This window comes from Mugil cephalus, chromosome 3, assembly GCF_022458985.1.
Source record: "Mugil cephalus isolate CIBA_MC_2020 chromosome 3, CIBA_Mcephalus_1.1, whole genome shotgun sequence".
NCBI lineage: Eukaryota > Metazoa > Chordata > Actinopteri > Mugiliformes > Mugilidae > Mugil > Mugil cephalus.
In genome coordinates, this window is record NC_061772.1 from 26,271,855 (window position 1) to 26,555,665 (window position 283,811).

Below are 283,811 nucleotides of genomic sequence, written 5' to 3' on the forward strand. Positions count from 1 at the left end.
CTTTTGAGATGATTTTGAGCGACCCATAGACTGTACAAAAGATGCTCCTCAAAAGTGAATCAAAAGCAGGTAGAGCTCCCCCTGGTGACTGGCTGCAGTATAGGTCATAAGCTCCACCTCCTTCGTGTTAACCTCCTGAGACCCTGCATCCACATATGGGGACATTAAGTTTTTGGTTTTATTGCAGCTTATTCTGCTTCATTTAGACACGCTGTCCTCACTAGTGGACACTTAGGTCTGCCATCTAGTGGCAGCAAAGGGTCAAAACACTAGTCCGTATAACCATGCATTTCATCAGATTAATTCTACAGACGATCACAGGACAGAAGTGGACAAGGAACATAACCTCATCACATTCTATGGTTAAATTTTGTTTATTTATGCTTGCTAACGTTTCTAGTTTGATATGACACGCAAATTCCACAAATTTTTATCAATAGCAACGAGCTACAGCGCCGCTATTTAGTAAGTACTTCTTTGAGGACGTTAATTGTAGTTCTGTCGTTGATCAGTCATGTTCAGGTATTAAAATGAACAGTTTTATGTTTTGGTGACATTATTATAATATAAACAATGAAATAATCCCAGTGATCACATTTTTTTTTCAAAAACTACTACTTCCTGTTGAAAGGTGAAGCTTAGTTTTTATACTTCTTATGGCCTAGTGATTCCAGATACCTCGGAGAAATTAAAAATGCATACCAAACAAAAGCTCGGAGGTTTAAATTGGGCCAAACTAAAACGCTATAACATAAATAATTTGTTTTCAAGTATGTTGTCTGTCTTTTTAGGTAGCTAATATTATGTTGATGCATGATCAAGTATCAATTTTAGGGCTAGGTTTAATTTTAGTTTGTTATTTGACGCTTTAGAAAGCAGAAGCTGGCCTGTGAGGACCGCTCTATTCCAACACGCACTAAGGTGAGTTATAATAATGATGAACCCTGGTTCACAGTCAGACTCAGGCACCTCAGGTTGGAGAAGGCATTCAGGAGAGGAATTTAAAGAACCAAAGTACAAGTTTAGAGAAGCAGCGAGGGAAGCTAAATGGGAGGACTGCAGAAAAGCTGCAGAGCCGGTTTGCAGCTAACAACTCAAGCTCTGTTTGGAGGGACTTCAGGAACATCGTGAACTACAAGCCCAAACCCTCATCCCAAGATGACACCTCTTCCACCAGCACTGGTACCTGTGGAACCTCACAGGCCTTCACACCAGTACATGCCAGCTTGCTTCAAGGCCACCACCTTTATCCTAGTCCCCCAAAAGCCAAGGACTACTGGACTCCATGGCTACTACCCTGTTGCTCTGACATCAACTGTAATGAAGTTTTTTGAGCATTTTTTGCCCTCACAGATCTCAAATATTCAGCAGATCCACTCTTGGATCCCCTGCAGTACACCTGCAGGTCAAACAGATCTGTGGATCCTCCTGCACTTGGACTCCCCAAGAAACTACTATTTGTATTTTTTATGCAACGAGCAACAAGGCAAATTCCTTGTATGTACAAACATACTAGGCAATAAAGTATTTTCTGATTCTTTCGGGTCATCGTAGCGTGGCTCTTGGTGTTTCCACTCTTGGACCATACTGATCAGACTTTGGCTCCAGACTCTCAAGATGGCGCCCCCTTTATAATAATATCAGTTTGACCCATGCAAGAAAGTGGGGACGTGTTGTCCATATTTATACAATCTATGATTTTCCTCTAACTAAATGAAGGGCCATGTTAACAACCTGCTTGTGTTTGTTGCTCCATTGGATTTTTTTTTACTCTCTCTCTGTTTTTTTTTTTTCTTTTAAATGTTCCCATGCCATGGTTTTGTTTTTTAAGTGGTAATTTTCCTTTTAGTTCAGTAAACATGTCTGTATTGGCTTGTGCTTCGGTATCTTTTTGTTGTGATTAAACAAGTAGAGTTAAAGCATCGTTTTGCAGCGGTATACTAGGGCTTTAGGTACATTTTGTCATTTAAGTCTTTGCAGTCCTGCTGGAGGATATATATAATGTATAATGCAGGGCTTCGTGTTTTCTTCTATTCTTTTCTTGTTTGGTGTCACTGCCACTTGGATTAAAAATTTGTAAATTAACCAGAGAACCATGCATATTTCTGCTCTGACTAATTATTTAATATACGCCACATGTTAATGCTTTTCAATAAAGTAATAAGCAACAGTTGCTGGTTATGTTCAACCAGACTTTTCCTTTTTCCAGCTCTGGTCGGTTTTCTGTCTGATTTGTAGCTTTACTGGTCTGAGCTGTACGAGCTCTGAACCCGTCACTCTGCAGACACCTCGAACCTGTGATGTCACACTTTGGTGAGGAGTCAAGTCCACAGGTGAGAGTTGGAACAAGGACCGGGCAGAAGATTTTAGATTTTTAGATTTACAGCTCAGCTCCAACTCCACTATCCATTTACAACCAGTGTCTGTATCTTGAGGGTGTTCTTGTGATCGATAAGACTCGACTTTCGTTTCTTACTGCTACTAAATGCGTTATCTATGTTATGTTATCTTTTACGTTATCATCACTCCAACCCAAAGTGCACATCATAGTTGTTGCTCGTTACTTCAGAGAATCCAGTCAGCATCCATCCAACCATCCATCCATCCATGACTTGCTGAGATATAATCAGGAAATGACTTGTGAATGAACAGCAATAAATCCCTGTGTGTTCTGTGAAGAACTATATGGTTCAGTGGTTATATATTCACCAATCAGCCACAACATTAAAACCACTGAGGAGAAGTGAAGTAAATAACATTGACCTTCTTGTAAAAATTCAGCGTTCTGCTGGGAAACTTCTGGTCCTGGCGTTCATTCATGACCAGACCAGGCACCCTGTTGCATTACTGTATCAACATGTTATCTATCCGTAAAAAGACCCTGCAAGTTGCCATAAAGTACATCAATACTATAGAGGAGGTAAGTAGTAATTGTTAAAAATTGATAAAAAGTTGATTTACACTCTGGCAGAAAAAGGGACCTTTTTCTTTTATAATAATAATAATAATAATACAGAACAAAGTAGGATTTAGATATTCAAAAGACATTTTTTTGTTTTTGGTTTATATATATATATATTAAAGTGAGACTAATCTGAACACCGGATATCTCGTGAAATGTTATATTTTTCAGTAATAACTGAAGTCACGCTACATCAGTAAATTCCTAATTATTTAATGTTTAATTTTTGGGACTGTTTCTCAGAGTCCCATTATTCCTCTTAGATACCTTTGGCATTTTGTTCTGTTGCTCATAATTGGGATTTGAAAAACGTGGACGGCAACACAAGAGTGTTCTCCTCCCACACACACACACACCGAGAAATGAATGGCGATATTAATGAACTGCTGCATTTTAAAAGACGGGAAACTGGTATTTCTGAGCAGCCCTCACTGCAGCAGCGTCTTTGTGCCAGACTGAGTCCAATTACAATGCACTTTGGTGTTTAAAAATGACTCTGAGGTAGAGCTTCTGATACGAACCGTTGTCTTTGGAGTCCTTTATCTCTGCATACTGGAGAGGGGCTCCTGGGACCTTCTAAGGAGAATAATGCTGAGCACTGCTTAAACGTATACAGAGATTAATTTCCTATTCCCGTTGAGGTTTCCGTTTCACTCAAAACTATTACCGTGACCTTGACAACGGCTAACGTTTAGCCTCGACTCAGATGGGGGGCTTTAATCATCACAGTGCAGATACAGACACCGCTTCATCTCATTCTTCAGCTTATTTATGGCGAGTACAGTTTTTTGCTTTACTTTGAACACAGGAACTTTGAAGATAGATATTCTGCAAAAATTCTGCGCCACCACTGTGATGTGGTGGTTGGCACTGATGCCTCGGAGCTAGAAGGTTCTGGGTTTTAATCCACCGGACGACTGGGGCGTGTTCTCCCTGTGTCTGCGTGGATCCTCCAGAGGACAAACTGTTGCAGAATATGAATGAATGAGGGAACAAAAGGAAGCTCATTAGTGTGCTATGTACACTGTTTTCATATCTTATATTGTCAAAATTAATTAATTAATTAATTTTCTGTAACCGTTTTCCCTCTGGAGGGTCATGGGGGGACTGGAGTCTATCCCAGCTGTTACTGGGTGAGAGCAGGTCTCTAGTCTATCACAGGACCAACACAGAAGGACAGACAACCATTCACACTCAAACCCACGGCCAATTCAGAATCACCAATTAGCCTAACGAGCATGTCATTGGATGGTGGGAGGAAGCTGGAGTACCCGGAGAAAACCCACGCAGACACAGGATTCAGATCCAGAACCTTCTTGCTTTCAGGCATCAGTGCTAACCACCACCCTTCTGTGCTGTCCATTGTCTCATCTCATCTTCTACTACCTCTTATCCTCAGTAGGGTCGCGGAGGTTACTGGAGCCTATCAACAACTAGCACTGGGTGAGAAGTGGGAAACATCCTGGAGAGGTCTCCGGTCTGTCACAGGGCGAACAGAGAGACAAACAACCTTTCACACTCACACTCACACTCACACCTACGGTCAATTTAGAGTCACCAATTAAGAAGCATGTTTTTGTAGTTTTTGTAACCGGACATTACTAACAAAAGAGTACAAATACATGTTGAGGTTGATATCAAAATGTATTCTTTGTATTGTATTTTTTTTTTTTTTTTTTGCTATTTTCAGAGTCTGCTTTAATCTAGGCCTCGAGGGACATGACACAATAGGTGGTGTCAACTGAAAAAGCAAAATACGGAGAAAAAATAAAATATTATTTCTCATGAAAAGAAAAATTTAGTTCATGCTTTTTACACTGTATTAAAGCAGACATTTCAATGTCTGCTTTATGTAAAGCTGTTTAAATATACATTTTGGTATTGTACCCAATAGGTGAAATACACCTGAAGAGGTGAGAGGGACTCAATTTGTGCCATTTTTATGGAATAGCTCCTATATTTCCTAATCCCCCCATCAGTCAGTAGACATGTAAGCTCACTTTTCTTCAGTCCAACTAGGTTTTGTGCATTCAGTCGGGTTGAAGGTGTATAAATTGGACTATCCTCTGAATTTCCATTTAGTGTCAAACGCAGTCCAGCAAGTTTTCACCTCTTCCAGTGTGAGACCTTCATTTAATTCATTTGTGTAATTTATAGTGCCTTAATGATTTATTCTATATAATGCTCAGGCGTTAATGTTCACGTGTGTGTGGCTAAAGTCCAGCGAAGAAGAGAGCTCTACAGTGTCTGCATCTTCTTCAAGAGTACGATCTAACGCACCAGCAATAACACAATTCCACCACACTGTTGATGCTGAATACAGTAAATTTTAGTCAACGTCATAAAGAACATAAAATATATTTACTTTAGTTTATGTCCAAATTCCTGCAAAGTCAATTCCATCTGCAATGAACAAATATTTACACACTAAAGTAAGAACATGAACACATATTACACCTGCTGAACTTTAGCTTGCAGACATTTATCTTAAGGCTTCATTCTATCCTGCCGATGACCTGGCTGCACACTCCTGTTTTATGCATTTCTCTGTTTTCTTAAGAAAGCATCAAAGACGTGACGGGTTGAATCCCAAGCACGGCTCTGCTCTAATCCACGCCGCTCAGCGTGCTCGTTTGGTTCCACGTCTGCACAGCGTTGTTTGAACTCTTGGCTAAATCCTTCCCAACACAAACCTAACACTCACCCGCGTACCGTGCACGGCGGCGCCGGCTCACATTTATTGTTAGCAGCTGGAGTACGGAGCGGGAGCGCCGACACCGACGGGTTGAGCTCGGGTCAAGTGCAGCTGTTGACCCGCACAGTGTAAAAATACAAAGACATTATAGATGATAGCGGGTGTATTTGACTGAACATTCACAGCTCGGATCCAACAGTTAAGGTTAAAAAGCTGCATTTATTCATGACTGTGCTTCATTTCTATTATTTATTTCATTTGCAGACAGAAAGAGAGCAGCCGGTGTCAATGAGCACCAAACCGAGCCACCCCGCTGCCCCACAGGTACTTTTTTTTTTTTTTTTTCTCATTTCTTGATGTGTGTTTTCAGATATTAATGGTAACTGAAGGGCCGGCCTAATGGGACAAATCTCCCACCTCCCGGAGAAAGAGTCTGTGCCTTTCCACTCTCTTGTTTTCTGTCTTCTAGCTTTTTTTTTTTCCTTTTTTTTTCTCCTCTTTCTCAGAACGGCGTAAACAATCCCATCAATATAGTGTTTTCCCGCTGTCTACCCACCACTGCGCCCAGATTATCAGACAGGACTAGAGCACAGGTTTCACAATAAATCCTCTCATCCCTTCCCTCCCTGGCTTTCCTCTTCACTCATCTTCTTTTTCATCACTCTGACACTCACGCTCACTCTTTTACAGCGAACCTTCCCGCTGAGGAGAACTTTAGCGTCCCAGCGCAGCATTGTCACTACTTACACAAAGGTTATTCTCAATCAAGCAGGGATGATATTAGAATGTGAAAGAAGCCACAACATTATGACCACACAGCAGTGACACTGGATGTTTCCTGATACAAACACACAAAAACACAAAAAAAAACATGAAGAGCAGCACTTTTAATGGAGATATTTATTTAAATTTTGTACGTAAACTATTATTAGAGATGGGAGATTGCACACAGCTGCCGACCTTTTCTTTCTTTCCTTCTCTGTTTTGATGCATTTTGTGTTGTGAGCATTAGGTGGTGTGCGAGCCGACAAATGGAAATGCCCTTTAAGCCTTTAACAAAGTTGTTTCGTATTTTAATTTAAAGAACAGCACGAGTTGTTGACCTGGCCTCCAAATTCATTAGATCCCAAACTGATCACGTCCACACAGGCTCCTCCCCTTTGCAATAACATGTAAATATACAATCCCTTTAATTTCCGTTTACATTTGCACTTTACCCACTTTAGTCCCACAGTCATGTTAACATCTGTGGACAGATTGGACGGTTAAAACATTTATGGCATTTGTATAAAGGTAAAGGTAAATGTACAGCATATATATGAATGGATTGTTGTATTTTTTTTTGTATTTTGTTTTGTTTTTTATCTTGTACTTGCATATCATACTGCTCACGTGTATTAAATTTCTAAATTCTCTGAATCTGAACCCACACTAAAAACAATCTGTCTCCACACACTACAGGACCCAAAGGCCCATGTCCATTCTCTGATGAGTCACAACTGTTTTGGAGGCACAAGGAGAGACCTAAACGATACCAGTATAATGTTATTCCTGATCGATGTAAATAGTACATTGTGTGCAGTTAAATTTGCCCCAGCTGCCACTGTATCAGCCATAGGTGTCTTCCAGTTTGACCTGGAATCATAATTTGACTCGCTTGAGTGCTGGATTTATTCACCGTGGGCCGAGAAGTGGGATCAGGTGTGAGGATAAATGACCACAGATAAGCTTGAAATATGTATGCCGCCGTCTAGCGTTTCTGAAAATGTTATTTGATGTACTGCTGAGGTGTCAGGCGAACCTGCTGTCTGGTTAAAAAAAAAAAAAAAAGAAAGAAAAAAAAACAGAAACAGAAATCTAGGACAGTTAAAGGCTGAGAAACACCAGCGGAAGAGCATGAAAAGACTGCAGGAAAATAAAAACATGTGAAATAAGTGTCAGATTTCACCATCGTAAATAAGAGTAAATGGCACAAAAGAGTAATTTATGTTTTTTAAGAGCTGTATTTAGGTATTTACAAATGTGTTCAGAAAATTACAAAACGAGTACTGTTTTTTATTTCCAGAAGAGAATGAGTCCGTCAAAAAAACAAAAAACAAAAAAAAAACAGGCTGATCCTCTTCGTGATGTGCCAGGAGCCTGGTGAGACGGATGCTGTCCTCTTTATCTTCATCGTCTTTATCCCCATGTCTGCTCTCGGAAGGTCAGTTTGGCGTCTGCCCACACAATGCAATATTGCGGAGGGCGTAGCACACAACAGAGAGCTAATCTGCCACACAGAGCGACGGAGCATATTGTCGCTAATCCGCAAAGGTAAAAAATCACATTTGGAGTAAATGCTCTGGTTCAGGAGCGACGGGAAAGATGTCATGAGTCGTCTCTTTATCTTACAGTTAAAACTTTAAATGGGGAACACATACACAAGTCATTATAAATATTATTATTATTATTATTATTATTTAATCCATGCAGCAGGTTCAGCCATGCTGCCATCACTTCCAAGGATGTTCCATTTTATTTACTGACCTACTTATCTCAGCTCATACAAACATGGCTGCCACTACTAAGACCATCCCCACCACTCCCCATGGGCACTGACCCATTTGCCAAAGAAGCCAACCTTCAAATTTTCAAATTTCCAGATCACATAAGTCATGCTTAAATCTCTTTCCTAATATTTCCCCTCTGCCGCACACCACCGCCTAATATCCCCCTTCCTTCCAACCCCCCACCCACCACTCACTTTCCGTTCCCATAGTTCTCTGGTGCGAGGTGGGTGTCCTCTTTAGCTCCTGACTGAGGTCTGACACATCGTCTCCCTGCATCCAGGGCGGCCGTACTGCCAGTTCCATTTATGAAACAAGCCGATGTATTATTTATGCCTCTTAATTAGGCAGCGAAGCAGCAGCTTATACGAATGAGACATTTAGCAGATCAGGGTCTTTGGATGGCACTTTCAAGACGACTTCACCGCCGCCGCCACCGCCGCACAAAAGCAAACATGATAAGAAATGGCACCGTGACAGAGAACGAGGAGAAGAGGGAATATTTTTAGCAGCAAGAAATGATTTTAGTATAATAACGTGGAAGGAGGTGAAAATAAGCACATGGTGCACTTTTGAGCACTCGATGCGAATCTCACACTGTGAAGATTATTCAGGACGTTTAAGAACACACAAAACACCCATAGGTAAATTGGTTACATTAGCTAAATGAATGTTTGATCTTCTCTGTGCCAAGTGGAATAAAAAAATAAATAAATAAATACATTTTTGAAAAGTGAACAAAAACTTGTAAAGACGAGCAGATGGTACTTATTTCTTTTTGAATTCTGCAGATGTTGCGCTGCTGTTCATCGTTGGCCTCTGCGAAGATTTAAATCGCAGGCTTTTAACAGGTTACTGGTCTGGATGGAGCTGCAATAACAACATAAAACAGCTGCAAGTAGGTACATTTAGAAATGTAATTCTTATAATTGCATCATAAAATACCAGTGAAAGGTTATTTAAAATCTACATATCAATATCAACTTCTACAAATAAAAATATATCGTTTTAGGAAACTCAAAGTAAAATGTATGTAAGTCGTACATATTACTGGACTATTTACTCTATTATATAGAGCATTTTAACGCTGTCAATGTGAGGCTATTTTTAACGAATTTATGTGATTTGTAGTTTAACTTCTCAACCGCACAGTAGTGATGTTTGATACCACAGATTTCCTTTCCGATCCGATACTGAGTAAAATTCAGGCTGGTATCGGTGACACTGATCCCACACTTTGTGTAAATACACTTTGATGTGTCTGGTAAACCTAAAAAAAAGAAAGTAGAAAGTAGAGTTTTTTATTTATTTTAAACTCTGAAATATATTGAGGTAGAGACACAATCATGCAAAATATGTGAAAATGCTGTTTCGAAAACACTAAAAAAGGAAAAAGCGAAATAATAAGACCATAAAAATAAATTGTTGTACTATAAAATGAAAACTTGCATCTTAATTGTGACTCTGTTCTCTCCTCTTCTGTCCTCCTCATCACAAATGCTTTGTATTCTGTGTTGTGGTTTAACCTGAGGTGTTTCACAAGGTTTGTTGTGTTGCCACAACTCAATAGTTTAATTACTTCCCACCGTGTTCCTACATTAACTCAAATGACTCAAGTATTGAAACTATCAATATTTGAGTATCAATCTGCACATTACTATGAGCAGGATATATATATATATACAGTATATATTTATTTATTTTAAATTATGTTTTGTGTTTATAACATAATGTATGTAACGTATTGCGCATACAACACATGTACTGTTACGTTCCTGCATTTTCAATCAAGAAGAAGTTGACTTAAAGACTGATGGACGTATTTCCGGTTCATTTACTCCTGATCAACAAAGAACTGTAAAAGATAAAATGTAAAATGTCTAATTGTTTTTTTTGTTTGTTTTTTTACTTTGACGTGCAGCAGTACTGGTATTTATTATTCATATCAAACAAATACAGAGCAATTACAATCTTAATATTTACATTAATATTGTCGATAATTATCAGCAGGTATAATTTAGGTAATTACTGGTTCTGAAAAGCTGTGTCTTTACTAATATCCCTTTATTCAGGAACATGAGCTTAGTAACTGGCTGCAGGTGCGTTCAGAGGCACAAACAAATCCCGGCCGCTGTGGGAGCTGAGCCGTTTCTCTTGTCATTTAAAAAAGGGGCAGCGGGCTATACCTGTACTTGGCGTCGGGGCCATATGTCTTTGACATGGCAGAATGCAGAACCTTGTTTCTTTGCCTTTTTTTTTTTTCAGAATTCAGATCTGTGCAGTGACAGGCCTGACATCCACCGCATTGGCTCGCTTGATTCCCCCCTTTTCTCGAGTCAAGTGCTGGGTCAAAAAGGATAAAACCGCTCCTTTCTCTTCTCTGATGCATGCTAATGCGCAGTCTGTCAGTACCGAGGTGGCGAGGCCCCTGAGGGAGGGTTTTGCACTGAACTATTTCTTGTCTGTAGAAAGATCAGGGAGGGTAATCTCTAGCTCTGCTATCCAGGACTGTTCTGCTGTGTAATTCAGTCTTTATCCCAAATCCAGAGAGAGAGAGAGGGAGATAGAGGGAGGGATATTTTATTTGAAACCTCTAATGTATGAAACAAGAAAAAAAAAAAAAGAAGCTGCACATGATTGCAAAGGGCTTAGGGTATCGACGAGGGGACAGTGTTTCAGATGACTTTAGATGGAATATCTTTTTTTCTTTTTACACTGACAATAAGTTCCACAAAGGACTGAACAATCAAGATATTCTAACGGTTTAATAGTCAGAACTGCATGCGTAAAATGAACCTTTGAAAGACAATGAACACTGCAGAACAAGGTCATATGAACAGGAAGATCCAGGTCAGTGTGTTGGTGCACAGAAAGTGCAGCTTATAGCATGTTATTTGTTTTAAAAAAAGAGAAAATATGATACATAGGATTCATTTAAAAACTTATTTATGTCTTGTTACGGCGTTCTGGGCTAAATCCATTTAATTGCTCAACTCTTGTGGGAAGGAAAATTGAAAACCTAGGTTTAATTTCATAGGTCTCTACTTTCCGAGGGACCTTTTCTGCGTCTCCAAAGCCCTCACACTATTACTTGTCATGTAAAAAGCAATTACAATCCGTGCCTTGATGAAATGTGTCATCAGAGAATCCATTAACAATGTCCTCAGACCTTAATATTTACAGTCACCACCCTACTTTCAGAGGCAACGCTGAGTTTTATGAGTTGTGAAGGACGATTAAAAGGCATCGGTTGCGCTGGCAGACGTGTTGTTGGGGCAGGCAACTACGATTTCACAAACTATTTACTTGGAGTATTATTGTTTTCCATAAAATAATACAAGTGCTCATTTGACTTCATCAGAAATGCTTTTTGTTCTATACGTTGTTTAATGAAGCAAGGGCTACACCAACCACTGTGTGGGTGCCAAACAAACGTTCTTTAAACATTAGTGGGAAAAAAAAGAAAATGATAACAATACATAAAACCCATTAGGCGCTGTGTAATAAAAACATTGCTTTAAATTAATTATCTGTCTATCTCGCTAAGAGTAAAGTCATCACAGTTTAATATCGTTAGCATAATAGCATAATTCCCTAAGTCATATTTGAATGTTTTCAGAAAACAAGAAAAAACACTTTATTTTTATTGATATTGTAACTGTCAAAAATTACTTAGGAAATTAGGCTATTAGGCTAAAGATAGCTATCTTTACCTGTGCATAATAATAATAATAGTGATAATAATAATAATTTGTATAGCACTTTTCAAATCACCATTACAAAGCGCTTCCAAAAATCATTTAAAAAACTAATATGCTATTTAAAAACAGGCATATAAAACAAAGGAAAATAAATTATTTAAAAGTCACTTAGAACTTGGGCAACTGTTGAGGTCCAGTAATAATCATTTCGGTTTTGTCTGAGTTTAACTGCAGGAAATTGCTGCTGGTCCAGTTTTTGAATTCGTGTAGGCATTTGTGTAATGAAATCAGGGTTCCAGCATCCCAAGACAGGTAGATCTGGGTATCGTCCGCATAAAAGTGGAAGGAGACACAATGCCTGCGAATGATGTTTCCCCACAGGACAAAGAAAATAAAACTGGTGCTAAATCTGACCCCTGAGGAACACCATATTCCATATTACACACAGGTGATTTAAAATGATTCACAGTAACATAAGACCTTCTGTCTAATAAATGTGAGGAGAACCAGTCAAGGGCTGTCCCTGATATTACCATCCAGTACCTCCTGCTTGTTTAAAGAAGATACAAATATCACAACCAGTTCTGTGACACCTGGTCATGTTTAACAGTTTTGGGCATTTCTTGTTTTATATTCAAAGTCACTAATTCTGTATCATTTCAGATGTCTTCACGTCCCCCTTGTGGTTTATGTCTCAGCCTCATTATTATCTGTAGTATTTAGTCATTGTGTTTTCTTCCTCCTTTGCCAGTTCATCATTGTACCCCATGTCATTTGTCACCTACTTTTGGAAGTAAAGACTTTCTATCCACTACCTGAGTTCTGAGTGACGTATTTTAGTCGCCTTCTACCCACTTCTGTGTTACAATAAATTATTTACCAGTACCTCATGAGCTCACTGTGATATTTCTGAATAATTTTCTAACACGATTCAAGGAGAGGAGTCAGTGGGTTTACATTTTACTATATGATTGTGACGGACAAAAGCCAGAGGAATGCAGGATGAAGCATTTTAACATGAACAATATGTGGGGGAAAAAAGTAGTTTGATCCAACTTAATTCAACAGTTAAAGATTTGACACCTAATGTGCTCATAAAGAGTAATTAATTCATGAAAATTTTGTATTTCAGGGTGGCAATAAAGTAGTAGCCCTATTACTGTGACAATGTCATTTTATTTATAAAGCCCATTTAAAAACTGCAAATGTTGACCCAAGTGCTGAACAGACATTTAAACACATTAAAACACAGACAAAGAAGAGGAAACCGTAAATGGAAATAAAAAATTAAAACACAACGAAAAGAGCAGCTCTGAAACTTAATTAAATTCCAAAGAATAAAAATAAAAATGCCAAAGAGTAAAAATTCATCTTTTGAAGAGATTTAAAAGCAGGCAGTGTCTCTCCCTGACTAACATGCAGAGGTAAACTGTCCCAGAGTTTGGGGGCTGCTACTGATAAAAGAACAACTTTGAGCCATTCAGCCTTGTTCTTGGTTAAAAGTTGATTTGCCACAGAAAGTATATTAAAATGTCTGCTGTGTATATAATGATGTGTATATTAATGAATCCAGTGATAATTTTGCAAAATGAAAAAGAGTCTCAACCAATGTTATTATGTTATTTTCTACTGCACTGAACAGTGACCCCAAGTAGTAAAAGCTCACAATACTTTGTCCACCGTTAGTTTAGACGTGTGGTGGTAATAAAGGTTTAACTTCAGGAAGTCTTTCCTCATGGCTTGGTACAGGGCAGCACAGGTCTCCATTACTGTCCTTGAGATAGAGCTGGTTCCTGAATGTTTCACCTAGAAGAGAAATAATAATAAAGACACACCTAAACTGAATGGCTAAATACATGTGATAAAGTGCTCAGATATGTCTCTGGCAGACTCACCAGACACCAAAAAAAAGAAGGGTGAGAGATAAGCGCACTCTCAGGGATACTGCTTTCCTCGGTTTTGTTGTGCTGCATTTTCACCTTGTCCTCGAGCAAACCGAGCAATAAGTCTTAACTCCTCAGAGGTCATCCACAGCCCTGACGTATAGTGTATGTATACAAATGCAGTTTGTCTGTGTTGTCTTTGCTAACAACAATACGAGCTAGCTAGCTAGCGGATATTTTCATTGCAAAAATATTGATTTTTACGGTGCCTCCGACTCTCTCTGCAGAACACATGCTTGTTTTTTTAATGCTATTTGTTTTTGACATAACTTTACAATTACCGTACTTCAGCATTTGGGTTTTTTTTTCTGTAACTGGCTCCATTGTTTGTCCTTTTAAATGGTTAACGGCGCCAACAACATGTTCCAACAATACAATATAATTATACACACAATTTTAAATGTGGTACAAAAAAAAAAAATCCAATTAGCAGTAGCCTGTGGGGCCTTATGAGATCTTGCCTTGGCATTCTTGCTAACCTTGACGTGTGAAACCACCTGGTAGCTACAGCTCTGCTTTGGCACCAAAGTGACACTCATCAGGCACATTTGACTAAAAATAATCTTAATTTGTAACTCTTACATGAACTGATTCTTGTATAAATGATCAGTAAAGTATAACAGTGACTGACCGTTAGTAACAAAGTGGTCTGCAAGCTTTAGCAAACATTAGCAACTAATCAGAGAAATCGAGTAGATTTTCTTAAACTCTCCAGTTCTATGACAGTCAAACATCGTGAATGACAAGATAAAGCATGAAGCAAATGGTTTCATTTAATTAAAAATAACTATGCCAGTAGATCAGATGGTGCGGCTGCAGTTACGACACTCATACTGTAATTCTCCAGCACTATAGTGGGGCAGAATTAATTCTTTCTACAGTCGCGGGGGTTTCGCCGAGAGCAATTCAGAATTATCAAATGGATCGTGCAGGAGAAAAAAAAAGAAAAAATGTCAGCTCTGTCTTTGAAACCCGTAAACTTTTCGTGTTTCATCTGGAGTTTGGCCCTTTCACACTGCTTTATCCATAATTGAAGCACATAAATAATTGTACAGACAGAAAGAGAGATGATAATGAATAATTCTGGTTCAGATGTGAAACTGTTTCGTGTTGTCCCCATTGATACCGCCATGTGAAAATGAATAAATGGATGTTTTTTTGGAGGGGGAGCTGCCCGAGATGTACTGAACGTGGCGATGCAGTGAGATCCTTGTTGCTCTCTTTCCTTTCTGCCAGGCGTTCTGCCGCATCCCTTGACGATATGTGACACGGAGCCAGGTTCGAACGACGGGTAGATCAGAGGTAGCAGTTACTACATTAATCTCAGCTGATCTAGACAGAGCAACATGCGCCGTGTTTCGCTTTCTCTTTCACTTAATCCGTTGGTGACGAGAGGTGGGTATCTCTGGGAGTGGTACTGAGCCTTTGCAAAACATTGCAGGAAATTCCTAGAATCACGTATCTGTAATGTGTTGCAAATGTTGCCCACATGCATGTAAAAAGAAAACATAAAAGATGGGCAAGATAGACTACAAACTATCTTTTCCAATATCAGTGATAACACATGCAGTATAGTCATACGTTTTAAGGGCTTCCTGTTCCACAGTCTCAAAATGTAACACATGATTTTTTTATTTTTTGTCACATTCTCAATACTCCAAGCAATTTTTAGGTGGGAACAAAGGACAGTAGTAAAACAGGAGAGAATAAATGAAATTCAAATAGGCTTAAAGAAAAGTCAGAACTGAAAATATGTTTCAACAGGGTTTATTTTTTTAATTTATTAGTTTTCATGTTCTGTAATTTAGCTGAGGACCACAAGCCTCTCACCTCGATTTCTCAAACGCATTAGCATAAAGGATGGAGAAGATAGACATTTTGTGTCTTGCACTGAAATCTTACCTTAAACAATCCGACGTGTAAATGTTTTCTTGCAAGTATCGACTCTTCGTGTAATCTCCGGACCCTTTGCACAACCGTTACAGTAAATTACTAGACTTGGGTTTCTGTAATGTTCTGCAAATAGTGCACACATGCATGTGAAAAGAAAGCATAAAGGTGTTTTTAAAAAAGCAGTTTGTACTGATTGACAAATATAATACATTTTGTGTTAGTAAAAGTGCAATTATATGACATGTGCAGCATAGTAGTGTGTTTTAAGGGCTGTCTGCACCACATTCAGTCTCAAAATGTAACACATTTTTTGTCACATTCCTAATACTTTTTTTTATAATAATAATAATATAATAATTTTTAAAAGAATACTGCTCTATCTAGAATAGATGGGAACAAAGGACAGTAGCAAAGTAGATGAGGATAAATGAAACTAGAACTGTGGTGATTCAAATTGGCTCAGAGACAAGTGAGAAAAGGGAAGGTGTTTCTACACATTTATTTTTTTTAGTTAAGTAGTTTTCATGCAGTAATATCTTTCTAAAAGAAAGGGATTCATTGAATGAGCAGTGGTCTGTAATTTAACCTCTCACCTCGCTTCCTACAGTGCATTAGCATCCAAAACTGTACCTCGAGTATAATCTGGCGTTTTAATGGAGATAATGAGGACGCGACTGTTCATCTCGCGCTGATATCGTAGCTCAAACAATCCGACGTGTAAATGCTTCCTCGCAAGTGTCAACTCACCCTGGCTCCTCAGAGGTGAGACTAATTTTACACCAGTCGCTGAGCAGGTTTTGCAAAGCTCGGCACAGGTACGGCACAATCTACTTTCCTTGAGAACAAAAAAATGACAAACTGTGTCGACAACCTTCAGTAAGTTTATAGAAAGCAAGTGAAATCTAAAACTGTGTTCGCAAAAATAATAAATTAAACCTTTATTTAGGCAACAGATACAAAATATCAGGTAATATTAGTGGAGATTAATAAGAGGTCCTGTCAAATGTTTTCAACCTTCTGATTTTCTTTATAATAATTTCAGATGCTATCATTTAATTAATCGGCCTGAGTTCAGATCAAGGTGTTTAAACGCTAAAATGATTTCTCCTCTTCTTACCTCTACTCACTCATCTGTAGTTGTGAAGCAGAATCATATAAATGAACACACACAAAAAAACAATAAACCACTAAACACCAGGAAAGAAAGCTATTTTTTTTTAATAAAATGTTTATTATTACCATTGTATTATTTTCTGTATACAAGAATGTGTAACAAAAGCCAAATAAGCAATCCATTTTTAGTCTTTTAAAAAATGGTAAGGCATGTCTGCTTGTATAACCATCGACTTCAGTTCCCCCAAAAACACTTTAAAACGGCGTGCACGGACAGCTCCGAGAAATCTTAATGTGCTCCTTTAGTTAATCCGACTTTGCAAATCACAACGGTACCACACTCACGGCATATGTTTTAGCAAAAGTGCAGCGAACAGTTATAACATCACAATGGAGGAGACCTTGCATAACACGTTTCCTTCTAGACATTCTGTGTAGAAAAAAAAAGAAAAACCCCTCAGCCATCCATGATTTTAGTCTTTTTTTTTGTCAGACAAAAACTAAATAATAACAATAATAATAATATAATGTGTAAATATGGCTTACAACTAATTAAGTAATTTTAAAACTGTAAGATGTCTGTCCAGGTCCAGGTTTATATAGCTTGTGGAAATGATTTCTCTCATCCTAATTAGAGAAGACTGTTGTTTGTACGGATATAAGCTCTTTGGGAAAACCAACATCGGAAAAAAACATTCTTTCCTCAATTCACTTTCTTTTACGAGTTTCAGGATCACCAGCAAAGCCCTGCTGTACCCTCGCCCATCCAAAACTCTTGTTGCTGCAATCGCAAGTCCTGTCGAGGCTCGAATGGGTGCATTCGACCTTTGTAGCTGCAGATCCTCACTGGGTTTTTAAGTTTCAAGCCTCATCTCGGAGCCAGCGGTGCCAGAGTATTAACGCCGGGTTCTGGAGCCAGTCCGAGGCTAACTTCCAGCCTCATCATTACACCGCACTCTGCTCATTGTTCAGCTCTGCTATGGGCCCCGACAAAGAAAAATCAGCCTCCACTAAGTTCTTCAGCACTTTGGAAAAGAATATATGACTGCAGCGAACAACAGAAGCCCTGCTAATAGTCTTCTTAACTTACCCCAGGTTCACTGGATTTATTCAAAATTCCAAAATCAATCAAAGAGAGATTTGACTGCAACATGCTACTGCCCATGTCAGTGTAGTTTCAAGGTACAACAGGTTACATAAAAAAGAGCTGAATATCTACTTGTCTTTACTTGAAAGTGAGGACATTCTTATCAAGTGTATTTCTCCTCTTCGAAGTGTAAACATCTGGATCTAAAACGCAACTGTTACTCTTCACTATCAGTTTGACGACTTTTAACGTTAGCTACCAGGTAAGAAAAACTGTTACTGCTCACCAGGACCGAAAGTTCAGAGTTAGGTGTTATTTTGTTCAACATTTAGCGTCACAGCTGGATGTCCTCTCATCGTTCTCGTCCGTATAACCCACGGACACCGAACCAGTTCGTGCTTTATCCATTTTATGAGTTCAGATTTGTCTGTTTTCATCCATGCGGGGACACGAGAGCAATTCAGAACATAACCAGAGAAAAGTGCAACAGATTCGAGCAATGTAATCCCACTGTTTAGATTTTAAGAGTTGGTTCAGCCACAACATTATGACCGGCAAAGTACATGACACTGATCATCTGGCATTCAATGTATGGACGCGGGGGTTGGATAACCATTGGGAGTTTTTTCATATTTGTAAGTTGTTTAAATGCACATTAATATGAATCCAACATATTTTAGTGAAGGGATAAATGGAGGTTATCGTTCTACTAGGCACTAGGCCGAGGTTAATATAGAACACATATAGTAGGTAACGGGTCCCTACTTCAATCTCTCCATCATTTTGGGTTCCTTGGCCTGAAAACCATTGAAGACCCCTGACATAGACAATGTACGACTCACCTAGACCAGACCAGACGTCCCCACCCCACAGCAATGACACTCCTCGATGGCAGCAGCCATCCCCAGCAGGATGCAGCTTCAAAAGACATAAAAAACAGCACAAGGACCTGGCCTCCAACGATGATGATCCACAGAGGCCCCCCCGCCCTGAACCCATGGGACCCCCACACTAACAACATTCGATTGCCAAACACCACAGGACACCCTCAGAAGACCCATGTTCATTATCTGATGAGGCACAACTATTTTGGAGACCTACACAATATTAGGAAGGTGGTTATAATATTATGCCTGATCGTTGTATATATTCAGTATTCACTGAAAGGTAGGACACTGACCCAGGACGTGACCTAGGAAGGCAGGAAGGGTGGAAGTCTCCGACTCACAGTCGTCTCTCAGTGTTGCTGCTGACAGGCGGTATTGGCGAGTACCCTGCTGTGCTCCAAATACACTTCTGTCGGTTTTCATTTTTATGCAGATAAGGGGCTCGTTTTTAGTAAACTTCAAGAAAAATTGACTGGAGGAAATGCAAATGAATGCCCGCTTCTATTCATATACTGTCATGAGAATTTCAGAAGTCGGGAACCGAGATAAGTGCCTAAATTCATTTAAGCAGCATGTATTTATTACATCCCTTTAACAAGTTGTCTTTCGGGTATTTCTAAACAGTTTATTTTTAAGGAGCTGGAAATGTCCCTGAAAACAGGTAGACTGAAATGGACCTAGCAGTAAGTTATAACTGAGCAGAGCTCCCATTAATCACCCCGGTGTCTCTTTCCATAAGTTTTGGATCAATACATCCTGTTGAGCTACACAATTAAGGTCCATGCATCAGTGCCTTAATTGTACCCTGTCGGTCTGATGATCAGTTACCTTGAGAGAGGTAATAGGGGTCAGCTGTGGTGCAGTGGGAGCTTTCTGTGGTGGTGGGGGTCTCTTTGCAATGACAGATGATATATATATATATATATATATATATATATTTTTTTTTTTTTTTTTTTGCTTCAACTCTTCTCTGTTCCCAATGCTTGCTTGCTATGTAAAACACTATTTCTCCGAGATGCTCGTAGCAGCTACCGCTAATAATTTGTTACAGTGTTGCTTTCGGGGACGGCACCTGTTGAAATAAGGGACTTGTGAATCGTGAAATTTCAGGTGCTTATGAGCAGATGGGTTTGGATCCTCCAGGCACATTCTAGGATAGGAGGCTGGTTGCTTTAAACCCGTCTTTTCATCTAATGTTTGCTCCTTTGTTTCAGCACTGGGCCCGAAACATGTCTGGGAGCAACCTTCTCTCTTTGACCAGATGCTACAGCTGCAGTGTGGTGCTGGTGGAGCGCAGGTTGTTTGCTTTGCCTCCAAATCCTCTAAAGCCTAAAGACGAAAGCCTGTACGACGCAGGATGAAGGTTATGAATTATAACCATGGTTCTAAGAGAACGGTCAGCGTGCTCCAACCTGGTTCTTTTTAAAGTTGTTGGCATCGTGCACATCTTGTAAGAGGGCCGAACACTGTCTTTTCTAATTAATTGGAGAATATATTCACCTTTCCGAGGCGGATCTACACTGCGTGAGTAGTATCTTTAGGCAACAGTTTATAAATAGTTTCTGCTGAGATTTCGTGTTAAAACATGTTATATGAGTAAATGTTTGAATTTTAACGGTAGAGGAGCAACTCAGAAAATAATCAAGAGCATAACTGAAAAAATAAAGAATAGGTTAACTGATTGGAAAAATAATCAGATGTGGCAACCCCTAATGAGATGCAAAGGGGTAACTTGCAAAGCCTGTTAGCGGACATCACCCACAAACTAAATCCCAATCGGATTACAGTTTGTGACGGTGCATGCCTAGAAAAATCATAGAAAATCAATCATAATCCTAAAAGTGTCTGAGCCATGTAAAAGTCATTAGCATGTACCTAATATTACTCCTCTCTCAGTCCTCTAAAAACACAAGGAAGTGTGTAACTGCATGTTAACTCCACAAGCAGAGGAGAGTACGTCAGGTAACTGAACTTAGTTTGCAGGCAATTGTAGTATAATGGCTTGTTGCAGATTATTATCAATATAATTTTTTTTTTTTTTTTTACTTTTACATATGATCAAATAACTCGTAAAAACAAATGATACATTTATAAAAATGTAGCCATTAACCAAACCAGTCATATAGAGTACCTCCCAGTGAAATACATACTGTTACTGCCCTATAAGTACAATACAATCAGTTAAAATGATCTGAAAATATAAATCTTTTCCTCTATGGGGTGGATGTTTTTTTTTTGTAGCTTTATAAACTCATGAAGCCAACAAAAATAATCTGTGCAAATCTTAGTGCAGTACATTTGCACTTTTGTAGAGATAATCAAATGTGCAACAATAAAGTGGCTGCAAGACCTGCTGCCTCCTGAAGCCACGCTGATATGACCCAATGGTAAACTGCTAGCGCTGTACTATCCTGAACCAACCCATCCAAAAACTGTGTAGCCTGCATAAAACCTAAAGAAACAAAAAAACAAAACAAAAAACAAACAAAAACAAAACAAAACAAAAACAAATGTTTTGTCAGTTAACATCATAGCCACGCATGCACACAGTAAAACTTTCTCCTTTCATCTGAGGGGGAGAAGACTAATAGGATAAAACAGCTGTTGTCTTGTTTTCACTTCATCATACAAAGGAAAAAAAAAAAAAAGATTCCCCTTCATCTAAAAAAATCGCTGACAGAGCCATCATAAGATGAGTTTCACTTCCTAAAAGAGAAGCATGTTTTTCAAAACTCACTTCAGAATAATGAGAAAACACCACATTTTTCTTTTTTTTTTCTTTTTTTGTTTTGTTTTGTTTTGTTTTCAGAGACGCGAAAAGCTGGTTCACTGATGGCACCGAGCATTCTTTGGGGGACAAGCAGGATGCGGCACTGCACTCACTTCCAATCTTACCAACACCATACAGTAAGCCAGTCTCGACAGGTTTCCAGGAGGTTCTACATGTCCAGTGAGGGAACAGCAGTATAACTTGCTGTTGAGCATACTGTTACGTTAACAGCATAGGAGTCAGTGTTCGGGCCACGCTGTATTATCTCCATTGAGTCTGCATTGCCCAGAGAGGGAGTGTGAGGGCGGCCATCACCAGCAGCGTGGAGGGTCCGCGGGACAGGGACTTGCCCGCGGTCGCGACTGCAGCGCGTTCGTCGCTTCTGTCGGCCCCGATCACAGGAGCCTCTGTTCCGACAAAAATGAACTCTGTCGTGCAGCCGTCGGAGCAGCCGCTGCCGCTGCCCGAGCTACTGCCCTCGTCACCTGCAGGAACAAAATCACGCAAATTAAAACCTGCATGAAACCAACCGATGGAAGATTCAAAATCATTAAAGAAAGGCAACTGGAAATGTGGAGTTTCTTCAAGAGGTTTCGCCGACATTGGAATTTCTGAGTTCCAGTGTAGGTACCGGATCTGCTCGGGCGCTTCCAGATGACGTCAACTATATGTTCGACTCCATTAAGCTCGGACTGTCCGATCGGTTCGGGGTTAGATAACACGAGTTTAATTTATTTTTCACAAAATGTTTGGAAGAGATAGCTAGATAATTTAATTATAATTATAATTAAAATTTTTAATTTTCCACAAAACACAAAAATACGATGACAGCACATTATTCATGAAAAAATAAAGTAATAACATGACAAAATAATTCGAGTTCAATGCATTCATTTGTATAGTAGGCATGAAACGATTTTAAAAATCCCGAAAAATATTAAATAATAATACAGCTTTTATCGATTTATCCAAAGAATAAAATGACCAAACAAACCCTAAGTCGCTCTACTTCGATAACAACCGCTAACCGCTAAAACTGCTAACCTTTCTTCCGCTTCTTCCTGTTGTCCAGCCAATAATAAAACGCAACGTCACCATCTCTAACGGCTACGTGACGTCATCTGGAAGCAGATCTGGTACCAACTGGAAGGCTAAAAACTATAGCCTGATAAAACCAAAACAGTGTGAAACGTCATCGTGGCAAACTGTGTTTAATAGTGAATTTCTTTTTCTACAATTAAAACTTTTGAATGTTTTTATAAATTTCTGTCTCGTGTGGTCTTGTAGATTTCATCACTGTAAAAAACTCATGAGTTGGTTCAAGTTATCGGAGCCATTTATACCTTAAATAGCTTAATTTATGTTAACATTATAACAATAACATCAGTTTATATCATGATTTTTTAAATTTAATTTAATATTTTTAAAAACTGCACTCAAAAAAAAAGAAGAAGAAGAAAATATTTAACGCACCAAGTTTCCATCAAGTTATATTTGGACAAGGCAAGAGCTTTCATGGATTCAGCCCTCTAGTTTCCCGACTTCTGTAACTGGAACGCCGATAACTCAGGTGTGACGTCATTCCCAGTGCCGATTTCCACCATCCGAGGTAAATGGAACGCACCATAAGGGACTGTTGGAGAGTTGAGGTTCCATTTCCCTAATGAATTGTGCTCTAAGGACCCATTATCAGTCAGAGGCTCCAGTCTCAAGTGAATGGGTGTGAATGGGGTTGAAACTTCTTGGGGACTGTGTTGTAAATTGATTGCGCATTATATCTGACTCTACCTCCTTTGTTGCTAACTAATGGAAGCAGCTAATAATGCTGTCTGTGTCTTTTTAGCCAGTCAGGTCCATTTTCATTTCTAGATGGTTCTGATTGGTTTCTCGCTTTGCTGACTTCTGTTGTTTTGTTCTTTTTAAAGATTCATGGTCAATGACTGCAGAGATTGTTAACTTTGTCCCCCCTAAGCTAAGCAATAGCATTATTGTCCAAATCCACATATACATCTTTAAGTGAGTGCACCAAGGTTGTAACAGTCAGGTTTACCATTGACTCTGACAGCCTTCAGCTCAGCAATTTGATGATTCAACTTGTTTTGGTCAGTTCATCCTTAAAATTATTTAATTAAATGATTTAATCATCCTTTAAAAACGATATACAGTAGACTACTCTTTTTGACATTAGTGGAAACTAACTAAATTCTTAAGATGAATTTAAATTTCAGTAACTTCTTATACAGCTAAAAAAACATGTTTGTTCTCAGTGCTGGAGTCAGAGAAAGAACTTTTTCCACCTTCAAAACCTCACAATGAAAGTTTCACACTGTAATTGTAATATTTTGAGAAATATGCTGAAATTTCAGTTTTTACAGATGTTTTTGAATGTTTTTTTTTTTTTTTTAAAGAGAAAGGAACCGTCTGAGTTTGCATATGTGCCTGGGCCTGGATTTACAAACGCTAATATGGTAATATGAACTAATATGGACTTCATTCATCTGGGTTAACGTGACACAGAAGTACTGTATAAACCGTCTATGTAGTGGTAGTCAGTAAAATTTGAATAAAAACATGTTTAATATTTGCTTTTATTCATAAATGAGCTGAAGCCTTATTAATAACTACTATTTATTGTTACTGTAGCTGATAAACCAACACTTTCGCAAACTAGTTCTCTTAACAGAACTTCAAGCTTTAAGGGGGGGTCTTATTAAACCCAATTAAAACCTGACACAGTGTGCTTATTCTGGATGAGAAAAGTTAAATAAAAGTGGACGGTGCGACACATCTAATGAGCCATGACACTCTTCCACGGTTTGGGACCTGGAGTTTCTGTCAGAGCACCTGTCAAGATTTATTGATATTGTTCAGCGGTGCACGTCAAAGTTAACCACAGACCTCTAAGTAAAAGTCCTGCCTTGATTTATTTATGTCTGCTTTTCGGAGCAATTGTATTGAATGAATTGCGCCGGCGTGAACGGGCCTTTAACAGACGATCAAGAACAAATGTCTACATGATTGTAAGTGTGCGCTCAGAACACTGATGTCTTTCACTTAAAAATGATGGAATATTCCTTATGTGCATCGTTTTCAGCCCACCAACGTGACGCAACAACAATGGAGCCGAGGTATGCATTTTTAGTGGCGGTAGTCACACAACCGCACATCTTGTTTGTTTCTCCCATCTTGTCAGCTCAAGCAGATCTGAGAAATCGGGGACAAGGCTTTTTGTCGTGGCGGCATTCGAGATGTACGTCTTCCAAAGCATAGGCTTGTCTGTCTGTCATTGTTTGTGTCACCACACCTAGGAGAGCTATTTATTCTCCTAATAATGTCAGTCTTGCCTGAGTGCAACACTGAATACCCCGTGGTGTCGCATGATGAGTTCCTACAAGAATGACAACCGAGATCTTATTTTTGTACTAACAGTTTATGTCTATCTGTGGGGGTGCTGCCGTGTTTTGTGGACCGACATGCAGCGAGGAGGCAAACTTTTCCGTTTGTGTTTCACTTATTGTGCCTGGAGAACTTACTGGAGTCCTGGAAGTAGATGTCATTCCCGTTGTAGGCATTCTTCAGCTTGTTGATCATGACGCGCAGAGCCATGATCTGTTGCCGGATGAGTGTGTCGGGCCTGGTGATGTCCACGTCCACCTCTGGGTTGTTCGCCTGGTTGGTTAGACCCTCCTTCACCACTTCAGGGAAATATCTGGACACAGTGACGCACCAACAGTTAACAGTATATCACCCAAGATGTTGATGTTGACGTAACACAAAATCAAAATGAATGATGTTAGAAAATAAAAAAATTAAAAAATCACATGCACAAAACATTGTGCTTCATGTTACAGCTTCCAAAAGTTGTAATGTTTCAAAATAAAAGTGATATTTCTGAAATTTTGGCTTTGTACGTGTTTCCATTGAAAAGGTGTTTTACAAATGAGCTGTAACTCTCGTGAAGTCTTGTCTCGTTATATCCTATAATTAATGGGTCCCCTAGGGGCCCATGGAGGTACTGCAGCGGGGGTTGTTGCAAAATCTTTGGTTGATTAGACATTTGTTTTATATGTTTTTTAAAGTTTCCCCCAATACTCAAAGTAAATTTCTTTAAATACCCATTAAAACATGAAGCCAACATATTTTAGTAAAGGGATAAAACGTTATCTTTCTTTCAGCCCTTCACTCATTCAGCTATACAGGATCTGTCTCAACAGTTCTCTTCACTAGACTCCTGTACACAACAGGACCTGCCTCTATCCAAAGAGCCTATTCTGTCCCCAGAAGCAGGTGCATATATGTATCAGATAGATATGTTTATGTTTACAGGAGTTACACAGCCACCCTACTGTTGCACATATTTGAAATAAAATAATTAATACTTGAACCTGTGTATTATTTCAATAACTCAATACTTATGCAAAATTACAATAATAATGTGTATGCATGAATACCGCTAAGTTTAACACAGAACACATATAGTAGGTAGGGGGTCCCTACTTAATCTCTCCATCAGTTTGGCCTGAAACGATAAACTGTTCAATACATCTGAAAAAACACCTCATGAGAATGTAAAAGTGTTTGAGCTTCAGATGTTTGAGAGGTTTTTCAAAATGTAAGTGTTTCCATTACCATTTCTTTTATTGCGGTATTTGGTTTTTGCAGAGGCAATCGACCGTGTGACCGCTCAACACAACTCATCTCCTCGAGAACAACGCATACTTGCAGAGAAACTGGAGAATGTAGCTCTCTATTTGCTTGTTATTAATTTGCAGTCTTTCCATTGAAAGCGGCGTACGTGTTGTCAGAGCGGTGAGTTTGTTCTCCTCATTAGCTTTAATTGTGTTCATTAGTTTTTCTTCCCTAAAGTGGCGCGCTCTCTGCCAACAAAGCGATCCACTTAAATTAAAGAGGGCACCGCTGACACAGTGGTTGTCACCGTTGAGTGCGACTATCTGACTATCTAGCTTGAGTAACTGGCTGATAAGTCACGAAGTAGACTGAAGTCAGACAGGTTTATGAGAGCTACTCTTTCTAACGTTGCACGCTCAAATCGCATTAACCACAAATTATTCAAATACAAATGAAATAAATTGAAACTAATTAAAACTTGATGCAAATCCACTACACTAGAAAGGCAACTTAAAAGAACTAGATTTGTTTAATTGCTCCAGGTTCTTAGTCGGGTTTTTTACATATTTTATGCATACGCCGATCAGGCATAACATTACGACCACCTTCCTAATGTTGTGTAAGTCTCCCTTGTGCCTCCAAAAAAATTGTGAGTGATTGGAGAATGGACAAGAACCTTCTGAGGGTGTTCAATGGTTAATGGGGGGTCCTATGAATCCTATGGGCTGATCTGTGGATCATCCCACAGATACTTGATCAGTTTGGGATCTAGTGACCTGTTTTTCGTGTTTTTTTTTTTTTGTTTTGTTTTTGTTTTTTTGAGCAGCTTCTATTAACTTCCTGAAACCCTGCATCCTCAAATGGGGACATTAAGTTTTGGGTTCGTGGCAACTTATTCTGCTTCATTTTAACTTTTATCCTCATATCTAGATACTAGTTGGTGTAAAAGCATCGATAACGTAACAAAAGTGGACAAGGCACAAAACCTCATCAAGTTTAACAGCAAACACTTGTTTATTTATGCTCATTAACTTCTCTAGTTTAATATGATGCGCAACTGTAACAAATTCTATCAATAGTAAAGAGCTATAACTTGGTGGATGTTGGTTTTTCATTATCTTTGCACAATGTTCAGACTTGAATATTAACAGATTTATATTTTGCTACATACTGATGACATTATTGTAATATTGAGTGAGATGTACACACATGAAGATATATATTTTTTTTTCCCAAAAACTACTTCCTGTTCTAACATGATGCTTAGTTTTTATAGTTCTTAGGTCCTACTAATCCCAAATGAAGAGAAATACCAAACAAAAGCTCAGGTCTCGGGAGGCTGAAAAGTTGCTATGGGGTGGAGGGGCCTGGTCTGGTCTTTAAGTAACATCAACACGAATGTGCCAGGTCCAAGATGGTCAGTGTTGTTTTTCATCTCCTGTAAGTGGTCATAATGTTATGCCTGATTGATATCATATAAGCACTAATTTTTCTATTTGACTTCATAACTGTAGTGAAGTGGCCACATCCTGCCTTTAAATAGAGAGGAATCATATTCTACATTCCTCACACAGTCACACAGGCTGTTATGGGTGTTTTATTATCAACTTACCTACCAGATTTACAGCAATAAAACTGTGCAGGTGCACAAATGTTTTTTTTTTTTTTTTTTTTTTTATTACACCATCTGGGCCTCCTCGCAGTGATGTGCTGGCATTTTTTATTTTTTCATGCACCATCTCTGGTTCACAGTCAGATAAAACTTCACTTGACCAGTCTTCCATGCCACTCTGCGTTACTGTAAAAGCTGCATGACAAAGAGGCGTCGGAAAACTCCACAGCCCTCTTGGTATTAAAGCCTCGGAGCTTATATACTGTAGAAGTTCTCCATATAAGCACCAGCCATTGTACCAAAAGAGAGAGTGTTAATCTGGGAACAGAGTGGTTATTTTAATCCCTGGCAGGCAAAATGTGATAACGGGAGAGCAGTGTGACTTTGCCGTGGTTATAAAGAGTAGCAGGAGTCCTCACCTGCCCTTCGTGTGGCTGTTCCAGCACTGCTCGTCATCTGACTCTGTGAGTTTGCCCTTGGCACAGATGTCATCAGGCAGGTTGGACCAGAACCTCTTTGACTCCTTCAACTTTTCTTTGATGTCAATCACCTGCCGGGGGCCAAAACAGTGCAAAGATTTTTATTAGATTGGTAATTTTGTGAAAAAGATGAGAAAGGAATCGACCGCAGTCGCTGTAACTTAGTTTTCAGAGATCATATTAAAGTTATTACTCTACTTCCAGTTAAAACGTGTCGGTGTGTGCTCCACCAAGTGAAATAAATCAGCTACAAACACACATACAATACAGACATTGCGATTTTAAACACTAAACATTGCGGCAAATTTGGGTAGTTACAAGCCCTTCTGTTCATTTATTCCATCAGGGGAAAAAGTACTGCTGGACTACCCGCGGTTCTTGTTCTTCCATTTTGCTTCTTGTCCACTTCCACCCATATTGTGCTCCTCTCTGATTCATACGAGACAGACTTGGGGTTTCAGATTTGATATTTGGCAAGAGCGGTCGCCCCCGACTGATTCCATCTGGACTCAGCGAGAAGTTTGAACGGGTCATCGGCAAACAGGAGGAACAGATCATGAGCACTCGTCATGTACAAAAGCACATTGTGTTGCATTTGTTATTTTGATACAGTCGATAACAACCATGAAGTCGGAACGCAAAATAAATAAAAAAATTAAATAAAATAAATTGGACTAAATAAATTGTATGTTAGGGTATGCACTTAATCACCTTTATCATGCAACATGAAATAGAATATAATCATTTATTATTGACCTGGCCTCCAAAGTCACTAGATCCCCAATTGATCTAGTATCTGTGTAATGACTCACAGATGATCCCCCTCCCCTCCATCCAAAGGAGCAAAAAGGCCCCCCCACCAACAACATCCTGTTACCAGACACCACAGGACGCCCTCAGAAGAGGGATCTCTGATGAGTCACGACGGTTTTGGGAGCACGAGGGAGATCTTCACTCAGGGAGGTAGAGGTCAGCAATATGCAGGGAGTTCAGGACTTATGAATTATAAAACGATAAGGCATAGTCGTATTAATTGGACAGACTCCACCTTTACGGTCTCCTTAATGACTAAACACATGCAATCAAAATAAAATAAATAATGATAATAATATTGTGTCCTAATGAAGTGGAGGGAGCGATCTGGTGCTACTTTGTTCACTCTCGCTGAGGATCATTTGAAATCCTCAGGGTATATTACGGGAACATTTCAGGTTGGCCGTTCAGTGGGTGAAGCTTAGAGGAATCTGGGTAATGCAGGACGTTTACACCTACGTCGTAAGAATACGCCTAAAACGAAGCAGTGCTGTGAGAGAGAGTGGGCTGGCTTTCTTTTTTTTTTTCCCACCCGCTCTGTTAAATGTGTACGGCTCGAGCATATCGCGTCTGAAAATAAGATAATTCCCCAGGACTCAGCACCGTTCTCTTGCCACCGTGTCCTGCATTCATAAAACAGTGAAAGCCACAAACAAGCACAAGACAGGTGATGTATTTATTGTGAGTGTGTGTGTGTGTGTGTGTGTGTGTGTGTGTGTGTCAGGGGGGGTAAATATATATTTTGGCCAGAAAGAACATTGTTGATGGGTCACAACCTCCTCTGTGAAATTCTATTGCTTTCAACACTGTTGTCATTTTTTCTTTAAATTGTTTTGGACTCTAACCAATTTCAGCTGCAGGATTCTTCAAGGCTCAGAAAAACCACAGACTACAAAATGTGTTTCTCATACAATTTACAGCCATATATGAAAATAAAAAAACACACCGAGTGATTGAATGCAATGACCGAAAGCCTCTGTGTTGGCTATATTTCCAGCAGAGGTTCAACTCAGTAAGGAAGCTGTCCATGCAAGCTGGAGCCTTTACGTTGCAGCTGTTCTGATATTTTTTTTCAATGCATAAATACGTGTTCACATCGTGTTCTGAAATGCAATCCGGGGACATTTACAGTTCGGAGATAAAAAAAAAAAAATAATGTTACCAAGATGAAATGAAGAACCAGGGACAATTATGGTTTCATTTATTTTTACATTTTTATTCACGTCTAAATATATTTAAACTGCTATGTCTGTAATGTCAAGAGCAGCAAGACCAGCTACCGTAACAACTATTTTTTTCTCATTCATAAAAAGCTAAAATCGGGGACAGCTTTAGACGGCTCATCCAAAGGGGGACTGTCCCCAGAAATCAGGGACGTCTGGTCACCTTATGAAAACCACACAACCGACTCGGCACCTAGAACAAGTTAATCTTCATGGTCTTCTCATTCTGTCGCTTCATTTTTCGGACCTTTCCATCTTTGCCAGTCCTCACAGTGACGCAGACGCTAGTGATGCACTGAAATATCGACACTTCCGATACCAGGTCTTTATGCTCTAAAATCAATTCTAAAATAAAAATATCGATACTTTCGGTACTTCAGGCATTTGATGTAATGCATATCATTAACAGGAACACTTTTTTAGTATCCCTGAAACACTTTTTTTTTTTTGCATTATTTTTTTTTTATTGTGTCTCTTTTTGTTTTTTCTGTATATAGTAAATGAGGCCACCACCTCAATATACATCAGAGTTTAAAATAAATTAATTAATTACTCTGACGTCTTCTTTATGAATTCTATATGATTTGAAATACACTACCTTTTTTTAGGTTTACCAGACACATTAGGGTATTTGCACAAAGTATCGCTGTCGCTGTGTTTAGAAGGGCTGAAAACACTGAAAAAGGCCTGGTCTGAAATGATGTCTTACGATGCAGCGTGTGATTAAATACACCAGTATGCTGCTATATTAAATAATGACGGAAAAAAATAAATACCAGCATACCGCCCAGCCCCACACCCTGAATCACACCCTGAATCACCTTTTGGACGATACACATCTCGACAGCAACCTCGAATCACTGCTGGAACCATGAAATGAATCACAACACTGACTTCACATAGTGCCAGATCCATCTCTTTAACAATTAAACAAACTCCATCTGTTTATGAAGGTCCCTGATGACTAGAAGGCTGGAAGGTCAAGGAAAAGCTATGAAGTGGCTCTTGAGTGATGGATGGTTTGTGAAACAACTATTTCAAGTATCCAAAAGCAACAACCAGTTACATAAGACCCTTTATTAACACAACTATTGCTTATGTATGAATCCATTCCCGTTGTTGAAATTCTTTAAGTAGATTTTATCAGTTGTTCTAGTCTGTTAACTTCCTTGTTAACTCTTTGAATTGGTTCCAGTACAATGGATGCATCAGCACTTAATGGGTATTTTTGTCATGTAGTTAATAATTAAATGTGCTTTCAGTTCTGAGGCAACAATCCAATCCAATCCAGCTTTATTTATTAAGTACTTTAAAACAACCACAGGGCTGTAGAGAAGAATAGATAAAAGACAACAAATAAAAGACATAGGCACAAATACAACATAAAAATTAAAAAGAGATAAAACATCAGTAAAAACAGCTGTACAAAAAGATAAGACAATAAAATGAATGTCTTACAGGTGGTCAATGGGAGAAGAGATGAGTTTTAAGAAGTACAATAGATCAGGGGTTGCATAGACCAGTTGACTATTTGGTTTGTCGACATGCATGATACTGCTGTGCTATGAAATGCTTTATGAAATTTTAAGCGTGTCTACTAGTCGATGACCACGTGACAATTACATCAGAAGACAGGTGAGGAGTCCAGTGGGTTGTTGCAGCAAACTAGCAGCGGTTCATCAAGTTCATGGAAATACGTCACCAGAGAATGATCCCATACTTCTGTGGCATACAACAAAATGCAACTAAAGTGCCACTGCAATGCAGGCTCGTCTGAAAAGCTAACACCGGCAGAGGAACGCTTTAAAATCCTCTGGACAGCAGCCAGCAAACTTCACCAAATGCCACACGGTAACAGAGAGAAGGAGGCTGCACATCAACAATTTGATGGTGAATTCACAAAGTTATTAGACCTTTAGCTGCAGTGCACGGAGAAGAATTCAGAGAAATACTGTCTAAACCATCGAACACGCTGTGGAGCACTGTTAAATGCTACTGAGGGTGCAGCCTGTTTTTATACAGGCTATGCATGTCTGCAGTATGTAGCACATGAGCTGTCTGTTCTCAGCATATGTATTCAGGTCAAGAATATATTTCATTGTTGCACAGCATCACTTTCTACTGTGTTTTTAGTTTAAGTGTCAACTTTCATCACATAATATTCGAGTTTAAAAAAATTGAAGTTGTGCAACCCCTTCTGTAGGTAGGAACTATGTTAGTTTGCATGATATTGTTACAGACAGATGCACCGTTTGATCCATTTCTGATACTCTGCCTTCTCATAAATGCATTCGAGTTTGTGGTTATGCAGCACTCGTGTGCTTCACGTGTGTCTAAAAGGTTTAAAATGTTGCAGCAGTGTCAATCCCATGCTCCATGTCGCCCGTCAATCACAGACACTCTCTGTATGCCGGAGCCGGCAAATTGTTGTGGTTGGCGGTTAGCTCGGGATAAAGGATTGACTGCTTTGCCGCTCGAGGCTGGTGGAGAGAAAGCCGAGAGAGCAGCCGCTATCGGGTTATCTGCACCGAGCCTGAGGTAATAACCCAGTGAGCAGCAACATTTCTTTATCTTGGATTTGGCTACAGGCCACAGTAGCTTGTACTGTACTTCATTCAGCAAAGCCTTAGCCGGACAGACTGAATGCCTTATACAATATAACTCAGGTTCTCTTCCCAGAATATTATATGACTACTTCTTATTATGCCACATTTGTAACAGTGTGAAACATATAGAAGCCCTAGCAGTCCTGAAAATCCCTCAAACGGGTGAAAAAAAAGACTAGAAAATGTTAGAAAAGGGCTATAACTTGAATTTACCTAATTAAAGCACTCTTCCTCTAACCTCTGTCCTAAATACCTGGTACACCTGGTATTAAGCATACCCCATTATGCACAACAGCGTGACAAAGTTTCAAACGGTCCCATTGGATTTATGCATTTTATTGGATTCATCTGTCTGTGCTCACTCCTTGGAGGTCTGCTACTGGATTAGTATTAGATCTGTTTTAATCCTGTTGTAGAAATATAATCCCATTGCAGTATTTTGTGTTTCTACTAACTGCTGCAACTTTCCGTTCGCATTTTGCAATAACCACTTTCCCACCTACAGTCATTTCCTCACCAGTGCTATTTTTTTTCTTTTTTTTTTTAACCTATGGGGGTTGGAGCTAATTATTTCCTACCCACACTGCCTTAATAAAGAGTTGTAGGTGATAACAACACATACCCTGTGTTGTGTTTGTCTCACATACAGTACACAGCTCCATGTGATTTGTCACGGCGGGATGTATAATTAGACTTAACATTTTGTTCACATTGGGTTAGCAAATTTCTTTGTAGAAGCGTGGCTCTTCCATTCTAATTCGTGCATTTTTACCTGTAGTGGTCAGAAGAAACTGTTTTTTTTTTAAAACTATTCAATATGTCCCAGTATTTGTTTTTCTTGTAACATATTCACAAATTTAGGTTTTTATCGTTGTAATACAAGAATTTGTGCACCCCTATTTTTCCAAATAGTGAATAAACATGATTGAGAAAACATCACAGAAAATACCATAACTAGACCTGTTTCTCTTTCTCATAGGTCTTCAACAGGGGTCCGAGACCCCTAGGGGTTCAGTGGAGGTACTGCAGGGATCGTTGGTTGATTAGACATTTTTCCACCACAACTTTCACCCACAAATTTAATTTGTTTTTAAATGCACAGTAACGTGAATCCATCATATTTTAGTAAAGGGATGAATGGAGCCAGCACTTTACTCATTCAGCGATATAGGAGACTACACCTGTCAATCTAAGCCTCCTGTACACATTAGGCCCCGCCCCTATTGCTGCTGAGTCAATTATGAAACATTGGCCATAGACAAAAGTCTATTTAGCGCGCTGAAATATTAACAAAAGAGGAGCTAACAGTGCAGCTCGCTCCAGTCAGCCGAATACTGAGGCCAAAATAGCTTTACTGTCCCTACTACATTTAGCTATGTTAAAGTTAAAACTTGAATCTGTCAGTTATTTATACAAACACCAGTTAGCTATGTTTATGTCAGGTATGTTTATGGCAGTTACACGGCCATCCTACTGTTGTACGTGAATATTTGAACCTGTGTATTATTTGAATAGTTTAATATTAAATGTAAAATGATGATAATAATGTATATTTATAAGATTAATATAGAACACATATAGTAGGTAGAGGGTCCCTACTTAGCCTCTCCATCAGTTTGGGGGTCCTTGGCCTGTTTAAGTCCATCCATATTGTTGCACCTTATTTATCGTACGTATTAAACGTACGTACCAATTTTTATTTTTACCACTGGATTTCAAGAGTGTTCTTTTTTTACTGAGCTACTGTGACGAAGCAATTTCCCCCGTGGATCAAAGTCTGTTTGCATTTAGCCACTTTTTATGTCGTCCTCAGTACATCTCAAACAACATCCTATCAATTTATTTTAAGGTTGAAGCCCCTCTCGCATGTTTTCCGTGCGCACTAATAAATAATACTCCGCGAAAGACAGAACAACGAGGATAAGAACACATGTATAAGGGGGACACGTGAGCACGCGTGCACCCATCATGTCCTAGTTACACCGGGGGATTTGGGAGAGTGCATGGAGAGAAGCCTCAGGTCTTAACAGGACATGAAAGGGCCTGCACCAACAGGATGCCACTGCAGGAGACTGCCCTCATATTTCATGTAGTAATCCTGTCATGGAGGCACCAAAGCTGGTTAGGTTTAACACATGCTGGTGTGGCTCCGATTCGCGATGGCCCACATCAGCCGTGCGCTGACAATGGATCAGATCAGAATGTGGCAGGCTGCTTTGCCCAGACATTACAAATGTACCCACATCATTGTGATATTGATGTGGCTCATTCTGCCAGCCAAGGGCCTGCAAGCAACAATACAGGAGGGAAGGTGAAGCCAAGATAATTATAAACATATAAGTTAATAAATCTATATATTAATGGCATTGGAACTGATGCCTGTGGAAATATAACGCACTGTTTTCCATATGTTTAAGAAAATATAGAGTCTATATAAACAGTGTCAAGAGTTCACTATCAGCACAGTCATTACTACTACACAGCATAAACAAACACTTGTTCATAAATAAATGCAGCATGCGCAGGCTCAAAAGCGCACACAGTGCACTACGGGTGACTTGCGAAGACAAAAGTGTAACCACAAGTCTTTACATGAGCGCCCAAGGCAGTGAGCCTGACTCCAGCCAGAATAGTTACTGCTTTAACCATATCTGTTGTGCTGCTGCTGCAAACACAGGATTAGATGCTGCTGAACCCCCAGTGTCTCTTGACAATTCGCTGGCAGCCCAGAGTTCACTGCAGAACTGCTTTACTCTAAATAACTGATAATGTGAACAACTGCTTCATCGGTGGAGGAGATTGAGAGCGCGGACGCAGTGTTTTATCAGCTGGGCACATTATACCTGTTTAATTTCCATTCCGACTACATAATCAATTTACAGCTTATTTGGTGCATGTGGGTAAAACAGCTGCAGTCTAATATAATTAGCAGTCCGTGCAATAAATCATGGAGGTTAATTTTGTTTGTTTTCTTTTGTCCAGCTGTAGACTCTCTACCAGTGTTGATTTATCTGCATGTGTACTGTATATTGTGTTCTGTGACATTGTGTTACCTTCATTGATATAAATGGAGTGGATAAAACAACAGAACACCTTTCTGTTTTACGTTAGCCGTTGGATTATATATCACTTTATATCACTGTTTTTCAAACAACATCCATGTTTTTTTAAAAAAAAAAAAGTTTTTCCAAGTCATACCAATATTTATTTGAAAGAGCCACTTAATACCTTCAACCCTGTGACCAATTTTCTTTTTATATGTATCTGTATCTCAGATAATCTCACGAAACTGGTTTCACGTGACTACTGACTGATGAGACCAGTCAGACCTGAAAGATGATGCGACGGCATCAATTTGGATTTTAAAAGCAAGAGGAAGAGCAGAGCTGGACAAAAGCAAAGTCTTTTGTTTCCATCACCTGGTCTTATTTTAAACCCAGCATGACAGCTGGGGCTGAAAACTTTCCGCATGTTACCACCGACAGGGATGAGAGATAAATGAGATTACAGGACTTGCATGCAGGGCTCATAATAAAATGCAAATGCCGTGTTACCAGACTCACATTCAAAAAAGAATTGGGTCGGCCACACCAGGCTAATAAACCTTTTGGCACTTTACTCCTACATTTAGAAAACAGTAGAAAGACAAACATTACAGTACTACTATTCTTTAGCTAGATCTAAACAGACAGGTAGACATACAGACCTGTTCAAAACGAAGCCACTTCTCTCTACCCTACAAAGTTGGCTCGCAGCGCCAGCACAAATTCCTCGCGAGCAAAGCGTGGCCTCGAATTGATGCTGACAAGCTACAAATGCATGGTAATAGAAAGAAAAGGCTGTTTTTGCAAGTTAGGAGTTTATCCGCTGAAATGTACACCGATCAGCCACAAAATTAAAACCTCTGACAGAAGGAGTAAATAACATCGTGACAATTGGGTGTTCTGCTCGGAAACCTTTGGACCTGGCATTCATTTGTGTGGACGTTACTTAGACAGGTGCCACCCACCTAGACCAGACCAGGCACACCCCACCCCATAGCAGGATGCAGCCTGAGCACACAACTAAAAAAAAAGTGTTGACCTGGCCTCCAAATTTACTAGATCAGGGGAGGGATTAAATAGGGACCCCCTACCTACTATATGTGCTCTGTATTAAACTCAATCTAGTGCTATATATAACTACACATTATTATTATCATATTGCATTCAATACTGATAGAAATTAAAATATATATATATATATACATAAAAAATGTCTAATCAACCAAAGATTTTGCGACCCCCCCTCCCCATGCAGTACCTCCATGGATCCCCTAGGGGTTGCGGATCCCCTGTTGAAGACCTATGCACTAGATCCGAAACTGATCAAGTATCTGTGGGATGATCCACATAGCACCCAAAGGCCTCCCAATAATATTATTCAGTTACCAGACACCACAGGACCCTCAGAACCCCCACGTCCATTTTCACAACTGTTTTGGAGGAAGAAGGGAGAGATACACAATCACAGGAAGGTGGTCGTAATATATATATTGTTCACAAAGTCCATGAAAGGCTCGGGGTGGCGTAAGAAGAGTAAACTGAACCTTCATATCACAATGTTTCTCTTATGGTTACATGGTGACAGTCTGTCAGTGTAAGCTGTCTGGCATGGATGTGTGTTGCTATGGGTTACGGTACACAGGATTCAACGTTAAGAGGAAAACAAAAGTCACTACTAAGAGATTCTTTAATGAATAAAAATAATTTCATTTTTATTCGCACACTGGATGTGAGATGTGGGGATTAAGATGGACACCTTTAATTTTGAATATTTTAGGCAAACTAACTGAATTCTGTATTTCAGTGCTAAGACTCCCACACCTACACGGCTAATCACCACCACCACTACATGCAGGGCAAAAAAACCAACAACAATAAAAGTAAAATAAAACAGTGCAGGTTTGCTATTCCAGTCTATTCCCTGCTTTCTTTGTGCTGCCTAAATTAAAGATTTCATTGAAACAAAGCTTTACTCCCACCTCCTCCTCCTCCTGGGCTCGCCGAGTACTGGGACTGAAACCAAGAGGTTGCTGAGCATTCAGAGCATGTAGGAAGTAGGGCAAACTCCAGCATTGCATGCTAATGTAGGTCCAGTCATTTTAATTAGGACTTTCACAGGTCAGATCCGCCGGCTTCGGTTTCAAATTACAGCCAAACAGTTGACTCTAGCACTAATCGAAAGTTATTCAACGCGATGACTGTCTTTATACGACTGTTTGTTGTGCTAAAAGCTTTTGACTCAGCATATCACACGCGCTTTCTTTCGTCAGTCAGTGCATGGCTGTCAGAGTGAAGAGCCGTACGCGGCGTGGGAGCAGAGCTACGCCTCACTCAAACTCAAGCAAGGATTAAATGCCGCGATCGGCCTCCGCTTACGTCTCCGTTAAACACGCGGACAAAGCCTGACTTAATCGATCTCACGAAAACAAAGTGACTCACGAAGAAGAAGAAGAAGAAGAAACCATTCGTCTCAAGCAAATCACACACTGTTAGCTTGCAACGCCGTCCATAAGCACTGACGTCAAAAATTATTATTTTTAATAAAATCGAATACCAGGACACGACTCTGCCCTCGCTCCACGGTCTCAGATACAATTAAAAACCATGTGTTTCCTCACTTTAGACACAGTGAGAAGTCTGGCTGCGGGTGTTAGAATTATAGCTGCAATAAAAATCCCCACTTTAAAATATCAACACAGAACTGTAACTCAAAGCGGGCTGATAAGAAGGCACACACGACCGATTCCTTTAAAAATATCTTCAGACTCACTTAAAACCTCAGGCTCCCACAATATGGTCGTACGTCGACATGCCGCAGTTAATCAAATGTGATTAAACCGCATCCACGTAAACATATAAATCCTGATTAAGGCTCATCAAGTCATAAATATGAAACGCTTTCATGTAAAATTTCAGATCTGCTGAGTTACAAAACAAGACAATCATGGACAAGAGACTTATGGGCAATTATCAATCACTGGACACGCCACTCAATTATATTGGTAATTTATTAATAGAGCATTTGATCAAAGCATATGGTACGTAAAATTAAATGTAACGGTACGGTGGCTCTTGATGCTTAGCAGAGTTAATTTCATTAACAAAGTCAAGGAGGAAAAATTACGGAAGCACCTAAGCGGCCATGAATTCAAACATTTTATTTCTTACGTTTTCCCATGATACTGAGATAATTTCCTCCGTTTCTTCGAGATAACGAGTTATTTATCTTGTTTTCTTGAGAATCTCCAGAAACTCACCTCACAGTAGACCTGTTACATTATGCTATTATTTTACCACATGATAATGTTAAGGGCATCCATCAGTCAGTGTGACGGAACTCTCGAATTAAATATATCGAGATCTGGAAAAAAAAACTTTTTTACTAAAATACTAAAATGTGACTAAGACTAATGTGCCTTATCATCCAGAAACGTGGATATTACTAGTTATTGGCCAAAGAAGAACACTTGACTTTAACTTCTGCCCCAGGGACTGCAGCCGAAAATTAGCAATTAGCAATGTGACCAAACACTACGAAGTAAAGGAAAGGAAAACATGCTGATTTCTAACATTACTCTTTAAACAACTTAGATAAAAATCAAAAAAAGACGCAGAAAATCCCTGTGTGGGACATTTAAACAGGTCAAAATGTATCTTTAGAAGCTAAGACTTAAATTTAACCCCAAATGGGATTATTATGGCCTTTAAGTTTTCACACTATTAGGAAGGCAACAAAAATGTCTGCTGCTTTATCAAACAAGGTATAATATTTGAATGTGAGGAATCACAGATTATCAGAACGAATGGCCTGAATGGGGGAGAGGTTTCGGTCCTAACCACAGCACTCAGAGCCAGAGGGTCAAGGTAAAACCCGCACAGAGAGACGTCCACCAGCTCGGTAGCCCGCAACTCTCTAGCCATTCCACTGAGAGAACATTAAACATGTTTTGGAGCTGGAATTTCAGAGGTGAAGGAGACAGAGAGGAGAGTTCACCCATGCTGCTGTAGTGTTACCGGCGGATCCAGAGGCCTCAGTGTGGCAGAGGTGTGTGGAGGAAATAAAATCTCTCTTTAAGAAGCCAGAGATCTAACAGCACATGTAGGGTTATCGGAGAACCACTCTCCAGGACCATAAGGTCTCCTTCACATGTCATCTCAGCTTTTAACGCAGCATCCACCAAAAAATGATGTGACGCTAGAGATGAAGTCACACAGACTTTAATGTAGCTGATATATATTTGTCTTTAATGGCCACGGGATGAATAAAGCATCCAACTAAGCTAATCTAATGTAATCTAATGACTGCTAAATCTAAGATCCGGCAGGCACTGGTAATTTGCACAACAAAAGTATGTGTTATTACAGCTCTAACTCTCACAACAGATGAACTGGCTAATGCAATATATAAATCCCGTTCCTCATTGCTAATTACGCAATTAGAGGATGTTCTGTAACCATAATGTAATGTCCCACACATCTGCTAATTCCAGCGACAGGCTGCAGGTACGGCTGGAATGTTATTCACGACTATTCCCCATGACAACAGCTTTACCCAATAGCTGATGTGATGCGTGTGTGTGTGATTTATGTAATTATAGTAGCAGTGTAGTCATGAACAGAAATGTCCATGTTCCTCAGTATTTATTATCTGTCCACAGGACAACCCTCAGAAGGCCCAGGTCCGTTCTCTGATGAGTCACAACTGTTTTGGAGGCACGACATTAGCATAGCGTAGCATAATGCGAAGCCCGATCTGTGTACATTCCACAATATAAGCAGATGAATTTAAATTTCATACAGAGCTTAATTTATGTTACTCTAAGGCAGGAAAATGGATCTCAAACAACAGAGTGCTGAGCAGTTTTTATACAAAGCATTCAGGCTAAACAAACCATGACCCGATAATGTAAGCACAGATGGAAGTTTCATACACAGCTGGTTTTGTGTCCCGTCCCAAGGGTAAACGTACCGTTTATAAACAGATACTCCTGAGTTATTAAAGCAGCTTCATGGAATAAATGAATTCACTCGTGCGCGCCGCTGTTAATATAAGTTTCCACAGAACTATCGAGTTTGCCAGCGTGAAATATTAAAAATGCAACATGTTGATGTGTTAGGCCATAAACTGCGGAGTGGAAAAAAAAAAACACTCCATCCGTACACCTTCAGCGGTAACAACTAGGAAAGGAAATGAATGAATAATTTACAGTGGGGGTGGCATCCGTATTGATTGACCTTGGGCTAGTTATTTGTACCGAAAGCACAGATCACGGTGTAATTCGCTCCGTTGGAGTTCTTCCTGACTCCACAGTCCGGGTCAATCACCACAGAGTTGCGCTGCAAGGGAAACAAATCCTCTGAAACTTCTACCAGTCTCTAACGCACAATCCACATGCACAGATGTGTGGCAGAGAAGGCCAGAACGCTGCTCTACAGTCTGTAACGTCACATGCTGCAGCCGTGCTGCAAAGAATGGCTGTGCTGCTCAATGTTTACCCTAAAACATTTTGTACATTTGATAAATATGCAAGGACTGTCTGCAGGATCACTTAAAAGTCCTGTAGTTTCTAGGTCACATGTATACCACCAGAAACAAGCTATCATGGACTGAACCACTCTCACAGCACTAGGGGATTTAAATTATATAAAGCGTAGCTTCATACAGGCTTTAAAAGACTCTGAGAATCTCCAAAGGGAAGCAACACGAATGGTCACTTCCTCGTTACACTCACAGCAATTGGGTTAGCTTACTTTAGACACAATGGCCCTGCATTTTGTGATTCAGTGCTTTGAATAATGCACTAAATAGGATTTTCTTTGACACACTGTGGTTTACTCCAGCCTGCCTGCCTACCGATGTAGATGAGTTTAGCTCACAGGTCCCCGCAGTGTTAAATCAAGGTAAACACCTTCTACCTCCAGGCAGAGGTGATAACCACACTACGTCGAGGGAAGCAGTCTAAATAGACCGGTGGGCTAAACATCCTGATGATGAGCGGGGAAGATGAATCTGATGTAGAATCCAGCGCATGCTGCGGGTTTCTGGCAGCGTTCACTGACAAGCTGCTCCGGTAGCCAGGCAGCCAGGTTTAGCAGAGCAGTTCGGGTCAAAATGTAGCTCGAAGTGGGAAACGAGTCTCATTTACAGTAAAACCGAAGATGATGAGTCCGGAAGGGTTGAGCAATTTGGAATTTTTGTGACGATAGCCAGTAATTGAATCATCAGTGATGCGGAGAACGAGTCTCCACATGTACTTTTTTTCTGAGTCCACTGGCCATAAATAAAGACAGGTCAGACTAAGGTCTGCTACAAACAACAATTGCTTTAAGGGATTATTTATGCAAATAGCCATTGTATTAAAGAATAATTAATGGAATATTTTGTGAGGAGTCCATTGATCTTTAGGTTAGCTTAGGACTAAATACTCAACATAACTTAGAGAATTAAACCTTTCTCAAAAATAGAACGTATTCCATGTTATAATTTTATAAATTATAAAGTAATTTCAAACTTAAACTTTTACCCCACAACAACATTATTTTTCCAATGTATTTTTATTGTGTCAAAATGTTGAGAAATATACTTAGAAATGCTGCAAAGGGACGCGTACATTTTGCACCTATCAGTTTTTTTCTCTGGTGAAGGAATTTAACGCCAAGTTCTTAATGTTTGGAATTCTCTCAACAAAAACATCATGCCTCCCTCTTGCACTGCAGCCGAAGATTTGCAAAGAGTTCCCCGAAGTGGAAGAAGCAAAAGCCTGGAAGAGCTCGCTAGAAAACCAGGCAGAGGAGCTGGAAGCTACCAAACAAGAAAACATCACCATTGTTTTGTCATTTACTGGCATGTCTCCTAGCAGCGCGCGTCCTGCTGTGCACATTTCCCAAGCAGCTGTCCACCACAATAGGTGTCTTGCCCCATTTATTTTCCTTCCTTCACCAGGAACAGGCCCACTGGCAGGCCCTTCCCTTTTTCAGCATACATTTGGACGCAATTGTGTGTTTGTGAGAGTTCGTAGAATTCAAAGTACATACAACGAGACAAGCCAAGATGCATGTTTGATGTGAACAGTGCAGACATACAGCGTTTAGGCAATTGCGCACGCTGGGTTCAGCAAAAGAAAAAGTGGCTCATGTATCTAAAGAGGCAGGACATTAAAGTGTAACTACACAGGATATAAAAGAGCACGCTGTCCCAAATTAACAATGGGGAATTAAAGCGGAAGGGGGAGGCATAAATACAGTAATGAGGCTGCCTTTCGACACTAAGGGATTAGAAGGTGGCCGCACTAAACTGTTGTGTCTGTTCACATACATTAATCCTAATTTGTTTACAGAGACAGACTTCTGTTGAGCAAGCGTCACTGTTTCCACATTAGTCGCTGGTTTTCCTCTTTTTTTTTTTTTTGGCGGACATAATCACGCATGAACAGCTGGATGATGGACTGGTTCTAGGTTCTCGAGGCTGATGTTGAAAAGGCTTACGTTAGCAGCACGTTCCTCTCACCTGCGGCCACCTAAGGCACATGGTTCAGTCCAGTCTGTGGCTGTAACTCATCCCTTCATAGAGACTATACAAGAACAACAGAGCTGGATTGGGGTGCACCATCAGTCTTTTTTTCCACAGCAAAGTTACTAAATGGGCAAAAGCTCTGTGTGTGAATAATTTAGTAGAGATAACTATCTTACATACTGCAGATATACATCGATCAGCCACAACATTATGACCACTGCTATGAGAGCAAGACCCTAACCCTAACCCTACGAGAACATTGACCATCATGTGACAATACAATGTTTTGCTGGGAAACCTTTGGACCTGGTATTCATCATGTGGATGTTACTTAGACATGTAGCACCCACCTAGACCAGACCAAGCATCCCCACCCTATAGCAATGACCCATCAGGAAACATGAAAAACAGCACAAGGTGTCGACCTGGCCTCCAAATTCAAGAGATCACAAAGAGATCATGAAGTGTTACAAGCCTGATTCACAGTGGCCCCTCCACTCAAACCCTAAGACCCAAAGGGCCCCCGCCACTACACCACAGGAAACCATCAGGCTTTGGAGGTACAAGGCATAAGAATGGTGGTCATAATGTTATGCCTGATTGCTATACATACTTAATATGTACCACAGAAATGAAGAAGTGTCAAACCTATACTTGCTACAACTATTATGTTTAAGACCGGATGTTTGCCAGAACAATTCAAAAACAGAAGTTAAGAAACTCTAACAGCACTCATGCCCCATGGTTGTTACTGTTAGAATTAGAAACATAAACTCTGCATGCTGAATTAGCATGGCACTGTGATTAACTGGTCTTAATACTTTTTTTGGTCTGCTGATCTGCACAGGGTATTAAAGAGGGGGAAAAAAGAAACAAAACTGTGGAGCCCAGATCTGCATTACATGCCCGAATTTCATTAGAGCTGTAACCGGATCCATTTTATGGCATGACTCATGGATTTAACCAATTTGGCTGTATTACCGTTGGCCGTAATTGGCAGTTGTGTCTGCAATTGCACTGGGTGGAGCGATCGCTCCACGACCGATCACACTGGCAGGGAGGAACTTTCATGTGGGGAATGGGGATGTTGACTTACATTCAGAAGCTGAGGACTATTCAGCTCTGTTTTTTTTTCTCGCCCATTCAAATTCACAATGCGTTTCCCTAAATCTCCATAAAACCCTTTAGTCTTCTCAGCATAGTGTAGCTACAATAACAAATGCACACTCAAGCAGACATAGGTGGTGCCTATCAACACTGGATTACCGTGATTGATTTAAGAAATAAAACTGATCATTTATTTAACACTTTTCCTTCCTGAGAAAAATGGTCTTTGCCAGATCGTTTCCTGGCCACGGCATTCTGCTAAAATATGTGAAATGGAGCGTGGAGAAAGGCCTGGCCACTGCTAATGACTGATTTACTTTCCAACTCCAGAGCCCTTTTCAGCAGCGCTCAACAACAAACAGCCCATTAAAGGGGCTCAAAATATTTAGAAACCAGTCAAATAAATCAATAATGGAACCCCCTGAGGGCATCCATCACATCTATTATTTTTTTTTCAGTGAGCATTTGTGTAATGGAGAAACTGACAGTAATGTCCCGTCAGCAGCATTAGTTTGAGAATATACAGAGCAAAGTCATTTCTGTCAGGATTGTTGCACGACACATCTGCTTACCATTGGCTAAATAAATAAATCATATGAATGTGTATACCGAGGGTTTCTTCTCAACCTCCTCATGCTGTAAACTGTGCATAGAGCACATGGTGGAGGACACTTTCCAACACTACAACAGTATGACCGCCTTCCTAATAGTGTGTAAGTCTCCCTTGTGTCTCCAAAAGAGTTGTGACTCATCAGTGTCCTGTGGTGTCTGGTAACAGACTGTTGTTGGCTGGGGCCTTTGGGTCCTAAGGGTTGAAGGGAGGGGTCCTCTGTGGATCATCTCACAGATACTTGATCAGTTTGGGATCTAGTGAATTTGGAGGCCAGGTCAACATTTTATGGCGTTTTTCTTTCTTTTTTTTTAGTTGTTCTAAACTGTTTTTTTTGTGTGTGTTTTAGTTTCAAACCAAAAGTGCTCATTTTTTAGTGTCTTTGACTAAAAGATTCAAATGTTAAAATTTCCCGTTAGGGTTTTGATGTGTGATTTATAATCAAAAAGAAATCCATCCATCACAAACCTCTCATCCAGACTGTACGAACCATTAGATACTCATTTGGAACTTGATCAAAAACTGAGTTCTCAACGGGAGAAATGTTTGATCACATCTGAAAATGAACTCTGCTGATATCAAACCAGTGTTAGGTCTTTTTCTTGTTAGTTTTTCCTTGCATTGCTATGGAATTGAGGAGGACTACATGTCTAGATGGTCAGTGTTATTTACTTCTCCTGTCAGTGGTCATAATGTTATGCCTGATCAGTGTAGCGTATGTTTTTAACATCCAAATTCCAGATCCAAAGGTTTCCCAGCAGAACACTGATGGTCACAAGATGGTCAATGGTATTTACTGAACACACTAATTGATACCAACAGTGAGTAAAGACTGATGAACCTGCAGGACAGAGCATGTTTTTTTCCACCTCCTCTCCTCTCTCCTCCCCCCATGAGCTTCAGTTTCTGCTCGAGGTTTCTTCCTGTTATTTTCACGCCACTGCTGCCACCCTTCTTGCTCTGGTTCCTGCCAGATTTGGCAAAGCGTCTTGCATCAACCTGTGTTATCACCGGAGCTATATAAATAAAACTGAATTTTCTCTGAAGATTAAATAAGATATGCTTTGATTCTACTCAAAACTGTTGCCAGATACAGGTGACAGTTTCCAGCCTGAAAGTAGTTCCAAAACCTATGCAAACTGCAAAATTTATTTCGATATTTAGTTTAGTTCTTTAGCAGTCTACATTACACTTACACTAGTGCTGCCTATCATGAAGAGCGATGCAGTCCAAGCATAGAAAGCTTACAGCAACAAACCACAGCAGCCAACCACTACAAGTACCCTCACATCTAGCCACTACAAAGCCATCTGATGAAGCTTTCTTTAGAAAGCAGCAGCTCGAACAACCACACCAAACTTCTGAAGACACACTCATGACCAAACAATAAGTATCTCCCTCTTTGCACAAGCAAACGAACACGCACACACGGACAAATACACTCGGGAAGGGGTAAAAGCACTGTGGCTTTCTTTCAAATCAGACGATTTGAAATCCTTCCAGTGACTAAGCGCCAGTGTCAGCTGTTTTGATACTAATGGGGATCAAATTAATATTTAAAACAACCCTACAGGATGCTGCTGCTGCTGCTTGATTTATAATGGTATTTACAATGAACATGCTTCAATACTGCAACAGTGCCGGGAACGGGAATGTCGGGCAAACTCACAGATGAATATTCTTGTGGTGACGCTAAAGAAAAAGCAGAGGATCCCCAAAGTCAGCGGCCTTCGTCCCATGGTGGAAAAACAATTTGTGTTTCAAATTTCATACGACAAATGGTTGCTTTAGTTTGGGAAGAAATGGTGACCAGCAAACCAGATGGTCACGCCATTAACTTGGATTACAATATAAAAACCCTTTAGCCACAGTCAGTTCTTATGGCAATTTTAAAAATCGGAATTAGCAGTAGGTGTGAAATAAGCATTAAAAATGTATATGCTACACTGATCAGGCATAACATTATGACCACTGACTGGAGAGGTAAATAACATCGACCATCCAGACATGTACCACCCACCTAGACCAGTCCAGGTGGGTGGTACTGGCAATCTGGGAACAAAAAAGGGGCCATTATATTCTACACAATACATTTATAACAGGATTGAAGTTAACACAGGGTTTAGCGATCTCATTTCAACAAACTAAATTCACTACTAAACTAAATACACAGAGACGTGTGCTCAAAAGGCAGCTTTCACTAAAGGGCTGTATAATAAAACCATTAAGCCAGGCCTCTCTCCGCTTTAAATGTTCATCAGAGGAGTGTACAACAAACCGGATTACACAATATGTCCTCCTTGTATCTAATTCAGAGATGATGATGACTGAGGGCTTTGCATTCATTCATAAACTTCAATTGTTTAGTTACCAAACCTTTTGTTCCGTGTTTGTGCGCTTGAGGCCAAACGAGCTCAGACAAATACAGGAAAAAAAAAAAAAAAAGAAGAAATCCTGCTGCACCTTTTCCCTTCATTCACAGAAGTCGGTTCACTGGTCCTGTAATTAACTGCTGCCTTAGCGGAGACGCTAATCTAATTAAACATAGAGCATGGAGTGAACAAGCACGACGTTTATTTCACTGGAAGATTTGACGCATGTAGACATTGCCTCCTGCGTCTGACGTTTAAAGGGAATGAAATACAATTATGATTGTACGCTTCCAAGAACAGAACACTTTCTTGTGCAATAATTATACTAATTTTAAAATGTTTCTGCACAAACACAAACTAAATTGACTTGAACATATGTTAGAGGGAGTAACAAGCCTCGTGACATAACGTAGGGGACTGATTGCCTGCTAGACCAACCAAGTAATTCGAAAGCTGCAGATCCAGACGGATCTGTGATGTCATAAAGAACTGGTGAAAATGTATGATTAAGAAAGTCAGAAATCCTAGTCAACAGAATTTTTCAAATGATCTCAATTGGTCACGATTAGATTCATCTAACACATTCATGCAAAACACATGCAAACACAGAGAGAATTCTTTGTTGGATCACCATAGAGTCAACATGACAACATACACCGATCCGGCGTAACATTATGACCACCTTTCTTATATTGTGTAGGTCTCCTTTGTGCCTCCAAAACAGTTGTGACTCATCGGAGAATGGACATGGGGCTTCTGAGGGGGTCCTGTTGTGTCCGGTAACAGGATAATATTAGTGGGGGTCTTTGGTACTTGGTACTGATACTTGATCAGTTTGGGATCTAGTGAATTTGGAGGCCAGGTCAATATATGGTGCTGTTTTTCATGTTTGTTGAGTTGCGTTGAGGTAGGGCTGCGTGGTCTGGTCTGGTCTGGTCTAGGTGGGTGGTACATGTCAAGTGACGTCCACAAAAATGTCAGGTCCAAAAGATTCCCAGAAGAACATAGAGTTGTAACAAGACGGTCAATGTGATTTACTTCTCCCGTCGGGTGTCATAATGTTGTGGCTGATCGGCGCATGCTGACCACACACATATAATGTCTCCAATCAATCAGCAGGTCTTTGAATGGTGGGAAAATAGTGACAAACTGCCAAAATTCAAACATGACAGAGTCAAACTCCCAACCTTCTTTCAGAAGTCCATCAAAATAAGGCACAGAGAAACACAGCTCTAAACATCCGCTTCATTAACTTGGCTCAGGTCACGTTGCAGAGAAACCCAAATCATTCAAGCAAAGTGAATAAACAGCCATGTCACAAACAAGCAATCAATATCAACTTTGAATAATGCACAGAAGTGAAGGTCTACAGGGGAGTTGATTAGAACACCAAAAGACAGATGACTCGGTGGAAGTAAGAGGAGGAATGGAAGGCTTACACTGTGTTGCATTGTCCTCCAGACAACCCTCTGGGAGCAGCGGAGAAACGAAGAAGAAAGAGATTTAATTGGACATCGGTGAAACAGAGAGACAGAAAGAATAGGAGCAAAAGAATGTCTGTTAGTTACAAACGCAAATAGGAAAAAAGTTAAATGATAAATGGAAAAGCTGGAATATTCCATTCAGCAGCCCCATCAGACGACTTTATTAACAGCGGATTTCCCACTGTGAAAACAGCTTGACATCTGCCGCCGTCCAATCGGATCAATGCGTGGATCGAGACGTGCGTGCAAGCAGCAGGCTAATGCGGGGAATTCGTCTGAAGGGGGTCTTATAACAGAAGATGCCTCATTCAGTGCAATCAACTAATCAAATCGGCTGGGAAAGGTGCGTGTCGATCACAAGCGCGGAATATTTCAGCGATAATCAAGTCGTAGAAGGAGACCCTGGTACAGAGTAAGCACATCTTTTCTTAGAATCATTCTTGAGAGATCTTTTTTTTTTTTCCAGCAGTGGGCTGGAGTGCGTGTAAACATAAATTATTAAAGAAACCAGAGGATTTTTCTCTAAGTGTGCCTCTGCCTTTTAGTCGTTTTTTCTTTCACACCCTTTTCTGTGTGCATGCTAAGAACCAAGAAAAGGAGGATTCGGGTAGGCTCGCATGCAAAGATATAATCAACCGCTGTGCTGTTCTCCACATGTTTATTTCTCCTGGTTACAGCCAGAATACGAAAGAGCAGGGGCTACTTATGGAGACAGCTCACTCACAGCCACCTTTAATCACCTCCCTGCTCCTTTCTGCTACACTTTCCCAATTAATCCCGTCAAACAACGTAAAGTCTGCGCAAGATTATCAACGGTACCTTTAATTTAAAAAGGACAATAGTGTATTTAACAAATGGATTACGGATTGGCCGGGGGATAACCTCGTGACATGAAAGGATATGATTTAATAATATCCTCAAACACTAAAGGTGAAATGTCCTCCAGGGGGTAATCCATTTAAAACATTAACTTTAAGGGGAGGCAGTTACGAAGCTTTGGCGATTTTGCAGAAGTTTGGTCGGCAATTAAGGGCATGTCATTATTCAATCACATGACATTCACATCACGGAAACATCACAGCAGCAGCCGACGCGCCGTGTGCTGTGGCAAAATGGGCGATGAAAGAGTCTAAAGGAACAGTCGTGGGCTGTGTGGCCTGGCTCGAAATCAACTTGAGGACATCTGTGTTACTCGATGCCGAACATTAACACTGACACAACTCCCACACAATGTTGCTTCCATCGCGCGGGGTGTTGCAAGCGACCTTTCGGCGGCCTCGGCTACTGTCTCAGCATTTTGCATCATCTTGAACTTCATCTTAAATTCTGGGGCAGGGCCTGGTCTGTTTCATTTCTGGGGGATTACGTTTTGAAATCCTTTCCGAAGGTTTCCGCTATCACATCGGGAGCACACATTAAGCAGCATGTGCACGTAAGTTATTTGTATGAAACACACGCGCCTTTGTGTAGTCCTCTGCAACCAGTCATCGAATTTAAAAGAGGGAAACATTTTAACTGTGAGTATAGCCGTTGTGGAAGTCGCACAGCACCTGGGGGCAGGGGACTACATGAACATGCCTTTATTCTCTCTGCCCTTTGGACTTAAGCTGCAGTGAGCCGACCTTAAGCTCAGCATGCCTCCGCCAAGTCTGCCTCTGCCAATAATATTTCGAAAACTCACTTCTGCACGGCTCAGGAAATCAGTCGAGCTTTTACAATGCAATACATGAGAAAGGGGGAGAGGGTTCAGCGTCATTTGCTGCTGTAACTCAGACCAACAATTAGAGATTTGCGATTTCTTTAGGGAATGTTTCATGTGTTGTACACATCTATCTTCCTGACATCTTTTTTTTTTATATATATATATCCTGCTGTTTCCCGTGATTACCACTTGTGCTCACTATTTATTTTATTTTTAACCAAAGTCCTCATTTTGGATTCGTACGCACCAGTCTTTCCAGGCTTGTTCCAGCTGCCGTGGTGGGCCTCTCTTCGGGGGGGTAGGGCTTGAAGCGAGAACTGAACACATCTGAGATACCCCGCGCAGACCTGCCCATTCCTGCAGGCTTCGGTTGGCCACATCCTTGAAAAACCTAAAACAGAACAGATGGAGATGCATTTAGCAAAGAGGCAAGGGATGGGGAGGGGGGCAGGAACGAGGGAAAAGAGGACACGGGCCGGTCAGCGTCTAAGCAGAAAAATATCTGGTTTTGCAACGCAATATTTCCTCATAATAGTGCAAACTTTGTTCTCGCTGTCGTGCCCGGTAGTTGAGATGTCAGCGTTCGAATGCTGCGTGAACTCTGCACTGATTTTGTCTCTCTGTGGAGCGCACACGCCATCCATTTTAATACAACAGAAGTTTGGCCTACTCCACCACTGTCCTGTTTTACCTTGAAACGTCTCAGTCGATTTGCCCACAGCATCACCATTTCTGGCCTGTGATTGCAGAAAACAACAGCGAGCCATCGCGGAATCAACGCTGCCTATTGGTGCTTTGGTCTCCTTTCACGGGAAGTGTCATATCGGTGAAGAAAATTAACCCCTGATCTGTTGTTACAATATGACACGGCAGCAACCACAACATGAAAATGAAAAACAATACGAAAAGAAAACCTCTTTTTATTGCCAGATTACCAAAACCTACAATATAAATAACCCTTCAGGCAGCGTGTGAACCTGATTCAAGATTCAAAGACTTTTTATTGTTACGTGGACAGTGTAGAAGCATGTTTCCCTGTACAATGAAATCAATGAAATTCTTCTTTTGCCGTCCACCCAAATGGCCAACGATATAAAAATCCCATAAATAGAATATACAGAGAAATATATACATACAAAATATAACATAACTAGTGCAAATGACGGCGCAAACAATGAACTGAAACAGAAAAAGTTGTACATAACATTGGAAAGTCAATGCTGTTTTGAATTTCATAAACGCATGCTCTTGACTGTGGAAAGTGTAGGATTCCAGCATTTCATGAAATATTTAATATTACACCGCTAACACAGAAACTGTGAGTCAGAGATCTCTTGGATGAACTTTACAAAGAGACCTGCGAGCTAAAGTTTTGTTGTTCGCAGCTGGAGAAGTGCAGATCTATTATTACCTGAACCTTGCATTAATCAATGTGCACGGCTTCATTGTGACAACAGATTGCTCTTTTCAGATGGATTGGTCTCTACGGGCTTTTAAGGCCCAAACAACACACCTCCAAACAGCACGGCTCATTAGTATTCCTTTATGGCGTGTCGGCCCGGCCCTGTGATGGAGCACTCTGACGTGCCGCACGAATCTCGCGGCTGGCGCGTGTCTTTCCCCTAATATTTATCAATTCTTCACCACGATAACAGATCCAGTATCTCACACATCACACAATCAAGGTGATGTTCGACGGGTCCCTACAACTGTCATGAGGATGCAACAGTGAAACAGCGCCTGATATATCGCGCAAAAGACTCGACACATGGTAAAAATGTTAACGCGGGGGAACGATTGTAATCTCGGAACAATCCGTCTGCCACGCACAACCTTGCAGAATCGAGGCGCAGACAATGCGTTGAGTGCGGCCCTCTTGTTACGGGAGGGAATTTGACATCTAATTCACACCGAGCTTTGTACCTCCAGCACGGAGGCAGGCCGGAATACATCTGAAGATCACAAAGATCAGAACAAAAAGTCGAACTAAAAAGAAAAAAAAAAAAAAAAAAAACCTTGCCTTTTGTCATGAAAGAGAGTAAAAAAGCTATTCACCGTGTGATAATATCTTGACTGTGCTGCCTTGTATTTAAAATCTTCCAAAGGCCAATTAGCAGATTGATCTCTGAAGAGGATAAGGGGACAGCGAGTTGATTCTCTCGCTCTAGGTTCTGCCTCTGTGTACGACTAAACGGTTCACCAAATACATGTCACAGGAAAGAGGACGTCCTCTCTCAGGTTAAAGGTTACATAACTGAATATTAGTAATTATATAATAATATTATAACACTTTCGGTGAACGCTTTCTGACCAAATAGGGTCGTGAGATGTATTTCATAATTATAGTGACATACACTGATCAGGCATAACATTATGACCACCTTCCTAATATTGTGTAGGTCTCAAAACAGTTGTGACTCATCAGAGAATAGACATGGACCTTCTGAGGGTGTCCTGTGGTGTCTGGTAACAGGATGTTGCCTCTGTGGATCATCCTACAGATGATCAGTTTTGGATCCAGTGAATTTGCAGGCCAGGTCAACACCTTGTGCTGTTCTTCATATTTTGAGTGAGTGCAATGGAGTGTCATTACTATAGGGTGGAGGTGTCTGGTCTGGTCTGGTCTAGGTGGGCGGTGCATGTCTAAGTAAGCCAGGTCCAAAAGTTACACAAGACGGTCATAATCTTACACCTGATCGTTGTGTACCTCACTGTGATGTGTGGTATCAGTCTGGTCTATAGGCTGGTCTATTAGTCCATAATCAATTTTAATTAGAACATTAGAACAGGAGTGCGGTAACACAGCATTTGGATTTCATTATGGAAATATAAGCTTTCAATCAATACAGATACCTTTGCAACATAATTAGATAGTCCTTCAACCAATCACCGCTGTTTCATTGTAAACACAATTACCTCAATGGCGCTCAGAGGATGTGTACAACTATGTGTCTGTTACTCTTCTATCCATCATTGCATAAAGCCAAATGATTTCAGTGGTATTATAGTGATTTGACTTTTCTTTTGTAATTAGCCAAATATACATTTTTTATCAGTACTTTTATAATAATCAATAAAATAAGTATCTATTGCACAACTAATTTAATAACTACCGTTTTGTAGTTGTCCTATACTTTGCTGGGGAGCAGCACCGGGAAAAAAAAGACATCAACAGGATCGACAAGCTGATATGAGAGGATGGACGATCCTTCACACCCACTTCACCGGGCTATAGAGGGCCAGCAGAGCTCATTCTCCGACAGACTCATCCAGCTCCGCTCCCGCAGTGAATGTTATAAGACTTCATTCCCACCGCATTCAATGCAGCTTCACAACAACTCACCTCTCTGTAACAAATAACTCCTATTCATGCCGATGCTCCTCCATCCTCGTTATTTATCCTCTCCATGTATACGCTGCATATTAACTTCTGTTTCCATTTCTTGTAGATTTGTACGTACACATACTTTTTGCTTATACTGTTGGATTTGTTTTAACATATTTTATCATCATTTTATTTTGAATATTTTATACTTATATTTCTTTGAATCAAGTCATGTCAACTGTATTGTCAATTCTGACATGTGCAACACAATACAGGATTGAAATGACCCTCCTCAAAGGCCTACGGTGCAGCAGCTAAGAAAAAACAATGTGCAAACGCTTATAAAACATAAAAATATAACCTGAACGTACAAAGTGACAATATACAATATAATATACCATATACAGTACAAAAATGACTGAAGATACAAATACAACCGTACAAACAACTAGAAACACAATCCCACTCTTCGTTGCTGTTTGAAAGGAAAATCAGTCTGAAAACAATCCATGTATACAATATATAAATATATATAAACCCAGCGTAAGGCTTCCTCAGGATACAGTACCTTGGCTGACACTTGCATGCTGTTGTCTTGCATGGTCATGATCGCCTCGGAGATCTTGATGTCGATCGGGTCTATCACTGCTTCAATGTTGAAGGGTCCCTGCAGTCTGTCTGCCACCAGCAACATGGCGTCTGTCATCAGACACAGAGGACACACGTCAGGTCAGAAACATTAAACACACGCACGAAAACTGTGCAGCTTCTCTTTACGTGCACATTTTCATCAACTGCTATTAACGGCGCGCTCAGAGTGCTGTGCTTTATCTCCTGTCTAAGAGTCTAGGACATAGGTCTTCAACAGGTGGTCCCTGGAGGTTGACTGATTGGTTGATTAGGCATTTTTATATATATTTATATTTAATTTCCCCCCACAAATGAAAATTTCTTTAAATATTTCTTATTAGCGTGCATCCAACATGTTTTGGTTGAGGGGATAAATGGAGGCAGTAGACATTATCTTTCACTCACTCAGAGATACAGGAGCTGTCTCAATAGCGTGCCGCTTCACACAAAGCGCCGCACTACATCACACGCTGACTGTCAGGTTCCGAGAGCCTATTCAGTTGCCAGGTAAAATGCCAGAAGCACGTTGCAATATTAGCAGAAGAGAAGCTAAACAGTGCAGCTCGCTCCCATCAGCCAACTACTGAGGCCAAAACGAATCACTTTGTCACCTCAACAACAAATACAAATTAAAAAATGAATATTTGAACCTGTGTATTGTTTGAATAGCTTCATAATGAATGCAGAATAGTAATAATGTATATTTATGATTTGAACTAGGCCGAGTTTAATATGGAAGACATATAGAAGGTAGGCGGTCACTTAATCTGGCCTGAAAAACATTGAAGACCCCTGGTCTAAGACACGGTCACAATGAAGAGAACGTACAATAGTGTCACCTCCAAATGTGTTGACTACCGATGGGTACAAACAAAAAAAGGGTAATGTACCAGTCCACGTTTCACCCCGAACCCTCCCAGTGTAAGAAACCGATAGTTACATAGAGGGAGTCTGCTGCTTGTAGGAGGATGTTCAGCATCAAGTAGAAATTAAATTGCAATGTACTAAACTGACAAATAGCTTATACATAAAACAAATGTGTGATTTGCATACATGCCTCCTCTCCAGTGGAATGAGCTCCGGTTAGACAGAAAAATACTGATTTATTCATCTATTTGCATTGCTATTTCTAAATTGCGAAAGTACATCAATAAATTAATCCAATGATGTTTATGTATAATGTTAGTAATTCATTTTTTAATTACCTCTCAGACTCTCAGCACTAAACTAAATTCTGAAGCACGGATGTGGCTCTACTGTTACGCAACATTTGTCAATAATAGCACCTTCGAATCAGAATGATTCAGTCCCTTTAGCTTGGCAGACATCCTAGTTTAGAGAATAAAAACCACTGAAAACATTTAAACTTAAGATACAATCAGATGAACGAAGTCCTGACACAGATGTAGTAGTGAAATCATTCAGCCATTCAAGACGATAATAAAATACTTTTATGACCATGAATAAATGTTTATTGTAAGCTTATGACAGTCCTCATTTGGAATCTCAACAAAAAGGTCCAACGGCTTCCAGCTCACTAATGGCGTTGGCTTTGCTTGCTGATACTTCATTTCTTTAAAATACCTTTTAATAGGGAATCGAACCCAGGAAGTCAAATGGCTACTGAGGGACATTCAGGGAACGAATGAACGAATCCACCGGTTGACTTAGATGTATGCTCAGGAGCACTGCCTTGCAGGAAAAGGTTCAAGGATTACCGGTCATTAGTTTACATACTGACGGCCTCACATCTGTCGACACATCGGCCTGCTCTTTAAGAGAATCCATATCGTCGGTCACGTGGTGCAGTTTATCAGCTCCCGCAGCAGCAAAACAAACCCATTACGTGTCTGACTGCCTTAACCTTCCTACAGCAGACATAGCCTACTGCTGACTCACTGATTCAAACTGTTATTTTCAATATTTAAGAAGACTTTGCACCGATCAGGCACCCATGTCTGGGTCAAGGAGTGTCGTTGCTATGGGGTGCAGGTGCCTGGTCTGGTCTAGGTGGGTGCTACATATCTAAGTAACATCCACATGAATAAATTCCAGGTCCAAAAGTTTCCCAGCAGAACATTATATTGCCACAAGACGGTCTTTGTCATTATCTTCTCCTGTCAGTGCTCTTTATGTTACACCTGATCGATGTACATTGCGAAACTCCCCTTTTCATTGTATTTGAAAATAATAAAGAGCGTTCAATAAGGACTATACAAGAAAAGACTGAACGATCTGCCTGGTAATATGAGCTAAAACCATTAAAAAAATGGATCTTTTGTGATGCAGTTTTTTTTCCAGCATTAGGTCCTTTCCTGCAAACAAGATATTAAGTCTTGAGGCACTACAGTAATAAATAAACAAAAAAATCCTCTTATAATACATGGCTGACACTAAATATTTTCAGGTCTTGTGAAGACACATGTAAAGATAACAGTCTGCTAGATGTGGTAGATTTTTAGTTTCCATGTACCATGTGAACTCTGCAGCCTGCTTTTCTAGCCACACAGTCTTGTGTTACTTAAGTATCTGCGTTGGCACTTTATTTCTAAGCCCTAATGAGGGCTTTCAGCTGAAATATATGGGTGTCAGCCGTGTATTCTTGAAGGCTCTTTATCGGTTCACCTCAGACTGCCTTGGTTTTTTTTTCCTCTCTTCGGCGCTGTCATTGTGGCCCTTGACTGTTCTCTTTATGTAATAAACCGTAACAAAGAGTAAATAAATTAAAACATAAAAAAACAGGGATCACGATGTTGGATGAGTAGTGGCTTGAATCAATATCCAAAACAGATTACCCACCAAACTGACACTTTTCACTTTCACAAAAAGAGTGTGATATTAATATGTTCACGCAGAGGGAGGGTAATATTGATCGCGTTAGACTGTTGAAAGGCCTGGGGTGAAAATAATGTGTTTGGTATTTTCATTAGACTCGTGTCTTGTCTCTCAAAAAGTAATTAAAAGTGCAGCCAGTCTTGTTTGAGGTGTTAGCACTGGTTAAGTGGGAGGGCAGTGATAGCAAGAAACCATATATTCCTGTGCGGTGACATTTGCAGAGATGTGGAACCAGGGGAAAAGTCTACTTTATGCCAAAGGGCAGCAGAAACTCTGCTCCTCAGTCGCAAGTCTTCAATAACAGTTGAATGAAATGTGTAAATCATTAAACCATAACTGATCATAACCAGGCGGCAACCTCCGGGTCTGAATGATGAAGTCTGTGCGGAAGTGCAAAAAAACTTTATCGAGTGGCCACTTCATTCATTTAAGTGTTTGTTTTTACATTTCTCCATTAAGATCTGGTTTAAAAGCAATAAATTACTTGTGTGTTGCAGTGAACAAATTCAGTTGTTCAAAAAACAAACAACAAACACAGTAATGTCAAAGATCCCCAGCCAAACAAATGTGATATCATGAAATTGTTATGTTAAAAAAAAGCACGTCATTCCTGCAGCATTAAGCTTTTTGAACAGCATTCAAGCTGTAAAATGAAATGCCTTTCCTTGTCCTTAAGGTTTGGGCTATGGGATCAATAAAAAAAGACTACAGTTCCCCGGGTTCATCATAATGGAGCAATTTATCAACTAGTGAAACAAAAACAATCAAAATCTATGGCACACAGAAAACTCAGTAGTTTTTTTAACAGTACGAAAACAACAGTCAACAAGGAGTCTATTGCAATCTCAAGGTTTTAGCACAATTCCGTTTCAAAACAGCTCGGGAAAATACAGAACGTTTAAAGAGCACTTGAACAAAATCAGCACAAGAAGTCCTCATCATGAAAATGATAAACAGGTTTTTTATCAGTGCCTTCAGTAACAGCACGACTCTACTCGCTGATCCGACACCCCCGTGGTTCAGACGCCGTGCGTTTCTGCAGCTGAAATGACTTGGTTACAGTCAAAGCGTTGAGGTTGTTGGTAAAGGAAACGATGGCGACGGTGGGAAGGAAAGGTGCAGTTTCCACTCACCGTTGCACAAAACTCAATCAACTCTGTTTTAATATGGTGCCCTGTACCCTCGGGTGGAAACTTTAACAGTAACAAAAGCCAAGAAGTCTTGTAGAAAATGACAAATAAGATCATTGTGGGGAGGCCAGGTACATTAAAGTGTAACGCGCTGGAGCTGTGGACAGCAAATACAATTTGAGGCGTGTCCTGACGAGCCGTCGCAGGATTAGCTTAGTTTCTTGCCTCTGGCCGACATTTCACTGTCTGTCATGGGATACATAAAGTCTTCCTCCTTCTAAGTGGCAGTTGACCGCGCAGGATATTAAGCTCTTGACAATGGGAACTGTCTTAGGTACAGGTGAACAGAAAAGAAAAGCATGTGAATCTGCTAGAAAAGGTACTGAAAATATAAAAGCTGAACCCATTTGTGACAATTACTGAATTAAATTGTAACAGAATCCAAGGCTCTGATACCCAGCTGCATCAAAACAAGCTTACATTAAACGTACGTAAAGAATGTATCTCTAGTATTTACTGTAAGGAAACACAGCTAACCCTAACCCTAACTTTGACCAGTGACCTGATATGAGTTTCTGCGCTGACATTAGATGACTACGGGTGCAGCAGCTCGTCAGCGTCCTTTACATATTTTATGTATATTGTTGTATCGTGTGGAATTTTCTAAACATTGCAAGGGTTAAATTAATCCCTAATTACGGTGGCTCCCACGGCCAGGAATACCAAAAATGAAAAACCTCTAACCGTGAGCACCTCAATGTATCCACTGGCTTTCCAAACTCAAAACCAGCAGCCACAATATTCAGACGGTTACAGTGAGCTTTGTCTGAGATGCATCTTCATCTGAACTAAACAAAGACTCTCCAGGGCAGATGTTAATGACTAATATGGCAGCGCTGCTTTCCTCTGCACTTACAATTACAAGCAAGAAACAGTTTGTTTCTGTGCGTGCACAGCTACCAATCTAAAAAAAAAAAAAAATGGAAATCAGCTTAATTTGCCAAGTATATACCGTACATAGCCTGGATGCTAGACCGTCGTTTCTCTCCACAAATTCCTTACGATGGAAAGCTGATCTGGAATTGCTCAGTTGGGAAGTGATAAAGATCCGACGGGCCAATCAAATCGTTCGGGGGGGGGGGCTTTATGCAGCCATGGACATAAAAGTAACAGCAGTTATAATCAAACATGTCATCTGAGCACGGTGGGCTTGGCTCCGATTGGTTGGAGGACTATCCAGTTGCATGCAGAAGTCCGTTCTTCCCTCCATACTGGTTGCAGCGTGTCTCATAACAAAATCTAAATGGCATGTTACCAGCTACGCAAGGGCTACACTCTCATACAGACATACACGGATTTTGTTCTGTGCGTTTAACCCATTTATTATGTACACATAGAGAGTAGTTACACTTGGATGAGTGGACAGCACCTCAAAGGTACTTCACCCATGGATGTATTGAGCCAGAGACGCTACAGTTCCAAGTCCAGGATTTCCATTAACGCTGAACTCTAAGTGGGTGCAAGCAACCTTTTGCAGATAAAAAAAAAATACAGCTGCATTTCCAGTAACAATCAGCACTATTCACCCAGCACTGCTGGTGCTAATTAATAACAGAATATAGTAAACAAGCCAATTTCCTAACCTGAATAAATCATATTTTTTGTTAAATATTGTTGTTAAAAGTCTAAAAAATAAATAAGAAGTCTGTCTGCATGGCCCATCCATAAAAAACAATCAATAGATTAATGGACTGAAAAAATAATGGCTTGTTTGAGCCCTTTTCAACATCCTATGAGATCATTTCTCTTATTTTTAATGAGCACTTTGTAATATTTCTAAATTTTCAGTTACATTTGAAAGCACACTGAAATACACTGGCTAAGAAATTAGACACTTTTATATTTGTATTTTTGTTGCATTCACATATACAGTATTATTGCACAATTCAACTGGTCATGACTGCAGTTTACATCAAGTCCGAGTCAGTTTTCCTTTTAAATTATTGATTTATTTGTGCAAACCCTCTCAGCCAAATCCTGCCGATAACCGTAAAATAATTTTACAATCTTTGATCTATTCGATCCAACATATATATACATTAGTTTTCCATCCAAATAAACGTGGCTGTGCTCCAGGTTGTTTGGGTCAGACCTGCGCACTGAGTGAAAGGAGCCACAGAGAGACTCCTCTCTTTGGTCTGTCAGTGGCCGTGCCTTTGAAGAGCGCTCCTGTTTGTTTACTCCGGAGCCTCAAATTGGGCGTGATGCTTGGTTAGATTTCCATCAGGAGCTGGCTGAAGGTCATCGCAGGGGGCCAACCCGAGTCCTGTGAAGTCTTCAGCTGCCTATGTTTAGCAGAGTACTCCCCTAATGCTTCTGAGAGAGAAAAAAAGAAGAAGAAGAAGAAAAAGCCTAGAGTGGAAATTGGCAGCAATTCTGTTACTCATTCCATAAAAGACCCAAAGACCTAAATGATATCCTCGGTGGAGTTCTGACAACCTATTTTTCATATAGCTTAATGAATATTTGATGGATTGCAAGTATGAGTCAGCCATATCAATTGCTATGAGGAAGGCCTACATCCACATGCTTAAATACCTTATGAAATAATGTCACGTGTGGGAAAATTTAATGATGGATAGGTGATGAAAAGCATCTTAAAATGCAATCTACTCTCGCCATAAATCATCAGAAGGCCAAGCACATACAGCACTTCAGCGCTGCACAATGTTCTGCTTCTAACCATGACCATTTATACCCCCATTTACTACAGAAGCCATGTAGTCACAAACATCTCATTCTTATTTACTTGTATTATTTGTAATATGTGTCCTCATCTCTATTAGTCGGCTGGGAACAGTTTATCATCTAGATCTTTATGAAATAGCCTCTTCAGATGGAGATGGAGAGTTTTCCTCACCAATTGTTGTCTGCGATCCTTGCAGCTCGACAAACCAGCTCATACGTACTGCTGCCCATCAATGTTGCCAGATGGGAAATAAAGAAATATAAACAAGTAAAAGTAACTTATATCACATGCTAGGACACTGCATTTTGAAAACAAAGCTATTCTATGTGCACGGAACTTCAATAACCTGCTTCGCTCATTGTCGGTCAAATGACAAACTAACTAAACTAACTATAAATATGATAGTAATCTGATAGTTCACTGCTGCATGAATAAATATTCAGTGCAATAGACAGAAACAAAATAGACTTAAGACTTAGTACTTTTTTATGTTCTTTCAATTTATTTGTGAAATAAGTTTCATTCGGTTAGAGCTGCATGTTTATATAAACTTACAAAAACAAATCATTTTAGATTTTTGAAACAACATTACTCTGTATCTGGGAGCACCGCAATAAATTAGAACCTGAACAGTTTCTATTGCATTACGTGGCTCATGGCAGCCACATGTCTACCTGTAATGGAATTAAACATAGTCAGGAGGTAATTTGTCTAAACTCGTTATAACCAAGATGAGTACGTCAGTAGATATCATGTGTTTTGGAAGGATACACTGGAACAGTCGGGAAAGAATGTTCTCACGGCAGGTATTAATGCAGATTTTTTTTTTATGGTCATATGTGGTCACAAATCACTGATTTTAGTGTTGAACACTAAAAATGACAAATTTGGCCAGTTTTCTCATAAATTAAACCCTAATATTCCAGAATGAACGATTTTATTGTACCATGGCTGAGAGATCAAAAATTTGGTTATAATGGAAGTCAACGGGATATTTTTGTCCACTAAGGTTACAAGAGGGAGTAAATTTTAAATCTGACGCTACACAAAAACGAATGATCAATGAATAAGTCAATATTTTAGATAATCTGGTCATACCCAAGACTGATCTGAAAAAACATTAGTTTTATGGAAAATAGCAATTTTTTTTAAGGGACTTCAAGTAATCATACTGGCATTTAAAGGGTTAAAATTCCCCAAAATTATTGAATTTGGTAGTTTTTTTGTAAAGTGCTGAAGTGGTTTAAGAGATTTATACAGAAAAAAAATCTGAAAGAAAATATTAATCTGTTAATTTTTTATAGCAGTTTTTGGACATGGATGTTTTTGTTTGCTAAAGTTACAAGAGGGTGGTACATCTTATTCATAGTTCTCTGTTTACCTATAATTTATTTTTTTGAATTTCAAAATTTGTGTAGAGATAGACAAAAAATTGTGCCACAAAAAATTGTGCCACAGGTTGCCTGAGGGTGAACTCATGTTTACTTTCTTTTCATATATTTGTACATATTTCTTTATATATTTATTGGACTCTGGACTCACTGTGTTTTCCCACTCTGCAATACCCCATATGTTTCTTATATTTTGTATTCTTACTTGAATTGCTTTCTTATTCTTACATATTCTCATTGCCTACATTGCTCCTAGTTCTGAACACTGGTACACTTTGAGTAGGAGCTGCTGTAGCGAGTAGTAATTTCCCCCCTGGGCTTAATAAAGTGATTCTGATTCTGACCTGATTCTGATTACAACACGAGAGTAAAGTGAGTATATCAGAGAGGTTTCTGTGGTCACTTTGCTTGTAAACCCACTGATTTGTCATTTGCGATTGTGTGCATCATCGTGCCAGTTAGAGACCGCTGATGGGACGGACACATTTTGCATGTAGAGGCCACGGATCAGAGTGAGGATGAGAACGATCAGAATACAATCAGCTGGTTGAAAGAACATAAAATAAAAGTGGGCAGATGGACAGAATATTTACGTGCGACTTCACCAAAGGAACCAGACATCTGACGGAAAAGGTGCGTTATTGCACAGAGTCGCTGACATGCTATAAGCCCGCGGGTGGCGAGCTGCACAAATGGACCACTTCTCGTGGTTTCACATGGGGCATGGCAGAAAGTGTGGTGGTGCCAATCTAGCAGCACGATGCAATTGGCATCACCACAGCGTCTGCCGTGGCACTGTGCTGCAGGGAGAAATCACCAAGCTGGTGCAATAGAGGAAATAACTTTTTGATGCAGAAAATGCCAGCTCGTACATAAGACACCGAATTCCATGCATCAGTGTTAGAAATGAAAGAGAGAAAAGGTTCTAAAACCTTCTGATGACATGGCCCATTAGGACAGAAAAGATTTATTCAATAATACCAGAATGTGGCAAAATTAGATTCTTGTTTTATTCAGATTATATTCAGGGGAAATGTGCTGTCTTGTAACCAGGGTTACTGCCAACCCGGGGACTTATAAATGTCTTTGAATGGAAGGTGTATCAACACAGACTTTTATTCATATTTCTGCTTCATCCCTAACCATATCCTCAGATACGACCGGCCTGACCACTTATTTTTCCCTAATAGTTTTATAAATGCTTTTCTGTCACTGCCTTTCTCTGACATTGACCTTGCAACGATTTGGCATCAGTTTGCAGTAATGATGAAATCACTCATTTGCTTTGGGTTTTAACAAATGCACAATTGATCTGTACGACCATTCATCCATCTATCCACTGACTGACACAGCGGGCCGTATTGGCATAGTTGTTTATTGCTGGCTGCATGGTGCCAACTTTTTTCTTTTTCTCTCGCTCTTTTTTTTTCTTTTTCTTTTTTATCGCTTCACGCCGCATGCTTGGTTATTATCTAATGAAAATTTCTCACCTTTTCTCACCCCGAAGGGCTTGGAAAATCTCCAGCAAACTACCCACAGAGTCCCCTTGGAAGTACGAAGATTATTTATGCGCAATTTATTATGACGAATCAACAACTCTGAGGTAAACATGGTCGGAAATACAGACAAGCCCTAATTAATCTTTTTATTTGATGACTCACTTACATTGAGCGATCGCCCAGTCGACACAATCTGATGTGGTGAATGGCGCTAAAGAGGTTAATTATCGCATCCGCGATGAGATCGGACTCCTCTGTCACACACTGCCATGAATCCGTCTGAATTTATGTGCAGCATTCTTCCTATTGCAGGGAACTTGCATATTCTAAACCGCTGACAACAATAACGACGGCAAAAACTGAGCCTGTGCCCCGACTCCTCATCATTAATAGCATGTGCTGATCGGCGATAATAAAGTTTTTGAAGAACAAAGGTGAAACCTCAATTTAGATTTCGATAGGTCGGTGAGTGGGAGTTGTTGGCAAATCGCAGCCTCCTCAACGCCACTTAAGATTGATCCGCAGTGAAATAACACACTATACAGCAGCATATAACAGATATACATGCATTCCTTGACTGTGCGTGGCGCCCCCCCGGAGACAACGGCAGGACCAGAAAGCCAAATTACTGTCGACGTGCAGCCTTATAGTTTCAGTCAAGTCGGGCGTATTCAGATTCACCTTTCTGTGACCTGGAGCCATGCGTAAAGGTATGTATGCACAAAAAAAAAGAAACGTGACAGGAGAAGCTGTACACCTCACAGATGCACACAAGCGATTTGGTAAAGGAAAACTGGCAAATCAAATTCCACTCCGTATCTGATCAGAGCTCTGTCACATTCCCCACCTACAGCGTACAGAGGGAAGACTTTAAAGCTGCCGACGCTCGTGCGGCCGGTTGTGGAGCGTAAAGCGGTTGTCAGTGCAGGATGATACTAGTACCAGCTGGACTGAATAAAAAGATGAATTATTCCTCTATGTTGGGTGTTTCCACCGGCTAACTGATGAAATTAAGATCATCAGTTGCACAAATACATCATGGTCTATATACTGTGGGCTGATCACCAAATACGCTTTCAGTTTCCATCTAATTTTTTGTGTGTGTGGGGGGGTAATGTCGCAGCAGTGAATGAGATTGTGCTGTCATGCACACAGTGTGCAATGGAGACACAGCGGTGGCTGCCACACAGTTCTCCAGTCACCTCACCTGGCACATCTTTGCCATCTGCACATTTGGACTGTGTAAATGAGCCAAGTCTGGAAATAACACCGGCCATTATTCCACTCTATATCCTCATTAATCCTAATAATGAGTTCACCGTAACGAAACTATACGCGCTCCCTAACCTCTCCGCTCACCCACAAGCGCCTCAATTTCTGTGACAGATGATAAAAAAAGAAAAAAACAATAATTTTGTGCCTCTCAGTTATTGCCACGTCATGCCGTCATCCGCGGTGCATTCGGATTCAAACGAGGCTTCGTTACAGGAAGCGCAACTGGACAGAAAATGGGAAAAAATGAACCGAATACAAGACTCAAAATGGTGATACAGGACTGGATCAATTATCAATGGATGCATCAATCTGTCTGTATGATTGTAATATTATTATACACTTCCCACAGAACTTGTGTTTTATTTAGTTGCTTGAATTTGAATTCTGTGGTTGCAATAATTTATCAATAAAGATCCAAGTGATCATAGCATTGACCACTTTTGTTTAAATGTGGTTGTGTAGGGTGAAGGATAAGATGAATCCAGCTCTGCCTGCAGGCTCACAGTTTTCCATTTCAGTTTATCTTCTGACCACTTTTCTGCTTTTACACCCATTTACACTTTTACTATGAACCCTATCTACAGTTTTATAAATGAAGCTGCTGCTCTTTAGGATTTAAAGATATATCACTCTCCCGGTTAGGAGTCACAAATGTTTTTTTTTCTTTTTCTTCAGTGACAAGCAGTTAGTGGACATATCTGATTGTGAGGTTATAAAGCGGGTTCCGTGAAACCCAGCGCAGTCGCTCAAACTTGGTCAATTTCAGAACTTGCCTCGGCTGTGCGCTTCCAATGATCACTTGTTAGCAATCTGTTACTGCAGCAATTGCCCTTCCAGCGCGGATATGAATTAATCGAGGGATAATTCCGCCGCACTGGAAAGAAAATTGCTACCCAGTGGACATAAATAGTCAGGGCCAATGATTCAGAGTTGCAGTGATGAAAATGGAAAGAATAACTTGCACCATCTGCCAGCGCAAACTGGATAAAAATGTCTACGTGCAAACAGTATGTGTCCGACAATAGATGTTGATGACACCCTTCATGGACTGCCAGAGATTACACCGTCACCGACGGTGTTGTTTCTATACACGCTGGAAGATAAATGTGGAATAAAAACATTGCTTTCGCTAAACTCTGATGGGCAGGACGCAGACATTCTTCATAACTCTGCGCTCTGCCCTTTAAGATAACGACAAATAGACGTCTCCTGACATTTATTCATCAATAAGTTAAGATTTGCTTGGATTCCAACAAGCGTTGTGTGCAAACCGTGACATCGTTCCGGGCTGGTAAACACGGCCACTGAACGGCAGCTTACTCGGAAATAAGAGAAAATAACTGCAACTGCATCTTTGATCTGGAAAGTAGCTCCATGTCAGGGAGACGGCGGCGCGTCACTGCTCTACACGCTCGTGACACGGTTCCTCGTCTACATGCTTTGCTATTTTGACAAGCCGAGAGGAAAAACTACAGCGGCTTTGTTCAGCGGGGGGAAGGTGTCACCTAAATACAAGAGTATGGCTCTTTGATTTGTTACCCTCCACCGCTGTCTCTTTTCATTTATTTTTGTCGGTGGCGGCGCATAGGAGACGAACACAGGTGTAGGAGTACCTGCGCAAATTGTCACTTCAGTGATATAGAGGTGCAGTTCTAAATAAAAAAAATTAAAAAAATAAATAAATAAAAATGGAGGAGTGCGCTTTTTGCAATAATTAGAGGAGGAAGTGGGAGAGCTGCAGATTTTAAAGATGACTTTTACAACATCACATGCCCTCTGAGTGCCCTAGAAAGACTAAATGGGGTAAAGCCGTGGATTAATTTTTGTCCCAACAGACCACAGAGCTTGCCGGCATTTCTTTAAAGAGCTCAGTGGATGAAAATATGCAGACATCCAGTGACAGATTATAAACACGTTACACGCCACAGTGACATATTTTGGCATGCGCATGTTTCTTCTTATTTATCAATGAAATAGATAATTAGGATAATTACTTGACAGATCTACAAACCAGCTTGTTCTTGTCAATCATTACGCCGTCATATATGACTTGAATCAATAATCTTCCTGTGACAGAAACAGCTTTAACCTCGATGAAACATCCAAGGTAAAAAATAAATAAATGAACAAGTCCATGCTGATAAAGCTCACAAATCGCAGTTTTCCATCCCCATTTAAACACTCTTGTGCAAACACAAACACTCACAGAACTATTAATGAAGATGCATTAGAGACGTCAGAATCAGTTTCCTGTAACTTTTTTTTTTTTTTGCAGAGTGCAGCTGCAAGAGGTGAATCCGTTGCAAAAGACTCAGTACCCCGCCAACATTTCTGACTGTCTTCAGGGAGTCTCAACAGGCATTCGCTCACGCACTTACAGCTGGAATGCAACTCAATAACAGCACAAATAAATAATGACTTCTTCTTTTTTTTCCCAATATTCCCTGGCTTTCTGCTATGTCTGTATTTCTTTGGGCTGCGTAGCATGTCCGTTGTTTTTCATGATTTCAAAAATCACACGGAACCCTTTGACATGGAACTCAATTGGTCAACTTTTAATTTTTCCTGGCTTGGTAAACAGAGCGATGGAATTGCAAAATGGTATTCGAAAGGCACAAATAATGTGCTTTTTTTTACAAATACAAAATTATTTGTATTTGAGAACAAAATCTGGTTTTCATCATGTGTGTACATCTGCCTGGACTGAATGATGTTCAGTAAGGGTGGGTATTGGCAAGGACTTCACGATACGATACGTATCACGATACTTGAGTCAAAATACGATACGTAATTACAATATTATAATATTGTGATACATTGCAATGTTCTAAGTAGTTCACTGAGAAATTTTAAATGCAGCGTAACATAAACGTTGTATATTGTACATGTACATCAGATGACATTGGATAATTCATTGGACATATTGAGTCAAAAAATAATATTAATCCAAACGATCTATTTCCAATTTATTGCATTTGTGCAGGAGGTGGTGGAAGTCGTTCACCATCAGTCCAAAACATGACTTTTTCTTTTTAAATCGATATTAAGACATTCCAAGTCGATACTGCATATGCAATATTGCCATATTGATATTTTTCCCACCCCTAATGTTCAGGAGTCAGGGTTAACACAACTTAACTTCATCATTATTTGTGTCAAAGAGATGTTTACCTTAACTGGGTTGCGGAGGCAGCAAATAACCTTTGGGAAGTGGAGTTTGACCGGGAGATGATTCTGTTAAGTTACATTAGTACTGAGACGTCTGCGATCAGGTTCTCTCATGTAAGCTCGCTAATTCAGACTATTACATTATATTTATACTCATTATATAGCGCTCTTCTACCTATTGGTACTCAAAGCTCTTTACAGCCACAGACACATCTACCTATTTGCTCACACAAGCACACACACATCATTCACAGTTCAGTGTTCAAGATTCAGTGTCTTGCTCAAAAACACTTCGGCATGTGGTACATTCCAGGGATCCGACCGCTAACCGCTCTACCCACTGAGCCACAGTCACCCTGATTATCTCCCAGAAGCACCAAATAATCATCACAGTCATGTTCTGCCCCTTCCCTGCATTTAATTGCAAACATCAACCAACATACATCTATAATTATTATAATGGCTAATTAAATAATACTTATTTTAATACTTACACATCCTAAATTAGAAGTATAAGTGATACAAATTGAATGCCACACAGTCACACAATGAATGCAAACCTGCACAGAAGATTCCTCTATGTTAACAGCTGGGAACACATTCACTGACTTTGCAGGTGAGAGTTAGATGAGAAGATTAATGTTGTGAACTTCATTAAATATTTAGCCTCAGCTGGCAGATAATTAGCCTGTCTTAGCAAGAGGAAAGGAAACGTGGAGCGACAGCTAACATGGGTCTCTCCCACGTAAATAAAAACGATTGGATTGAATGAATTGAGGTATGATGTGTTAATTAGACGACATTAGAGAAACGTCTTTTGGTACAACTGTTACGTTAAGCAAACTGGCAGCTACCGTACGTCCCTTAAAGCCTTGAGAGCACAGCGGCATCTTCGTTTTTTATCTCCTGGCAAGAAAACTAATAAGTACATTTCTGAATATGTCAAAGCTTCCCTTAAGGTATGCACGGTTTGGCGAGGCTAAAACGTTCAATAACAATAAAATGTCTACAGCCGAGCAAAACAAAAGGCTCAACCATGTGTGACATCTTGCCTCCTGGATATATAAGATCAAAGATCTGATTCAGCGTGTTTGTGCAGAGAAATTAAAGGAACGTAGCGTAGCCGGCCACCAGTCATAGTAAGCTATAGAATATTATAAAAATGCACGCCATGTAAATAAAAAGTGCCGCCGTGTAAGCATTCCAGGCCGAGGTACAGAAAAGCAGTGTTTTGCAGATTCTGCACAGCCGCCACTAATCAGAAAGAGAAGACACTGGCTGAGGATATGAAGATCACTTCCACTCGGCTAAGTGAGTCATCCAGCCTTCAGCTCCCTGACAGGCAGAAACCCACCAGCTAGCTTGTTTGTTCCTGTCACGACTGTTACTGAGACCATCGCGCCCGATACTTAGACACTTTGAGTGCCTGTGTGTCTGCGTGCGGGTCCGTTAAATGTCTCGGGTTTAACTTGGAGATGCAGCAGTTTATGAAGGAGTCTTAAAACGACTCAGGAACCCATCTCATTTTTACAGTATTTAAGGTGTTGTTTTTATGGTCCACACGAAACCAAGCACGACTGACATCTCCGAGGCGACGCTGCGTGGTAATGTGACCTCCGAGTATAACAGAGGTTTCTGTCTGGACCTCTGTATCATTTAAAGTTAAGCAGTGGCCCAGGGTTCATGTTCGTAATCACACATATCAGAGAAAAGTCCTTCTTGGAGGACGAAAAAGAAAAAAAAAATATTGGCATGTGTTCTCATGAACTGGGTTGTGGGAAGGTCCGGTTACATGGTGACACAATCCGTGCAATTAAAAAGAAATGAGCAAATAAAATCAATGAGGATCGCTTACACTGTGGTGTCGAAGGACTCAACAGAGAACAACACATCCTATATCTTAATTAGCAGAAATAATGTGGTGCAGCCCTGTGCATGCACTGTGTCCGTTAGAAGGAGTTAATTTCACTTAAAAAACAACAACTTTAAAATACAAGTTACTGTTCACCGAGTCCTCGTTAAAGCACATTCACAGTATCATTGTAAAATAGCTTTTGTGTGACCATCTATGTTATTGAAAGTGAAAATTAGATGAATTTTGACCTGAGCTTTGTGGGTTCTCTTGGCGTATTACCACCATGCATGTGCAGCTTTTATATGAGTACTTAAGTTACACAGATCAGGCGTAACATTATGACCACCTTCTTAATAGGGAGGTCTCCCTCGAGCTTCCAAAACAGTTGTGGTGGGCGATACTGGGAACTTTGGTATCGATCTGATACCAAATCAATACAGGGATAGTATCGCTGATACCAATACTCATACCTTTTACTTGAATTGTCATAATCATTGAATAACTTCCTAACTTTGCCTTTAGTTAGTTGATCATGATTATTATCTCATCTCATCTCATCTCATCTCATCTCATCTCATCTCATCTCATCTCATCTCATCAGGATAAAACACAGGACAGGATGAACTAATTACAATTTAAACAGTATAAAAATTAAATAATTCCCCTTTTGCTTCACACAATTGTTAGTAATGGAATAAAAAGTCATTAGTGCAAAATAAGAAAATGGATTTTGGGTCCTGTGGGTTGAGGGGAGGGGCCTCTGTGGATCATCCCACAGATAATTGATCAGTTTTGGATCTAGTGAATTTGGAGGCCAGGTCAACACCTTTTTTTTTTTTTTTTCCATCTCCTTACCAGATAATTAAAATATCCATGTCAGTGCTACTTCTAATACATTTGCACTGCCTCAACATGAAGAAATATCTCCGTCTAATAGCACACAACACTTTGGTTGGGAGAGGAGTTTATTAAACAGAAAACTGCTGTTCATTTTGTCCACGTGCGGCTGAACTGATCACGTTTCACTGATTGAGCTCAATTGTCAAAAAGTGGCATTGATCACGGTGTGAGCCTGAAAAACTACTGTTTGAATAACACGTGAGTCCTCTCCCTCCAACCCCCTCCACCCTCCCCCACCCCTACTCTCTCTCTGAGGGTATTTTAACAAGGTGCTGACAAGAAAAATGATAATGATGTGTCTGTCATGATGTAGAGCTGGGTGGATTTGTCATGATGGCAGGTGACTGATGGTCTGGTATCATGTGATAGCCAAACCATGAATTCTTCCTCTCAACATCTGAACACACACACACGCACGCACACTCACACACACACACACACTGCAAGTCAGGATCAGAACAGGTACGAGTAGGTAAATCACATCCTTCCTCAGCTTTGCAGTCATTGTTCAATGACAGTTTTTTTTTCTTCTTTCTCCCAGTGTGGATCATACGAAGTATAAACTCCTGTGTTGTGACCGTGTAAATATATTGCGTGCACGCTACAATCAGTCTTCTTCGTCTGCATAGCAATATGTAGGCTATGCCAAAGTTATCAGCAAGGTCATTATGTTACACAGGTTTCAGGAGTAAGCACAGCGACAGCGCATTTGTTCTTCCTCCCCAGTAATGCTTCTAAAAGCCACGTCGCGATACTGACATCTTAATATCCGCGCCGTATTAAAAAATGATCAGTGGCTTTTCATTTGTTTTGTTGGATTTACTTTTAATCTCAAGCATGTAAGCCTTCTTGGTTTGTCTGGTGCTGCAGTGTTTCGTAAATACTTCTGCGATGTTAAGTGATGTTTTAATGCCTTTGTAAAGCATTTAGAACAATCGGATTCATTTAAGGGTGAAAAGAAATTGCTCTCCAAAGGCTCAACATGCTTACGACTACAACAATGTACTGTTGGCATTGTTAAAGAGTGTATAAAGCATAGACTGTACGTAAATATGGACAATGCGTCGGCACGCCCGCTAAACTGACTATATTTTCCCGAAAATGTACACAGTATTTTGTTGTGACGCACCACACTAGCTCCTTTCATACACCACATGTTAGCCAGGTAGCATGGGTGCACACACTGAACTATATTTAACATCTTAGTAAGTTTCCTGTGCCATTGTTTTCACCCTAAAGTTCACGTAAATACGCATAAAACCATTGTTATTTGAGTTAACTCTTATTAAATACTGTAGATTATTAGTTTGTATCTCACTGTGTCCTTTTCCTACCGCAACGCCTCCTGGTTTTCGGGCAGTGACAAAGGACCTGAGCGTGGTTTCAGGCCGTCTTTTATAGCGCCTTGCTCAGTCCATCTTACTGCACCACACTAATTGATGAGAGTGTTAAATGGGGCATTATGTGAACGCTTTGACTCAATTAAGGAGTGGTGAATGAATGTAAATAGATTTGAAATAGTTTGCGATAATGGAAGATCTGTGTGATTGAATTGATGATGTAATTGATTTCAATTAAAGATGGCATGGCCCAGTGGGAGGGGCCTAGCTTTTAAACAGAGGGGATGTGCACTGCCTAGTACAGTCAGAGAAGGGCTGTGGTGCTGTAAAGACCTAATGGTGATTTCAGACTGAATTTTGTAAATATTTTTTGCATCATTTTTGTTCTATTATTAAAGCTTTATTTTTACTTTGTCTTGTTACCTTTTCAAGCTGTTAGAAGTTAAATTACACCATTTTTCCAGGCAGATTTTCACCAGATGACCCTGATTCTAGGTCGAAATGTGAGAGATGTAATAAAACATTTAGCCAGAACCTGGTTATTTAGACTCTCTATTTGTGTTACATCAATATTTTTAGTTAAATGGCACAATTATTAAGTTGAATTGCTATTTATTAAATCTTGTGCATCCAAAACGTCTTCCGTCCTTAGATAAATTTAAAAAAACGACAAACAATCATAATCATTTTGAACCAGATTTCACAGGCCGAACCATTTAACTAGAAGGAGCACGATACAGGCCAACTACATCCTTGACGAGCTTCATGCTTGTTCCATTAAAAAAGCATTTACCTCATTCTTTCACTGCAAATCAAAGTGAAGATAAATGTTTACGAGCTAACTTGTTACAGTCTGTCAGTTGCGGAGCTCTGCTTACATGGTAACACTTTCTATGAAGGTTGTATTTATAATGCCCTATGAATGCACTCATAATGTTTTATAAGGTGTCTATAAAGCATTATAATGGTCATTATTACCATCTATACATATTCACAAGTCGTCATAACCAACTTCATGATGCATTATGACAACTGGTTATGAATGATTATAATTTTAATCTGAATAGTGCATTATAAATATGTCAATATCTGCCTAGTCACTTGTTAATGTTATGATGCATCATAACTACTTTGCTTTGCTAAATGTGCATAGTGATGCATAATGAGTTTTGATTTCGCCTATAGTGCTTTATATCTGTAGTTATAAGTATATGTAATAAAGTTATAATAATGTATACATCTCTCTACAGCACACAGTCATAAAAAGCTACGCAATATCATAAGTGCTATTTGTCAGCGCTAAGTAAAGTGACAAGAATATGACACTATTGTTAACAGACATAAGTTACTATGAGTAATTAAAAGGTGCAATGAACTAAGTACCGAGTCTGGCATCTTTACCCCATATGCACAGTGTTAATATCATAGGTGTTATTTGTCAGCTTTAGGTAAATTAGTGCAAATGAGGTGTTGTGGATATAAAGCTATTATAAACAAATATGAGGCACAATGAAATGAGAGCCTGGACAGTAAAGACAAAAGGAATGCATTTAGTTCACTTTATTTTCATTTAAACCAACACACATAATCAGAATGATCATAAATGCTCTGAGCACATTACACAAACACATGAAACAGGCCACAAAAGTGGCACGGCGTGGTCCTAGAGATGTGGCTCTTAAAAGTGCCTTTGGGTTGGTGAGGTGATTCAGGGTCAGAGGTCAGGAGATGGTTTGACAGCAACTACAAGAAGAACAGAGGCAAATCTTTAGTGCTCTAGCTGGGTTTGCTTTTTTATGCAGAAAGGTTTGATTGAAAACACACAAGCAGATCACGTTTTTTTGTTTAAAGCAGCCTAATGAGACATTACCGCATATCGTGCAGGCAGCGCAGATTACCCGTAGATGGCTTAAGCTAGCTACACGAAAGTTACCAGACACGGCTGGTTTTAATTCACAAATTAGATTGTTTTCATATTCTTGCGTTTAATGATTGAAACCATTCGAAATCATTGCTTTAATATGTAAACGATGTGCTTCAGTAAGTAAAGTAAGACATTAGTTCACAAAACATTAGCAGGACAGAGAGACGACCTACCAGTCCTGGAGAGGACTCAGCGGAGAAAGGAAAGAAAAACCGCTTTCTGATACAGTCAATGCTTTACGACAGTGGGAGGAGCTGGGGACGGAGGTGGGTGGGTGGGGTCAGAGGTCAGGGGTCATGGACTAAAGACTGACATTTCTACAACAATAATAATATAAATAAAAACGATATTAAAATAATATCTGACGGCATTCAATAAAGGCGGACATTTCTAGCGATCCTGTATAAGAGACCGATACAACAAATAACCATTAATTTTTTTTTCGAATCTCAAAGTGCCAAATCCTGCAGCAAAATTGTCGTTACATTAAAAACCGAAATAAGACCATTACAAATCTAGTCTAAATGAAATAAAATCAAACCTCTTCATTGCGCAGTGTCACATTGACAGTCGTCCTCATAGCACGAAATAACTTCCAATTGAAATACATCAGTTTGAAATTCGTTTCGAGCGGCATGAAAATTTGAGAAAAATCGTCAGGCACCAAACAATAGATTAATTTTCGTGACAGTTTCACATCCACCGTGACACCGCTTCTTTATAAAGGGTCGCTAGAAATGTCCGCGTTTATTGAATGCCATCAGATATTATTTTAATATCGTTTTTATGTATATTAATCTTATTGTAGAAATGTCATTCTTTAGTCCATGACCCCTGACCTCAGACCCCACCCACCCGACTCCGTCCCCAGCTCCTCCCACTGTCGTAAAGCATTGACTGTATCGTAAAGCGGCTTTTCTTTCCTTTCTCCGCTGAGTCCTCTCCAGGACAGGTATGTCGTCTCTCTGTCCTGCTAATGTTTTGTGAACTAATGTCTTACTTTGCTTACATGAAGCACATCGTTTACATATTAAAGCAATGGTTTTGAATGGTTTCAATCATTAAACGCAAGAATATGAAAACGATCTAATTTGTGAGTTAAAAATAGCCGTGTCCGGTAACTTTCGTCTAGCTAGCTTAAGCCACCTGCGGGTAATCTGCGGTGCCTGCACGATATGCGGTAACATACTGTCTCATTAGGCTGCTTTAAACAAAAAAACGTGATCTGCTTGTGTGTTTTCAATCAAACCTTTCTGCATAAAAAAGCAAACCCAGCTAGAGCACTAAAGATTTGCCTCTGTTCTTCTTGTAGTTGCTGTCAAACCATCTCCTGACCTCTGACCCTGAATCACCTCACCAACCCAAAGGCACTTTTAAGAGCCACATCTCTAGGACCACGCCGTGCCACTTTTGTGGCCTGTTTCATGTGTTTGTGTAATGTGCTCAGAACATTGATAATCATTCTGATTATGTGTGTTGGTTTAAATGAAAATAAAGTGAACTAAATGCATTCCTTTTGTCTTTACTGTCCAGGCTCTCATTTCATTGTGCCTCATATTTGTTTATAATAGCTTTATATCCACAACACCTCATTTGCACTAATTTACCTAAAGCTGACAAATAACACCTATGATATTAACACTGTGCATATGGGGTAAAGATGCCAGACTCGGTACTTAGTTCATTGCACCTTTTAATTACTCATAGTAACTTATGTCTGTTAACAATAGTGTCATATTCTTGTCACTTTACTTAGCGCTGACAAATAGCACTTATGATATTGCATAGCTTTTTATGACTGTGTGCTGTAGAGAGATGTATACATTATTATAACTTTATTACATATACTTATAACTACAGATATAAAGCACTATAGGCAAAGTCAAAAGTCATTATGCATCACTATGCACATTTAGCAAAGCAAAGTAGTTATGATGCATCATAACATTCACAAGTGACTAGGCAGATATTGACATATTTATAATGCACTATTCAGATTAAAATTATAATCATTCATAACCAGTTGTCATAATGCATCATGAAGTTGGTTATGACGACTTGTGAATATGTATAGATGGTAATAATGACCATTATAATGCTTTATAGACACCTTATAAAACATTATGAGTGCATTCATAGGGCATTATAAGCACAACCTTCATAGAAAGTGTTACCGCTTACATTAAAGACAAGGCACACAAGGCATGTCACGAATGGCAAGAATAGTGCAGTAAACCAGCGTTTTTTAACTAGGATCAAGTCACCGCAATGATATTAACTGCACCTGTGCATTTTTTTCTGCAAGCGTTTCCTTGACCATGCAAAGGACAAGTCTAAGTAGGTGCCATTATTTAGCAGAAATCTTTGATACCAAAAGACGCTGGAGTCTTCTTACCACAAATTAACACATTATATATTGTTTATTTCTCGAAAATGCATTTATTAAATTCATTTAGTAATGTTCCAGATAAATCTGGATTTTGAAGAGCCCAATCTTAACAAAAAAAAAAAGCCCCAAGTCTTGTTTCTCCTGTGGCCTTACCAATCAATGATATCAATGGTGACATTTGAGTCCAACAAGTAAAGGCCATTGATGGGGTCTTAAAAAATTGAACGCTATGAATCTAATCTAATCCTCTCTCAGAAGTGATGATTTGAGGGGGAGGTGACAAAGACGTACTGTGTGGGGGCTCGATCCATATATTCCTATAATGCAAAGATCTGCTTCAGTGGTGAGAACTGACCTGTAGTACGTTTAGAAGTTGTCTCAGAAAGGCAAATCAATATGTCTTGTGAGCTGCATGGTAAGCAAATCGAAATTCTTTAGCAACGGATAATGAATACAAAATGTCAGCAGACATCAAAAATTTGTCTTTCTCTGGTAAAAAAAAAATAACCATCCTTTGTGTTCTACACTCCTAATTATAATGCCGTCAACAACGGTGTCTTTCCAAATAATACAAAAAAAAAACCTACTGTCTGTACAAAAAAACTATTCAAAATTAAAAGTCCACATTTTCTACACCTCAAGGGTGTTTTGGTCTAACCAGACTCATCATCCCCTCGCAACAACAGCTTTTCCCATTACTGTCAAGCGCGTCGTCCCTTTGCGGCTGCAGATTTGCCTCTTCACAAACGAACAAGACACTAACTTTTTAACACATGTCATAAAGCTGTGAGACATCTCATTCAGCGCGCAGGGGCCCGTGTTGATCTGAGACTTCAGACGTGCCATTGGAGAGAACAAACAGTGCGTCATTTGAAGGCTTCTCGAATGACAGGCCTGTCACGTAACAGCCAAAAGCTTAGAAGCGCGGTTCAGTTGACACGTAGTCTTCGGGGATGCCTCTTAAGAAATATTGCCCCATTTAAAAAAAAACAAAAAAAAACAGTTAGTGTGGGTGGGAGTGGGGGAGTGGGGTACATAACAAATAAAGCAGTGGCCTACGAAAGATCCAGAGAGAACGCTCTATGTGCCTCCTTGGTATCCATTTAACAGGAGGGCTTACAGCAGCCAGATACTTACAGCTGAACTGAAGTGCTATATTACTCACCAAGCTCAGCTGGAAACACTATAGAAAATGTGTTTGCCTAGGATCTGCTCTCTTTTATCAATCCCAAACAGCAGGGACCAGAGCTTTAAGCACCATGCCAGGGTTCCAGCAATAGAAAACAACATTTCAGACGAGAAGGAAAAAAGGAAAAGAAGAAAAGGTTGCGCAAATAAGATTTCAGTTTTGTCTCTGTAAATCCTTTAAAGCTGACTCTAACGCAGCACATCCTACTGAATTCCCACTGAGACTATTCAGAGGCACTGCCTTGGAAAGGATACATGCAGACCTGGGAGTACAAGCACCAAGCTCGCGCACAGAAAGACATATGTAGAACAAACGGGTGCAAGGGCATTCAGTTTGAATCTTACCGATGAAGAGGTTCCATTCAGCGTCGAGGTCTGCCTGGTTCGCTAGGCAGCCCCTCATAACGTTGTGACAGTAGTTGTGACATGGTTTCAGTCCGGGCATGCTGCGACAGTAGGGACAATACAGCATCTTGGTCAAGGCTCTGACACACGCTGGGGCCACGTTTACCTGAGGAACAAACATATATTTAATGTAATAGTCACCGGGGACGTGCAGAAATAACCACCAGGCTTACAATACAAAAATAAATAAATAAATACGTTCCCATTTACCAGCTAAACGTTTCTGCATTAAAAGCCATCACGCTGTTCCCTTGACCCTCCATGAAACTCTCCATTTCTTGCCAGAGCTTTTATTTTGCAGGCTTGCCATTTGAAACCACCACCGCACAAGAATAAGTCCGACAAAGCACGCACACATATACCCACTGAGACCTGTGAAACAGGACAATGGTGCTTTTAGAGGAGGAAAACAATCATCCACATATGAAGCCCATGTGGATGTGCCCGGAAACAACATTATCTGGAATGACTACTTGAGGATGGATCCAGAAGCAACTCAACCTACAGAGCTGAGAAATGCCCAACTTTAGAGCAAAAATAAACATGTTTACACCCATGCACAGCTTTGGCTGTTTTCCCTATTCATGACAACTGTATAGAGGGTGAATTATTACAATATTAGGCCATTTAAATTATATCAAGACTTAAAATTATGTACAATCCAGGGCGTGGCTGCTCTGAGTAACAGGTTGGCGGCCTGAGATATTTTTTCTGCCTTGGCTACAACCATGCCGGCATGTGCAGAGGGAGGGATGGAGGGTGCTGGAGCACCTGCCGTAGGTGTGGGCGGTATGACCAAAAATGGATATCATGTACGTATGTTTCAAAATTCTGACAGCATCCATGTTTTTCCCATGCATAATCAAAACATTTCCTGCTGGTTGAGAGGAATGAATGCAGTAGATTGACTACGGACAGACTATTTTACTGTGATGGTGAGTAGATATTGTAGAATAATTCCACAATAATGGTAAAACAGATTTGCACGGCACTGTGTTCGCACAAAAAAAAAGAATGAAATGTTATCAAGATGAAATGATGTATGAATAATCTGCAGGATTGTTTATTTACACATATGTATTCATATTTATTCATATTTTAACTCTTATGTCTGTAATGTCAATAGCAACATGACCAGCTACCGTAATAACTGTAGTCTGCATGCAACATTTTTTTCCCCAATCATAAAACTAAAATTGGAGACAGTTTCGGGGACAGCTTTAGCCGGGGGACAGGTTATCCAAAACCCCAAACAACTGACACGGCACCTTTTTTTGGCACAAGTCTTCTCGTTTTGCCTGCCTACGCTGTCCGGAGCTTTCCATCTTCATCACAGCTCGCAGTGACGCAGTCGCACCATGTGTGTTAAGAACCGCTAAATTGAAAATGATCCGGTCTGAAGCAGCGTAATCAAATACACTGGTATGCTGCTATATAAAAAAATCATATCATATATAACAGAAAAATATACTGTTGTTCGGTATGAACCGGTACCACACAGCCCTAACCTGCCCCTTCATCCCTTGATGCCCCAAGTGCCTTTTTATCAAAGTTTTTTTTTTCCTTCAAGACTAACAAATAATAATAATAATAATAATTTAGATCTACCCTTGGTCGGTCGACCACATGATCCATGTAGACGTGCCCCCACTGGCCACTGCCCTGACTTGTCCAAGCGTGCCCTCTAGGAGTCGTAGAGTGGCAGTAATTAAAAAACTGATGGCCCGGTGAGTAGGTTTTGCAGCTGTATTTGTTTGTGCACGGCGTCTTCTTGCAAGATGACCGGCGATGTGGAATGGGCATCCCTCCTGTGTGTGTTGTCGAGTGTGCCGACTATTAGCACCTGCCCCTCCAACGGTCTCTGCACGGCCCTGCAACCATGCCCCACTTCTCTGGCCGTTTTTAAATTAGCCAGGAGCTAGACAGTGTCAGGCGATGCCAAGACGGCAATGGCCCGAGCCACGGTACTGAGATTCAAAACTGCAGGAATGATAGGGGTGAGTTCACATCTATATTTATCTACTGGCATGCACATCCTGTGACAGCCGCCCGACGTTTATTCACCCTTGTTTTTTTTGTGTTTTCTTTTCTTTACCTGGCTTCCTGTGTTTGGAAGCAGGCCTTCATTTGTCCATGTCATCCTCGCCGCTGACTATTATCTGAGATCTAGTTTTTAAACGCCTACCACTTTTTGTGTGGAAGAAAAACTGTAATTCCTGGAATATATACCGATCAGACATAACATTATGACCACCTTCCTAATATTGTGTAGGTCTGGAAACAGGATGTTGTTAGTCGGGGGCTTCGGGGTCTTTGTGGATCAGGTTTGTTCCAGTGAGTCAGTTCGGGATGTAGTGAATTTGGAGTCTTGTGCTATGCTTCATGTTTTTTGAGTTGTTCCTCCCCATCTCATGCTCTGTCCCTGGTCTGGTCTAGGTGGGTGCTACAAGTCTAAGCAACATCCACACAAATAAATTCCAGGTCCAAAAGTTCCCCAGCAGAACACTGAATTATCACAAGATGGTCAATGTTATTTACTTCTCCTGTCAGTGGTGTTAATGTTGTGCCTGATCGGTTTATACTTTACAACGGTTTGCACAGAAATCACTGAGCGCTGCGACACGTCAGCTTCCAATCGAAACTTCAAGGGGGCAGGAAGTGAGCCGCACTTCCAGCCATCACACACCTATAATCACACGTTCCGTGGCTTGAAATCTGAAAACCCTTTCAGATAAAACTGCATGACAAGACAAGGCTTACAACTTGGTCCGTGTCGATTCCTCGTGAAGGCTGCGCCTTTTGTTATTGGGCCATGTCATTGTACCGGCTTGAGTGAAAGTGACAGGATTCTCACATCTGCTTCCCTTCAGTGGTCGGGATGCAGAACGAAGAGTACATCTGATAATTGGGCTGTCAGCCTCTGTATTCATGCTTGACTTTAGATTCCGTCCAGCGCACACTCTAGAGACTGCTGGAATGTGCGCGTGCGGATCGGCCAGCGAAGCACCACACAACTGAGACCACCTTCTGAAGGATTTAGCATGGCAGGAGAACCAATCTAACCATCACAGAGAGAAAGGGAGAGTCAGAGTTGAATAACGGCATAAACACGGATGTTTATGAATCAGAGCGTAACCGTTTTCAAAAACTAGGTCAAATGAGTTCTCTTTACGTAGCCGAAAAATGTCATCCGTATAGCCTCCGTGATTATTTTCATTAGCTTCCTTCCCTGCTCAGCCGTTGTTATTATTGATACTGTTTGAACACAGAAGAAAGAGACGCGCAGAGACAGACGGCGCAATCTATACAGCACAGATAAAAGACGAAAAGAAGACAGATAAAAGTGAGAGGGAACACAGAAAAAGAAAACCACATTAGTGCACTTTTGTAGCTCCATGGCAACATCTGAGGCAGCGCCGTGACTCTACATCCAGCCTCCGTCTTCTATTCACTCTGCTTTTAACACTGCAGTTTGTCTTTGATTTTACGGACACAATGACCAGACCACCTGTGAGTGCATATGTGTGTGTGAGGGAAAAAAAAAAAACGCGGGTGGGTGAAAATAAGGCGGAGAGATGGAGGGCAGGCAATGATGCACGCAATTAATTTATTTGCCTCCGCTGCTGCTTGGCACCGAGCAACACGGATCAAATGAACCATCTCTGACATTTGCAATCTGCCACTGACATCATGTGACATCTTGTAAGAAGGCCATTAAACTGGGTTGCTAGCTGTCAGTTCCTCCGCTGCGCGTCATCCGCTGGTGTGCGTTCTGGTAAATTGTTTGCATCTCTGGGAGCAGAGTTAACATTTAGGAATTTTTCCCTCAAACAAGGTTCATTCGATTGAACGGGTTTCACAGCTGACATGCATGACAACTGTTTATTAGCAGAGCTTCTGTGGCATTATTTCACACAACTCTTGATGCTACGCACTTGTGACCGTTTTTCTTTTTTTTTTTTTTTAAAAAAAAGGTATTACTGTGTGTGTGTGTGTGTGTGTGCACAACACTTATTTTAGTTCCTTATTAAAATAGTAAATAATATAACCATGAAAATTTTTTTATTTTCTTTTAAAACCGATACTAAAACATTCAAAATCGACATTGTATCGGTAGAAAAGCGATATGGCGATATATTGCTGTATCGATATTTTTTCCCACCCCTACTTTGTGATAGTTTTACAATGATATCATGTGTGTAACAGCACTTATGTCACTTTCTTATTCAAATAAATATACATGCAGAAAAATGGAGCAACAAATACTTTTTACCAAATGCTGCCAGGCCTAATATATTTATCAGCTTTTAATGTGGTCATTGTTTTGCCGTGTTTGAGTTGTCAAGGTCTGCCTTTTCTTTTCTGTTGTACAGTGGTGTAAAGGTATGTTATTCTAAATGCTAGCCGTGCTAATTCAGCTTACCTGTTCCTTTATTTGGCATTTTTGACATTTTACAACAACTCTTGTTGCTTAATACTTGGTGGTAGGGGTGGGTATTTCTATTCTAAATGTTAGCAAATGCTAATTCATTTTTACTTGTTCCTCTGTTTGGCATTTTTGCAGAACAGACATTTTAACCCTTTATAGGGCACTCGTTACTACACATGAAAATTCCAAATTTCAACCCCAGAGTGTTACTGTAGAACATAAGAAGACTTTTCTTTTCTTTTTTTTTTTTTTACTTTTGTGACATTTTTCCACAAATGTAGAAAACCTAGTTCAACAAAGTTACCATTGCCATGTAGTGGTAAGAACATGTAAACATGTATTTAAGGCCACTAGAGCACCATGATTCAGGCACTTGTCAACATGCACATTATCACATTAGACAACATTAGGCCACTTCTTTGTGGTACCCAGATTTGACCTTTTGTTGCTGATAGGCAGAGTTAAAACCACATATTTCTAAACCTCACTGAGAGGCCTGGGGATACAAGTTATACAACTTTACTCATATTCATTCAAAACGTGCCTGTACCTGCACTAGTGTAGGTAAAATACTTATACATATTTGATGCATGTACAACAATCACAGAGTTATACACAGAAATGGCACATAGTTATTGTACTGTTATAGGTATCTGCTGTTGCCTTCCATAGACTCCACTCCCACTGCATGTATAACTGTCACTTATTCTCTACAGTTTCTGATTCACAGGAAGGAGAGAAAAAAAGGACGAGCAAACTGAGAACAGGCTGCGGAGAAAGACAAAGACGCTGCCAAAGACGCAGAGCAACAAACACGGAGAAAACAGAGAGGCAGATACAGATGAAACAGAAGGAGAGAGAACCGGACAAGACACTAGCAGACAAACAGAGGGGACGGGCAGGTGCTGCTGCCGCCGCGTTTGGACGGAGGAGCTGAACCAGCTACATGCCAATCACAATGTTTGCTTTGGAGAGAGCGGCCTCTTATTTCTCAGCAAGTTTCTACTTCCAAACGCTTTAGGGTTTTCACGATCACACGAGTTTTTTTCTTTGCGTTCACTGTAGTTTCTTTAAAAAGAAATCTGTATCACACGCACAAATCCACAAAGTGCTACATTCAATTCACCAATCGACTGTAAACGCAGACAGGGCCGAGACAGTTTTTAGATTACATTTCCACTTTGACCAGCATCCCTCATGCATCTCCAGCAGCCTCCTTCCCTCTCTCTGCCTTCGTCAATGACTCCTGCAGATAAATATCGCGTTTTCCTACGGAGCCTTTTGAGCCGTCTTATTTCACAGGCTAATTTGCATATAAATATATTTTCCATAGTGAGTGAGGAAAAGAGAGACGGAGAACTCGTCCCCTTTTGTTTCCTCCGTGGGCTCAGTCACCGCACCTGGACGTGGACATTAAATCCACTTCAGACAACAATCGTAAAACAAAAACAGGCTGACGGGGATGACTTTGGAATATACTCCCTTAATAAATCCACAGCTCCACCGCTGCGGTATAAACAATGGCAACATTACAGAGCAGCTTCGTGAAAAAACACGGTGTGACAGTATCACCCGTTCTACATCAGCAAACCACAGCTTTTTTTTTTTTTTTACAATTCAACATTTTCTACTACAATAACGTACAATATTTATTCATGAGAATTTTAAATAACATGGAAAAAAAAAAGTTCTCAGATTAATCTATTTCTGTCAATTCAATTACAGTTGGCCCAGTTTCTAGACAGCCTAGAGAAAAACACTGGGAGAAACGTCTTGTTAACCCTAGACCCGTTACAATGTGGCTTTTTAGCAGCAGAAAGAAGACATATATTTCATACCGTAAATGGGGGGAAAAGTGTTTCAAGCTGCCCTTGAGCCTTAGGAGCCATTGGGGGAAAAAAAGAAAAAATTGCATTAAAATGGCGCCTCTTGTAACGCAATTATCTTACAGGGATTTGTACATCATTGCAGCCACTGTGCCCAGCAGTCGCCGGATGCCCCGGATGAAGGGTAATCTGATAATCTTGTTAGCACTTATTTACAGTTGAGCTGATAGAATATTTCGCAGCAGGCCGAGGGTGGAACTGTGGAAGTGAGATGCATCGGATCCAGAGCGAGATTAAAACACTAATCTACTCGTCTGACGTGTAAGTGCTGTGACAACACAGTATAACTCTATAGTATAAATCTACACACACAAATGGTACCATGGTAAACCATGTTCCAATGGTGGAAGAAGTGTTCATCTATTCAGAACAGGCTGGACAAGCTACATCATAGTCTATGAATAACGATAACTCCAGAGTCCTTCCTTTTGTTTTAGTTCAAAGAAGATCAAGTAAATTAGGAGAATGTTTAGATTTAACAAACTATCATTTTTAAGACCTAAACATTCGCCTGTGGATAAAGAAAGCTTGCAATTGACATTACGGTAATGATGACATACCATTGCTATTGGCTACAGGTTGGAGGGCGACGCAAGACTGGATAAATCCAGAGTTGTTTGGAGGAATTTGTTGGTAAAAGCTAAGTTAAGCTAAGACAAAAGCACAACTTCCCACTGTTCAGCCACTGTTTAATCACTGTGAGTTACGGTAATTCAAGAGCTTTAATGGATCAGCAGTGATACGTTTGGTTCTGAGGGGTTAAAAAAAAAAAAGAAAAGAAATTTCTTAAGAAACATTAGTGCAATTTGTGCTCATGGCTGTCTCCTGTTTAGTCCTGACTCTTGGTGTTGTTTTCTGTCCACCTCTCTGACTAAAATAGAGGACGAATTAGGGCTAACATTTAATCTCATTGAAAAACTGCAGTCTTCCGTGCAGTGTTCACACTTGGCAAATTCGCGCTGCAGAGGGCTCATCACCCTCTGATGAGCCACTTTTTGGCACCTGTGACTAAGAACATCTATTTAAGTAAAAGCAGCAATCCTACCACATAAAAACAACCCAATGAAAGTTCTGAAAAAAAAAAAAGCCACTTGCACAACACTGTAAAGTATAATTAAAAACCAAAAGTAAAAACTAATTTTAACTTGAGCAATTTTGCATAGCACGCACATTTCTGTAGTTTCTTTTTTTTTTTACATGACATTTTAAATGTCAGGTTTTCACACTGTTGTATACACGGGTACATTAGGTACATTTACCAAGGAACAGAAGAAATGGGAGGAATAAACAGCGGCCCACTCATTAGCCTGCTGCTTCAAAAGAGCAACTCAGACATGTGGTCAGCTCCTGATGTGAACGTAAATTATACAGAGGATTGAAAAGAGGTGAGAAAAAAAAAATTATAAGGCAAGCTTCAAGATTTTCTAATTGCGTACAATAAACGCCACAGTCGGGAGCCATTACCCTCCCCTGAATTCAATATCTTATAACGTAAGACATATCAGGGAGACCTAAATCATTACCTTACGATAAAAAGAGAAGGATCACCATTATAATGAACGATAACTCCAGAAGACACTCTTCAAAGACGTCACCTTTTCCATCCGACAAGGTGTTGTCATGCACATATGGTGTGAACTCCCTTTAGGGGTAACAGAGTGGGAAGAGCACAGACGATGGAAATTGCTTTGTGCCACCAAGTAATGAAGTTGTGAGAAATGACAATGACTTTGCGAGCGACCAAGGCCAATCAAGGGGAACACTAGTGGGACAGTGAGACCGTCGCCAAAAGAATTGTCCCGATAGTTCTGTCATAATTATTGTGACAGGTTGCGTTGCATCGCGCTGATTGGACATGGATGTAAGGCTGCATCGCCGCCCCAGTGTCCCCACTCAATTCCACAGCCATTAGTGTCGATGGCAATATGAGTGATCTGTCACTGTGTAAATCAGACTGCCATCTGCTAGCAAGGGAAACATGCGCCTGGTTGCACAGATCTCTGTGTAAAGCTTCACTTAGGGTCTTATTTCCTCCTAACCGAAACGTCACATTAATGGATGCAGCAATAAAACCTCATTCTGTTGGATAAATTAAATTAAAAAAAGAAAAAAAAAAAAGAAAGAAAAAGAACAAATCAGAGCAAGCGCAAGACATGAAGTTAATTCTGCAAGACAGAAATAATGTCTAAACTAATAATAACTTTAAAGCAATCAAACAGTGATTAAGGTATGTCTGCATTTGTTATATGTTCACTTTCTATTTATTTCCAAGACAAACTTATTAAGTTCAAGTGATGCTTATTAAACAGTTATATACTAAAGCAACCCTGTGGTATTTATTTATGTAAAAAATGTAAAAAGTTTGAAATTACTTTTAACTGACAGCTGCATTAAACCTGAATCTATAGACTGTTAAGAGTTTCAATTTAGACAGATCTTAGATCACACCAAGAGAAATTATGCATATTTCTAAATATTAAAAATAAATGTAACAACTAAGTATCAAAAACCAATTAATAGATATGTACCTGTAGGTACGTAGAGGACTTCTGGGTTTACAAATTTTTTTCTACTGTCTGAAGAACCTTTTACTAGACTTTTTCAAGTTAAACTTTAAAATAATTTAAAGCAGCAATTTAAATGTAAAGCACTACTATATGTGTTCTATATTAGTGCCTAGTGCTATTTATAACTTTACATTATTATTATCATTTTGCATTCAGTACTAAGCTACACCTTATCCCTTTACTGAAAATACGTTGGATTCATGTTAATTCATGCGCATTTAAAGAAATTTAAATTTGCTGAGGGAAACTAAAAAATGTCTAACAAACCAAAGATTTTGCGACCCCTCTGCAGTACCTCTGCGGACCCTCTAGGGGTCCCGGACCCCCCTGTTGAAGACCTATGATTTAAAGTAATGTTAAATGAATTAAAAAAAAAAAAAAAAACATAAACATATTAACTGTGTTGGGAGCCAGTCTTCTGAGAAACGATCTGGTCAGAGAGGGCAAACCAAAGGCATCTTTTTGAAAACACGGGGGATGATTTGGGTGATGAATGAGCTGTATTGTAATGGCTTGCCAAATCGTCCTCCCCCAGAAAAGAGCTGCTTTCCTTTTAACCATGACGGTGATCTGACCTTAATCTTGTAGTTTTTAGTTCTCTAAACATAGCCACATCTTAATCAGAAGGGTGCCAGAGCAGAAAACGCTCACGCGGGTCCTTGGATGCAGATTCACAGGACTCCACGTGTGCATGCGTAACACTTTAATACCTCAAAGACTGCACACCTTAATATTTAGAGCGCAATTTGGTTTGCAGTTAAATCAAGAGTTAGTGAAGCAGTAGTAGTGTACGCTTAATATTTAAAAAAAAAAAAAAAAATGATACAACAGATGGCGGATCAGATGTTTGGAAGCCAGGTGTATTTCTTACTGTGCTAAAACTGTGACACGCAGAGCGACAAATTGATGATTTGAGGTTCACAAATATGTTTGCCAGTGTCAACCACTAACGTGCCAATTTGGAAACGCCATCAGAGACCGAGAGGTTAGCTCATATAAAACGAATGGGCGAACCTGGGATGAATATTAGCACGGAGAATCCACGCGCAACATACGCACCGACCAGAGTTGTCACTGAAAATGAAAAGCAGTCTGTATCACTTTGCCATTCCCCTAATCACATCTCCTTCCTTCGCTCCTCTGTGAACTTTAGTCTCACCCTCCACTCCGCATGTTAAATGCAAGACGGAGCCAAGACAAACCCGGAGAGGCCGCACTTAAATCAGACGCTGTCAAATCGATGAATCTCGGAGACTGACGGAACGATCCACATGTGAGCAGCTTTCGCATCAATGAAACAACACAGCGCTGCTCCTTGGGCCCCCGCGACCCGCACGACTCCGCTCAAGTGTCTGTCTTCGCTGAGGCATGGGATCGACCCCCCGTTGATCCGCCCCGACGTGCGCCATGTTACGCGACATGTCGGGAGAGGCGGTCGGGGCTGTTCCTGTAATTCGCCACGACAAGCGCAAACACGTTAAAAGCAAAAAAGGCCGCGCGGCGCTCCGACTAGGTGCGGCGCGCCACCAGCCCACTCGCCATCTCCGGTGGGTACGGGACCTTCGCATGCTGCGTTGTCATCCATCTGCCGGGGTGCCACCTGGATTAAAGCGCACCACTCACCCCGTGTCCATCTGACTGTAAAGGTCTGCGGCCCAGCCTGAATGTCAGGGGCAAACACGTCTCATGCGGCTGCCAAGAAACCTCTGGACAAATGTCAAAACACGGGCGCTGACAACCTTCTCTAAGTGCTTGTTAAATAAACATGTGGTGCCATACCCTTTAAATCAAAGCGCAAAAAAAGTATTGTGCGGGTTTACGGATAAAAGATGTGACATATTCTTCTCTAGTTAATAATATGGATCCTTGAGGGACATTTTCCTCAATTTCCATCCCTTTGTATTCTGTTACACGCGTCCTCCCACTCAATATCTTTTGGAGTTCGCGGCATCAACATGGAGGACAGCGTAAACCGCGCCGTAGAGGAGTATACAGTACATTTCGAAATTATCCTCCCGTATCGCGTTCTTGTATTTCAGACCACAAGCCGTCTTCCATTCTGCAGTTCACCGCAGATCAAAATCTTTTAATTAAAAAGGACATCTTTGGTGCAGCACATTTCCCGGTGACGTGCCAACCTTTTTGAGCCAGTTGCCATCTGCCGTCACAGCGCTGTGGCTGAGGCCTTATCCCCAGCAAGCTGTGTGAGCCGCGAGCCAGCGAGAGAGGAGGAGACAGACAGAGAGAGAGTGAGAGAAATTTGTCTGGTGCATCTGTATGAGTGGGCCATAGCTAACAAACATGGATGGACCGTGCATTTTTTTTTTTTTTTTTTTTGTGGAGGAGGTCATTTAATGTCTCCAGAGCAGAATCAGCTTTCAAACTGTTCTTGTCTGCAATCTGGAATACATTTATCACTCTTGATTAGATACAGTAAAGACAATTTTCCCTTTAACTAGTAGTTTAAATACTGTAGATTTACATAGATCTGGACAACACATCGGAATCAGAATCAGAAAAGACTTTATTGACAAATTAATGCCACGCTCTGCTGTACCTCCACCAGTTACAAGGAAATGCTGGATTATACTTTGTACTTTATTTATTTTTTCCAACTATAACAGTCCATCGGGACCGTTAGCATGGCAACGTATAGTCTCCAAATAACTAACTAAAACTCAACCTCTCAGGAAAATAGACCAGCATTCTATTAACTACCTAAAATGACATAAACCATCCTTGGAAAAAATAATAAAAGCAACCAGTCAGCAGGGGGAGCTCTGTTTGCTTCGGCTTCACTTCAGAGGAGCCTGTTCTGTCGTCCATCTTTATTTACAGTCTATGTTAAATGCAGATTAATTGCAAGCAGTAAAACCGGAGGATCTGCTTTGCTGTGCTAAAACATGTGCCATCACGTCATCAAATTAGTCACTTGATTAATGTCTGAAAACCAAACTGCTATCAATCCTCTTTCTAGCGTCGTCATATTTGTATTCTCAGTTAGTTCTGAAGTGGGTAAGTATATAATATACATGTTTTAAATGCAAGATGTATGAAAGAGGCATACGCTATTGTGATGATTAGAAAGGCAAGGGCCAAAACCAATCAGTGAACATTAGTTATTGAAAAATCACTACAGCAGAGGACAAATCAAACAAAAAAACAAAATTGTTGTTGCATTTAGCTTAAGAAAGCTAGTTCTGGTTTTCTTTGCCGCCGTGAAGCAGGTGCAGAGATGAGAAGGACTAGCAGCACAACAATAACCAATAGACGCATGCAGGGACACGGGGGGTGTATGAAATTACACCTGCTATTTCCTTTCATTCAACTTCAATGTGTCATTCGGAGGAAACATGTCGGATTCTCTTGGTGAAGTTTAATCGACAGCAGTTTTTCTGGGCGGCAGTTTAATTTTTCTTTTATCAACTACCGGCAGAAACAACAACTTCATTAAAAAACATATATATATATATATATCTTATATATGCAGCTCGTATGGCCACAAATCCTCTGCACTCAATTGTCATGACAGGAAATTAGTACAATAGAAGTGAGATTATTTAAAAGAGTGCCATTATTCTCCGAAAGTAAACGGAGGTTTAAACTCACAAAGCACGTCATCTACATTAGTCTCGTTTGATTTTTTTTGCTGCCTCAGAATGACACAATGTTCTGAGCTTCGCACCCTTAATCACCGAATTGCTGTTTTGCCTCGACGGGGAAGTAATGGCACAGAGTTTTTAAAGTAGAAAAGGCTAAAATAAAACACAGTGGTAAGCTGCATCGGGCTGATGATGATGTTTCTCACACGTCAGCAAAGTAATCTGGCAGAGACTTAATCTAAGGTAAGCGTTGTGTAAAGATTAGAAACTGGCTTGGGGATTAAAGTGAAATTATCTGACAGTTCGTGGTCGGAAATGAGTGTATAATAAGATCAACGTGGCAGTATGAGCCATCAGGGAAAACAAATCCCTCCTCACAAAATACCCTACTTCCATTCCATCATCTAGACTAAACATGCGCCGCGGACTCGGCCAGCTTCCCGTGCGTATGCAGAGTGAGTGATAAGTGCTCTAAATGGCCGAACTTTAAACCTCAAAAGGTCCAAATCCCTGCAATCTTCTCTGAGCAGGCCTTAGTGTGGCTGAACTGTGTTTTAAGCACCGCCAGGATAAAACTCTTAATGGTCATCATAAACTGTAATCCGGAGAGATTCTGCTCTTAATCCAGGATTGGGGTCCAGGAAACTGCTCAGTGCTCAGTCGAACGCAATCCCGTTTTATGGGCTGATATCTCTCTTTGCCTGGTGCAGAACTGCCTGTTAGCAGTAATTATGCGAGGCTCATCATTATCAACGCGTCATCCTGTGTTAAAGGAACGCGGAAAATTGAACAGACAGATGGTTGAAAGCAGCCATTTCATTGCAAAGGGACGTTTTTGTCAATTTAAAACCTCGGCTTTGAAGAAATTTAAACATTAATTTGGCTATTAGAGTTGGAACCTTAATGGTAACTCGTTAAAGTCGCTCGCTAGCATCAATGTGCAAAATGCAACACGTCACATTTAAATTAGACTCAGGACCCGTGGCAGAGACAAAGAGTGCAGTTTTGTACATGTACTGGCCAAGTCGTTGGTCGATATGCTCTCGGACGACCAGATTCTCTTTGTTCAGACAATCAACCAACGCTACTTGTATAAGAGGAAAACTCGCCAACTCGAAAGCCTTTCAGGATCAATACCTCATTGTTTTGCAGCAAGAGGGGAACGGTAAGTGTTTTCAAAACCTCTCCCCAGACTCGGCCAACAACTTGTTGAAGACAGCTAGGTCCAACAAAAGCTGGGGACACACTACACAACTTCCACAGCCTTGAGAGGTTTTGAAAAGATTAGGAGTGCACGCTAACACGCGGGCTTTTTAGTTCACACCACCATTTACATGACATACATTTTTGTCATGTTATACAAAGAATCCCTTGAATGTGTGAAATGGGGGGCACCACGGGGAAGCTGTGTAAAGCTTTTAATAGGGGACCCAGTTTACCACAAACGACACCCAAGGTATTGGCCAAATATCCTTAACAACATATAAACAAATAACCGACATACAATAAATAATCGCAGTTTTCTGGTTACATTACATTAGTTCTTACAGTCAGTAACAGATCTGATATAATCATTAAGTTAAATATACATTTAAAGGAGCTGTATTTTTATTGTTGTATTTTTAATTTTTTAATCAACCTCATTCCAGATTTGTGGTCCTCTGCGAATGGTACTAAAGCTGGTGCATCTTAGCTTTTGTTCCTGGTAGGTCGCAAAATCTTTGGTTGATTAGATATGTTTGATACATATTTTTCTAATGTTATGCTAAACTAATGTTAGCAAGTTGTTTTTAAAATACTTGATTCAGATTTAATTTCAAGCTATCGTTTGCAAATGACTGTAATTTAAAGTAAGCAGAGATGTGTTTTTTTCCTCTACGTGACGTTAGCACTAGTTAGCTGTTAGCTACGGGGTTTTAGTTGCAATGCACTGATAAAAATACAGTGCTCCATCTACTTAAATGAAAGGGAGGCAACTTTTTGCATCATTTTATCCCGTATATCAAACAAGAGTAGTCATTAATTCTGTATTCTCCCATTACTGTTTTTAAGTATATGGAGCACTGTATTTTTATCAGTGTAGGCTCCATTAATGCTTAAGGCCATATCAGATATGGGCAGTTGCACACTGGTTGTTATCATTTCAGTATAAAGTAATTAGGTTAAAATGATCTAATATACTACACTTAAAAGCCTTTTTATGTGCATTTACAATTAATTAAAGCTGATAACACCAGGTAGACTGCACTCATTGGATAGAGGCACATTAATTTAATCTAGTGATAACACACACAGACTTTCTTCCTTCGCGAACACTCAATGGGTTGAAGGGTAGGCCTTCGTTTCAGTTAAAGATTTCATCTTCGTTCGTATCATAAGGTGATCAAAGAGAATCTTTTAGTTTCAACTAAAAAGAAACATTTAAAATTATCAGGTTAAACAGAAATGTTCATGACAGAGTCGGAAGACTGAACGCATCAAAAGCGATTATTCAAATTTAAAAATGATATTAGACACTAAACAATGGCTGCAACTAAGAATTACATTTATTACCAATTAATCTCCTGGTTATTTTCTCAGTTCATTAATGCTTTGGACTGGCTTTCTTCCCATAATCAATTTTCTCAGATTTATATTTAGATTTGCTCTGCAAAATGCTAAATTTTGACAAATACCCATTATAGTTTCCCGCAGTCCAAGATAAGCCATTACTCTAGCAAGGCAAGTACTTGGAAATAAAATAAAATAGAGCAAAACCAATAAAAATAGTTGAAAGGTTGAGTATCTGCACAGTGTTTCATCTGTACTTTTACTAAATTATCTTAACACCGCGTGTCCTCCGCCACCGTTTAACCCGACAGTATAGAAAGTAAAGTGCACAGTGTTCCACCTTGATGACAGATGGTGTTTTTGTCCCAGCAGTCCAGCTTTGAAAGGTTTGACCATCATGTGCTCGCAAACTGCAGCAGCAACAGCGTGACACAAATTTAGCATTTTGTCACAAAGTGTATGAAAATCCCTGCTGCTTGCCAGGATATGAAATTGAACACCTCCTTGAATATACCCAAGAACTTTAAAATTGGTCTGAGACCAGGCTGTAAGGAGATGCAAGTGGCTTTTTGTCACTGGAAGCAGCAAGCGGCTCGGGTGATTCTAAGGTCAAGGTGATTTGTCATGTCAGGCAACTTTTCACCTCGAGTTCTATGGTTGTTCACCAGCCTGACAGCCTTCAGCAAAGCCGCACTGTTTCCTGGCTCGCCTTCATAATTGATGAAGACGCAGGGAATATGGGATCTGATCCAGAATGGCAGCGCCTTATAGGCCTGGGACAGATGTATGGAGGGGCACATTTTAACGCTTTAACACAGCTGAGAACTGGTGGAAACTCTGCTCGGTGGTGTGATAAAAAGGAGATAATAAGCATCAGTGACTCTTCAGAGATCTTATATAGATGTATGGGGGGGTATGCAAATTTAATATCAAGCTGCCGATTTAGACATAAAAAGCAATAAACTGACAGTGCTATGTTTGCTGTAATAGAGGGAATTCATTATTTCTTTTTCCTTGTGTGTACGGATAAAACTACTTTTGAAGAATTCTAAAATTTCAAGTCGGGTTGGGTTCAGTGTTTTACCTCCGTCTCATGTTAAACACTTTACAAGGCAATCACTATCAATTAAAGCCCACATCTACATTATTTCAAAAATCTGTTTTTCCACGCACTAACAACAGTTTTCAAATTGAAAAAACACACATTAGAAAGTGTTTTGTAACTCTGTGGAACATGGACGCCGTAACCCACGCACGTAGCCTACGCACGTAGCCTACGCCGGTGGGAGACATTCAGCCTTGTGTGCTCGTCAGTCGGGTTAATTTTTGTTTCTACTTCCTCTGCTTCATTTTCTTTTTCTTGTTCCTCTTTTTTTGACAAAATGTTGCCAAAGACGTATATCTCTCAAACTTGCGCATCAGGCTACGTTGCTATGGTCTGACGCATAACTATAAACTGTGCATTAACTTTACACTAAGCAGTACTTTTGGTGATTTTGATGGTAAAACTGCAAACATGCATATGAAATTTGAAAAATAAATATAATTTGTGAACGGATTCATCTCTAAAATCTCTAAAAGTTCATCCCTGGAAATCCCCTGGTTGAGTATTGACTAGATGGTTTTTGTTCAAACTGCGTTTCTTTTGAGTTTATATATTATGTGTCATGCAGCTGAGTTCCTGTATAACTTTTCTCCCCCTCAACTTAATATGTCTTTTATTTTATTTCCCATCTCACCATGGCTCTTACTTTTTTTCTTTCTTTCTTCTTTGTTCGTCTCACAGTTTGTCTCATCAGTTGAATTGGAAGGTGACAGTGAGCTTCAAGCTAAATAAAGGAACCAAAGAATGAGTCTAATCTCTGCCCCAGACCCTGGTACTTGAAAAAACATGCTGTTTGAACTATATTTTTATTTAATCTGGGTCTACTAGCAAGTAAAGAATATTGGCTTTCAAAGGATCAGCTACTTGCCAGGCGGAGACCATCATTATTAACATGGTGAATGAAAAGATCAGACGAATTAGACAGCATTTTATTCTCTATTTTATAAGACACGTTTATAAAATAATCTTATTTTATAAGTTATGATTATTGTCATTTGTCATTTATGAGTATTATCCAATTTACATTTAGTTTAGCTGAATGAAAGAATGTGAACTCTGTGTCTTAGTATCACCAAGGGTTATTGTTTTGTCGTTGTTATCGTTTTATTTTATTTCAGTCTTTATTTTATTTTATCTTTATTTAGATTAGTTGTTGATTGCAGCAGCTAATGGGGATCACAACAACCACAATAAACTGGCAATAAACCATGGGCATGCAAAGGGTCTATATTTAGAGATTTCTGAATGTTTAAAGTCTCCTTTAACTCACATTTGATGTGGATATTATATTGTGCTGTAGATAAATGTATTTATCCAAATGTAATTTAGAGTTTGTTGCTTCCTGGAAAACTATTTAAGACGTCTGATGACTCATGCTGCACTCCAGGGTGTATACTAATTTTGCATCCGGTCAAGCACTTTCTAAAATTTACATGTCCCACTCCCCCGCGTCTCTTCTTCACCACTTCATCTCTTCCACTCCGGGCTCAGATATTGGAAGTGACCAGTTTGATCACAGACATCAGCAGGGAGGGAAACGTTACTAAAGTACTAAGTATTTTCAGAAACACCATTTTAACTTACACCTTGACTAAAGTACTAACTGCAATATAAACGAGTCACTTGTTTTCTAGTTCTTTCACAAAGCAGAGCTCTTTCCAGGATTTATATACAGTATTTTAGTTTAGACGTCACCAATAAACAAAATAAAAAAAACTACCAAAAACAAAAACTGTTGCATAACTTGTGTTTAATGTGGAATTATAAAACCTATTCACTAAGCCTTTAAAAACACATTTATAATCTCCAGTGTATGATAATGCTCAAATATTTTTCATTTTTTTTCAGGGTCTAATCAAGAAACTTCTCAAAAGGAACTAACTTATTTTCCTTTGATGAAACTCTCAGCTCTCAGCTCGCGTTCTCCACGTACACAACGTCCAAAAAAGAAACAAAATGACAAGACTGCAAACAAGACCCCGTCCAAAACCTCAGGTGACACGTGTATTAATACTTCTCTTGCTAAACTTCCGTCTTTGCTGCTGATTCTAATAAAAATGTGGAGCGATGGATTCTGTACAGCAGCATTCATGCGAGCTTACCTCACCCCGCCCACACACACACACACACACACGCACATGCACACACACACACACGCACACAGAGATCAAGTGTACCCAAATAAAGACCTTGGTTTGGAATCAAAATGTTTGCTATTTATTTCTCAGCTTTTGCTAAATAATGCAACAATATTTTGGAATATGATGAAAAAGGGTCTCAAAGAATTAAGAACGCTAAAAAAAAAGAGGGGCATGTAGACGCAGGATTTTACTGCGTGCACACTGATGTCTACTAAAATAACGCATTGAAGAGACACAGGCTTGATTTCAGTCTATTTGCATTTTTGGACAAACTTGCAACAGCGCCCAACAACTAACAGCAAGTAACAGTAAAGATGAGATTAAAAACTTAACCTACCTTAGCCACCCTGTTGGCGACCTCCCGACCCACCATCAGCCCCTGGACAAACGTCCGTGCAGCGATGAAGGCCCTGGTGACCTGGGCCTTCAGTTTCCTGGGCACATCTCCAAAGGGCTTTAGCTGGTCCGTGTATTTACTGACGCACTCCAGGTAGTCGTCCGTGAAGTGATACTGGGAGTTGAGGAGCTGGAACATGCGCTCCAGCAGCCTAGACCAGAAGTCGTTCAGCATCTCCTCCAGGTTGACGTTGCCCCCCGTGTAGTAGCGCTTTAGCTCGGTGAACAGGTCCTGGAATACCCCAGAGTTCTGCATGAACAGCTTCCCGTACGTCCGCGTGAACAAGCTGTAGAGAGACTTCTCAGAATTTTCCAGCAGCTCCAAGAAAAACTCTAGATAGGTGGACGGTTCGGGGAGAGGAGGGAGGGAGGGAGGGAGGAAGAGAAAGGGCACACACCTGGGTCATTATGCAGATATTTACGGTGTATTTCCCCACAATATAACACCAAACAAAGGGATTCAAGAGCATGTCCTCAGAGTAATGTTGTTTTAAGTGGCTTATTTTCTCACCAGGACGATGTATAGCAGCACACAATGGCTACTTGATTATGTGAAGAAAGTCAGTGCAAAGCATTAATAATTTAATAGCAGAAATAATGGGCCACAAGGACTATGAATGATTAATGTAAAGGTTCTGATTGCATACTGTAACAAAATATTCATAAGTTTTCAACACAGACACTAGTATACATTATCTTCCTGGGCACCCACCATTATTCCCAGACGCATTAGATTCTCACTGAAAATTTATTTGTCCACCGAGGCAGCTGGTCTGGAGGCCTATAATTGAATATCGTGTTACAGGAGCTTCATTCCCTTTGAATTAAGAATTCAAAAAAAGAAAGTAAGTAAAATGCACCTGCAAGATAAGCACATCTATTTTCGTTTCTATTAATATATGAGCCTTTGATACAGGATGCAAAAAAAAAAAAGAAAAAAAAACATCATTCCAAAAATGAAACCAATGACATTTGAATTCCTCCAGCTAATCTACAATTGTTCGGCATTTCATTGTCACGCGGCATAACCGAATTGACGGCGCGCTTAACCACTTATTCTCAGTCATTCTCTCACTTGTTCAAAAAAAACAGACCGTGAAAACTCCACACAACAATATCACTGTGTAAATGACAGCGGTATGAATCACAGAACGACTAACAGGGTCAAATAGGAAGTGTTCAAATCCCAGATGGGGAAGCCTGGTATCATCTGACACACTATGATCAGTTTTGTTGCCGTCATTGTCCTAACGGCATCAGCGATGAAATGAAGCTAACCCCCGTCTTTAGTAGCCCCAGTCGAAGGCATTTGTGGGCAGTTGTGCGTCATTTAGCCACAATAAATGACAGGCTTAAGGCCCAAAGAGTGAGGTGCGATCTGCAAAGTTTGGCATGCAATTTATACCAAATTGCACACTGAGAAAGAACAAAGAAATGGCTAACTCTGGCCCTGAAGCTGCCTGTGTGAACAAAACTTAAGTTTCTGCCCACTCACATACTACCCACAATACAGTACAACATTGTCAGTCGGATCTAAAAATTCAAACTCCCTGGAGAACATTAATGGAAGTGATAACCCAGCATTAAAATGCATTAAAATGAGCAGAATTTAAATTTGTTGTTTCAGGTCATTCACTTTTGATCAGCTTTTCTATCTTCTCGTTATCTTTTGATAGAGTTTTTTTTTCACTATGGGAATTAATTAATAAGTGCAAAAGTGCAACGGCACAAGTCAACGTTCGCAGCAATTATATTATTGTTTCTTTGTCGTCTGCCCAAGTGGCTTTCTTCCGTGTAAGCCCCTGATCTCTTGAGCATTAACTCAAGTGAAAAAATAGAGAGGAAAAAAGAAAATAATTGAAAGAAAAAAAAATGCAGAATTAGCTGGGGAGTCTCACTGAAGCCTAGCTAATAGGATCCCATGTTCCTGAGTGCACAGGCGTAAACGTCGGGAAGATCATAGCACAACTCTCTGAGCACAAATGTCAAAATATTCCAACTCGATCCTTTGTAAACAAACACGTGGAAAGATTGTTAATAAAGCAAACCATCTGAGTGCTCCTCTCCCGGTTAGGGCATCCTCACTTGCACATTTATTGCACATTTCTTTTGGAGGGTTAATGCTAGCAGTCTATATATAGAGAGAGGCTGTCAGCGTTAACCCTCCAAAATAATATATATAAAATAAATAAATATATACAGTACTGTGCAAACTTTTTAAGCAGGTGTGGAAAAAATGCTGTAAACTAAGAATGCGCTCAAATATATAAATAATGTTTTTTTTTTTATCAATTTACAACATTCAAAGTGAGTGAACAAAAGAAAAATCTAATTCACGTCAATATTTGGTGTTACTACCATTTGCCTTCAAACCAGCATCAGTCCTTAAAAGTCATGGATTTTGTAGTCGCAGTGGTCGGCCAACAAAACTTAGTGCAGCAGATGAAAAACACATCAAGCATATTTCTCTTTTGTGAAATTGGAAGATGTCCAGCAGAGCCATCAGCTCAGGACTGACAGAAACCAGTGGGACCCAGGTACACCCATCTACTGTCCGGAGTCCAGAAGTGCTCTTCATGGAAGCGTTGCAGCCAAAAATCCATCCCTCTGACATGGAAACAAGGCCAAGAGACTCAACTATGCATAAAAACGAATCAACTGGGGTGCAGAAAAATGGCAGCAGGTGATCTGGACTGATGAGTCAAAATTAGAAATATTTGTCTGTAGCAGAAGGCAGTTTGTTCACTGAAGGGCTGGGGAGCGCTGCAATAATGAGCGTCTGCAGGCAACAGTGAAGCATGGTGGAGGCTCCTTGCAAGTTCTGCAAGTGGAGTTGGGGATTTGGTCACGATTAATGGTATTAAATGCTGAGAAATACATGCAGATACTTATCCATCATCATCAGCATCATCAGGGAGGTGTATGATTAGCCCTAAATTTATTCTGCAACAGCACAAACACCCCAAATATACAGACAAGGTCATTAAGAACTATCTTCAGGGTAAAGAAGAACAAGAAGTCCTGGAAGTGATGGCATGGCCCCCACAGAGTCCAACATCATGAAGTGTGTCTGGGATTACATGAAGAGACAGAAGGTTTTGAGGAATCCTACATCCAGAAGATCTGTGGTTAGTTCTCCAAGATGTTTGGAACAACCTACCAGCCAAGTTCCTTCAAAAACTGAGTGAAAATACCTAGGAGACTCGATGCTTCTGTTCATTCGATGCATTTTGTTAATTGATGAAAATAAACATCCTTCGTTTACAGCATTTTTAATACCTGCCCAAAACATTGATTTGGATAATATTAGATTTTAAATCTGGGGAAAGAAAAGGAGAATATTGGGCCAACACGTGAAAAACTGATGAATCTGAAATCATTGAAGCGATGCAATGTTGAGGCAAATCGAAGCAATGCAATAGTAATGTTTTACTAAACTACTGACCATGTCAAGTGGAAAAACACTTCTCCTGCAGTGGCGTTTGGAGAGTGGAATCCTAAACAGTCTGCTGCTGGCTGAGGTTACCGTCCTGAGCCCTGCACAATAGCCCTGTGTTATGCAGTCTGCCAAACCACCAGTGTATTGTGACACAGCACATCTGCATGTGCTCTGCTGCACTTGCTAATGTCGCAATACGTTTTCTTTGCCACCAATTTAAAGTTTGGTTTGCGCTGTTTTTTTGATAATGTGTGCATCTTTTACCAGCTTTTTACACATTTAGCCAAACCCTTTTCTTTCTACCGATGTGGCACCGTGTATCCACGCCTAAAACAGTAACTGGACCAATCCCTAGTCACTCACTCTAGTTTCTTTGTAACTGAATGACCTGCCATTACACCAACATTTGTTTAAATATTAAGAGCCTGCGGGGCATTTCTCATTCCATTTTTCCAATTAGACCTGAATCAAGGACGTGTATGCCCCTGTGCATTCTGGAGGCTGCTGTGTTTTATTTTATTTTATTTATTTATTTTTTCTTAAATCTCCGTCTTATCTTCTAAACTGCTCCTTAGATGGATCATAAATAGACAGATAGATGCTTTTCTTCATCTGGTGGGAAATCCAGTAATAAAAATATAGCAACTCAAAGGGAACACCATGTTATTTATATCAGTTATCTTTGTACTAATGGTGGCTAAAATTGGGATTCAACTAAATTATGATGTATTTCTTCGAGTGTTCGTCCATCGGAGAATAAATATCACGTCCAATGTGTTGTAAAAGTTGTTAAAAGCTGTTTGACACTGCAGGGTCCTATGCAGCTGTAGTACAACATTAGCAGATTCCCAAACTAGTTAATAAACATTTCCATAATCCAAACCTAACGCCATACTGACTCATACCTTGACTTTCATACATGAACTAAAGCCTGCATTTGTAAGCCTGAGAGAAAGAGTGACACAGTTTTGGATGTCGACACGGTTCATGAAAGATTAAGTCCATTACAATTATTCCCATGAATTACATTAACCACTAAAACAGGAAAGGGCGAGAAAGATAAATTGTGCTTAGAAGAAAAGTCAGAACTTTCAAAATTAATCAAGTCGCTTGAGCTAATGAGGTCCAAAGGCAAAGACATGAGTTCACAGAAACGGTTCACACAGTCGTCTGTGCAGTAGAGTAACACAAAGTTACACCCACAATTAGAGAATATAAATATCAGAGAATATAAATATTGTGTAATTGATATCATTAATGACATCATGTTATGTTACCATGCTAATTCATCTTGCTGAATAAACCTGAGCATGTGGACCACATAAATGACTTTGATGATGTTGCACTTAGGGATGTGAAAGCCAGAGTTGCTATGGTTATTACATGACTCCCTGAAACACATTGGCATTAAGATGGATCTCTTCAATGGCAGTTTTTCTTGGTCTTTTTTATCCCCAGTAACAAGGGTGCTGAGTGGTACTGATGGCTTGGTGTTCAACAATTGATTCTGGAGGCCACTTGAAGGACTTTAAAACACAGTGTTCTTCACACAATCGACAAGTCTGTGCCTGCGCCAATTAAGGTTGGGAGATCTTTCTTGGTCTTCTACAGCGGCAAATATTTTTGCAGATATTTATTAATTTTTTATTTATTTTAAGGCATTTTCCATTAAAATTTCTGTTAAAAATAAATGATCTCCAAGAGTGTTTGGAGCTAATGGATGAGCACACTGAAACATTCACCGCTCTTCTCTTTGCTTAACAGCGAACAGTTTTGGTGTGATTTAAAGGCCTGTTACCTGGAAAACAGGCTGTTCTGAGAGTTTCAAATAGCTGCGGTAGCTTGCCAACTCATGAGGAGTGAATTGCTTTCTGCCGGCCAAAGTACATATTTGGCCTGGGAATTATCATTGAGAGTTATTGACCTTGGGTAACATTCAGCTACCCGGCCTCCAGGGTCTTTAATACTTGGAAACCTGTCGATACATGGGTGTATGCTTGCAACACAATATGCACTTAGGAACCGTTACGTATCCAAATCTCTCCATAAAACCAAGGATGTGCAAATCAAGTTGGAAAAGTATCATAAATATGTAGCAAGAACTTAACTGTGAAACAGACAGGCGCACGTATGGAAGCTCGTTTACTGACCTCTTAGTTCAACAACCTAAACTCAGCTTGAAACATAAAAGGAGAATCAGGATACTCTATTGCTCCTTTAAGGAGATTGTTTTGTTGCTGTTGCTCACATGAAGTGGCAGCTGCAAGGCGTCAAACGTGACTCAAATGGAAAAACAATAAAAATAATATAAATATGTATAAATTTTTTTTTTAAAAAATATATAAAAAAATAAGATGCATAAAAATCAAATATTGCATAAAATCCCACACATAAGAAAGGAATGGTCAAGTAATTGCTCTCCTAATGTAGGAGTATTAATGCAGATTCAAAGAAACTCTTACAATATTTAGTATATTATAACACGGTAAGAATTTATTTAATGGATTTTTATATAAAACACAATTTATTCAAATAAATAACAGGGTTTCCCCATACAGTGTTAATACTATGGCAGCCCGCCATGGCCTAATTCACTCCGCCACGGTCTCATAGCGTACTGAATACGCTAATAAAAATAGACGTTAGCCCAGCTTTTAAAAGCCTGATGTTTGTGCTCTTGATTTTTTTCAGACCATGAAGATTCACAATTATCTAAAGGGAGTCGGTAAAAAAGTCGGACGACACAACTGCAGACGCAACGTGACGCACAAGCCAATAATTGCGTTATTTACAGTAATTTAAAGACGAACTGACACAAAACACGTGCTCTTACTTCATGTGCTTGTGTTTAAATAACTGGGACAGCACCATAATTTGGGGCAAACTAAAAATAAATAAATAAAGTATATTATAGACAGTAATACAGGGAGGTATATGGATAAAAACGATAAGATGGCATCACAATACAGTTTTTTTAACAACCCTCTCAAGGTTATCAGACATATTAACATATTAACTTCTTTTTCAATTTTGTAGCATATGAGCTATATAATATCTTAGTTATGAAGCAGAGTATGTTCAAGGTCTATGAAGTGCACAAAAAAAAGGTTTGTTATATAAAGTTACTGCACAAATACCACGTATTATCATTATTACCATTATTATTAATCATCTTGTCACTCTAAGGTTGTTTTTCCCCCCACAAGAGGATACACAGTGAATAATTAGACATACAAGACCTGTGGCAGGGAGAAGCTCCACATTAGTCATAATTGAAGATCGACTTTAAAATTTTCACATTGCACAATATACGCACGTAAGTTAGTACCCTTGAAGTAATTCCGAGCGTGAAGAATCAATTTCCTGTGAAAGCAGTAGGAAGTCCTCTGATATCTGGCCTAATTACTGTAAATAATTATTATGATTAATAAAGGTGACCTTTCTGTTGCTCTGATAATAACACTTTATCCACAGAAGAATACATGCGCTCACCCGTTAATTTCGTTTTTTACGTCACGCCATTAGAAAGCTCATTTTTAAGAGCCTCAAACAATGGAATTTTTTACTGTGGTTAATTAAGACCAAATTTTAATTAATGGTCCGACGGTCTTGAATGACCAGAGGGGTAGTTTTTGCACAAAGCTTACCATAAATATTATTACATTTTAGCCTGGAAATATAACACATTTTGAATAAAGTCAGAGACAAGGTGATCTGTTACACCGTTTAACTGCACACAAAATAAAAAGCACTGAACTAAAGTAAAATAACTCCAAATTCTTAGCTACGATGCTTCTCCTACTCCTGTAAACAGAGAATAATATAATTTGAGTTGACCACTACACTTGGAGGACTCTCCTCGACTTTTTTTTTTCCCAAAACATTTTTAAGAGGAGAACAAAAGTGGCATGTTTTCGCGACAGCTTTACTCAAGTGAACCGCTTCAAGCTGCAAGTTATCCGTACCCAGTATCAATCCCAGCTGCTCCTCACTGGAGGAGTACTTGGGTACAAGTATGGTTTCAAATTATAGTAAACGCCGCTGTTTCTTGTGAGTATTTTCGCAACACAAAGAGGGAGCGTGTTTAGTGCATACGCTCACCGCCGGGGAGAAATAAATGTGGCGGGAAATGTGACTTGTTGGTGTTATTAGTTCAGAACGAGGAGATGTTAAACGTTTTGTCATCCCATCCATCCACCCTAACCTCCTCCTCCCTTTGTGGGAATGCTGTGGCTCTCTAACTTCACATAAATTCCTTTTTTGTGATTAGCACAGCAACTAATTGAAACTGTCAACTCAGCATAACAAAAGGTTGTAATAACATGCTTGCCTAAGTGACCTGCGGGGTCCTTTCATAAATGAGGTGAAGGTCTGTTTAATGGATTTACGAACATTTATGAAGTCTGGCACAGATAATTGGGGCCTAACCCAGATGCACTGTTGCACTGGAGCTACTTTATTGATCCTATGTCCATCTAGTGCTGTCATCAGGTCAAAAAATGAATTTTGGGGTTTATGACCCAATGCAATATAATGGAATTAGTCTCCATAAACAAACATGGTAAACATGGTTAACATAGCATGATGTCCAACATATAGTCTGGGGGCCAAACCTGGCCCGTCAGAGGGTCCGATCTGGCCCATGGGATGATTGTACAATGTGTGAAAATTAGAGGATGTCCTGTGATTCAAATATTACTCACTACTTCTGTGTTTCATGTGGTGCAATCGCACGGGTTAAACAAACTCTGTGTTGTTTCGTTGTTATTGCTCTGCTACTTCCCGTCTCACTCCACTGTGTAAATGATTTTTGCAAATTATAATGGATTAAAAAAATATATATTTTTGATACTATTTATCCTGGGGAAGAAATTACCAACGACCTGTCACTATTTAAATCAGCTCCACCTTTGCCGATGAACACATTACTGGTTGATTTAATGGTTTCATCCATCTAAACGGGTGAATAGTTCAGAGACATCTCGACTTTGCGACTCTAACATCTGTCCCAACTTTGAATTAAAGCACATCCATCATGATTCTTAAGTGACAAGAGGCAGAAAAAAAGCCACAAATCAAACAAAAAACCTCACACCTAAATCACAGAGATGTCGATTTGCACTAGATTAGTATCAAAGGACCTCTGTGTCACGAGAATTATGGTAGGTAATTTGCAGACTAATTTTTACTTTACAAATCATGGACATGGACAATTCACATGGGATTAATATCAGAGATGTCCTCTGTGATTATTAGAAATTACCGGGGGTCCCCAGGTAAAACTAGTCCCGTGTGAATAGGGCTAAATTTTTCAATAAAATTGGCATCTTTCTGAATATTTTCCGCTAGGGTTAGCAACGCACCAAAATTACACTTATTTTTCTTAATGAATTTCAGGATCTTGATCAACTGTGTTTTTTTTAATTATACATTTCTTTGCATTAAACAAAGGGAAAAGAAGGGAAGGTGTTATTATCTATAGGTCATTAAGTTATTATGTTACAGGTCTGGCTCACTTGAGATGAGATTGCGCTGTATGTGGCTGTCTGAACTAAAATGAGTTTGACCCCGCCGCCCTACACCATCACTAAACTGTAGACTCTTCTTATCAGGTTATGCTTGAACAGAACTAGTCGGTATGGTGTGTTATTTCTGAGCAAACTGAAGGATTTAGTCATGTTTAATCAGACAATTTTCACTAGCGTATAGATACCAATCCCCTCTGTCTCTCTCTCTCTCTGAACGTCACCAGACCTGTCAGTAAAATTGATACTGAAAATATACTGGTCACCTTCAGCGCTGACCAGTAAATTGTGCCGGACTAGCACCTGACCACATCTCTGACCTTGTTAGCCCCTAGAATCCAGATCCTCTTACAGACGGGGTTAGTGTTCCAGGTTGAAGAAAAGGGTGTCACGTTTCATCCACTGTTGGGTTCAGCAGGTCATTCAGCTGAACAGCAGAGTAATATCGTTTCGGTACCCGGGGAACAAGGCTGAATAACACACATATCAAAGATGGTTTTATTTTTGCTAACAGCGTTCGCTTCGTTGCGGATCTTTTATGGAGTTTGAAGTGGTAGTGGCACCCGCTACTGAGATAACATAAGATGATTTAAAGTCATGTGACCGCTGTATGTCATGGGCTATTGAGGCCACTCCTGGTGAAACTGGTAGTCTACAAAAAAAACATTTTCTCTTAGTTTGTAATGCATTAGATTTTTTACATTGATGACAGCACACAATGTGCGCAAGGCCATGTACAGCAAAGATACAAGTGGTGTTACAGTGTCCATGCTGTAATGGTTTTCCATCCTGCCCTTATTCAGAAACTATTTGTAGTATGATACGTAACCTTTGTCCTCCCCAGGGTCCCTATTTATAAAGCCTAAAATAAAATGTATGAGTCTTACTATGTTAAGATCCTCTCAAGTACTTACTATAATAGACACTTCTTGCACCACATTTATATTAAATTATGTGATAGACATTTGAAAAAGGGTCAAATTCAACTCACAGGACAATAAGGCTTTTTTAAAATTTTTTAATTTATTTTTTTTTTTCTAATCAGAACCAACTCGTGACATGACTGCAATTTGTTTTGGTTCGAATCACTCAAAAATCACACAAAACAACAAAGGTTTGTTCTCTTGAATATTCATCACCTGCTCAAGAAATAACAGAGTGGCCAGCTAAGACAGTATCGTTTTGTGCCCTGATTGTTAACATGAATGAACTGGAAGGGTTGAAAAACAACAAAAAAACAAAAAAAAAAACACAACAAAACATGTAATTAAATCAAAATCACCGAAAATGAAAATGTAGAGAGGCTCTGTTTTGCTTGTTTGATTCACTGAATATGAACAAAAAAAATGGAAACGGTGATTGGCAAACGTGACTCATGCGTGACCGGCTTTTCTCTCCCCTTTGTTTCAGCTGCAGCCAAACAACAACATTCTTATTATGTGTCCTACCTGCCTGGATAGAAATGTTTTTGTTTTTCGGTTTGAATTGTAAAACGCAGGTAAAAAAGACACATAATTTCAAACATTGTTTTATAATAATTCGGTCCGATTAGAAAAATACTAATAATTTCCTGCACAGAGGAACATCCCGACTCGATATCCACTAAATATTCAAAAACATCTGTTTTTTACTCGTGTTGATGCTGATGAATACCAATCATTCATTAAAGGACAACACAACAGGAACTCAATTATCATGAATTAACATATCCTAATGACACTCGATGAGAGGCAGCGTTCTACTAGTCTGTGGAAAACACTTACATTTATTATCGAAACGGCCACCGGGGCAGTGGTGAAACTAACAAAAAGAAAGAGGCAGGCGATAAAGCGTCAAAGTCAAAAAAAGTCACAACATCTAACAGCAGCAGCAGCAGCAGCAGCAGAAACAGTCAATGTCAGGAGATCACAGACATCACTTGCATCACATTACTTCCCAGAACCAAGCAGCGAGTCATCTTGATTTTTTTTTTTTTTTTTTACTAAAGGGCAAAACCCAAATGCAGAGGAAAGTTAAATGCCTCGGGAGACCAGCGTGTTTTTCAGCCTTGGCATTTCTCCAGGTGGGATCGTTGATATCACACCCAGCAGTGAAACCGTTCACCAACCGACGGACTTGAGGGAGCAATATAGGCCAGACTGTGGGCAGAGGGAAAGGAAAGCAAAGTCTCCCCACCGTCTTTCTGCCCTCTGCGCTCAGATCTTTCGGGACAGCAGTTTTTAAAATTTAAAAAGTACCTCGTTGGAGAGTAAAACAAACGTGCTAATGGTTTCTCAGAGTAATGTCCAGACTGCAAACCTTGTCCAGTTCTGAGTTAGGTGTAAATTAAGCAGACAACAGTAAAAGGCAGCCACACAATTTCTTTGCACAGTTAAGTCGTACAAATGTTAAAATTACAGTTAGAATGTACAGAATAAGAGAAAAAGAAATGAGCTGGAGAGGTTAGAAGCCACTGAAGTCTCATCAAAGAACCTCCCCTATCAAAACATCAAAATCAACACAGGATTTACATCAGGAATATGCAAACAATTACAAGAAATTCTATCAACTAAAACTGATTGATTAAATACTTTTTTACTCATTTGCTCTCTGAAGATTGCCAGTGAAGAAGATGCTTTAAGAGATGGTGGTAAATGACCACTGTGGCACCTTACTTGTTTGACTTATTTCTTACAAGTTTCTTATATTTCTTCTTTGCCTTCACGTGGAAGTCACTAAACAAAGATGAGAGCTCAATTACTTCCTCTTGAGCGTGTTTAAAGTGGGCTGTATGAAGCACTTATTTATAGTATCCCATATTATACCATGTTTGTGTGCGTGTCCATGTCAGGCTGCATCCTGCTGTGAATGGCTGCTGCCATTAAGGAGTGTCGGTGTCTGGTTTGGTCTAGGTGGGTGGTACATGTCTAAGTAACATCCACACGAATGAATGCCAGGTCCAAAACATTTCCCAGCAGAACATTGAATTGTCGGTGTACCTCCTTGTGACTTTGTCAATGTTTCGTTTTGTCAGTCCCAATGAATGCACAATGTTTCTGAGGTCAACCTTTCACATGAGCCTCCAAGAAAATCGACAACTAGTTCCTGCAACGTTTTAAAGGGTGTTTGGACTCATCTCGATGCTGAATGAACCCTTCTCCAAAGTAAATCCAAAATAGCCCCTCGAGGAAGAAAAGAAAAACCCCTCCAGAATTGAATATTCCAAACCACGACTGTGATTTTGAATCACTGCTGTATTCTTCCATCTCCCCTTTGTTTTCTTACATACACCCATCTGGTACTGGCACAAATATTGTATTCATCACTGTACTTCATCACCAGACTGTTTTCCACCAAGCACTGAAGCGTTTGGCCTTTTAAAGACACTGCTTTGTCCTCTGAGACCATCACTATGCAGTCTACTTTTTTGTTTTTTACAGTATTTCTGCTGATCTGCTGAGTCTTGTGTACTTTTACTTCGCTTTTCTATTTCTCACTGAATATAACTTGATGTATTGATCTCCTGATGATGTGGTTCCTTTAAGTCTGCCTTCAGTTTTACCATGATTTAAGAAAAAGCCCCCTTTTTGCCCATTTTACTTCAGATTCTAGTTCTGGTTCCATGCCCTCCCACCCTGTCGCAATGCTACTTGGCAAGTATTACTCTGTTAGAAACTTGAAGAACAAGCCTCCGAGTAGATTGAATTAAGCCTGACCTTTAGTACAATGGAGTTAACATGGTCAGTTCCTCTTCAATTACCATTAGGGGTTGAGCGACTTCAGATTTTCCGAACTTTTCTGCAAAGTAATTGAAGCTTGAACACAGGCTACAGCCGGCTGTAGACCACCGGCTGTAGACCACGTCAGCACCATGAACACACACAGTCCGACACTTCTAATATGCGGCTCTCGCCCAGAAGAAAAACAAAACAAAACTGTACATATACGAGCTCAACACAGTGCGCTGCAGATAAGTTTATCCTGCATAAATCAGCACCATCGATAGCGTTTCTAATAATCACAGAGTTTGTCTGTGATCTTAATCCCATGCAAATCGTCCATGTCTGTGATTTGTTAAGTAAAAATTACCTACCATAATTCTCATTAGGGGTGAGTCATAATTTAGGGGTGAATTTTTACTTTTTCGCAACTTCTGTTTGATTTGCGTCTCTTTCTGCCTCATGTCGCTTAAGAGTCATGAAGGATGTGCTATAATTCAAAGTTTGGACAGATGTCGCTGAATTTACCACCATGCCATTGGTAATTTCTTCCCTGAGATAAATAGTTTTAAACAAATATATTTTTATCATCCATTATAATTTGTAAAGTAATTAAAACTGTCTCTGACACGTAGTGGGGTGAGACGGAAAGTAGCAGAGCCATCAACAACGGAGCGCGAGTCAAACAGATTTAGTTTATCCCGCCACATGAAACGTAGATGTAGTGGGTAATGTCTGAATCACAGGACGTCCCCAGGTAAAACCAATCCTGTGTGAATACGGCTTTAATCAAAGAGTTGATGTGCAGCCTATTTCTCTCTGTTACCTCAGGACATGAAGTTGTTAAGTGACTGATGTCCAGAGGATTTAGACCATTTCTCTGCTAGTCTTAGCAGATGCCTTTTCAGATGAGTGTGCACTGCAGCAGCACGTTACTTTTGTTGTATTTCAGGATTTATATGTCATTCGTCCGGGCTTCGTCTTTAGTCCCAAGTATTTCCACACACTTGATGAACCGTTAATAGTTTCCTGCAATGACCCACTGGACTCCATTTCTGTTTTTAACTGTTTTTATTTTCGCGAACCTGTAGTTCTGAGTGCAATTTTTAACTAAAATTCTCTGTTTAATCATTATTAATACATCAAATCCATCCTTTTCCAAAACTGTGACAGAATTCAAGAGGCGTAGTGTACATTTGGCAATAACGTAAAACACAGACATCTGTGGTAACACTCTGAAAAACAACATTCACTGTATTATTTATTGCCTAATAAAACTATCAAAGAGAATGGATAACATGATGGTTTGACATTTGCAGGCTACTCAGACATGTTTTCTGGATGCTCCAACACTTTTTCTTTAGACATTTAAATATTGCCTGGAAAACAGACAGACAGAGAGTAGATATTGATTAAGTGGTAGGTCACTTCTTGTATGATTGTTCATCAATCATAATCAAATTCACTTTAAACTATAAATGAGCGCAAACAAACGAATGAATAAATGAATACCAAAGGCCCCGGGTCCCTAGGCAATATCGCTCCACGCTGATGACAGTGCACTTTCAACTGGTGACATTGACTCCAACGATTCTGCATGAAGCTGGCGGCCAGGTGGTGAAATCCATTCTGCCCACATACATGATGCATATCACACTGGAGCTGACAGCGTCAATACGAGGACCTCGTAATTAAAGCCCTCTGTTGTCGGATATAAAAGAACAGGAGGCAAGTTTCTTCCAGCCTATCAATCACGCGCTGGCAGCTCATTTAAAACATCTTTAAAATTAAACTCGCACCAGCCAGCCACTGCTTCCTACAAAGAGCAATTGTTTTCTGACAGCAAAGTGAATCTCTGGTGAAGTCTGTGAGAGAAAGGCTGAGTGTAGAAATCTTCTATACAGAGAGCTGACAGGCTGAAGTGAGAAGGGCCCTATTCTGTGTTCTCAAAGAAATAACTCTGGCTGTACTTGATGGTCTCTGATAGCAGTGGAGAGGGGGGTCACATATTTGCCTCAGATAATAGGCTTTTAGACGTAATGGCACATGGCCAGCGAGCCAAAACAGAGATATTTCACAATTCAGCATCTGTTATATTAAAGGATGCTTGCTGGTATCCAAATGTGCCATCTGGCTCTGTAAATAAAGGATGAGAGGATACCCATGCCAGTTTCTTCGGCAGATTTTTAAGCTAAAAATAATTTGTACCCAATAAATCATAATGAAGGCATGGGTGTTTTTGTGCACTAAAAAAAAATAAAAAGAAAGAAAGAAAAAAGAAAAAGCAAGACAAACAGTAGAATTACTTGAGTTAAATAAAGGCACTATTCCATGCTGTTGTGTCTCAGTGTAAACATGATTACTACAGTTTACTGCCATCATACAGAGGAATAATTTGCTGTTCTAAAACACAAATCGGAGGCATAATAAATTAGGTTAGTCTACAATTCATTTCTCCTCTTGGAAGATGCGCTCTGTACACCGGTGCAACACATTTTTAAGAGCGTAAAGATCCGCACGCCGGTATAATCACTGAAGAGCCACACACGCAGACGCTGAAATTTCTCACGTGAAGAAGTGTTGTCATTAAAGCCTTCCACTCTGAATTTATATTCCACTCGTAATGGCAGAAGAAGAAGTAATGTACGTCGTGGTGACGGGGAGGAAAATCACAGACGTGCATTAGTAAGATTGCTGTTTGTTTTACTGGATTGTGTTGTTGTGAGCGATGCAGAGCAACTACACGGTAGTAATAACTGGTAGTGTATGTTAAACAGTCTCCCTGAAGGCAGGTAATGATTGGTAATTCCAATGACTCTGCCGGTGCCCGTACAGCACTTTGCATCTGTTACATTATGTTCCCGGCTCCGACTTAGTTTGTTGCATGTGGTGATTTACCGATTTATTTTTGCTCGAGTCACGTATTCCCACATAAATTACCAATGATAAATGGCAGGTTTTGTGCGTGGCCACAAGCCAATCAGCAGCAATATGGCTTTGGCTGAAGGAGGATTACAGCTGGTAGGTTGGTTTTGATTATTGATGTCAATGTCTGGAAAGAAAAAAGCAGTCTTTTAGTCTTCCTCTATTATTGAAGCATAAAAAATGATTAAGGCTGTGATTAAGCATTTGTCATAATTTAGTATTTTGATGTTTTTTGAGATGGACTGATCAGCCACAACATTAAAACTACTAACAGGAGAAGGAAATAATGTGGACCATCTTCTGACAATTCAGTGTTCTGCTGGGAAACTTCTGGACCCGTTATTTATTCATGTGAATGTTACTTAGACATGTAGCACCCACCTAGACCAGACCAGGCCCCCCCCCACCCCATAGCAATGACACTCCTGCAGCCTGACACAGACTCACACACAAATACGGTTCAGGAATAACTAAATAAAAAACAACAACAACAAAAAAAACAACATGAAGAGCACCTGGCCTCCAAATTTACTACTGTTCCCAAACTGTTCAAGTATCTGTGGGATGATCTACAGCTACTCCCCCTCACCCATAGGATCCAAAGACCCCCATTCACCAATAACAACATCCTGTTGTTGTCATAATTCTATGATCAGATTTGATCTGATTGGTGTAAACTGTACAGTTAGTTGGAGCACAAATGCTGTATACTTACTGTACGTTTCATATCCTATGGGTCAGAAAGTACATTTACATGGAATTTACTACTACTACTACTTTTTGGATACAAACGTACAGTGAAAACATGACATACAATCCACTCTTATACAGTTAATTGACAAGATAACAGTATGTAAAACTGTCCTAAACTATAAAATAGTATCATGATCCTAGTGTACTTGTGTAGTTCTGAAACAGCTCTACTGCTACTACTGACGTTCCCCTCTGGTGGGTGGCTCAGACACTCGCAGTGCGTGGTGCAAAAGAAGAGGAAGAAGGTAGGAAGTGGTGGAGGAAGATTGATTGTTGCAGCCTCTGCGGTGAATAACACAGGGCAACGGTAGCTGAAGACATTTGCTGAGTGATGACATGACCCAAGAGGGAGCTACCTTTTAAATAAAGGACAACGGTAAATTACCCGAGTTCACCAGAACCCAAATGCAAAGCGTACGCATAACATTAAAAGAAGACATCCTCTTCATAGTTTAGGTCTTGAACGGTTTTCAGGCCAAAGACCTTCCGAACTGATGCAGAGATTAAGTAGAGACCCGGTACTTACTATATGTGTTCTATATTCAACTCAGCCTAGAGCTATTTATAAATATACATGATCACTTTGCATTCACTTTTAAGCTATTTATTTTTTATTTCAAACCTGTGCAACAGTAGAGTAGGCTTTACTACAATATGTCGGATGCATCTTAATATGTATTTAAAGAAATTTAAATGTGTGAGGGAAAATTAAAAAATAAATAAATAAATAAAGGTCTAATCAACCAAAGATTTTACCTGTTGATTTTAAACTTACACATACCCCACGCTGACTGCCTTGAAAAATGTTCCCCAAAATGAGCTTGACGCTGAACTCTACCCCGAATACATTTTTCAAGATGAACTCTTGTCCAAGACTTTAAACTTTGTAACTTTAAATGAAGTCACTGCATTCCAGCAGCTTGTGTTTCCTCCTAAGCGCAGCACTGCAGCAGCGCCGCTAACAAACTGTCCTACACAATCCCAGTTCCACAACATCAACATTTTCTGACAATCTCATCAAAAAGAGGACCACAGTAAACCAACAAAGCAGTAAAAAAAAAAAAAATACTGTCCGGAAAATAGGAATTATTAACAAGCGCGCACGGAGGAGATGACACACAGAATGATGAAAGTGGATTGGATGGCTGCGAGCCGGCTAGCCTACACAGTCTGGATGTTTCCCCGATCTGTGTCAGAACCAACAAGTCTCATCTCTTCGAGCATGCAGGGTTCTTTTAAAGAGCGAGGCAATCTGTTACCACATTCATCACTCCTGCCACCCATCAGTGGCTCGTGTGACAGGGAGGGAAAGAGAGTGGATGCTGCACGAGCCTTTCATTGTGAATCACAGGGGAGACGCCATCTACGAGCGGGAGAACATGGAGGCAGCACAATAGATTGCTGTCTTCTCTGTCATTCAAGAGGCTAAATGATAACATGAAGTGTTCTTTTATTGTTTAAAATACAGGAGTATATTTTTTGATGGGATAAAGTGCAGCAGTATTACCTGATCAGGCATAACATTATGACTGCCTTCCTAATATTGTGTAGGTCTCCCCAGAGAATGGACATGGACCTTCTGAGGACGTCCTGTGGTGTCGGGTAACAGGATGTTGTTAGTGGGGGTCTTTGGGTCCCATGGATTGAAGGGAGGGGCCTCTGTAGATCATCCCACAGATACTTGATCAGTTTGGGATCAAGTGAATTCAGCACCTCGTGCTGTTTTTCATGTTTTATATTTTAAACCACAACTTGCTGCTGGGGATGGCTGCTGCCATGAGGGAGTGTCATTGCTATGGGGTGGGGGTGCCCGGTCTGGTCTAGGTGAGTGCTACAAGTAACATCCACACGAATGAATGCCAGGTCCAAAAGTTTCCCAGCAGAACACTGAATTGTCACAAGACGATCAATGATATTTACTTCTGACCGATTCTGACTGATTGAGACGACAGAGCAGCCTAATCAAAAAAGAAACCAATGCTAACCCTCAGGCCAACCACCCACTCTGGCCTCCTCGCTGCTTGTCGGTGAGAATTTGTCACATGCACTTGCAACCATTTTGAAAAAAAAAAACAAGGGCAATAATGTTTTGTTTCGGGTTATTATCTTATCGAGCGATCCCGTGCATTTATGCGCCCAAGCGGTCGGTGTGCATCTTAACACACGGAAAACATGGTAACGGAGATTTCAGTGTCTTCGGGGAAGGGAATTAAAATTAAAGCTGGACATTGCGTGCCCTTGGCAGCAAATATGAGGTACCGCACTCTATATTTGCGGCTCGCATCTCCCAGACAAGGACATCTGTTTTCTCGAGGGAGAAATTCAGCCTTAACCCTACCCTCCGCCGCAAATCCAACAGCACGCCGCGGTGTAGCGGAGAGCCGTGCATATTAACAGGCGAGAGAGGGACTGATCTGATAGACAATGATTGATGCTAGACCTGAACACACCTGCTGATAATGTATTCCTCCTGATCCCAACCCACTTCGTCCTGCACTGCAGGCGAGATGTATTACTTTGTCCTAAAACGACAAACATAATCACCCTGTCTAGCGTGTCTATGCGCCGTTCACCACACTTCACGGCGAGTGCAACGGATTTAACGTAAAACAAGAAATGTTTCGAAACATTACACTAATAAAAAAAAAATAGTGGATGTTAATATGATATCAAATACGTATGGTTTGTTTGACTCTTAAATTTTAGGCTTCTATACAAATATAAATATTAAAAGCTTATTTGTAGCATGCTCCACAGAATGGTTTTAAGCCGGGGCTTTGCTAAAGAAAGAAATAAAAATTAAATAAATTGAACATGAAATCTTGATATGTTCTAAATAATGTTGCAGTATCAAACAAATGATTGACATATGGCAACAATGAAGTTGATAATGGTCAACGATGGGTCATGCAAATAAGAATCTGTAATTCAGTGCAACGCATTTTTTAAATGTTAAGATATAGTGAAAAGTGTTCATGTCGTCTCAGCTGTGTCAATATGTACCGCTGCTATATTAGTTGCTCTTGCCACAGTGTAATATTACTGAAGTTATTCTAGGCTACGAACAGAGTAAGTTCCCTCAGATCAATATATGTGCTGCATGCAGAATTAACTCCATCACCTAAGGAGGATTCAATATTGACTCCAGCTTGGGCCTTCGGGAATAATTTTCCTCAAAACCACCAACAGAATCTACGGAGATTGAACTTTGAGGAGTCCTTGTCATTATCCCAGAGTACTAAAATAATTGCCCTTGAGGAAATTAATTACCTTTGTGCACTGTTGCACTCTGCGTGGAGAGTGATTTAGTTAATGAAAGCTGAAGCACTGTCATTGCTTCCGCTGTCACTCATTTTTCAGGCTAATAAAGTCAAAAAACCAACCCCGCCAAGGTTTACTCCAAGGTGCTCAGGCCAAACGAAAAAGAAGAAAAAACACCTTGTTTGGGTAAATGAGTATTAAAACCTTTTGTTTGTTTAGTCTTTCCTTATTGTAAAAACGGAAACTAAACAAATTAGGATTAATAAAGAGCTTAATTCCCCTTTCAATCACGCTTCACCTTGTAGATGCAAAACAAGTAGCAGTTTCCACCGCGAAGAAAGAAAATTAGTAATGTGAGGAGAATAATCAGCGACGGCTAATTGCATTACACTTCAGAGATTAAGATAAGATTATGAAGGATGGCACAAATCAAACTGTTATCTAAGTCAACTGTCAAACGAATTAAAATCCTGCCATTATTGTTCCACAAAGCGCAGGCTGAGGCTCCAAGATCCGGTGTCAGTCAGTCGGCACGTAAACAGTCAGTTAAGGACGAGTTCGATGCAGACGGGCTGATAAGCTTTAGTTGGGCATATCTGCACCGACTCCCATTAACACTACAAAGAATACGTCCTCACGCGATCACTGAAACAGCCGAGCACGCCAGGATACTTCAGACGCAAACACAGTCAAAAAGGATATGCTGCTATTTTTAACAGCACGCCAAAACTGTCACGCCAACCAGATTGGGATGCTTCAAAAAAAAAATGATACTTTGGGGGAGAACTGGCTTTCCCCGAGGTTCACAGGTTTGAGCACGGATGGGGGTAATGATGCAGACAAACACAAACGCTTAAAAGGCGACAATTTTTAACCCCATGGAGCTGGTTTGTGATGAACTGGACAGAAGAATGAAAGCAAAGCTCCCTACACACATGTGACACACATTTCTGGGAAGAACTCTCCGAAAAAATATTTGATTTCCACTTTAGAAAGAAGGAATGTCACAAGTGTGTTCACATGTTAAATCAAAGATGGTTACTGTGACGAGTCCAAAGTTTAGAATAGATTTTGGGTTATGTATTGATTCCATGATTTTTTTTTTATTTGGTCTGTGCTTTCGTTTCGAGTAAAATGAGACATTAAACTGCTACATTTCAGTAAATAAATGTTGTAAAACTTTGTTGGTCAAGAAAAAAAAGCTTGCATGACATTATAAAAACATGTTCCAAGAGCACAGCTTTGGTGACCAACTAACTCTCAGGAAAGCGACCAACATTTTGTCTTCTCCTGGGTATGTGCTTGAAATCTTTTATTCCCTCTGCCATTCGTCTCTTAAGTTTTATATATCTGGGCGCTTTTTTAGCAGGTTTAGTTCAGTTTTATCTATTTATTGTATTTACTGACCATTGACTCCACTGTGTTCCTTGGAATTGTACTTGCTCCATTCTGCTTGTTTTTCACTCTACTTTCATCTGTTCCTATCGCCTGTGTATTGTGTAATACCATGCAAGCTGTCCTGACTAATTGCCCCTGGCGGGAGTAATAAAGTTTTCTGAATCTGAACTTCTGACCTAAGTGTATGTGCGCCAGTGTGTCTGTATATGTGCATGCACGCACCAGTCTGCATCTGTGCACTTATAATCTATTTTCCATCTCTTATAATTTATTTTCTATTACTAACCGCTGTGTCTCACTCTCTCCCCTCCATCTTCTTGTGAGGGTCTCTGGTCTGGAGTGCTGAATATCTGTGGAGTTCTAAGCTACATCTGCTGTCCTGGCCTCATCAACCAGCCCAGTCTTCATGGTCTGGAGTGCTGTGTATCAGACCTGTGGAGCTCCATAATCTACATCTGCCCCAGTCTTCATGGCCTCCTCCAGTTGTCCACTCCTACCTGGATGAACAGTTCACCAACCTGCCCATGATTCCTGTTATACTCATAAACTGTCAGATAAGATCATCAGCTGTGTGTTATGTTATTAGATCCTACATGTTTTCTTCAGTTTGATGTATGTATCTATGACAGAAGTCTGTTTATCTTGTTTCTCCTGTTCTTCTTTTCTCTCTATCTTCGCTGTTTCTACCCGGCTGGCCTTCGGTAGATGTGTTCCTCCATATCAGCTGGTTTCTGCTCAAGGTTTCTTCCTGTTAAAAGGGAGTTTTTCCTGCCACTGTCTCCCTCAGGCTGATCTGGAGGTTACAGACCGGTTTTTGGCAAACAGAGGAGAATCTTAATTGCTGTCGTGCAAATACAATAAATAACATAAGGTTGTTTAATTTGTTTAATAAAAGAGCGAGGTACGGGCGTGTTATACAGGAAACCTTAAACGATTTCTGTTGACACTATATAGAAAATAAAATTAACTCAGTGGAGGGTGCCGTGGTTTAGTTGGGGATAATATAATGGTGGGGAAACATTGTTTGTATCACACGGTACATTGCACCATCAACACCCTGCTCTGCATGTACTCACAACTTCGAATGTGTTTGAGCTGATTTAACACTTGTCACTTGTTGAGACGCTGCATACCTCATCAGTAAGTTGAGTTGTTGCTACTGACATTTATACTAGACTTGTATACATTTCTCTTTGACTGCTCTGAGTTCGGGTTATCTCTGTAAGGAGGGACCTGGCAGAAGAAGTACAGAGGAGTGAACAATGTGACCTTCAGCAGATAGGGGGTATGAAGCGAATGCATTTTGTGAACTCGGTGGTCATTTGCCACTACTGATGCTTTGTGCTTCGTCTGTGCTGTGAGCCCACACACTGAAAGACTTATATTTCTTGTATCGTAGCAGAAATTTCCGGTACATACCACTGTTCTCTCCTTGGCCTAATGTACTGAGTGACTGTACTGCACCCACACCTACTGCAGTTTGAACTCCTTTTTGTTGTGAATTGGGCCCATCGGCCTTAGGCTCAAGAACGGAGGGGCAAAATCCTTCACTTTCAATGGCCATTGTGTCCAGTATCTGAGGGGAAATAAAGGTGAAATATAGCCAAGGTGCCCACAGGCTGGGGACGACTGACTGCCAGCCATAAACTAATTAACATGGACTGCGCTCAATGGGAGAACATTAGAGAAGCTGAAGCTTGTAAGAGGTAAAAATCTACCACATCCAGGTGACAGACGTTTATTAAAGTGTCCATCATTATGTTCATGAGGTTGGATTTTTGTATCTGAATGGGACTGTTCCCACAGACCACAATATTTTAAAATATGACTAAGACAGAGGTCCCAAAGAAGATTAGAGACAATAGCCGGATTATTTCATCATCCAAAACATCAATCAGAATATACACTAATCAGCCACAACATTAAAACCCCGGCAGTAGAAGTAAATATCATTAACCATCTTGTGACAATTAGATATTCTACTGGGAACCTGGCACTGTGGATGTTACTTAGACATGTAGCACCCACCTAGATCAGACCAGATACCTCCACGCCATAGCAATGACACTCTTTGATGGCAGCGGGGTGCAACAGACACACACACAAAAACAGTTTAACTCGAAAAAAAACAAAAAAAAACATGAAGAACACCACAAGGTGAGGACCTGGCCTCCAAATTCACTAGATCCCAAACTGATCAAGTATCTGTGGGATGATCCACAAAGGCCCCTCCCCTCAACCCGTAGGATCCAAAGACCCCCACCACCAATAACAACATCCTGTTGCCCTTATCCCACTGGAACCAAAGGCCCCCCACCAATTACACTCTGTTTCCAGACACTACAGGACACCATCAGAAGGCCCATGTCCATGTCCGTTCTCTGAGGAGTCACAACTGTTGTGGAGGCACAAAGGACATGTGCAGACTGAATGTATTTATTCCAACCAGACAGAGAGAAATGATTGGACCAAGTGTGTTTACATCATTATCTGGCGTTAATATTTTCCAACTGAACCAATTACTTGAAGGTTTACACCACCCAGTGCCACTGAAGATTTTTCCCGGTTTGACCAGTCTGTTCAAACTGAGGCGTCTGAGATATTTTTATTCAAATACGGCCATTATTCTGATTATTAGTGGAATAACGGCGTGTTCAGTAAACATCTTATTAAATGCTAACCCACAAACTAATTCCATTTACTCTCTGCATTATCAAAATGTTAACCATGACCTTGTGCCAGTAAAGCTCTGTGCTCTGTGCAGTAAATAAGCAAATGCATTAATTATCATATAGTATGAGGCCGGCCTCAAAGACAGAAACTACACCCGACTACTAAGTGAGGTCACTGAATTAATAGCGCAGAGACCTTTCTTTAAATGAGTTGTGTTTTACAACCAACAGAGCACGGCAACCAATCACGACATGTTATTGCATACACGTATGATTAAAATACACATAAATACCCGCCGTGTTTGGAGCATCGCTGCCCTGAGCAGGTCATGAAATTTAAGCAAGAAAAGGAGCAGGAAGCCAGCTAGAAACTTTAGAGCCAGAGACACAATCCTATGTAAAATCTGATTAAGCCGTGATTTTCATGCCTGTCAGTCAGTTGCCTAGCTGCAGCAGCCCAGCTTCTTTAAGTCACACGTCTGCCGTGTGTATTAGTCTTTAATTAACAGGTTCACAGTTCCACATAAAACATAATCTCCCTCTCCAAGGGACTCGGACAACTCCATAAACTCAAAGAACGCTACAAGAAATCTTTCCTGCCCTGAGCCATACACCTGTTCAACTCCTCATCTGTATGCGACAGATAACACTCTGTACATTATTTCTTTTTCCTTCTTGTATTTCAATCCACTTACTTTTGCAATTCTGTAAATACCGTGTATATAGTACATTGTGTTTTCCCTTTATATAGTACGTATGGTGTTCAGTGCATCTATCTATCTAAAATGTACTTGTGTTTTGTTTTATAGAAGAAGAAAAACAAATAGTTTGGTTTCCATATTTTGCCTTATTTATCATGTAATATCCATAATTTACTTCCAGAGACATAAATTTGTCATTTACATTCCAGGTCAAATTAACATGCTTTCCGATGCGTACGTTCCATTCTCCGGTTTTATCTTAAAGCCCGGGTTTATTTCAAAGCAGATCTCGATCGACCTTTTCACAAGAACCACGCAGATTTTTCCGCACGCATTCAAGCCACACCACTGCACAAAGTTTGACGCAATGAAAGAATCCAAAAGGCCAGATCATGTTTAAGTGGCATTTTGATGACATTTCTTTGGACTGCTTAACCTTTGGTGAGTTTCATTTTTCCTGTGCATTACATCTCATCCATGCAGACCCATTTCTCATTCTCACGCACACCAGAACTTTTCATTTCTCACCAGTCTCTCCACAGATAGAACACCTCCATATAGATAACTAAAAATAAAATCAAGAAAAATGAAGGAAAAACTCAATTTAGTTGCAGAGTTGAAAAATCTGAATACTAGAGTGCACTGTATTAGCATTACACACAACAGAAGTAAGCAGCGGATCTTAATTTCCTGTGTTTGTACACGGCTCTGGGCTGTAAACATGCTGTAAGTCCGCTAACTCTATTGAGGAAAAACAGGATAAGCACACTGGCAAAGAGCGCGGATGATTTGGCTCAGACCAGGAGTTGTTAGCCTGCTCTCATCTTTGAGAATGTCTGTTGTGTGCAGTTATGTGTGTTGTGTGTGTTTTTTTCTTTCTTCTTCTTGGGGGATGGCGCTTTTATCTGATATCAAACTAGAGGTTTTTATGCCGCTGGTGTGTGCGTGCATGTTCGCAGTTGACTGCCAGAAAGAAGCATTTGTTTGTCAATTTTGAGAAGTCGTGTCATTGTTAACAGCCAAAAACAGAAGTACTGAATTCAAGAGATAATGTGGGCAACAATTACAACTGCCCTCGATGGATCCAGCGAGAGCCGCTTCTTTAGCCGCACGGCTCTCGGGATGGAAAGCCCGTTCTGTCTGTGTGTGCACCAGCGGGGCGCAGACTGACGCAGCTCAGCCACTGTTGGGTGTCCAAAAAGCAAAGAGCTGAAACAAAGAGAACCGGACTTTCTTAAGGACGTTTCACCACTCGTCCAAGTAGCTTCTTCAGTTCTAAATGACTGATGAGAGTCCGAGTGTGGTGCACATATATGGCGCGTTTCATTTTTTACTCAGAAGTCAGAATTTCCGAGTTTCAAGTTGGAATTTTAAACTGGAACGCACCCCGAAGTCAGACTTCCTACTCAGAAAGTCGTAGAATCCTCACTACCCCTGAGCTGAGTTACCAAGATGGCCGCCCATGTTTAAATAGTAATTAGAAGCTCCTGTAATATTCCGTTTATTAGCACTTCTGATGAGTTTTTGTTGCTTTAAATCAGTCCTACAGATGGTATTTTTGCACACACATATGTTGAAATGCTGTTACAGTGTAATTTAAGTTTTTTATGTGTTATATGAGAACTACAAGTCCATGTCGCGCTAACAACGGCTAAAAACAATAGCCTGCTAAAACCAAAACAGTGCAAAACACCATAGTGGCAAACTGTGTTTAACAGTTTATTTTTTTTTTTCTACAATTAAAATGGAGTTGGTTCAAGTTTTCTGTTCCATTTACAATTTGTGGAACTTATTATATCAATAATATTACTTAATATACTTTCATGTGATTCATTTGATTTCATTTGATTCTGCACTCAAAAAATGTAAATATTGATTGTTTCGAACCAAGTTGTATTCGGACAAGGCAAGAGCTTTCATGGACACGGCCCTCTAGTTTTCCGACTTCTGTAACTGGAACGCCGATAACTCAGGTGTGACGTCATCCTCGCCAACTGAGGTAAATGGAACACACCGATATATTCAAATTGATAGAAAGTCAATTATCAAAACCACTTGTGTCTGCCTCTCCGTGTTAGCCATATGAAGAAAACTAAGAAATACAATAGTATACCCAGTAGATTTGTACACATACAAATCTACAAGAAATAGAAATAAATATAAACCAGGATAAATGTTAACGTCTAATAATGGAGGAGCATTAACATGAATAACATGGAGTGTTACACTCCATCTTCATGTCCAGATACTTACCTGTGGCTGGAGGAATCTGTTTTGATACTACTGGATCCTACATGGATGAGTGGCGAACACATCTTTAAATCAAACCCAAGTTCAGTCGGCCTTGTTTCAGCTTCGCTGTTTAAATATACCACAACCCGTACGACCGAGAACCTTCAACTGGTGGGTGGATATCGATGAAATCTGGCTCATGCATATATTCACGCTCCCCCAGAACATGAATCCTAAGGATGTCTGTGATTTTCCCTCTAATACCACCAGGTGGTCAAGGTCTTCACTAATCCTTAACATGTGATGGAGGACTTTATAAAGTAAGAGCTGGTTCCCAGAGGATGTGTCCTAATAAAATTGATGATTTCCCAACTTTTTTTCTTTAACTGCTACCAATTTAAATGCATTGCATTTAATAAAACATGTCAACATGTCATTTAGTGACATCAAATCCCCAAAACACTAATCACATTCACAAACTTCTTGTTTAAGCTATTGCAAATAAAACTCAACATCTTTGTCTGCAAGTTATATACGAAAACATGAAAATCAACGTCTCAGATCTAACAGCGCATATACTTTCACTGGCCGCGCTGCACCGAACAATAAACCTAACCACTCATTACACGAGACACCACATAAAACATGAAACTTTTTCCATTATCTTCTGCCTAAGCGATTGCCTGCTCCGACGGGGACTTTGTCTCCCTCCGCGAGGTACAGAGCTCTTTCTTGGCTCCACCAAATGCTACAAAACATTCACAGCAGCTAGTTGGCTTGTATTCCTCGTTAATGAGGCTTGAAGGGTTTTAGGAATGAGGGGGAAAAAAAGTAGAGCACATTCTCGCACCTCACTTTTTGCGGTGAGAAATGGACAATGGTCTCGGCCTTCGCAAGGTCGACCATCAGATATAATGAGACACAGAGTGCGTATTTGGCCCTCGAAATTAAATGCTGCAGGGGAGGAAAAGGGGATGCCAAGAGGAATTTAAGATGCACATTTAAAATTAATAACGGGTGTTCCCCACCTCATGCACAGTGGACGTCCAGAGATTCTACAGTCAGCATAAGCCTTGCGAGATCAGTTGAAATAAATAATGAACGGGGAGAGTAAAAATAAATTAATAAATACAGTAGTGTAGTTGGAGTGTTTTGTGAATTTGTCTTCTTGCTCAGTCATTACAAGGAAGAGACAAACCTCTCAGAGAATCCAGAATATAAATCCATTGGAAAATGCTATAGCATCACAGATGGTTGTAGTATGACACATATCTGCACCTCTCCCCCCCTAAAAAAAGCTTCAGAACAGTCGGGGAGCCAACCGTGTTCCTGCACAGACACAAGCTCACAACGGAGGTTCAAAGAGTTTTAAAGGTGTTGTAACAGGAGCAGGTGCAAATGGCTTTCAAACGAGAAGCGTATTTATTATCTCTCTCGGCTTATTTGTGTTGCGTTGGTTACTGTGTTAGACAGAACCTCGGGGAGAAAAGAAAAGCTTTTTAGCATCTTATTTCGGGACAAATTCATGGAACCCATTTGATGATTATTTTGTGCTGACTCTTTGAGCTTTGCTATTTGCCAAAGAGCTATGTTTACAGAACACACTCCAGCCCAGTATTACACATAGTGTAGGTCAACACAACCTGATCATTCTCTGGATTCTTCAGTGTTTTTCAGTGTCCACTGCAGTACAGCGAAGTAAGGTATCTTTATTTTCTTGGTCAGCGTGGACACACTATTATTCAGTCCTTCTTTTCCTTCTGAGCCATATGCCAGTGGACAGATTATCTCACCATCCTCTTTCCACAGCACCTGACTTCAATTCAGTATTTTGCAAGAACCCTGACACAAAAAAACAACCACTACTTTGTGCTGTGCCTTTTTTGTCAGTCGGGTGAATTTTTTATTCTACTTGCTTCACTTTCAACAATGACGACTGAAAAGACGAGTCCCGCAAGTCTGTGTGTCTCCTCAGGTAACCTTTCCTCGATGTGTTGCATCTTCATTGATCCAAAAACAACCAGAGATGGAGAATAGCCGGAAATACGAAAGCAGAAACATGCTACACCACTGAACAGACCTAGGTCTTGGGGTCAGTGTCATTGACATTTCTGGGGATTTGGGTCAGGCTACGACGTAAAGGCGCACAGGTCTCACCGTTAATGGTAGGCTATCTGTTAATGCTCGTTAACGGCCCATTTGATGCCCATCCCTACCTATCGATAGCACAGATATGGGCAAAATCAGAGGTGAATACATAATGCGGGTGTTTTAAAAAGTCGTGGGGATAGTTCTGCGACAGTGCCTCATCCGTCATTTCTCACGGACTTGTAAGATGACTTGAAGCTATGAATAGCTACATTGACATTGTTGACTCCAGTACAATATTTACCTCTGAGATGCAGTGGATCAGAAGTGGAAAGTATAAAAAAAAAAATGCAAATAGTAAATGTAGGAGAACTGTCATTTATGATATTAATGTCCAACCATTTGGGTGAATTTGACATTTTTAAGACCCTTAACACATCATTTTAATGCGAATTGTCCAGATCGGGGTGCAGTTCTGTTGGATGTTTATCAATGAAGTCTCTCCGGAGGATATTTTAGTTTGAAAGTCGCAAGTCATGCTAGCTTTAGTTGCTCGACATGGGGTGCAGCGCATTCTCGTCGTAGCTGTTGGTGCTAAAAACAGATTCTGACAAACTTTTCAGTTTATTTGAATTGTTGTGGCAACAACGGCACAAGTTGAACCTGAGCTCATGTAAAAAAAAAAAAAAAAAAAGAAAGAAAAAAATGCACTGTACACTAGTTTTTTTCCCCCTATTCATCACTTTTGGTTATTGCTTTCATACAGAACGGAATACTAAACAGTAAATGATAATAAAAAAGACATTTATGACGTGTCAGCAGGACACCGGAAACATGAAACCAGCAAGTGGAAGTAGATTTCTGTCATGGCAACTTCCATAGGCTTTGTTTACAGTTTTCAGCTGTGAATGACTGATTCATTCATTCATGCCAACATTTTGACACAAAGCAACAAAAGAGAAGAAATGGATAAAATAAAAAAAAAATAAAAAAAACCCTGGATATAAAAGCTACATGAGACAGGATCAAGAGAAGGTTTGTTAAAGCCCGAAACAGAGCCCTTTAAATCGTGTGCTGTGTGTGCTTCTAGAAGCCACTGAGACGCCCAAGCTCACAGGGAAAGCAAAAGATAAATGTTCTAAAGGCTGACTGACACACCCGCAGAGTTATGGGTTTAAGATCTCACTTTGTTTCTCTGCTGAATACTTCAGCTGAATCTGTGTCCCACGTGACGTCCCCGAGCTGGGAACGAGCTGTCAGCACGGAGCGATAAATAAAAGCGTCCGTGCTTTGCCAGAGAGAGACTGGAATTACTGCTACTTAATTACAACGAACTTTGTTCGATATCAACTTTTCTTTTGTTTGATCACACTTATTCATGTGACTGTTCTCTAGCGCGCCTCGGTTTTCTGAAACAAGCAAACGTTGGCCGAGAGAAACGTCACAATATAAACTCCCACAAGATCTAGTTAAATATTCAAGGCGTTACAAATATCCACAGAGCAAACATCTGTCAGCATCCTCCACCCAGTGTCAGGAACGAACTCATTATCAATGTTTGAGGAGTAATCTTACTGGACTGAGAGTCACTTTGTATTAGCATTTCAAGCAATTATATAATTGCACCGTTTCATCAACCTCAGCACAGAGAATACGCTCAGTTCCTGGAGGAATTTAGAGAAAAGTGTCCAGCATGATTTGATTGTCACGCTTTTGCAGATATGAACACAGGAATATGCAATGATTTTGCATGATTTTACCAGATACATCTAATAATGCATTAAATAGGGCTGTGTGATATCGATATAAAAAAATATAATATAACAAATATAATGAAAAAATAATATCATAAAAAACATAATTTTACATGCAATACAGAATGTACAGAGTGTTTTTTGATGAAAGATTGGCCTATTTTATTTTATTTTATTTTATGGGCTTTTGTTTCAATAATACTACTATTTTGAATATTTAGCTCACTTTGCAGAAAAAAATATCAGGATATGTTGATATTAAACTTTAATTAACCATATTAATAGGATAAGTAGTTGTAGAAGATGAGATGAGATTACGTACTTATTCACAGTAGCATAAAGATACAAATAAAAAAAAAGAAATGTTGTATTTATAACAAGTCATAGCGTTGCTCTTAACTCGTGACACCGCATACTTGACACTCCCAGAGTTGGTGTAAGTGTAGTGGTTGGGAACCTCGCAATTTGTCAGTAAAGGCGTAAACGTTGCACATCACTACGTCCAATACATTTGTGCTAAACTAAATTTAACTATTGTCAAACACGGGGCTGCTAATATACAGTTTGTCCAATGGCGCTGTACAAGGAGCACGAAAGCAGCAGGAGCGAAAAATACCCGAATGACTCACTTAAATGCTGAACTGTGTCGTCTGTGGTGGTCTCACAGTAGGACATGCTAAGCAAACAGACGTTTAAGGACTATCAGATCCTTTAATCCAACAGAATCCGTAGTGTCTATAAAGTTGATAGCTTTTCTATAGGTTGATTCTCAAGAAGACGGAAGAACCTCCACTGAAACATGTCAGGTATATTTCAAACAACCTAAAAAAGTGTCTGATAAAAAGAAATCAAAAGAAAAATCTTTTATTTATTCCCAATATTGTGTAGGTCTCCATTGTTCCTCAAAAACACTCATAAGAGAATGGACATGGGCCCTTGTGGTGTCTGGTAACAGGCTAACAGTTAGTGGGGGGGCCTTTGGGTCCTATAGATTGAGGGGAGGGGTCCTCTGTGGATCATAACACAGATACTTGATCAGTTTGGAATCTAGTGAATGTGGCGGCCAGGTCAACACCTTGTACTGTTCTTCGTGTTGTTGTTTGTTGAGTTGTCCCTGAACCATTTTTTGTGTGCACATGGTTGTTGACCTGAAAGACACAATATCTGTTTTTGTATATTATTAGTGTCTGACACTTCATGGTGCTATGTCAGCAGAGAGTTCTTTAAAGCTTAATAAGTAAAACCTTACAGTATATACAATAAAAATGCAATTTCTTGCTGATATTTGTAAAAGAACTCTTTATTTCATGTAAGATAATAATATAATCGCTACAATATAACAAAGGAACAATGATACATCACCACCAGTGTTGGCGAAGGCAATGTGTACTGGGTTTTCACTCTAACGGCGCTGTAGGAACCATTACTCCAAGAACATAGGGGACGTAATTAATTCGGAGCAGTAAAACACAAAGTCGTTACCAACTTAACCACCTTCAGACTTGGATACGCACCAAAACTTGGGGCTAAGCCACCTTTCTTCTTCTCTGTTCAGTTAATTATATTGACAAAATCCACCTTTGCTAGGGGGCGTCCGTGTCGTCCAAGATCTGACAACGAGTTCAGCGGCGAGAAGCACCGGAGAAGTCAATTAGGAGGACTCTGAAAATCAAAGTGATTTCCTACCGTGGATGATATTCACACCCGTTGAATAGCAAGGAGCAAATTGGCTACACACACCATTACATTACTGTGACCTCGCAGATAAGCAGCTTTGTCTCAACCTGGCTGTAGGAGTGCTTCTCGCCATGAAAGCTTCCATGCTGAGTTTATTCAGACTAATCCATCCTGCACCTGACTGAGGATACTGAGCTGCCCCGACAAAGAAAAGGATCAACAGCATTGTATTGTTAATTTTTGTCCTTGGTGCCACGTCATTTCTACGTGAAGGTTGATGTTTGTCTATGAAAATGCAGGACAACATTCATGGCCAAACACTATACTGGTCACTCATTCCTTATTCACACACACACACACAAAGGGATGGTGGATGGATGTAATGCAGTCCAGTTTGCCTTACATTTATATGTATGACATGACTGACTGCAACTCTTTCAAGGCCTTCAGGGCAAACATGTGCAAGAGCAGGGTCCGTGGTTTCTGTATGAGGCAATATCAGGACAACTGTACAAATATTTCAGAGGAAGCAGACAAAATTCCCCCGTGGGATTTCCGTTTTGATGTTGAAAATCGTGTCAACTGGTGGTCACGAACATTTTCCTGAGGGATATGTTGCGGTGCTATTGAGCCATTTAGCCAGAACCTACGTATCCAACGACAATTTATTAAAGCTGTCCATTTGATTCTTTCACTTTTGCACTGACGCTGAAATAAAGCTACAAACGGCGTTCTCTTATCTCTCAGCTGTACCATGGTCATTTGTTCTCATCAGAAAATGAGCCACGGGCTTAGCATGCATATGCACATGCCCCGTGCGAGGATGGATTTTGTGATTGTCACACTGTTTTAGCAATTTCTGAAAATTACTAGATAATGGCCCAACCGTTTCCTAGACTATTTCCTGGCACATCGATAGAGGTGGTGATAACCTTTCTTTCTTTCACATTGAATTGCACATTTTACACCTGCCGAAGATACACAAAGAAAAAAGACAAGCAAACAACTGTGTTCTCATTTGGGTATTTGTACAAAATTCAAAAAACCTCATATACAAAATCTCCATCTGCATGCACGCGCATGCATGCAAACCACTCCATAACCATTTAAATGCAACCAAATGTAGAGAAACACTGATATCTTGTGTGCAGCAAATTAAATAGATTTTTACTGTAGAATAGTCAAACTCACATTGAAGCAAATAGTATATATAAATATATTATTAAAAGTATACAGAAATGCAAGAACAATAACTGTGTTTCTTTTTAGGACTCCTGAAGTCAAATCGCACCTGCTGCAAATTGTACGTAAGGCATGACACGCCTATTACTCACTGTCACATCTGAAGTGAATGCTAAGCTAAAATTATGCGAACCTCACGGTCACCACATTCAGTCAATTTTAAATGATGCGTAGAAATCAAAAGGAGATGAAACAGCAGGGATCTATGAGGGAAGCATATCAGCACCTTTGCAGAGAAGGGGGGGGTAACATTTTTCATCCGTCTCTCTAGACGCCATGATCTCAGCTGTAGCCCGAGCAAACTCAATATATAAGTGAATTTTCCCAGAGTATGTGTTTCAATATCTGACACAAAGTTTAAATGTAATAAATATACTGAAAAGAAGAATCGCATTAGACCAAGCCTGTGGATTACCTCCTCGTATTTTTTATATATATTTTTTTTTTTTCTGCAGCAGCTTGCGGAAAGGCATGCCTCTCATAGCCTCTCCTTGAAGCTCACCACTGGGACAGAGTTAACAGTGTCCAGGCCATACAGAGCCATCCATCCTGAAGTACAAAAGTGACACCGGGCTGCAGCCTGTGCCAGATGATGGAGGCTGCCACCAACTCTCAGCTAAAGCACTGCTGGACAGACCCCATTCCCTCAGTCCCCAGAGATTTACAGTCTTCCTGACATTCACTTAGGATAACACAGGGACACCAAAACAGAGGTTATTTATTTATGAACACTTCCAGGAACTGTGTGTCTACATGGTTTTAGATTTCCATAGCTATGGACATGCAACTGTCAGAGAGGTTTCAATTGTAGGGTTAAATCAATGCATGCCCTGTCCTCACCAGTGTCCTGCCCTCTGTGTAATTTAGTGTCATCTCCTGTGTAATGAAGGTCTTGTACCATTAGATGTTACCAAGTCCCGTGGTGTCCTTTGTGTCCCCTGCATTTGTTCTTTGTCCCATGTAATGTGTCCTGTAGGAGGTGGAGGGTTTAGAGTCACAGTGTCAAAGTCACACTTTGTTCCATTTTTCCTGGTTAAAGTTTTCTTGGGACAGTTTCCTTTTAACATTAATCAATGAGATAAGTTGGGAAAATATATGAAGGGCTGGGAGGTGTTTCGGCAAAAAAACAAAAGACATTTCATGAAAGGGTTTGCATTTATTTTGTTACTGAAAGAGTCCTGAAATATAACAAAAAGTGCCACTGCTCATCTGAAAAGCCGTCCGCTAACGCTAGCAGAGGAAGTGGCCAAATCCTCTCAATAAAAATAAACAACTTTACTAAATGGCCTGCAGTTCTACATTTGCTCCCTATCTTGGTCAAGATTACCTTGAAAAAGGTGGCGGAATCGTCCGGGATTAATCAAAGTCAAACCAAAACAAAATAAAAAATATTAATGATGTGCTGGATTGTTGCCTGTTCTTATACAGGCTATACATATCTGCAGCGTACAGTGAGTTGTCTGTTCTCAGCACACGTATTCAGGTCAAGATTATAGATTTTACTATTGCAAAGCATTACTTGCTACTACTTTTACTAGTGACATCATCAGGGACTGGTCAGTTGCTGCATTTCAATTCCCCCTAGAAATGCGCAAAACCTAAATATCGCAATTAAAATCTGTTAATGGAAACCCCTAGATTTTGAAAAAACTCTCAAATATCTAAACTAAAACTTTTACGCATTCATGAGGTGTTTTTTCAGACGTGTCGAAATAAAAGTTTATGACAAAAGTACAATGGAAATGTTTTTTTTTCTCGCATTTCTCCGTCAAAGGCATCAACAGATGATCTGAGTTCATTTGAAGTCTGTCTGCGTCAAAGTGAAGTCGAGAATTTAATAGAATTATGGGATATTGCAAGACAAGACTTATCGAGTTACAGCTCATTCGTAAAACACCTTTTCAATGGAAACATGTACATAGCACAATAGTACTTTATCAATTTTTTTTTAAATATCGCTGTTATTTTGAGGCACAGCTGTCTCAAATGTCGACTTGACTTTCATCAAATAAGAGTCGACGAAATCTGAAGCCGCGCAATCCCTAGTAGTTAGGCGACGGACACTTTTTTTTCTCAACTTGTGTCACTATGTTGTTTGCCCCTGCACATGCCTTAACACCTTCACATGGTTTCCACATCAGTGGTGTCACAATTTCCCCTTGATCTGCAGTTGGCAATAACGTGCTAAAATATGCACCGAAGGCCGAAAAGCCTTCGGTGTTACCACGTAAACATGAAAATGTATTATTTTCACAGGATGGAAATTCATTTATTAAGTTTATTAGACTTCAATGATGCATGTTGTTGAGTAAAACCGAACGTAATATATTCTAACCCCTTTGCAGAGAAATCCCAAAAAGGAAAAGCATTTCTAAACAGTGGTTTTGGTTTTTTACTTGCTGACAAGTCTTAATCCAGCCGGCCATAGCAGCCAAACTTTCAACTGGAGTGTGATGTCTAAATGGGGCCAAATTCTCATCGGGCTCCTGCACTGTGTATCAAATATAACCCCCTTATTCAATTTATTCATGGTATAAATTAATAATGCTGGCTATTATATTATGCACAAAGGATAATGGGAATTACAAATCAGTCCACAAACTCAAGTACTCAGTCTGCAACAGTGGAGCTTGTGTGCGCGGTAATTAAATGTGTTCGAGCCATCGTTCAAGTTTACGGAAGCAAAACAGACATAACTTGAGCACATTAAGGATAATCTATCACAATCTTGAGGGAACAAACAGTTTACATTTTTTTTAAAAGGATTATGATGGTTGTGATGACAAAACTGGTGATTAGAATTCAAGCTCATGATTCGGAGCTGAAGTGGGGCGAGTGTAGTATAATGAGGACCTCTGAGATCCTGTTTTGATGTAACCATTTGATGTCAGCAATGAATTGTGGGCATTTCTAAATTTCACTTGGTAAGTACTTCAATGAATGTCAAACATGAATAATAAATGTAAAGAATCAGAGTTTGTGATGTCTGGGGAAGTTACCAGAGGTTTTATATATATTCACATACAGCGTGCAAGCGGCCTTGGATACACTGACTTTTTAATTCAATATATTTCTGGAGTCACAACATTTACTAGACTGTATTTATTAACTGTCAGTCAGGTGAAGATATGGGCTTGGATGTGATGGTAAAAAATAAAAAGCATCATGTCAACATCCATTAATCAATGCAGATCGTAAAAGCTGCATTCCTTAAACAAAAACCAATAGCTCTGAGGCGAAAACAACAGAGACTCCCACTGTGAAGCAGACTGAAAGGTCCTCTTTACCCACACAAGGAAAAGGAGAGAAGGAGACCTAACCCTTAACCCTTTAAGACCGAAACATCCACCTGCAGATAAAGAAAAATCCTGTGGTATTTGAATCCTGTAACTCACCAATGGACAAAATTCAAAGTGTGGCTGGACTCTGGAAAAAAAAGGAGCTGCCATTACGGTAATGATAACGCGCTACTGTTGACTGCAGGTTGGGGGGCGATGCAAAACCAGGGAGAACCAGGAAGAGAGAGTTGTTTGCAGGAATGGTACACGATACACCGTCAAACACAATCCCCACTATAAGAATTTGCCAACTGCCGATAAATATGATAAATGCAAGTTGATGACATACTCAACATCCTCGCAGCCCATTTGTGGCTATTGCTTATGGCTAACAAGGCTCCTCATTAATAATATGAGACTGGATATCATGAGGTGGATGTGGAAAAAACTTGTCCCATATGCAAGGTTTGCAAGAAAAAAAAAAGAAAAAAAGACAATGGCTAAGGATAGCAACACAACAAATTTAATCCACCACCTGAAACAACAGGCCGGAGTATGACGAGAGCCAGCAAATGCAACAGGAGAAAGCAGCCACATCCTCCGCCAATAAAGGCAAAAGAGTAAAATATCAAAACAGGTGACTAAAAGTGGGAAAGCTAGTTGCAGACCGGACAGAAGCAGGCACAGCGTTCCACAGCACGGGAGCTGCCACTGCAGAAACTTGATCGCCTCTTGTTTTAAGAAAGGAACGAGGACCATCCAGGACCATCTGGTCAGCTGACCTAAGGGCTCACATTCACAAGGTCAGATAGGTATTCTGGGGCCAGCATATTCAGAGATTTAAACTCAGTCCTGTACCTGACCTGGAGCCCATGAAGAGAGGAAACCACCGGCGTTATGTGTTCACATTTCTTAGTCCTAGTTAGGAGGCAAGCTTCTGTGTTCTGGACAAGCTGTAAGTGTTTGAGCTCTGACTGGCCAATGCTGACATACAGAGGGTCACAATAATCTAGAAGCTAGATGTGATAAAGACGTGGTCCTGTTCAGGTAGCGTTTGACTTTAGATAGAAGACGAAGCTGAAAGAAGCTTGTCCAGTCACCCCGTCAACAATCACACCAAGATTCTTTGCCTGGGATCCTATGTAGTTAGTGGGCCAAGGGAGCTGGCAACGACCTCAACCAGGTCAGGGTGACCAAACAGGACAACCTCAGCTTTATTTTCATTTAGTTTTAAAAATTTAAAAACGCCCCTCATACAATCGAACACAGCACGAAAGGATTCCTTAGAAGGGACCTTTAATGGCAAGTACACCTGCACATCATCAGCAAAGCAACGAACGAGAATAACATGTTTCCTAAATATGGACCCCAGGGGTAGCATATAACCGTCATAGGCCTCCAACTTCCAATTACCCTGCCCAACCTACCAATGAAAGGCCTTCACGAGGCTAAGGCAGCAAGGGTTGCTCGACTGGATGAGAAAACAATTGACAACTCACCAAGTCTATAAATGTATCTCACAATCGGCCCAGTTTTGGGTTAATGAGGAGCAAATGTTTTTTAAATTGCGGAAAAGGCGACACGAGACATGACTGTGGAGATAATAAGTTACACCACGTTTCCCTCTGTTGTTTTTAATGAGGTCGATTCTGAAGTGCACTGTTGACTGTGACTCATCACTCTCCGGTCTCCCATCAAAGCTGCCTTTTCTTCCTTCCTCCCTTTGCTTAAACGAGGCCACAGTATCGTGCACAGGACCAGCGAGCGAACAATGACGAGTAAATCATTTATTTGCTCCCAGTTAAGACGTTGCCATAAACGATTACTGTAACTATCCAGATGTACAATTTACTTCTATCAGCCTCCCACTAAATATATTATGGATCCTTTCGTTTATTCTGATAAGACAATGTGTTTGTGTCACTTTTATTTGTAACTGAAGTTTTTTTTTTCGCCCCCAGTGCATTTGCTGGCTTATACAGTCCGGTAGGAGCTTGTGTATTTCTAGAGAGTACAGATTAGAGAGAACGGGGTGTTGCGTTTGAGTCAGCCTCGGTGTGGGTCGGGTGTGAATAAGGGATTGTTGAAGTGAATGAGGGACACTGCAGCTCTCAGCATTGAGCAGAGGAGCTCCACTGAGGCAGGATCAAAGAACCCAGTCAACCAAGGCGCCCGCTCAACGCCGACTTTAGTCAACCAACCGCACACACTAATCTCTCACCGAGGCCTTGTGAGAGGAAAGGAAAAAGCATCAAACAAACTGAATCTAATGAGCCCCAGCCATAAACAAGAGCAAACGACGAGCGGGAAGGTAATACAGAGACAAAGTAGAGTCGCACCCCTCCACAATTCTCAAGTCTTTAAATCTCCGACAACTTGCACGGGCGCGGCGAAAGTTTTTCAAACTGCACAGCCAAATTGAGCAAGACGTCTTGGCGAATGTGACGGCCATAAAAACAATGGCACGCTCCATCATTTCACTCAGTCAAAGTTGAAATATTGTAGCCTGAAGCGAAGCACGGGAATGGAACAGTGCAGGGAATTAAATTCTCATGAAGTGGGGGCCTTTATTCTGCACTTGACATTTGTTTAAGGAGGAATACGAGCTGGCCTTTTTATCAGAGTCGTGAGTTAGTGTTTAATATGATCAAAATAAATCGAGGGGGACGCTCTTTACTCCAATTTGTTGTCTTGAAAAGAAACAACAACACAATCAATACATATTTACATGCACAGAATGGGTTTACCTGTTATGTCCCAGTCATGCTACGTACAGCTCATTTGAATATCAGTGTCAACTGAACATGGACTAGTAAGTTACATTCATTGGTGAACTTTGATGAAAAGAAAAGATCTTGTTGAAGAGCAACAGAACAATCTTGACAAGGCTAACCTTTGAGGGAATAAGAAGCTCGACATTCCACTTAATTCCTGTATTCCACCTTCCACTTCTATATAATCCCCCTTTTGCTGTAGTTTAAAAGACTCCACAGGTAAGTACCATCTGCAGTCAGTGATGAGGAGAGGAGTCACTGACAGGAATACGTCTCTTGAAGTGAGTAAGCGGGCTTAATTCAGTGTGTCTGACCTATGTTACTGCGGAGCATTTGTAATGGAATAGTATTAACTTGCTGCCTGTATGCTAGCTTGTGAGTAGTTACTGTATTGCATTGCTAGATTTAGGTCAGCAATGGGATAAGGCAATACTTAGCAAACAGGATGCTTTGCAAAATAATATTTTGTGAATTTTCTTTGTTGAATCATTGACACGTCATTAAAATGGCTAATTCTATATGATATGACTCTTAATGATAAAAAAAAGACACATTTATACCAATAAGCCATAACATTGAAACCACTGGCAGGAGCAGTGAATAACACCTTGCGACAATTCAATGTTCTGCCAGGAAACCTGGCATTCATGTGGAATGAGTCAAACAGTTGAGCAGAGACGTTCGCTGAGCATTGTCACCCGATGTGGACAGGCTTGATTATATCTGTAGGGCTTTATTATATCTGTGACTAACAGGAGGATGCAAAGTAAAGGACTCAAAGTTAGCTAAAACATGCAGAATATAACTCAAAAAAAGTTTGATATTCAGTGGTACATTGATTAGTTTGGAGGCAAAAGGGTGGTCATGATCTCATGCCTGATATTAAGCTGTCTTGGATCGCAGTTGACTTGCTGTCGATCAAGTCGGTGGCAAAGTTTGCAGGCGTATTCTCTGCAGATATTTACAACCATTCACCAAAATCAAACCATAGCAGGTGTGCTGTGGTGCATGATACAAATCTTTGCCAGTTTCAAGCATAGATAGAGAGTTTTTTTTTTTCCTGTAGCGAAGCTGACTTGTAAAACGGGAGCCAAAAAAGAGCCGAAGGAAGAAAACAGCATGAACTACAGGCTCACTCACAGACTTTACTGCAACTGTCCAGTGAGCTATTTACCAACTAACTCATGGAGATGTCAAAGGTCTAATGCTACTAATTTAAGGTGTTACTTTGTCATTAATTTACCTGAAAGTAATATAATGAATGGTTTTTCAAATGCTGCACACGAAATAGGGCCAGACATTAAAGAGAGGCTAAAAAAGACAGCTTCAGTTTTAAGAAACCACTTCGTGCAGCAGTTTCCGACTCAAATCGCTTGACTGAGCACGAGGCACCCTTTATCATGGTTCATACACTGCAATTAATCCTGAACAGATGTGATGCAACTCTCTCTCCTGCTCTGCCTCTTTCAACACATCCAGACTCCCTTTATGTCAAGCACATACTGTAAATACTCAAATATTTATCTCATTTCTAGTCTTTAATTCAAGTTAACTCAGATAACCTTCTAAGCCACAGTAGAGAACCATAATACTCTTCCAGAGTAACTGTGTGTGGAATATGACCGGACTCTGCGTCTCTCTGGGAGAATATAAAAACCAAACAAACAAACAAAACAAAACAAAAAAAAAGACGTGAGCCAGATGATTGGACGTTCTGGATACCCAAATCCTGAATCCAGTGTGCAACAGTCACTTATAGCTTCAGGATTGCTCAATAATGCATTAGAACCCGCAGGCCTCCGGGGAGAGACAGTCAGTAATCAAAAAGTAAGTTAAGGTTTTCATAATAGCGGCCTATAAATAACTGGGGACAGAAATGAGGGCATGTAAAATTGATGAGGGATGATTCAAGCCCCACGAGGTGGATGGAGCTTAACACAAGGAGAAGGGACGTGATGTTGAGTGGTCTGTGGCCATATGGGCATTTGTGCGAGATGGAATTTTTGCGCATGTGATTTGTGTCAGCACTGTTACGACATAAATGTACAGGTTTACGATACGGACACTGCTCTGGGTGGAGAAATCCGCTCCTGCTTTTAAAGTACTTTACTGCAGCTTTCAAACTGTTTGGCAAAGCTCGTGTAACCTATGGTTACCAATAAAGTTTTCACAGATTAAGGGCTACATCTTCTTTATGTGAACATTATTAGTTCTGTGTATTGCATCTGTGACTTTTTGGTAATCTGAAGGTCACGTTTTTATTATTATTGCAAAGAATCCATACAGAATTCAGACATTGCTTTCATTTGTAAGGAATTAAGGGTTTTATAAATGTGAAATTTTTTCTTTGTTGACAACACTACTGAATATTTTTTTATACAGCATTATTTATTTTTATTCTTAAGCAGTCTACAACTACACATCTTTTATACCTCACTATATACACCGTACACAATAGCTATATATCTATGTTACCACGTATTGCACATCCATATCGATGCAGCTCTCTCATCTCATCTCATCTCATCTCATCTCATCTCATCTCATCTCATCCCCTCTCTCACATGAGACATTCAAGTGAAAGTTTTCTTTACGTGTCGTGAATGGTGGAACGGTGGCGTCGGGGAGCCGACCAGGAGGCAGCCGACACCTTCGCGACTGTCATTTTTATTTAAATGCGGGCGTTTACACCCAGACACCAGTCACAGTGTTATCTTAATTCTTCACCTGAGCCTTGAAAAACAATCTCTTCATCTTTCAGCCCGTGCCTAAAATCATAATAATAGGACTCATCTTGCCAATTTGAACCATGACAATTGAATTCCTTCTGCGCAAGGACGTGCAGGTATTTGCACTTGAGTTGACTGCCAACCTGTCGGATGGTTCATTTAACACTTGGCAGTTACAAATTTGAACGAGGCCCTTGATGTATTTTTTTTATTTATTTTTTTCATTTTTATTTTTTTTGGCCAAAAGAGGCATCCATCTCGTTTGTTTTCAGCTGCAACCTTACTGGTGCACGTAAAGGTTTTAGTTTGTAACACGTAAGAAGGGAGAATTTTTATTCATGTCCCGTTTCAGCGTTTGTTAGTGGTGTTTCTTTATCAGAAGTCTGATCAAAAAGAGGCATGTGATGCTTCTCAGTGAAAGAACAGAAGAACTCGAGACGAAGTTCCACCAACACTTGTGGCGTACTGACTTAGTTTCAAGCATAAAAAATAACTTGATTGTCTGAAACAAAGACACATTATGCCATCCTGCACTTCTGACAGTGGCTACGTCACCAAATCGGAAAATCATGGTGTTGGTTTGTGAGAATGAGAAGCAGAGATTACATCTAGACAACACCGTGGGTAAAGAACATCTGAGAAACAGCACCGTGATGGAAGGTAGCAAAAACTGAAAGGGAGACTCCTTCAACCAACCAACCATCTTCAACACCAATCTGCTCATTTCTTATTAATCACAGTCGCAGTAATTATTAATCATGACATCAGCGGTCTGTATTACAAGTCTGACAGTGCGTACATGGAGTGCACGCAGGTCTAAGAGGTGGTGACTGGGATACTAACTTCTATCCCAATCTCTGCAGTTTACACACAATTAAAACAAATCCACAGACTGGACCGCAACTCACCATCAAACTTTTTGTGCCTGGAGACGAACGTCGTTCTTATATTGTAGCTGCTCTCCTCGACCATGTTCTCAAACTCCACTTTGCTCTGCTGGTTGAGTTTGTCCTCCATGTCAGACGTGCAGCAGGTGTATCCCTGAGGACAGACACGCAGGTGCTCACCTGAGGAAAACAGAGACAGAGCGCAACGTTTTTACACACACCGCTGCCACAGGATCCAGGTTGTTCAAAAGACTGAGCGGAGCCTTTGATCTAAACCCTCCTGTGATTTTGGGATTCTCATCACTGAAGCTATCAAAGTGGGACAGACCATAACAAATGGGGGAAGGATAATATTTGTTGGTCGCCTGCTGTCATGTGAAGAAACAGAGAGAAACTTTCATAACAGCAACGCCGCCAGCTAAGGCAGAACACACACACACACACACACACACACACACACACACACACACACACACACACACACACACACATATATATAAACCACGGCAATAATGGCGGCCTGCATTTTATCAAAAAGAGCGCAGAATTCAGGGACTATCTAAGTTTGCACATAGTAAGTCCAGCCTAATGTTCAAAACCCAGGAGTACAAAATTAGCCACGAGGAGCTTACCTACTTGGCACAGTCCTGGTCATGACATGAGCCGAGAATAAAATAAAAACTCATTATTTTAGGCTTTAATTGGTACTTGGCCACTTGGGCCCAACACATGAAACTATAAACAAAACAACGACAAATTATCAAAAAATAAATAAAAAATGAGCCATACTTTCTTATTTGCACGTCCACAAGATACCAAATAATATCATGTATCTTGACACCTGATGAAGGTGACTCTGCATTTTGCTCTGCTTTATGTCTCTTTTGTTTCTAAAAGGTAGAGTTGTGACGTTTGCAAATGAAATGAATCTACTGAGTGACTCTTTAAAATCAACGTCTGTCTCGTTAGGCAGCGGTTGCAAGAATTTTGAGAGAATTCAAGACACTTTTGAGGTGATAGGCTGGCGAAAAATGGCAAACTTTTTAGTGTCTTTAAAGTAGCAGACCAGATTTTTACTGATTTTCCCACGGAAAAAGTAAAGTTTCTATCTAGACTCAATATTTCAGACATCCCACCAACGTAATACATACTGGTGGGATGTCTACGTTTGAATGATCCCTATCATCCCTCCCAGTGAATATTTCCCTGATAAAACCAGTTACCCCTGCGTCTGAAAAATAAATAAATATCAAAACGAGCCGGTCTTTGAAAGGAAAAGATCCACAAGAGCCGGCTCCCTTCAAAGAGCCGCAAATCCCACCTCTACTGAAAGGAAATACTTTGCAGTCCAGCGGCTTAATGTTTCTAACCAGCTAGTTGCTGATGATGCCTTTCTGCCGCTGGGTGATGAGTAAGTATATGAGTTTGTTAAAAGCAACTCAGCTTCGTCTACGGTGGCTAGAAAACCAAAAAAAAATGTTTAGATGAGATAAGAGACAGAAAGCTGAGAGTTTGGACAGAGTAGCGACAGAGAAAAGCCAAGTTGGGTGGTTATTCTTCATGCACACAGTCGATTTAACCAAAGTTAAATTTTAAAAAGTAGTTAATTAGTGCAGCTTTAAGAAGAGAAGAACATTTCACAACAATTTCTTGATACCTCTACTTCCATTTTCAAGTCATTAAGATTGTTAGTGAAATATAATCATGTAGTTTTTCTTGTATTTGTAATCAAATACACTGTAAATACCACATTCCTTAATATAACAATGTTCCCCGTACTAAGCATCCGCACCTAGCTTTGCTTAATTCAATGGAAAAACAGTCAATAGCTCTTATCTTTGTCAAACTGGGTGGAGCTTTTGTAAAAATAAAACCAACTTTCTCATCATTATTCTTTCTGTGCTGGGAACTGACCGAATTAATAAAAACTGACAGTACAAAAGTGGTGTCCAGGTCTCGACACGGTCAGTTGGGAAACACTTGTTAATCATAAATGTGTGTAATCAGATAACGTGATGCTTTACAGAGCCCAGGACTCTTGACTCATTGTACAAAATGTGCCCGGTTTCATGTTTCTAGTGAATAAGTGGACCTTTATCCAAAGTTAGGATAATGGTTTCCAAATTGCTTTGAATGTTTTTGGACTATTAAATCAATTGGATCTATTTTAGTTTACAAAAACGTCGACACTAACACGAGAAAAGAACTGTCTGTGTGATTTAGAGACAGAAAAACGGAATCTGTGGGGGTGTATAATTTGACAAGTTTTGGCAGCTCACAGCAGACGTGCTTAAAAAAATGAGGGAAAAGTTAAACTATGCATCTGGACTTCAGGAAGACAACCATCAGTAAATTCCTCACGCACGTGAAAGCCTAATTAAAGAAAGAAGGGGATATTCTCACATCGATGGATTATTTAAATGTGTAAAACGGCTTGAATTACATAGAGGGATGTGGAAAAAGATTCAGATCTCCACAGAGGTACGAATGCACAGAGGTACTCGGGAGAAGCCGGGCTTAACCCGCCCTGCGTTTAACATTTAACTCTTCTACAGAACGAGGATTTGAGCCACGTCCAGACAGATTCCTGAAGCAAACCCAGCCACCCTGTCGAAGAGTTTTGGCTGAGAGACTATGCACATCCAAACACCAGGAGAGTTTTAGGCGTACAAGCGAATAAACAACACGAAGTGAGTCACACATTTAAGCAGAGACTTGTACTGAGAATTCTCACAGACGACTAAACTATTTACGACTAAATTATGAATGTAAAAGACTCAAAGAAGCTTCTACTAAAGGAGTTTTATATCCAGCGGTACACCGATCAGCCACAACATTAAAACCACTGACTGGAGAGGTAAATAACATTGACCATCTTGTGATCTGGCATTCATTCGTGTGGATGTTACGTAGACATGCACCACCCACTTAGACTAGACCAGACACCCCCACCCCATAGCAATAACACTCCCGAGCAGGATGCAGACACAAAAATGCTTTAGGAAGAAAAAAAACATGAAGAACAGCACAATGTGTTGACCTGGCCTCCAAATTCACTAAATCCCAAACTGGGATCTGGGATGATCCACAGAGGCCCCTCCCCTCCACCCGTAGGATTCGAAGTCCCCCACAAATTCATAATGTTGTGGCTATTTTTTTTTTCCACCCAATAATTCGCATAGATCCGTTCTGAAAGCCATTAAGTAAATGGTCCTATATTCATGTAGCACTTTTCTACCTACTAGGGCTCAAAGCACTTTACAGTCACAATAATACATCCACCCATTCACTCACACACCAGTGCCAAGCATATTATTTTTCCTGCGTGTTCCAGGGATCGTACCGCTAACCCCTCTGAGCCACAGCCGCCCAGGACACATGGGCGTTTCCATCTTTATGTCAACAATTTAAAAGGCTTTAATGATTCCGTTTTATTTTTCTGCGACAGGTAATAATTCAAATGCACGTCCAAGTAAACCTGACATTATATCACGTAACATATCTTGTGAGCTGCACGTGTATTAGGTTGTTAATCTGTCACAATCACTTCAAGCTACTGTCATCAAGTGGAAAAAAGGCAAACCACAGACAAATTGTCCAATAAATTCTGGTTAAAAACACATAAATAGTATAATCCACTACCCTAAATTCAAAAACGTTTTAAATTCAACCACTTTGACCAAAACAATTCAGACAAATTTGTGGTAACAGCAGTGTTTTCAGAGCTTAAAAGACCAGTGTTTGCTGTGTGTATGACCTCCAGTTTCAGTCAGCTATTATCCCTGGTATTATAGTGCAACACAAAACACATATTTGCATCAGTATTTTTCTCAAACAAGTATTTGCTGATGCAGCTTTTTTTAATCCAAACACACTAGTCAGCCAGTCAGTACTATTAGGATTTACACTAGGAACTAGTGATGTTCGATACCACAGATTTCCTTTCTGATGCTATACTGAGTAAAATTCAGGCTGGTATCGCAGATACCGATACTTTGTGTAAATACCTCTCAATGTGTCTGATAAACCTAAAAAAGTAGTGTTTTTCAAATCATAGCTTCATAAAGAATAAAAGACATCTGAGTCATTTACTTTTTTATTTTAAGTATATTGAAGTAGTGGCCTCATTTACTAGATAGCTGAGCTAAAACAAACGAAGAAAATATCATACAAAGTTTCAATATTTTGATTGAGAATCGATTTTAGAGCATAAAGTAGTATCGATATTTCAGTATTGATATGCACATCACTACTGGAAACTCATTCATAAATGAACAGAAATATATTTTTAATTCTTTAGAAAATCACATCAATAAGTACAAGACAAAAATGTTTTGAACTAAATATTACAGCAAACTAACAGCAAACTAAAGGCTAAGGATTAAGAAAAACTAACTAACTAGCTACGATACAAGCTTAAGGTCAAGTACTGGTCAGAATGTATTTGTCTTCATGCAACAACTTTTTTTCCAAAAAGCAGTTGTGCAAAATATTTGGGAATATAATTGCCCGTCTTTGAGACACGCAAGTTCAGTCATGCATGCGTCCCATTTCCTGCACACATGCTGCATTAGATCTCCTCCGCCACCTACAGCATCAGACATCATTATCACAGATTTTATAAAGCCAGCTGGCCCGGCAGTCACATGACGCATTTGACTTTTTCCCGGTTCTACCTATTAACATTTGAAAAAAAGAGGAAGATGAAATGGATGTCGCTGTACCGGGGGAGACCGGTGCAGAACTGCATCCGACTGTGGGAAGTTCTTCTTTTTAGGGCTACCACAGTGCAAGCACTGACAGGCACAACTGGCGCTCTGCATGCACATACAGTAAGCTATAGATGAAGGAGCTGTGCATGGATAATGAAACAAGAAAGATGCAGCATGTACGTGCTAGCACTCTCAAATGGGCTTAATCCTTAATCAGTCCTTAGAGAGACACCAAGCTACAGTAATGAGGTGCACCATCAACAGTTCAACACAAACCTATTTCTCCAGAGTAATGCGGAGGCCTCCGGGCCACAGAATCCAAGCTCTCCAAAACACAAAATAAGCTCAAAGTCGATTTCTATTTGGTGATCCTTTAAATCTCTCTTTTGTCCTGTTTCTACGAATCAAATTTGTGATGTTTTATAAGCTCAACGGCATTCCTCAGCTGTCACCTGATTTGTGCTGAAGGGAGCGTCACTCTGTGAAAACTTCTGTTCCGTGCTGTGATCATTTAGTCATCATTTTGGCGTAGAAGGCGTACGAGCCATTTGCACCAGTACGCTCGCTCTGTAATAACCAAGGCTCAATCAACATGCAGGTTCTCCCTGAAACTGGCGGTGCTGGGAGCTGGTCCCTGGTAAAGTTCACAATAAAAAAAAAAAAACACAACTTGCTCCTGCACTCACATTTAAGCTCTGTTCATTGGGTCTTGGGTGAACGTTTCGGCTGATGGACCAACGTTCGCTTTGTAACAACGCCACCCAAATGCTAGTCGGTGCTGTGTCATTTTTGCCCGTCGGGTTCATTTTTGTTTCTACTTCCTGGCAGCATAACGAGCAAGTGAGTGGCTGTGGCTAAGGAGGAAACATCCTAGCATGGGGAGCATGCTAATGGCATGGCTAGCTGAGTGGTTTTAGCAGTTAGTAGTAGGGCTAAGCTAATCTCTCAGTTGAAAGTCACATTGTTGTGTGGTGGCTGCATGGAGGGGGGTGACTCCAGGATGAAACCCCAAGGATGTGCTGCATACTGCCTACTGCTGCTGGCTAGGCTAGTTAGCTGCTGTCGCTTTATTGGTTGCTAGTGGTAGCTGTTTGCTAGCCTGCTGGTTGATTGGGTTCCTAAATGTGTTTTGTCTTGTGTTATGCAGAGGGGAGATGTGTTGGTTGACATGTAGTCACACATCCCATCACTTCTTACCCACTACTGTTGGCTAGGCTAGTCAGCTGGTGTCTTCTTGTTGGTTGCTAGCTGGTAGCTGACTGCTCGCCTGCTGGTCAGTTTTTCAATTGGACCGGGCTTCTAAATGTGTTTTGCCTCGATTCTTGGCACAAGGGGTTGTAACATCTCATCCTGTGTAATAATAACTGCTTCACTTTTAACAATGGCGACTGAAACTTTTGCAGAAATTTCACCAAAGATGCACAAATGTTTGTATCTCTAAGCCTCCTCAGTAAACCTGTCCTCGATGCATTCCATCTTTATTGATCTAAATTGCAGAGATGGAGAAGCAGCCAGAAATGCTAAAGCGGGAAATAGGCTACTACCAGATGAACCAATCATAGCTCTTGCGGTGGCGTGACACGTAGTTACATTTCTGGGGAGGTGCACGTCGGGCTAACTGCGCAGGAGGTATAAACCACACATATTTTTATTAGCTTTTCACCTTTGAATAAAACCTTTGCAGTTTGCACTTTAAGCCAATGTTCAAATCTTTTCATGGAGCCATTTTTTCTTGAATTTCATCCCTCAATCCCAGAAAAAAACAGAATTATCGTATCAGTCTAATGCAGCTCAGCCGATGACATTTTGTCTTTAGACAGAGATGATTACACAGAGGCGTCGATGGATTACGAAGGCCGGCTGGAGGTCGGTTTCATCTGGAATGCATCAGCTGGTTGGCAAATGTCAAAGGAAACACCTTATCTCAGCCAGGGACTTTGTTTTTTTTTCAGGATCTGAAATTGCAGGGCTTGAGTAGCAGTAAGTGTTTGGCACAAGACTCTAAGGTTTATTGTCATAATGATGGATAAGTTGATGACATTTCTTCGCTGTATTGAGGGGCCTCTGTGTGACTCTGATGTAAGTCAATTTCGATTTAAAGTTTCCGCTGATGCAATAAATTGACCTAACTCGTGAAAGTAGGTGGAATACCACTGGTAGCCACTAAAGGCTGGCAACAAAAAGAAAAATCAATGGCCGGCAGAGCTGTCCTTAAGTGTGAATGACGGCTGAAAGGAATCCGCGGCGCTCTCAGCTTTCATAGGTTGAGCACCGCTCTATTCATCCCTCAGTCTTGTTTTTATTATGAACACATAATTTGACACATTCAGCCACTATCTCGCTTTGAAAACTGTGATGCTGCTGTTACAAAAAACAACATAAAATAAGACTTTGTGAGCAGGAGGCATCGGTGGAAGGTGCAAGCGTATGATGCTGTGACTTTGAGTTTTTGTCACTTTCTGCTCCTTTCCTCCTTTCCTTTCTTTCTTACTTGTCTATTTTCCTGGCTGTTTTCCATATTACAGAAACCGGAATAAGCAGCAGAATATAAATAGCAGTAAAGCCGAAATGCAGCAGGAGCAACAAAACACTTGCAACATTTCTACACCTTTTTTTTTTCTTTTTAAATTGTGAGCTCTGTTTCAGCAGAACAAAAACAAACATAAACTCCAACTTTAGTAAACATAGGACATAATCATCCCCAAATCTAGATGGGATTTTGGCTCACCGGACCATGTCTATTTCCTTTTCTAGCTGGTTGCTTTGCACCCAAGATGAAATTTGAAACCGCGCTGTCAATACGCAGCGCGCTTTCAGAATCACTTGTGCACAGCCTCTGTCAGGCTGAGTTAAACTTCTAAACTCAATACCAGCAGTATCGGGCATTGTCTCCCCGACGTGCTGTATTTCAGCAACAAAAGTGCAGAGATGGCTGTTTGTGTAGACAGAAAAAAGGTTGCTGCTCTGAAAACATACTAAAAAATGTATATGTATGTATTTATTGACCTCAAGACGTCACAGTCTTTTAAACATTAAAGCTATTTTAAATGAAATGTGAATAGAAATCTACACCGAACAGGCATAACATTATGACCACCTGCCTAATATTGTGTAGCTCTCCCTTGTGACTCATCAGAGAATGGACGTGGGTCTTCTGAGGGTGTCAGAGGGTGTCAACAGGATGTAGTTAGTGGGGGATCTTTGGATCCTCTGGGTTGAGGGGAGGGGCCTCTGTGGATCATCCAACAAATACTTCATCAATTTGGAATCTAGTGTCAGGTCAACACCATATTATTTACTTCTCAGTGGTGTCAGTGGTTTCCAGATCAGCCTGAGGGCGACGGTGGCAAGGAAAAACTCCCTTTTAACAGGAAGAAACCTTGAGCAGAACCCAGCTCGTATGGAGGGACCCATCTGCAGAAGGCCAGCCGGGTGTTGTGGTGTCATTTTTTGCTGTCGTACTAAAAGCATTTAATTTTTTGTTCCACTGGTAAAAGAAATAGACACTTTAAGAGTCATTATAGTAGATTGACATTGTCTTTTTGTCTTGGTTTTTTGTCTTGTGTAAAAAGTGCTCACTGAAGAAAAAAAAAACTGGCGGAAAACCAGAACCTCAATACAGATTACTATCCTAGTGAAGAGATGAACATGTGCTACATGTCTAAGTAACATCCACATGAATGAATGCCGGATCCAAAAGCCTTATTTACATTTCCTGTCAGTGGTCCTAATGTTGTGGCTGATCGGTGTATATGCCTATGTAACAACTATAAAAAGCACTAATATTCATTTCTTTCCATTATAATGTAAGGACATGATGCTTATATAAAAATAACCAATTAGGAATGTCACATATGCTGGTGGAACAAAACACCCGTCGGTTAACTCCAAACCAGCAAAACCCCAAAAAACAAAACTCCAAAAGCAGAACAATGCTTTGACGTGAACATTACTGATGGTTCCAGGTGAAGAGGGGCGGAACGGGGAGTTGGGAACAGTTCCAGTGCGCATCCACGGCATCTGTTCCGACGAGTTTGCCAATTCTTTCACTGAAACTTTTGCAAATTTATTTAAAATAAGGAAAAATAAATAAATAAATAAATGGAAATGGGTCTACACGTTTGAGTCATGCCCATTTGGTGATGCATAATGAGAGAGCGGCAGTGGCACGCATAAGCCTGGGGTGACAACACTGACAGGAGTGCTAATACAATATATGTAAAAAAAAAAAAAGATACACAGCTTTCAGTTAGACGCAAAACAACACATCTGTATCTCAGTCTTTGGGTCTGGCACATCCACCCACGTTCATGATTCATTACACTTCTAACACCATCGCAGACTCAAGGATCTGCACACGCGAGCGTAAACACATACATAATGCATTATTTACTCACAGGTTGGGCTGTGAATTATGAGAATATTGTTACGCAATTGCTGTGAAATACAGCGCTGATGAAAGCGTTCGCTCGTGACGTTTAACCCAGTCCAGCTTGTTCCACGTACCGCTCTGTCCGTGCAGCTGCCTGGAGCAGCAGACGTCAGAAGGCTCCGCTGCGCATCGCTCAGAACGAGCTGATCAGACATTTAAATGTAGGTAATTACAGAAGCCGAGATAATTAAGCGCAAATGCAAATTTTCTTTGAGGATTTTTGTAGCGAAACATTCTGGCATTAGCTCCAATGTTCCTCAATCAGAAGGAAGTGAGGCAGAAGAAATACAGTTTGCCTTACAAATGCAATCACACATTAGACGGTTTGTTCAGTCTCTGTGATGTGCAGATGTGTTTGGTTTCTTCGGATCACCATCTTCACGAGCTCCAAAAAACACGATTGAAGCGCGGAACTGCAATTAGGTGAAATTGCTGACTAGTTTTCGCCGGAATACTCAGAGCTGATGACGGCGAGACGATGTCCATTTGACACATGCAATCAGGCCCCACAGACGCAGCTCTGGTAACTGGATTCAAAGTTCCCTGAACTTATCATAGACATTAAGCTCAATTGATGTCACTTGTGAGCTCAACCAACCACATGTTCTGCTCTGCTAACTAACCATCCCAGGAATACACTTATGTAGGTCACTGCAAAAGAAGTGGCTGGACCTGGAGGTACGATCACGCAGAGATTAAAGAACTAACATCATATGCTTTATTCCACAGATGCCTTGCATTTGCCCCCCCGTTCCCTTTGGCTCCATATCCCTTGATGTTAAAGAAGCATGTACTCAAGAGTGTTTGAGGTTTCATATGCAGGCTTATGCTGCAATCATGTCTAATGGGCAAGCGAAAAGGATGCCGCGTTTCTTATCCTTATTATGTGTAACAGCACTTCATTAAAATTGGCAGCGGAGCCCACAGTTTGTTAGGGATCCCTGCGCAACAACTGAAGCGCGCTCCCCGGTGACATGCAACAGATCCGAGTTTAGAAGCGCCTCAGATACACTAAACTGGAGAACCCCCGCTGATGTTTCAGTGGTGATCTAACGAGGCAACTATCCCTTACAACAATATTCTTCACACTATCCTACCGACTACTGCTACCACCATACCATTGGCATTGTTTGAAAGCATTTTTTTTTTAAAGAATTAAATTGTCCCACAGTCAAGTCTTCCATTACTTTAAGGAAAACTCTGTGGGACTAGTGCAGTCGTTCCCTTGACGATGCACCACCAGTGATCAACCAATGCCCCAGATGACAAAGACCTGCTGAGAAGATAGTCGCACTGTTGTGCACAGAAAACAAGTTTTTGCCAAAATATGAACGCCCACTGAGATTGAGAGAGACTCGGCACTAAGACTTTACCACGTCAAATCGATCACTATCTAAAATTCTTTATCTATTTTAGATAAAAAATTTGATGCATCTTCCCATTAGAAATCTTGCCGCATGGTCTTGCGGGGCTGTCATTGCATTACTATTCTCACTAGGACGCACAACACGGGTAGGAAAATCCAAACATATCAGAGGCTACAAATCTGTGCTGCATTTTTGGTTTTAGTACGACAACAGAACAGTCTGACAAAGCCATATGTGGCGACATTTATTAATAATTAACTTGGTCAGAGATCCAATTTTGTACAACTTGCAAGATTAGTTTTGTGAAAACCAGCTCCAAAACTTTCATAACTTTTTTTCTATGACTTATTAGCGGCCATATAATATCAAAGGTTGATAAAAAATTTGATTAATGCACCTGAGGTCAACATTTTTCAACTTATACCATGCAATGACACACACAAAGCTTCCTCCTTTGTGCAAAACAAATTAATTCCCTGAAAAAGGGTTAGCTGAGAAGAAAATTGAAACCGCACTTATATATATGTTCATATAATACACGCGACCTCACTGATATCTGACGTCAGCATCATCAAAAGTAAACTGGATGACGTCGGGTTCTGCACTCTGCATTTCAGACTCTCTCAGGTTTCAAGTAGTACAGACGGATGAGAGGACGGAGCATGATTGTTTAAATTCCTTGTTTTACACAGTATCACAGGAAAGTGCGAGTGGAAATAGTGGTTTCATAACGGAGAATTTAAAATTCAGAACACAGACTTCTCTCTAAAAATGTTTTACTTCAGTGTGAGAAGAAAAAAAAAAGGTCTCCTGAGGAAATATCTTGTGCATTATTAAGTGTGGTATTGTAGCAGAGTATTGTTCGGGGAGGATTGAGCGGCGTGCTGCCGTGTTTGCCGTACTTGGGCTATATTGCTGAAATGTTTTTGTATATTTATTATAGTGAGGAGCAGAGGCAACAAATAAAGAGAGGAAGAAATTGAAAAGTAATGTTAGGTTGACCGTGGACGGTACACATGGACATGGAGCTCTGGTGTTTGCTTAAAATCTATTTTGCTAAATGCCCGCGAGCAGCTCGGTGTGTGTGTGTGTGTGTGTGTGTGTGTATGCTGTGGTGTTGTGCTACAAGGCGAGAGATCTCAATGGTCACAGCGAGCCGAGCTCAGCTCCGATTGGTCTCGATCACTTTGCCGACTCATGATAAACCTTCAAAGGAAAAACCTGAGGATAAGCCTTCAAAGCTGAAGTAAAGGGGGTCCTGAGGCATTAACTTCAATACGGTAGATTGTTTTAAGTCAAGATCTGATCTGATACTGATTTTTGTGCCTATATGAGGCATATTCTTATCTCATGCCTATAAGTGCACTTTCACACTTTAATATTTTTATTTAATTTATATTTCCATAACAAATTGGAAATATTGAGTTTTATTTTATTTCTACGTCTCAAATTCGTGCTTGTGTTGTTCTTTCCTATTTCTCCTGAAAGAATCTGTGAATGCTCCCAGTCATCCAGGTCATGGTGAAACAAAAGGCGTTTAAAAAAAAAAGGCAACTGGACCTGTGGTTGAGTTCTGAGAAGACGTTTCGCCGCTCATCTGAAGAGCTTCTGCAGTTCTAAGACACTGATGGAAGGTTGAGGTTTAAATAGGAAACTCTGTGGGTAAAAACCCATCAGGAAACTTGCTTGACTTGGTTCTTACAGAAACAAGTCAAGAATGTTTTCTGATCTTTCTGATTGTCACATTTATCCTGACAGAGAAAACAGCTCGGAAAAATCACGTAGCGTGTAATTATAGTCGGGCCAGAAATGTTAGTCGCTCGGTAAACAGCTGGTAATATCAAATATAATTTCAAACCAATACAGATCAATGTGATGAAAAAATGAAAAAAATGCATTTTCACTCATATTCTCCATTTTAAATTTGGTAATTTCACAAATGCACAAAAAAAAGTGTATAAAATCACAATAACTGAGCAGTAATGGAATATAATGTCCACTGTAATCTTTTAGGACCCCAATGCACTCATGGCAAAACACATAGGTTTGACATATGAACTTGATGTTAAAATATATTAAAAGTATATATATAGTATATATACACTCCAGACAGGGTTAGACACAAGGTTTCCTTGTCTACATTTAGGAGTCGAAAAGACACATTTTTGACTCTCCTCGACCGTTGCATCCAAGGTCTGAAACACTGTAGGAATTTCTGAAATCTTGAGGGACGAGTCGCCCTCTGCACCTCCGCAATTCGATTCAGTTCAGCTCAGGCGGGCGGGACCACAGGCTGGGCCACTCGGGGCTTGGTTCTGGGCCGCGTGTGGCCCACGGGCCGCTAATTGAATAGACTTGGTCTGCAGTACGCTCCCAAACATCGTAGCGTGATGGCACTGGGGGCTGCAGCACATTCATCAGAGCAGAATTCCTTGTATTTCACAAAGCGCCATGATACAACATCCCCAAGGTGAAAGTAGTTCCAGCCCAGTGGCATCACAATAGCACATCAAGGACGGGCTCACATCAAGATTCAAAAGGTACTTAGGTATCTTCTGCTTGGGTGATTTAAAATGATAAGAGACTTTTATCAATGCTATCCCCATAACCATAAACATATGTTCGAGGGACACGAGAGAGCTGCAGAATATCTCAGGGCAGCTGTGTAGGAAAAGTGGGTTTTCGTGCCCATGGAGGTCTAATGCCAGATTAACTCCCGGAAGGATTCATTAGTCTACCTGGCCAAAGGGCAAACTGCATATGGACTGTGCCATCTGGTGCATCTCATGACCACTATTGCCAACATTTATAAAGTGAGGACGTACTTTGCCAGAGCTCCACAGCAAACAAGCCAACAGATCATGGAAGTCAAGAGGAAAAAATGCACTATTCACCCATGCAGAGGATTCACATAAATATGTAGTGATGCAGTAAATGAAATTAACTCCTGCAGAGTGTGGAGGCATGTCTGTGCTCCGAGTGGGTGCGATTCATTCCAAGTTAGTTCCCCTGAAAACAATTCTCTAAAAAGAGTGTCTGTATAGTAAGTATTATGCAAGTAACCTACATTTAGATTCAAATCAGGATTTGTTTTTATCTGCTTCCAAGAGATCCTCCACCGCTGCCTGTTAGTGGGGGTTTCACACCACGGCAGAGATGTGCTCAGCAACTGGGAAGCACCGTCCTGAATGAATCACATTTATTATCATCGATCTCGCACCAGATTCCCGCCCCAGCCTCATTCAGAACTGCCGCTGCTATATTGCCTCTTCGCTGTTCTTATGGCCCGGCTGCCACGAAGCGCCAATGTGCAGAGAGACTCATTGCTTTCAAATGAGGGCACAAGCCTTTAGAAACGGCCCCATGCTCTTGACATTTCCATCCACCAACTCGGTTAACTTGAGCCCGATCTCCTACGATAGCCACAATTCAATTTATTTTGAACTCAGTTTCATGTTGTTGCTTTTTAGCACTTTTTTTCCCCCCATCCCTTTCTCTGCGACGCGAGGTTTACACGTCTAGGCATGGAGTGCCAACCAGTGCACACATATGGGGCAAAAACATCATGCAGCGCAGTCAAAAGCCAAGGGAGACATTTAATTACTGCAGCCGACTGAGGTGGAAGTGGTTTTCAGTCATTTTATTTCGTGTCAGGTGGCGCAGATTTAAGAATTAATTGTATTTTACATCATTCAGTAAGTATAAAATATAGTTGTCTAAGTGTAAACTTAAAAGTACCTTGAAATTGTACAAATATACTCAATTATTTAATGTTTTCATATTAACATTTTCATGAATTTGAATTAGTTTAGTACCCTTTAGTACTCTCATTCCTTATTTTCTGAAGGCAATGCCTTCATATTAGGGATATATTTATAGTGCATATTACTATTGCATCCTTTCATCTTTATTATCACAGTCAGTATTTCTACAAAGTCTTACGTAACACTGAAGCAGCCCAAGCACGGTCAGAAAATCTTATTTCATCGTAGGTATTTTTCCTGAAAGGGCCCGCGACGTCCCCTCCCCCTTCCGTGCGTCCGCAGAAAATAAAGGTTATTCAAGTCATTAAAAAGCAACAGCGAGCTTCAAAACTAAATCAATAAATATCGGGTTGAAGACAACTACTCTGGCAAAGTCTAGACTTTTTGTAAATGACAGTCCCCGACAGTGGCGGTCATTGTCTTTCTAACCTTTCTCCCTCTCTCGCTCGACTCTCTCCAGACTAAATGGCTCGAGCCGAGTTCAGCACGCTGTGCAGTAATAGCTAAAATGCTGCCTGAGCTTCCCTGTGAAAGGTTGACACCTCTATCTTTGAGATCTATTGACTCAGGTATAGCTTAGGCCCCTCTCGCATCTGGGCCACGACTGTACCTTTCTTTATTTGGGCTGCAGCACTTTTAAAGAGCCCTTTATTCAGCTGACATGACCTAGATTAGAGGGCAAAGGGAGCTCAATCACACTCGTGAATAGAATTAAGGGTTGCTGAATGACGGAGGATTAGATGAACACCATGAAAGGATAAAAAAAAAATATCTCTGAGCGAAATAAGTCGCTGTTGTGGTTTTAATACACCAGATGATACATTAACTTTGAAAATTAGCATTATGAAAGATTCCTGCAATCAAATGCGTTCTGGATGTAATGGGGCACATTTTTCCTCTAAACTGTCTGAGTCATATTTAAAATGCACGGCGAAATTGGGCTACCAACTGTTAGATGAATCTCTGGGTGCTTTTCACATTCTGTGATAAACGACGTTATGCATAAACTCACCTTTTGCAGGCCACGCTCAAAACAGGAGCTTTTTTTTTTTTTTTTACAAAACGAGGAGCACTGGCCATGACCACATATTTGGTGATGAGGTGGAGCCTATTCAGTACATATTTTTATAAAATAAATAGTAGTTATATTTTGTATGTTAGATATGTTTACGGCAGTTGCACGGCCACCGTACTGGTGCACAAGTTTGAAATATATATTTTAGTCTGTGTATTATTTGAATAGCTTAATATTGAATGCAAAATTATAGTAGTAATGATGTATATATATATAAACAGCACTAGGTCGAGTATGATATAGAACACATATAATGAGTAGGGGTTCCCTACGTAATCTCTCCATCAGTTTAATGTTCCCCTGATGTAACTGTTAATAAGATAAAGTTGGAAAGTATTTATTTATATTTTTTCCTCATTGTTTCAGTTTCAGTTCAGGACATCTTTGTCATATCCTTATTATACACTTACAGCATGAATCTTTAGACTGCTGGTTGGACCAAACTAGTAATCTGTTTTAATTAAAGAGGATGATTGTCACTACTTTCTGACTCAAAATAGAGCGAGCAACCCCGCCGACTATCACATCTGTCTTACCATAAAAAGATTCTAAAAAATACAGGTTGCTTTAAGAAGTCAACCTAATTCAGTACATTTTCGTGTGTGAGAAACCAGTTTGCTTTCCAGGCCCCTTAAAAAGTGAGAAGATGATCAATGATTATTATTGTTGTGATGGAATAACCCGCGAAATAATGTGCATTTAAGCGTTTTTACAAGCAAGTTTGCGCATCCTTCCTGGGGTGTTATTACTTGTCAACAGAAATCCACAAACTGGAAGTAAACCCAATTACGATGTTAAATCACATCTGCCTGCATGTTGAAGTGGGAAAAATGCATCAAGCTCGATTGATCTTACTGCTGCTCTGCCATCTGGATCTCCTCTCCATCACCCAAATCACCCACTTTCAACCATTTCCACTGGGGCTTGAGGCCCAAATTGAATATGTCCAAACAAGATGACACAGATAATTCCCACAATTCGCTCCAACCATATGTTACCTTACTTTGCCTCTGCTAAAAGATTCCCCAACTTTCGAATAACTTAAAACGGTTGGAAAAATCGCGTGATTGTAAGCTAAAGATCAATATACAGCTCACGGAGCGGCGCGAAGCACAAAAGGTAAGGTGCTCTGAGTCTTTCTTCAAGCTCATAATTTCATAGCACTCATGTCAATCTGATGTCAGCTGCGGTCCCCTTTTAGCCCGAACACTTTGCGTGCCTGACAAATGAAAGCCGCGTAGGCATCCATAACCACACACCGAACGTATATAAAGCGGTGAACACTGTTGTGTTGGCGCATATCTTGTGCCACCATTGATGTAAGCTGACAGCGTGGCAGGCAGATAATAAGGAAACAGAAGAGTTAATTACATCTACAGTATGTTCAACATGTCTCTAATCAGAGAGCTGGATGTGCCTACACAATTCAGAGTTTTTTTATTTAAATCCCAAAGGAATGTGTGCACTCGACCCAGTCTCATGTCAAAATGGGCTGGTTTACTATATGTATTTATATATTTCACACTTATTTTTTTTTTTTTCCGATTTCCCTCAAAACATTGTTTGCTGCATCCCCCCTCCTCACCCACAACGATAAGAGCGGGAACTATTTCCATTTCGCACAATGCCGATCGGCACAAGCCGGGTTCCTGTGCAGAAAAACCAGTTGGGATGAATTGGAAGCTATTACTGAGCTGGGGGGAAAAAGCAGTATCTCAAATCGGAGGAAATGGCCATGAACTGTAGACCATGTGTGAAAAGAAAAGCCCATTCTGTTTCACAGAAACACCACACTATTGACACGCACAATGAGCAGAAGACACAGTTTTCGAGCTACAAAAGCCTCTTTGTAAAAGTTATCCATAGCTAAACAGCATAATACTGCAAAATAAATAATAATAAACACCATCAACAACTGAAGGAAAGCTCATGGAAATCCATAATGAATTCAGCGGAGGTGGAAGATAGTTGCATAAGTAATAATTAAAATGAGTCTTTTTTGTCTTCATGTCAAATGCGATGCAGGGAAGACGAGGGAAACAGCTTGCAAGCATGGCAACATGGCTGTGTGATTGCAGGGTTGTTCATGTAAAGGTTTAAAACACTGTGCATGACAATATAACTACTTTGCTTTTGTGATGTGAAGCATCTGAGTTTGTTTGATTTTCAGGCATTTGCAGCATTTTTGTTTGCAGATATTAATACATTCAGGAAACTGAAATCACATTTATGCAGGTATATATATATATATATTAATTTGACTGTTTGTGATGATTTCTTTAGAGCAAGTGAAATGCTACGTGTCTGTACGTCAAACTTCACAGGGTTTGGATCGTTGCTGCCTTCAATGACATTCATGAGCCTGGTTACAACGTAGGAGGTCGTGTACAAATGGACATAAGAAAAAAAATAAGACCTGATGCAGCTAAATTACTTCATATTAACTTATCTTCCCCCTCCATCATTTCTGGAAAAGTCAGAAATGGTGGAGGGAGATGATTAGTGGCGGTGGAATGCAGTGGTAGGCCATCAGGGCCAGAAAAGCCTTCTCTGATGGCCTAAACTTTATCAAAATTACTGACTTACATTTTAATATGTTCCCATTAATCTTAGTAAATTATTCCCAATAGCCTATTATTTTCATTTTATGGCTTGCCTGTCTGTCAGCTGCGGCGCTTCTGGCTGTGTAACTCTGCGTTAGAGCTTTTATCCAATCATATTTCAGCAGTCATGTGTTGCCGGAGTCAAAGAAATCCGCCGGGGCATTCGCAATTATACACACATTGTAATAACCCCGTTCCTTTTACCAATCATTTGCATCCTGCAATCCTCATATGGGGACAGGGTTGTTGCAGCTTATTCTGCTTCATTTTTATACCTGTCGTCCTCACAAGTGGACAACTTTGTCTACAATCTATCGGTAGAAAAGGACCAATTCACTAAATAATGCACGAACATAATAGTAGGCATTTATTCATTTGGGACAAAAGAGGACAAGGTTCAAAACCTCATCAAGTTTTACAGTTGAAACTTATTTATTTGTGCTTATTAGCTTTTTCACGAGCTACAAAGTTGCTAACTAGCAAGTAGGGTTTGAAGACATTGGGATTTCATTGTTTGTAATTCTGTCTTTGCACAACCATGTTCAGGTATTGAAATAAATAGTTTTACACATGACTTTATTGTATTAATAAAAATAATGAAATAATCCCAGTGTCCACACGGGAGGACATTGTTCTTTTCAAAAACTACTTCCTGTTCAAAGATAGTGCTTAGTTTTTATATGTCTTAGGTCCCAAATACATAGGAGAAATTAAAAATGCATACCAAACATAAGCTCTGGTCTTGGGAGGTTAGGCCAAGCTAGCGGTTCGTGTTCACCTGTTGCGAGCTTGTCTATTTGATGAACTCACGATGGCGAAGGAGGAGACGGTTTTGATTTGGTTGGAGATCTTCTCAGAGAGACATTTCTACGGTGGACTTTTCAGGAAATATTGTGAGGATAGGAAGCCTAATACTAGCTAGAATGAGCCAGTCGGAGAAACTTTAACGAGAGTGACTATGAGCGCTACTCTTGGTTGACAGGCTCAGAGTAGAATTCTAAATTGTTTCTTAGTTTGTTCTGGTGAGTAAAATGATTATTATATGCAACTTTTGCGTATATTTTTGTCATGTTATTGGGTAAACGTGGATACTTCTGCTGGATTTTACAAATGGGGCTTCTAAATGTGTTTTGCCTGAGATCTCGACACAAGGGATTGTAACATTTAATGACATAAACATTGATGGATTTTGTAGGAGTGGCATCATAACGATCGCATTTAGAAGTGAACTATCTCCAAACAGCATTAAATACCAAACAATCCATGTCTGAGGCTACTGTACATGTTGCTGCAGACTTTTTGTCCCTTGCAAACCAAAATTACGATGCTTCTCCACTTTACCCAAGTGCAATGTAAGCTGCAATGAAATGAGCATCTAAAACTGTAATAACAAAGCCTTTTCTATGATTACATACTGCACTGCACAATCACAAATGCACTGCAGTGAAGTTTCAGCCATATGTTCAGAGTCATATTTAACGACAACTCATCAGTATTTGGATTAAAAAACATATAATCCGGTCGATCTGCTTTAAACATCTCTTACATAATTCCACCAGTTATCCTGTGGTTACGCAGAGGGCGATATAGGAATCCCACTACTGCGAGAATATAAAGTCATTTCTAAGGGACAGAACTGTTATGGGAACTGCTTTGGCTAAAAGATTCACCTTAAAGTGGTAATAAAACCTCAAAATACTCGCTGAATACCGCCTTCCAAGGTAACATCTTCTAATTCTGACAGTGGCTTCTTCACAGAGATGAAATGTGCCGCGACTAGTGAATAAATCCTCCATAAGCTGCATTTACCAAAATTTCCCTTTGAGGGAAGCAGAAATTATTCCAAGCAGTGGATAAATATGTGAAAATATATATATTTCGGTAACTGTAGGTAACTTTTAAATATATCAATCTAATGCAGTCTAATTTATATGGTTGCAAAATACGCTATTTCTTTCACATTAATTCTGCATCTCAACTTATTTTAAGTGCCTCTTGCATTAAAGCTTAAGTGAGCATTTCTGCAGTTCCCTGGCTACATACCTAGTATGCGGAACCAGCATGCACTGGGAGGCTCCTGCATTAAATGTCAAAGGTAAGGCATAGTACAAGTCAAGCACTTGAGTGCGTCTTAAGGGCACAAGCTTCAGTCATGCATTCAATCTATTAAAGTAGACCTAGAATATACTGTATGGTCTCATGCCTCCGTCATGGCTAATGTCTGTGACCAATTTTCCAAACACAATTTACAGGGAGGAAATAAAGAACATAATAGCATACGAATTTCTAAATCACACCCATGAGAAGGAGGAGGAGTGTAGCGCACAGCCTTGCAAAATGTTTTGGAAATACACAAGTCCCCGGCTTCTAGGAGCTTATTTTTATCCTCTTTTGACCCTTACTGTACATTGGGAAGTTCACAAAGATAAGGAGCTGTGCACATCACAGTCAAACCAAGCCATCAAAATCAACAGGGAAACACACACAGCTGACTGACACTACATGCAGTGTCTGCAAGACTCCAATGCATGATTATTTAAACATAGCAGGGCTATTACTTATCGTAAGAGTATTCAATGATTAACTGAACACGATTTTACCCAATTAAAGATTCATTAAAACAAGAGGAAAATGGGGAATTGGCATCAAATACATTTACTGAACCATAAAAAAATCTGCATTATTTGAATTTGGTTACCCTGTCCCTACTTTCGCTGTCATTATTCAATTAATGGTCAAACTGATTTATTTGATTCGCTTCATAAATTAAATGAGGCTAAACATCCACGGTTCTCAACTGGTTCTGCAGAAGAGCAGAAAAAAAAATCGCATCATAAAATAAGATTTATTTAAGGACAAGTACGGCTGCATGGTCAGAGATGTTGCTCTGCTCACTGTAAATCCCTGTGGTAAATCACCGTGGATAATGTGGCAGGGAAGCATCGTAAAATGAGGAAAGGGGTCTTATTGAAAACAACAAAGCAAGTCGTGCCACCAACTGTGCCCCACCTCTGAAACACTGCTGTAATCACATGAGGAAGTTCAATGTTAGGTTTACACTGGCGCCCTAATGCCGCTTCGTGGAAACAGCCCCAAACTTACTCTCTGACTCTGATAGACACTGTCACCTACTCTCTACACTTCTACTTTAAGTTTCACTGTAAAAATACAGACGTTTATAATCTTGACCAGAATTTGATGTCCAGTTGAATCAAGTATCAAGTTGGGTCAAATTCGGTTTAGATACAGGATGAAAATGGTAGAATCCACACAATTACTACAGCAAAACCAACACAACCAAGAGTCAAGAAGCGCTTGCGTCACTGGTCTGTACATCAATCAGCCATAACATTATGACCATTATGATTACGTCCTAACAGCTGTGACTCATCAGAGAACAGACATTGGCCTTCTGAGGGTGTCCATACACCACAGGACACCTTCAGCTTGGGGAGAAGCCTCTGTCCAACATCCCACAGATACTTGATCAGTTTGGGATCTAGTGAATTTGGAAGGCAGGTCAACACCTTGTCCTACTATTCATGTTTTTTTGAGTTGTTACTAAACCACTTTTATGTGTTTCTGTTTCCGGCTGCATCCTGCTGCCATCAAGGAGTCCCATTGCTATGGAGTGGGGGGTCACTGGTCTGGTCTAGGTGGGTGGTACAGGTCTAAGTAACACTAACCCTAATCCTAACACACTAATGCCGGGTCCAAAGGTTTCCCAGAAGAACAGTGAATGGTCAGTGTTATTTACTTCTCCTGTCAGTGAGATGGGTTTAATGTTGTGGCTGATCGATGTATATAAAGATGGAAGAACTTTTGGTGACCTCTTCTAAGCCAGCATGCTTCTTAATCATGCATAACTTTGAGCCTCAGTACAAAAATGCATCCCTGTACAGCCGTTATAAATTTTAAAATTAGCTTTACAGAGCAAAACGTCTTTTGAGGTTTTTGGGGAATGACTCACTTTCCACGTCAGCCTCAAGTGGCCATTCAAGGAACTGCAGCTTTTGGTGCACACACCAAGTCCAGCCCTGGACGTTTCCACTTGATCACAGGCTGTGATCAGAACTGCTGATGGCGTGTATATCTCAACTATCAATCAGTAGCTTAACGTTGGCCCATCACAACCATCGCACAAAGAACCATTCAAACGTACCGCTTGCCCTTGCCTATACGATGTTGCATTTAACTGCATTTCCAGTACAGTTCATCACACCTTCAGCACACCATTAGGATACAGAGGAAGGAGGACGAGACATACGGTAAGGTTACAGCCTTGCACTCGTGCACTGGATTCATCAAGCTAACTGGTGCATGACTCAGTCCTAAACACAACAGCTGGTGGTCTGGAAGCCCGAGGTAGAGCCCCAGGGTGTGAGATGACCAGCCCACTCATTTACCGGCTGCTTACACAGGGGACAGGAAGCAGCAGGGTTCTGGGAGCAAGAGATGTGGTTGGCTCCTTTTCAGATTCTAGCCCCCTGCAGCAGCAGCAGCAGCCAAAGAACAAGGTTGTGCCAAGAAGCCTCACAATGGCACATGTTTCTTTTGACACATGAAGGTATCCAAGGGGGGATGTAAACACTGTACCGAGTGCCTTCGACACATCAATCTCAATAAGCCTTTCCAAAATGATCTCAGCTCCTTTCCAACAGGCCTTGAATTAATAAAACTGAAACTCTGAAGGCTGGAGATATTATTTCTCAAGCCTCATCAGCATTCCCCGAACGACGATGTCTTCAAACTGGTCCTCTCCTGACATTAAGGTTATGAGGGTTTGTCACATTTGTCATGACAGCGAGGCTCCCCGGAGATGCACAATGTGGCCCCGTTCTAGTCAGCGAGGTGAGCCCAGATATCTTTTCCTGCAAGACTGCTCCACATTCTCATCAGCTCCAAGGATAGGAGATTCGAATGATATGTTGGTTCACCCCCGCTGTACTTCTTTAGTTCCAGATGAATTCCAATGTCATCCTTTAGCGCTTTGAAAGTTGCACGTCCAACATGCCTCATTACAAGACAATTTTATTAGAAAGAAAAAATACAATATGCAGCACCATTATGCATGCACACAACATCTAGTTCTGTAGACCTATTATGAGCCAGTTTCATAAAAGTTTGCACAAGTAAAAGGAGCATTTTAACAGTTTTTTAAAATCTAAACTATGTTGTCAAAGATTAAAAACACTTTACAAATTTTACAATAGAATCTGTTAACCTCCATAATCATTTTGGCTCACATTGTTTACTACAAAAGAAATACACTGTATAAACTGGTCCAAAAAAGGAAATGAAGCAACGCAGTTGAAAAAAAACATAAGGAAGACCTCTGACACACAATGGAGTGTCATTATATCCCCAAAGACATTTCACTGCAAAGCCTATTATTTAATGTTATAATTAAAGCCCACAAATCTGACCCCGGGTTAAGATCAGCCCTCAACTTCTTTTTTTTTTTTTTTTTTTGCATTAACATAAAAATAATAATGATCTCCAATTAGTTTCTCCACCTCAAAGCCACAAACGGGATCACACTAAACTGGGTCATGAACTCGTGTAATCTGTATAAATTTCCTAATTTATAACTGGAACAGCATGCTCTCTGTGCATGTCTTGTCCCGGCTAACAACCGCCGCTGCTATTTAAGAACACGATTTACAACAAATCACCAGGAGTGTTTGCAAGGTTGGCGCTGTGATTTTATGTCCTCTTGTTGCTTGGTGAGCCATAATCATCTATTCACTTGAGAGATGTCATCATGCAGTTTAGACAGTCTCTCGCTCGGCCTGCCGCAGTGCTGCACAAATGAAATGATTGAATTTAAATACTACTTAACTAAACTGTGCAATATTCTACCACGACACATAAGGGGGGAATGTTTTTTTTTTTGTTTGTTTTTTTGACATGTTTGCAAATGTGAAGTGAAGGCGAACAAATGCATGTGGACACACTGTAAGTAATTTCCTGGAAATAAGAGGAGGAGTGACAACTTTACTCAAGCAGCTCACCCTGATCACAAAAACCCTCCTTACTTCAAACAAACCTTGCCAAAGACAGCCCACAAGCACCGACAAAGTCCACATTATTCCTAATGACATCCTTCTTCCATCATGTTTGGTTAAGCTTCATAACGAATATTTTTTTTCCCATTATGATATGAATTTTTAAATCAGCATACGGAGACACCATTTCAGGCCGGACCGGCACCAGACTGCATCACTGCAGGGTGTGGTGAAGATGGAAAGGTCTGAAAAATGAAGCGGCAAAGGGAGAAGATTTGTGCTAAAAAAAAATATGCCGTGTTGTTTGTTTGGCAGAGAGACACATAGATGCTGGCGAAGTTCAAGTACTAATGGCTGGATTAGCGCAGCTGGTTATAGGCTTGAACCCGTCCTTTTCTAACCTTTTGCTAAATAGAGGCCAGTTTAGTTTAGTAAAAATAGCCTAATAATGCTTCTGTACCTAACGTAATTACTGTTTTTACAATGGAACTGTGATGCAACCTCTTTTATTTTAGTAATGCACGATCACTACTAGATAATATTTTATGTTATTTTGGTGCGTGTTAGCTTGTTTGTTGGTGTAAACAGGGTGGCGCCTAAACTATGATCTCACCTAGGGCACCAACATCAGCTCTGTACACAAGAACTGACATTGACTTTCACCTAATTTTTCAATCAATGTTTTATTTATTTCTTATTTTTGTTGTTGACCTAAACATGATCTTGTCTTAAATATTCAAATTTTTGCCTCCTGCAAGTACATTTGTGGCAAAACAGTAACTATATTTAGAATGATGTTCACAAACATAAAAACACTGATGTTCTGCTGTGGCTTTGTTTGTACTAACGAAATAAATAAATAAACAAATAAATAAAAAGCTTGGATGTTGGTTCTTCTGCACTATTGATTTTGATACATCAAATCCCCCCCGCTGCTCCACCGCGGTGGAACCACCACGAGGCCTTTCAGGGGGCAGCAACCGTCTACGCTTCACAACCACTGTTGAGTGTGTTGTGCCAGTAACGCTGCTGTTGTTTGCATTTGTTGACAGGATCTGATGTTTCCATGACAAATGTTGGCACGCCGTGTTTATTTGTGCTTAATGCTTGTTTACTCCCGAGTCCCCGAGGGCCGACTTATTTAGCAAATCATCTCAGCCATGCGTACTTATCTGTGTCTGAAAAACAAAAATAAAAAGTCCCCGGTGTGAAATGTATTTGCGTCCTTGACACCTTGATATGATACACCCGCGCGGGTTTCCCCAGAGCACTGAGTGGCTCTCATCTCTCTGAGCCCCATCCCTGGCGTCAGGCTTGGGACTTCTATTCAGAGACTACCCTCCAGAGGCTAAAGGCTCCGTGGGCAAAAAAGAAAGACCATAACAATAAACACAACAGAATGCATTGGTCCTGTGACATACGTAATAAACAACGCCAGGGAAGCCACAAACGCTGGCACGGCTAGAGGGAGAAAATAAGAGTGATTAGCGAGTGTGTGTGCGGTTAACAATGGATCTGATGTGGCTTTAGGTCAAAACCAAAGGGTCTCCCCTACTTAGACATTAAAGCAGCTCTATAATCATGAATAAACACCCTCTATTTTCCCGTGTCGACAATTATGTGGCGATGAGATGCCCAATTTTCTGAACAGCATTCCTGCAGCACCCTTACCCACTGAGATAAATCCACAGGGGAAACAGTTTCCCCAGCGCAACGTATGAGTTTTCCATCCATCACCTGTGAGTTTCTTTCAGTGAAGCAAGAGACGCATTGAATGTTCATATATATATATATATATATATAGTCATATGAGTAATCCTTTCAGTTCAGATGGATTATGTTCTACTCGACTCCCTCCTTGCATCCCCGAGCTCATCCCACCTCACATACCACCGCCATTCAAGTTTTGATGTCAACACATGGTTAATCAAGGATTCCCTCCATGCCCATGTGCACCCTATTACCGGGGAAGTTTATTTCGTTGGTTATTTTCTCTTTGCGCTCTCTTCTAATCCCTAAACACAGAATCACATCCATCCTATAACTTCTTATTTTGTAGTTTCTCTCAAGGCTTGAGAGGGTAGAGTTTCTTAATCCCCCCCCCACCACCTCCATTACTGATTTAGGCCAACAGCTGATTGAAAACTGGAAGAAGAAAAAAGAAAAGTGCTATAGCAGTCTCCTACGGTAGCCAGAGGCTTTTCACACCACTCAGAAAACACCATACATGGCGCTGAGGAAGGTTCCAGGAAGCCTGCAGTCTATGTGCATTTCAGGGATGAGTGCCCGCGGAGGGTTGACGGATTCTTCGGGTCAGGACAACTGTCAGACATTCCCTTTTATCAGCCGGTGACACAGTAGGCTTCACATTCGAAATCATTTGAAAATCCCATGCACATAATCTTTCTCACCCAATAAAAAAACACTTTTTTGTAATTTTCCACCACAATAGAGACGCAAAGAGAAAGAAAGACCCACAACGCGGCGCTACACTGCTAGGAGCGCACACACACACACAGCCACGCACACACACAGTCTAATCTCCCTCACATCTCATTAACTGTTCTCTCTGAAGATGTATACAGGCTGGCAAGAGACTTATTTCCAATTTGGCAGAGCCAAGAGCATCTTAATGGGCTTTGAAAAAAATAAAATGCCCAACAGAATTTTAGATTTGCTAGGCAAAGGCTTTTACAGTGGGACTCCCACACTTTCACTAAAGGTCTGATTCAATTATTAGGAATCTGAACTTATCCCCACATTTAATTGTACGTGTCCGACAGGTAAAGTCAATTAATAATGGATCAGTGCCACAAACAGACTCCGGATAACAGACAAGCATAAATGCAGTGATTAATGGCAAAGTGTCACATATTCAGACGTTTAAAATTCCTCACGGGAATCAGCTGCTCTTAGGGAACTTTATTTTGGAATGGAGTGCATCATCTCCCCTAATCATTTCTCCTACATAACGGGAGCCTAACTATGTGTTCAGGTGAATAATCTGAAAAATTAGTTGGAACAACAACAGAAAAGTCTAAAAACATTGGCAGTCAACAAGATGCAACATATACACAGAATAAAGGAGGATGCAACTAAAACAAGGTTAGCAAATTTCAAATGTTCATTTCTCATAAGCCTAATACAGATGTTTTTTTCATCATGATTAACATACATGCATAAGTTTTACATTTTAACATACATATGTTCTCTTAATTGTCACGCAAATATTGAAAAAAACAGCTGTGCTCTAAGCATTTAAGCATCTCATTTGTAGCATCCTCGTTGCTGACTTAGTGAACAGGAATGCAATATGCACCAGTACCTTTAAATTTGCATGGCTTATTTCACGTGGGGCTGCCTCAGATGCCACTTTTACTCAGCTAACATTACAGCAGGCATTGAGGATAAGATTCTGCCTGAGACACTGTCTGCTCTCTTTAGTTCAAACGTTAAGAGTTACAACTGTGCTGCACTGAAGGTTCACAGGAATCCTGACATTCGTTCGAGTACAAACAGCAAAGATCTCTGATACCTGGGCTGTGTTTCAGGGAACTAGGGAACTTCTGCGCATCTGCAACCTGCAAACAGCCGCGCGCGCGCCGCAGCGATAAACACAGGCACTTTCGGCATCAGGAATCCACATGAGCAATCAGCTAATAACTGCTCTGTTAAGAGAAATCAAATTCTATTTTTAAAGTTGCCGCTGAAGAACCCCAGAGGTAATTGTTATTCTTGAAAAAGGAAATATACAAGAGTCTTGCAGAGCACTGCTAATGGGAACTGCTGCACGTAGAGCGGTTTTGTTTGAAAGTCGTAGAAAAGAGCCGAGTCCACCCATGAGAATCCCAACCGCTCCGTGTAAGTAGATGTTGATATTAACAGCAAAGCCGCAGAGAAAGAGCTCCGTGGCAGGGCCTGACTGAAGCATTCAGGAGCAGCTGTGTTTATGAACAAAGGGCTGACAATCAAGGCGCATTGTGTGCGTGACACTGTAACCCACAACGCCTTGACACGTGAGCGCAGGGGCGATCCTCGCAAGGCGAACCGTGCTGCCGGGGGCGAGGGTTCATCTACAGCTTGGACACGAGAGTGGAGGAAGCTCAGGCCGGTGTGTTTAATGAAGCTGTCCAACATTCTTCAGAGTCACCCCACGTGCACCAGTGTATTTCAACAACACCACTTCATCCCTGGAAGTAGGACTGGGTGGTACAACGGTTCACACTGAATACCGGTATGTTTTCTGTTTTTTTATACCGGCATTGCGTTCAGAGACACTGTTTCAGACCGTAGCGCTTACCATGGTGCCACTGTGTCACTGTGAGGCGTGGTGGAGATGGAAAGGTCAGAAAATGAAGCAACAGGACCGTGAAGACACGGAAGATCTAGTGCCAAAAAAGATGCCATGTCGGCTGTTTGGCTGTTTTTTGGTTTTAACAAAATCTGACGTGCTAACACGGGGCCATGCAAACCCGTTTCCCTACTAGTGTGGAATTTTTCTACAATATTTACTCATCATGACGTTAAAATAGGCCACATTAGTCCATTAATTCCTCTCTCAACCAGTAGAAAGTGTTGTGAACGCCCGATAATGCATGAAAAAATAAAAGACGTGATGCTGTCAGAATTTTGAAAAATACAGTATTGAAAAATACACCTTTGGTCATAGCGCCCAGCCCTACCAGGAATCTTCTCCGTGCAAATAATCATGGCCCTCTTCCAAGAGACCCCTTACTGCAGGAAAAACTAAAGCATGTATCTATACCGTGCACCGCCTGCATCGCTTAAGAGTCCTTAAGCAAAACGAGAAAGTATCAGTCCTCAATCAATGAGGAGGATATTACGGTTGACCTCTATCCAAGTCAGCCAGCTCTGCCAATTTACCTAATGTCTGCATCAGTGCCAAACTGATATTTCAATCCCAGAATAAAAGCACGTCTAATGACAGCTTGCCAAGCGCAACAGTGAGCAAGACAGAAGTGTTATACTGCTGAGAGTGTACTACACCACTTCACGGTGATGCCACACACACACACACACACACGTAAATCTGACTGTCTCGAAAGCAGCGGGATACTGTTCACAAATTTGTTTCTACTTCATATAACATTTGGCATTGTGAAGGGTTTTTATTAGTCCAGTCCACTCCATCATTGAGAAAAAAAACAAAAACATATTTGGGTATTTAAACACTGAGCAACAGCCTGCTCGAACGGAGGCTTTCTGCTCTTATCGGCTCGGCTTCAACGCGCTCTGGGTGTGTTTTATGACCATGAAGAACTAGACTTTAAACAGATAAGAAAACTCCCACCTTGAATTTTGATCAACAAACTCAAAAATGTGTTCAAATTTTATTACCCCTTTCAGACTTAATGGGATTAAAGCGCAGATTCAACAGTAATCACCCCGTTAAATTTGAAAACTGATGCAAACAAATGTGTTTGTCGCCTCTTAAATAACGCAGCCCGGCTCATCAGCGGCAGCGGGCTGTCAAAATAATTAGCTTATGCAAATGAAAGCTTACAACCGGAGGTAGCCATCTTTGCAGAAGCGTCACACCTGTGTGTTTTGAAACTGGCGGCGTAGCCGTCGCATGACACGGCAAGCGATGAAGGGATGAGCGGAAACGCCGCTCGCGGAGCACACCGCACGTTCGTATTAGCGCAGCTAATTAGGCATAATTGAGTGCTTTCTGCTACCACGTCTCCCGAGGCCCATATCTAACCTCTGTTGTATTCACGCAAAGGTTATTTGGAGACAACAATATGCAATTACACATAGTGTACGGGCTGTACATGAACTGTAATAAGGATCTGATCATGCTGCAAAAAAAATATATTTAAACTTCAAACCAACAGACCTCTGTGTTTGACTTTAACATCATGAAAATTCCAAACACATGAGAAACGTGAGATAAACCAATACCGAGGACTCTGGCCTGTCCAGACCAAATATTTCAAACTCATTTATAAAACACTGTCGGACACAATCTGAATTCTCCTTGTGATAAACTGAAGCAGGTCCAACTGGGATGTGGAGGGCCAACAAAAACTCTGTGGTCGAACACTGGGAAACTGAATGATTTCCACTCCTTTAAAGAGATGTCAAACTAAATAAATCCAGCTGCACACGAGTTCAGAACCCTCACGCCGAACACGTCGACATAATCGAATGTGACTGAATGAATAATCCCAACACATACGAGATAATCAAAAGATTGTGAAATGAACCATCATCCTGTTTCACCTTTAGATGTGTTGGGCAATGACAGAATTCGTGATGTGCCCAAAAAATATTGAACCACTTCAGATACTTGGAGCCTTTGTTCACAGCTGGTTTCGATCACAAACTGACAAAAAAGAAAAAAAAAATGGGGGGCAAGAAGGGGTTTTTCTACCAGATACAGTGATATGAAGGCAATGAAGAAGAATAGCACCGCTGTTTTATTGGGTACATTATATAAGTCGACACGGTGTATAAGAAAAGGTCACAGACACTTTTACTTTCTCAGGAGACACAGCTGTCAGAAACAAGCTGCAGACGTTATTTCTTCTGCTCTGTAATGTGCTGGGGCAGCAGGGTGAGGACAGTCGATGCCAACGGACTCTTATCGGGGAAAGCTCGCTCCATTCTGGGGGTGGAGCTGGAGTCTCTGTCGGGGAGGAGGACGACTGAGAAACCTTCTCAGAATTTAGAACGGTGCGTCTTTTAAATAACCCCTGCACGGAGTCAGACTGGAGTCGCACCGGAGCACATTCAGCTGTAGACTACTGAGGACCACCTCAGAACTCAACAGGAGGTCTCTCCTACCAATAGCTGTTAAAGTGTGTAACTCCCACCCCTTCAGTTATGTGAAGAGCTGGATCTAGGATAACTGACTCTAAAAATTATGCAATTTTTTATTCCAGACGGGGACAAGGTGTGATTTTCTTTCCCTCCCCCTCCCCAGTTTGTTTTTTGTATGTGTTAATTCCACAACTGGATTTCATCTGGGAAGTCTGGTGGTGTCTGCTGATAGGTCGGTGCAGCCCAAGATTGGCCAATTATGACCCAGGGCCTGGACGAAAAGGGATCCAGCCTCGGGATCTACTCTCTGCTGCTGCTTACCTGCCTAGTTTTGGAACACTCCAATATATCTTTCTTTAATTTTTATGGAAATTTATTCAGTTTAATGTCTCATTTTACTCTTAAGTCAAAAAATTTTTTTTTAAAAAAAATCATGGACTCAATATATATCTCAAAATATATTCTTAACTTTGGAGCCACCGATTATAATACTTCTGATTATACCATGTTTTAGATAAGATCGTTACACCTTTTTTTTTGTTGCTTTCAACTTCATCCAACTTCATTTATTTGGCACGACCACCTGGTCCAGTTGTCCCCCGCTGCGTGAGCTTCGAGCCGTTTTTCAGTTACCTTTGTGTTAAAATAAATCCTGTTAAGTTTCCCTCACATCCAGACTTCAGTGACCGTCCTATGTTCGTTCCTAAATTCCCCCTGGACGCATCTAAGGGCGTGACAACCATATGCAATGTTTTTTCAACATCATGTTCAATAGCAATCTGCAATACCACTGTAATTTGTTAATAGGTAGTGCTATACTGATACGCTGCTCTTCACTGCTGCAGCTAAAACGACGTACAATGTCGACTAGTCCACCAGGAACTAAATCTGATGTATTTTGCTTATAATTCTTATTTTTTCATCGTTTCTGCATTGTGTACTGTTATTTGCTCTGTAAGAGTCCTCCGGCACAAGACTTTCCTTTGGGATTATCAAACCTCTATCAAATCTTATCTGAAGTGCTCACTTTTTTTTGTACTTTTTATAAATTCAGTGTAAGTCGCTGCAGAAAGCAAATCAACAGAAGCTTCTACCCTCGAGCTGTTGCCTCCCTCACACACATTAGTGCAATAGCCCCCATACCTGTTCCCTGCCCTACCTGCACTGATACTACTGACGAATTTGCACTATTGTTATGTATTATTTCTCCTCATTGTGTGACACAGTTGTTTTTCTACATTACTGTTTTACAAAGCCATATCAGTTTACTGCTTTATATCAACGTCCCTTTAATTCACCACTGTTATTAATCGCATTCATCTCATTCATACATTTTACGTGTATGCGTTGTAGTTTTTCATTGTGTGATTCCTCTGTAATTGTTGATCTTTATGCTGCAGCAGCTTTTATTTTTATTGCTTCTGATCCTGCTGAACTGCATTTCATCGTTTGTTCTTTTAACCGGACGATGACAATAAAAACTTCTTATTAAACTTTTTCAGATTTCACTGCAACTCCTGGACCGATCGCTTTACTTTTGTCTTCTGAACACAGTCATTTTACAGATTCAGATCAACACAACGCTGGCGTAGAGTTACACGCACGTCCAACCGCTAAAAAATCCATCAGATTCCCATCACGCCAAACCAAGTTTAAACCAAAGAAGGCGGCTGTAAGATCATTACTGCCCGACACTGCCAATTACCAACAGAGTATCTCTGTTTTGTCTGTAAGAGGCAATAGAGGGATTAACTTCAGGCCTCTCTGCTTCTCCTCTTTCCTCTCATGAAGCAGACTATGTTTACTGCCTAATCTCTTTTCTTGCTTTGGCCATAAATGTGATTACCACCACACAAGAGATAATAAAATCCCATATCTCGGCTGTACCAAAGAGCATGAATTAAAACCTAAGCTCCAGCCTTGAGGAATATCTAAGGGGAAATAAAATTAAAAAAAAAAAAAAAAAAAAAAAAAATCCACAGCAAAAAGGAGTACTTCATGTTGAGTGCACAGAGCCCCCTACTGGTAAACACTCTTCACTATTTAGCCAAATCCAACACAACAAGCTCCATGATCTTCTGTTGAATATGAGCAACAGGTATGCAGCCACTTTGGAAACATTCTTGTGCCGCTGTTTGAAAGTCAGTCGCGTTTAAGAAGCTGCTTTGTCAAACGAACTCAAATGCTGCAGATAAATAAATAGATAAGGTCTCACACATGAGTACAGCATGACCGTAGATCTCACCTGATGCCAAATTTCCCCCTTTTTTTGAGCAGAGGAGCACCTCTCTTTATTGATCAAAGGAGCAAAAGGTGCAATTGGGGATTCTCGTGGTGTCAGTTTTGCTTCTGAAATGCAACATTTTAAACAACCACTTATGGGTGATTACACCACATGCTGTGATCCTTAGTTAAAAAACATGAACATGAGTGATGTAGCTGCGCAGGTGGATCACTTCAGAGGTTTTCCTGGACATTAGACTCAGTGTTTGGCGTGAACTTGATGGGGAGATGATGAATGGAAGGCAGCTTGCAGTGATTCATCGCAGGGAACGTAGACATGGAAGGAATCACTGACCTTTAAATATATATATACAACACACACACACACATATAAAAGGTCCCTTTCTGCCACCATGCACTGGGTTTAACAAACACAGCCAGGCTGTAGGAAATAAAAAAATAAAAAATAAAAGACCGGATGCGTTTAGATTTAATCCAGACAAAATCTTTGGCAAACTCCGTGTCATGGAGCGGGACATATTGCAAAAAAAAAAAAAAAGGCTTCTGATTTTTAAAAATCTTCTCCGCTCAGTTTGAATTTTAGACTGAACCCGAACGATTGAAGTGTGTATGTATAAGGACCAAACAGATGCCCTGAGGTTTGAGTAAGCTCACACAGTTCAGTATGAATTTGTTTAATCTGAGGAGAAAACGAGACATTACACGTGGCGAATTGGCCCCGAAACGCAGCCGATGATTTGTCACTTTCGCCTACCTGATATTTCCTGATGAGGTGCATTGACGAGGCTGAATCCTTTAGCGTTATAAGCTTGCCTAACCTCGCTACAGCTCCGCGCTTTGCTTTCACCACCAGATGACAGGGACAGCACCGACAGAGTACATAAGGCGACTTGCAGTCTCCACATCGCATACATCAGTGAAAAATCCTTGATGGGGTTTGTCAAGAGAAAAGCGAGCTCCGCCAGAATAAAAGAAATCCAAAGGGCTGATTGAAAAGATTCCCCCCCAGCTGAGCGCGATCTCAGATGTTCATTGACAAAATATTGCCTCCTCACTTCAGATACTGGTGCGTCCACCTCATCTTCCCTCCGAAAAGAAAAGAAAAAAAAAGAGCCCGGCGAGTGCGACAGCTCCAAAGAAAAAAAAATTTTTTAAAATCCTCGCGAAGAAGCTACCTGGTTGCTCAGCGTGCCAACAACTTCTCCCGCACACACAGCTGCTCTGCGCCGATGTCAGTGTGAGAAAGGCGAAATGAAACGGAGACGCACGCTGCACAGCGAGCAGAGCGCACAAGGGCAGGGCAAAACATGGAGTGGAGTGGCTGCGACTTCAGCAGCTCGCTTCCAGGGGCGCGCAATGTCCTCTGCCTTCATGCATCCTTGGAAATGCACACCATAGCACACCAGTGCGGGCAAGGCGCATCTTGGAGGCGCGGGGGGGCCACGGGGGGTGGTGGTGTGGGCGGAGCGGGGAGTGACACATTGACCAGACGCCGGAGGTAATTTTCTTTTTAATGTCACCAGTCTGCAGCTTGTTCCCAAACACACAGAACCTCTTCGTGTCATTTAATAAAGCTGAACGACGGGTGTGATAATATAAAAAGATTCAAGACTCCTCTGGAGCAGGACGCAAGATATATCACGTTTTTTTTTGTTTGTTTTTTGAGTTTGCATCATCTTGCATTGACGGGCATTCATTTCCTGGAGATAAACTCCAACCTAAACCTGATCTCAGGCTAACCTTGGAGTCTTATTAGTAAAAGTGTTGCGTTCACGGACCGAATGAGTCTACAGGTGTACACAAAACTGAACCTTTAACCTTTACGTGCCTGTTTTGAATATTTAATATCTAATCATTAGGTCCGATCACAAGTTTTTGCACGAGCCGTCTGAAAGAACTCCTTGCCAGCAGCCTCCCCTTTCCCTGGTGTCGCCTCCATCGCTCACATATTTGTGGTGTTGCTCCACAGAAAACCTTAATGCTTTCATTAAAGGTGTCTTACATTTATGAAGACGGTTTGACATGTCTCGGTGGCCACGGACTGCAAAGAAATGAATCATCACACCAAAGCGTCGAAGTGCTTTTTCGTTGTCTCAATGAGGAAACTTTGTTAGAAGAGGGGGGGAGTTTTCTTATTATAATGAAGAAAATCTAACAAGAAAAATATCTTGTTATGACGTGAGATATTTTCTCTTGAGAGTGTAAAAGTAGACTGCATCTCATAATATCCCGTACAAACACCCCCGCTGTGTGTTTCTGTGTGTTTTTTCTGTCTTTTTTTTTCTATTTTTTTGAGTTGCTGCTAGCTCGTTAAAGTCAACTTTAAAATGCAATGCAAAAGTGCAATTAGCCATAAGTCAGGGTTGTGGAAAGGAAATGATCACATGTTTCACTCCTCCAGGGCTAATACAATAAAGCATTTTGCTCTTGCTAAGCATCAGACGGGGCTCTGATCAGCTCAGTATGTGGACACTGTAGGGTACTCTCCAGTGAAACAAGTTATTAAAAAATGATCAGTGCTTCAGGATGTACAGAAAGACAGAGTAAAAGGAAAAAAAAAAGAAAAGTTAAGTGTCTCGGATCTCAGACCGCTGGGGCCCCAGAGCATCTTTAAGAAAGGCATGTGTTTTCTTTTTAGTTTGTTCAAAGTAACAGTGCGCAGCCTATGGAGTCATTAAGACTTCAGTTTTCTATTAGAGTTGGGCCTAACAATTTAAAGTGGTTAATAGTGAAACCGTATACATGAATAGTCTGCTGCAAGTCTATTACTGAATGGAAATTCAGCTCCACACAGTCCCTTCACTGCCTTTACTGAGTTTGTTGTTTCCCTCCAGTTACACTTTCAAAATAAAGGTGAAGGGGTTCCACATTAGCCTTCAAAGGCTCTGCAGTCAGCCCCAGCAGCCCCTGTAATGTCGCCATTCCCACACGGTAATGAATAAATATTGAGCAGATCAATGCAAACTATTGTTTTTTTCCCGTGTATTGACTGGTAGCGTTTGATATTTTACATAATAACAAGACGCCACATTACCAGAATAATAGCTGCCTGTGCAAATTTACAGGACAAAGTCAAACACGGGTTGAAGTCTGAAATGAGTCTGCAGGAACACATGCATGAATTACTTAGCAACACTGAACGGATTCCAGATGAAGTGACCGGTTTCGTTTAGCTGGTCAGCTTCAGGAATGAAGAGTGAGGACTCCTGGCTGTCTGGTATGACTGATTCTCTTAAATGGAGTGATGGACGTGGATCTCCTCCTACAGGTGAGTGTGTGTCATCTTCCTGTGAATCTCTATGGGTCAATTAGAATTAACTGCCAGGGCTAAATCAGTGGGTATATGTCTAAGCTGTTGAGTGCAACAAACGGAGCTGGAAGAGATCTGGCAAGTAGCTATTTTGGAATATCCAGATGGAATACGTTTTCAACTTGAATATTGCCACATTCAGAATAGGGCTTGCACTGCTTTGCCATGACGCTTTAAGCATCGGGTCGACTAGTCACTGATACGTGACAATAACAGCATGGACGCCTCCATGTCAGTCCTGAAACATACTGTAACTAAAGTACTCATTTGAAAGGGCATCTACTATCTCTAGCAGAGGAACGATCCAACTCCTCTGGTCGGCAATCAATTAACAACTGCACCAGACGTCCTGCCGTACCAGAGAGAACGAGGCTGCACATCAACTATTTGATAGTTGATGGTAGATGTTCATGACCCCTAGGGGGTCCGCGGAGGCACTGCAGGGGGTCGCAAAATTGATGATTAGACGTTTTTTTTTCATATATTTTTTACATTTTCCCCCCACAAATTTAAAATTCATCAAATAAGATAATAATAATTAATAACATTAATATGAATCCAACATATTTTAGTAAAGGGATATATTGAGGCTGAATATGTTATCTTTCAGTCAGCACTTCACTCATTCAGCTGAACCTTCAAACAGAGCGCCACACTCGACCTGTCAATCTAAGCCTCCTGTACACAGTAGGCCCCGCCCCTATCGCTACTGAACCAATCACAAGGCTGCATTACATATATATATATGTATATATATATATATATATATATATACATATATATATATATGTGTATATATATATATATATATATATATATATATATATACTATCCCTTTACTTTACATATATATATATATATATATATATATATATATATACAGTTGCACGGCCACCCTACTGTTGCTGTTGCAAAATTATTTTAATAATGTATATTTATAAAGAGCATTAGGCCGAGTTTGATATAGGACACATATAGTAGGGAGGGGGGTCCCTACTTAATCTCTGCATCAGTTTGGGGGTCCTTGGCCTGAAAAACATTGAAGACCCCTGTTAGCTGCTATACATGGAGAAGACATTTTTTTAACCTGGCTACACTATCTTCCAACATGCAGTGGGGTACTATTAAATGCCACTGGTGGTGCTGAGCTGCAGCCTGTTTTTATACAGGCTATACATGTCTGCAGCTCACAGCTTGTCGCACACGAGCTGTCTGTCCTCAGCATATGTATACTTTTGTATACCTGACTGTGTAAACACCAAGGCAAGTTCCTTGTATGTACAAATGTACTTGGCAATAAACTTTTTTCTGATGCCTATGAATATCATGTTAACAAGTGTGGGAAGATATTATGCACAATTATCTCCTTAGCAACTTTGTAGTTACATTTCTGTCTATATCATTCATTTGAAAGGACTACTTCCTACATCAGGAATTTACACATTTGCTGTTGGGTATAAATTCAAACCATTCCACTGGTTCGCAAATCCCCAGAAGTCTGGCCCCGTCCTTGTGCAGTTTGCTCAGTGCACACAAGCATAAAGATGTATACACCGGCACCAAGTAGATATGAAGGGCGTGTTCAAAGGCAGCAACGATTTGAGATTAGAATTTATTATACACCAATGAAAGAATTTAAGAATACTATATTTTATTTCTAAAAATAGATCCCCACAACCCACAGGCCCTATAAAACAGAAAGGGAGACATTAGACTCTTCCTGCAGCAGGCACATCCATTTGTAGCTACTAGCATAATTCATAGATTCAGAGAAGAAACCAAAGTAAATGCACTCACCTATATCCCTACTATAATTTCTTAGCAGAAAGAACTTCAGTGGGTATCAATACAAACAAACAACCAATCTCAGGACAAAGCAAAAATTACAGCTGTTTGAAAATGAAATGAGACATACCCCAAGAACAAAAGGACCTCTGTGGACGTAAATCAGAGAGAAGATATTAATATTACTCCTCTGTGTCAGATCTGGACATTATCTCTGTGCTGCCGAGGAAGACAGATTCGGTCGTTTGTGTGATATAAATGAAATTAATTTTCCTCACATGATTCTTTTTTATGCAAGGCCTTTGTTTAATAAGATTAAGAAGAAAATCAGCTCTTGTCTATGGAGGATTGTGAGGAGAGCAACGGTGAGCGAAAATCTGACGTTCTGCGATTGTTCAGAAAAGGCTGAGGAACTTATTATCTTTTTCTGCTTTTTGAATTGTGACTAAATTAACTTCATTATTTTCTCAGCCTGTAAAGGTATTGTCTGTATTGTTCAACTTTGCTGTGTGTTAGATATAAAGCATCTTTAAAGGAAGAATTAGCCAAAAAAAAAGGATTTAATTAAAAAATACATCTGAATAATTCTAATAATGAGTATGAATGTCTCAGTGTATAAATCCTTTGGAGAAACAACAGTTAAGTAAAAATGCTTTCAATGACTTGAATTTTATGAAAACATACACATTATTCGCCGTTTTTTTCTTGTGAAATATGAATAGATTATATTGATGCTGAATAAAGTAGTGTTTCACCATACTACATACTTTCAATACAGCTTTTAAGATTCAGCCTTGTGCTATCTATAAATATACATTATTATTATAATTTTGCATTCAATATTAAGCTATTGAAATAATACACATGTTCAAATATTATTTTTTTCACTTCAAATATGTGCAACAGTAGAGTGCTGTAAACATAAACATACCTAACTGGTAAATATATGCACATGCTAATATTTCACCTGGGGACTGAATAGGCTCTTGGCCAATAGCAGGGAACCTGACAGAGTCAGTGTGTAATATGCAGCCTTGTGATTGGCTCAGCAATTAAAGGGGTGGGGCCTATGAGTACAGGAGGCTTAGACTGACAGGTCTGGGGTAGTGAAACGTGCGCTGTCGAGGCAGCTCCTGTTCAGTAAGTGTTGACTGAAAGACAACATCTTCTGCCTCTGTTTATTCCTTAACTAAAATATGTTGGATTCATGTTAATGTGTATTTGAAACACATTAAATCTGTGGGGGAAAATAAAAAAAATATATATATATATATAAAATGTCTAATCAACCAAACATTTTGCAAACCCACCTGCAGTTCCTCTGTGGTCCCCCTAGGGGGCGCGGACCCCTTGTTGAAGACTCATGCTTTACATCTTTGCAGATCATATCTGTGTTTTCAGATATGACTCACTACACAAAAAAACACTTTTTTTGTTTTTTTGTCCACGAGTTGTGTCACTACGATTTTAACTTTAGTTACAGACACCCTCAGAAGACCCATGTCCATTCTCTGATGAGTCACAACTGTTTTGGAGGCACAAGGGAAGACCTACACAATATTAGGAAGGTGGTCATAATGTTATGCCTGATCAGTGTATGCCATAGTTTTTTGCTATTTAGTTTATTTGAATGCTCCTCCCAAATGATCCCACATTGAATCATCTGATGGCAGTCAGGGTGTTTAATCTCCGTGTCTGGTGATATCTGTTCAATTATCTATTCTATTTGGGGAGGAAATGCCGGTCAGGCATGAAAGTCCCAGATCTAACGCGTCTCCGAGCTCACCGCTGGTTTCATCTGCATTGCACTGTAATAGCCCCGCGCTCAGCTAATAAGCCCTCGCTAATGAGGCCTAGAGATGATGGCCAGAAGGTGATCCTGGTAGTGGATCGATAGCTCACCATGAGGAGTCAGCACAGGGTTCATCATGACTCATACTCAGTGCACCACGGGACTGAGCGGAAGCTGAGCTCTCACCACCCAGGCCCGCAGCAGCATCACGAAAACAGTCAGACACTTGATTTCACCCCCTCATAAGTTACTAATGTTCTTTCGGTTTATTTTAAAATTGAACCTATTGTAAGACACACACACACACACCTAAAGATAGACTGGGAAGTCGATGACAATCAGTGGACTGAGGAGCTGGTCACGCGTCACCAAGAGGACAAACAGCTGACTGACGCCATAACTTTGTATGAATGGATGGATGCATGGATGGATTTAGATGTCTCTTTAATGGGTCACCATGAAAAGAAACATTAAGGAGGTTAAAAGGAGTGAAAATCTTCTCCTGCAGGTAAAAAAAATAAAAAAATAAAAGAATAAAATGCACAATGCACCATGATCAAGGAAGCATGTAACACAACAGCCTGCCAGTGCACACAGCCTGCAATGTCATGGCTGGTATGTGAGTTACACTGTAAGCAGATGAAGAATAAGGTCACTTTGTTCACATTAGCACAGCAAGCAAGGAGATGAATAATTAATCAGATATTTATAATTCATGGATTTTTAAAACAAATATGTGCAATTACTACAAAAAAAAGGTGAAACTCTTCATCAGACAGAAGACCTTGGCTTTTTTCATGCAAAAATTATCCAAGCAAAGGGCACTCAAATATATCACAGTATCATATCACAAAAAAAAATCACAACACCACCACCACCCCTTTATGCAGCCATGTCATCCAACATTTCATAGGTGATATCTGCCTTCCCAGATCCTGTAATCCCAGATACATTATCCCTAGCTTTCCCTCCCGCTCTCTGTTCCTGGAGTATCTCCACACGGAGGAGTCAGTGACACATCCAAACCATGTACTCACACCATCTCAACACACTCTTTCAGGCTCCTCGTCTTTCCTCTGAAGCTGAAGACAGAACAGCTTTGTGTATTCAGCTGCTGAAAAACTGTGAAGTTGTGAGCGGGATGCAACACGGGCTTTAGAAATAGCTCTTCCAAAATGTGAACTGTTACCTATAAAAGCGGCTTTCAATTCAGGCTCAAGGTGAAAAACAGCGACAATCTCCTACCTGACCGTACGCACGTGTCAAGTGATTGTGATGTTATTAAAAAATAAAAAAAATCTAGTGTTCATACATTGATTCATGTTGTGATACGTAACAATCAAATACCAAAGCCTTGGTAGTTATTAAAAAACGTGTTTCTGTGAAAATGCAGATGTGTCATCCAGTTTATTTTACATGAATTCGTGTCTTCTTATGGATTCGCTGACGTGCATCACGGACTCACAGCTGCACTCACACTGGCAAAATTTGGTCTTAAATTCTGAACACTGTTCGAATATTACATTTGCATACTGGCTTGACTCAAGAGTGTGAAGTGATCTAAAGAGAATCAAATATATTCCAAGAAGTCTGCACCGGCTAATGATTTCAGATGTGAAGACAGAATCAATAAACTGCATGCCGGCTCAAATGTTAAATCACAGTATGGCTGGTCCTTAATCATTTTCACACAACACGGAAAAGGTCATGTCAGTGTAGCGTCAATGCACTGTTGACATGCATTAATTAGATGAAACAGGCAGAGCCTGATCTATTATTTCAACAAATCTCTTTGTTTTGGATCAGATCCATGTTGAGAGTGACAGACATGTGAACTTGTCTGTCAGTGGAGATGGTGACCGAAAAAGTCACAAATATTCGAAGTTACACTTCATCTATTTAAATGAGATGTAGCGAATTAACATGCTGTGGTGTGACTGAGGGCTGTTTCCTCTAATTCTTAACAGAACACTTCATCTTGTCTGATACACGTTGCAACCTCGATAATTTATTTAAATGATTGCAGCGGGAGTAATTTTTATGTATCATACATAATTCAAAATAGATTCAGGTGGTTGTATTCATGGGATCCAAACTGTTTTGAGCTAATTAATGACGCCCGCAGGCCTGGTAATTAAGGATCTGAAACTTATTGTAAATAGGGTCAAAGGACTGACAGGAAACGAGGGTGAGGATAAAAAGTAATCACCCCAAAATCAAATGTTCCGCTGTCCACGATGGTGGATAATTCACAACCTGTTGATCAAGCAGATCAAGACTTTTCAGTTTGTCGTGTGTTTTTTTGTTTATGTGACGAGGAGCTTTGAAGTCACCAAAACCTTTAGCCACTTAAGAAAGATCAAGATCAGGTTTATCCACATGAGGAGCAGTAATCAACCCGTTTAGTCATGGGTCTTTAACAAGCGAGGGGATTTTAATTGAACGGAGGGTCTTTAATTGAAACTGTTAATTGGTAAATGCAATTAAGCGCATTATGTCAGTAAGTGTTTCCACTTTATGTTTGGTGCCATTTGCACATCCCTGTTTTTCTTTGTTTTTTTTTGTCACACCAAAATGTGTTGCATCTAATCTATGCTCAGTATACATTATAGTCTGCTCTTTCTGCACCATTTTGTTTTTTGTTTTTTTACTTTTTATGTTTTCTACCTCTGTCTGAACCAATAACCCACACACACGGATGAAGCTATTTGTCCCTGTTAACTTGTCACACAGATAAATGAATCTGAGCTAAAACAGACGGTTTTTATGGACTCAGCTGGGGTGTACGCTTATGCGGTAAAAAATGAACAAACCGCGACAGAGCTTAAACGCAGTTCATTCATCACTAAATGATTTTCCGTCTGTAAATTTATTTATGTGTTTTAATAATGGATAAAGGAAAATATGTCCGGTTGACATATGGCCCGACGCACCAGATCTTTAAGCTGCAGTGTATGTGTGCTTTAGGCTTTGCAGAGATCCCGAGTTAAGTCGGGGAAGGACTACTAAAGCTCTGTCCTCGGGTTTCGTAGCAGAGGGTGCACAGCCCCCCCCCTGCGAGACGTGCCTTATATTTGTCACATCAGGTGATAAATAGGTCGACTCTGACTCTGCTCATTAATGGCATGCCATGGGTGGGGAGTCGCTGATCAACTTACTGCGTCAAAATGAAGTGATAACTTGGTAAAGTGCATTTCCACCGAAGCAAATGACTAAGCCGTGGAAGCGTCTTTTGAGAGACTGCGTGAACGGGACTGAAGGCGGCTGAGCGTGGTGTAACTCCTCTTAGTGTCTGTTAGATTCTATGTATCTTCAAATAGAAATCCAGAGTCAGGATACAGTTTTGAAAAGAGTGAGGCAACCTCCGGTAATATCTTACTTGGGGAATCCCTTGCTTTTCATACATCTCCCAACACTGGTGCAGCTGGTCTGTGAAGTCTTTCTTCCTAAGACAAGACACTGTGGCAGGTTCGGTTGATGCTTTGGCGCACAGTTTTTCTCACAGCCTGTCACAATTCCCACTCGGTCCCGGTCAAATCTCCCGGGACGGTGCGCCGAACCAAACCTAGACCTTCACATAACTCAGCTTTCCATCTCACTTTATCTGTTTTCCTGTGACAACACACCAGTGCCTGTGTCTACCCCCATGCCACCCTTTTTCATCTGTCTTTTGTGGTTGGCACATGATCACTTGGAACCTGCAAAATATTGCTGTCTCGCAGTGGGCTAGGTTTTGTGAACATCAAATCATTTGTCATGTTGCTTGTGTTCGGTTTTTGCTTGTGTTAAACTGTATGTGTACGGATGGACAGTATTTGAGTCACTTTCACCTGCCATTTTGACAACTTCTTAACAGTTGCAAGTGAAGCAGAAGTTGAAACATATGTCTTTGTGTCAAAATACATCTGTAGAGAGCAGGATACGCACATTAATGACGCAACGAGGCATCTCAATATTTACTGAGGCTGCGGCAGTGCTTTATAGAAAATGAGATGTGTGTATATCTTCTGTAATAATGTGCAAGCGGAGTGTGATATCGCTGATGGTTACAAGCTGCAAGCAACGGCAGAGTTGCAATCAGGGACATCAGTGAGGACTACTGAATATCAGGAGCTCAGATTATGTATATAGGCATCCGGAGACAAAATTCAGCAACATCACTAAGTTTTCAACTTTTAGCCACATGGGCTGCATGCAATTAGGAATGACACTGTAGGTCTGTCAGGTAGGCATAACGTTATGACCACCTTCCAAATACTGTGCAGGTCTCTCTCGTGCCTCCAAAACAGTTGTGACTCATCGGAAAATGGACATGGGTCTTCTGAGGGAGTCCTATGGTGTTCCTAAACCTCCTGATACTCAAGGAGTGCCATAGTTATGGGGTGGGGGTGTCTGGTCTAGGTGGGTGCTACATGTCTAAGTAACATCCACACGAATGAATTCCAGGTCCAAAAGTTTCCCAGCAGAAACTGAACAGTCACAAAACGGTCAATGGTACTTCTCCTGTCAGTGGTCATACCGGTTATACCTGACCGGTGTAGGTTGTCTATTCAGTTTCATTCTCGACTGAAAACAACACTGACTGAACCCACCTCTTAAAAAATTCAAAAACAGTACGAGTGTAAGAAAAAAAAAAGCAGCATATCACATTTGATAACAGGCAATTTTTAAAAACTGACTGAAACAAACGATCAATTCCTAAATTAGAGGGCGATTCATTTTCTTTCAACAACTTATTGAGTAAGTGCATGTCTGGAGAGACTTGCTTGAAATTCTTGCCAAAGATCCATGATTTCCAGCAGATGTGGTGATCCCCTCGGCTTTTCCTCGAGCACCTCTATGAGTTCATGTCTGCAACTGTGGTGAATTTCTACAAAATTTTGTGCAGACGTTCCGACTCCCCTCAGGTATGTCCAAGTCTTTACTCAGTGACTGTGCTTAAACATCTGTACTTTACTTCGTTGTGTCAAGTTGTGAATGCTAATAAGCTAGGAAACATACGCGCAGCAACATCTACTAAATATGTGCATGCTATTGTGAGGATGCTAGTATATAAACGTGGCATTTACATGAAGAAAATGTAGAGCTACCAGCAAGTGAAACTAATCTAAATTTGTCTAAAATGCCAGCCAGCAGCATGGTACTGGTGCCCACGACATCAGATCCTCCTCCATTGTCTTTCTTCATGGTTGGCATGCCTTTGGAAAAATTGGAACCTAGTGTTTTAACAAGATACCAGCTTATGTTAGCATTATGAAATATTTGAGATATATTTTTTTTTTCACCTGCAATTTTCCTTACGGCATCTGGTTTAATCTGTTTTATTCTGATGATCCTGCAATGGCATTTGTTTTACTTACTTATTATTAAAGCTACCATGTATTTCTGGTCTTGCATCTGTGGGGACAGTTATTTTTTGTCACTGCAGACTTCATTTTCGTTTTAGGAAAACATTTCATGACAGCAAATGAAATGCTGATGAAGATGACGGGGTAAAATATTTCAGCTGTCATAATCATGACAAGTATGGCTTCACCTCATCTTTTATTCTCCCAGTCAGACTTCACATTCCTTTCCTTTCAGGCACTGTCACCCTGTCCTTCAGCCTTCAGCGAGGAAAAGTCTTCAGGGCATCCTCAGAATATTTTTTATCTTTTTATTTTTGTGTCTGGTTTGCCCTCTTGTCCTTTAAGACTCCGCTGTGGGTTTGGCTCAGTATTTCTCGGGAGAACTTTGTACCTTCTTCTTTAATCAACTTTTATTGTGTGAACATGTAAAACATCACACACACCCAAGCATTTACCACCATACTTCGACTGGGCTACGTTACAGCAAATTTTCCAGTTTTTTATTTAATCTTCTGAAAGTATTCTTTCTTGCATTGCTTCTAGAATGACAAGGTTGACCTTTCAGACTCTCCGAAGCTTACACCTAAAAAAAAAAGGACTCTAGATACACATTTCACCGACCGTTGCAGATGCAACAGGTTAAAAACAACCATGTATTAAGAAGATTGGTTAAACGTTGAAAGACTGCAACATTAACATTAAAATGAAAATATTTTATAAAGTCATTATGTAATAAAATGCAATTAAAGAACAAGCTACATTTCTGCATTTCTTGATCGGTGCATAGAAACCTTCTATGAATCCTTGAAAAGCTTTTTTATTAACTGGCACTGACAAGAGAAAAAGAAAATAATCATGTTTAAAGTAAAGTTACTTTGGCCACAGCCATCTTTCCACGATGATTACAAAACAATACATCTCCAGTATAACAACCAGTAATTGAGGCTGCTGCAGCACAAGAGAGGGTGTGATTTTCTACTTGTTGTGTAAAGCAAAGGAATAAACAAGGGGCATAATAAATTGCTTGCTTTCAGGATATTCTGGTTAAAGTTGTAATATTATGGATCAACAGTGGAGTTTAGATGTCAGGGAATCCACACTGGATAATACAAAGTAACTTCTGCTGAAGAAGCTAAGCTTAAGGACAAGATTATGCCTCGGCTGGTAATGCTGAGGATGCTGCTGTAAGCAATTCAAATAACCTAAGAGGGACAGATAAGAGTTTAACATCCTTGCAAGAAAAAACCCACAGAGGCCTTCTAAGTAGGCATTGTACAGACTAGTCGACTAGTCAGTTTGTCGACTTCACTGCTGAAGCATCATGTCTAATAGTCACTGATCACATGATAATATCAACATGGACGCCTCCGAAGCAAACAAACAAGCAGCGGTTCATCCATGGCGTGGAAATACTTCACTGAAGATGAAGCCCATTCTACCGTGACATGTCAATCCTGAAATACAACTAAAGTACTACTGCAATGCACACTCATCTGAAAAGTCGTACACTAACGCTAGCGGAGGAAAGGTCCAAATCCTCTCGACAGCAGTCAATTAACAACTTCACCAAACGCCCTGCGGTAACAGAGGGAATGAGGCTGCACATCAACAACTTACTGGTGGATTTAATTGTCAAAGTTATCAGACCTTTAGCTGCTATAGACAGAAAAAAGAGGCTTTTGGAGATATACCACATTTTTTAACCATTTAAACTCTTCCAATACACTGTGAAGCACTTTTAAATTCTATTGATGATGCAGATTTATATTGGCTATGCATATCTGCAGCACACAGCATAGCTATTTTCACAAGTTTATGATTAGTTCTGTTGTGTTCTCTTAGTTGACATGGTTGCTGTGTTTGTAGATCATGTTTTTTTTGTTTTTGTTTGTCCTTGATGTCAGTGAATGCACCATGAGAGATACGGAAGTTATGTTTATGGTGTTCAACCTTAAATAAACTTGCAGCAGGACAAGAATCTACTATATATCAGTGATGTCAACTCAGCTTTTGCCACATAATAGTGGACTAAAAAAATTTTAGGTTGTTCAATAAGTAACTTAAATTTCAAAAAGCTGATCTACTTGATATCACTTTGCAGATTTAAAACCTACTGTGTGTGTAATTCTACTTCTGTGCTAAAAATTGCTGCAGAGATAGACGAATTATGTCAAACAAACATCACTGCTGCTCCCTGTGGTCCAGGGGAGAAATCTACACATAATGGAAAACTGAGAAAGTGGAATAAATGTGTCTCATCTCTGCCAAGACAATTATCTCGCTCACCAGTAATGATATCACAAAGAAATGGTAACTATCCCAAAAAAACAAAGGGTTCAAAATAAGACGAAGCAAGTGAATGTGTGTTCTTCCAAATTGTGTTACAGTATCTTGGCAGAGGACATCAAGGCCGTGAATCTACAGGATCATCAACAGGAAGCATCATTCCCGAGCCAGCTAATCCAATTCCTCTGGTGCTTAATGTTTTGTATGTCACCACAGTTATCAGTGAACACCATCTAGTCTACCCTGGGCGTAGAAACACATAAACAAACAGTGCTGCAGATAGATATAAGTTATTCTAATGCTTTCAGAGGTCAGGGTTTCACAAAAGCAATCTGCAAGCGCTACTTACTGTAGATCGGAAATGGCGGCAGCAGCAAGAGATCTTGATTTGACCGTCAACTGGTCAGCACATTTTATATTTTGTGTAGCCGTTCACCTTCTGTCTTTATACAGCAGATTCAGGATTTGTATGAGGAAAAAGTCCACAAAAAAGACATTTTCACACACGGACAATTTGCCAGAGCTGCCCTTACACACATATAGACAGATTGACGGTGTCAGGTGGGTTCTCACCCACTGCAAATACAAGGTTTGCTTTAGACAAGGGGTGGCACCTGGGTAGAATGTGCAGGAGAAGGATTCATCCATAGCAATGTCCTGCTTTGGTAAAGACATATCATCACTACAAGTGTTTTGACATGTCCACAATAGCAACAAAATAGCAGGTACACAATGTGCAACAGCGTCAACTTGCCCACTGTCATTTCTCCATCCATTACCTATTCACATGCAGGCTTGGTGGACTCTGGCTTTGTGATTGGGCGCTGGCAGGATAAAGTCTGTTTTTTTTTAATGACTGGTCCAGCTCATTTGGACATTTGCATTCAGCTACACAGAGCGTTGATCAGGATGCAGTGCACGCAACGAAAACTACAAAAGAAGACTCAGGGGTGGTGTTTTTTTGTTAGCCTTTTAGAAATTTGTGTTTTTGGAGTTTTTGTGGAGTGCTGTGTCTACAGTTAAGTATCCTATAGCAACTTCTCCTAGCAAGAGGAGACCGTTCTGTTCCCCTCTCAAATTTCTAATGTCTCATTTTAGGTTGTTAAAGTCTATCTAGTGACAACAGCGAAGGTAAGGCTTCATCGCAGCATTCAGCCGGAAACGTAAATAAATAAATAAATAAATAAACACCGGTATTTTGCACATTTTCTTTTGTGACATTATGCCCCTCTGCTGCTGAGATCCCACCCAAAGGAGAACTTCCCATCCATATATAACTCATGCTAAGATATGCAGTTATAGACAGTAATTCTCTACAGATAAAGGTGTAATCTTTGCAATCAGCTGCTGAGTGTTTCACTGAAATAAATAGTGTGCAACTTACGTTAGCACAATACAGATGAAGATGTGGAAAAAGAAGAGCTAAAGCAGAGAAAGACAGAGTGAGATTAGCATTTATTTCACTATCTGCAAACATGACATGGTATAAAGTAGTTATGCAGTTATTTCTATAGGAGATTAGGCTGAAGGCAGACTTCAAATTTTAGGGACTGTTTCAACTTTACTCCTAAGAGAAAACTGTAGATATGAGTGACTCTAAGCAAAATCTGTTTTGTGGTATAATAGACTTGGTATTATATTTGAGATCTCCTCGGTGGGCCGTAACATTTATGGTTGAATGTGGTGGATTCTTTTTGGGGAGACGTCCAGAAAACTGTTAGAACATCTGTCGTGCTACTAACAAGGAATTGAATAAACAAGGTTGACATCAGATAATATTACATCTATGTAGATATTAATAACACCGTGATATATGGTTGCTAGGACACACACATACAGCGATCAGCCACAACATTAAAACCACTGACAGAAAAAGAAATAAATAACATTGACCATTTTATGAATTCAGTGCTCAACTGGGAAACTTTTGGACCTGGAATACGTCCATGTTACTTAGACATATAGGACCCCAGACCAGACCAGGCACCCCCACCCAATACTATGGAACTGACACACGCACAAAAATGCTTTAATAACAACTAAAAACTTTTAGACCAGGTCATAATGTTATGTCTGATTGGTGCATGTTGATGGTCCCTTCACAGACTGTGTCAAGAGTGCGATTAGAATAATAGCAAATTGAATAATCGAGTAAACATCTTGCATTGCAGGTTTCAGTAAATGGGCAGGTGTATATTTAGATAATTATATGTTCAGACATGCACGTCGATCTGCTCATGTATAAACACTGAGCTGTCAGTTTGCTAAAACTAATGCTGTATAATGTTCAGTTCTTGTTGTTGCTGTTTTCAAATGCTGCTGATTTAAAATTTTAATCAATTTGGAGACTGCACTTGTTGACCCGCAGACTAGACTACAGAATAAATAACAGAAACTGCTCTCTGTATAACTTGAAGTGATTCGTGTGCTTCTTCGCTAGTCTAATTTCTCGAGTGAGAGATGCCAATGCATCTTGCAGGTGCAAAAATGCACAAAGTTTGTGCATATACGACGTTTGAGGAATGTGACGTTACATTGTCACTCAAAAGTCAGTCTATAAAACAATCCCTTTTTTTCAAATAAAGACAAGAACTGTACATGTAAAATGTAAATGAGCATGTGCATGTGCACACAGTCATTCACATATAAGACAATAACTTTGGCATGACCACACCGTTGGAGATGCACAATGCTAAAGTGGATAGAGCGTTTTTGACAATACAAGTGCAATTAAAAGAGCTGGCTCCGACTATGTAAATCTTCCTCAACTCTTAATTCTGCCGCTGCGTCGTGAAGACTCTGCTCCACCTGACGATGAGCAAGTGATTCCTGCTGCTGTCATAAATAACACACTCTCTCTGTCCTGGACGACATCCAAGCCGAGTTCGTATCAACAATAGTTCCAGAAACCTCCTGCCTTGGCAAACAGCTGGGCCAGATTCATCATTCTCTATTGCTCCTTCTCCCCATCCTGCTGTTTTCCTACTCCCCCCGCCCCCATTAGCCTCTGACACACCATGCATCGAGGTTATGGATTATCAATCAAAAAAACAAACAAAAAACAACAACAAAAAAAAAACATTCTGCAATAGAAAGTCACTGTGACGCTGCACTGTTTTCTTGCACGATGATGGAAAACCCCAAACATCATCTGTTACTGTGACATTTTAATAATTTATGCGACCACTCTGTCCTTTGGAGTTAAAAAATAATGCAATATCAGTTTTCTGAGTTTAACCTCGGGATACGGTCACGTCAGGTCACACATCTTACGCCGATCAGCCACAACATTAAAACCTCTGAGAGAAAAAGCGAATAACGTCTTGTGACGATTCATTGTTCTGCTGGGAAACTTTTGGACCTGGCATTTATTCGTGCAGATGTTATTTGTAGACATGTAGCACCCACCTAGACCAGACCAGGCACCCCTTCCCCATAGCGATGACACTCCTTGATGGCTGCAGACATCCCCAGCGAGATGCAGCCTGACAAACGCACACATGCAAAAATACTTTAGGAACAATCCTCCAAATTCACAAGATAGACACCACAGGACACCCTCTGGAGGCCCATGTCCATTCTCTGAGTCACAACTGTTTCATATTAGGAAGGTGGTCATAATGTTATGGCTTGTTCTAACAGGAGTTTCAGAAGTATTGTCAGTATATTTTAGTAGTTCAAAAGAAACTCGGGTTAAAATTATCACAGATGCCACTACAGTCAACATCTCTGAATATACGTCTAGACTTGAACTAAATCACAGCACTTATTCAATATTTAGACACAATGATATTTGCGCCGCGTGAATTTAGGCCAGCGTCTGAGCCTTTATTCAAAAAACCGAATAAAAGCCTCAGAAACACGATCAATACGTCAAAGTACAGAGAATTATGATAATGCTGTGTGATTATTTTCAGCATCGCGTTCGAGTGCATCGGCTGCTGCTCGCGCTGCGAAATATCTAATATTTATCTCGCCAAGGCCAAACATTTTTATTTTTCCACAAGTTTGTTGCGCTGCTGTTTCGTGACGCATTCTTACTAAGAAATTACAGCATCCAAAAGGAGAGGCAAGAATAAAGAGAATTGTTATTTTAAAAAGATTCCGTGTTCAGGTGTCGACATCAACAAACCATTTCAGTTTGTTGCTTTGAGTTGTTGTTCCAGAGAAGAAAGTTCATTTAAGACCTTCAGAAGCACCTATACGTCCCCCCGGCTTATGGAAAGTAATTATTACATTGTCGTTGTGAATCACACAGTCAAGACAGACATAATGGGTTTTGCTGATTAATTATGGTGCAGGAATTTAACTGCCTAAGTGCTCCCTTCCAAATGAGTCCTTTGAAAGACGTCAGTATCTTTTTTTTTTATTGCAAATGGACTAGTATTAAGATTCACATATTGATTCAAATAATAGAAGATGTAGCCACGCACATTTTTTTTTTTTTTTTTTACAATGGAAGTCTTTTCACGCCTCAGGTCAGACTTTTTACTTGGCTTTTTTACCACATCTCATGAAAGTTAGATTTGTTCTCGAAGCCTGTTTCACTTCCCAGGATTATAAACACACAAATGATTAACACGGGATCTGGGTCTAAGCCAGAATTATTATAGTACAATCCACATCATGCAATCCATCGATCAGGAAGCTGATAAGCAGGCTATGCCCTGGTCGCTGATGCACACACCGGCGTCAGGTTTGTGCACCGTCCTGATCTGTTCCCAGAGCCTCGGCAGGCATCCTGCTCATCGACAGTTTTCCTCCAGAGAGGAGGCCTGTATGTATGAGCCACTGTTGAAGGATCACAGTGTGGCCTGAAATTAACTGGATATTGATTCAGTGCAGAGCGGTCCCCAAGACGGCCATTTGAAGGTGCAGATAGTTCGGCAACGCATCGCTCTGAATTCAGACCAGAGACCTGGGAGTGTCTTCATTTTGTCGTAAAGCCTGGGATTTCTGTCGAAGGTAAGAGGGCGCCTACGACATAAATCAACACGGAGGAGCGGCAAAGAGCGCTGCTGTGCTGCTACGCCTGCGTTCTAGAGGTTGTATTTAATACTGAAAACGTCCGTTTTTAATGAACATTGCAGGAAAATGGTTTATCTGAAATCAACCAGCATTGTGTTTTACTTGTTTTTCTCCCATAGTGACTAAAGCATAACATTTTTGGGCAAAGAGATGCCAATGCATCTTGCAGGTGCAAAAATGCACAAAGTTTGTGCATATACGACGTTTGAGGAATGTGACGTTACATTGTCACTCAAAAGTCAGTCTATAAAACAATCCCTTTTTTTCAAATAAAGACAAGAACTGTACATGTAAAATGTAAATCTTACATGTACAGTTGCTGGTCAGCCACAACATTAAAACCACTGACAGGAGAAATAAATAACATTGACCATGTTGTGACAGTTCAATGTTCTGCTGGGAGACTATTCGACCTGCCTTTTATTCGTGCAGGTGTTACTAGACACGTACCACCCACATCCACCCCACAGCAGTGACACTCCTTGGTGACAGCAGTCATCCCCAGCAGGATGAAGCCTGACACAGACACACAAAAATGGTTTAGGAACAACTCAAAGAAACATGATGAACAGGACAAGGTGTGATCTAGCCTCAAAATTCCTCCCCTCCCTTCAACCCCTAGGACCCAAAAGTCCCCACTAACAACATCCTGTTGGCAGGACACCCTCAGAGAACCCATGTCCATTCTCTGATGAGTCACAACTGTTTTGGAGACACAAGGGAGACTGACACAATTTTAGAAAGGTGGTTATAATGTCTCTCAAAAAAATGGATCACCTGAATCCCTGATGACTTTGACTGCATTTTCCTCTGAAACCTTTTCCTACCATGTTTGCTGTCTGGTAGCATCACAGAATCCAACAACATAGGGACCTACTTATCAAATCACCACTCGGTTATCCCACTAGTGCTCTCTACAGGTTTGCTTTAAGTTGCCAAGTGTTGGATTCTTTGTGTAGTTTTTTTTTCTTTCATTATTCAAGAAATAATAATAATTGCGTGTGTCTTTGAGGACGCACAGTTCAGGATCTATGTCTGGTTCAAGAAAAATAGGACGTCATAGCTAGCAATCACATTTCCCTCTAAAAGTGTTGAAAACCAGATATTTTTTCAGTTAGTTTTCAGTCATTTCATTATAATAAATATAGCTAAATAAAAGATGCTAAGGCTAATTAGTAGTTAAGAGCTTTACTGAGAAGTAACGTTAGCCATGCAATACTGTAGCATCCGACCGGACGTTAAAAGGATGACGAGTAGTGATCACAAATAATCAGTTTAGTTTTATTAATTGTTGGTATTGAAATCGTTACTGTCCGCCGTAACTACGCCAAAACATTTTCAAATTTTGTATCTGACAGCCCTCCAGAACGTAACTTAAGAAGTAACTTAAGGTTTGACTTCATCAGAAAATACGGCATAAAATAATATTACCTGACACTAAATGTGAACCACAACACCAGGTTTCAGTGTCTGGATTCCAGTTGCTTCTTCTTAATGCACCAATCCATTTACTTCTCTTTTCTTTGGCAGATATCTGTAAAAATAAAAAATATATCTCTGACTGCTTTTAAAATCTGTCGGTTCAGTCAATCACACAACAGCTCTTCACCTTAAGGTCTATGATTCAAACTAATGCTGCTAATCTCCATGCTCGACTGTCACTTTTTACCACTCAGTGCCCGTAACCACGGAGATGTCCGCTCACAGTGACGTCACATGAGTTTGTCTTTGAGGACGCACAGTTCAGGATCCATGTCTGCTTCAAGAGCAGATGAGTTGGAAGTGAACCCAGCCTAGCTAGCAATCACATTTCACTCTGAAAGCGTTGATACCCAGAAAATTTCGTCAGTCTTGGCTGAATATGGAAACGATTTTGTCAAAGCCAGGGATGATGCTGCATCCCGATTCTGGGTTTGAACACGACTGAGAAAACATTGTCGCTGGTTGTAATAATACGACGTGTATATCAAAACTGTCTCCAAAAAACTGGTAATTGGGTTGCTGCTGAGCGGGGCTATCATGGATGAGTTGTGCGGTGACAGCAGCCATTAAGCTGTGTACGGAGAGCACCAAGCTGCCTGTAGGTCCCCGGGGAGGTATGTCAGAGCCTTTTAGTGGAAGAGGAGAAGAGTGATGGAGCACCCCACCCTCATGTATCTCCCACTCAATGAGCAGCGAGACCACTCAAAGAATGCCAATGATTGGCAGTCCGAAAAATCTACAAACTGCTCATTGTGCTGCTCAGAAGCATGAATAATACATGGCCCGGCAAAGTGTATGGTGCAGTGTCTTAAAATGAAGCCCCATATCAATAGCTACTACACACCTTTGAGGTTAATAAATATTCTGTTGTTGCTGCTTTTATAGTGATTTCTTTATGGATCTGTGGTTTTCCCTTTGAGTGGCTGCCCACTTTTTGTTTGCGGTTGTTATAATAAAGTGGCAGTTGAAGCGGTTACATTCGCACCGGAGCGACGGCGCGAAATGCAGAGTTAAAAAAAAAAAAGAAGAAGAAGAAGAAGAAATAGAAAAGAGCATCGCATAAATCGGACCAACAGGTAAAGAAGTGCTTCAGAGAATCGAAAACTTCTGAAGCCGTGACTGAAAAAGGGCCCGTGGAAATAATTGGTTCATTTTACAGTATGAAGGCAATTTGCAATCCAATTTACAAGTCAAACTCAATTTGTGAAAATGAAATAACTTTTATGAGTTGCCAAAAAAATAAATAAAAAATAAAACAAATAAAGCGGGGCTTAAGTTTCTTTTAGGCAACAAGTACATTGCGACCGAAGCCCCCGGGGTGTTGAAAATTGTTGCGTGCTCGCAGCCACAGCCAATGTATTTCAGATTAACTGAATATATCCAGCGACAGCAGCCCACTCCGTAGGCTTTTGAATTGCGCGTGACTCACATATTTGTCACCCACAAGACTGCGAAGCGCCCGCACGGCGCTTTAATCGCTGAAAATCAACCTAATTGTAGCCTCTCTCTTGTGATGACAGCAGGTTGAGCCTGCTGAAAACTCTATTTCCCGATCCGTCGCTGCAGTTCCTCGCCCTTCCCGTGTGTTGTGTTGCGCGTATAATTTAAACCAAAAAAAAAGGAAAATGAGAGGAAAAAACAACAACAATAAATGGCATTGCCTCTATGTATGTCGTGCATGAGGTATTTGAATGCTAAACAGCGGCACAGCACACACAGGTGATTAGTATGCTGGTAATACTCAAACTCTTAAGGTCATTAGAACAGATAAACACATGCGCTACATCTGCAGAATGCTTAATACCAAACTGTCTGCCTTCTCTCAGGGCAGAGACAGCTGTGAAATGTTCCTCAACAGGCCCAAGTCTCATAATATTCCCATTTAAATGCCAGGACAAAGAATACCAAACTGCAATGTTATTCAGAATGAGGAGCAAGCTTCGGGCTGACAAGATTAGCTTCTTTATCCTCTGCCTCCTACTTCACTCTCTGTGTCATGGTGCCCAAATAAGCCTTTCCTCAAGGTTTTTTTTTTTTTTTTTTTTTCTCACACACTAAACGGTGGATTCTACTCAACACCCCGAGGCGACATCAAAGTCAATCTCGCACCAACTGCATGACATCTAACACGTTTAGCCATTTTGATTCATCCCCGCCGAGCGCAAATTATCCCAATGTGATCTTGCGCTTAACGGGTTATGACTTAACGAGATGTCGATTGATCTGCGTTATCTGGGTCTCAAACTCATTGTGCTCATGTCACTTGTTGGGTGTGATTTTGGCGCCGGCGCCGGTGATGTTGTAATAGGTTACTGCTAATGGCGGCGAGCTTAAATATAAATGCGATTCCGACTAAACATGAATTCATTTGACCTGCGATCTTCCCCCCAGAATGAACAGCACATGATGAATAAAAAGTTGAATGAATTAAATTCTTTTGATCCTGCTGCTACACTGTGGCATCTGTTCCATTTAAATACTTTATATCTCGAATAATACTTTTCAACTTTAATGTTAAAAGTGGTTAATCGACTGTTTTCTGAGGATTTTTGCTTTGATTTTATTGCTGGCGGTGAAGCTAATTTCAAAGGCTAGCCCTATTTAGTGATGTACACCGATCAGCCACAACATTATGACCACTGACAATAGAAGTACACATCTTCTTCTTGTATTTTTTTGTCTGCTTAAAAACCACATGGCATCAACATTGTATGAGATTGACGCAGTTATATTCTTGCAGCTGAATATTTTATCGTTTCAGTGCGTGTGACCATCACCGGCCCTCCCTGAGAGCGAGTTTGTTTATCTTTATTGAGCGGAGTGACCTTGTGTGGCGGGGAGGAGGGTGCCACACCTCAGTGAATAGAGGGGGAGGACAAAGGACGGAGAAGACGTGGAAGGATGGACAGAGGAGTGTAGGATGTAGGATCTTGTGCTTTCCAGGTGTAGATCTGCGTGAGTCCAGGAGGGTAAGTGTGTCCCAATAGAGGGAGCCAAGTCAAAGACAGGGCACAAAATGATAGAGTGAAAGAGCAATCCAGCCTCATCAATTTGACAATGTGACCCGTCAGGTGACACCGCACATGCATGTGGGCATTCTGTATGAATAAGACCATCACCAGGGCCCAGAGTCAGGTCAGGGGTCTCCTGGTGCATTAGACTAAGCAGATCCAGTTTTTTTTTTATTAACAGAATCCAGAACAGATGCCTCAGCTGTTATAAGGTCGTGCGCGTCAGTAGAGGAGTCAGCTTTCTTCCTCTTTGCTGGGTTGTCTGAGGGATGCACCACAGGTAGTACTCGGCGATGAAGTTTTCCACCCTGGCGGTATTTCATTACTTTAAGTAAGTTTTTAAATTCCGAGTGGAATCCAGGGAATTCTGTTGATAAAATCCAATAAAGGTCTTGATGTAATCGATCTAATCTGGCAGCGATATGCTGCCATGTGACAATTCAAACCTCACGCGGTCTCGCGATCTCACAACATCTCAGCCATCGATCATCTTGTGACAATTTAGTCTTCTGCTGGGAAATACTTGGGATTTCATTTGGATGTGACTCAGACATGTAGAACCTCCCTGGATCAGACCAGGCACCTATAAACCACGGCAATGACACTTCTTGATGGCAGCAAGGATGCAGCAGGACACAGACACACACACAAAAAACTCAAAAAAGAAAAAAAAGAAAAGAAAAAGAAAAGCATGAAGAACAGCACAAGGTCTGGTCTCCAAAGTCACTTGATCCCAAACTGATCTGAGGGATGATCCACTCAACCCATAGAACCCAAAGGCCCCTCACTAACAATCCTGTTGCTACACACCACAGGATGCACTCAGAACGCCCATGTCCATTCTCTGAAAGTGGCACATGGGAGACCTACACAATATTAGCAATTTGGTCATAATGTTATGACTGATCAGTGTAACATCAGGCAGATTGGTCATGTTCATCTGTCTAGAGAGTTACTGACAGTATTGCCACAGTTACCTTGAAAAAGTAATATGATTACAGCCCGACCAGCTTCTTCAACTCTCCCCAACTTAACGGTTTTGCTCCCAAGTCTTGACTTAGAGACTTTCAAGTCTTTTTTTTTTTTTTTTTGCCTCGGGGACGCAAACCTCTGACCCTTCAGCCTCCCAGCTGCGCCTCTAACCACTACTCCACTGGTGGTAAATCCATCTCGAAAACGTTCATCTCTCTCCTCCCTCCACTGTTGTTTACGTTTGTGTCCCTGTGTGTATGACACGTGACTTGTCCTCATGCTGAAAACGTGACACAAGGAGAAAGCAACGATATAAAATAGGAAAAATTATAATAATAATCTGATGACAGGTCTGGAAATACTTATGCGTTACATTACTCATTACTGGAATGAGGCTGGAATTAGATCGGCATCACTACAAAAAAAAAAATTGTGCCTGGTCAACACACAGCATAGATAAGTACTTGATTTTTAGAATATGTTCCAGCTCTTGGACCCTCAAACACTCGCTAGGAATGTGACGGTCACGGCACATATGCATGCACATGATTTGACACACAAAGCAACTTTTTAAAACGAGCCTGACACAGTCCCTCACTGCTCATTTTTCAGCATACAGCTGCATACATGACATGGGCCGTTCTCTCTTCATTCCCCCCTTCTCCCATTCTTCTGACCGACCATTTTTTCCAGGCGACTTCTCTAAATGGAGACAATGAGGAACAGGAAGGCACACGGTCTCTTTGTGCATCGCACAGAGATATTACAGTGTAATTTGTGGGACTTACTTTCTCGCGCTGGAGCACTATGGCGAGAGAGCTGCACCTGATGTATGGATTCTGAGAGATCAGTCAGCTTGTTCCAGCGTGCTTTATTGTCAAAATTGACTGTTCAGGCCAAAACAACCATCAGAACGCTGAGAAATGTCCTTTTGCTCTTGTTTTTTTTTTTTTTTTTTGCACCCACATCTCACAGGTTTTTTTTAGTGGCTGCACAGTTGATATTGATCAAGCTATAACTTAAAGAAATAACAACTTTCAATCAATGCATTTATTTCATCATCAAGAAAAACTATAGAAGTTGAACCCGGCCACCAACGTGGCAGCTTTTCGGAAGAATGAAAAATAAACACAGAACACACACACACAGGCACGATGTCAGACGACAAAGTAAGGGCTGAGTCTTTTTCAGGGGCCGTTATTTATCCTTTGAGAGCTTGTATGAAATCTCATGCAGCAACGCTGCAGAATTCATTTAGAAGTAGAATCATTGCGTTGTGGTGCCATCAAGGAGTGTCATTGCTGTGGGGTGGGGGTGCCTGGTCTGGTCCAGGTCGGTGCTACAAGTAGCATCCACACCAATGAATGCCAGGTCATAACGTTTCCCACCAGAACACTCAATTATTACAAGATGTTCAATGGTATTTGCTTCACCTGTCAGTGATTTTAATGTTGTGGCTGATCGGGGTTGTGGCACCATTCGTACTAAAATCATTTCATTTTTTCCCCCCATTGATCAAAGAGTCATTATAGCAGATTGACATTGTCTTTTTTATCTTGCCTAAGAAGTGCTCACTGGAACAGAACTGTCAATAGGTAGAAAACCAGAGCCTCAATACAGATTACTTTCCTATTGAAGAGATGTTTTAAGTAACATCCACACGAGTGCCGGGTTCAAACCGTTTCCAGCAGATCATTGAATTGTCACAAGATGGTCAATGCTATTTACTTCTCCTGTCAGTGGTCATAATATTATGCCTGATCTGTGTGCATTGATTGGAACTGTAAATAAGAGAACAATTCGCAGACGTCAAAGTACTCTATTTATAATGCTGCCTGTTTACAACAGACTTTAACAACTGACAAAAAAATAGTCTATACCCGTGTAGACTGAGATAAAAAAGACAGTCATGGGTCTAAAATGTGGCCTTAGTTCTATTCGTGACAAATATGCATATTCCGCCCTGTGCATGTGCTTCGTTTGAGAGCTCCAGTTTAATTCAAACAGACCAGACAGAGCAGCTTTGAGTGATTGGAAAACTTAAAACTGCTCAGCGCACGTTGAGATAATCTTTATGAATGGCGTGACTTGTAGCTCAAACTATTCACCTTCTTTGTGGATAAGGAAGGCTGTGTGGAGAGCAGCCGAAAGGTCTGCAGATTAGAACCAAAATGCTGATGAATTAACGACATTTCAAAAAAGAAAAATGCTTATGAGGCTCGTTCTGAAGATAAATCTCAACCGTAGTTTAAGTGCTTAATCGGCGCAGGGGCACGCAAAACTCACACCAGGCACGGGAAGGATTTAGGGATCGTCTTGGGTGTGTGTTGCAGGAGAAATGTAACGCCAGAGGATTATTTACACCATAAAAATATTTACATGTAATTTTATGTTGACATAATGCCTCCTGCTAATGTACCTCAGCGATTAGCATTGTGACCGGAGCATGCAAGTGTGGTGCAAGAGTGCGTCTGTGACGTTTGTTGGCACCTCTTCTCACTGTAATAACTTTACAAAGAACAAAAACCTCAAGACATATTAGCAATTGCCGAGCCCCGAGACATCCACCCTCATAAATCCTGCCTCTGCAGCCGAGTGGACTGCACATCGGTTCCACTGACCTACCTACAAAATGCATTGACCTCTATCTAGTGTACCAGCCGTCACAAACATTTTGGCGTTCAAGGAATGACACTAAAAAAAAAAAAAAAAAAAGAAAAGTGTGTTTTTCCCAATTTTCTATTTACTGTTGCTCTGGTGGAGCTGCAGTAATGGGAAATGAACGCAGCGAGTGTTCCTTTCCTTGATCCCATCACTGTTTCCACTATTACATCTTAGGACCGGTCAATAATGTGCTCTGACCTTGAGTCAAGCCCTAGTCAGATTAGCAGAGGAGGACGTCGCTCGCAGACTGCTGTCAATCCACGTGTTTTTATCAAGGCATATTTATTTATTTTTATTTATTTATTTCCTGTTCTCACAGACCTACAGGATTTCTGCGCTGATCAATAGACATGGCAAATTGTAGTCAGCAAAGTAGCATCCTGTTTCTGTAATGTCAAATAACTACAATCCATCCATCCGCTTACATGGAAGGGGCGGAGCTTATGCCATAAACTGTGGCCAGCCACCAGGGGGAGCTATACTTGCTTTGGCTTCACAGTTACATCGTCTATCCCTATATTCTCTATGGCGTGACCTAAAAAATAAAAAAAGCTTAAACACAGCATGAGCACACAACACTACTTTTTTTGTATTATTATATCAATTCTAATTATTATTAATTATTGACAACTTATGATTTCATGTCTGTCCACCAACCATCTGATTGTACATCCTCTTGTCTGGCACTCGTTCTAGCTCTTTATTGTTTATAAAATGCCAGTATTGGAAGTAAATAACAGAATGCAACTAAAGCATATTTATTACTGCATTGATAGGATGCTGTTTTAATTGGTGACATGAAACTCTATATGACATTAAAGGACAAAACGTGAAATGTCACATTTACTAATAAGAATGATGAAAAGGAGACAGTTGCACATAATATTACTGAACTCCCATAATTCCATATTTCCCACATTAAGTTATGACTTAATGACTGATCAGCTGGATGTTTGCAGAGTTTTGTGAGGTTGCTCTAATGTTAATCCAAAGTATCAACCTAACCAGGTCATATTTGTACCTAAGCCAAACCTTAACTACAGGCGTTAGTCTGATCCTCTGCCCTCATGGATAATATCGCAGCTTGGTCTCTCCTCCCACGCAAGCGTGTAGCTCCCTGTTGAAAAGGTGAACGTAATTACTCGACACTTGTAATGTTCAATAAGTAAAGGTCAGTGCATAAAGGGGGGAAAAACCACCAGAAGCGCATGAGACTGAGGCTGAACTACTTGTTACAATACGGAAAACAACGGATCTGCAGGAACAGATCTGAATGTGTTTTTAGATGACTGACGATCATCTAGTCGAATACGACTTTAATGCCGCATGATATAAGGTTACAAGGTCAGGTCAACAGACTGAGTGGGTAAATAGTGGAGCCTTAACCTTCTCGGGATTGGCTCAGCATCGAATGGGGCGGAACAGGTCTCGACTAGTGCGGCACCTTTACTAAAATATGCTGGATTCATGTTGATGTGTATTGAAAGAAATTTAAATTTGTGGAGGAGAATTGCAGGTAAAAATGTAAAATATATATATATGTGTCTAATCAACCGAAGATTTTGCAACCCTCGCTGCAGTATCTCTTCAAACCCCCTATTAAAGGCCAATGCCCTGAGGCAATATCTCGAGTAGTTTCACATTTTTTCATCTGCACAAGTGAACCATTTATTTACATATAGAATATGGTTCATTTTAATCTCTACAGCTACACTGTGGTGTAGCTTTCTAGCAACTTTCTAAAAAAATAAATGAACCACTATAGAGACATCATCACCTTTACTGTTACAAGGAAATATAGGGTGATTTATCGCAAATTACAAGGAAACGCTTCAGTGAAGTGTAAAATATAGTTAAATGGCAAAACTGAGGTATTTTTTGAAAATATAAATAAATAAACTATGGCTATGCTTTATTTCCTAACATAACAGTTTAAGATCTGCATATCACACAGACGACTAAAATATATATTGCGTCACGGTTTTAGTTGCACGTGTAAACTCCTGGCACAGTTTCCGGTGTAACAAGAGTGGGCTTCAAATATATTCAGGTACACCTTCTTTTTTTTCTTTTTTTTTTCTAAAGTAAACCTACTTCTTCTTCTCACACAAGCAGCCACTCTGGTACCTACACAACAATTTCCTTGTATTTGTCTGTATCTGCGTCGACGATCTTTAGGGAGAAAAAAATATATATTTAAGGGAACACGACTTGAAAGGAACGGGAAATCAAATATTGATTCCACTCCACATCAGAGCCTGGGATTCTGGAGAGGACGGGCCTCAGTCATCGGATCTTAATCAAGTGTCGGGAGAGATGCAGAGATGCCATCTGGTGGTCCAATTTCAGCCAAGCTGGTAAGAGGAATGTGTTCTCTCTGCAAGCAGCACAGACCCTGTGAGCTCTGTGAGCCTCTCATCACAGCACCATAGGCTGAACCCCCCTTGGTAAAAGCTGGCAAGCTGCTTTGGTGGCTGCAAAAAAACTCCAGAGTTGAAGTCGCGTCAGTTTCAAAAGTTTTTCCAGTTTGTTTACCATGCAAATAATGAGATGGATCTTAGGCGGCGAGATGGTCTCCTCCTGAGTCTGATACCAGCCAACTATTTGTAAGGGGTAAACTAGAAACGCTTTTTTTTGTTGTTGTTGTCTGGTGTGAATCTATCTCTTGGTTTCTTCAAGTCTTTAAGCCTTGGAGCAGAAACCACTGTCCCTCTTGAAGCTGATAAGACCCACTGGGATGTCACGTGCATCCTGCCATCAGGCTCAGTATTTACGCAAAGAGAATACAAAACAACAAAGGCTGCTATGTAATAACTTGCTGTCAGGCTACAAGAGCGAGAAAAAAAAATGTAAAAAGCTGCAGAAGAAGCATACACTCGAAGAGAATAAAGCACAATCCCGAGATGGGAACTGACTCTATGCACTGCATTTAGACTTTTTTAACAGACATGACGTGCCATTAAAAATATTGCATTTTTTATGAGGAAAGTGTTGAATTCTTAGATGCAATTGCATTCTAAAATAATGGAAGAGTCTTCAACGTTTTTCAGGCCAAGGACCCCAAACTGATGGAGAGATTAAGTACGGACCCCCTACCTACTATATGTGTTCTATATTAAACTCGGATAGTGCTATTTATAAATATACATCATTATCATTTTGCCTTCGATATTAAGCTATTCAAGTATTGTTTTTTTTATTTCGAACACGTGCAACAGTAGGGTGGCCGTGCAACTGTCGTAAACATAACTGAGAGTCAGCCTGTAAAATGCTGCCTCGTGATTGGCTCAGCAGCGATAGGGGCGGAGCCTACTGTGTACGGCAGGCTTAGATCGACAGGTCTCGCCTAGTGTGGCGCTTTGTGTGAAACAATAGGCTGTTGAGACAGTTCCTCTATCGCTGAATGAATGAAGTGCTCACTGAAAGATAACGTCTTCTGGCTCCATTTATCTCTTTACTAGAATATGCTGGATTCTACGGTGGCCCTGAGGTGCAAATCACAACAGCAAATCAGAAAACACAACAACAAAAGAGAAAACACAACAGCAAAAGACAAAACGCAATTGGAAATCTGAAAACGACGGCAAATCAGAAAACACAACAGCAAAAGAGAAAACACAAGACAAAAAGAAAAAACACAACAACACATTACTAAACACAATGGCAAATCAGAAAACACAATGAGCATTAAAAATATAGATATCCGTACAAAATGTCTAATCAACCAAAGATTTTGCGACCCCCCTGCAGTACCTAGGCAGACCCCCCTGTTGAAGACCTGTAATTTAATGCTCTGCAGCGCATCTAGCCTTAGCGCCATGTCAGGCCATATTTGCTACCAGCATGCACACACCATCTCATCATCTCAGCTGAACCCACAGACGCTTTAACTTCTTGATGTCTTAAACATTCGTGCAAGATGACTGCGAACACACACAAGCGTGCACTGTTTGTTGAAGTGAACATCGCAGACTGCAGGGTTCTCACGACCGCGCGTTGTAACATAACTCAGAGTTAGCGACAGTTAGCTCTCGACTGTCAGCGCACCCTCCCCCGGGGCAGGTGCAGTTTGCACTCAGGGATGCTCGGCCTGATGAGCAGAATTACGCTCCACAGATTCTCCACAGATTGCAACCTCCTCCTTTGTAATTTTCTTGAAAAGCATGATTTGAGCACGCCAGGCTGCTGTCCTGGGGTGGCAGGCTGCTGTTTTGCTGATGAGTTACTTTACAGTGTTCATGCTGAGCAATTGCCCCCAGTTTACCTCTGCGCTGGGAGCTCTCAGTGGAGCTCTCGCATGCAGAGCATCTGTGAATGAGAGGTTCAGGCTCACGTCCAGGAAGCGCTCGGTTGCGTCAGGAGAAGAAACACGGCTTTCAGGCTGCGTGTATTATCTCATAAGATGAATAGAAACAGGTTTTTTAAAGCTTTATTACCCCATTAAGGGTTTATTGAGCATGCATGCTGTTTTTGAATACCCCCCACGCACCTACACATGCCGTTATATGTTCGGCTGGCTTTATACTGTTCCTCATTGTGCACTACAGAATTTGATCATTTGTAGATTTTCTTGGTGCTTGTTTTTACCCACATGACACAAGAAAAATACAGGTGTAAATATCTGTAAGTCCTCTACATATATCTGAGCAGAATTGGCTTTAGCAGCACTGAAGGTTTACCTGTCTTTCACCTTAAGATGGTGTATTTACTTTAATGTATAGATTAGAATGAGCCAATGAGTACCAAAAAAATAATAATAATAATACACAATAAAAATACAATAAAAACAAAAAAAATATTACAAGAAAAAAAAATCTCAAAAACTCTAAAGACTTTTACTGTTGTACATGAAATAAGCTTTTTTTTTTAAACTGTGAAACCTAATTATGGAAAAAAAAAAAAAATCTAATTCAAATCTCTTCTTTTATGGACCATTTTTGTTAAATAGTTCCAGCAATTTACCAATCTCCTAACTTTGCAAAGTAAGACGGAGAATTTGGAAAACACATCGATGCATCTTCAACCATTTTTTATTTGTTTTTGTTTTGTTTCATAAAAAAGACACTGCTGATTCTAAGAAGAACCACTTACAGTTTGACAGGTACCGGATTAAAGTGCATGGGCTCCTTTGCTGCAGAAAAACTCGAGCTACAGCTAATCACATTTTCCCACTGACTTAATAGCATCTGCGCTGCATCTAAAGCCCTGTATTCTGTCTGAACCTGTAATTTGAATGTTCTCTTATCGCAACTCTACGTAAAGCCTTAAAATCAAAGTCTCGTTTATGGCAGCTGCTTGCCTATTTTTTCTCTGTGTTTCATGTTTCAAAGCACCAGCATGATTTGTTCGCATGTTACTCTCAATGCTGACTAAATCTAATGATGCAGTAATAGGTTGATACAGGCCACTATTTCCCACCGTCAACAGGGAGCAACAGTGCTGAAAGCAACGATTTCATGACATTAATTCTGCAGGTCAGCACATTGTGTACCGGTCCAACAGTCAACACATGACACACAGTGTATTAAATAACCTGAGTGCATCACTCTTAGGAGTAGATATTAATGTATGTCTCCATTTGATGAGCATCTGTTGACTTTCATTAAACTGCATCAAAGCTCCACCAGTCAGCCACAACACAGGAGAAGTAATATTCTCTTCTAACCATCAATAACAAATGTCATCTTTTTACTTGGTGGTGAAGTTCATGAATTCAGAAGAATAGAGATGTTAAAGTTCTGACTTTACCTACGGAGGCCAATATCAGTCCACCAGCTGCATGGTTGTAGAAATCTAAAAAATGAAAACTTTGTCCATTCTTTTTTTCTCACAGATATCGTTTCCAGCCCAGAAAATAAAGCCTTGTGTCTTCTCACGGCCAAAAACTGTATCTGCCTTTATGCTCTGTGGATTCTATGCAAACCGCGCTCTCCCATATCTCAGCCTTAAAACCAAGCTGAAGATACCTTCTGTTGGAACATCAATAACAAGACACTGTGATAAAGAAATACTAAGGATGCATTTGTGGTAATGTAGATGGATTAATTTCCTGACATAGTTTATGCTGAGAGCCGTCCCCAGCAGGATGTAGCTTAAGAGCTACATCTTTTTTTATGTTGTCATTATTAGTTCTGTGCATTGCATCTGTTCCTTTTTGTTAATGTGAAGGTCACGTTTTTATTGTTATTTCAAAGAACCAGACATTCCTTTTGAATCACGGGTTTCATAGTTATATATCTATATTACCACATATTGCACATCCATATTATTACATCTCTCTCTCATATATGTATCGTGTGTGCATATATACATCTATCTATCTATCTATCTATCTATCTATCTATCTATCTATCTATCTATCTATCTATCTATCTATCTATCTATCTATCTATTCTCTGATGAGTCACAACTGTTTTGGAGGCACAAGGGAGACCTACACAATACTAGGAAAGCTGGTCATAATGTTATGCCTGATCGGTGCATATAACAATGTAAAGCGTTATGTGAAAGTACTACAAAAACACTTTAAAAACCTACAACAGAATAAATTAGTATTTCTACGGACAATTTAACATATACGTTGTGCAATGGAGTATCAACCAACACATCACCGTAGTGATTGCTCCCACAGTGTTTTAAGACAGTCTGTGGCATTGTGTTAATTAAAAATTCCATCTGCTTAGGAGACTCTGCGTCTTCTCCGGGATGGAAAACAGCCCGTCTGTAATATCCTCTGTGTAATCTCACAATGAAAACCGAGACCGAGCTCAATCAATTTAACTCATGAATTGCTGTCAGAAGTGTGATGAGCTATAACAGTTTAATGCATTCCCTTTCTTCAGTAACATCATTGGTGGTTGCTTTTGTTTTTTGTGAGAGATCAATCTATTAAAGTAATATATATATATATATATATCCTTATTTCCCATAAGGATATTTTGCAGCTCCACCCTTGGTGAATAGGAAAGGAGTCTAAGGAGTAAGGCTGTTAATGCAGCCATAAAAACTCGCTTTTATCCAGTGACACTTTCCAGATACAAATGTTGGCACTGTGGACTGAAAGTGCAAATCAAGGGCTCAGTGTTTTAACACCTACATATAAATATCCGAAGTGTTTATGTGTCAAGGAAATGGAATAGTTGGAGCATTATTTTACCCCCTGAACATCTCAGAGCTGGCAAAAAAAAAATATATATAAAAAAATCCAACAACAAAACATGTTCTGATTTATTCTTCTGCAAATTCTAGTCTTGCATTCAAACTTTCTCTTCCTCCAGCGAGATCGCGGGTTTTTAACATGTTCATGTTTGCGGTTGAGTGTCTATTAGGACTCGGTATTCTTAAGGCACAGTTTTAAATAGCCACATTAAATCTGCATTGAAAGTTGTTTGTGGGCTAGGGGTTGCACGAGTTCAGATTTTTTTAAAGTCGGCGGCTAGTCTCTGATGACGTCACTAATAAAAACACAGAAGTAAGTATTTCTTCGCAACAATTAAATCTATATTCCTGGTCTGAATACATATACTGAGAACAGACGGCTCACATGCTACATACTGTGAGCTGCAGGTATAGCCTGTATAAAAACAGGCAGCAGCTCAGCACCATCACTTGCATTTAATAGTACTCCACAGTTGGTTGGGAGATGGGATAGTGTAGCCACGGTAAAGGCCTGCAGTGAAGTCGACAAACAGTCTGTACAAAAAAAAAAAAAAATGCTTGGTTGTGGTAAGTTGATGCTGCTGGTTTGGTGGCTGTTTGAATATGCTGTGTAATCCCTTGATGTTGCTATTGTTGCTATTGCTGACTTTGCCCTGTGTTCTGTGAGTAGTTAGTCTGAGGAATCATTTTAAACTACATCATAAGTTTGTATTTCGAGTCTGACTGAAAGGAAAAAGAAACAGAAAAAACTGAGACGTGGAACCTGCCTTTTACACATTAAGGATTCCATTCACATTGTATGACCGATACTCATGAAAGATGGAGGTAGAGGTACAAACACAAGGAGGACAGTGTTTGCTACGTAGAGTGACACCTGTTAAATGCTTGGTAAGATCTGTCCATAGATGGGAAGAATCCAAGTCGTGCAACTCCAACCAATGAATCCACTGTTTTGATAAAAATTGCTTGTTTCCCTTCCATAAAAATCATCTGAGCATCTGAGCATATCAGCAAAAATGCAATATTATATCCTGGATATTTTATTTGCTACGACCTCTTCAACTCACACTGGCTTGAAAGCTATCCAATGCTTCACACAAAAGAAAGTAAACGTTTGACCTAGTTGTCAAGTTGTCCTTGAGCGAGATCCCTGATGCAGCAGGAAAAATACAATTTCGTGCTCACAATGGAAAAAATAAATGTTTATTATTATTGTAGAAATCAGGATGAGGTGGAGGGTCACCTATACAGCCACAATTGCCACATTGATGCAGGCGGAATGTGCACGTATTCACAATATTACATGATTTGCATTAAAGTGCATCTTGTTTCTGACCTTGAATCCTAGGTCCTGATGTAGCAAATGTCTGTATATTCTCTTTTTTTATTTATTTAAATTCCTGCTCTTTTGTCATAAAGACAAGTGTTATTTACCCTAAATAGGCCGTGTCTCGATTGCATTCCAAAAAATTGCAGAAAAAAAAAACCCTGCCATCATGTAAGTCAGTGCAGTGTGTGGATAAATATTCATGAGGATCTACTTCAAGGAATGTAATTTTTCTTCCCCATGCTGAGAGGGGTGAAAATTCTTGTCAAGTGAAATTATTTATCTTATTTGTTAACACATCAAGTCGTGATATTTCACAGGCTCTTTGTGCAAAGTGCAAGGTCAAGTACAGATAATGAATGAGGAGTAAACTGGAAGAGTGAGGGCAACAGTACAAAGAAATGTTCCATATTGACCCCGTAGAGTGGGAATGCACCATGAAATTAATCTCTGAGCGTTGGAGATGTTTAATTTAATGCAAAGTAAGCAGGATGCATGAGATCATTTCTAGGATTTTTTTTTTTTTTTTCCTGAATGACTTAAATTTGAGTCTTTCCACAAGGGGAAAGAGCACCAACCACCTTCATCTGCAACCGCGTGTTTTATATGTATGTGAATTATTCAGAAGGCTTTGCCTAAAAAGGGACTATTGATCTGTATACCGCAGATTTATTTATTTATTTTTTTACATTTTTTGTCAGTGATATTGTAAAAAAAATAAAGTATGTTGCCTTAGAAACCTGTGATCAACATCAGGACCTCAGAGGTTTCTGTTTTAATTAGCTAAAGTTCATGGACGTCAGCAGTAAAACCACAGACTGTATATAGGAGATGAATGCAGCCAGTGGGTCTGAAAAAACAGAAGTGGCTTCAGTGCCACTGACGGTTGGTACATTGATTATCATTAGCTTCTCTCGTGGAATACTAATTCATATTTATTAATTCTCTTTTACAGCCAAGTCATTATGATATCATTAGGTAAATTCATTTCCTCTGATCAGTGTGCTTATGGTCATTTTGAAAATGAATTACGCAGTGAAATGAAAAGAGTTACAATATGTTTGTGGGCGTGCTCGGCTTGACTGACTGACAAGCTGCCCTCACGTTTGTCCAATTACTGGCTCCAAAAGTTAGCGATACCACCGATTTTCTACTTTTCCACTTACTGATCTGATACGGAGTAAAATTCAGGCAGGTATCGGTCGATACTGATCCGATACCGGTACTTTCTGCAAATACACCTAATGTGTCTGATAAACCTAAAAAATGATGGTGTATTTCAAATCGTAGATTCATAAAGAATGCAAGATATCAAAGTAATTTATTTATTTATTCAGGTAGTGTCCTCATTTACTATATAGTCGAGCTAATATGACCAAAGAAAAAAACAACCAACAGAAGACACAATCTATGTGGGTGTGTATTCGGAATATTTGTGCTAGAGTGGGTGACGTCATCAGTTAGAGTGGGGGAAGTTGTCTGAAACTGTCTGAAACTTTTCTCTTTACATGCTCCTTCCGGCCACAGTTTACACTGTACGCACATGATTTTTTCCACAGTTGTAGACAACCTTGTTCTGTCTCTCACAATGTGCTCGTCAAAGCAGTGACACTTACAGATTTTAAACTGTTAGCCTCTGAGTGTGGTCAGATTTTTAGATTTTCTGAGAGAAGCAGAAGGGACCCCTGTTTTAAACTTGCACGTGTCTCCAAAATATTTACTATAGAGAGACAGAAAACATATCAAAGTCTTCATAAATGTCTTATGAAGTCCACAGTCTGTGTGTTTTTCTGATAGGAGCTACTTGTCACAGAAAGCCCAAATGTGAGACCAGCGCAGTGGGAGAAAATCGCCCTTTCCCCTGTACTCTACCTCAATAAGTGGTTTAGAATTTTCAAACGGATTGTTTTGTATCAATGAAGATGGAACACATCGAGGAAAGATTAACTGAGGAGATTCGGACACACAGACATTTGTACGACTCCTCTTAGCTGAAATTTCAGCAAAAGTTTCAGCCGCCATTGTTGAAAGTGAAGCAGGAAGTGGAAACAAAAATGAACCCGACTGGTAAAAAAAGACACAGCACCAACTATCCTTTGGGTGGTGTTTTCTGAGAGCGAGCCAGACTGACGAATGTTCGTACTGTAGGTTACAGCATGTCCCACAGTACCCTAAATAAGCCTTAAGTCATATTAATTGTTGCTGTTTTTATTATCCTAAAAAGAAAAAGTTGTTGCACTGCACCTTTAGAAAAGCAGCACTGTCACTTTAAGAGTTTGTTGAGGTGTTGTTGCTGATGTTGTGCACGTCTCTGTATTAAGTCTTAATACGTCTTACACTGTACTGATTATATTATGAATATCTTCCTAACTGTAGCAACAATATGCTAAAGGTAGCTTTTCTAGAAGTAGAAATTGCTCTTACTGGTTAAAAAAAAGTGAGAGCAGGGAAATTAAATGGAAAAAGTATGATATCATCTAGATCCTTTATCTAGATATGTTTGTGATGCGCTGGATTCAAGTTAAACACTTCACTATAGACTACTGACGATACACTATATTAACTGGAGCTGCATTAAGTAGGTCTGAGGTCAAGTATTGTGTATTTCATGCAGGTAACACTATATCCCTTAAGTGGATTTAAATATAGCCTTTCAAAGGCTTTATGAGAAAGACGATACACGCAAGACATTAAAAAAGGAATTTAATAAAGGACTGAATTTGAATTGATTTAAAATATGACAATACTAAAACAACTGTCACTAAAGGCTGCAGACCAAACAGTCAGACTGTGGTCCTCCTGCTCATGGACTTCCTACCAGTCCACTCGGTGGCAGACATTATTTAGCGCCACATCACCACCTGTTATTCACAAACTAACGGGGCACTGCTCAGTGTTAGGCTGCTAATGGAGTGTTAGCCACAGACAAAATAAACAATGGCTGTGATGGCCTTTTCATTGAAAGCTGCTTACTCAGTGGGTACACACAAGAATTATGTCTCACCATGTGTGACAGTTTTTACCTCAGCAGATCTCAGCCGGCTGAATCCATGACAAACACTGAGCGTGCTGCGGCTCATTTAATCACTTAACGAAAACATAAAAAAAATGGAAGAAGTAGTAACATTCTGATAAGATATGTGACATGATCAGTCATGACACAAACAGGAAGAATATATATCACTCACACAGACCGTCATTAACCGAGGGACGTACACGGCCGCCTGTCAAACCTACAGTATATCATATCCCTGGAGGTCACTGAGAGTTTTCTCTTGAGCAACAACACAAAAAAGTACTACGCCATAACCTTTCAGTTCTGCATTTGAGTCTGACTGAATCACGTTTAATCTACAACGAGAAAAAACCCTGTGCACTTTAAAACGGTCTGAACAAGATAAGAACGACTGTGGCAGAGAGATCACACACTAACATCTGTGGAATGATGCCAATTAATTTGTTTCTGGGAGATAAATAAACAGTAGAGTGAGGTTTGCTGCAGGATTCACAGGCGACCCGACCAAGACGAGAGAAAACAAGTACCTCACCCTGGCATTAGCATCGTCAGCCGGCTCAATAATCACTTTACTTTTACAACAACAGCTACTCCGTCACTTTTTCCAATGTTTACAGTCTTCTTCATTTCACATTTGTCCAATTGATTTTTACTATCGTTATTTTAATGTGGTTCATATTGTCACGTTCCGTGTTCCAGGAACATGGACGACAGGATTGAGTTTAACAAAAAGAATTTATTAATAAACTCAGCAAAAAATGCATTCAGGAGTCAGTATGTAGGGCGGCATGGATGCAGGTGTGTGTTATGGGTGAGTGTGTGTGTGTGTGTGTATGAGTGTGTGTTCAGAAACCTAAACCCAAAACAACTAAACAGAGGCCACAGGTTGTGCTGGAGGTCCAACCCGGCCAGAGTGCAGAGAGAGAGTGGCTTTCCAGAGCTGAGCCCTTCTGCTCTCACCTGGTGGCCACACCCACCCAGGTGCCATTAACCCTAACAAGCTGGCAGCAGACCCTGGAGACTCCATCCATCACAATATCCAGTCACTAAATGCAACCATGGTATACATACACTCGAGTGACAATGAATGGATTCTAATATTGCACTGAATCTTCCTTCATGACTGTTATAATGTTCAATATACACTGATCAGGCATAACATTATGACCACTGAGAGGAGAAGTGAATAACGTCGGCCATCTTGTGACAATTTAATGTTCTACTGAGAAACTTTTGGGACCTGGCATTCATCCGTGTGGATGTTATTTAGACATGTAGGTGTTTTGGAGGCACAAGGGAGACCTACATAATTAGGAAGGTGGTCATAATGTTTTGTCTGATCGGTGTGTGTTGAAACAGAAGCGTAAGAAAGGTGTTTTTTCGACTGCATCATTCTGGTGAATGTAGTTTGTGCCTAGCCCACGGCCTTAAATAGGTAAAATAAATAGACGATAAAATTCAGTGGTTCTACAAACCACAACCTCCAAAATAAAAATGCAACTCAAAGAACCAACAGCTCTCTCTGTTATCTCAAACAAATGCTACACGTCGTAAGCTCTGCGGAGCTACAGTGCTGGATTGTTGTTTTAAAATGCATCTGTTTTCACTGGTGTGCCTAATGAACTGGCAAGTATGCGCACTTACCAATATGTGGAGAAGATTTCCGTCTTCGTGTGTGACAACTGGGCTCGAGATGTCGGGAAACGAATCCATCTAAATTAGCACAAATGCATCCTTAGCATTTCTTTATTCCTGTGTCCTCCGTCAAAGATATGTGAGATCACGGTTAGCGTAGAATCCAGATACAGGTTTTTTGCTGTGAGAGGACACGAGGCTTTACTTTCTAAGCTGCAAACGATATCTTTTGGAAAAAAAAAGAATGGACACAGTTTTTCCTTTTTGGATTTCTACAACCATGCAGCTGTGGGGCTGATAATGGCTCGCTTACGTATCAGAACTCATGGGAACTTTAACATCTCTATCCTCCTGAATTCACAGACTTCACCAGACTTCACCACCAAATAAAAACATGACAGTTGTTATCAGTGGATAGAAGGGTGAAGAATACTGAGACTGTTAAAATGAGGACACAACCAGGACAGTTTTTTTTTTTTGCTTGAGAGGGAAAATATAAGCGGAATATAAAATGTATCATTGGGAAAAATGTGCATTTGTTTGAAAACTGAAGTCTAGAGAGTTTTTTTGTTCCTTCGCATGTAAAAATAGCACAGAGCTTTGCTTTACACAGGAAAATGAGCATTATACATTTATTTATCAAATCTTCCCGGCAATTATCTGTGCTTTTATGTGGAAAACATGGTTTTTGGGGAGGAATGAATTTCCCCTCGAGCTATGTTTTATTTACACAACTAATCTAAGCTCGCAGATCAGGCCTCGCTTTGCCATTTCCATAACAAGTATGGAAGCTCTGAGTTTGTCCTGAGTTCCCACATTGTGCAAATGTCATTCTCCTACAGACATACATTATTATATACATACACTCTAAACCTGAAGTGCCACTGAATGATAGTAATAATAGTACACCAGGAGAATTATTTCCACATGGTACAAATGTTGCCGGCTGAGTTTTCGAAGAGCGGCGTCATTGATTCCTGGATTATGGTTGCCAGTTTTATGTTTCTGTGTCACATGGAAGCAGGGAAAAGAGGTCAGCTTTCAAGTCGCACTTGACTTCAATATTTTACTAAGACCATCTGTCCTCTGAGTGCTTTAACATAACCATGGAAAAATAGGTTCTCTTGCTGCATGTGGATACTGAAGGAAAATGTATGCATGCAGATAGACATAGATAGACAGAGACAGATAGATCATCTCACAGATATTTGATAAGTTTGGGACCTAGTGAATTTGGAGGCCAGGTCAACACCTTGTCTTGTTCTTCATGTTTTTTTGTTTTTTTAGTCAGGAAATTAATCTTTCTAAATTACCACACATGCATCCTCAGCATCTCGTTATCACAATGTCTCGTTATTTTCAACAGAAAGTATCTTCAGCTCGGTTTAAGCCTTTTTTAAAGATATGTGAGATCACGGTTTGCGCAGAATCCACAGAGCATAACGGCAGATGCAGGTTTTGACTGTGAGAAGGCGTGAGGCTTTATTTTCTAAGCTGTAAACGATATCTGCTGGAAAAAAGAATGGACACGGTTTTTCATTTTTGGATTTCTACAACCATGCGGCTGTGGGGCTGAACATGGCTTGGTTAGGTGAAGTCAGAACTCACGGGAACTTTAACATCTCAATCCTTCTACATTCATTTGTTATCGATGGATAGAAAGGTGAGGAATATTAAGACTATTAAACCTTGTTAGTGGGGGTTGAGGGGAGGGGACTCAGCTTGGATCTAGTGAATTTGGAGGCCAGGTTCTTCATGTTCTTCAGTTGTTCCTAAAGTGTTTTTTTTATGTGTGCCATCAATGAGTGGGGGCCTGGTCTGGTCTAGACGGGTGGTACGTGTCTAAGTGACATCCACACGAATTAATGCTGCCCCACCGATTACTGAATGGTCCAATAGTTTCCCAGCAGAACACTGACTTGTCACAAGATGTCATTCACTTCACCTGTCAGTGGTCATAATGTTGTGGCTGTATTGGTGTATATGTCACACGCACTTCAACACATTTTTTTTTTTCCCACTGATCAAAGAAATGGTGGCTTTAAGAGTCATTATACCAGACTGACATTCTCTTTTTATCTATTCTAAAAAATGCTCACCAGCAAAAAACTGTCAGTAAGCAGAAAACGAGAGCCTGGGCACAGATTACCATCCTATTGAAGAGATGCTTTTACAGCCCAATCTATAACTTTATTAGAGAAAGACGAGCCAGGCGTGAGAAATACGATTTGGTCAGTTATCCACCTAATCTCTCCAGCACATTTCTGTCCCATTTTTTAAACACAGCAGGTCCCAAGACCAATATTTTTTCCGGGTAGAGTTTTTTTTTTTTAACCACTGCAAACAAACCAACAAACAAACAAACAAACAAAAAACCTCCTCATGCTAATTTCTGCCTCATCCCGTTCACATCTGCAGAGAGGCTAAATGTCAGCGCGGGTGGCACTTTGATGAACGAGGAGGTCATGAAGAAAACCCGGCAGAGGGCCACACATTATGACCGGGTCGATTGGTTGGTCGCAAGCGTGAAATTGCTGTCACAGATCAATGGCTACTAATCTGGAGAAGGGACGGATTCAAATCACAGGGTCTCTAATCGATGATGATTAATTTTCAGCAACACTCACATTTCCTGAATGAGACATTTGATTGTGCGCAATTGGATAATTGCCTGTTTCCGTTGGAGACGATAAGCAGGTGTACGAAAGGCTTTAAAGACGCTCCGGAGATTAAGGAGTAATCTGTGCTGTGAAGGTGTATCAGGTGACCCACACTTCCTCCCTGGCCACGGGAACAACACGTTGCAGAGGACTCGTGATGAAGTAAAGGATCAGTCAACTGAATGACCTGTAATGAAAGATGCTAATGGACATACTGGACATATTGAGCTGCTTTTAACTGCTGCCCTCAATCACAGCGACTGACGAGGCGGCAGAGTTTAGTGGGGGAACTCTGTCTGGGCAGCTCAGTCTTTACCATTTTTTTTTTTTTACTCAAATACTGCATGCCCTATCAAGAAAATCTGCACATTAAAGCTATTTAGCTGGTGATATATTCGAACATTTCTGTAAACTTAACGACTGACAGCCGGAGGCATAATGATGCGTCCCCTAAGCCAGTGCCAGAGTTGTGTATTCACATTCATGCCAGGGAAAGTGTTTACACTATTTTTAACACCGTCATTAGATTAATATGTAAAATTTGAATCACAATTTAAGGAATCCTGACCAATCAGATCAAAATAGTGGATTATTTGGACAGTTGATTTGGAGTTTAAGTGGCTTCGAAGACACATGTATGTCATCACCCTATCAGATTGTCAAACAGTGTATTATATAAAGTCTCAAAGACAAATTCAATTCAATTCAGTTTATATAGCGTCAAACAATACAAATTGTCTCAAAGACGCTTAGAAAAAAAAACCAGCCTGAAACCTCCAGAGCCTGAAGGCGACGGTGGCAAGAAAGAAACTCATCTTGTTTCCTGATAGATTTTTAAAGTCTCTGCAAACATTAAGAAAAGAATTGGCAACAAGGACCAATGAAGAAAAAGAAAAACGTGGAACCGCAACACTTGCTGCGTCTCCATTACCCCTAGAAAAGCGGAAAACCCAAAATATTTGCAAATATTGTAATAAAAAAAGGGTAATGTAAACAGTTACATTTCGAAAAACCTGTCATATATCGCCAGAAATACTTTTACACAGTTTTTTCAGATGGATCAATATAAGAGTTCATCACAAAAGCACAATTTTAGCAGTTAGCGGTTGAAGCAGAGCAGCTTTGCAGTTTTGTTTTGTCCTTTTATTCTTTGGATAAATTGATGAAAGCTGTATTATTATTTAATCTCTTCAAGGATTAAACTTCTTAAATCTTTTCTCGCTGTATCTTTATGGAGCTCTCTTCCAAACATATTGTGAAAAATAAATTAAACTTGTGCTGTCTGACCACGAACCGAATGGAGCCGAACACATAGCTGACGTCCACTAGAAGGACCAGATACTCCCCGAGTAGATCTGGTACAGACACTGACGTGACTGGAGATGACACAGGGGTCATGTGACCAGTTCATTTAAAGTCCATCTTCTTCAAAGTGAAGCCTTGTGAGACGAGACTTTACGAGATTGGAATGGAAACGCGTACAAAGACTAAAATTTCAGAAATATCACTTTTATTTTCTGAAAACATGTAATAGAAACACAGCTACTGCATTTTATCAGAATGTCAAGATTGTTACACAATTTATTTGGAGTTTGTGACCACAAAGACTTCCACACACGTCTTCATTTGATCCCTAGTCAATATAAGAGCATAGATTTAAGCGACTTTAAATTCAAAGCCTCCTCAAACAGCCAACACTTGGTCAGTCATTCACTAAACCCTGTGAACACGTGTCACTCAGTCTAGACTTTTCTGCCACGTTTCTTTAAACAATGATAAGAGCCATGTCTCGAGGACAAATTCATCATGTGTTCTGATAGATTTTTAAAGTCACTGCAAACCACGAAATAAATTGGCCACAAGGACAAGTGAACAAAATTTATATATATATATATATATATAACCAAAACCCTGACATATTATCACCTTAGCTGCAAATCATTTGCAAATGCAAACATTTCATTTGGAGTTTGTGACTTCCGCCTTCCACGCACGTATTCATTTGATCCATAAAGAGAATAGATTCAAGAAGCTTTAAATTCAAAACGTCTGCAAACAGCAAACACTTGGTCAGTTGTCGACTGGTAAGAGCCTCTTACTTGGAGACTTTTCACTCAGTCTAGACATTTCTTTAAACAATGATAGGTGGGATTTCTCTAGGACAAATTCGTCATAAATCCTGATCGATATTTTTAAACTCACCGCAAACAAAGAAATAAATTGGCCACGAGGACCTGACACCTTATCCGACTGTCAGATTGTTGTTTGGAAATAGTGGGTTATTTACACATTCAGCAAATAATGAGCAACATTATTATTATTTCGTTTTGTGGCCCTAAAGACTTTCCCCTCCCACACATGTGTTCGGTAGATCCATAGGTAATAAAAGAGGATAGATTTAAGAGGCTTTAAATTCAAAGCAAACAACAAATATTTGGTGGGTTATCTACTCAATCTTCAGCGGATTTTTCACTCACTCTAGACGTTTCTGTCACATTTTTTGACACAATCATAAGGACTCAAGGACAAACTCACCATGCATCCTGATAGATTTTTAAAGTCACTGCAAACAAACAATGAAATAAATTGGCAACGAGGAGGAATGAAGAAGACGAACACATACACAAGCAAAACCCTGACACATTATCAGATTGTCAAAAAGGTTTGCAAACAGTGGATTATTTACACATTTCATTTGGAGTTTGTGGCTGGGGTCGTATTTGTGGTCACAAAGATTTTCCCTTCCACACATGTATTCATTTGGTCCATAGTTAAAAAAGAGTATAGATTTAAGAGTCTTTAAATTCAAAGCTTCCAAAAGTCAACATGCGTTTGGTCGGTTATCTACTAAATCTGAGCCCTTCTATCTCTTCTTACTAGAATTTTTTATTATGACTTTTTCGCTCTGTCTCGACATTTTGGCAAGATTTTTTTTTTTAAAAAACAATTATGAGTTCCAAGCCTCAAGGACAAATTCATCTCCACTGGAGAAGAAGGAAAACTTAAAACAAACCACTGTCACATTAAACAGTCGGTCTCTGTACTGGCTGTCAGCTCATCAGACGGTCGAGCGGGTTCGCAAACAGCCGATTATTCACGCATCCAGCGAACAGTGAGCAACATTACAAATAATTTGCAGTTAGTGGCCTGGAGCGGATGCACAAACAAACCTTCCGCAAACAGCAAAAATTGAGATTTTAAATTGAGATTCACGCACAAGTATCGAAGTTTCTGAATGTTTGTTTTTTAACAAAATGAAGTAAAAAAGTTCTCATGGGGCATCTGTGATTCTCAACCGGGGGCCCATGGACCCCTCGTTGTCCACGGTATAATTGCAAGGGGTCTGTGAAAATAAAATCAGATCACATGACATTTATAGAAATAGGATTATTTTACTCTAATGTGACTGAGAACTTCATCTACCTAAACTACAGAGATTTTGCTTCTATAATTACATCTGTTTAACAAGAGTAATTTGCTGTATTTTATTAAGAGATCTCGCTCCCGATTGCATTGTTCAGTGTTACTGCCTGGTGCTGTTAATACAAACTTAACACAATCTGCATCTGTTTCAAATTGTGCGGCCCCTACTGTTTCAGTCACCAAACACCATTCATTTCTTAATAACGCTCTTATTCTGAAACATCTGCAGGGAAAATCACTAACCTGCACGTTCAGATTAGTGCTTGAAATTTAAAGGAACCCCGACTATAATTACATGTAGATTGTAGACATAAGATTCATTTTGGTGTCAATCATGTTAATGTGAGTCAGAAGATATCCTTGATGTCTTTGTTTTTTTTGTTTTGTCTTTGTTTTGTGGTCACTTCGCTGGTATTGTAGCTGTGACATCTCTTCAGCCTATTCAGCTTGAACCTGAACCTTAACGAGGATGCAGAAAAATAATCAAAAAGATTATTATCATGGAGGGTCCTCAGGGTGGAACAAAAATATACTGCGATGTCTGTTGTGGTGAGGAGGCATCGGACTCCAGTTCAGAAGTGAAATATCAGATTATTACCAACAAATTGCATTCCTCTTTTATTGCATTTTGCATATTTCATAACCCGGGCCACAGTTGATGAAACAAGGTTTAGGAGGTGTTTCATTCATTTATTTATTTATTTGTATTTTTTCATTTTCCTCCTCACATGTGCTAAATGAAACTGCGCGCGCCTAAGAAACGTTGGCTGGTGATATCGGCAAATAAAACTGTGACGGCAGATCAAAGGGAAATACGGCTTCCCTGTTCCTTACGAGCGCTCTGCAGAGAGACTGAAAATGATTGTACCTCTAACGCCGTTCCCACTTGAAGCATCTTTTATAGAAATGTTTTATTTTGGTTCGGCACGTGCGCCGTCTGAGGTGCCATCACCGGAATGAAGCGATCTCACGAGACGCGACGGAAGCAGGCCCGCGTCCAAACGAGTGCACTGTAATGGGGGATCCCCCGCCCGGCAACAAACAGGCAATATAACTGACCCGGCTCAGGGGTGTTAAAGTCATTTTAGTCCAGGGGCCACATGCAGCTCAATTTGATGTCGGGGCTGGGGGGGATGGAACGGAAACGACAACTTCAGATTCTTCCTTTGTTTTAGTGCAGATAAGTAGAAGTACATTATGAAAGCTTAATCAAGCAGGAACCTCATTTCCACTACATGTTATCGCTCGGCTTGACTTCATTATCCTTCGCATATGAAAATCCCTCCCCACTGTAGTGTGCGTGGATCCTGGAGCCGCACATCCGTAACAAAGTAGAGGAGCAACCTGTACTTCTTATGGGATATTAGACAGTGTTTAAACATTTATAAAATATTATATATGACAGTAAAAGCGAAAAAACCATTGGAGGTGTGCTACATGTCAAGACAAATTGTGTGCTCATAGCACAAGACTTCGAAGTTTCTGATGTTCCAGCTCAACTGCAGCGGAAGACATCTGCACATTTTCAACAGGAGGGCTGCATCTGTCTGTCTATTTGCTAATCAGTGTGTTACTTCCAATACAAAAGTTACTGGGAACAAGGGGGCCGGGAACCAGGGGGAAATTGACTTATCTGCTAATGACATACGGATTTTTCCTTTTCTTTTTTTTCTTTTTTTGGTACAGAGATTTAAATATATCTGACAAAAGGCTGATTATAAACGGTCACAACACTTCACAGAATGACGTGAAATTGACCTTTTCACGGTTCATTAATGCTCATGCGTTCTGCCGCGTGCGGGCTACAGCTCATTTAGTCTGCCTGTGATATATGGACTGAGGAGTGGAAATTAGGGGAAAAAAAAAAACAACTTAATATTCACGGTGACAGGGCTAATAAGAACTTTTACCTTGTGCAACAGCTTGTGTAATTCAGTTAAATTTGGTCGGAGACTCTACATCCTTCCGCATCGCGTTCCAGACCGGTTTAAAAAGTGTCTGGATGCAGAATTCCTCCGACTCAGAGGAAGTTTGCATCTTTTTCTACAAAATAAATACCTCAGCTACACAGTGGCTTTTATTTGTGACCTTGTGTGATTACAATCAGGAAAACCCTTCATAACACTGCAACCCAATCTGCATAATTATCCCAGAAACTGCACTAGGAGAAATCTTTTTTCGCAACCAATGCTTGGGCTTTTCTTTAAGAAGGAATTTTGATATGCAACAGCAGAAATAGCACAAATCTAATTTACACATTTACCACTGCCCCTTTCTAGATTGTGCTTGTTTGCATTTAACAACACTTGCTTCTGTTCTGTTGCATACATCTGTACTGCTAGGAAACAAGGTCTATCATTAACACCTTGTAAAAGAGCCTGACAAAGCTGAAGCCTCTTAAACAACGCAAGTCGTGACTCAAGTAATTCAACTGATCTGCAGGATTTAAAGTCGTGTTCAAAGCAGGTTCGTTAGAGCACAAAACCAGCCGGGGTAATTAGGTTTTGAAGTGTTTTGTAATAGCGAGTCATATTTTAGGCACATAAATGCATGTCCGCATACATGTGAGTTACCCACTTTAAATTCAGAATAAGCTCACAAGGCCATTTAAATTCATTGGTGGGCGTGAATCACTGATGGCGGCCCCCAAAGTGTCCGCGGTATGGGCGGACGAAGGCCAGGGAGGGAGACGCCGATATGATATTGGGTTGTATCATCTCAGTTGGAATCCAGTTTGGTTTTCTTTGTGTCTCCTGTTTCGGTTCTAAAAGTCTCGTCCTTGGCGTTTCTCGCTTTATGTCCTGCATTTCGCAACATCAGTTCACTTCTTCATCTCATTCTTAGTAAATTTAAATGAGGAGAGTGTTGGAAGCTGTAAAATCCAGGGAGTAATAGTCAACTACTAAGGTTACTGGAGGTTTAGTATGTTAAATCTTATAAATCACAATCAAAAGAGAACGACTAAAGAAAACCTTCTATAGGTTTTCCAAGGTGTTGCTCCAGTGCACCACCGAGCCATGAGTTTTTAACATTTATTTTCTCACATTTAGAGTTCAGAAGCAAATCTCTGAGTTTCCTTCGCAAAGACTCGAAGGCCAAATATTGTCAAGTCCTGCTTTTCACAAACACACACGGATAAATGCATTCCCACCGTGGAAACTAAAACAGAGAAACAAATTCCTGATATTAACCGGTCTGTTTACCTAGTTATTTCCATCATTGTTTTTCTAATCTGTAAGTATAATGAGTTTGGAGTGAGGAAAATAAACAAAATGATATCTTTGTGTCGCGTGGTAATCAAACCAAATGTGTTCCGCAACACGACAGTGAAATTGTGACGGTCGGACTCGTGGTTTGTAATTTCCTGAGCATTAGCTTTGTGATGTGTCTGGAAACTTGTCAGTTATACTTAATGGATGGATGGATGGATGGATGGATGGATGTGTGGTAAGGATAGGGGCACCAGCAAAAGGAAGGAAATTACGTCCTAATACACTGCAACCATCTAATGTCCGTAGCTTACGCACCCATCGGAATGAGTGCACGCGATGGTGGCAGCACATTTTTTTGAATTTCTTACAGTGTGTGCTAGCTGGTGCTCAAAAATTGTGATATTATATGAACTGCGATGCTAGCTCGCTGCAAGATTCAATCTCGCAGCACGCGGAGAAACGCACGACAGAGGCCTCATCATACGATACTCGCAAAAGCGTAGAGAGGCAGGGACGCTCTGCTAGTGTTGCATGCTCCACCGTAATGATGCCGGTGGAGGTGTGTTGCACAGAAAAGCTCCCTCAGATATCATTAGCTGCTGCGCTGTGATAAAGAAGCAGGAATCAGGATCATGTAATCCCCTCCTGAGACACTATTAATTAATAAGAGCTTTGCTAAAGAGGCCGTCCTCCACTTAGACGCTCTGTGCTTTCTTGCAGGAAATCGATTTGTGTCTCTCCTGCTGCCAATGTGTCTGGCGGACATCTTTTACAGTACAACCCCTCACGCCATGAGCAGTCTGTGTGTCTGCTGCTGAACCATGCGGGGCCAGATGACACCTTCAGCGCTGGGGATCGCGTTTCATTCATGGTCTCATGCTTCCTGCTGGAACTGGATGGTTTGCAAGCACTAAGCTACACACACACACACACATATATATATATGTATATGCACTGTACATATTCACACACACGTGCATGAGTATACAGAGATGCATGACTTGATTTTGCAAATAATAAAGTATGGCAGAGTTGAGGAGAATTGATCAGAAGCATTAGATTACACGTCACCAGGGTCACCTGCTGAGTAGGATCTAAACAAACTTGACAAACCAAACTTGAATCTTGTCACCTTCAACAAGCGACACAGCACACACAAAAAAAAACAGAGGTAGGGAGAGAGCGCAAGAAAAGAATCAGCAAAGCAAGTTAGTGCCTGTTGTGTTCAGAAGTGGTAATAGAAAACAAAAGTTGTCTCTGGAAGAAAACAGCAGCGGCCCCACCGCGCAACACCTCTCCTGTGATTTGACTTTATTTGTTTGGTAGAGTAGTTTTTCACAGCGACAGTCGTTTGCACTTGACACACTGTGCAATTTTTTTCTTTTTTTTTTTTTTACTTCAACAACTGTGAAAACACCCGTTGTGACAAACATGGCCAAAAAGCACGTTGAACTGGTTTTGTTTTTATGCTATCATTTATACTAATCCATATCGCCCTACTTACCTGCAACATGGAACCCGTGGTGCGAACTGCGTCTCTTTTTAGAGCGACGGTTGTTTTGGTTCGGCTCCTAAAAAGAGACGGCTCTTACGGCTCCCGACTGCCTCCTCAGATTTTTTGTTGCTCAAATTAATTTCTTACCAAATTATGTGTAAATTATGTGCACAGTGTAAAGGGAATTACTAATGGAATTACATTACACCAATTGTTTATTATTTAAAAAGCTTTATTTAAATCCTGATTGAACTGCTGCAGAAAATTGTCATCTGGAGGGCTGCCCGAACCCAGACTTGAACCAGGAACCTTATCACTGTGAGGAATCAGTGCTAACCACCACGTCACAAACTTTAGTCTTTGGACCATGCATTGAAATGAGTCCAGACTTTACTGCGTTATCCTCACCCTTTCTAATGCATGTAGTTTCTGCCTCTGTCTTCACCTTCCTGCAGTTCATGGACTACTGTGTTCTTTGTGTTGCGTGTGTTTAACCCCTCCACCCACTCAGTGTGGACGCACGGACGCCACCACCATACATCTTGACCTATCAAGTTTGACTTTAACAGAAAAAAATAAAAAAAAACAAATCGACATGAACCGGCTCAGGTCGTTCCCTTCAAAGAGCCGAATCTTAGAGCCGGCTCATTCGCATCCTACGCATCACTAGGAAGCTGCTCTCTGGGATGCACCAGCTTTCTACCAGGATCCAACCATCAACACAACCTAGGCACTAGTTGGAAGATTCAGGCATATTCATTACAAAGAAATAAATTAACAACATGACAAAAATATGCGAAAAATCCAAAAGTCTGAACCAAGGATAGAGAATTATAATTGAAATATTTCCTTCCTGCAATGCGGTTGGGGTGCACTATTAATAATTTACAGTACACACCGATGCGGTGAATGAATCATTACGGCTCTAGGTAACACCCAGTCAAAGACTTCAGAGAAATGTCACACATTTTTTTTTTCCGGCAACGGCGTACAAAAGGAGCAACAAATGCATTTCACCGCCCGACTCGAGCGGTTTGACTAATCTGTGTTGCTTTCACTCTAAACCACCGACTACAAAGAGCACACCCTGCAGAGACGCACATCAATACGCCGTTGTGTGCAATGCAGTTCAACCTTTTCAATCTAATAAATTGAATTTCACTGGGGATCAAGTAAAGAGTGACACGTGGGCTCGACTGCCATTTTCTTGGCTGAAAGGCGTCAGCGAGTGTTTGTCGGAGCAAATATCTTACAGCAAGATATTTAGAAAAACTGACGCGGAGTTCTGTTTGAATGCGTGTTTACAAAGACCCTCTAAGGCAGGATGATAAAGGGAGACGGATGACTTAAAAGGCTCCACGCAGAACTCAATACGTTACGAGGCTAACCGGTTATCTGGGACGATTCGAGGAATAATTTATTGACGCACGGGGTGGCGATGCAATTATCTATACACAAAGAACATTAACTTCAGCTCATCTCTTAAGACAGGGCTGTCAAAGTCGTTTTAGTTCAGGGGGCAAACACAGTCCAATGTGATCTCAGGGGGCCCGGACCAGTAACAGAAGAGCATGATAAGCTATAGAAATAATCAAACTCCAGATTCTTCCTCTGTTTTAGTGGAAATAAGCACATTATGAAAAGTTTCAGTTAAGGTGAACTTTCTTCTTCCTCATCTTCCTTAAGATAAGAAAAATTTTTATTCATCACATGCACAGTTATACATAGAACAACACACAGTGCCTCTTCCCCCTTTCTGATTTTCTCCTCCTCCTTCCTTCTTCTTCCCCATCTTCTTGTTCCTCCTTCCCCGTCTCCTTCTCTCATCCTCTATCCTCTCTACCTCCTTCCATGTTATTCTTCCTTATTCTTCTCCTCCTCGTCCTTTGGAAAGGCTAGATTGGACCCGGTTTTGGCACTCGGGCCGCATGTTTGACACTCCTGTCATAAGACGACAGTTGTAGCTTTACGACTGTTAAATAATAGCTGCTAAAAAACAACCAATTTGGTTGGAAAATTTAAGGTATCCTGTCTGTAACATCTTCAAACAATGCTTCCTAGTTCTTAATATTAACAGCATTTTATATGTGACAACTGTTGGACATATTTGTAAGACATTATTCTCCAAAGGAAGCATAGCTGTGACGCCGCCTTTGAAAGCTGATTCTCGTCAGCACGATCTCGGTCGATGCTAATGAACCGACGGCAAACCAGAGCACATACAGACCGAGGGACACAAAAGCAGCGGCTTCGGTCTTTTTTTTTTTCTTTTTTTTTTTTTGAAGTGTACGGAGACAGTTTCTAATGGACGCCCCGCCATGACTGGCTTGAATTTATTGACTTTAGCTGACTGCTAAATGGATTGATTCAGCTTGCTACTAGATCAATCATGGGGATGCTGGTGTGTTTCTGCACATTTAAACAAACACACACAGTTCTCTCGCTGTTTGCTGATTTTAGTGGTGAGGCAAGACGTAGCAGGGTACATCTGTCCAGACACTAAAATATTATTATTCCCACAGTCTTGCTCATAAAATAAGATTGAAGAGTTGCACATTATACATTGCTATATTAGTAGATTTTTTAAAGCATGATCTTGAGGTTGGTTTAGTCGTGACTGTCCCACATTATGGCCGTTTGTTGCATGTAAAAGGTTGTGTCTTTGTATAATTAATCCCTAAGTTTAACAAGACTTAATGTTCCAGGAAAAAAAAAATATATTATTTTTTGCAACTCTCATGCTTCATGCAGGAGTTGGCATGGCAACCAATAGTCATTATGAAGTTACATCCTGTTTCTAGAGCATCAAAAAAAATAAAACTAAAAAATAAACTTATCAGAAAAAAATGTCACTTGACCACACATCTGCATTATGTTAACCACCTGAAATGACAGAAGCCATTCTTGGAAAAAAATACAACTTTACTTTTGTTTGGCCCAAGTCCCATTCATTAACATGGCGGAGTGGGTGGAGCTTATGACCTATACTGCAGCCAGCCACCAGGAGGAGCTCTACTTGCTTTGGTTTCACTTTCGAGGAGCTGTCCATCTCCAACAGATTTTTGTTTGACAACTCAAAGACTGGTAATCACACACTTGTGCGTGATGGATGGTGGCTAATGTCAGGCAGAAATAAACAAAAAAACTAAACATGTAGTATGTCCTCAGATTTAGTCAAACTCGTATGAATTCTAAAGTTTCCAGATATTGTTGATCCAGATTAGCAAAAACACTGATTACTCCTCATGTATTTACTCAATCTACACATTGTATTGGTTAACTCACTGAAAGATGAATACGAGTGCAGCATAGAAGAGTTTTTTTTATAAAATCCAGATTTCAAAGTTTAGCTTTTATTAATTAGACCTGTTTTGTGTGTGTGTGTGTGTGTGTGTGTGTGTGTGTGTGTGTGTAATCAGTATAATTCATTAATTTTGTTTGTGCCAGACAGACTACGATACATTAACCTGCACGTTTCCAACAGTGCGCTTGGCCAAATACTAGGAAAAAATACATGAATTGTGTAAAGTGTTAACATAGTGAGTCTCTGTACTTTGCTGAGGAACCTGACTCATATTGGAACCTATATGATGTATGTCTCTTGCTAATCAGGGCATTCCAAGTGAAATGGGGAAATGTAGTCTCTGCTCCATTTGGGGTGAGTAATGGGGTCCGTCAGTGGGGGGCTATTGTCACGTTGCCTGTTTCATGTTTATATGTATGACCTATCAGAACAGCTGAGAACATGTGTGGTGGGAAACGCTACTGTTAATCATTTTATGTATGCTGAGGACTTGGCAATTATCAGTCCTTCTAACGCTGGGTTCCAGCATATGTTCAGACTATGGAGTAAAACTGAGTGTAAATCATAACGCCAAAAACAGCTCTGTTATGGTTTGCAGACCCAAAAATGGCAGAGAATCGATGTTCCCATTGTTTTATTAGTCAGGTCAAACTTTAGCTTTTTGTAAAAGTTTAAAGTATCTTGGACACATTGTGATTTACATGAAAATTTTTCAGGTGGTTCAAATCTCACTGTATCCCTCTTTATACTGCCCCTTTGTGGAGTAATTTTAAAAAGGCAAATATATTCGCAAATCCTAGGTTATAATATAATGCCCCTAATATAATGACGATTTTTTTTTTTTTTTTTTTTTTTTTACAAATTTCTGAATTCTACATGAGAAAGCCTAGGTGGTGCAGTGTGAGTGAGCTGTTTTGTCAAGTGCGAGTACGTTCATTTCATGCTCTTTTCAGGAAACTAATGTATAAATTCATTTGTCGATTGAATGGTACTCATAACTCTATCTACCTATCTATCTATCTATCTATCTATCTATCTATCTATCTATCTATCTATCTATCTGAGAGTAAAAGCTTGGATTATGTCTCATATAATCCCCTCTTTTACACCCTGCATGAACAAATGCACACAATATGCTGTGATGTGAAATAGCAGCTGCAAAGTAGAGAATTACATGTAAAATATAGACCACTTTAACAGCTGCACTTATTAAACATTGTTACACTAATGAACATGTGCATTCAACCTACAACAGCTAAAACCCTAATGATCCTCGCGGGCATGTTGAAGAGTTTTTCTGCACTATTACTTTATTCCGCTGCCTCTTCCTCGTGAATAACTACACCACTGTGACAATGGGTGTCAAATTAAGAATCTTTCATTTCTAACAGTGCTTTGTTGTACGAAACAGCAACTGCAAGGACCTGGTTGACGCTAAAAGAAAATAGCAGCACTTCAGCTTTAATCAGTAGCTTTTCTTCAAAAACATTTGATCTTGGATATTCAGATTTCAGACAACCGTTATTTGGAGCAATGTCAATATAGGAGATAGCTACCTTTGAGGAGGTTCTTTGGAATGAAGCAATATAAATGCATCTGTGTTGTGACAAAGCACACTTGAGCAAGGCCTTCATTTGCTTTACAGAAATGTCGCAGTGGCCAGAATGATCAATAGCACCATTAAAGCGAGCGAAGGAAAACACACTTTCCGTCTACCTTTAGGGGGCTCTTTTAAAGGTTGTAGTCTGGAAATTTAAAAGGATAAATGTGCCCATCTTAAGGCGCGTGTGCCCGTCCGCCGCGTACGGCTTTATATGTACAAGCAGTAACACTGAAGTCAATTAATTCTAACACATGTTCAAGACGGACGAGCATCTGTCCAAAGCATCGGAGAATGAGGATTTCTTAACCCTTTGACTTCCACGCTAAGAAATACGATTAATCACAATTAAATATCATTCGTTTTTAATCTGTTAATGGCACACACTGCAAACTGAGTATTTTGACATATCATCATTAAAACAATATACAATATAAATACTGAAATTGTATGATGTATATTTTCGAGCTATGGACATCGGTTTAAAAGTGCTTTATCTCAAAAAGAATAAAAGCCACAGCTTGGATATTTGTATTCACACACAATTTGTGTATCCTACAAACTGAATGACTAACAATGGTTAGAAAACAGGTACAAAATGAGAATTTAAGCATTTTATTGTCTACTTCTACCACTACAAACACGATCAACCGTGCAGTTACAACGCCAATCAAAGGGTTAAGAGATAAAAAAAAAAAGCTCACTAGTACGTGGTAACAGTGTTTGGTTTTTTTTTTCCACACATACCACTACTGTATTAGCATATTTATAACCATAAGCCATTGCACTAATTATCACATCATCTTATTGCAGTAAAGGAAAAAGAAGAATACAGAAAAACAACCAAAGGAAACTATAATATCACGTTATTATGTGCAACAACTGCTACACAACGACAGCTGCAACCATCGTGTGAAATTCACACACGAACCTCGGTCATTCCTTATTTTTAAAGGTCAGCCAGCGATGATGCAGAGGCAGGAGGAGGAATGCGTAACATTCAGCGATGCTTAAACGTCTTTACTTCAGTGAACTGTTAAAAACCCGAAGGCATGCTAGCAGCTCCGGGAGCTGGTTCTGAGCTGCTACAGTGTTTTAGGCTAAATGCTAATGTGAACACGGTTACAGTTTAAAGCTGGATTTAATGAGAGCTCATAAGGCAGTGATATATATCATGTTTACCTTCTAGCCTCGTACAGTCGCATGTTAACAGATCATATGCAGATTATACTGAAGTAGAGCAAAGGTTGAGGTGGGTTTCGCTTCGTTGATACCTTTTAAATGCTGCCATGATCTACTGCAAATGCTTCCCAGTGGGACTAATGATATATTGTAATTATCTTATTTTATACAACGATCAGCCACAACATTATGACCGGAGAAGTAAATAACATTGAGCATCTTGTCACACAATTCAATGTTCTGCTGAGAAACTTAAGGTCCTGACGTTCATGTGGACCCACCTAGACCAGACCAGGCACCTCATAGCAAAGACACTCCTTGATGGCAGCAGTCATGCCCACCAGGATGGAGCCTGACGCAGGTACACCCCCTAAAAAACATGAAGAACAACACAATGTGTTGACCTGGCCTCCAAATTCACTAGATCCCAAACTGATCAAGTATCTGTGGGATGATCCCCTCAACCCATAGGACCAGACACCACAGGACACCCTCAGAAGGACCATGTCCGTTCTCTGATGAGTCACAACTGTTTTGGAGGCACAAGGGAGACCTACAAAATATTAGCAGGGTGGTCATAATGTTATGCCTGATCGGTGGAAATATGCACAACGTCAACGCTGCTTCTTTGTTGCTGCTGTTAGTTATTGATCGCCACTGATGTTGGTATTAGCCATGATAAGTCGCTGTAAACCAATTAATCTGAGACAATGTCTGTATAAACACAATGTACCAAAGAACCAGCCAGTTGCGTCACACTGAAAGAAAACGTTACTGAGATGCACAGACTGATGCATTTCACATAGATTGACATTTTAAATGAATGGAGCTTTTGGGCCACAGCTGATTTAATAACAGCTTTGCCTCCGTCCAGAGAGATGCTTATTAAAAAATGAAATTTAAATGAGCCAGTGTTCAAAGAATTGTCCACCAGCGTCCAGCTGTAATTTGCTGTCACTGAAGCTTTTAGACGCCGGTATAGCCTCGGCCAGACAGAGGAGTGGTAACATCACCCTGATTGGGTATAAAAGTCAAAGATATGGCACAGAAGGCAAAGAGAGCAGCGCTTTTTTTTTCCAAATGACTGTAATAGATTTGTTACCGTTCTGATTTACATTTAAATGAAAACCTTTTATCTGCTGGTCCACGTACTAATGAGCAAACTCCGCTTTGACAGATGTGACTTCTCCTCCAAACATGGATGGAATGTAGCAACAGTATATTGTTGTACGGTGTGTATTGCTCGAAATAAACCATGGAAATTCAGCTTTATACTTTAGCTTCTCGTGTTTTTTTCCTCTTCCTCTGCATCCTTGAAAAAACAGTTAATGGAGGTCAGGGGGAGTCATACGGGAGGAGATTAGAAAAGGAGGGATCATTTGTGAGTGCCGGGAAGGGCGACCCTCCTGCAAAAACAAACCCTTACACGTCAAACACCGATCAGGCGTAACATTATGACCACCTCCCTAATATTGTGTTTGTCTCCTTTCTGCCTCCACATCAGTTGTGTCTCATCAGAGAATGGACATGGGCTTTCTGAGGGTGTCCTGTGGCGTCTGGAAACATAATGCTGTTAATGGGGGGGCTTTGGGTCCTATGGGTTAAGAGGAGGGGCCTCTGTAGATCATCCCAAAGATACTAGATCAGTTTTGGATCTAGTGAATTTGGAGGCCAGGTCAACACCTTTTGCTGTTCTTCATTTTATTTTATCAGGCTGCGTCCTGCTGGGGACGTCTGCTGCCATCAAGGAGTCTTATAGCTATGGGGTGGGGGTGTCCAGTCTAGTGTAGGTGGGTGCTACATGTCTAAGTAAAAACCAAACCAATGAATGCCAGGTCCAAAAGTTTCCCATGCAGCAGAACACTGAATTGACACAAGATGGTCAATGTTATTTACTTCTCATGTAAGTGGTCATAATGTTGTGGCTGACCGGTGTATATACTATGTTAAGTTGTTAAAAAAAAACAAAAACAGGAAAAGTTAACGCAGCACAACACTTTAACCTTAGGACGACATTTAGTTCATACACTGAAGGCTTCTATAAAATAGTTGATTCCTGCATATTTAACTTATGCCCCGTAAATTTTTTTTTTAAAAAAGCACACACGTGTGCTGCCAGTGCTTCTGATGAATGAGAGATGCAGGCAGAGGGAGGGCTGTGGAGACAAATGTGAACACCTCACTCGAATGCAGAATGACTCATAAATAATTTCAAATAGTTTTAGAAGAAAAGACAAACTCCCCACTGAATACGTAGAAAAATACTTTTTTGTTGCTAACTTGAATGATAGAAAATAAGAAATAAAAAAATCACCTGATTCCATATAAACATGTTATTGACATGTTTTTTTAATTAAAAAATGCAATCAGAATCTCAACAAGACTATTACTGAAAGAAAATTAACTTTTTGATGAATAAACAACCTTTTCATGAGAGTTTTCATGCGTGTGTGTGTGTGTGTGTGTGTGTGTGTGTGTGTGTGTGTGTGTGTGTGTGTGTGTGTGTGTGTGTGTATTTCGCATTATTTCCTTTATATGTTTCCATAGGTCGCACACGTTTTAAACGTAATAGAATGAGTTTAAGTGCTTTTGCTGCTGATCAGTTTGGTTTAACATTAATAGATGTAATAAACAATGTCTGGTAAATGCAAACATCTGACACACTTGTTATGCATTTTGTTACAACAGATTGTCTGTAATTGCAATTTGACACAATGAAACAGATATTACAGAGAGTGATACAGTTGTGATATTTACATTTAAGTTGTTAAAAGCCAATAAATAAATAAATGTCCAGGTGTCACATATGCACGTGCATTATTTCTCAGTTTCTGCAAAGAACCTTTGTTTTCATCGTGATGCTGTACTCACTGAAACGATAAACACAGTGTGTGCAGTGTTGTAGCTGTTACTGATTGATGTGGGAGTTTTTTGTACAAAGCAGAAAAAAAATGTACATGATAATAAAAAAAATATGGCAGTTATCATTCAAACATAAACTATGTGATGCAGTTTGGAACAAGAGGCCACAAAAAAACTAAATAAATAAGTAACGGAGAAAAGGAAGTGATTTAGTTGTTTATGTTTGACAGGTGATGAATGATATGTACTCTGTAATCTGCCCCAGTTCTGATGAAGACAAAAACACTAACGTCACGTTGTCGTATTGTTAAAATCCAACATTTCAAAAATGGCGTCAAACAATATTAATCTCACGTAACAACCAACGGAAAGTTAAGGGAAGAACGGCAAACACTATAGAAAGGAAAACACTTTAACACTTGAAAGTAATTTCTGTGAAGCCTTAAGGAATTGTGATAAAAACCGATAAGCGTGATAAAGAAAAACGGGTACACAAGCTGAATTAATGAAGCTTCATTTTCACATTAGCTCGAGAAATCAATCAAAACGCGTGATGCTAATAGGAAATAATGACTTAGCTGATGGACCCCACTGAAGCAGAAAATAATCTTACACTACAGTGGGTTCAAAGGAAGGTGCGTTACCAAATGTTGAATTGTTTAGATGAATGAGCAGAACTTAATTACATTAGCAAACTTGTACCGTCCTTATTTCCTTAATCTGAGGAAAAAGCACAAGGTGTCGTCTGCGACACGATTTCCACACCTTACCGCTCATTTGTGCAGAATAAACTTTGTAAAATACGCTGTAGTACAACCGCTTACAAAAAAAACACACATCATGTCGCCACAGGCAAACAAAGCAACTCCCATTCAGAAGCGCCATATAAAAGAGTGCATCTCTCCACCAGGTCCACAGTCTGCCTAGCGTGGATCTTCTGTAATGGAGTGAATGCATCATCGCCGCCGCGGACTGTGTCGCCCGCTGGAGTGCCGCTCCACGACGGACACACCTTTGCTTGTCATTTAGCCAAAGGGGGGTTTCTACCAAGACATGGAGTGTGACTTCCAATTAGTTTTCAGGAGATTTATTCATGGAAGTGTTAAAATGTGTTAAAGAATGTTAACGGAGTAATGGCTTTTAAATGACTCCCACGCTGCAACATCACATACAGCGTAAAATGAGCTCTGATGAGTTTTGTACGACTTCTTATGTAAATGGCGAGCGTTAAAGCTTCATTTGGCTGATGTTTTCGCTTTCCATGAAACCAAACAAAACCCAGCGTGCATACTTACGCTTTATGTTGGGTATCATAATTTGTTACATTTATAAATATCAAAATCCAATCTATAATGTGCCATCGTACAAATTCACACTGAAATTCTCAGCCATACTTAAAGGACGTTTGTTAACTACCATACTAAACTATGAACCTCTAACTTATGTTAGAAATGATCTGCAGTTCAGTAAACTGATCCATCAGGCAGCAGAGTTCTGAATGTGCCATTTGTACATCAGCATGTGCTAGAGTATGTACATATGTATTTTTTTTCCTCTCTGTTTTGACTGAACTGCTCTCTTGCTCTTGCCAGTTCATTAGGTACTTGCAGTTGCACGAGTTCAGAGTGTTATGTGATGAAAGTCAAGTTGCCTCTCATGACATCACTACTAAAAACAATACAAAGTAACGGAGGCTAAAGAAAAAACAGGCTGAAACTCAGCACCATCAAAAGCATTTAATAGTACTCACACAGCGTGTTGTAAGAATAAAAAAAAAATACAGTATTTCTCTAAAGCCTTCTGCGTGTACTGCAGATAAAGGTCTAATAACTTTGACAAATCTTTGACGTGCAGCCTGCTGTTACCACGGGGCGTTTGGTGAGAGGATTTGGTCCGTTCCCCTGCTAGCGTTAGCGGATGACTTTTCAGATCAATGTGCATCACATAAGTGCTTTTGTTGAATATTTTCAGGACCGACGTTTCATGGTCTTTAGTGAAGTATTTCCCCACGCTGCTCCTCGCCCATCTTCTCTGACTTCTCGACTACTCTGTACAACTCCTATTAGGTACGCCAGTGAAAAAGAATGTAACTGTCCTGCACTAAATCTCAGCTTCATTGAAGGTTATGGTTATTCATCATTTCTATAAAATGAAAAAAGAGAAAGCTTCTGGTTTTATTTAGGAGTCTGTCCTGTACATGTAGCACTATTGAACTGAACTGTATCGTACCAACACATGTGTCTGTCTGAGTTTGGTCAGTGGTCTAGATTAAAGAGCAGAAGTGGAGATTCGTAGGTGTGGATGTGTGGGTGAAAGGTTGTTTGTCTCTTTGTGTTAGCCCTGTAATAGAGTGGCAACCTGTCCAGAGTGTACCCCGCCTCTCGCCCAGTGACAGTTGAGATCTCGCCCAATGACAGCTGCAGCCACAGCCCTCCAGCATCAAGCATCAAGCATCAAGCCTAATTTATAGTACTGCACTGACCTACGCACTGACCCTCTGCCGGTGGGAGACATTTATACTTGTGCCTCGTCTGTCTCACTCTGTAAAGACTAACACTAGTCTTCTTTGCCAGTCAGGTTCATTTTTGTTTCTACTTCCTGCTTCGCTTTCCACTTCCTGCTTTACGTTGAACAATGGCGGCTGGAACTTGCCTCAATATTGATCCAACACGATCAATTTTAAAATTGTGGAGATCGAGAAGCAGCTGGAAATACTAAAGCGGAAACATACTACTATCAAGAGGACCAATCGCAATTGCTGCAACACATTGTAACATTTCTGGGGGGGTCCACGTTAGCTACAGAACTAGTTCTGCGTAGGGTCTGCATAGTAGCCAGCAACTGCATTTACATGGAGCCAAATATTCCGATTGGTTTAGAACCCCAAACCAAATAAAAAATGTTCCATATAAACACCTCAATCGGAATAAACAGGCCCAAAAAATGAAATTTCATTCAGCTTCACAGGGGTAGAATTTTCCTTTTCCCGATCTCAAGTCATGTAAACAGTGAATCTGAATGAAATCAGGCTCCGTTCTGTCTGAGCATGATCTGTCTCGACCAGGGATGGACTGGGACTAAAAAATGGCCCTGGACTTTGACGAGGCCCGGCCCAAAGCGATCGATGTGTGGAAACTCAACAACAACAACAATAACGCCTGGCATGAGTGTCACAATACTTTAATTGTGGCTGGTGATACTATACCATCTAAATATAGCAATAGCACAGATGTTGACTAGATGTTGTGTTAAGAGCATAGTGTTCTAGTTTTACTTGAATACTCACATAGAAATGAAGGTAACGTCACACTGCACTTCCTCTGGCTGAACCAATACAAAGCAGGTATCTGAAACACACAACACATAGTATGAGTTATGATTAATCACAATGTAAAGAGGCTGTAAATATACAGTTTAACCTCAACCTGAATAAACAAATGATGGAAGGGATTTAAAAAAACAGAATGTATTACTTAATAATCTTAATTAATTTCTGCAGTAATTAATCTTACCACACAAATAATAATACCACATTTTAATGAAAATACACCATTACAAATATAACTTCTGTATTCAAACTCTTCAAAGTTTGTAAGCATTAACTGTAACATTACCAAAACTTTAAAAAGTGAAAGCACAACATATTTCTTAATTTTAGGAACTACTGGATGTGGCATTTTACAGCTAATTTTTAGCTGTTTTAACTACTGTAATCATTATTTAAGTTTTTGCATTGTACTGAGCAACACAAACTGGGTAAAGGTAAAAATATAGTAGCATGAATAACATTTCCTAACATCAGCCCTAGTACCACAAGTAACTCTGTTTCTTCCTCTCTCATGTTCCATACTTACTTTCCCTGTAACAGTCTGTGGAACCAGCTCATCATCACATGTGGCCCTTTCACGTTGGATGCTGCTAATATTAAACTGAACTTTTCCCTCGCCTTCTCAGCCCCACCCTTTTCTTTCCGTTTTTTTTTTTTTACCGGCGTTATCCATATTGTTTCTATGGTCATTGGTCAACATGCTTGAACGTATTTGCTGCTGTTACACTTCTTCTTCTTCGTCTTCTTCTTCTTCTTCTTCTAATTGGCGTGCACGGTCGGGCCGCTGGCATCCAACTTAAAGGTGCACTGCTGCCACCTACCGTACTGGAGTGTGAAACAGTAGATTAGCAGGTGGAAAACAAAAACAGGTGATGACTGCGTGGTGGGTGGTCGGCCGACATATAATAATTAATACATAATGATATGTATTAATGTCTAAGCTCCATATCACACAGATGGCCAGTCCGCCCCTGGTCTTGACGTAAATGCGCGGTGACGTTCAAGTGACGTGTCCTCCCAAGTGACGTCTGAGGCGTTGTAGAGAGTTTGTTTTTAATAACAACTCTGAAAGAACTAGACATTATCGCCCGCTTAGGAAAAAATATAAAAAATATTGATGGACTCAAATTCAAAACCGCTGGAAAACCTTGAAGACCTGCTACTATAAGGCTAAACAACACAACAGCAAAGCTGGTTACGACCCCACAAACTTCCCGAATCAAGCTGTTTCTTTAATAAAAAAAAAATGTGTAAAAACAATAGAGACTACAATGCTGATTAGACGAGAAACCTCCATCTTTGTCACATTATGTTTTCAATGATCTGTGCATGTCACATGTCTGTTCCGATTAAAAGTAGAGGTACATGTAAACATCAGACCAGGATAGATCACCTCACATGTAAACAGTTGACCTGAAACCTTCAATCGGAATGACAAGAAAGTCTCCATGTAAAGCTAGCTCCTGAATCATATTTTTATTTATAGCTAGTGCTAAAAGTAGCTCATAGCCATCTAAATGGACCTGTCAAGAATAAGTTGAAATCAAAACATTCAAGTACAAGTGGAGTAAAACTGGACTTAAAGTGGCGATCTTGAACATTTCAGTCCTGGCTGATTTGTCGACTGAAAACTGAGTGAATTAAGAGCAACACATACATGTCACAGAGTTCAGGGGCATGTGAACAAAGTGTTGTAATTTTGATTAAGAAGTAAAGCCTTAATTAAGATTTTTCCATGATGCTATGTGCAAATTGTGATTGTGAGAGGAGTTGTTTACCTCGTAGAGAAGTTGCAGGTGTGCATCCTGTCACCTGCTGCGCTTCATCTGACACCTTCTGCAATTTTTCAAATCGATCTGCGAATAAAAAATTGCCGTGTTGTTTGACAGATGCATATTCGCTCCTTTAGCTCCTTGACTACTTCATAATTACAGCCTGTTTTACCAGATATTTTTTTTCCAACTTTGTTTACAGAACAGGATTTCATTTTTTTTTTCACCTCATACAGACAAGCAGCCGTAGCAAACAGCTGTCAGAATAATTGTATATTCTTACAATTTTACAGCTACACATGGATTATCCTTTTGTCCCTCCTCACCTTGTGAATAAATGCCTTTCAGGTCAGAGTCAAAGAGGGACACAAGAGAAACATATACACTCACACATTGAAGATAAATAAGGAAATAAATAGATAAGAGTAGTACAAAAAACAACAAAAATAACCAAAAACAATAAGTAAATAAATAAAAAGGCTGAACTTCAGTTGCTGCTAAAGGAGAATATAGTATATACAGAAGCTAAAAAGGGGCTCCATATATTATGAAATGTCTTCTCTAAACCAGTGAGCAAGAACCTAAGTTGAAGTTAAAGAGCACATCTTTGATCCAACAGTCATGTTTTGGGGGGCATGGACAGGCCTCCAGTCCAATAAGACCAACCTCCAGGCTATCAGATAAATATTTTAAACGTGAAGTTTCAGCATTAGGGAATGCTCCGTTTACATAAACAAGCAATTTATCAGCTATTGTGAGGCAACAATTTAGCATTCAGCATTCATATCCGGAGATTAGTGGTAACTTAAAGGGATACGCCACCCCTATGTGAGATTTAGTCACTCACCGTTTTCCCCAGAGTTGGATGAGTGAGAAAAAGTGTTTTTAAATCGATCCAGACATCGTCCAAATCCGGCTACACAGCTGCTAGCTTTAGCTTAGCATAGGTGCGGCAATGCAGAGTTGCCAATTAGCCAGTCGTTCACAAAAGTGATAAATAAACTCAAGAATTTTATTTGTTACGTCACATTGAGTACAAAATGTCAATACAATTAACACGAAAGGACTGTCTTGGGACACATATAGACTTGAGACTATATTCCGACAAAGCACCGTTGCCAGATGCAAAGACACCACGCAGCGCCTGAAAACCAATCAACACACCAGCGTGATTGGTTTTCAGGTGTTGCGTGGTGAATGTACCTGCGTCATAAAAAGTAATTATGAAAATTCTTGAGTTAATTTATCATTTTTGAGAATGACTGCCTAATTGGCAACTCTACATAACTGCACTTATGCTAAAGCTAACAGATGCGCTGCAGGATTAGGGCAATGTCTGGACTGATTTAAAAATGCTTTTCTCACTTATCCAACTCTGGGGAATATGGACAGTGACTATATTTCACACAGAGGTGGCGTATCCCTTTAAAAAAAAGCACTTTTTCGCAAAAATCGCCACAAAAAATCCACTTCATAATAAGAAAATAAAATCAAGTAGTAAGGTCTTCAGGGCATAAGCTCAGACAAATTAACACCAGCAAGTGTTTAGGAGAGTTACAAAGCCCCGTTTAAAAAAAATGAAAAGATTTGTGTGACAAATCATGTGGAGAATCAACCATTCTGCTGCTCAGGTGCAGATTTGAGATTTTAGCTTATTAAAAACTCTCCTAGCTACAAGCTGTTAGTCTTTATTAAGTATTGAGCTAGTGGATTCTTTAACACATTTCCTTTGGGTGCTATAGGCCATAATTAATCAGACGACGACCTCATATCTCAGTCACGTATGTTTTCATTAATCCATTTTCACAACCCTCACGTATCTGTGTAGGCCGGTACAGCGCCATGTCCAGAATATCTTTGTGTTACGTATAGCTTGACCAATACTATCCCCCCAAAAACAAAGCTGACACGAAGGCAGCTGGTTGGCCAGTGTTTCTAAGTCACGCTGTTAGGGGCTTGGAGGCGAGCGAGTGCATGAACACACAGCAGCATTGCTCACACGGAGCGTGATCCTGGCCGTGACTGAGGAGCGGAATAAGTGTTGATAATATATCCTGGCATGTGAACACGTAGCAGCAGAGATACCAGATGCTCTCCCAGCCTCCCTCACCAGTGGTAAAAATGCAATGCTAATGTTATACTCTCAAATTTCACACCTGGATACAAATTCTGTGATATGTGAAAAATGCACTTGCTGAATCAGGGATGGAACAGCAAACACTTCTATATGCCATATACTGTTTTCTGTTGATAGTAAAAGGAAAGCCCATTAACATAGCGTAGTTCACTAAAAAAGGAGAAGAATGCAACGTTCACGCTGCAGACTAACAACAAGAGAGGGCTGAATACAAACTAATTTAAGATCAGACATAAACAGCACACTAGAGGAAAAGTGTGGTGAGGGAACTGTCTGTAGCAGGAGTTGGGTGTGCGTGCATTGCGGTACAAAAGCGTGGGTTGATGTGCAGAGCGTGCCAGCAATTGTTTATCCGACTTTGAGCTACAATCACCTAGCAGCTTAATGTAAAATGCATGTTCAACTCTTGATCAACAGACTTCCAACCAACTTTGACCTCTATCCATTTTCTTACATGAAGGGTTAATTACTTCTCAGATATCCCGAATTGATTGTGAATGCCTGAAACATTTTCCCCCTCTGGAAAATGTACGTTTAAATGTATTTTCACCAGACACTGAAACACACTGTTCTGATTAATTTAAGTCAACTAGTATCTAATCAGTCACTCACTGTCAACTGCTGAGCTGAAGTCTGATGGCCTGTCCCTTAAGATCCCTTTAATTACCAGTTGGCAGTCTAAACAAATTCCTTACTCATTAAATACATGGCCTCTGTAGTGTGATAGAACCACTATTATGCTTCCCTCGGGTTCATTTATTCAAGCGCCTGACATTATGGAAGGCTGTGTTCAGTTATCTCATCTCTACGTGAATGTGAGTGGACGTTCAGGTCAAATATCAAGAACTTCCCCCTGAAAGTGCTACTTAGATATTGTGTTAATGAGTGGATTATGGCCAAGAATAAAAAAAAAACGATGACATTTGGCCACCTAAATCTAATTTCATTCTTGAGTCCAAGTGGATGAAAATTGCAGAAATTACCTGAAGTAGTTCCTCAGATATCATGGTCAGAAGAATAGAATGGGCCGATAACCTGAAATCTGAATCTCTAGCCACAGCTGTTGTTGGCACAACAACATAACTAAGGTCTGAGCTGTGAGTCCATCTTTAAAAATAGAAAAATATGTAGGTTAGATAAACCAAAACGACCAAATGATTTCTTTACACTCCTTCTATTGAATGCATTCCACTGCTATGTGCTGCATTTCTGCACTCTGTGGAAATTTTAGACATCAAAGGATGTTTAATCTGAATTTTATTCCTGAAGTGACTTTATATTTAAGTAGTGTTATCAACGTAGGACCAAACATTTCCCACTAACACATAAAAAAAAAAAAAATGTCCCCACTGTGAGATAAATAAAGGATTATTTTATTTTATTTGGTGCTCTCAGTTGACTCTTATAAGTACCTGGGTGTTTACCTGAACCGAAAAAAAAAATAAAAAAATAAAAAAAAAGGACTGAACTTACCACTTTATAAAAAAAAAAAATCCAGAGCAGACTTTACCTGCAGGGAGCACTCCTAAGGACGACTCTGTGGTTACGTCATGGAGTGGAGTGGACTGTTGGAGCTGCAGCATCTCAAAGTGACAAAAAGAGACCGAACAGACAGGTGGAGAAAGGCCAGCTCTGCTCTGGGCTGCCTTCTTGAGACTGCAGAGGGGGTGGGTGATCTGAGGATGGTGGCAAAACTGTCAACCCTGATGGAAAACCCATACCGGCAATGTGTACTTTTCCATTTCTTGTGTGCACAGTCTTTAAATTATATGCTGCTGCAACACTGCAAATTTTCCCAACATGAAGTATTATTATCTCATCTTATAATGCACTGCGTGTGACATAACAATCCATATAAGGGAGACAAATTAAAATTGACTAAGTAAACAAGTTTAACAGGAAGTAACAGGGTACAAAAAAAAAGTACAGACATAAAGCCGGAAGAAACACTGTCAATACTGTAAAACCAGAAGTAACACCGTAAAACCGGACGTAAGAATGTAAAACAGGAAATAACACTGTAAAACCAGAAGTAAGACTGTAAAACTATATGTAACAGTGTAAAAATGGAAGTAACAAGACTGTAACCGGAGGTTAACAACGGAAAACCAGAGTAGCACCGTAAAAACTGAAGTTACACTATCAAAACTGTAAAACCAACAGTAACAACGTCAAACCGGAAGTAAGACCGTAAAACCGGAAGTAACGCTGTTAAAACGGAAGTAACACCATTATGATGTAAAACCAAAGAAACACGTCAAACCGGAAGTAACTACTTAAAAACAGAAGTAAAGGCGGGAAACCGGAAGTAAGCCTGAAAAATCCGATAAAAACGGGACTAACATCATTAAGACTGTACAACCAGAAGGAAGTAACAACGGAAAACCTGAAGAAAAGGTTGCAAGCCTTATATCCAATATTTACCAGGCAATTATTATCGAAGTTCTAGGCGGAGGTGGATCAGACACAACAGACACTTCTCATCCACAGTGCATGACCGGAATCTCTAAAGTTTGGGAACGTGACATCTAAAGTTTCACGCAGCAGTAATCATTGTGAAAGTGTGCCAGCCCACTGTGCCACTCTGTTGACTCTGAGAGGGCTTCTTACCGGACTCTAGGGGTGGATTCTGTGCCAGTAGCAGAAACCTGGGATCTGCACGGTGGCAGATGTGATTGAGAGCCGCACTTAGCCGAGCTTTGTTCGAGTGTGCGCGTCCATCTGTGTGTGTTTGTGTATATGTGGGTGGGAGAGGGAGGGAGAGAATATGGGAGAGAGCTCAGAGGAATACTCACTCATTACTGCTGTGTGGAGGGGTGAAGGTGTGACAGGGATGAATATATCATTGGGTGCCCTTTGGTCTGCAGCCATCAGAAGTATAACAGATGGAACTGGCGAGCTGTTTCCATAGAGTTTAGGCACTTTACACGCCGCAGTGTCCAATTATCTTTCATCATGTGCCCCCAGGAATGTATAATACAAAATTGCAGACTAAAGACAATAATGTAAAGCATACATTAACTTAACTACGGTTAACTATGGACTAATAGATTGTTCAAAGATTTTCTTTCATATTTGTTTGTTGGATTATTGGTTTAATGTCTAACAGTGTTTATTTTTTTCAGCCAAAAATAAAAAACACATCTATAGACCCTTTCATGGCCTACGTCATTGTGATGTCACAGTGCTAGCTGGAGGCAAAACACAACAAAGTTTTTTTGAGACAAACACTGTCAATTTCAACTGTGAAAATGACGTCTTGCTGTATTTTTGGGGCCAAAACCAAAAAATCTTTATCACATAGGCTACCAGCCCCTGCCAGTTGTAGACAATTTTGGTTGGGCTTTGGTGATTAAAAGAAAGGTTTGGAGTGAGACAGTCATCAACGTGCACATTTCATATCAGATAAGATTAATATGTAATGCATCATCATTTTCAGCCTGGAAAACTTTAAGACTGAAATTACGTTACGTTAATAATTATTTGGGGGATTCTTGTTACAGGTTATACTAATGCTACCGCTAGCTAACACAACATTAGCTGTATGTTTCTGGGGTGTCCAAGCAGAAGTTGCATTTACTACGTTACCCTCCACAGTGGTTCCACTTACTTCTTGTAATATCTTTGTTGGAGATAAAGACAGACCAGACTTTGTCCCCTCTGTGTCCTCCTTTGGTCAAACTGTCCATCCAGTGAGAGAGAGCGTACAGGGAGGTGAATATAGTCCCATCAGTCAGTCAACTTTTTAAAATAACACTCACAGCCTCGGGGAGTGAGTGTATTAGTATATTCTCTGAAATATGCGTTTTCCTTGTCCATTTTTGCCAAAACAGTCCATCGAATATGCTAACCGGTGTTTACAGGCTATAGTGGGAGGAAGTAAACAAGGCAGTAAGGAAGTAAAAAGGAGGAAGTAAAGAAGAAAGTAAAGAAAGAAGTAAAGGAGCAAGTAAAAAGGGAAGTAAACGAGGAAATAAGGAAGCAAAGAAGGAAGTAAAGGAGGACGTAAATGAGGAAGTAAAAGAGGAAGTAAAGGAGGAAATAAAGAAGTAAAGTAGGAAGTAAGTAAAGACGGAAGTAAATCAGGGAGTAAAAGAGGAAGTAAGGAAAGAAGCAAGGACATATTAATATCAAACATTCCACTAATATGGAATAAATCAATCCGTATTTTAAAATTCCATTTAATTATTTGTAAAATAACTGTTGAATTAAATCAGACAAACTGTCATAGAAACATCACAATATAGACCTCTTGATATAAAGTATTAAGACTCAGCCTCATGTAGCAAATATGCTACACTTGTCATTTATTGGGTTGATTAAACACATAAATAAAGATAAATAAATAAATGTTTTCTTTGAGCAGATGTCGGATCCTCTCTGGATTTTCAGAAGGAGGAAATAGAAAGAGAAAGGACGGAGTAGAGACCAGGTGAGAGGTCAATAGTGCCGTCCTCACCTGTAATTTAAGACAGTAACGGAGTAATTACGCACCCATTTTACCTCCACCTCCTCCCTTCAATGCTGCGACTCCTCCCAGACTCCTTCCTCCTCCTCATCCTTCTACCTACCTCACCTCACCTCACCTCACCTCACCTCACCTCATGCCTCCATGTTTCTGAACCTTAACTGTGCTTTTAAATTCTCACTGGAGTCCTGAAACACACCAGTTAGAATAATAAAAACAGAATATATGAAAATAAATACATTCAATGTACAGAAACACTTACAGCTGTGGCACAAAGCTCCAGTAATTAATTACAGTTTGACAAAAACATACAACCAACTTAAAGTGTAGGAATGATAGAGGTTGAATAGCATGACTCTAGTAGGACTACTGCTCTTAAGAAACCAAATATTACACAAAAATAATATAATGTGACTTGCACTTACAGAACCACATTACTGCACAGAATGGAATAATGAATAAGCAATAAGTACACTGTAAGAAATAGCTGTGAAATCTACAGTTATGTAGTAAACACAATAATGTTACTGTGTTTGATTTATGTTACAGAGGAATGCTGTAAATTTTACAGTAAAACAGTGTCCACAAGGCAAAATCTGTTTGAATATTAGAGAAAATCACAGTAACCAGAATTATACTGAATTTTCTTCTTATTACCTGCTGCCTTTTAAAGTACCCTAATTTATATTCTGCTTTTATGATTTTAGTATAATGTCGGGTATTCGTGTGGATGGCAAAGACTAAGACTGCATTGCACTGGGAAGCATGTTCCTATGCTGTGCACACATCAACAAACTCTTTGAATCTTGAAAACAAACTTATTCCAACTTTCTGGGCAACAGTGTGTGTGGACTTCTACAACAATCTGCTTTCCTGGAAACTATCTGGGTAGCACTGGATATTGACTTCTATTTGAAAAGAAATGTGTATTCAAAATAATAAGTGTTTAGTGTAATCACACGTCAAAAATAGACTTTATTTGAGCAGAATTTTGTTGGGGTGGACGTCACCATTTGCCCCCAAAGCTTGAGGATTCTGTACATAGACCTGGAGAAAATTAAGTATAATCTGAGGGGGGCACCTGGACAATTTGATTCTGTCTGGGGCTGTATGATTAGGTATATGGCTAAATTAAAGACACTACAGGAAAAATGAAATGCTCACCTTTGTCTTCGTACTTCATTTTCATCACGGCTTCCTTTCAATCCATTGACAATGCTACTCCTCCGCGTGTTGCCATCCTCTGTGCACTTGTGCACTGTGTGTATTATTTCTCACTTTTATTGATCGGTAACAAGATTTAGTAGGACCAAGGAGATGGAACTGGATTTCCAGAGGTCCAGGCCCCACCTCCATCTTATAACCATCAGCGGGAAGTGTGTAGAGGTGGTTCAGACCTATAAATACCTGGGTCTACAGCTGGATCACAAAACTGAGCTGGTCGGCTAACAGAGATTCGGTATACGAAAAAGGTCAGAGTGATCTCTATTTTACTCAGGAGGATAAGATTGTTTAATACCTATCTATTATTATAATATTCTGTTCTATGTGAAGAAGCTGCTGGACACTGAATTATTCTCGGGATGAATATATCTATCTATCTATCTATCTATCTATCTATCTATCTATCTATCTATCTATCTATCTATCTATCTATCTATCTATCTATCTATCTATCTATCTATCTATCTATCTATCTAACTCTCAGTTAATAAAAAATTCTCCAAACAGTCAAAGCTTTGTCAGTCAGACACGATTCCTCCCGAGGAATGAGCATTCAGCAACCTTGACAATTGAGGGCATACTGCCCCCAGGCTTTCTGGGAATCACTAAGTAGTTAAATGCATTCATCTTTCTTAATAAGGTTGACGCACGTAAACCTTTCCATTACGCACGTGAGACTGGTGGTCTTCCATGGGATTGCACATTTTCCAGAGCCATCTCTGATCTATTAATCATGGTTATTTTAATGAGGCTCACAGTGTGTGTGTGTGCACATGGAGCAGACGAAGAGCGAAGGAGGGGGACAAAACACCAAGACAAATATTGGAGCTTACAGTGTGAAGCTATGTTGTACATCATTGTTCCCACTGAGAGACTGCGTGTCTGTGGGGCCTGGAATACATTTGGAATAAACACCCAGGAAAGCAGTTGTTTGTGATAGGATAGGAACATTGTTGTGCTCCATTGACTGACAACAATGATAAACAATGAGTAGCAGCAGTGTACTGTATATATTACAGCAATTATTAAGCCAAGAACATTGGTGAAGATTCAGTGGCCAATGGAAGAGAGTAACCTATGTCTGAGACTTTCTCTGCTCCCCTCAAGAGAGAGGGACCAAAACAAAATAAATGTATGGCTTTGGGCCATAAAACGATGGACAAAGATGGAAAGTCTTGGGACCCCGATTGTCGATGTGTACTTGTGTGACAAACACTTAGTCATGATGAAGTTAACGTTAGCAAATGTCAGTCGTCAGATTATAATGTTAAAAATTCTAAATTCGTGTTAAAAAGTCCATGTAGTGAATACAAGTTACAGTACAGCGTTTTATTTTAATGAAAGGGTAAACGTTGCCTAAGCTTCATACTGTATTTACATCATGATTCATTAATTTAACATCATGGAATGATGTCATACAGATGTCATGCATTACCAGGCGACTCAATGAGGTAAGAGTAAATGTCCGGGTATGACACTTCTGGCCTCTGAGTGGGGTCGTTCACCCTTTTCTCGGCCTGTATGCTATGACATACGGCCCCTCTTTTTTTTCAAGTTTTTCTATGTAACTTTGCAGATGTGTCTGCCTGACTAACGTTAGCCATTTCACTGTCTTTTCGGCCAACACATGCTAGCGACACAAAATAAACAGTGATTATGGGGGGATTTGTGTTTACTGCCAGTCGTTTGTTTTCACCCAAATGGGGGTGTGGCCTAATTTGCGACTCTCTTCTATCTAAATGTTTCATTGTGAACATTTTAGGGATACACCATAGACTGTAAATAAAAGATGGATGGCAAAAGTGGAAGCCAAAGCAAGTAGAGCTCCCCCTGGTGGCTGCAGAATAGTTCCACCCACTCAGTGTTGGTGGATGGGACTTGGGCCAAAATAAAACATTAAAATACACAAAAATTCCATCCGCATGGCTCCACTCTCAGACCGCACTGCGCAGACTCTCGCTTCAAACTCGCAGGATGGCGCCACCTGTATCCCCAGGAAAATGGCGTGAACAGCCAATACAAGGAAGTGGGGACGCTTTGTCCATATTTATATACAGTCTATGGGACACATTCAGGATCATCCATCCTCTGGCTGGTTTCTTCTCCAAAGCTATGGAGCCTTAAGCTCCAGATGTATTAAAACCCATCAATCAATATGAGGGGAAGATATTTCTAAAAAGAAAAAAAAGAAATTAAATAAAGAATAATAATAATAATAATAAAAAAAACAAGCTGAACTAGCATTTAGAGTTTCTGCTTTTTATTAGGAGGAACAGTGAGGATGTTATTAAAAGTAAACAGCAGGGATCCACACTTCAAGAAGCAGTCTCTCCCTTTCACTTCAAAACTCTACTGCGATGTAGTGCCGCAGGCCAGAAAACATCTCCTCACTCCATATACGCTCCCTGTAATCCTGTATGTTCAACTTTTTTGTCGTACATCGCCGCTCCTGAGAGCTCCTTATTAATGCCGTCACATACTGGTGCATTAGGGTCCAGAGGCTAGTACACTTTACAGGCACATTATAAACCAACAGTTCCTACGGGGAATCCACGCTTCTGGCAGCAGTGTCCCTTTAAGGGGAACGACTTCAAGCTCAACATTGATTTTTTGTGGAAAATTTACCCTGATCCATGTCTTAATCTTGTCCATCTTTTAGTTTACATAAAGATAAGATGCCCAGTACTTACACTCCTCATGTTTCCCATGTATAAATGTATTGATTGTTGTAGCAACACAAAAAAAAGAAAAAAAAAACACAGCACAGTGATCAGTTAGGCTGATGGAGGACTATTGATCATATCATAACCTTTTCTCCCGTATTGTGCTGTAGCCTCCGAGACCACGGCTCCTAAAAGGAAATACCACACCACCGCTTGCCATTTATATGCAAAAACCTGCTATAATGAGATTACATCCGTCTCACCTCACTGTCAAACTCATTTTGGTCCAATATGTTTGGTAAAAGGGTCAGCGAGGCAGACTCATAATTTGTTGATACATTACAGAAACCTCTGGCCTCATTAGTCGGTGTCCAGACAGTCGACAAACCTCACCTTCAAGATAACACTGTACACTTCACAGAAGAGAGTGTGGCTGTCATCAAAGTTTCACAATGAGGCTCAAAGATGGAGTAGGTCCAGACGACAGCCAGACCCACGGCTCCAAACCCCGCTGCACTAAAAACACCTCCGCGGTAAACAGCCAGACAGCCTGCTATTGACTTTCCCTCCTCCAAGGCCAAACATGGCCAGTCCATCTGAGGACACATAAGTTGTGTGCTGCTGTGCTGATGTTTTTTTTTTTTTTTTTTTTTTTTTTTACTCTGGTCGATTATATTCAACCTTAGAGGTTCCACAGGAATCAAAACTTTAGGATTGATCCAGTGGTAAAATTCCAAAAAATGTAAGGGTGCGTCTTCCTCTATCGTACGCTAGGTTGGAAAATTATAATAAATGCCATAGGTACTTAAAATAATGGATTGGCAGCAGCGAATGCAGTTCTTGCTGCAACGAGTGAAAACGAAATACACACCGCTTGATGCGTTTGAGTCAAATGATCAGGGGCAAGTTAAGAACAGCCCAAAGCCAGTATGCAAACTACGTCCCGGAGCGTCCTTCTTATGTATACGGTGTAGATTTTCTTGTAGATTTGTACCATCGATAGTACAAACATGGATGGAACCGCTCCAAAAAATTGAAGTCAAAACAAGTAGAGCTCCCCCTGGTGACTGGCTGCAGTATAGATCATAGGATCCACCTCCTCCATGTTAGTGGATGGGACACTTTTCAGTCATTGTAAGTAGTTAATATAAGGCTGATGTACAGTGGGGAAAATGTAGGATATCACAGTTTATAGTTTATGTTCTGGTGCCTGTGTCTTTGCTGTACAGGAAGGCTAAGGCTAAGGTGCACCGGTTTTACAACAAAATTGCGATCTATTGGTTTGTTACACTGGAGTTGTTTCAAGCTTGAAGAGACACAGAACCAACTATAAAGATGAATTTAAGGACTTTTAATCCTGCAGTCTGTGTCTCAATCTAAAATTAAATCCCAGGATGAAGTAAAAATGTAACTAAAAACGACGCAAAATGAATGTTTAATATGCAGTATTATTATTCTTATCATCAAATTACCAATTTCAATGTTTTTTTTTCTTAATATATAACTTTTATGTATGGATTTCAGCACAGCTTCTTCTGTGATGTAAATTCCCTCTGACAGTACCTTGGGGTCTTTATGCAGAGTCTGTCCAGTCCTGCTAGAGAATATTATAGCCTCCTGAAGACTCCACCAGGCTGTCAGGAAACTGAGCTCTCTACCTCTGCCTCCCCTCCACTCTCTGGACATTACATACCTTACATTTCATCAGTGACATTTATACTATTTATTATCATTTCATCCCTTTTTGAACTAGCCAAGTCAGGAGATTCTCATATATATATATATATATTGCACATTTTAACTTGCTGTACTGTTGCCTTTGAGGAAGGAAATATCAATCTTGTACATGTGTTGCACATGTTGAAATTGACAATGTTTTTATGGCATCCTTTTGATCACCTCCTTCTACACTTTGATATATTAAAAAAAAGTGTCTAATTTTACATCATTAGTCACATTAACACCCTCCGACAGCATGTCACTGCCATTATTAATACTGTCTAATGCTTTTAGCTCCTTTGATGCATAATGCAGCAATTAGTTAAAAAAAAAAAAAAAAAGAACCTAGTGCATCATTTCAGACAATGTCGCAGGAGAAAAAGCTCTGTGGTTTGAAATCTTTGAAAAAAAAAACACTTTCGTACCTTTCTTATGAAGAGGCTGCTTATGTCAACAGGGATTCACAGTAATGCACGTGTCTTGTGACCTGGTGGCATGACAACCGGCTGAAATGTATGATTTTACAACACAATAAAGAAGAAAAATGGTATGACAAACCTTCTCCTATCTATCTATCTATCTATCTATCTATCTATCTATCTATCTATCTATCTATCTATCTATCTATCTATCTATCTATCTATCTATCTATCTATCTCTATGTTGTATCTAAGGCAACTGCACTTGTAGAGTGTCATGGAGACGGTTCAGTAGAAGAAGCAGCGTCTTCAGTTCTTAGGGACAGGTTGAGGTTTAAATAGGAACATCTGTGGGCGTAGCCCAACAGAAACAAAGCAAACACATGTCCCAACAGAGGAGAGCCACCCACACCTGAAGGACCGAGGACACTCCTTTGAAGACAGCAACATCCAAATTTCAGCCAGAGGAGACAGACGGTTTGAAAGAGGACTCAAGGAAGACAAATTGGAAAATTGTCAGATTGGAGCCTCTGCCTGATAATGGGTCGTTAGAGCACCATTCCTTGGAGAAAGAGGACAGGGACAAACAGTCCCTTCTTAACAGCAGGTAAGTATCTAGCCATTAACAGACAGCGCGTTGCTGATGGGCTACACCCACACGTTCCTATTTAAACGTCAACTCCCCACCTACTCAGATGAGTGGGGGAAGAGTAAACTTTAAGCCTTTATACAACTTAAAAAAAGTTGTCCATCCCAATTGTCATAAATGAAAATTTTGATGTGGAGACTTGATGTGAGACCAGGACCTAAACATCCTTCTGTAAAGTATGGTATCTTATCCTATCCTTTTTCAGAGGTGTTTGTTGCTTTCATATGATGCCACCTTGTTTTCCTGTGAATCGTCTGTGTGTTAAGAGAGAAAAGTGGGAGAGGCTGTTATGTCGAGCTCTGTTTATTGCTGTCTATATGTCAGCAGAGTCAATTTATACCTGCGTGTTCTCAGTTTTGGCGACGCCAGAAGCACAAAATCTTTCTGCAAGCTCAGCCGCTAGTAGCTGTGCTGCTGGATCATTCATATTTTTGACTCGTGAACATGGTCTAAGCAGCCGCGATTGTAAGCCGGAATAATTTAAAGCTCTATTTTAAGAGGAGGAAAGGTCACAGAGAGGAGTGAATAACAGCTAAATACCGAAATATCACCTGCTGGATTGATCTGTAATTTACTGGAGTGATTTTTTTTTTTTTTTTTAAACCAATGTGTAATTACAACAAGGGAAGAGTGAGAATATCTGACTCCATCTTTATATCCAGGGGCAGAAAGAGTAGTAAGTAAAAATGAGGTGTGAATAATTAATGCACCACCGGGCGTGTGGGACTTCTGACCACAGCAGCGTGTTGCCAGCGAGACTTAGAGGGACCCTGAAGCACTGTATGTAGCATCGCCGTTTTCCTGACACAGCACCCATAGCAGTCAAATAAAATTACCCAGCATCTAAGCCTAATAAATAAACTCCTTCAGACAACAACAGAGTCGTCCTCCATTTCCTGGTATGGTCTCGCACCGGAGCAGCTGCTCACCTCTCCACAAACAGTGGCAACAGTTTCCAGTTCGCGCCTGCACGTGATGCCCCGGAGTCATAACCGCGCGCCGCGTCCTGGACCCGTGCCCATCAGCCTTTACGGCCCCATTAATGCCCCCTTCTCCGTCTCAACAGTTGCTGCCTTTCTTTGTAGAAGAGGATGGGTCATTACCATTTCATAGCAGTGTCATCCTTCTTCAATTTGGAAGTGCAGAAGGCATTAACTCAGTCACTATTTTCTCCCCAGAAGATGGTTCCTCGCAGTAATGTGAACAATTACCGTTGAGACTCTGAGACTTGTCATTTTAACAGAAATAATGTATGAAGCCGTTCTTAACTGATACATCCATAAAAATGATGCTTTCCCGTGATAATTAAATGTGTCTAGCTTCTGTGTCTGTTACTTGGAGCTACGGCGATGCAGTGAGCCATAAATCTGTCTTTATTGTTCCAATAATCCAGAGGGAATTCTGTGCTTTAACGGCTACATACGTCCACCTGTAGGGCCGGACGTGGTAAACGTATATTTCACTCTAGGACGTGCTACGGATTCATCATAAAAAAAAAGGAAAGAAGAGACAGAAGGAGAGTAATAAAAGAAGATTTGGGAGCACAGCTGCTTCCTGAATCTTAAACAGAGACTAACTTTTACATTGCATGAAAAATGACCATCCTAAACTATAATATTAGTCAAAGTCAACCATTGATCAAACTCATTACTGTTGCAATCAATCTCGGGGACTGCTGGCCCATTATTGAAGGAACCTGTCTGTAAAGGATGAAATCAAATCCCAACTTTTCACTCAAGAGAAAAGATTTGAGTCGCTGGGACAGGTGAAGAGTGTTCAGTGTGTTACTGAGCAGAGCGTGAAGGAAAGAAGCAGAGCTATATGAAAAGTAAGTACATTCTACAGGTATCGTTGCTCTTTTCAGACAGAATGAAGCACTGCCTACTTTTACAAGGTGTAAACCAAGACATATGAATGGACAGTGGAGCCTGTCTTATGGACCGGTGTTCACTTTGACATCAATGTACACACCGATCCGCCACAAAATTATAACCACTGATAGGAGACGTGAATAACATTGAGTATCTTGTGACAATTCAGTGTTCTGCTGGGAAGCATTTGGACTTTTTTGTGTGTGGATGTTACTCAGACATGTATCACCCACCTAGACCAGACCAGACACCCCCCACTATATAGCTATGAGACTCACACTTGATGGTAGCAGGATGCAGCCTGACACAGACACACACACACAAAAACGTTAAGGACAGCACAATGTGTTGACCTGGCCTCTAAATTCACTAGATCCCAAACTGATCAGGTATCTGTTGGATGATGGACAGAGGACCCCTCCCCTTAAACCACAAGACCCAAAGAGAAGTGCTGAATGAAAGATAATGACTTCTGCCTCCATTTATCCCTTTACTAAAATTCATGTTAAGTTTGTGGGGGGGAAATCAGTACCACCGTGGACCCCCTAGGGTTCTCAGACCCCCTGTTGAAGACCTATGGCCTAGATCTGAAAAGCTCCATGAGGCTTTCAGTCTAACGCTGAAAATGCCCATGAGTTTGGCAATTACTGTAAAGATACAATAGTTACCTTCAGTCAAAGAGCAGAGCAGACGGCGCACAAAGAAGCCCGAGTGAAAATTTCATCACAGCATCCATCGGCGGGGACCTGCTGCCACTGCTGGTGTCAAGGACAAATTAAAACATCTTCCAATTTCTCTTTGCCGTCAGAAATGTTCACAAGCCGGTGTCAAAGAGCAGCAGACAGTTATGCAAAATGCCCACAAGAAGTCATTTCAGTTAAAGAAGGGGCTGATAGAATCTGAGGCACAGACTGTGCAGACATTATTCAAACTATTGATGTTTATTGTTTAACTATTAATGATTGGTATCCCATTTATCTGCAGACACACAATCAAATATGTCCTTATCTAAATGTGCAATTTCTGAGGATTCGTCTTCTTACTCTGAGACATGACTGTAAGGTGAGACTGAATGGTGAAACTCCGGTAAATACATTTCACCCCCTGAAATTCTTTTGCAGTGTCAGTTTATGTAAATACGTGTCAGTTTTTGTTATTTTTTATACCCACTTGCATCTTTGCATTGTCTTGATGTACATCCCTGTCGTCTTTAAACCAAAAAAAAAAAAAAAAATTGACACACCTTCGGGAGAACTCATGCCACGAAGATGCAAATACTATCGCATGAGCAATAAACAAAAACCCGCATCCATCCATCCCAAAAAAAAGGAGAAAAAACGGGTAAAAATGGAGTGCGTGACAGTCAGAGAGACAAAAAGTGTCAGAAAGTGTGAAAATGTTTTTGTTACTCTGGGAAAAGGAAAAAGGAAAAAAAAAAAACATGAGGCAATTTGTCTCATTAGACAGGCCTGGATTTAAAGTTGTTGAAAGAGTGCTGCCAGTGACGGTCTCTCAGGGATTACTTATATGGGGATGTGTTGACTGAAGGCTTATTTAGTTTTCTCTTGCTGTGCCGGCAGTGTCATTAATGTTGAAACATAGCACTCCCTGTCATTTTCTTACGTGTCTTACATGTCTTTTTTTTTTTTTTAATGCCTGTTTTTCCTCGTTAGCCCAAATTACATCGACGCTGTTTTTTTTGTTTGTTTGTTTGCTTTTTAATTGAACTACTGTATTCCCATTTATATGTTGTTTTCATAATTAGTACAGTATGTTAATTCTAGTTCTAGTTCTGTCACGGTATAAGCACTTTTAACTTGCACAACATCTTTGCTTTATTCTTAGTTTTAATTAAACCTTCTTACTTAGATGGTTGTGCACTTATTTTATTTTTATTTTTTATTTTTTTGTCTGTTTGTTTTGCTTTATGGACGCTGGCTGGAACTGCACACTGAAGTGAGCCAAAGAGTGGACAAAATAAACACCGACCATTTCAGCCAGTTCCTAAATTGCTGCTTTCAAAGCCTCCATTTCAGCTACAGTACTGGGTTCAAGAGAAGCCTTCGCGGTCCTGCCAAAAGGTCCCTATAACAACATAGTTATATAGGTGCAAGGCACAACAGGAGACTCCACATTATATTGTCGGAATATTGGAGGCTGCAAGGTGTATCTTCTTATGTCGGAGGTAGTAGACTATACAGTTTCAGTGGTTGACAAGAGTCACAATAGAGACACTGTAGCAGTCTTTCCACTGCTGTACGCTAGTTTCCAGCCGGCCAGGTTAGCTGCCAGCCAGATGGACTGGTCCGTAGCCAGTTGGGTTGGTTGCAGCTCAGAATGGTTGGCCCGTTCGCCGGGCAGTACCTCTATCAGAGTGGGATGTAAAACAAGAAGCAGTCAGCATAGGCCGTTCTGTTGTCGTGATCAGAATGCGCTTATCGTCTTAGATACAGTAGCAGACTGCAGATTTTTGGACATACTCCTCTGAAAGATTAATTGACCTCCAACGAACAAAAGGAGAGAAAAAGCAGAACTCACAATAAAACCATGCAATTACAGTACCACTTTTCGTTTATTGCTTGGGAGTTTCATTTTATTCCTGTTTTGATTCTCACACAAGTGCTCTCATTTTGGTCCATTTTTTTCAAGCTACGTCCCCATCGATCAAATCTAATCAAGCTTTACTGTCGCAAAATGAAATTCTCAGACAAAATGAAAATTCTCTTAAGTCAAAATCAGTAAAAGAAGGTGAGAATATACACTACAAGATTTTTTTTGACCAGATTTTATCCACTATTACCAGATGGGAAAAGTCTGCACCAGTTGGGGACAGTCGGCATGGGGGAATGAGGGGATGAGGGAATAAAGATGCGAAGCAAGTGTGTCAGGGAAACAGACACAACCCAACTTCAGTCACAGTCAATCAAACATTTTAAATTTTTGTAACACATTTGGATACACTTGGGTAGTGAAAACCAAGCGGCAACTTCCAGGTCTAAGCAATAAAGCCCATGCAGAAGTGCAAAAAGCTGCAGTTCATCGAGTGGCCACTTGAGGCTCCAAAAGGGAGTAAATCCCCATAGACCCCCATGTTAAAAAGCCCAAATTTACAGCATTATTAAACATGTTTACAGCCTGGTAGAAAAAAAAAAGGTTTTGGTCTCAATTGTTTATTATTACGATCTAAAATTCTGCATGTCCATATTTGGAATGAAGCCCAAATATCCATATTTGGGCTTCATTTTCTGGGGGGTGGGTGACGTCACGATGAGTTTGTCCATACAGTTAGTGGTGAAAACACGTGTTACCATCAGCCAATGAAAAAGACAGAGGGTGGGACATAGTAAATGTGTTGGAAGTAGCAGGAATATCAAAACAACCTGGACCACTGACATAGACCAGAGATTAATGGAGTTGTGGCAAGTGGATAATTAATGTTGGTTGCAGTGCATAACACAACAGTTGGAGTTTGATGCATTCAGTTGGCTTTAGTGCAGTCTGTGATCTCTAATTAGGCGAAGCTGTTAAGTGCGCAGTCCCCAGTCTTTTAATTGTCATACAAATCTGCTGAAACCCGCCTCTTAGTGTGTGTGTGTGTGTCACGGATTCAAATACTATAAAAATGTGTGTCCACAATAGGTTTATTATGTGTGTATATTATTAGTTGCGTGAATTTATTATTCTTTTTTTTTATTATAAATATCTGTCAACATAGCATTTCAAAAACAGAGAAAAATGAAAGGGGGTCTGCTATGTTTGGTAATATTTCCTTCGCTGAATGCATTTTGTTAAAGAAAATGTTTACTCCAGACCATTTCTCCAAACGTCTAACACATCATATTTTTGTACATTAAGAAGCTGATGAAATGACAGAAAGATTCCTCTCAGTGTTGAGGGCTGAGGCAGAAAAGTGCTCCGTAATAACAGATTTCATTTGGTTGGAGGCGACTGATGAAGGTAAATGTCACATGGAAAAAAAAATATTATCCCTACAAACATCACACAGCAAGGAGTAGAAAAAAACGGGGTTTTAATTACATCAGGGATTTTTCTTGACTACATTTAGTTATCGCTGCCTCTCATTGTCTGGAAATATTACTCTGGGAGGTTGTTGATAAGATGAGAGGACACTGAATGTGACATCAGGTGGTGGATCATCCACCATTAGAGGTCCAGTTGGTTCTAGATTCACCGAGCAAAATTGATATGTATGTGCAGGATGCTCATTGTTTGACATATTTAGATGTTGCTGCAATGAAAAAAGAAGAAGAAAACCTTGCGCTGTTATGTTTCACATTACCTCTTTTGTTCATTTGTTCATACCATAAAGATAAAGATGGATGGCAGAACCGCTCCTCGAAAGTGAAGTCGTATATTAGAGAGAGTCTGGCCAACTAGGGATCGAACCGTCTGAGCTATCCCTCTATGCTGATTGGTTCTGAGCTGGTCATGTGTTTCATGGGCGCCATGTTAGATACATCTAACCAATATTCACCCATAGAATAAAGTTTGATTAAAAGTTACAATATGCCACAGTGCTCAGCCTACGGCTCCAGCACAGGATCAGGAAAACACAGGGGAAACTCCACCGTTTCCCCAGTGAACAAAAACAGAGACAGTTATGGAGCAGAAGATTAAAAGGAAGAACTGGATGTCAACTGATTTCCCCCTATTATGTGATGAGGTAAATATCAATGTCTCTGTTTGACGTTTGTTAAGATTTTATATAGAAAAATAAAGTTATACCATCATTAATGGGAACCTTGATCTCAAAAACACCACTTTACAAATGAATGAAGTTTGAAGTTAACATAGCCTTATGCTACCAAGTTATCTAGACTAAAGGCTTAGAAAAATAGCAGCTAGTGTCATATATACTGTGAAACGTATGTGTGCATGTAATTTATGTCAACGTAGATAGCTAAATGTAACTGACATGTAACTTTGCCTCAGCTAGCATGCTAATGTTATAATGATAATACTAAAAAACAGTAAGACTAGTTTAATTGTCACTATTTCTTAGTATTTATAATTTTTCAAACTTTTAACAGTGATGTATGAACACGGAGACTGAGGAGAAGGTAAACACAGCTCCATGACTGATGAGGTGATTGGGCTACAAAGCATTTTACAGGCTCATTTAAGATATTTAAAGTAAGCCGACGCCGCGATATTTAAGTGAGGACCTTTTACATATTGACAGACGTTGTCTGGTGAAAATAAGACATTCATTTCGACATAGCACATTTACCCCATAGGGTTACACTGCAGAATCTTCCCAGTGATGTAGCAAACATGGCGCCCCTGATTTGAGTTGGCCAGATTCTAATGTACGGCTCTGAATCTGAAGTCACAGCAAGTAGAGCTCCCCCTGGTGTCTGGCTGCAACATAGGTCATAAGCTCCACCCCCTCCATGTTAGTGGATGGGACTTAGGCCGCAAGAGTTGTAAAACAAAATGCACAAAAACATAAATACAGTATATGATCCAACATTTCCTTTTAACTGGTGAAGGAAGCACAAAGCATAGTATTAATTATTGATATCGTCACTGGCTCCGCATAGCTCCACTCTGTGGAGTTTCTATGTGAGTTTGGCCAATGCAAAGAATTGGTGACGTATTCATATTTATACAGTCTATGGTTCATAGTATACCTTTTTTCTTTTTTAAAAATAATTTGTGTTTTTCCTATACTTTTAGTTTTTTTTTTGAAAAAGCCTCTATATTTACAGATTATATACACAATAAATACTACTTTCCAAAGTGTGAAACTTTCCATTGGACCAAAAGAGAAAAAAGAATGTATGGTAGTTAGCAGTAAGAGAAAAAATCGATCCCGTTTGAATTGTTGTGCCTTAAATTACGCACACAATGTCTGCCAATTTAAAAGATAGATAGAACGCTGAATATTTCAGTCACATCTCCGACTATTTGTTTCCTTGATATAGACAGACAGAAGGTAAATAGAAGTTCTGCAGCTGCTAGAGTGAAATAAGCAGCAGATTCTCGATCGAATCGTCTGATTATATGTGGCTTGTTGGTTTTAAATTGTGCTTGAATCTTTTGAGATTCCGCTCGACAATTTAAAATCAGAAAGTGAACCTCGTAGATACGCCTCCGGAGAAAGAGACAAAGAACATTGTTCATTCAAGTCTATAAAACTAGGCTGCTAACAGCTGGGTGTTTCATTATTTCTTTGAAATTTCCTCAAAAATATTCATCAAAGTTCTGGGAAGATGTATCAAATATTTAACGTGTTTTTGCGTGTTGCCTTTATCGCTCCTGTTCTGAAAATTCAAAATTTATATATTGATATATAATTATTGCCCAGGGGTCTCAGAGCTTTAAGATAGCTAAACTATGTAAAACAGACATATAAAAAAATAAATAAAACTACACATTCTTTCATTCAGTGCCTCGCTCTCTAACCCTAGTATTACTGTAAGGGCCTGTAAAAAAGTCTCTTTACACACTTAATTCTCCATACATGAATGTGTGCTCTAAATTTCACGTCTAAACAATGCATCAACGTCTTTTATGAAAATCGTTTTTTTTGTTGTTGTTGTCTTTTTCTGACCAAAAGCTTTTTATCCAATGGGAGAAACACACAGGGCGGCCTGTGTGGTCCAATCCGACACACTAAATCTGTTCACTCCAGACATACAATACTCACAGAAAAGGCTGTTGTTTGTGTTAAGCAAACCGTATCAATGCTACATTTATTCTGAGGATTACGTGCATCACAGGGAGTACCTTTGAACACATGAAAGGAAGATCCTAAACCTTCTTAAACCCTCTGTATTTTAACCTGATCCGACGGCTGTTTTTGCCTGATTCACATTGTCATCAAACAGTACGGTTCATCCGTTTAGCAAAAGGGAGCAGTTCCAATTAACAGCATGACAGCGTGAGGGGTTTATATAACTAATGTTACATAAGTATCTAGTTGTGTTTGAAGTGGGTTTGGGGAAAGTCAGCAGACATGCTGGTATTAGCAACGCAGATAGCATTTTAGCTGTTTTCGGCAAGTTCACTTAAAACGCAAATTGATTTGTATAATAATTCCACAAGCTTTAAAATAAACAGTTACGCACCAATTAGTTCTTTTGAAAACCACATTGTAAGATTTATTTAATGACTATTTAAAGGTCCAGTGTTAAACGTTTGTCTCCCCCTTCTGGTAGCGAGTGTAATTACACAAACACCCATAGAATAAAGTTGACACAGTTTATAGTCTTTTACTCCCTTTTTCTTCTTTCATCTCTCTCCAGCACAGAAAAGCCAATTGGAGTCAATTGCTTTCTCTGGTACGGTAATAGTACTTTTGAATGCATTTCTTTTTCTTTAGTTTTTTTCATCAGAGCATCAGAAACCTTTTCTTGGACACTTTCTATTTAATTCTTTTTGAACACTAGAGACTTAGTTATATTTGCAACTCTTGTTTCTCCAAAATAGTATACACTCTTGGGACTGCCCGCCTCTTCAGCTCTGGCAAGGCGTTCTTTGCGGGCTTGGGTAAATTGCACCGCTAACCCACGCTCTAGCGCAGGAATGTCACCTCAGGCACAAGATTTAAAGGTCTGGTACACAGCGGAATTCAAAGAGATTCACCTGGCACTGATTCCCTTAATGAGCTCTGTGTGCGCGCATCTGAAGAAAGAAAGTAAGGCACGGTCATTTATATGTAAAAGTCATGCAATATAGCGGTAATATAGTGCTGGGGTTTTTTAGATTCATACTTTAGTTTGACATTTTAACAAAACCGAATTCATACTTTTTGTAGTATGTATCTAGGTCACAGTTCTTTCCGGGTGGAGGTTGTCAGACGTCTCTCCGGTTGACTGAATGAGACACTGTTTGGTAATGAGTTCAATCCTACTTGGTATTCTGCAGTTTCTTGTTACTTACTTAATCACACACACCGCTCAGACATAACATTACGACCACCTTCCTAATATAGTGTAGGTCTCCCCTTGTGCCTCCGAAACAGTTGTGACTCATCAGAGAGTGGACATGGGCCTTCTAGGGGGGTCCTGTGGTGTCTGGTAACAGGATGTTGTTAGTGGGTGGCCTTTGGGTGTGGGGCCTCTGTGAATCATCCCAAAGATACTTGAATAGTTCGGGATCTAGTGAATTTGGAGGCCGGGTCAGCACAACTTCAAGTTTTTTTTAGTTGTTTCTAAACCATTTTTGTGTGTGTCTGTGTCGGGCTTAGGTCTAGGTGGGTGGTACATGTCCATGGTCCAAAAAGCTTCTCAGTGGAGCATTGAATCAATGTTGTTCACATCTTCTGTCAGTGGTTTTAATGTTGTGGCTGATTGGTGTATATTGATATGTGTGCATAATATCATAACAAGTGTGGTTCTAGGTAGGTTGCATTGAGATTGTTGGTTTTTGTCTTTGAAGTAAAAAAAAAAGGTCATGCAGATGTTCCCGACTCTAAACTTCTTGTAAAACATTATGAGACTACTTGACGCGGGTAGTGGTCCGTTATGTAAACTGACTGAAACACTGGTGCTGTCAGGCTGTTGGAAAGGTTTATGTTGGAAACATTTATGCATTTGTCTCCAGGCTGTCTCTGATGACACAAGAGAGGGTTGTCAGACAGCGGCAGTTTTTATATGCTGCCATGACTGCTTTAGCGCCGCACTGGATTTATGCATCGAGCTTCACCATCAAACTGCATTTATCGCTAGGGACGGCATGCATAGGTTGCCTGAGCTGTTTTTTTTAAAGTGAACTTGTAAACTATTTTTGACGTTGTAATACTTATTATATTATCAAAATCTTGGAATATTATGGTCACATCTACAACAACTAATCTAGAATTGACCCAATTCACACGTGGATGAATTTGTACCAATAAATTTCAGTAAGTAGAAATAATGCAATAAATAAATAAGGATACACAGATTTAATTGTGATTTAGACGTATGTCTAGCATTGCACTTTTGACAACTGTGACCTACATCATGTGAACTGATTACTCTCTGGCTCCCAGGCCGTACAATAACTCTATAGAAAGCAGGACTCTCCCCGGGATTTTTGATTATAATGGGGGATGTAGTCCTGAGGGGGCCTGGTTCTTCGGTCGCTCACAGCGATAGACAGATGAACACATTCAGCTCCACTGGCAATTCAGAGCCTCCGACTCTTTATGTGACCTGCATGTCATTAGCCTGTGTGCTTCGGCTTCCTGTGAGAGGCAGAGCACGTTTCAGGAAGAGAAAATTATTCATAAATTGCTTTAGCCGCAATATAAACAAACACCGATGCCGAAATGTACGCGTCTGAACATCCTGCAAAAATATTGAGACTACATTTTCTGTGCCATTACTGATCCTCGTAATTGCTGCATGACCACGGTCTGTGTGGTGTATGAGGAAGAGGAATATAAGTTGATGAAAAGGTGCAATGTCACGGAAATCTACACAGTATGGCCTCCAAAAATAGGACACACTCACTTGTTTGCTTCATTATTACTTGGTGATTGCCGGTTACGGCCAATCTGGCGAAACAGTGGGAGTTTCAATTGTTTCTCGAGGGTGCCATTGTCCTTCAGACTTATTGGATACGTCCATCTTTGTGCGTGTCTAAAGCGCCATACTTCATGTGCTTCAGGGTCGGATAATGATCGATCAGAACGTGTTGCCATGGTGCTGTTCCCGCCATCATGTTAAAGTGTGTAACAGTAACAAAGGCAGGAGGAATGTATTATTGCAGAGTATGAAAGTGCAGCACTGTTCAGATAAGAAAATGACAATGAGCATTTTGGATTGTTTTTGTCAGATTTTTCCTGGAAAGCATTCACAGCGCTGCCCCCAAGCATCACATACACTGATCCGCCACAACATTATGACCACCTAGCTAGTGTTGTGTAGGTCTCCCTTGGTCTCCCACAGATACTTGATCAGTTTGGGATCTAGTGAATTTGAAGGCCAGGTCAACACCTTGTGCTGTTCTTCGTGTTTTTTTTTTTTAGTTTTGAGTTGTGTGTGTGTGCCTGTGTCAGGCTGCATCCTGCTGGGTATGCCTGCTGCCATCAAGTAGTGTCATTGCTATGGGGCGGAGGTGTCTGGTCTAAGTAACATCCACACCAATGAATTCCAGGTCCAAAAGTTCCCCTGCAGAATGTTGTATTGTCACAATGTGCTCAATGTTATTTACTTCTCCTTTCAGTGGTCATAATGTTGTGGCTGATAGGTGTATCTATCCCCCGCTTAATTGGAATACTGCAGGTGTGTTGGCACAGCGAAGGTGATGACACAAATTCCGTCATCGGAAAAACACGAGGTCGGTTCGGATTTGACCGCAACACAAACTCACAGCTGTTATTTATACATTCAGTAACAAGGAGACACAACGACAGACACCTGCAACATACATTCCCATCACTTCATGCACTTGACCTCGCTAGAACAATAACACATCTGGGCTTTTGCCAGATCATAAGACCAAATGCCTGCTAACAAGATGGTCGATGTTGTTTACTCCTTAATCCTGCCATTATCAGTCATAATGTTGTGGCTGATAGGTGTATTTATACAAAAGATGTTTATGAAGCCGTTTTGAAGGAGTACACTGGCAGCTTAGGTTTGTAAAAACCCATTAGATGTTGATTACACCTTTGTGAGGCTGCTTCGCTGCATATGGACTCTTCTGCAGATCATCCGCCGTCCAAAATTTGTAACCAGGGCACTCGGTCTCCCCGCATGCCGGCGGATTGCACATGTGCTAGAAAGGTCAACAGGACCTTTGAGTCTTGCACTGTCTGTACCGTCTCCTCTCTCATTAACGGTCCCACACACTGTTTGTCGTTCAGCCGCACACGACATACTTATTTTGTTTGTGTAGTGTTATCATGCTCTTTTGTTTTGTGTTTATATGAGTGGAGCAATTTATCGCGTTCTTTGCATAATGCAGCTAATTAGACGTCTCTCTGTCCACGTGCTGCTGAGAAGTTTGAAGTGAAGCAGTGTGTGTGTGTGTGTGTGTGCGTGTGTGTGTGTGTGTGCGCATACTGAGAGGAGGCTGCCACCTCGATGTTTTCGAGTGCATGTGTGTGTGCCTGCATATGCAGGATTATGATCAGTGCTGTGAAGTATTTACAAAATGTGTGCTCCCGTCATTGAAGCCAGCTGATTCAAATGCTGGATTTTTCTACAATAGTACAAGCACAAGTACAAGCACAAACCAGTTCTAAGTGCAGGTTTTTTTTTTACTTCAGAGTCAACTCTCACGACGCATGTTTGTACCTTCATTTAAGCACAGTGTGCCCCCACATTGGATTGCCCTTTGCGCGGGCGGCAGCATCAATATTCTTGCTAATTAAGATTTAGGTGTGCGCTGTCCCCTGTTGAGTCTTTTGTCACCACAGTGTAAGTGATACTCATTGATTTTATTTTCTCATTTCTTTTTAATTGCATGGATTGTATCCCGGTGTAACTTCATCCCCTCTAACGTTCACGCCCAGGTCCTGGGATCTCTTACAGTAGCGTCCTTTTAAACATCAAACATTTTGCAATTCAGATTCGGTGGTTACTTGTAAGAGCACGTGGAGAAAAGCGCACATGCACACACGTACGGATCAGCCCATCCATATTCAGCGCCTGCACTGGTAATGTGAACCCTCCTGCAATCAATGGCACAGATTAAATGTAAACTCATCGGAACCAGAGAATTAATGTGGAGGCATCGCTCTTTATATGTTGTTTATGCAAAACAAATTAGAGACATGTATTATCATCTGTGCCCAGTGAATGGCATCTGTTTCATGCAGGGGAAAAAATGTTGAAGAAAGGCAACTAGATTTGTAAAGTTTCTTGAAGACATATCTCCACTCATTCAAGTAGCTTCTTCAGAGCTTAAGGACTCACCAGTCTCCCTTAACAACTAATGATTTTGCCGTTAACAGACACTAGTCAAGGAGTTTTTGACTAACATCCACAGATGTTCCTATTTAAACCCCAACTCCCTTAGAAGTGAAGACTTGGATGAAACGTCTTTAGGAAACTCAACATGTCCAGTTGCCTTTCTTAAACATTTATAGATATACCGTTGACCTGAATGACTGAGAACCTTCACAGACAAAAGACCAGAACAGTCCAAAACTAAAGAAAACAACACAGAAAACTGAATAAATCCAAAAAGTATCCAGACGGGACCCAAGGCCGAAGGTCCATGTGGTGGGGAGGCCGTGAAATAACTTCATAGCAGATCCACAAACACAAAACCACACAACCCGGCCTCGAAGGAGAGTTAAACTTCAGTACTTGAAGAAGTTCTGATGAGGAGACGGAGACCAGGAGTGTCTGCTGGAAGCCACCAGTTAGAGCCAGGTCTAACTTACATTCGTATCTTAAATGGTTAGAATTATAACTGTGTCTGTGCACAGTGGATCTGTGGTTAGCAATGGGTGGAGTTTGCATGTTCTTCTCTTGGTTGGTTTCCTCCCACCCTCCTAAGACACGTTTGTTAGGTTAATAGGTGACTCTAACCTGACCCTAGGTGTGAATGGTTGTTTGACTCTGTGTTGGCCCTGCGATGAGATCAGACAAGCCTCTGTTTCCTCCCACGCCCCCATCCAAAAAACAGATCCATAATAGATAGATCTTGTTCTAATCTATTATGAAAATTTAAATAACTGACAGCGTGTTGATACCACATATAAGACGAAATAGCAACTCATAATGGTGACTTTCACCTTATTATTTGTAGCGTTGTCACTGAAATAAACTGGGCAGAAATCAGGTGCCACTGCTAAGATCAGAAAAAAATGCAGAAGTTCAGAAAAAAAAAAAAACAAAAAAAAAAACAGGTGTTGAGTGGAATTTTTTGGTGTGTCATTGCTATGAGGTCGGGGTGTCTGGTCTGGGGTCTGGGTAGGTGGTAAAAGTCTAAGTAACATCCACATGAATGAATGTCAGGTCAAAAAGTTTCCCTAAACTAAAATCACAAGATGATCAAGTCACAAGGTGGTTAACAGTATTCACTTCTCCTGTCAGTGGTCATAATGTTGTGGCTGATCGGTGTATTATGCTGTAAGGCCAGAGAATAGACGAGGAGTTTTACAGAAATGAAATAAACCAGGATCAATTTATTGCATTTAATTATTGTGTTCAACAGAACTAAATTTGTGAACGATATTATTCGACAACATTGATCTCCGACAACAATATCCCATGTATTAAAATGAAGCGCGTCCCAGATGAATTTTAGGTAATCCTTTGTTTTTACCCCCATCGGTCTCAGTGGAAGTAGTAAATCCAGCTCTCCTCAGAGAAGGAGCTCTTCAGCTGAGCCTTGTTCATTACCTTGCTACTGTGCAGGGAGCTGTCGGGTAAATGGCTTTATAATGGCTTTTTTTGCTTCCACTGTGATCTCCCTGCCCATTTCTCTGAATTCTGATGCTTCATGGTGCAAAGAAACACATGACTCAAAAACTACTATTAGTCTACCAGTACCCCAGAACCTTTTATCTTTACCTCAAACCTTTTGCTTTCGAGTATAAAACCACCATCTGGCAGATCTGACTGGTACTCTCTGAATATATATATATATATATATATATATATATATATATATATATATATATATATATATTCAGAGAGTATAATATATAATATATATAATATATATAATTTTTTGTGCCTTCTGTATTTAAATATCAAGTCATTAGTTGAAGTCAGTCAGTGTTTATTCTGAGAAAGCAATACAAGAGAGAGTTTACATTTTGCAGCTCGGTAATAAAACTGATCGCTTGGCCCTTGCCTCATTTCATCATTCTACCACCAACCACCATCCACCTACACGGGCGACCCCTGGATCACCTTATACGAGGTAAATAATCTATACCCACTCGAGTGTTTACTGCCAGCTATCCATAAATCTATTTATGTGTGTTGCACGAGAAACAAATGGCACAATTTGCAGTCATGGAGAGTTTAGAATTACGAATCCCCGGAGCACTTGAAATGCTCACAAATGATAAGCAGGCGACTCGGTGTAGCATCACGCTGCTCCGGGATGATACAGGTTGTGAGGAGGTGCTAATGAAAATGTCTTTTTTTTTTTTTTATGGTCAAGAGAGATATCTATGTGCATTTACAGATGTGTAGCGGGTCAAAATTTATATCTGTAGTAGTTGTAGTAGTAGTAGTAGACAATAAAATGCTTAATTTCTCATTTTGTACCCATTTACTAACTATTGCTACTATATAATGTGTCAAAACATACAAAAATATGCATCATACAGCTTCAGTATTTATATTCTATCATTTAAATGATGATATGTCAAAATACTCACTTTGTAGTGTGTGCTATTAATATAGATTAAAACTGAAAGGTATTTAATCGTGATTAATTGTTTTTCCTAATCTGGAAGTCAAAAGGTTAAACATTCACTTATTAAATTGAAAACTAAACATTTTCACAGTTCTCCTCGTGAATTTCAGGACCAGTGAGGGGCTTTCAAAGTTCCAAGCCACAGTAAGCTTTTTTTTTTTGTTGTTTTTTTCTTTTTTAGAGTTTTGAAGACTTTGAAGTAAGCGATGGGCTGCTGCTGCTGCTGCTGCTGCAGGCTGAATCCCTGATTGACTTCTTATCATTCAGAGGTTATTGTATAGCGCCTAATGTTGTCTCACGCTGGCTTGCAACTTGTGCTCGCTCAAAGCCGAGGAACAGACGCCGTTTTTTTTTTTTCTCTGTGTCAAAATGACAGTTAAAGTGTTACATTTATTCATGAAAATTGGAAAAGATAAATTTATGTGGAATACTTTTTATGTCCTATTGGCAAGAGCTTATGGAAAACTGTACCTTTTTGCACCCCAGCTCTTGGTTTTTCTGGTTCAGCAAACCACAGACAGGAGAGACTTGTGACTTTTGGACTCGGTATTCATTCATGTGGGTGTTACTTAGACATGTAGCACCCACCTAGACCAGACCAGACCAGATCCCCCAATTTTATAGCAATGATCCCAGCAGGATGCAGCCTGACACACACACACACACACACACACACACACACACACACACACACACACACACACACACACACACACACAATAAAAAAACAACTCAAAAAACATGAAAAACTTCACAAGGTGTTGACCTGGCCTCCAAATTCACTAGATCCCAAAGTATCTGAGGGATGATCCACAGAGGCCCCTCCCCTTAACCTACAAGACCCAGCGACCCCCACTAACCCTTTACTACGAGCTCTACTTCCAAACTCTAAAGTATTATATTCCTTACTGACTTGGTCTGAGTTCTCTGATCCGTATATTTCAAATGTAATTTCTGATATAGAGCAACGTGAAAAAAGTTTCCAGTACGTTTGATTCTTATTCAGCGTGCAGCCTGTCAGGGAGCCGTATGATCGGTCCCAGACTCATTCTGCAGCATGACAATGTCTTGAGTGACAGGAAGAACAAAGAGTCCCGTTACATATGTTAAGTCCCCCACGGAGCCCAGATCTCAACAGGATGGAGACGGCCACTGATTATACGAGGAGATGAAACTGACACGGCCTCAGACATTTGTCCCCAATTGTTAATCAATCTTGATTTGAGAAGAAGTGGGACAGTTTGACGTGGTCGGACCAACGCTTTCCAAAGAATGTTTATTTATTTATTTATTTATTTTGCTTGGCTTGTACTGTGTCCCTGCTACGGTCTCGAACAAAACAAACTGAAAAGAAGCAAAGTTCATATTGACGCATCTGAAGCCAATATCAACCTCTTTGCCTTAGTTTCAACTTTCCTTTTTACTGTATGTTATATATATCCTGGTGTTTTATATCCTAAAGCCATACGGGCGTCCATTTGAAAAGGCCTTGATTTATTCTACTGCTGTTTTCTGGATTTTCTGTGAATCAGTAGACACTATAAGGTAAACAGATATAACTGGCATGTGTCTAAGACAGAGTCCAAGGACTCTGCAATTCAGTGATTTGAGAAATATGACATTTGAACAATGCTGAGGAAATCAAAACATTTCTGTTTATCTCTTACACTAGAACTGTCTTAGAATCGTTTCAGTGTGGCTTCATGAAGTTAGATTTTTACATTACCTCAGTAAAGGATGCACATTCACAATGGAAATGCACACAACTATGACAGTTATAAAATACATTCAACTCACTTATATTGTGATTAAGCTCCCTTCATCAATGTTTCCTCTTTGCAATTAAGGACAATTCTGTTCCTTCAGAACATATAAACTAGTCAGAGTCAGGCATGACATTATGACCACCATCCTAATACTGTGCAGGTATCTCTTGTGACTCATCAGAGAATGGACATGGGCCTTTAGAGGGCATCCTGTGGTGTCTGGTAATTTAAATGTTGTTAGTGGGGGTCTTTATCTTTATGATCTGTGGATCATCCCACAGATACTAATCAGTTTGGAATCAAGTGATTTTGGAGGCCAGGCCAACACCTTGTACTGTTTTTCATGGACGGTAGGATAAACAGATAAACTGCTCTCCATGATGAACAATCCATCCCATCTACATCAACCATTAGAGGGCCAGAGGAGCTCACTCTCCAGCAGACTGATCCAGCTACAGAACTTCTTTTATACCTTATAACATATAGCCATATAACAGCTCATCTTTTTGTAACAATTCAGCTACTATGACCAAGCAATTTGACTTGTGGATCATTAAAGTCTTTTTAAGTCTTTCTAAGTCTTTTCTAAGTAATCCTGCTGGTGGTGGCTGCTGGCTGGTCTAGTCTGGTCTAGGTGGGTGGGTGGTTTAGTTTTAGTTTAGCTTAGTTTTATTTATTTCGAACAAAACAGAACAACAAAAATAATCATATACAGAAACATAAATAACAGTAAATGAGAAAATAAATAAACAATAAAGTAACAAATTAAATATTCCGTCTTCTACATGTCCGAAAAGGAGTGGGAGGAAGTATACACTTATAATACATATAAACTGGTACATGTCTCCTGTCAGTGGTTACAACTTTGGTGTATATTATCGGTTACACTGTAACTTTTAACCTGTAACAATAAGTAAGAGTATTACGTCAGCATTACCGGTTTATGCCACAGGGTGGCGCCTCTTTTATTTTTACTGCCTAGTATAGTAAGTATCACTGTTTTATTTTATTTTTTGCATCTGTCTGTGGACGCTGGTGAAGGCTACATGCCATGAACGTTTTGTTAACAAAGTCTATAGTTAAATATGCTATGAGACCTTGCTCTAAGTTTTCCTCCAACTCCACGTTACAAGTGACAGAATAAGAGATGGATACCCGTTATTAACAGCCAATAAACCATGGGTTCAATGGATCCTGTGCCTTGAACTACAGGGGTATTGTTTTGGATTTTTTGTTCCCTTAATAATAAAAACCTTCATTTATTTTGTGTTTACTTGTACTATCTTCGTCTTATATTTAAATGTGTTTGTGACAAACATGCAAACACTGTTTCACACCACCGTACCTCTCCTGCCGGTGGTCATAAAGTTATGGCTAATTGGTGAATAGCAATTAACATATATATTCACCTAGATCATATTCAAACATTTGCATCCACCACTATTGGAATTCAAAGGAACTACAAGTTCTAACATTAACTGAAGTACAGGGGTGTCGAGCTTTAGGTGGACTACCTCAAGTACAATGTATCAATAACAGACGCACGATAGCTGAGCCTGAACTGGCAAGCTATCGACGCGCTAACTTTTCCTTTTAAGCGCACATTCGATATTCTGGCTGCACCGCTCTGTTACTTAGTGAACTGCATGGATTTATTTCTGCTTCACTCTTACACTTGCTGTGCAAGCTCATAGGTGTAACTGTCTTTAATGAAATATGGGCCTGAACTCTTCGTGTGGGCAGCGCAAGATATTTTCCAATTGGAACGGCTCGGCTGATGCATATTTCCTTATGACGCAGTCAAACAGGGACGAACAGATGGATGACAGCAGGAGATAACTTCCCTAATTAAAAAAAAAGAAGAAGAAGAAAAAAAGAAACAGCCAGAGTTTGAGTTAAGGTCACATGCATGTGTAAACTGTATAGCTCACACATATATATCAACCCCGGAGTGTCTTTCTGTTGTTTATTGCAGTTTTCTGGCATAAAGTCCTGGATTATTAAGTTGTTTTTTTTTTCTTTTTTTCCACAGGATCATTGTATTTTCAGTGAGCACACAGCAGCCGCCCACTCTGTCTAGGAGGAGAAAAAACAAACAACTCCTCTGCACTAACAACGAACAACAGGACACTTAGCCGTTCGCTTGAAATTTGGACTATTTCTCTGTACGCGCCGTGCTGCCTTCAGAAGACACCTTTCATGTGGCAGAGCGGCCGACGCATCTTCATTTTGTTCCATCGTCTCGGGCAAAAACGCACTTCGCCCAGATTTCCTGGATGCAGGCTGTTGCTTTCAGGATTCCACAGCCAAAGACATTTAAAGTAGCCCGAGCGGGTATAGACGAGCTTTAGTAATTAAATCCTACCTGACCAACAACAAACCCTTTTCACTTCAAGTAACTGTTGCTGTTACATTCTGCCCATGGCCAGAAATCATCCTCCCACACACGTAATAATGATAATAATAATGTCTTTAGAAAGAGTGTAGCTGAATGTTTACCCTGGTTTGGGGCCTGAAAGGCCTCCCACTGGAAGGCTCTGCAGAGACTCACCCTGCATATGAGACGCTGGGCACCTCCTCTGCCCCCACCCGTCCACACCGTGGACTGTTTTCCATGCTGACCCTCCAGCAGGAAGTTCTGCAGCATCCACAGCAGGACGTCCAGGTTTAGAGACAGTTTCTTCCCCCTGGCTGTAAGACTGCCAAACACTCACACACATTAAATAAACTCTGTAAAATCTATGGACGCCCCCATGGGATCCTCACTGGACTGACCTCTGACAGTGCCGATTTAAATTTTATTTTGTTATAGTTAACTTCTTTTTAACTTCTTAACTTTGTCTAAGTCGTTCCAGCATTTATATTTATATTCTTTGAATATGTGTATTGCAGACAAATTATGTATCTGCGAGCCAAGGTAACGAAATCCCATTTAATATTATGCACAGATGGTGTATTTGTTGAATGATAATAAAACAAGTTAGGGTAAGTTATCATTAAAGTCCTCTGTTAATCAGAAAGTATATTTCGGCGACAGACTGCATGCCAAGTACATCTATCAAGGTTCTGGAGTCATCCAAAAGAAAAACAATATCTATATATACACACGCTTTCAGTCAAAAGTTTGACTGGTAGCATATATACCAGCTTATGTTTTCGAATATGTGCAATTTGATAAACTTAGGACACACATAAACGCACTTAAATTTGCACTTGGTGTAAGTTACAGTGCGATAATTGTTTACGCTGCAGCATTTATGTCCAAGACAAATTTCCCCGGGGACACATGAACTAATCTGGAATCCGAAGCTCCGCCTGCAGAGAAAAGTTGCTCTGAGGTCTGAACAACACGTAAAAATAAATAACACGTGCAAAGCGTTAAGTCTTATGATCTGATGAAAGCCGAGTTGCTGTCGTAGTGAGATCAACTGCTCGGAGTGATGGGGATATGTTGTAGGTGTTTGTCGTTCTCTCTCGGTGCCGATCGCTGAGGCGACAGTAACAAATAACGAATGTGTCATCACATGTGTATTTGTGTCATGACCTTTGCTGTGCCGACACAGCTGCAGTATTCCAATTAAGCGAGGGATAGATACTCCAATCAGCCACAACATTATGACCACTGACGGGTATCATGCATAACATCGACCATCTTGTGACATTTCAGCGTTCTGCTGGGAAACTTTTGGACCTGGCATTCATTCGTGTGGATGACACTTGGTCATGTACCACCCACCTAGATCAGAGCAGACACCCCACACCCCACAGCAATGAAAACTCCTTGATGGCAGCAACCGTCCTAAGCAGGATGCAACCTGACACATACACACGCACAGGAACAACTAAAAAAAACATGGCCTCAATTCAATTCAATGCAATGCAATTCAGCTCAATTTTATTTTATTTATATGGCCTAAATAACAATACAAACTGTCTCAAGATGCTTTACATAGCACCCTCTTAGCACCCAAATGCTCATGCTAATGTCATTCTGTTGCCAGACACCACAAGACCCCCTCAGAAGGCCCATGTCCATTCTCTGATGAGTCCCATATTAAGAAGGTGGTCATAATGTAATGCCTGATCGGTGCATATAATCGATACATACTGACATTAACTCCAAGAGCTACACAGAATGCAATATTGAGGCAAATGGTCTAATTTTCTGTGTCTGTGCTGCATTATCACCATCCACCGAGCACAAAGCTGTAGAACAGCAGAACGGCAGAACATCGCTAAGCTACCAGAACATAAGGTGAGTCAGGTCCAGACAACATGAAAATCAGTTAAAACACATTCACGAGGCTCGTCCCAGCATCATCTGGAATAAAAAAAAAAAAAAAAAAATTAAACGACTAAAACTTGCAATGACCCCAAAGGAATGCTAATGTTTATTTGAGAAGCACAGGCAGATTTGCTAATTAAAATTGTATGTACGTTGCTGAAATCATGAATATTATAGATGCTACCCCCCTACCCCCCAGTCCCACCTGTATGTATGATTATTTTAAACCTGTGAGGCAGAGTGGTCAACCGTATAACTGAACGCCACTCTGTGAGATGAAATCCACGAAGACAGACGACTGCCGACGAAGAGCAGACGACGAACTGTAACCTGCGCGTTGCTGGAAGCGACCGTCATCTGCATCGCGCACATGAACAAGACATCCGCCATAACTAAACTCTGCCTCTCTCTTTGTGGGACGGAGACAAAAAGGTGCTGACACATCTTGTTGCTGCTGCCTCTGCTCCTCTTCCTCAGCCCCCCCCCCCCTCAACACACACACACACACACACACTGCTCCATTACCATATTGAATTTGCATCAACCTCTTGACGTCCCAGAGCAAGAGGAGCAGCACCTTTCTTTGCCATTCTGCACATGTTCTCCTCACAAGAAAACCCGTGCACTAATCTCTGCCCACTAAGGTCTTCCCTCTGCCTTTGTGTGACTCTAAAGCCCGTGAACCTTTGCTGTTGTGCATGTCGGGCAGCAATCATGAACCATGAGATTTATAAAAAGTGAAAGTACAAATAAAATAAGAAGCCACCATAAGTTTTTGTGTGTTCATAAGGTTCTTTTTCGAAACCACTTGAACAGCTTTGAAATTATGACTGCATGTGGGTCTTGTTCACTATTAACCTCTCTTATTTTGAAGCCGGTGCACTGGCGCACCGGTAGCGGCGTAAACAGGGCACCACTGAGTATCCATCTAGCTGCAGAGCATCATCAAACACTATTGTTGTCGTTTTTATTATTGATGGTGTGACCTTCAATAATTAAATCCATCATTTGGCTGCTAATTTATTTGTCGTGACTATAATACATCTGAAAGCTCACTGCCGGAACTGTCACAACTGTTTATCTTGATCAGTGTGCACAGAAATAAAAAACCCTCAATGAAAACAGGAGAGGGAAGACGAGTGGGTTTTGTTTCTGATCATGAGTGGATTATAAGAGCATCCAGTTTGAGGTAAATGGAGGAAATATTTTTCTGGTTCCTAGGAGTCTGCTGCAAATTCAAATAGCTCAATTAGAGTATCGAAGGTATTGAACTGTCCAGTATACACCGATCAGGCATAACATTATGACCACCTTCCTAATATAATTGTGTAGGTCTCCCTTGTGCCTCCAAAACAGCTGTGACTCATCAGAAAATGGACACGGGCCTTCGGAGGGTGTCCTGTGGTGTCTGGTAATAGGATGTGGTTGGTGGGGGGCCTTTGGGTCCTATTGGTCGAAGGGAGGGGCCTCTATGGATCCTATGAATCCTACATAGACTTTGAGAACATTTCGTTCCATCATGTTCTCTTTTTCATGCTGTGAATGACAATAAAATATTTGTCTATCTATCTTGATCAGTTTGGGATCTAGTGAATGAAACACCTGTTTTTCATGTTTTGAGTTTTTACTTAAGCATTTTTGTATGTCGTTGCTATTGGAGGAGGGCGCCTGGTCTGGTCTAGGTGGGTGCTACACGTCTACGTAACATTGATATGAATGAATGCCAGGTCCAAAAGTTTCCCAGAACAGTGACATGTCACAAAATAGTCAATGTTATTTACTTCTCCTGTCAGTGGTCATAATGTTGTGGCGGATCAGTATAATTGCCACTTAGCTTTTTTTTTTTTTTTTTTTTTTTTTTCTTCCTACTTAACAGTTGCCATGTAACACCATGTGACATCACAATAAAGGACCGGACGCATTTCACAGAGTAGACCCTTTTTTTCCACCGACGTCCATTTGACTTGACACAGTAGGGGAAGAACAGGTGGAATTAATAATAGCTCAGGTCCATTAGTTGTCCCAGCAAGAGCACGGCTGTGAACCCGCACGCACAAAGGCAAGACTCCGGAGTATGATCCTGCAATCCTTCCCTGCTATGTCAAAATGTCACCGATGAACAAAATCTCCAACCTTTCAACAACAGTGGAGTTCTGTGCCAGGGTATCAGGTAGTGTGGGCTGCTTTTATAAATTATGTATGTTTGTTTTGTCTTTGTTTTTTTTTTTTACTTAACAGTCTGTTAGCTCCTCCATTAGTTACTGCAGTCGCTGCACTATTTCAGCTCGGTTGTGTTCCACAATAGAGCGAATTACAGAGATTTCTTCTGATGTAGATGAGCAGTAAATAAAGAAGAAAAACTGATTTGTTTCAGTCTATGGAGGCCCAGATTAACGTATAACCAAAGGATGAAAAGTTAGAACTGACTCGTGTTGTCATGTTGATCAGTTTTGAATGATGCAAACAACCTTTTGGACCAGAAACTTAAAGTATCAAATACCAAAGCAACAGGACTGCACTTCTTCATTACACGCACAATAAGAAATTACCAAAGCATGCTCACAGCACAAAAATAAAAGCTCTGCATTGAAGTAAAAACAAACAAAAATCTACTTCTTGCTGTTCCTCCTTCACGGTTAATTGTTAGCCCATAATGTCCATGATCCAGGTGAGATCATGAATTAGTGATAAAACCCTCCAGTCTTCATTCACAGTAGAGACAGGACTCATTCAGCTGGTCCTGGCTGAGAAAACTACCACTTCCTGTTTTGTGTTTCTTCCTCTTACCCTAGTTGCAGTAGCTAACTAGCTCACCACAAAGGGCTAACCCTTTGTGGTGAGTGGTAATAGTCATGTGTGAATATCCTTGTCCTGCTTTTAGTTACCAACAGGTGTCACTCTTTTACATGTTTTTTTTTTCTTTAAATATCCAGGCCTGGTCGCTTTGACAGTATAGAAGATCGTAGCTATTGTGCTAATAAGTGCTACTGGACTGTGAGTCCATCATAATGGGTTGCATATCGTGTGCAGATTGCCAGACTTGATTTTGCACACAACAGATAAGTGACATAGTTATTTATTTTTAGCTCGCACACTCATAAAACATCTTAATTCGCAGCATGTTTTTGTCGTTAACAATGTTTCACCTAAGACAATTTGCATGTTAAAGTCGGCGCCACATTAGTCGGCACATGCAAAAAATGCAACGGATGAAACAAATGTGACGGGAGAGGTGGAGAAGACACAACAAAGAACCGGGTAAACAGCTGTTCAGCATCTCTCAGCTGGCGTTATTTATTTACGTAGAAAACAGGCTCCTCCAAAATAATCAGAAAGTTGTCGAGATGATAGCCGAGATTTATTTATGTCAAGCCTAATGTGAGGGTTTCAAAACAAAGACACAGACGTGAAGCTCGAACAACAGAAAGAAATAAGTAGCAAAAAACTGAAGTCCCAAAGAACACAGGCAATGAGGATCCACAAAGAGGATGCATACAAAAAAAATGCATAATATAAAAGAAGAACCTAATCCAACAGGTGGATCCGACAGAGAAGCATCTTCAACATGCAGAGAGACGACGAAAGACGACGAGTGTAAATTGCTTTTTATTTTGTTGCTTATACATTTCCTCTCTCCAGAATCTTTCCGTGGTGACGGCAAATAAATGAATATCTGGTATAAATGATGCCCTTGAAGAGGTAATTTTGGTGTTCTGTATCCAAACTCCGTGTAATAATTTGAGTGCTACGAATAGCAGACGCTCCGACTGACCCTTGGATGGCAACGCGCGGCAGTGATGAGATGATGAAATGATGAGACTCGGCAACCGTTTATAATATCTTCACGAACTAGCCCGAGAGTTTTCCTGACATATTAAAACGACGGTATACTGCAAAAGCACTTTAAAGGCAACGGGAAAGACAAACAAGATCAATCAGGCCCTTTCCCTCAATTTCCCATGTTGCTCTCCCCGTCTTTGGTTCTTTCTGGAGCTGCAGCCCGGCTCGGGCTCAGAAGTTACATTAAAATGCAATGATAATTGGAGAATCTCCCAGGTGACTGGCACTGCAGAGGAAGCACTCTGTGTGTTATCCCAGCCCACATCCTGTTGTGATAATGTTTCAGACCTTGGCAGGGACAACACAAACCAGATACTGGGAAGGAGGAGGGCAGTTGAGGTGAAGACGCTAAACTATAACTCTAAGGACTAAAGGGCCCATTAAAACCCAATGATAATTAATTATTTTCTTGTTTGTAACCAGTTGTGTTCAACTATGGATGCAATTTATTCCACTTCATGAAGGAGGGTGCTGTCATATCACCATCAGCAGAGGTTTAAGGTCAGAGAACAGCATAAACCTGTTGTGGTGAAGTGAAAATATTATATATTATCTGTTACAGCAGGGAGGTTCAACGTTTTTCAGGCCACATACATTATTATTTTGCATTTTGTATTCAATATTAATCCATCCCATATCCCTTTACCAAAATATGTTGGATTCCTGTTAATGTGTATAAAAAGGAATTTAAATTTGTAGGGGGAAATTTATAATTATAAAAAAAAAAACGACTAATCAACCAAATATTTTGCGACTCACTCTGCAGTACCTCCGCGGACCCCCTTTTTTTTTTGTCCAATTCTCCATTTACTCATAGTTATGGTGTTAATTACACGGACCAGAGAAATCTGTAACATAGTCAAACAAACGTATACACCGATCAAGCGTAACATTATGGCCAGCATTTAAGCGGCTGCCACCTTGGCCCAGACCCAGAGGAGGAGAGCAAGATTATTCTCCTCCTGAACTCTAAGGGTGTTTACGCTTTGTGCAGTATATTTATACTACATTCACCACTATTCATCTCGACTCTTCCTGTTCCTGGCAGCAGGCCTGTCATTACACGCAATATGCTGCTTTTGCCCACCCACCGTTGTGTATTTCTTCCCTTGCTCTTTAATTTTATGTACCGCTCTTCGCCCTCCTAATTGCCCCTCGGGGATAAATAAAGTTTTTTCTGATTCTGACTCTGATGACCACCTCCCTAATATTGTGTAGGTCTCTCTTATGACCCGTCAGAGAGTGGACATGGGTCTTCTGAGGGTGTCCTGTGGTGTTAGTGCGGGGCCTTTGGGTCCTATCAGGGTCCTGTGCAAAGCATCTTGAGACAATTTGTATTGTTATTGACGTTATATAAATAAAATTGAATTGAATTGAATCATCCCACAGATACTTGATCAGTTTGGGATCAAGTGAATTTGGAGTCCAGATTAACACCTTGTTTATTTTTTGAGTTGTTGCTGAACCTTTTTGTGCATGTGTCTGTGTCAGGCTGCTGGGGTGGTACATGGGTGGTACATGTCTCCCACCAGTGGTTATAATGTTGTGGCTGATCATATTATCATTTACTCCTAACCTGTAACAGGAGACCCATTTCATTCTTCTGGGAAGGGCCTTTTTAGAACAAACCTTTTTAGTCTAATTTCTACCCTTTACTCAGTTATGGTGAGCACATAGACAAACAAAGGCAAAATGTTGCACATGCACCTGCAAACTGCACAATCAGAAACGTGTGTATTCGATAGCAATAAATGCAACAAACGCTTACAGTGTGCACTGATTATCGTTGTATTTGTGAAGGGGGACTTTTGATTCTCCATCTGCCTTTCATATAGCGCACAAAGGAGCACTGTAGTCAGACCCTCTGCTGCTAATGATCTCAGATTTAAGTACCAGGACCTTAATGATTCACTAATGCAGTCTCTGCACCGAGTATAACATTACTAGAGCAGCCCTCGCTCACCGTGTTAAATAGCTAATATGGAGAACATAGCATTGCAGCCAATGTAGTATTCAGAGTATTTTGGCGACGCAGAGAGACATATCAGGCTGATGCTGAATACCTGGTCTAGACCTGGTGCTAACAGTGCAATAATTTAAGCAAGAAAGAGAGAACTATTAAACCTGTTTTGTACGTATACGTATGTATTTGAATGGATTCACAGCTGGTTATTAATCATCAGCAGAAACTCTACATATGAGGAAATGTTGTGCAGTTTTTATTCAAGAAAATCAAGTAAAGCCAAACTTAATAAGACATAAACACATTGTGAAGCACACGCACGGATCTGTCCACAAATTCTCCTTTTACACCAGTCACACTCCACCTTAATGTGTTTTTTTTTTTTTTTTTTTTGCATACAAGTATGTGAACAGACATTTCTGCGCGAAAATAAATGTCTGTCTGCAGAGTTAGGGTAAACGCAGGCCACTTCGAATCAAAATTCTTCCTGGAAAATGGCAGAAAGCAAATTAGCTGTTGATGTTGCTGCTGTTGAAAGCCGTAATGATAGCGGATATAATTGAAAACAGAGTATTCTCAGCAGCATCGCATTACTCTTCACCTCACTCTGGACTGGACCCAGGGGAAAAGATAAATGGAAAATATGGGAAAGAAGTGCGTCGCGTGGAGGCAAATCAGATTGTCGTCACTGTCCATTTCACTCCGCGCGCGCCCGTCCGCCCTCCTCCAACCTCCTCCACCCACCACCCGCTCCTCCACAACTGCTCCTCCCTAATGCAGCGTGCACGTGCAGAGTTGCAGCAGCACCTACTGGCGATCAGATGCAACAGATGATTTCCTCGACCCTGATAAGGTGATATATTCAAAGAGGAGGCCACAAGTAAAATGAAATCCATTTAATCTTTTCACTGTTTTATTTACATTCCTTTACTTTTTCCCCTCCACAGTCCTTGCATATAGTCTGATAAGAAAAGTTTGATGGCTGTGGAAACAGAAGTGACAGCTGGGAGAGTTATGATTGATTATATCTTCTAACTGCTTTCAGCCGAGACATATCTTAATTTTCTTATTTATTTTTATGATATCTGCACATTGAAACATTGACTGTGTGCAGACATTACTAATCTTCGATTTCTTTATGTCTTCATCATCAATAAATCACACTACTTCCACATATTATTGTTTGTGCAATGCATCCTAGGTTTGGTGCGTGGTTTAATTCAATAACACTGCCTTGTAAAATCATCTATCGATGTAATAACTCCAAATTGCTACATCAATCAACTTCCTTTAAGATTAGATAATATTAATAAAACATCGATATTTAATACTGTGCAACACATGGTTATATTCACTCATGCTTCCTACAAACCTCAGTGACTTGACCCCAAGGCCGCGTCCATGATGGATTTTGTGCACATTTAGTCTCCATATTTACATGTTGTATATTAATTATTCTGTGTCTATAAGTGCACTTTCCAACTTTTATGTTTTTAGCATTTCATTGTAATCTTTTTTTTTATATTATTTTACTCCTCCTTTAAATTTTTAGTTGAATCTTGAATGAGGGAAACACACAGAAATTCTAGTGTACCTGTGATCTAATGCACCTGTCCAGTTGTCAAATAAACTCTGTTCTGTTCTAGTAATAGACATATTTTACAGGGAGCTGTCATTGTTAGAGTTGAATGTTGCAGCCTCTTAGTGCTTTATTGTAATCTATCAACCAGGACCCAATAAACACACATCGTAGCGCGATATGTTCAGAATTTTAATGAATAAAAGCAGGACCCCGCGTTTGGCTCCTTGGGAGTTTATGAGCTGTTTATACTTGGGCTGGTAATGACTAATCTGACTCCTCGTCTAATCACTAGATCAGTATGTGCGGCAAACCCTCGTGCCTCTAATAAAGATGATGAGCCAGTCTGTTTTCTCGAGTGCGCCACTCTGCCAGTTTCGAGACCAATCAGGACGCCGTGCTCGGGGAAATATTGAGGCGCCGCTTCTCTGGAGTTTGGGAAGACGAGTGGTAGCAACGCACAGGACAAACATGTCAGGAATCTAACAAGCTCAGATGACTGGGGCCTCTAAAGAGCGCCAGAAAAAAGAAAAAGAAAAAGGTGAACGGTATCTTTCACGCTTAAATACCAACGTAAATAGTCAGAAACAGAGCAATGCAAATATTCTGTGAATGTCCTTTCAGTTCAGTAATTAATGAGAGTTGATTAGAGTCTGTGGACGTGTCCTTCGGTGTGTTTCTAAAGATATCAGAACAGTGAGGATGATGTCACTTTATACGTACAAGGGTACAAGCCAAAGGATTTAAGTTTGAGCAAAAATAAATAAATAAATAAAATAGAAGAAAGGAAAAAGATAATCCCTATTGTCCAGCTGGTGTAATCAGGTGGTGCTGGGAATCTTTTAATTCCCCCGGTTTAGCTAATAAGTAGACAGTGTGGGAAGATTATTGGTTCACATTATATTCTTTCTCCTTAATAGACATCACATTAAATTTTCCTACAGTCTCCTACACCTCTGCACCTCATTTCACTTTACAATTACGCGATTCCATCACTGCCCTTGTTTCCTTTATAGTGCACCTCCTTGGGCATTTGGCAGGAAATTGAATTGGCGTAAGCATGCGCTGTAATACAAGATGAGGCCGTTCTCCGGCAGGTCCTCATTAGCCTTTCAGATGTGAAGAAACAAAGAAATACAATTTTCTGTTGGCAGACATGTGACGTTCACGTGCGAAAATGAAATTGTCATCCTTCATCACCCGCCCTTGACCGTGAAATTCTGCGTAATTTGTCAGGCTGCTGCTGTCTTCACACGAACGGACAGAAAATGTGGGGATAAATGAAGGACAGGAGCAGGTTGTTTTATGTCTGTGTCTGCAGCTTCGTTGAATATTAGATTTAATTCATAAAAACTCGGCATCAGGGGTGAAAGAAGTACTGAAATGAAAAAAGATCACCAATGTAAACATACTCCAACAAGAAAAATCCTACTTAAGTGAAAAGACACAAATATTAGCAACAAAATGTAGTTTAAGTACTATAGTAAAAGTACTGGCTCGGTCTCTCTGATGTGTCTCTAAGCAGCAGGACATTGTTGCAGCTTCTGGAGTTGGATTTAACTTGAACTACTTTATGAACAGTTTTAAAAACAGGAATAGATCCCAGAGGTTGTGAGAAGATTATTTGGAAAAGGAAGAAGAAATGAAAGAACTTTAGAGGAGGAGCGGTTTACGAACCCGACTACGCGCAGCTTTTTGTTAGACATCCGAAACAAACAAACAAACAAACAAACAAAAAA

At 40.3% G+C, this 283,811-nt stretch overlaps 1 protein-coding gene across 2 annotated transcripts; it reads right to left on the bottom strand.

Annotated features, from left to right (window-relative positions):
- Positions 1-18,796: 18,796 nt before the first annotated feature.
- On the bottom strand, positions 18,797-174,877 carry gpc6a (glypican 6a). Of its 2 annotated transcripts, XM_047581249.1 has the most exons (10): positions 174,249-174,877; positions 140,525-140,683; positions 97,412-97,803; positions 78,735-78,900; positions 54,685-54,815; positions 51,039-51,182; positions 49,045-49,074; positions 28,258-28,388; positions 25,131-25,306; positions 18,797-22,082 (listed from the first exon to the last, which is right to left on the bottom strand). In XM_047581249.1, exons 1-10 carry the CDS (start codon positions 174,406-174,408, stop codon positions 21,859-21,861), a joined length of 1,713 nt encoding a protein of 570 aa, XP_047437205.1. In that variant the 5' UTR covers positions 174,409-174,877; the 3' UTR covers positions 18,797-21,858. The 2 variants fall into 2 exon arrangements, with proteins under 2 accessions (XP_047437205.1, XP_047437206.1); XM_047581250.1 differs by lacking the exon at positions 49,045-49,074.
- Positions 174,878-283,811: the final 108,934 nt, after the last annotated feature.

Coding starts and splice junctions, on each gene's coding strand:
- gpc6a (XM_047581249.1), bottom strand. CDS start 174,408: ATGTATGCGATGTGGAGACTGCAAGTCGCCTTATGTACTCTGTCGGTG. Junction 54,816..78,734: donor TGAATGGAACCTCTTCATCG/GTAAGATTCAAA, acceptor GTCTGATGACAG/ACGCCATGTTGCTGGTGGCA. Junction 22,083..25,130: donor CATCTACTTCCAGGACTCCA/GTAAGTTCTCCA, acceptor TTGTTCCTGCAG/GTGACGAGGGCAGTAGCTCG.